We start from the raw sequence: 288,358 nt of genomic DNA, 5'->3' as shown, positions 1-288,358 counted from the left end.
TAGTCGCCATATTCAATCTTTCTCTTCTTTATTCTTCCTCTTCCCTTTCTTGACAGCCGTGGTATCCTTCCTCATCTTCATCTGTTTCCGCTCCCGACCATGGAATCATATCCTTTAGCAGCTTTTAAAGCGAATAGCTTTCTTTGGCTTTTTCGGTCGTTTCCGTGGTTGGTCGGCGGATAGTCAGTGGTCGGACTCGGCAAGGAAAACGATCACTCACTTTCTTACTCTCCCTCTCTCTTTCCAAGCTCGAGCCAGAACGCTGGTGCGATCTTGCCTTTAGTGAAATCAGCTTGATCTCGCACTCATGAAACCGACCCTCTGAGCACGCTTTCTTTGTACTTCGCTTCATTTGGTTGTGCTTAGAAATTCTCATGAGGAAGACTGATCACAGCGATGACGCTCGTTTCATGACTTTCACCTTGTCTATGTTCTGCATGAATCATATGTGAACTTTTGCATTATAGCTCTAGGGGGCATTCGCCTATAGTGCCACTGACAAGTTTTTCTCAACGCACTGTAAACTTAGGATGTCTAAATTGGAAGGCTAACAAACCGAACACATTATATTAGCCCACTACCTGGTCAAGCGCGTCTGGTAACTGACGTTTTCTTTTTCATTTCAAGTGTATTTTCTGCTCCTAGTTCAGTTTAATTTCCCCCTCATTTTCAAAAGAAGCCTATGCCTTGAAGCACAATCCGTTCTATCATTGTTTTCTGTTCTCCTTCCTGAAACACGGGGCCTGCAGCCCAGCCGGACGTCGCGATGACGTGTCGTAGGAGTTTCCTTTGTGGACACTTTGAAAGACATACTGCCTTTCCGCAGGCACATGCCGTTCAAGTTGCTTTCACTTATCCCCCCTTCACGCCATCCACTGCGTCGTCACTTGTGTTTCGCTCACGCATTTCGGCGCATTCATTCTTCCTCCCCCGAGCCCCCATCCTACCTGCGACAGATTGTCCCTAATTTTCTTTCGTTTGTTCCCACTACTGCTTTCCTGTCACCGCCACAAACTGACGACGGCGCACTGCAGATTTCACTTTGTTTCGTTAACCAGTCAGACTTTCCAGCTCTCCTGTTGTTTTCCGACGTTTTTCTTTGACAATATGTTTTCGTTTCTTGGTTTTTCCACCTCGACGCCGTGGAAGCAGGTCCGTGCGCCATCGTCACCGCAACCGCGTGCGTCGTTGAGCCAGCACGCGTCGCCGCGTCGCCGCGTTTGCGCTCCCTTGCTCAGCGAACGGAGCGGCGGAGGACCGCAAACGATGGGAGAAGAAACGGAAAACAGATAGATAGATAGATAGATAGATAGATAGATAGATAGATAGATAGATAGATAGATAGATAGATAGATAGATAGATAGATAGATAGATAGATAGATAGATAGATAGATAGATAGATAGATAGATAGATAGATAGATAGATAGATAGATAGATAGATAGATAGATAGATAGATAGATAGATAGATAGATAGATAGATAGATAGATAGATAGATAGATAGATAGATAGATAGATAGATAGATAGATAGATTTCATGCGTCTCTAAAAGCGCGAGCTGTGGATGCCGCAGTGCAGCGACCGCATGCCATATCGATTGTAGCGTATGAGCGTAAACATATGAAATCGGTAATTGGAACAGATCGTGTCTTCTATGGAAGTAAGTTCAGGAAAGAAAAGAGGGCAGAACGCCGACGAAAAGCGCTGGGTGAATGAATTCTGGCGTATTACGAGCAAAAACCATAGTTTGATTACGAGGCATGCGGTAGTGTGGGACTCCGGATTAGTTTTGACCACCAAGGGATCTTTAATGTGCCCACAATGCACGGGACACAGGGTTAAAGGGCTTAAAGAAACATTTATTTTTATTAAAATTACATTTTGGTGTATTACGTGCCAAAACAACGGTATGATTATGAGGCACAAGGTAGTGGTGAACTCTGGATTAATTTCGATCACCTGGGGTTGTTTAACGTGCCCCCAATGCGCAGTATACAGGCGTCTTTTCATTTCGCCCCCATCGAAATGCGGCCGCCGCTGCCGGAATTCGATCCCGTGCCTTCCGGCTTAACAGCGCAACGCCATAGGCACTACACCACCACGGCGGGTATTCAAGAGACATTTTCACACGAGACAGTTTCCACACGAAAGCGCTGTTCGATTAAATAAACTCCTCGATTCAGTAATACTTCCTAGCAGCGTCTGTGGCCAGGCGGGAGATTACCCTCGTTTTGAATCAGCCACTTTCTGTTGTTATGTGAACTGCCAAAGATTCCAAATAATGCTGTTGCGTCCACTTCCCTTCCCTCGCCATAACTACTGACACGTTTTTGAACCTCATTTAACCACACCAGGCTGGTCGACAATCTGCCTTTTTGTTTCTTTTTTTTAATGCGAGCATAACCATATCTCTTAATTTCTGCTAGTCGGTGGACCACTTCGGCTTGAGATCAGTGCTGCTTTTAACTCATTCGGTACGCCACCCCTAATAACAAGTGCTCGACTAGAAAGTAGACGGAGCAGCACGAAAATGTGAAAATGTGCTAGTTCAGCTTAAACGAACTTGCCAAACAGATATAAAACAAAGTCGCGCTGGTACGTGTTGTGCACAATAATAGGTAAGAGAGAGAATAAACGTTTTTTTTTTATTAAGCAATGAATCACTTAACGTGAAACGATGCGGCGGTATACCTTTGCGGACAGCGTATGGAGGAATAACAGCAGCCAGAGGGCTGAGTACCACCGTGTTCTCGTGTTTACAAGGGCGCAGAACCTGGCACCACCACCATGCCGAGGCGTTCATACCAGCTTTAGTATGCGACGTGGTGGGTCAGTGACTATGACATTCTGCTGCTGGGCACGAGGTCACGGGTTAGATTCCCAGTCGCGGAGGCCACATTTCAGTGGAGGCGAAATGCAAAACGCTCGTGTACTTTGATGTAGGTGCACACGCACATAAAAAAACGAAAACGACCAGTCCTCTCTGTGAAGATGGAATGGCAGCGAAAGTTGACAACAGTCAAAGCTCTCAAACGAATAGCAAACTACTTTCGCTGCCATTCCATCTTCACTCAACATCACTGTCAACATGTCTCACACTCCGCGCTTTTGCGCATTACAGGTGTTCCTGCCGCTTTTCCTGCTGTCAACCACAGCCTTGCCTCCTGGTGAACCCGAATGCCCTTCCAGCCCGATACCATTGACGCCGCTCTGCTATCAACCGCACTACCCCTACCGTACTGCTCCGCTCGTCATCTCCGCCTACTGCGCATCATCCAAGTCTACGATGGCGTCACCAACCACAGTCGATATAAGAAGGCGCCAGTGCGACAGTTTCTTCAGTGGGCGCGGGACCATCACTGTCAACATGTCTCACACTCCGCGCTTTTGCGCATTACAGGTGTTCCTGCCGCTTTTCCTGCTGTCAACCACAGCCTTGCCTCCTGGTGAACCCGAATGCCCTTCCAGCGCGATACCATTGACACCGCTCTGCTATCAACCGCACTACCCCTACCGTACTGCTCCGCTCGTCATCTCCGCCTACTGCGCATCATCCAAGTCTACGATGGCGTCACCAACCACAGTCGATATAAGAAGGCGCCAGTGCGACAGTTTCTTCAGTGGGCGCGGGACCATCACTGTCAAAATGTCTCACACTCCGCGCTTTTGCGCATTACAGGTGTTCCTGCCGCTTTTCCTGCTGTCAACCACAGCCTTGCCTCCTGGTGAACCCGAATGCCCTTCCAGCCCGATACCATTGACGCCGCTCTGCTATCAACCGCACTACCCCTACCGTACTGCTCCGCTCGTCATCTCCGCCTACTGCGCATCATCCAAGTCTACGATGACGTCACCAACCACAGTCGATATAAGAAGGCGCCAGTGCGACAGTTTCTTCAGTGGGCGCGGGACCATCACTGTCAACATGTCTCACACTCCGCGCTTTTGCGCATTACAGGTGTTCCTGCCGCTTTTCCTGCTGTCAACCACAGCCTTGCCTCCTGGTGAACCCGAATGCCCTTCCAGCCCGATACCATTGACGCGGCTCTGCTATCAACCGCACTACCCCTACCGTACTGCTCCGCTCGTCATCTCCGCCTACTGCGCATCATCCAAGTCTACGATGACGTCACCAACCACAGTCGATATAAGAAGGCGCCAGTGCGACAGTTTCTTCAGTGGGCGCGGGACCATCACTGTCAAAATGTCTCACACTCCGCGCTTTTGCGCATTACAGGTGTTCCTGCCGCTTTTCCTGCTGTCAACCACAGCCTTGCCTCCTGGTGAACCCGAATGCCCTTCCAGCCCGATACCATTGACGCGGCTCTGCTATCAACCGCACTACCCCTACCGTACTGCTCCGCTCGTCATCTCCGCCTACTGCGCATCATCCAAGTCTACGATGACGTCACCAACCACAGTCGATATAAGAAGGCGCCAGTGCGACAGTTTCTTCAGTGGGCGCGGGACCATCACTGTCAAAATGTCTCACACTCCGCGCTTTTGCGCATTACAGGTGTTCCTGCCGCTTTTCCTGCTGTCAACCACAGCCTTGCCTCCTGGTGAACCCGAATGCCCTTCTAGCCCGATACCATTGACGCGGCTCTGCTATCAACCGCACTACCCCTACCGTACTGCTCCGCTCGTCATCTCCGCCTACTGCGCATCATCCAAGTCTACGATGACGTCACCAACCACAGTCGATATAAGAAGGCGCCAGTGCGACAGTTTCTTCAGTGGGCGCGGGACCATCACTGTCAAAATGTCTCACACTCCGCGCTTTTGCGCATTACAGGTGTTCCTGCCGCTTTTCCTGCTGTCAACCACAGCCTTGCCTCCTGGTGAACCCGAATGCCCTTCCAGCCCGATACCATTGACGCCGCTCTGCTATCAACCGCACTGCCCCTACCGTACTGCTCCGCTCGTCATCTCCGCCTACTGCGCATCATCCAAGTCTACGATGACGTCACCAACCACAGTCGATATAAGAAGGCGCCAGTGCGACAGTTTCTTCAGTGGGCGCGGGACCATCACTGTCAACATGTCTCACACTCCGCGCTTTTGCGCATTACAGGTGTTCCTGCCGCTTTTCCTGCTGTCAACCACAGCCTTGCCTCCTGGTGAACCCGAATGCCCTTCCAGCCCGATACCATTGACGCGGCTCTGCTATCAACCGCACTACCCCTACCGTACTGCTCCGCTCGTCATCTCCGCCTACTGCGCATCATCCAAGTCTACGATGACGTCACCAACCACAGTCGATATAAGAAGGCGCCAGTGCGACAGTTTCTTCAGTGGGCGCGGGACCATCACTGTCAAAATGTCTCACACTCCGCGCTTTTGCGCATTACAGGTGTTCCTGCCGCTTTTCCTGCTGTCAACCACAGCCTTGCCTCCTGGTGAACCCGAATGCCCTTCCAGCCCGATACCATTGACGCCGCTCTGCTATCAACCGCACTACCCCTACCGTACTGCTCCGCTCGTCATCTCCGCCTACTGCGCATCATCCAAGTCTACGATGACGTCACCAACCACAGTCGATATAAGAAGGCGCCAGTGCGACAGTTTCTTCAGTGGGCGCGGGACCATCACTGTCAACATGTCTCACACTCCGCGCTTTTGCGCATTACAGGTGTGTAACGTTTTTTCCATGTATGCCAGAAGGAGCGACGACCGTTTCCTATTATTGTTCCCGCGCCCACGAGTGCTCCGTGATATTGCTGTTGATTGTTTTTCAATCAGTGTTTTATTACTATGCTCTGGAGATATTGAGTCGAACCCAGGTCCCCCGACTCGTTCTCAGTCCTTGGCTGAACTGCAGTCCTTGCCTGACGAGCCAGGCGAACAGATGAAAGTCATATTTCATATTCTAAAAGAGCTTCAGGCTCGATCCGTGCAAGCAGCAAAAAGCCAGTCTGATATGGTCACTGACATTAAAGCCATCAGAGCCAGTCAAAAAAATATCGAAATCAAAATTGGCGCCATCGAAAAAAGACTAGATGACCTAGAAGATAAAACGGACTCAATTGACCAAATTGATCACGAAATGGCCACCATCCAGACCTCGGTACAGTCGCTGTCAATCAATTCTGCTTCTTTGCAATCACGGCAGACCGAACTTGAAGATCAATCACGACGCTGCAACCTCATTTTTTATGGATTAGATGACCACCGGGAATCGTGGGCTGAATCGGAAGAAAAAATTAAAGTAGTTTTGGCTGACGCACTTGACATCCTTCCGGATTCAGCCATTGAACGCGCTCATCGCCTAGGTCAATATTCGCCAGGAAAACAACGTCCGATCATTGTAAAATTTACTAACTTTAAGATAAGAGATAGTCCTCTCTGCCCGGAAAAAGCTGAAGGACAAAAACGTCACAGTTAATGAAGATTACTCACCTGCTACACGTCACGCTCGGAAGAAATTAACCGAGTTTGCCAAAAGTGCATCCGACGGAGGTCCGTATCAGCTCCGATATAACAAATTACTAATGAATAAGAAATACTACATGTACGATCTCGAATCTAACTGCGTTAACGAGCATACGAAGCAACCGCCATCACATGAAAGTCATCCTACTAACTCTGTTAAACAGCACGCGCAGAAACCGCCCTCAGCTGATAATGCCGCCAGTTCGGCTCACGGCAGTCCGTAGGGACGCGTGAGGGGATGTGGACGCTCTTTTTCGCAGATATCCGTTCTTTTTACTAACATCCGCAGTATCATCAGCAAACGTGACTGCCTTAACTCCGCCATCGACACCTGCAGCGCTGATATCATAGTATTAACTGAAACCTGGTTACGACCTGAAATTCGAGACCACGAACTCTTTCTTATTGCAAATAATTTCTCCATTTATCGCTGCGATCGCATTGGGCGACAAGGAGGAGGCGTACTGCTCGCTATCACGAAAAATTGCGCTTCACAGTGCATCCACGTCAACACCCCTTTAGAAACTGTCTGGGCATGCGTCGCCCTAAATCATAAAAAAAGTTATTATTGGGGTCTGTTATCGGCCCCCTACCTATACACAGAACTTCGTAAATGAATTACACGATGTTGTTAACATTGTTTCATTCCGTTACCCAAACTGCCCATTACTTTTGCTTGGTGATTTTAATATGCCAAACATAACCTGGTCTAACACTGTCCCCATGATACACCCACCTTACACGCTAGCTAAAGAATTTTTAGAAATGTGCTCCGTTTTCTCTCTCGAACAGCTTGTAACTGAACCGACTAGAACCACAGACTCTGCTGCTAATACCCTTGACCTTGTTCTCGCTTCACAGCCCGACCTAGTTTCCAACATCACTCACGTTCCAGGAATGAGCGACCACTCTTTACTCTTTTTTCACTTAAATCTCGCACAACCTAAACATACCAAAACGACTGTAACCATCCGTAATTACAATAAAGCAGACTTTGACGCGATTAATAGAGAATTATGCTCATTCCTTGATGTTTTCCTCCAGGATTTCGACAGCCGTACAGTGGAAACTAACTGGGCAATCTTCGCAGAAAAAGTTACTTACCTAACCAACAAGTACATTCCCATTCGCATCGTAACTAGCAAGTCAGACGCTCCCTGGTATAATGTTCATATAAAACGGTTATCAAATAAAAAGAGTCGATTGTACAGGTCGGCAAAGTTTTCCTCGAGTGAAGCTCGTTGGAGCGCCTACCGATTGGCTTCAAGCGAATATGTATCAGCGCTAAGAAACGCCAGAAACAATTTTTTATGTCACACGCTGCCGTCCATGTTAACAAATGATACCAAAAAATTCTGGCGCGTTATTAACCAAAAAGATGATCACACCATAACTCTTGTAGATAACTCTGGGAATGCCATACCCTGTGATCATATCGCATCCGTCCTAAATGAAACATTTATCCAAAACTTTTCTGTAACCTGTAATGTTTCCCCACCCACTGCACCTTGTTATGATTACCAGGCTATGTTTCCAATTACAATTGAACCCTGTGGCATAGAAACCGTGATTAAATCATTGCGTGAATCATTGCCCGTGAAAGAGCGGAGAGGCTTGGCCTCCCGATTCCGACATGGGAGCAGCCAGCGGCGAGCCGGGGGCCCCAACGGGTCTCCACCGGCTAGTCCCTCAGGACCTCATTAAAAGTTCATTGTCTGTCTGTCTGTCTGTCTGTCTGTCTGTCTGTCTGTCTCTCCTCTGCTCCTGGCCATGACCTAATTTCCGTGAAATTTTTGCACAGCACTGTTGTTTATTCATCTATTTTACTAGCAAAACTTTTTCAACAGTCGCTTGACACAGGATACCTGCCCCTTGATTGGAAAGTTGGTAAGGTGATTCCACTTTATAAATCAGGTGACAAGCATTCTCCTCTCAATTATCGGCCTATTTCACTAACCAGTATCCCATGCAAAATATTAGAACATATCCTATATTCACAGCTTGCTAACTTCCTTGAGTCAAATTCATTTTTTTCAAGTTCACAGCATGGCTTTGGAAAAACATATTCTTGTGAAACGCAGCTGGCTTCCTTCATACATAAGCTACACCTAATTCTTGATACTCGTTCAATGGCGGATTGCATTTTCCTAGACTACTCCAAAGCTTTCGATAAAGTGTCTCACAAACTGCTTCTTCACAAACTACAGCTCATGAACATTGACCCCAAACTTCTTGCTTGGATTGAGTGTTTCCTTAAAAACCGTTCACAATACGTGTCAGCTAATAATCTTAACTCTCACTCAAACCCTGTCCATTCCGGCGTCCCACAAGGCTCCGTCCTCGGGCCTCTTCTTTTTCTAATCTACATCAACGACTTGCCTTCTTCTGTTTCCTCTCATATCCATCTATTTGCGGATGACTGCGTAATCTTCAGAGAAATAACAAGCAGTGACGATGTAACCGCTCTTCAGACTGACCTGAACGCTATTTCATTGTGGTGTAAAACATGGCTAATGGAACTTAACATCACAAAATGTAAATCTCTTCGTGTATCAAGAACTTGCAACAGTATCCCCACTTATTCCTTAGATCATGTCCTCTTAGAATCGGTAGGCTCATACAAGTACCTTGGTGTACACATCACTTCCACTCTCACTTGGTCTGCACACATCACATACATAATTAACAATGCTAATCGTATGCTTGGCTACATCCGCCGCAACTTTTCTAAAGCGCCCTCTTCCCTTAAACTGCTGTTGTACACAACATTAATACGTCCGAAACTAGAGTACGCCGCATCCATCTGGGACCCTCACCATGAAAACCTAATATATTCACTAGAAATGGTCCAAAATAACTCGGTTCGCTTCATTCTTTCCAACTATAACAGGACCGCTAGCATATCTTTAATGAAATCAAGCCTTAATCTACCATCCCTAGCCTCACGTCGCAAAGCGTTTCGTATCTGTCTGTTCCATAAGATGTTTCATCATCCACACCTGCGTAGCGAATTAATCCCTCCCCCACGTCACCTATCATCTCGATTAGATCATGCCTACAAGGTCGGTGTCCCATTTTGTAGAACTAACGCTTTCTTCCAGTCATTTATACCTCGTACAGCAGCAGAGTGGAATCACCTTCCCGCACTGACAGCCACCATCAAAGATTACCAGCTTTTCAAGAACGCCTTAGCTAATATTGTATGAGTAGACACACTTGTTAACTTTTATTGCAATACTCCTATTCCTTGTATCACATTTCCTATTTTTTCTTGTTTCGTATGCCTGTAACCACTCCCCTCTCCAATGCCAATGGCCCTGAGGGTACATGAAATAAATAATAAATAAACATCGCGGGAACGTTCTTCGTCGGTGGTCGTTTCGCACCGGCGCCGTTTACATTCTCGTTGCTGTTCCCTCCGGCGCTCCTCGTACGCATGTTGTTCTTCGGGTGTACAAATTTTACGTATCCGCCCCATCGATAACGCAGCTGTTTTTAGCGCCGATACCTCTCCTGCTTATACGCTGCGGTAAACTTGACGTCACGCTATTCTTCAACGCGAGCCTTTCTAATCTGTTCCGCATTTTGACACCTGCGGCGCCGCACTGCACCCGTACGTGGTCACACACAAAGCAAACAATGAAACCCATTGTGTGTGGATTTGTTAGAAATCGCTAAGCCCGTTTCTGTTGCCGGACGCCGAAAAAACTACGGGAGGTTAGCCATATACAACTTTCGCTGTAAAAAAAAAAAGAAAGAAGAAGAACGCCTGGGTTCTCCAAATTAATTCGTAGCTCCCAGATACGGTGTATCTCATAGCGAAAGTGCTGCTTTGAAATGTTAAACGCCACGATTCAACCAGTGAGCATAAGCAGACTGTACTGCTGCATAGACATAACAGGTGGCCGCTCCCGTTGAACGACAAGTGTGCGTGAGCTTGCAGAAATAGCACGCTAATACGTGAGACTGCTGACGTGTCACCTCTCTAAAAGTAAGCTGAGTACAATTTTATCAAGATTACAAGAATTTTGTTGTTTAAAGTAGCTCATAACGAAGAAGAAAATATTAAGTGCGTGCGTGCTCACCTTGTCCATTCGTTGCGTCGTGGTTTCGTTAGTGTTCGGCTTTGTGAGACGGTTGTAAATATGCTTGGGAAGGCAAAACATTGCAGACTATTCAAAGACACTTTAGCGCAACTGTGTCATAGGCAAGGATGGCTCACAGGATGGCCAATATAGGCGTATTTATTTATTTATTTATTTATTTATTTATTTATTTATTTATTTATTTACTTTCAAGGCCCGAAGGCATTACAGACAGGAGTGGTGAGTACATATGTAGTCGTTGCCGATCTTCTTGAAATTAGTGGTGTCAGAGATGGCAGCGATGGAGGCGGGAAGATGGTTCCAGTCATCGGCAGTGCGTGGTATAAGTAAATGGCTGAAAGTAAGAGTTGGAGTAGCATGCTGGTATCCCCACCTTCATTCGGTCATCGATGCGAGGTGAAATGTAGGCTGGGTGAAGGAGCAACACTTGTTTAAGGAAGCGATTAGTGTACTAAATCTTATGAAAGAGGCATAAGCGCATAAACTCACGACGTACTGCGAGGCGATCCAAACGGCGCTTACGTTGTTTCCATCATTTTCCAGCAAGCATGCGTCAGCGCACGTCAAAGTGCATTTGCGGACGCGCAGAACGTCGAAATCAGCCTAGATGTTGAGCCTTAATGCCGGCGCATAACAGTAGGTAGTAATGGTTATTATTTCAGGCACACACACACGTACACACAGGCGTGCCGTTGCGGCGGTCTCGCGGAGGATCTATAACACAGTTTATTAACGATGAAGGCTATTTTCCGCAATGCCGAATGATTTTTTTTTCTCTTTGTCTCCAGCGTTTGGGACTTTTTTCTTACGTTAGATGACTGCCCTGTTAAGAAAAATAGCAGCCAGATCTCCTTGCTTTATTAACGCAATCTTCAATTCCCTGCACTTAGCAGCGTGGCGGTATTTTCAGGAGGTGTGCTACATAACCATTTCATACAAAAGACTCCTTATGCTAGATAACTGCAGTAACTGTGCCTTGAGCCAAAGCGAGAAATCAATGGAGTGGATGAGCCTGCAATTTTCATGAGTTTAACTTGAGCAAATCTGGGTCTTCGATCGAATGAACTGTTGTTTCCAAAGTTTCTATCGCGAAAGTATCTGAAAAAGTAACAGGCTAATGGGAGGCTTTTTCGCCAACGTCTAGAGACCGCAAATACATGTAATTTGTCCTTTAGGGTATTATAAACAAACAAATAAACATGGCACCGGCTTACAAGTGCAAGGCGGAAAACTGCAGTCGCAGTATTCGATGCTGTGGCAGGTGTCTCTCACAAGTATTCGTCGTATGCTGTTTTGTTTTGTTTTTGTTAGTTTATTTTTTATCCGCGCCGTAGGCATGACAGTTTCACGATAAGGTCAGTGCCTTCTTTGAGGAAATGTTGCAACGAGCGCTACACCTCAGCTTACGGTGCCTTCTTAAGAACTTGCGTCACGCCAGGATGATCCGCATCATCGCGCTGGCCGGTGTGAACGTGGTTGCAGTGTATATGGAGTGGCACTTTGTTCCTGGTCATTAAAATGACGTGTTGCACTCTTCGTCACATTCACGTGCATCTTAGTTAGGAGCTTCAGTGTTGACTTATTTCACGATTTCTGAACTACAGGATAATATAGTCGTTGAAAAAGGTCATACCACGTTGTCGACACTGATTGTACTGCAGAGTCGCGCGTTCAGTTGATTTTTCGCTAATTGCATAATGGCATCTTTACTGCAAAGACTGTCATTCACTCCACTGTAAGCACGAGATTCTTGAAAACGGGCATGGGATTTTTTGTGCATATCTGGTTGAATCTGCTTTACTACATGGATGCGGTGCTGTTAACAGCTTTTTTCATGCTGTGCTGCTACTGTCCTGCCGTATAGCTCACATCCCAGGGCAGTCTCTCATATAACGAATCGGCTTATATGCAGCCAATTTCGATTTGTATGTGCCTGCACATTTGGGCTCTCTTGTACTGTGTTTGTACTATATTTGTACTATATTTTGTAATGTCCAACGTTGCAATAAACCAGCTGGTGGTCAGCACTCGATATTTCAATGTGTCTCTTCCTGTGTGGTGTCCTGTTTCCCCAATTTTGCGCATTTAGCAATCAGTCTTTAGAATGAAACAACTAGCACCGTACTACCCCTGAATATATACTGGTTGTGGGCTCTATTCTTTACGTAATTATGTCATGAAACAACAAACAGTACCTAAATATCCACATTGCAACAAATATACGCCTTCAAGACCAGAATTCCTTTATTAAAGCGAATACTTCTAGTACTTCGTTCCGAGCGTTTTCTGCGTCTTCTTGGTCTGCTTCTTGTCGAGTTAAGTGGGCCAGTTTTGGAGCTATTGCAATAGTAAACTGGGTTGATCCTGGAGAGGCGTGATCAAAGTGGGCCGATTCCTGCGTAGTCCACGGTCGCGTTCGTCACGTGGGTCACGTGATGGGGGATTCTGCGTCTTCTTGATTTGCCTGGCAGGTACGTAATCTCCATGCTGCAAAGCGCGTTGCAGAAGATGAACAGCTGCGTAGCCTTCAATTGCCCACTTCAAGAAAACTTCGCTTCACATAGATTCCGAAATGTACGTTGGATCTGCACAGCTTTGTGTGCGTGTGCGTGTGTGCGTGTGCGTGTGCGTGTGTGCGTGCGTGTGTGCGTGTGCGTGTGTGCGTGTGCGTGTGCGTGTGTGCGTGTGCGTGCGCGTGTGCGTGTGCGCGTGTGCGTGTGCGCGTGTGCGTGTGCGCGTGTGCGTGTGCGTGCGCGCGTGCGCGCGCGCGCGCGGGTGTGTGTGTGTGTGTGTGTGTGTGTGTGTGTGTGTGTGTGTGTGTGTGTGTGTGTGTGTGTGTGTGTGTGTGTGTGTGTGTGTGTGTGTGTGTGTGTGTGTGTGTGTGTGTGTGTGTGTGTGTGTGTGTGTGTGTGTGTGTGTGTGTGTGTGTGTGTGTGTGTGTGTGTGTGTGTGTGTGTGTGTGTGTGTGTGTGTGTGTGTGTGTGTGTGTGTGTGTGTGTGTGTGTGTGTGTGTGTGTGTGTGTGTGTGTGTGTGTGTGTGTGTGTGTGTGTGTGTGTGTGTGTGTGTGTGTGTGTGTGTGTGTGTGTGTGTGTGTGTGTGTGTGTGTGTGTGTGTGTGTGTGTGTGTGTGTGTGTGTGTGTGTGTGTGTGTGTGTGTGTGTGTGTGTGTGTGTGTGTGTGTGTGTGTGTGTGTGTGTGTGTGTGTGTGTGTGTGTGTGTGTGTGTGTGTGTGTGTGTGTGTGTGTGTGTGTGTGTGTGTGTGTGTGTGTGTGTGTGTGTGTGTGTGTGTGTGTGTGTGTGTGTGTGTGTGTGTGTGTGTGTGTGTGTGTGTGTGTGTGTGTGTGTGTGTGTGTGTGTGTGTGTGTGTGTGTGTGTGTGTGTGTGTGTGTGTGTGTGTGTGTGTGTGTGTGTGTGTGTGTGTGTGTGTGTGTGTGTGTGTGTGTGTGTGTGTGTGTGTGTGTGTGTGTGTGTGTGTGTGTGTGTGTGTGTGTGTGTGTGTGTGTGTGTGTGTGTGTGTGTGTGTGTGTGTGTGTGTGTGTGTGTGTGTGTGTGTGTGTGTGTGTGTGTGTGTGTGTGTGTGTGTGTGTGTGTGTGTGTGTGTGTGTGTGTGTGTGTGTGTGTGTGTGTGTGTGTGTGTGTGTGTGTGTGTGTGTGTGTGTGTGTGTAAGAGGCGTCATGTCACCAGCCATAGCTCTTTGAGATGATCCACGTGATGATAGTTGTGATAGCCATATTATGGCACGCACCCATGACGGGGGATCGGACACGAAGCGTGTCGGCACGTTCATAATGATGATCATGATTTACGTACGGCACGGAGGTCTAGTACAATTAAAATAAATAAGAAGAAAATAGGAAATATACGCCAATATAAGATTTCTGACATTGCGTAGCACGTGTGAACGAGAGCTCATGCGCGCGCCAGGTTCCTTTATGCTGAAGACAAAGAAACAAAATGTGCAAATTTATAGTATTTCATTACCCGCTTCAAGAAAGCTTTGCTTCACATAGATTCCAAAATATGGTTTGGACCTGCGTATCTATTCTTTAAGCGGACCCACCTCTTTTCATAAACATACATTTGTAGACGTCATTTAATACTTAAGTCGTCCTGCGCATGGTGTTTCGGTTCTCTTGAAGATCACCTGAATTCGATTATATGTAAGTATGTTTCACCCAGTCGCCGGCGTGGCATGATGGAGAGAATCAAGCACTAGCGCTAAAGGCCCACAGGACGCTCGTCAAGAAAACAAACAATAAGCAAAAAGAAACATGCATATTTCTTACGTTCATCCTGCGTAAAATATCGACGGCATCTGAAGAACACTTCCAGCGATTTTTTTCAAGAGGCTTTAAAGTGTATGTGTTCTTCGAGTAACATCGAATACGCCGAGGTTGTTGCATAGCCGCGCGATCAGCCGTTTCCAGTAAACTGAAGTGTTAAAACTTGTCGTCACGTTAACAGTATTAGTATCCAAGAGACTAATACTACTAAAATCAGTAGGGATGTGCGAAAGGTAATTTTTGGGACCGAGTCGAATACGACTTGATATGCCAGAAGCGAATCCAATCGAATACGAATCGGATAGTGTCAGAAGCGAATCGAATCACATGTCGAATATTTTTCGAATAGTTTGAGAATAATCTACAGCCTTCTCACCATTTATCAAACAATTTGCAAATCATGGTATTCACAATCACAACAATGGAAAGTTTCATGTACATTATAAAGCATTTTTTGTTTAAAGCACGAACGGAGCATAATTAGGGTACGAATAAACAGTTTGTTCGCAATATCAGGGCTCTTTGGAGCATACAGTGAAATGCATTATCATATAAAGTTTGGAAAGGCAGCTTTGTTGGCCAATTATTATTTATGTATACCCTCGCGACCAAGTCAGAAATGCGTACCGTCTGCGGCGATGGCAGAGCGGAAAAAAGGCGCATTTTCTCCAGTTCGAATGGTCGTTGCAGATCTTGCCGCTATTGTTGCACTGTAATGTGTTCGCATTTATTTTCATGAGAGGACACTGGTGTTGCACCTATAAATAGTACCCATCGATACCCACTGCCGAATGACATTGTCTAAAGAACGTTTTGTTGCAAGTGATCTTGCTCAACAGGAAACGCCTGGCTGTCCGAGCGACGCTGCCTGCTCTAGTACGCTATGCCCACTGTGGATGAGATGAAAGTTGTCACATTTTTGCTTCAATTTCATGTCGAATTGTGCACAGTAGACGATGCCAAGAGAGGAGGAATAAACGTTATTTAGCTAAGTATGGACAGCTGGGCTAGTTGGTTGGGATTGGCATCATGAAACATCGTTCCAGCGTTTCCAGCGTTTTTGAAGCCTTTTGTATCTCTAGCGAAAATGATTACTGCGTCAGTGCTCCTTCTGTTGTACTCAGGAAAAAAGAACTTGATTATCTCTGGGCAAACGTGTGTGTCGATTCAGCTAGGTAAGGCGGGAGTTGAGCAAGATTGTACTTGAGTGATGGGAAAAAAGGTTTTATCACATTTTTTGACCTTTTCACTTGTATTTTTATTCGTTTAATTCACTTTTTCTTTTGGTTTCGATGCCTCTGATGATTGTCGCCTGTACCAAAGAAAAACATTTTTCGGTGGTCCCCCCCTCTCCCCCCCCCCTCCCCCTCCCCCTGTGTACATAAAGCCCTGTTTTCCGTGAACCAAATTTAGTTGAAGTCCGGCGTTTGTGTTGTCCTTCTCTTCTCGTCCGTGTTCAATTGTGCGCTGGAACGATGTTTCATAATGCCAAACGTTACATAGAATTGCCCGAGGTGGGTGGCATGCACAAACGAATGCATCCGCACCAGTTGCAAGACAAGCAGAAGTTGCAACTTAATTAAACGTTGAAGTAATACGGAGGACCATGCACATCACTTCAAAGCAAAAGTTATAATTATCTGGATGAATATTGTGGGAACCGCACAATGTTATCAATGTGTTGCTATTAGTAAATAACGCCCAACGAGATGTTTCAGACGATTGCTGAAAGAGGATGAACACACTTATCGAAAGAAAACGTTGAGAGAATGGAGTGAGTTCTTTGCAGAACATACTGGGGAAGCTACACAGATATGAATTATTCAGAGTCCGATAAACGTTTATAAGGGAAAAATTGTCAAAACCGCAACCTCATTGGAGTGCTCTGCTCGGACCACGGAGACACTTTCAGGATCGCCGCATGAAAACTAAAGGGCGTATAGGAATGAAATAGTGCCAAAAAGTAAGGTGGGTGAGGGGTGGAGATTCAGCTCGAAAAGAGCTGAAAACCTATTTAAGGTGAAGAGTAAGAGACATCGGCCCGCGATAACAGTCCTCTAAGCTGCTGCTGTGCTCAAACTGAAACGAAAGAGGAGAAAGAGGGGCAATGAGGAGTTATGATTAGGACAGGCAATAGGACATGAGTAAATTCGTACTCAGAGGGCCCGCACAGAGAGATGCATTGTTTAATGGGCGCTATAAATATTTGCCAGGACATGCACCTAGCATGCTACTTCAAACTACAATGGTTATGCGCTCAGATATTGCATAGCATTTACTGGCAAAGTAAAGAACCGAACGTGTAAAAAATTAATGAATGCACAAGACATTAGGAAAGGGCCCGTCAAGAACGCCTTACAAATGGCGAAATTACATGCTGTAGCCATAATTCAGAAAAGGAAGATATTGAACAGTGGCGGCTACATTCGAACGGGGGTGCAGTGAAGAAAGACTCGTGTGTCAGGCATTGAGTGCGCTTTAAAGACCCCACGTAGTCGAAGTTAATCACATCATTATACAGATTCCTTCGCGACTATGAGGTGGAAGCGACCCGCTACGTGCTGACGCGCGTTCAGAAGGACCCGAATAGCGTTTTACCATACCATACCATATGAGGTGTCTCTCACAGCCCCTGTTCTGCTATGGGACACTAAACTCCACCAGCTGAAACTTATCACAGATGTACAGTTCTATCCCTCTTGGGGTCGATGTGGGCATTGAAAGTTGCATAGAAATATAAAATGTTTAATTCAGTGCGTTAATCAAAGCAGAGTGCACTCGGTGGCGGTGGCGGAGGATGATGAAGAGGAGGGGCGATCACGTGTGTATTTCGCACCGGTGGAACGAAATAGAAGAGAATTTTAGCCTGCCCGCATAATGTGTTACCCTTTATGGGATAACGGAATAACTGAGACACACACGCGAGCGTCAGCGCAGGTGGGGCAGCCTTACAACGCTCAGTTCAATTGGCGAACACATAACTATAACTGTCGCGACTATGTTCACCTTAGCAAGTGCTGTAAAGGCGTTAGGAAGAATTATTAAAGTCTAGGGACCCACGTTGTCTCTAGGCATTCGGCGAGAACAGTCATGCAACACAGCAACGTTTTCACCGCGTTGTGGATGAACAAAACTTTATCAGATGTCACCACCAACAATGCTACTGCTGTCTACGTATTCTGTGTTCCGGTATTTTGCAAACGGTAAGCGTGATGGACAGGATATATATAACTCTATATATAGTGCCCAGAGGGCGAGGCTTGGTACCACCATCTTTCTGGGGGAAAGTGCGACAGCGTCGCGGGCCATTTATCACTCATTCTGGAAAGTCGTATTAGATATAGAAATGTTTTCTCATATATTTATTTTTGCTAAAGCAACTTCAAATCCACCCACATGTCTGTCGTGAAAGAATAAAGAATAAAAATGACCAAAGTCTTCAAGGATAAATTCTTCCCTTCCATAGAGAGAGACAAAGCAAGAAAAATAAAGCCTAGGAGGTCAAGCTGACGAGCGTCCGGTTTGTTACCCTAGACTGGGGCTAATGGAACGAGGAACTATATAAAAGAGGGAGATACTGAGCACTGCGCGTACTCTGGAAGATGCATATGCGGAACTATAAAACGCTCACTCAAGCCAGTGGGACGTCAAGAGCTGCGCTAGGGTGCGGATGTGTTTATGCACCAGTGACGGATGTGGCCACGATTTCAGTACTTTTTACTCAGAAAATGGTCTGGAGGACAGCCGGTTTAAAGCTATCTGGAAAGACGCGCTGGACATCGTGGCGCGGACCAGTGCACAACAGCTTCTCGATGGCTTCCTCACACCTCCAGAAGTCGCGTGTGGGACTATCGGCCATTAAATTACATATGGTTTCATAAGCGCTCGTAAACATAGGCGCCGACTATGGGGGGAGGGGGGGGGGGGGCTCTGGGGCCCTAGGCTCCTCTGGAGTCTTCCGGGGTAAGCTGAGCTCCCCAGCCCTGGCCATGCCGAAGCCCCTCAACCCCCCCCCCCCCCCCCCCACACACACACAGACCTAAAGTGCAATTACCAGAACTTTGTCACCCACATCGTTTCAGGTTTCTTTTGACTTTCCGAAACCTTTTCATTTCAAGTATTACTGGGGCTAATAGCTTACTGCATCAGTGTTGGCGCGGACGTGCGCGGCTTTTAATTCATACTTTCGCTTCATTACTGCAAATCCTGACAACAGGAGGACACGCGCATTAGAAGCACTAACGGCGGCTGCCTCATCCGTATTTTGTCACTTATGATGCATGAAAAGTGCATGACAATGAATGAATTCTTATGATATGATTAATAAAAATCGGGCCCCTCGGTTAACCCCCTTTCTTCTCGTTCATTAGATAACGAGGGTCTCGAATCCTGTAACAATGATGCCTTCAGGCAGCACATGTGGGTTTATTGACCAGTTAGTTGCCTTAACCCTAAAGAGATCACGTACTCGTGACGCCTGCGGCAGAAAGGGTGTTCCACATCCACCGCCAAGGTTTGTGAGTGGTGGCGCTGGCTAACACTCCCAAGGGTGGTTCTAGTAGTAACACATAACTACCCCAGAAAATGGATGGGAACACGGCGCCGGTGGTAGCTCAGTTGGTAGAGCATCGCACGTGTAATACGAAGACGTGGGATCGTTGCTCACCTGAGGCAAGTTGTTTTTTCATCCACTTTCAATTCCGTTAATTTATATTTTCTTTATTTTAATTAGTAAGTACAAGTAATTTCCTCTGCGCTGTCCTTGGTGTCTTTGTTGGCTTCTTGTGATATGATTAATAAAATCGGGTCCCTCTGGTCGGGTCCCCCTTTCCTCTCGTTCATTGTATATTGTCACGTGGTAGTGACGGTGAAGAAAGAAGCAGTACGGTGGAATACAAAACTAGCTTTTATTGGGCGAACCTGTGCCCACAAAACAGGCTACACTTATAGCACAACGAAAGCGGCGAACACAGTCGGCGATCGTCGAAAATCTGATCAGTGAGTCAAGCGCGTCGGCTTTTATAGAGCAGTCGTCGAATGTTCCAGACTAATCGTTCGGACCCGCGTACCTTCCACAAAGTTCTACAGCATTCGCGTTACACGATGAAATCAGATAACACAACGTTCGGCGACAACAGATAGCCGGGTAGAAGTATCGATAACTTTCCAGAAACTTCGGATACATGCAGGCGCGTCCCGCGCTGTGCGATTACATTTGTTAGGTGGCGAAACGTGGTCGCCCGATGAAGATAAGTACACGTGTCAATACCCCCCTCTTAAAAAAAGCATCGACCCGATGCTGCATACAGACGAAATAAGGAAAAACACCCGTAGCAAAGAAAACAACAAAATAAAGAAGTTCGTCAGCGTCCGTAAAAGGGTTTCAGACGCACCACGTGGACCACTTCAGATCGTGCGCGGCGCCGCTGTGAATGCGAAATTCCGTCTGGCACGACCTCATAGTCCAGTGCGCCAATACGTCGAATGACCTTGTAGGGTCCGAAATAGCGGCGCAATAGTTTCTCACTCAGTCCTCGTCGGCGTATCGGTGTCCAAACCCAAACACGGTCGCCGGGCTGGTACTCGACGAAGCGTCGTCGGAGGTTGTAGTGTCGGCTGTCGGTCCTCTGTTGGTTCTTGATCCGCAGGCGGGCGAGCTGTCGGGCTTCTTCGGCGCGCTGGAGATAGCTAGCGACGTCAACATTCTCTTCGTCAGTGACGTGGGGCAGCATGGCGTCGAGCGTCGTTGTCGGGTTCCTGCCGTAAACCAGCTTAAACGGCGTGATCTGTGTTGTTTCTTGCACCGCCGTGTTGTAAGCGAAGGTTACATACGGCAGGACCGCGTCCCACGTCTTGTGCTCGACGTCGACGTACATTGCTAGCATGTCGGCGAGGGTCTTGTTGAGGCGCTCCGTGAGACCATTCGTCTGCGGATGGTAGGCAGTTGTCCTCCTGTGGCTTGTCTGGCTGTACTGCAGAATGGCCTGGGTGAGCTCTGCTGTAAAAGCCGTTCCCCTGTCGGTGATGAGGACTTCTGGAGCACCATGTCGCAGCAGGATGTTCTCGACGAAAAATTTCGCCACTTCGGCTGCGCTGCCTTTTGGTAGAGCTTTAGTTTCAGCAAAGCGGGTGAGATAGTCCGTCGCCACGACGATCCACTTATTCCCGGATGTTGACATCGGAAACGGCCCCAACAAATCCATCCCAATCTGCTGGAATGGTCGGCGAGGAGGTTCGATCGGCTGTAGTAATCCTGCTGGCCTTGTCGGTGGTGTCTTGCGTCGTTGACAGTCTCGGCATGTCTTGACGTAACGGGCGACGTCGGCGGTCAGACGCGGCCAGTAATACCTTTCCTGTATTCTCGACAGCGTCCGGGAGAATCCGAGGTGCCCAGCGGTTGGATCGTCGTGTAGGGCGTGCAGTATTTCTGGACGCAGCGCTGACGGTACAACAAGAAGGTAGCTGGCGCGGACTGGTGAGAAGTTCTTCTTCACGAGCAGGTTGTTCTGTAGCGTGAACGACGGCAACCCGCGCTTAAATGCCCTAGGGACAACGTCGGTGTTCCCTTCCAAATACTCGACGAGGCCTTTTAGCTCCGGGTCGGCTCGTTGCTGTTTAGTGAAGTCTTCCGCGCTTATTATCCCAAGGAAGGCGTCGTCGTCCTCGTCGTCTTGCGGCGGGGGATCGATGGGGGCGCGCGATAAGCAGTCGGCGTCGGAGTGTTTTCTTCCGGACTTGTATGTTACCGTGACGTCATATTCTTGTAGTCTGAGGCTCCACCGCGCCAGCCGTCCTGAAGGGTCCTTTAAGTTAGCTAGCCAACACAATGCATGATGGTCACTGACGACTTTGAATGGCCTGCCATAGAGGTAAGGGCGGAATTTAGCTGTAGCCCAAATGATGGCGAGGCATTCCTTTTCAGTCGTAGAATAGTTGCTTTCCGCTTTTGACAGTGACCGGCTAGCATACGATATCACCCTTTCAAGTCCTTCTTTCCTCTGGACTAGGACGGCACCGAGGCCTAGGCTACTGGCGTCAGTGTGGATTTCGGTATCGGCGTCCTCGTCGAAGTGTGCAAGTACCGGCGGCGACTGCATGCGTCGTTTGAGTTCTTGAAATGCCTTGGCCTGAGGCGTTTCCCACTTGAACGCGACATCACATTTGGTTAGATGTGTTAGCGGCTCCGCTATGCGTGAGAAGTCCTTGACAAAGCGCCGGTAGTAGGCACACATGCCAAGGAATCTGCGCACTGCCTTCTTGTCGGTTGGCTGCGGGAATTTTGCGATCGCAGCTGTCTTCTGTGGGTCGGGGCGTACTCCTGATTTGCTGATGACGTGGCCTAGGAACAAAAGCTCATCGTAAGCGAATCGACACTTTTCCGGCTTCAGAGTGAGCCCTGATGACTTGATGGCCTCTAGTACTGTCGCAAGCCGCCTCAGGTGATCGTCGAAATTTCCGGCGAAGATGACGACGTCATCCAAGTAAACGAGACAGGTCTGCCACTTCAATCCTGCTAAAACTGTGTCCATCACGCGCTGGAACGTTGCAGGAGCCGAGCACAGTCCGAATGGCATAACCTTGAACTCGTAGAGGCCGTCTGGGGTGACGAAGGCCGTCTTTTCGCGATCTCTTTCGTCGACTTCTATTTGCCAATAGCCAGACTTGAGGTCCATTGACGAGAAGTATTTAGCGTTGCAGAGCCGATCCAGTGCGTCGTCTATCCGTGGGAGGGGATATACGTCCTTCTTCGTGATCTTGTTCAGACGACGATAATCGACGCAGAAACGCAGGGTTCCGTCCTTTTTTTTCACCAAGACTACAGGAGATGCCCACGGGCTTTTGGACGGCTGGATGATGTCGTCGCGCAGCATTTCGTCGACTTGGTGCCTTATAGCTTCACGTTCTCGCGTCGAAACTCGGTATGGGCTCTGGCGGAGAGGTCGAGCGCCCTCTTCGGTTATTATGCGATGCTTTGCGACTGGGGTTTGTCGAATCCTTGATGACGTCGAAAAGCACTCTTTGTATCGTCGAAGTAGACTTCTGAGCTCATGTTGCTTAATCGTGGGGAGACTTGGATTTATGTCGAAGTCTGGCTCGGGAACTACGGTCGTCGGGGTAGATGCGGCAGAATCCGAGAGGACAAACGCATTGCTGTTTTCCAGAATTTCCTCGATGTATGCGATCGTCGTGCCCTTGTTGATGTGCTTGAACTCCTGGCTGAAGTTTGTCAGCAACACTTTCGTGTGTCCTCCGTGCAGTCGAGCGATCCCTCTTGCGACGCAAATTTCACGGTCTAGCAGTAGACGTTGGTCGCCTTCGATGACGCCTTCTACGTCAGCGGGTGTTTCGGTGCCGACCGAAATAAAAATGCTGGAGCGAGGCGGGATGCTCACTTGATGTTCGAGCACACTCAAGGCGTGGTGACTACGAGGGCTCTCCGGCGGTATCGCATTATCTTCCGACAGCGTTATTGACTTCCACTTCAGGTCGATGACTGCGCCGTGTTGGTTGAGGAAGTCCATGCCGAGAATGACGTCTCGTGAACACTGTTGGAGGATAACGAAGGTGACAGGGTAAGTCCGGTCGTGGATGGTAATTCTTGCCGTGCACATTCCTGTCGGCGTGATGAGGTGTCCTCCAGCGGTGCGAATCTGAGGGCCTTCCCATGCGGTCTTAACTTTCTTCAACTGGGCGGCGATGGGTCCACTCATGACGGAGTAATCAGCGCCTGTGTCCACTAAGGCGGTAACTGCGTGGCCGTCGAGAAGCACGTCGAGGTCGGTGGTTCTTTGTCTGGCGTTGCAGTTAGGTCTTGGCGTCGGATCGCGGCTGCATCGTGTTGAACTGAAGCTGGAACGTCGCGTCGTCAAGTCGTCTTTCGTCGGTGTAGTCTTGGCTTCCTGACTGCGTCGGGACGGCGGCGGGTCGTTATTATGTCGTCGAGGTGGTCTCTTCGTCGTCTTCGTCGGCGGCGGAGGATCTTCGTCAGTTCGACGAACAGCAACCGCACCTCCATCGGTTGCTGCTTTTAGTTTTCCGGGTATGGGCTCGCAGAGCGGCCCCGGGCTGGGCCAGTGTATGGACGGCGCTGCGGCGACAGGTAGCGGCCTGGTGACGGCGAACGGGACGGTCGTCGAGAGTTCCACTGAGTGCCGGCTAGGTAATCGGCAATGTCACGTGGGCGCTCCCCAAGCTGTGGACGCGGCGCGTTGACGGCGAACCCTCTCAGTCCCATGTCGCGGTATGGGCATCGGCGGTACACATGGCCGGCTTCTCCGCAGTGATAGCAGAGCGGGCGGTGGTCGGGGGCTCGCCAAATGTCCGTCTTCCTCGCGTAGGTGCGCTGGGCGACGGGTGGGCGTGCTGGCGGCGGCGGCGGCGGACGACGGAATTGCGGTGTTGCAGGACCTTGGCGCTGTCGCGCAGGGGGGCCTTGACGGCGGGCGACGACGGCGGCGTAGGTCATTGCTTCCGGCTGCGGTGGTTCTGGTTGCACCTCAGGAACTCCAAGGGATCGGTGCACCTCTTCTTTCACGATGTCGGCGATAGAGGCCACTTGAGGCTGCGACGAAGGCAAGACCTTGCGCAGTTCTTCGCGCACAATGGCCCTGATGGTCTCGCGCAGATCGTCCGTGGCCAGTGATTGAATTCCTGCGTAGTGGGTAGAGCTTGTGCGGCGGTTGAATTGCCGGTTCCGCATTTCGAGTGTCTTCTCAATGCCGGTGGCCTCGCGAAGGAACTCTGCTACGGTCGTCGGTGGGCTTCGTACCATTGCGCCGAAAAGTTCTTCCTTCACACCACGCATGAGTAGGCGTACTTTCTTTTCCTCGGCCATATCCGGGTCGGCGTGGCGGAACAGACGGCTCATTTCTTCCGTAAAGATGGCAACGTTCTCATTTGGTAGCTGCACTCGGGCGTCCAGCATAGCTTCGGCCCTTTCCTTGCGCACGACGCTTGTAAAGGTGCGCAGGAAGCCGGTACGGAACAGGTCCCATGTTGTCAATGTCGACTCCCTGTTCTCGAACCACGTTCTCGCGGCGTCTTCTAGGGCGAAGTATACATGCCGCAACTTGTCGTCGGAGTCCCAGTTGTTGAAAGTCGCGATTCGCTCGTACGTCTCCAGCCAGGATTCCGGGTCTTCAGTTGCTGCTCCATGGAAGGTCGGTGGGTCCCGAGGTTGTTGCAGGACAACGGGGGTCGCTGGGGCAGCCATTGGGGTTGTCTTGGCCACGATCTTCTTGGTCTTCTCAGGTAGAAGTCCGTGTTCCGGGGGCAGCTGTTGTAGACGACGGCTTACTCGATGGTCCGTGACTACGTTGGTGCTCTCTTTACGGTCCGGGCTTGGATCACGGCTTGTCGGGGGCGTCCGGTACATGGACCAAAAGCACCTCCACCAGATGTCACGTGGTAGTGACGGTGAAGAAAGAAGCAGTACGGTGGAATACAAAACTAGCTTTTATTGGGCGAACCTGTGCCCACAAAACAGGCTACACTTATAGCACAACGAAAGCGGCGAACACAGTCGGCGATCGTCGAAAATCTGATCAGTGAGTCAAGCGCGTCGGCTTTTATAGAGCAGTCGTCGAATGTTCCAGACTAATCGTTCGGACCCGCGTACCTTCCACAAAGTTCTACAGCATTCGCGTTACACGATGAAATCAGATAACACAACGTTCGGCGACAACAGATAGCCGGGTAGAAGTATCGATAACTTTCCAGAAACTTCGGATACATGCAGGCGCGTCCCGCGCTGTGCGATTACATTTGTTAGGTGGCGAAACGTGGTCGCCCGATGAAGATAAGTACACGTGTCAATATATATATATATATATATATATATATATATATATACACATATATATACGTGGGGGTGGGAAAGCTGATCAGCCCCTCCCCCGGAGAAATGAGAACTCTCCGCCTATGCTCGTAAATGCCATTCCCCCCAGCCACTAGCAATACAGCCATATTGCTTCACAGTGAGGGAGGCTAGTTAACACTTGTATCTGCAGCGAAAGGTTCAAGTTACGCGACAGGCAATTGGAAACACTCGGAGAATTCCATAAAGCCCGTGTCTTTGAGCGAGCATACAAACAAAGTTGTTTAAGGGCGTTATGCATTTTGGTCAGTTGGAGCATAACTATGTGTGGGCGCAAAACGCAAAGACGGCACTCAGCAAAACAGAATAACAACGCGTTGTCCTGTCGCTCTTGCTGTGCGTGAATTCAGCCACGCACATGGCAAATCGTTGCCATCACAGTCATATTTCATATCACCTGGCTTCCAAAAATCCGCAGCACCACGTACCAAGGCAGCGATTACCTTTCACACTTGATGGCGTTGCTCTGGAGACGGCCTGCAAGGGCACTGCAAATCAGTGCTTGTCGTTTTTGAGATTTTTAGGCCGGAGAGTGACAAATTCCAACATATCTATTGTGTGCATGTGCACGAGCCTAATTCACATGCTGTTGCGCGCTACCGCTGAGACTGTCTTATCCTGCTCGACTCAATTAGCGCTGTGATATCTCGTACATATATCCCTCAAGGTCGTAACTATGTTAGCGCCACTTCAAGGCTTCAAAACAAAACAAAATAAAAAGAATAGAATTGCACGAACAGAATCCTTGCATTATACCTGCACAAATTTGCCATAAAATCTCTGTTGATCACGCCATGCTACGCGACGCGTTTGGGTGATCGGTAGTCGTCGAACACACGCGCTTTGCGTGTCCAGTTCCGCCTACCACACCGGAGTTCACAAACCGGTGCGTTTATGCCGTGGACCCGCATGTGACATAGCGACGTTTATCTGGTTATAACCGACGGGAAGAAACACTACTGTGCCGCTTGCGAGTAGTTGTTCAAAAACGCCTACTCACAAACGCCTACTCATTCCTAATTGGAATGGCGGACTAATTCCTAATTGCTGGACTGATTCCTAATTGGAATGGCCGCTAATTGCTGCAAATGTGGTGTCGAAGAAACGACCAAACATATCCTGTGTGACTGCGCTACATACGAACACGAAAGGAGTGCCCTTCGTACAGCTTTGAAGCCCTTAGACGACCGTCCTTTCACAGAGGAGAAGATCTTGGGCCCGTGGACTCGTGCGTCTGCTATGTGCAAGGCCACAAATGCGCTCATGCGTTTCTTGAAATGCACCAGCCTGTATGACCACCTGTAACTGACTCAGTGGTGCACGCTTGTGCGCGTAACAGTGGAGACTGTGACCGTCTTTCGTTCTCCTCTGTCAATCCCCTTTCCCGCTTCCACAGTGCAAGGTAGGCTACCGGGCTCAACCATGGTTAACCTCCCTACCTTTCCCTTATGACTTATCTCTCTCTCCCTTTCTACTCGCCGCAATAGCTCAACAGCTATGCTTCTCTATATTGCTCTGCAAAAGGTTATCAGTTCGATTTCCGGCCACGTCGGCCACATCCTCAGAAGGTCATTATGTAAAAACGCCCGTGTACTTGACATTAGTCTGAAGCCCTCTACTATACAGCGTCCTTCGTAGCTTCATGTTAGCTTTGGGGCGTAAAACTCTATTCATTATAAATTTCCAGTGAACCATATCCCGCTATCTTATCTTGCGGCTACCGTTCCCCGCGAGCCGTGGAATCGATCTGCTCGGTGTTTCACACAATGGACTGGGCATCCACTCCTGGACGGCGAAACGTATAGAACCCAGCCGTATCGGCTCCTCGGCGTTTGCACCTTCTCGGGTGCATGGGGCGAAGAGAAAGCAACGGAGAAGAAGGCAGCAATGGGGGTGGAGGTGGAGCTGCGTTAGAAGCCGTGTTGGTGGTGCTGCCGCTGCCAGGTAATCTGGACTGAGTGCTCGTTCAGGGCTCCGCTAATGGATGGAAGTGCCACGGGAGCGAGACTTATCGTTGCTGCCCCAATGGTTCTCACGCGAGGGCCAAACGCTTACTGCTGCTGCTGCTGCCGCCGCCGCCGCCGCTTGGAGCTGCGCGCGTGCGTCTGTGCGTCCCTCGCATGCACACGTGGCGCCGCCGCCGTTCTCGAAGGCTTATGTGCGCGTGTATAACGCGTCCCTCCCTCTCTTTGGCCCCACCCTCTAGCGTACACAACGTTTGCTCAGGCGGCAAAGCTGCCGTCGTGCGGCGCTGCATCCTCCAGAAAATGGAAGAACTTTCCGCAAGAACGTGGTGTTGCGGTTCTCTGCTGTTTTACGAGGACGCTTTCAAGCACTCGGGCCGTGAGGGAACGGGAGTGTATGAAGCGCGCACGCCATCTAAGATCTCCCGCTGAACGAACACAGTTTTGAAAATGGATTTCGCGGAGGTGCTAGTGGCATCATCAGATGGGCAAAAGGCATATATAACAGCGCATAAAATTTGTTAAAAGGAAGCGACTTCTTAAAACAAACCGATATCTGGTGTATCCCTGCAGATGGAGGAGCATCTGGGTCAAGGTGAGAAATCGCTTATATTGGCTCGCTTTGACATCCAGCAGCGTGACGGGCCAGTGTACTTCGCCTTGATAAAATGCATTTCTAATGACCCCTACAAACAAAGCATCGCCATCGCGCTCAATTCGTCGCGAAATTCCATCGGAAATCTGTCGCAATATGGTGCAGCCCTTATTTCACCTAATGAGTTTTCACTGAGGCGTGCGACGCATTATTTTTCGAAGCAGTTAATAATAATAATAAAAAAGTTACACCATTTATCCACTTGTATTTTACGGGCTTCTTTAACGCGTTCCAAAATTTTTATACTGCAGTCGCGATTCGAGCGCTGTGGCCGAATCTAGATTCTCCTCCGCGCTCCGTCATAAGGCGTCCCATATGGGTGCCCTGAACATCGGTGTCGATTGGCTGAGTCTCACCGTCTCATTCACAAAGCACGCATCCAAGGCCACTGATTTTGCCAGAAGGTTCAGGGTCTCAGTAAATGACTGCGTAACGGAACAGCCTTCGGTGGGACTATTGTCTTGTTAATGAACTGTGACAGCCGTTAAAAGCTCAAAACAGAGTTTGCTGCATCCACACTGAACGTCCGTCCGTTCATTCCTTATCGCAACTACGATTACGGGTGTCGCAGTCGTCGACATCGACGCGGTCCACCCCCCCCCCCCCCCCCCGCCAGGCCATCTCCTCATTCTCAATTTCACCCTCGCCGTGCAGCGAATAACAACAAAACTTCGCCCGGCCCTGGGATTCAGAATAAAGCCCCTACGACAATGTTCGGATGGACAGCTGGATGGGAGCTGGTAGTGTATATAGGCTCCCCGCAGAGTGCATACAGGGACACTATCTTCCGGAGATCACAACAGACGATAATGTATTTATTGGACGGGGACGACGTTGTATGCATCGCAACAGCTGTTCTTGATAATCTTTTGTTTTTAAGTGCATTTGTGCTCTAGCGTCTTTCTTCTCCTTTAGCTGAGTATACATCAGATAACAGCATAACCTTTCACTCACCAGATAACTAGATAATGTTTCACTCACCATCACAAGAACGCCGATTCCGTGTCCGGACTATTCCCTCTCCAATACTCTTATCTTTCCGAGCCCCTGCTTTTAGCCCCTAGTGCAGCTCGCAGAAAACCAGGGGTCTAATGCACAAAGCGTTTCGTTCGTAAGTGTCCTTCGCCATTGGCCGGCTTCCTTCACTAATAATATATCCAGCATCAGTACTGCTTTGCACGTTATCTCACCATCAAGTCTAGCGTAACAACCTTTTGTGAATACACGGACCCTGATGCTCATACCGTGCCAACATGCCTGTCTTTCCTCTTGTGTAGCTCCCCCTCTCTTAGCGTCCTCACTCTACGTCAAAGAGGGAACGAAGCTGAAATCGCCGAGGACCATCAGCTTTCGGCGCTCTCATCGAAATACCAGCAACTGCAGCTGGGACTCGGTCTCGGGACCTCATGCTTAGCAGCCGGAACAACACAGCCAGTGGGCCACCGCGGCGTATACGAGCCCACAACATTCATTACTGTTCAATTGCTGGATCAAAGCACGGCGTCAGCACCTGCAGCTTATATCCAGGAAGTAGTCTGACCTGATGTGACTTCTTCATTAGCTCTCAGAATGGCAGAAATACACACGCACTGTTTCGTTTTCCTTCAACAGCCTCACACGTGGGAAACATTTATGCAGGTCCAATGCACATATTGCGATCTATGTGAAGCTAAACTTATAGTGAAGCGATTAATTAATTGCAAAACTAGTAAATGCGATGCGTAAAACTGCTTATTTTCATCGTGTATGCGACGTGTAACCTCATTCAATGTTTACGTTTATGCACCGCACATTTCACAAATTTAATCTTATACGAAGGTCACGTTTGTGTTCTACAACATTCACAAGCTCTGGTGAAATGCAAACACCAAATCAAGCGTGCTCACAGTGTGACCTTATTACGTCTTGGCTTTCAGTAGTACAGTGTGGTGGTTGGGTTCGGGCATGAAATAGATGGTAGCTAGCCCATGCCGTCGTCCAGCTTATCCATGCTGAGGACGTTGTTGAAGGGAAGGACTGCTTCTCATCTAGAACGAGGAATATCGGATTTATTTACAGTATCTACATGAGAACGTTACAGTTCATCAGTCTAACATGACTGAAAGAGGAATGCACCCTGAGGAGCCGCCAACGACTCCTTAAATACACTATGTCCTTCCTAGATCCCTAGGTGAGGGAAAACGGCCGTTCAACCTGCTACCAATTCGGAGCGTCCAAAGTCATCGAAGCCGACCCGCCTTTGAGGGGAGGGTTTACGCACTCACTTCCGCACAGGTTGCACTGACCATACCCTGGTAAGAGGGTTTTCGCAGACACGGTGCTTGACCCGAGCAGGCGCCTCTTTATCCCAGAGTTGACCCTGCAGTCAGTGGCCGCCGAGTCTGTCCATTGATCGACGACTTCTAAGCTGCGTGAGACGGCACCGCAATATACCTTCCAGGAGCTCCCCTGTTCCAATCCAACCGTGAAGGCGGTGACGGCGTACACACTAACAATAATTACTCCGCCGACTGCGTCTAGCCATCTCGATACACTTACGTTGGGGACGCGGCGCATTGTCCTCCTTACAAAACCAGTCGCCGCCGCAGCCATGGTGGCGCCGATGGGCTGGGGACTGACGTATTGCCGTCCTTTCAAAGCGAGTCGTCGCAGCCAACCTGTTGGCGCCTTTCCGTCGGCCACTTTCCGTCGGTAAGAGAAAAATTACTTGCGCTGTACTATACATCGCCCTTCCACAATACCAGGAAAGTCGCTGACTTTTTAAGCCAGAAAAATGAAAGACGGCATCCTGCACCAGCTCGCCGGAACGTCATGGATTTCGACGTGTTTCTTGCGCAGGATGGCTGAGAGCGCTGTTAGCTGCCTTTGAGGAGACATAAGAACGCGGAGCGCCTTCTTCTATAGACTGAAAAAAGAAAAGAAAGGAAACTCACCGTAAAAATTCCATTGAAAAGCTATAAACCTACTGGATAGTAAAATAATCATGGGTACATGGCCTACATAAAGATCGCAAACCAGCGCCTCACATGTAATAACAGTTTTTTGAAGAACTTTCAATCTCATAAAATTGTTACACATATCTGTAATTAGTTGAAAGCACGTCAATTTATTCAGACAAACATGCACATCCCATGTTTACAGAGGTGCCTTTTCAATGTCGTCAGTAATTTGTTCGATGTCAAGTGCTGTCAATGATTGAAGATGATACTGCGCGTGGCTAGTTTTCATTAGTCTCGGCGCCTGGCCACGACTGCAACATTTTGCAGCGGGTCACTAAGCTAGACCCTCAGGGTACCCAATTAAGGACAAAGCAGTTTGTACCCGGAAAGGAAACGACATTTAATACCCACAGGACGAAAATATACAATAAACACTTCATGAAATATTAACAGCAAGATACAGTTACAACTCAAATTAGAACAGTACACGAGGGTTGCGAACAGTAGTAACACACTAAGTAGAGTTATTGCATAACGCGAATGGAAGCGTGTGGTACAGTCAACGCAACGACAGTTCACCGTTGACTGGCGACAGGCGAGGCGATATGGTAGCGGCGAGTCGGTGATGGTTGGAGCGCTGTTGTGTCCAGCCAGCTGAGGATAAGCAGGCGCATCAGCGGAAACTTATAGGAAGAATCATCAGGCGACCGAGACGGCCTGGCCAGGCCACTCTGTATGTAAGCTCGGATCCATGGCCAGACCACTCACCTTCTGCCAACGGGTGCAGGCGTCTACAGGTCTCGGGGTAAAATTCTGTGGCCTAGCTGGCGATGTCATGAAGCCCAGGAACAGGCTGACAGGTTGCCCCAGTCTGATGAAGCCCTGGTGGCTCGGATCCGGAACCAGACGCTGCGTCTTTAACCCCTTGTCCGGTGGCTGACCTTCTTCCTGCGTCAGTTCCTGGCACTCCGCCGCCTTCTACCAACGCGCTTCATCGTTTTATTCTCTTCCCTGGCTTCGTGGTTCCATAAGGTTAGTCATCCTCGAAGCTTTGTGTTCCTTCTGGATTGGTTCATGGAGGAAGAGGAAGAACTGCCCAGAGCTCACTGGTGCTTTGGGCCGGCCTCTCGCTGTTATGCAATTTTCTTACGTTTTTGCCATTTTTGTGAGAGTCATTTCATGAATGATTAGCAAGAAGATGTTCCCACGACCACCTGAACAAGGTCAGCCGTCTGCTTCATCGCTCTTTTTGGACGACGTGCCTTCGGAAGCTCGGACGAGGTCGATTCCTGGGAGAGCTCAACGCCAGATGCCATGGACTCGGACAGCGAGTACACCGTGGCCATGGGCCGCCGTATGAAGAAGATGCGCCGTATGTCGACTGGGACGACTTCATCGAATCAGAGTGAGCAGGAATCCTTAATGATTTCCTACGTGCCGCTCTCGACGTCACACAGCATGAACTCCCTCAGCAGGCAGTTTCTAACCGAATATTTTCAAAATGTGGCCCCTGGGCAAATCAACGAGATCAGGATCAACGCTCTCAAGAACATCCTGACAATAGATGTAAAAAATTCCGCAATACTGGAGAAGTTAAAGACCCTTCCATAGTTAAGCGCAATCCCCGTCCGCTCCTTTATTACTTACGGAAAGGAGACAACAACTGGTGCGATTTCCAACGTGGAGCTTAAAATCAAGCATGCGGACCTCAAGATTCTTTTGAGGTCATCGGTGCGCATTCTTGAGATTTACCGCCTGAACTCCCGATGTATCAAGTTAATATTTGCTTCTTCGACATTACCAGCGTCTGTCAAAGTGGGCTATGTGACACACCGTGTACGACCATTCGTTCCGAGGCCTCTTCAGTACCGGAAATGTCTAAAGATAGGGCACGTGAGCGCTGTTTGTAGAAGTAAATCCACCTGCTCGCGTTGCGGCGCGAGAATAATACCACCGACTGTGATGCGTCTTCAGTTAAATGTCCCAATTGTACTGGCTCTCAAGAAGCGACCTTGAAGGAATGCCCAAAGATGAAGCAAGAAGTTCGTATTCTTCGAAAAATGGCAAGATACCAATCTTCACATAAAAAGGCTGCTCAAGCTGTTCGCCAAAGTGACCAACGCTCGCGAAAGAAGCGTCACAAAGCCTTTACAGAAGAACTACATAGCGGGGCACAGGCGCCACGACCACCTCTGCCTGTCCGTGCATCGAGGACGCTAACGGCGCCTACTGCTAATTCAAGCTCGATGACCGCACGCGGCAAACATGTATCAGCCGCACCCGGCTGATACATACACGGGATCGCCTTTGCTGCCCTCTAGGCCCACGGACATGCCAGCGGGCCCTATTGGTCCTCTGCGCCATGAAGCCAAGAATGATAGGGCCAATGAAACCGGTGACTCTACGGGCAAGCAAGGAGATAGACACAATGAGAAGGAGAGCGTACAGGAAATGCTGAAGCACCGGATAGAGTCAATGCGCGTGATTCTCGGCGGTTTCCAGAATCCGGCCCCTAAAATTGCCCTGCAGGTTCTCGCCGTGTTGGAGCCGCTTATCGCAGCTTTTTACATGCCATAAAGTTTTTGTTTGGCGCTTGTGCTGCTCACGCAGGGGAGGCCCACACACCAGCTTCGTCCTAGGGCCTTTAAGTTCGCTTGAATTGGTGACTACTGACTAGATATAGAACCCGATAGTGACTTCATGAATGAGCTTTCTTAATGTTTATTATCAGAATGTTCAACTTGCTTTCACCTTTGCGCATCCCTCTTTCTATGTCATCATCATCCCTGATCACACCTTTATGTCCCAGTTACCCCTCCCCCTGCTGAGTAGCAGGCTGGAGCGCGTTAGCTTAGGCCGACGTCTCTCCCTTCATTCAAATAAATTATCTCTCTCGGGATTGGTTTGTTTGAGCTCCAGGGAACCTGCAATCGGTTCCTCTTTCTTTTAATTCTTCAATATGCCGCGTACCCTCGTGCTTGGCTCGTCCTCCTTCGCTAAGCACTGCACTCACGTCCGCGTGCGTAGTCTTGGTTATTCGCGTTCTTTCCATCTTTCCAAACACTACACTTGGCCTGACGTACCTCACTTATCACAGTCCTGGAAATACTACTACGAAACGACCAACCGGTCCAGAATGTCACCGCCAAAGATCCGCCAAAATTGGCTGTTTGGCTCCGAAATCTTAGCTGCGCTGACTATAACAAGCGTTCTCCACACAGTAGACAAGATTGCGCATGCTGTTCGCAGCGTCTACGAGTTCCTCATTGTCAGAACTCCGCGAATCACTTGTCCGCAGTGACCAATGCAAGAGTCGTCGTGGACCTTGCCTATTGGCGAACACATAACAAGGCATAAGTTAGCCAACTTGGCGCCCCCACCCTTATTTCTTTTACTGCGAAGGCAGTTAAGTGATCGAAGCTGTGTTGCCTGTGTCCGAACATCCAAGCTTTCCGTTACGCCGACAACTACGGCCTTGTCAGAACAGTTCTCCTTACGCCCACACTTCACCATTGCTGTAGGACTAAGAAAAAGCAGAAGTTCCCCCGCTATCACCACTAGGATCCGAACTCATGCACCTGCGGCAAGTTATGAGCTGGACATGCTAACCAGGCACTTCGCTATAGGGCAACTTGGGCGCTCGGTAATTTGTACGGGGTTTTGCGCCCCGCAGAGACTATGAGTGCATGACGTCATTTGCGTAAGTATTTCGGAGTCCAGAACAGGCAGTGCCGCAGAGTGTGAAAGAGAGAGAGAGAAAAATGAGATGCCAAAGGAAGGAAGACTTACCTACAGGAAAACATACACTTTGCTACCCTGCACTAAGAAAGGGGTCAGATGAGACAGAAAGGTAAAGAAACGAAAGCACACACAGAGATCACCAGAGAAAAAAGCACATACATGTACACAGTTAAAAGAAGAATGCGGGAGAGCCTGAGTCGTTCAATTAGGTCGCTTGAACGAAGGAACTTCGTCGCCATCTGGTATGAGGTCCGTTTAAGCTGGTATACCAAGGTCGTCTCAAAAAAGTGGTCGATCGTTAAGGCGTGTCGTTACTGCCTCGAGCGACTGCCTCAAAGTGCTGAGAGCAGCAGAAGAAATATTCGATGGTTTCCTCGCTGCTCCAATCGTCACAGCTAGGCAGCGCTTCCAGGCAATCCCATTTGGCAAGCAAAAGTATTTGTTAAAGATCTACCGATTCAAACAGTCGACAGATAACAGTTGTCTCAAGATAGAGAGAAAATTGAATGAGATAAAGTTCGGAAGGTCGACCTGGGAGGCGTTACTCTAGCCTGTTACTCCACGGTGGGGAAAGGATTTCTAGGAACGACAGTAGTTTCGATTCGAAATAGTCCAAGTGGGATGCGGCGTCGGATGGATGAGTCCGGCGTTGCAAATGGGTATGCCAGAAATAGAGTGGTGGCATGGAGCAGAGGTAGAACACCGGACTTCTAATCTGAAGGTCGTAAGTTCGAATCCTCGTCCAGGCTACTACTATTTAGGCTTACAGTGGCTCCTGACACCGCCAAAAAAATTTCAGTGACCTTCCACGCTGTGAAGAAGGATGACCAGCGAAGCTGTGTATGTGGGCCCCTTAATGGCGAACTGCACCTCCGCCGCGGGTCGGCCCGGCATTGCACAATCTCAGGGATCGGTCCAAGTTTGGGGAGTTTTTGCTTGCAACAACGACACGAAAATTTCCTTGGATGGTAGAGGTATACAGCTTCGCTGTAAAATAAGCATGCTGGGAGCCAGTGGAGCTATACCTGTCCAGCCACAACCAAATTAGTAGAGCACATGCACTAAGCTTCGGCAGAGACACTGTCTCACCAGAACGGGAATTGACCTCCCTAGTGCAGTATTCTTCCACCATCTCACTCATGACTATTGAAATTAACCCATAAGCCTCAGTCCAGAGTGACTACGGAGCACGTGACCAAGGCGGCAGTGTTACGTTTAACCGGCGGGGGCTGGCGATCTTCGGGGAAGCGACCGACGGAAAGGCGCCACACGATCTGCTGCGACGACTCGCTTTGAAAGGACGGCAATACGTCAGTCCCCAGCCCATCGGCGGCACCATGGCTGCGGCGGCGACTCGTTTTGTAAGGAGGACAATGCGCCGCGTCCCAACGTAAGGGCGCCGAGATGGCTAGACGCAGTCGGCGGAGTAAGTATTGTTAGTGTGTACGCCGTCACCGCCTTCACGGTTCGATTGGAGCAGGGGAGCTCCTGGAAGGTATTTTGCGGTGCCGTCTCACGCAGCTTAGAAGTCGTCAATCAATGGACAGACTCGGCGGCCACTGACTGCAGGGTCAACTCTGGGATAAAGAGGCGCCTGCTCGGGTCAAGCACCGTGTCTGCGAAAACCCTCTTACCAGGGTATGGTCAGTGCAACCTGTGCGGAAGTGAGTGCTGTAACATTCGCGGTGCTGGTCGCATTCTCCGTTGCAATCTACAGATCAGATTGCCCCGCTTGCCACGATATCTTCTTTTCTTTTGCCACTCCCTGATTGGCTGCTTAGCGCTCAAAAAGCGCGTCGCCGACTGAATAAACGTGATTGTCTTCCTGGCGCTGCGTTGGTCGTCTGTTCCCTGGGCCGGTCGTCCTGCCGCCCTCGGCGTCTAGCCATCGAATACGTAACAGCTGGTGGCAGCGGACTGCGGATTGCGGATGGAGCGCACGTCGGCGGTGGCCTTGGCGTCCGGTTTGGTGAGAGCACGGCTTACTTGACTTCATTGGGAGCATTAGCGGCATTTACTTTGTAGTCGAGGATTTTTGACTTTGCTAAATATTAGTACGTGTAAGAGTAGCACTTGTTCTCAGCAGTCATGAACCTCGCATCGTTAACGAAACCCAACCTACTGTTGCTAGCAGAAGAGTTAGGTATCTCTGTACAGAAGTCAATGCGTAAACCTGCAATTATTGAAGCAATATCCAAATGTGGAGCGGAAGACGACGAAGTCGAGGAATGTTGGAAGACAATTTCCGAACAGCTAAAAGAAAGAGAGATAGAGCTGAAGTTAAAAGAGATGCAGCTGCATAGCCTTGAACAAACTGACAGTTTCGACATGCGCGGATACATGCAACCTTTCAGGGCTGGTAGCGACATCACTTTGTACCTTGTCAACTTTGAAAGGACCTGTACTAGAGCAGCACTTGCAGAAGAGACCTGGTCGCAACGCCTCTTGACATTGCTTCCAAACGATGCAGCGGACGTAGTCGCGAGAATGCCAGAGGAAGATGCGCGTGACTACAATAAAGTAAAGCTTCAGCTGAGGCGAAGGTACAGCTTGTCTGCAGAAGCCTTAAGGATGAAGTTTCGTAACACGAGGCGCAGTCAAGGAGAGTCATTCTCGGAATTCGCCTATAAATCCATGAGCTTGTTGGAAGAATGGCTTAAAAGTACCAACGCATACGAGAACAAGCAAAGTCTGATTGAAGTGTTCGCGCTAGAGCAATTCTATGCGTCTATTCCGGAGCAAATGCGCCTGTGGATTCAGGACAAGTCAAACGTACATACGTTGCAAATGGCAGCCACTTTGGCTGACGAATACTGTTCCCGCAGAATGCAAACTTCAGAAGTGCAAAAGAAACCGTCGGGAGCATTCAAAGGGTTTCAGAAAGCAGAGAGGGAACGCAACCAAGGAAAATCCGAGAACATTCCCGCCCAAGTGCATGCGGTCAACTCGGGTGAACCAAAAAGCTCCAAGTTCGAAGAAAAACGACCGTTAGTCTGTCACAAATGCCAACAACCAGGCCATATCGCAGTAGGGTGCCGACAAGCAACTGTGTCCGTTAACTTGCTAACTGAAGAGAGCGATTTACTCTTGCCTTACACCTACGACATGACGGTGAATGGCGTCAGTTGCAGGGTTCTACGTGACACAGGAGCTACATTTGATATCGTCCACCCGTCGTTTGTTAAGCCCGAAGACTTTACCGGATCGTGTGTATGGGTGCGTCAGGCACTAGAACCCGACACAAAGTGCTTGCCGGTAGCCAAAGTTGAAATGACGGGCGCCTTCGGCAAATTTCAAACTGAAGCCGCTGTTTCAGACAAGCTGCCGCAAAGAATCCCTTATATTTTTTTCTAACAGATCAATGAGGGACTTGCACAACGCTGGAATGGAACTACATGCGAACCCTGTAATGGTCGTCACACGGTCCCACACAAGAGCGCAAGCTACTAACGCTACTCGTGCCGCCGACGTTCCAGAGCAAAGTGATTCGTCACTAGCTGCCGCAACGAGCGAAGCCGTTCCAGCCACACCATCCGTTGATAACTCCCCGGCCGCTTCCGCGCCCGGAGACGAAACGATAAGCCCAGTCAGTGACAGTTTCCAGCTTCTTGCAAAAGTAGACAAAAGCGTTCTCAAAACGGATCAAGCGAATGACGAGTCACTGCAAACGTGCTGGGAAAGGTCAAGACGGAACCAAAAGGGAGCAGTATCGTTCACTGTAAAAGACTGCCTCTTGTACCGAACATTCAAAAACAAGAAAGGCCGCTCTTTCGAACAGCTGGTAGTTCCCCAGAAGTATCGTGCTGCACTTCTCTATCTGGTTCATACGAATAGCTGGGCTGGCCATTTAGGAATAAATAAAACTAAAAGCAGACTCTTGAACGACTACTACTGGCCGATGTGCTTCAAGGAATCTGAGCAATGGGTACGTTCTTGCGACGTTTGCCAAAGGACCGGACGGCCAAACGAAAAATTCAAGGCGCCTTTGGTCCGAGTGCCTTTGATTGGCGAACCTTTTCGCAGATTGGTAGTCGACATCGTTGGTCCATTACCAGTCACATCGGCAGGCAACAAATACTTGCTAACACTCATTTGCCCCGCCACGAAGTTTCCGGAAGCAGTGGTGTTACCGGAATTAAGCTCCACAGCTGTAGTCAACGCGCTACTCAGCGTCTTTTCCAGAATCTGATTTCCCAGTGAAATCCAATGCGACCAAGGTTCTGTGTTTACAAGCGCGCTTACCACGACATTCTTGCAGAAATGTGGCATATCCATTCACCACAGCTCTGTCTACCACCCGCAAAGCAATTCAGTTGAAAAACTTCACTCGGTAATGAAGCGCATTCTGCGCGCGCTCTGCTTCGAGAAGGGCACCGACTGGGACGCAGCTGTTCCCGCAATGCTCTTTGCTCTGCGCTCAGTCACTCACGAAGCAACTGGATTCACCCCGGCGGAACTTGTTTACGGTCGAGCGCTTCGCTCCCCGCTTACCTTGCTAAAAGAAAAGTGGGAAGACAAACTCGTAGACAAATCCGTTGTCGAGTACGTGCTCACCTTGCTGAAACGCCTTCATGAATCGCAAGAATTGGCGCAGATAACCATGGCAGAAGCGCAGCAACGCGCGAAGGCGTATTACGACAGATCTGCACGCACTCGAACCTTCAAGGAAGGCGATAAAGTGCTAATTTTGAAGTCCTCAAAGGCAAACAAACTGGAGGTAGCATGGGATGGCCCGGTCACGGTTAAGCAAAAGCTTTCAGACACCAATTACCTGGTAACGACGCCCGGTAAACGCAACGACGTGACAATCTACCACTGCAATCTAATGAAGCCGTTTATCGAACGTATGGAGACGCTGAGCATCGTCCTAAACGAACCAGAGGAAATAAATGTTCCAGTCCCTCAAGTACCGACCCCTTGTTCTACCCCGTCAACAGAGGAAATACTTGAATCTGTCGCTAAACAAGCTTCTTTAACAATCGAGCAAAGAAACGAGTTAAAAGAGCTTGTACACAACTTCAGCGATTTGTTCACTCCCTATCCCGGTAGGACAAACCTTGTAGAACACGACATTGAGTTGACATGTGACCAACCCTTCCGTACAAGGATGCACAGATTTTCGCCCCGTCATGAGAAGCTGTTGAACGATTCCGTTCAGAACATGTTGACACTGGGTTTAATTGTGCCAGGGGACAGCGAATACGTGTCACCGATGTTTATCGTAGAAAGTCCGGGCAAGGAACCCAGACCCTGCATTGACTATCGTAAGCTGAATGCGATAACAAAAACGAAGACGTTTCCCATTCCTAATGTTGAAGCCTTGATCGAGAAAGTTTCCGCGGCACAGTACATTTCTACGTTAGATATGGTACGCGGCTTCTGGCAAGTGCCACTGACGGAGAACGCCAGTAAGCTCGCCGCTTTCATGACTCCGACAGGCACATATCGCCCTCTGGTGCTCACTTTCGGCCTCAAGAAAGCACAGTTCGTATTTTCAAAACTAATGAATCAAGTGCTCACAGGCACCGAGTCTTTCGCTGCGCCCTACCTCGATGACATCGCTGTTTTCTCGAGCACTTGGAAACAGCATTTGGACCATCTGCAGCAGGTATTCCTTCGAATCCGCGAAGCAGGCTTGACTCTCAAACTGAGCAAATGCTGTCTTGCAAACACTGAAGTCCACTACTTAGGGCACGTTGTTGGCCAAGGGAAGCGACGCCCTTCCGAATTAAAAGTTGAGGCCATCACTAGCTTTCCTTTGCCAAAATCAAAGACTAACTTGCGTTCCTTTTTGGGTTTAGCTGACTATTACAGAAGCTACATTCCAAACTTCGCACATATCGCTAGTCCTCTTACAGATGCTCTGCGCAAGACCGAGCCTACTATTGTGCGTTGGAATACGGCGCGTAAGGACGCATTTGCTGCTATTAAAAAGATTCTTGTCAGCGCACCGGTTCTCGCGGCACCAGATTACTCTCTCCCTTTCTTAGTTCAGTGTGACGCCAGCGACCACGGAATGGGCGTTGTTTTAAGTCAGGTGAACGAAAAAGGCGAGGAGCACCCTGTTGTCTACGCAAGTCGAAAGCTAACGTCACGCGAGCAAGCGTACAGCACAACAGAAAAAGAATGCGCTTGCTTAGTGTGGGCTCTCGAAAAGCTCTCATGTTACTTGAAAGGTTCTTCCTTTATTTTTGAAACCGATCATTCCCCCTTAGTGTGGTTAAACCAAATGTCAAACAAAAATGGTCGCTTGATGAGGTGGAGTCTAGCGCTCCAACAGTTCGATTTTCTAGTGCGGCACAAGAAAGGCAAACGCCATGCCAATGCTGACTGCCTTAGCCGCATTCCCTAGTTTCCTTTCTCTTTATTTTTTTCTCGTGTGCATGCCAGTAAATGCAAGTCTTTCTCGTGTTCAGTTTTCGCGTGTTCTGCTCCCAGTGAATTCAACTGCCGGGCTTTCCTAAACATGGGCGCGAGGTTACTTCTGACGTTGTTACTGCGTTCCTTCCGCTCTTCCGAATGCCCCTTCAGATACTATCGTACCGGCTGACGGATGAACCCTGCGCCAGAGGTCTGCGGCCCGCTCCCTGTCGCTACGTGCTCGGCAGCCTTCCGGCACTCGGCGAGCAGTGCTAAATATGAGCGTCACCTCCTCCTGGACGTCTCAACCCCTCTCCACGGGCCTGTTGTTCGAGCCTGCAGGCGCTTGGTGCCTTCTCCACCATTACTGCGATGTCCAGCTCAACTTGCCCGCCTCTGCCACTGAGCACCTCAACGTCTTTTCCAAGCGCAAGGACAATATGATCTTGCAAACGCTTCAGTGCTGTGCTTGGACAAGCTAGTTACCCTCCTGTACCCGCCTTCAGTTGTTCAAGAAGCGTCATCCTCTTGAACGCCTTCCGAAAAGGGTAGCTTTGGCCGAGCTGTAACATTCGCGGTGCTGGTCGCATTCTCCGTTGCAATCTACAGATCAGATTGCCCCGCTTGCCACGATATCTTCTTTTCTTTTGCCACTCCCTGATTGGCTGCTTAGCGCTCAAAAAGCGCGTCGCCGACTGAATAAACGTGATTGTCTTCCTGGCGCTGCGTTGGTCGTCTGTTCCCTGGGCCGGTCGTCCTGCCGCCCTCGGCGTCTAGCCATCGAATACGTAACAGTGCGTAAACCCTCCCCTCAAAGGCGGGTCGGCTTCGATGACTTTGGACGCTCCGCATCGGTAGGCGGTGAACTGCCGTTTTCCCTCACCTAGGGATCTAGGGAGGACAGAGTGTATTTAAGGAGTCGTTGGCGGCTCCTCAGAGGGCATTCCCCTCTCAGTGATGTTAGACTGATGAACTGTAACGTTCTCATGTAGATACTGTAAATAAATCCCATATTCCTCGTTCTCGATTAGAACAAGTCTCTCCCTTCAAAAACGTCCTCAGCGTGGATGAGTTGGACGACGGCATGGGCCAGCTACCATCTATTTCATGCCCGACTCCAATCATACCAACTGGCTGACAGCGGTGAGGCGGACTTTGCGACGTGGTGCTGTGTCTGCGGTGAGTGCTTGGTTCATGCTTTGACTCTCTAGGCTTCATTTCGTGGTTGTTCTGTTTAGAACAGTAGGGAAGCTGGATTGTTGATTGTTAGCTAGGTTGTGTTTTCCTAGGTAGGTTTAGCCAGCAGGACCAAGGCAGTAAAGCAGCAATCATGGAGTTAAGGACACTGATGAGAGACGAATTGTTTATTGTTGGAGAGGAACTGGGCCTAGAGGTACGCAAAGAAATGCTAAAATCGGAATTATTGCACCTAATTTCCGAACAGGCTAGTGACGAGGACATTGAAATTGGGTTGGAACTTCTTAGGAAAAGAGAGAAACGGGACAGAGAAAAAGAAGAACGAGATAGAGAGGAACGTGAGAAAGATCGCGAGTTAAGAAACATGCAACTTGAACTTGAAAGCAAACGTTGGAGTTGTCTCAAGGAAGTGAAGGGGCTCTGGGGCTATCAAATGAGGCAGAATCATACCGCATGGGCAGGCTGTTAAAGCCATTTGAGATCGGGAAGGACATAGGCTTGTTCCTTGGAAATTTTGAAAGGACTTTCGAGAAGATGAACTTCGGTCCGAGTACATGGCCACAGCGGTTGCTGTCTATGTTGCCATGTGAGGCTGCAAAAATAATCGCCAGACTCAGTGCGCAAGATGCATATGATTATGCAAAGGTTAAGGCTAGTCTTTTGAAAAAGTACGCCTTTCAGCCGAAGTTTTTCGGCAGAGGTTTAGAAGCAGAGGCAAGAAGGACAGCTACGGATATTCGGAGTTTGCATATAGCTTAAAGGCCAACTAGTCGAGTGGTTGAAAAGCGCGGAAGCGTACGAGAGCAGAGACATGATTATTGACTGCATGTGTCTAGAGCAGTTTTACAGAAGCATCCCACAATCTGTGAAGCTGTGCGTGCAAGACAGAGGAAATAGAAACATTGTGGAAAGGGTGGCTGAATTAGCCAAAGAGTACGCAACGCGTAGAAAGCTGAACGCCGAGGATGGAAATTAGGACGGCCGAAATGGACCACGGAAACCATTTCCGTTCAACAACGGTTCGCAGACTAGACGACCGGAGCCTGTAGACGTGGAGGAAAAGCCCTCAGAAAAGGGCGAGGAGAAATCAAACGGGGAAACCGTACAAAAAGATCAGAAAAAAATTCGAATCTTTTAGACCAATCTGCTGCTATAAGCGCCACAAACTCGGACATATCGCTGTAAACTGCGGGAAGCCTAGCGTAGTTTTCTCCTACGGGGATGAAAAAGACGAGAATATGGAACTTTTAAGCCCATGTCTTCACGACCTGCAAGTTAATGGCAAACCATGCCGGATGCTGCGAGACAGTGCCGCCACTATGGACATTGTCCATCCATCTTACGTGAGGGTAGACGACTTCACTGGAGAAGTAGCATGGATCAAGCAGAGTGTAGAAGAACACAGCGTGTGTCTGCCCATGGCCAAAGTCAAAGTTAGTGCACCGTTCGGAGAGCTCGTGACCGAGGCTGCAGTTTCCAAATTTTTGTCGTTGCAGTACCCTTACATTTTTTCGAATCGGTCGGATCAATTACTGTGGGACAAGGGGCTTAAACTGGGAGAGGGCGTAGTACAGGCGTGGACGCGAATCCAAGCTCGTAAAATCGCTTCGCTTTCGGCTGAAAATGCAAAAGCTGCTCCAGCGAGCTGCTCCAGAGGTAACTTCAGTAACCGAATCCAAACTAGGCTCGAGGGACTAAAAGAGCGGTTTAGGAAAGCCTGTCAGCTGACCAGCTCAATGAGAGCGGATCACTAGGGTGTCAAACTTCACGCCTGCAGGAAGAGCCAGCCTCACGCACTCGCAAGCGAGACAGGGTCGTTACTATCACCGGCCTCAAATAACTTCGATCAGCTCTTACGTGGGAACAGAGTCACTGGCAGCCGAGCAAGCGAATGATGACAGCTTAGCTAAATTGCATCACACAGCTGAAGAAGGCATTGCTAGGCGCAACGTGACGATACAAGAGAGAGGAGGATTGTTGTATCGGCACTACGGGGACCGAAAGGGTAGGATTCTAGATCAGTTAATCTTACCTACTAGGTACAGGGAGGACCTTTTGAGTCTCTGTCATGGAAATGGGTGGTATGGCCACCTAGGCATAAACAAATCAAATGAAAGATTGCTTATGGAATACTACTGGCCTGGCTGTTTCAAAGACGTAGAAAGCTTTGTAAGATCATGCGACGCCTGCCAGCGCTCGGGTAAACCAGAAGGAACATGGAAAGCTCCACTAAAGGTAGTGCCCTTAATAACGGAACCTTTCTGACGAATTGTGATAGACACGGTAGGGCCTCTACCGAAGATAAAGTCGGGTTACAGGTACTTGTTTACCATACTGCGTCCGGTCCCTCTGCTTGCAACGAGACGCCCTCAATGCGTTTCAGCGACGGTTACTATGCCTGAATCTTAGCGAAACTCTCTTTTTCGCGACGTGCGTCACACCGATCCCCGATCTCTGCAAACGGCTAAGCTTGGCAGTTACCGTCCATCGCTTTTTCACAGTCTTCAGCTGCATCTTGACTTTCGTCCCTTTGCCTCTGTCGCCTTGGCGCTTCGCACGTTTGATTCTAGACGCCTCGACTGCGTCCGCCTTTCTCCTCCTGTGCCTATGCCCTTTTTTTTGCCACCTGTTCTGACGTATCCGAACAGCCACAGGTGACCTTTTCTGGCAGGCTAGCCGAACTTGCCGCCTCCGTGCATAGTTGGCCTATCGGGCGCTCCGTTTCTTGTGCGGGAGATCCGCCGCTCTCTACCGCCTTATCCTCGCTTCCGGCCACTAACACGTTTGACTCGTCACTGCACGCAGCTGCCTCGGCAATCTTTCTGTGGTCCTCTGACCGCTGCTCAATAGGGGACACGACTATCAGTCTCCGAGTCTCCTCCGGTGCTTTTGCCCTGAAAGCTCCCATATTGGGGAAGGGTTCTCCTCGCTTCGCCAGCGCTTGCTCCGACCCATTCGAAGCGCCATAGCTGACTTGCTCTTGCAGGCTGGCCGAAATCGCCGCCTTCGTGCTGGTTTGCTCTGCTTGAGGTACAGCGCTCTCTTTCTCCTGATGCGTGCCCAGGGAATTTGAAGTCTCCGGTTTAAAATTCCTACGGACAGATTTGCTACCTTTTTGCTTCCCGGCACCATATTGCGCTTTGTCGTTTATGTCTCATTGTCGCGGCGTGCTGCGGAAGCTTTGTCGCGTGCAGCTATCCTCGGCGAATTCTGCCACTCTTTTTTTTTTTTTTTTTGGTCTTCCAAGTCGGCGCGAAATTCCAGACCGATGTATCTGAACAAAGCCTTCTTAGCCCTATCGTAGTCTCGTGCTTTCTCCTCGGACAAGTAGTTCATCAAGCACCTAGCAATACTCAACGGGATTAACGCTGGCAATCTCTCGGTCCACAAGTCCCGACTTACACCCTCTTTCTCACACACACTTTCGAAATCAGCGACGAAATTAACTATATCGTCGTCTGCCTCGAAAGTGCGGAGCTGGCGTCACGCTATCTGCCATTTAATATCTGACTTTTATGTTCAAGCTCTGCCATCCTAAGAGCGTGCCGTTGCGCTGCCTTCTGCTCGCGCCTCTCGCACACATCTGCTTTCTGTTTTCTTTCAATAATGGTTTCCCAAGCTTCGTCAGTGCCTCCTCGACCGTCCCTTCTGCCTTCATGACGTCTAGAACTGCTGCTTTCGTTTCTGTGGAGCCGACGGAAATGCCTGATTCGTCGAAAATTAGAAGTAGGTCCTGCATTTCGAATTTCTCTATAGCGAACTCCGTTGCCGCCTCTACTTTTCGCTTTCTTTCAACGATGGTTTCCCAAGTTTCGTCAGCCTCCTCGACCGTCACATCTTCTAGGTTCATGACGTGGAGAACTGCACCTTTTGTTTTTGCGGAGCCGGCGCAAATGCCCCACTCCTCGCGAATTAGAAGGAGGTCTTACACTTCGAATTTCTCCATAGCGATCTCCTTTTTCTTCAAAATTCACCCTTCCTTAAAACTGAAATCCCTTATTTAAAGAAAGTGAACTTCCAAAACGGTGCTCGCCAGAAAACACCCACACTCTCTTAGCATCTGCTTTCTTGTACAGAGAGTTCTGGCGACCTGAAGAGCAAACATTAGGCCCTAGCTGGCCCGTCCTTATCGCTACCATCAGGAGACTGCAGAATTTCTCGTTCGTCGTGCTCTTTCCTTACAAACTAATTTTCCTGGCCTCACCGGCCTCCTGCCAACTACTAGGCTCCTTCTGCAAAAGGTGTAATTACTTCATTTTGCATTTCGCAGGGCCAACCGAAATGCCCATCTGCTCATGAATTTGGAGGAGTTCTTGGATTTTCAACTTCTCCATGCTCACCGTGCACCCCGTGTTTCTTCCCCGCTAGCAATTTAGCCCGCGAGATACTCAATTATTGGTCTACGAGACAAAAACACCCATAACACCGAACATCATTACCGACTGCATGCGCTAATGAGTCTGGCGAAAAGAGAAGCAAACGCGCAAATGTAGCCAACACCAGCCGATCCTATAAGCTGCCAGCCACTGTTGTGAAGTCAGGGGTCCGTGCGGCCAACGAAGTTTCCATGGATGGTGATGTGCCAGATGCCGGGAGAAAGGGTTCGGAGCGACGTTTAAGAGAGTGAAAAAAAAGGATTATAATCAAAAAAGTACATGGGTGAGTTTCACAATACGGCTCCAACTATTGGAGCACACTATGGTAGCGTGTTTGCATGTCCGAGTGCCTCATTGTTTCCAAGCGTCCCCCTCTCTGAAGAGCCGCCGGGTACAACAGCAAATGACGAGGCGGGACAACTGCATGTCTCCGGCGTGGCATCCCCCGCTGGGAAGGGCCGCGGGGCACCACAAGCTAGCCGCATTTAAGTAAACGATGAGGCGTGACAACTACATGTCGCCGTGGTGGCATCCCCTCTCTGAAGGGCCGCAGGGCACAACCCATTCCTTTGCGAAAGACACTGCGTAGCTAGATACCCCGGTGGACTGAGAGCAGACAGCAGACGATTAAAAAAAAAAAAAAAAAGAAACTCGCGATTGATGCGACGAAAATCACTTTACCTTGGGAGTAAAGAGCTGCAAGATTCACTGAAGAATTACTGGACACACACTTCACGTAGCCGCAGCTTACGGGCGCCGATTCTAAGGAAGAAAATTGGTTACCTGCTGTGACGGCCGCCAACAATAACTACAGTCGGTGACAACTTGAGAATGCAGTGACAAATACTGACAATAGTGTGCGAACCAATTGCTTTTGCTCATTTCCATGACGTCAATGTGGAGGCGAGCGTTCAATACCAGCGTCTCTTGGGAACTATGCATGCTTCGGAATGCGGAGGCGGATGCAGGGCGGTTATACTGAATTCTGGAGAAGACGAAGAAGTGGCTCTTGAGCGGAACCCCGCTTTCTACTGCTCTCATTTTACGAGTGTTTTTGCGTGCTTTCGGGCGAGCATGAAGGAGCCCATCCAGCGCGTAGGTTCCTGTGCGCGCGTTTGTGGTCCAGTGCGAAACCCCTGGGCGAGCGACGTTCGACACAAGAAGGCGCCAGCCTAGCGCCTCGCCCAGACATGACGATCACGTGTGCTTCGGTCCACGGTTGCTGCCCTCTCATAGGTGAGCGCTCCCAGGAGGGTTAAAAAGCAAGAATCACTTTTCGTTTACGAGTAGCTAGTTGAGCTTACCCTTCTTTAGGTAACGTAGCTAAACGTCCTCTTGTTTCATTCAACGTCGCCACGTCCCAGCTGGGGCCTTCTCCGATGATCTGCCTGGTCAAGCTGCAGGATGCTGGGCACCGAGAATGTAGACCGAGTCCCATGAGATCCTCACAAAAAGTAATGAAGTTACGAAATCAGACATCCGTACTCACTTTCGGTCGTTTTGGGTTCCAACACGTGCGCGCTGTATTACCATGCAAGCGGTTTTGTCGGGATGAAGCATCACTACTACACTGAATAAGGACAGTTTCTGCTCATACGCCAGCCTGCCTACTTAATACGGGGCGTACCGATACTCCAAACTGTACTTTATGCGATGACAGTCGAGACAGGAAACATCGAAAACTTTCTGTGGCGCCACCTAAGGTACCGTGACGGTCTTTTTTCAAAAAGAGAGAGGGAGAGAGAGAAAAGGTTGTTCCCATGCATGCCTGCAACACCTCGAGTTCCCAGAAGGGTTAGTTATAGCCCGCAAAGAAGCTTCACGCCTTCTTACCTTCCCAGGAGATACTAGTTAGATGTACATGTGGCAATGGATGCCGTAATAACACTGTAAGAGACGCTCAGGCGGAGCAATTGCCAGGTTTGATCGATAGGTTAGTGGCCCACTTACGCTCAATCCGCCCGCCTTCCACACGCGTGTGGACATGTGGAAAAGTGCAGATGTTACACATAGTTGCAGAAATTTCAGTTTACGTCTGGTTCTTACGAGCAGTGTAAACCAAAATTTCTTCACCTCTGTGCGAAATGTGCACTTTACCGCACGTCCGTACGCTTGCGGGAGGCGTGCGGAAGGCCTTGCAGATTTGGTGTAAGTCGGCCGTTGTTTGCTACGATCCACCATCACTACCATGCAAGGCGAAAGAAACTTTGCTACATCCAAAGTGCCCATGAACAGCTGACGTCATTTGTCGAGCTTTATAATTGAAGAGACTACAAAAGGGCAACACTCAACTATTTTAGACTCACAGCAATTCAAAACTATATTTTCGCTCATTTGGCCGCAACAGGTGGAGAATGAGTTGAACAACTGGAGAATGAATTTCAGGCCGATACCTCAGTGCCTGTACGCGAGTGTATCGACACGATTTTCGAGTATATTCTAGTATTTGGGCCGTTTTCAGTGCCACAGAAGTTTTCGAAACTTGCAATGTTCAGTCGTGGAATATATTTCAATACAATCTACCGTTATTTATCCATATATTAAGACCCCAGTAAATACTGTCAAAATCTATGACGTCATGGTGAGCTGCCACTGGAACTTCAGAACGGCGTCGCCACATGTCTTAATACATGTTAGCGCGTTTTTTATAGTTTACCAAGTCTCGTTTCAGCGGAAGATCAGGCGCATTGCTATCGCGTAAATGGATAATTTTAGCGTGCTCGGTATTCCGGTATACGCAATGGGGTTTGCGAATACCGGGTAGCGACATGATGAGATGCTGTCTAACCACAATGCCTTGTAGACACGTTTTTGTGTTCTGCGAGTGTTCTTGTCGAAAAACAAATAAATAAAAAGGTACCTTGTTCACGATTAAAAAAAAAAAAATTATGGGGTTTCACATGCCAAAACAAGGTTTTGATTAAGCTGTAGTGGGAGGCTCCGGAAATTTTGATGGGTGCGAAATGCGAAAACACCTGTGCAATTAGATTTAGGTGCAGGCTAAAGAACTTTCCTGGAATTCTTTAACCGGCACCCAAATCTAAGTACACAGGTGTTTTTGCGATTCGCCCCCATCATAATGCGGCCGCCGTGGGGGGGATTCGATCCCACGACCTCGTGCTTAGAAGACCAACACCATAGCCATTAAGCAACCACGGCGGGTCGAATGCTCGTGATTACGCGGCTGCCGAAAATTTACATAAGCAGCGAATTTACATGAGAGCTTTGCACCACCAATTCTGCCGCTCACGTTTACGCTTCGAGTAATCCGCAAACGGCCTTGCGTATATCGGACACGCTAACAATTCCTATTTAAAGGGGCCCTGAACCACTTTTTATCGAAGTGGGGAGAGGCATTTGAAGTGAAAATAGACCGTTTCAGAAATACTTTTCCGCCAAAAGTACTTCAATGCGTTCAGCAGAAGCGGAGTTATTGGCAATCAAACACGACCTCCGCTGTGCTCCCGTTCCTCTTCAATGCCTTGCACTGCGAAGGCTACGGCGCAGGGGCGCGTGACCACAACGCTCCGCCTCGTAAATGTCACCGTGACGCGCAGTTCAAATTTCGTTTTGTATGTTAACGTGGACGCCACGACTTCCGCCTTTGGTTCCTACGACGCGCTAAACATTAGCGTAACGCGTTGTCCTCAGCGAGCCGCAGTCCGTTTAGCCAGTGGACTCGTGGCGGCTCCCCGCGGCGGACGCGGTATCTACGCCATTTAGCCGACCGCAGCTTGATGTCAGCGATCGGCCAATAGGCTCTGTACAGTCGGGTTTGCGGCTACTCTGGCGTCATTTGCCGCAGCCATGCGACAGTACTGGGAAGGTGGCTGTGCGGCTCGGCCGGCTCGACGCGTTTACTACCCGCGCAATGCACTTAGTGTCCGCCACGGTTGGGCCCGTTTTCCTTTGTCAATTGGCCCTCCCCTTCTTTCCGGGATGCGTCTTGTGACAGTGCAATGACATGTGCTTCATGGACAAGCCTGGAAATTACGGAGGTACGAAAAAGAACAAGTGGAACGGGCCATACTGCTGTGTAGGACTCACAGCCACGAAGGCCAGCCCGGAATAAATTGGTTCATGTTTCCTGGCTGGCTTTACGAGCTAGAACGGAGAAAGAAATGGATCGCAGCAGTGAGGGCAGTTAAGTAAGTCAGATTCTGTCATCATATTTATGAGAAGGGTTTGCTTCGTAAATCGTAGTACACGTGCGCGTTTCGCAGCTTGTGCAACGCTAGAAGTCATGGCCGGGTCGCGTATTTCCAACTGCTCGTAGGTACAACGGGGCGTGGAACTTGCGGAGAGGACGGACGTTTGCGCGCATGCGCGAGTGAGAGCGGGTGCGAGAGAGGAAATGTGGGGAGTTTTGATTCTTGAAAATACGACTCTGCCTAGGTACTACGGAGGAGTCCCTTGGGGCGCGGTGTATGCGCTTGTCCCTAGGCGCGCCGTGCCGGCAGAAGTCGCGGGGCGCGGTTGTGCTGAACTTAGCATCGCAAGTTGGCGGCTCGACGCAATCATATTTAATCGATCATGTTTTTACTAATGAAAACAACGTGTCATTATTTCGCATTATTGGCGGCGCCTCCAGGACACCAAAGCGGCAACGGGGATATCAAAGCTAGAAGCCGGACTGGTCCGTGGGTTGGGGCTCGCAGAGGCCTGCGCGTGCCAGGGGAGTATAAGATCGGCTGTCCGCTATCGCGGACAGCCAATGTTTTATGCGAACACCCCCAGGCACGCTTCGGCCTCTGCGGCCCCAACCCACGGGCCGCCCGGCTACCAGCTTTGATCCCCCCGCTACCGCTTGGGTGCCCCGGAGATCCTGCGCCGCCTGCTTTAATATAACCTCAGGTGCTCTCCTGAGGCCTCCGTTTGCCGGTTACATGTGCCCTCCTGGAGCAGTGCTTGTAAAAAATCCGATCTATCGTCGCGACGAAAAATTCGACCCGTGACTTATAAAACACCAGTCAAAACATTGTCCCTTCAGACACAGCGATCACCCAAGCGGCGTCCGCGCCCACTGCCTCACCGCGCGGGCAGCCAGCGGCGGAGCGTATAAACCAACTCGACCGAACTCCGCAATGCCGGCATGTCAGGGGACAAACGAATACAACGCAATCTAAGAAACCTCCTCCGTAGTGCCTAGGCTGAGTCATATACTCAAGGAGCAAAAGCCCCCAGATTTTCTCTCTCGCGCCCGCTCTTACTCGCGCCTGCGCAGAAACGTCGAGCTCCGTCAAAAGTGGCACGCCCCGTTGTAGCTGCTAGCGGATGAAAATACGCGGCCGGGTCAGCTTCTCGATATTTAAAAGACATTCGTCACGACTGCGTTGATTTGACGACTGCTTACTGTATGTAGCCTTAGCATTTGGTATGATCAGGAAAACACTCGCGTGTGTGCTGAGGCATATTTTATGCCGAGGAAGCTTATTTTATGCTGGCGAGCGCTAATTCGTAGACAATACTCGTTTCGGCTGGTGGCGCCATATCCGCAGTTTCACATGGTGCGATTTTTCGTGCCACTTTACATTTGCGAAATCGCCTTGCAAGAGCAAAGCGCCTATGCAAGCAAAACAATTCGCAAGCGAAATCAGACCTTGTGAAAAGGGCATAATGAAACTCCATTGTACACAGTGGATAACGATCATTCGCGTCATATGTCATCCTGACAACAACAACCCGACGCTTTTTTTTTTTTTTTTGACGTTTACAAAGTGCGGCAAGCTGATGACAATGATTTGAGAAATAAAAAGACCTGATAAATAAGCGCTCGTTTGTCGCACTAGCCGCGCGAAGCGACTTGTAGTTGCGCCGATTACGTCGGCAAGTAGGTCCCGGTTCTGTGTTCAGCAGTGAGTCACCACAGACTGCTTACAACTGCTTCAAAACCGCAAAAGCCTTCGTTTGGCGCCGTGTTAGACGACGAAGCACAGAGAACGTTAGAGTACCGTGGTGTCACCCAGTCACTTTCAATCAAGATCGCGCCCGACCGGATCAAGTTTCTCAACTTTTATCAAGCACGATCACTCCTACACAGTCCAACAGTTCAAATCGAGTTAGTTTAGCCCACTCGGCATCACGGTGCTGAAGACAGCCTTCGATCGCGATCGTGAAGCTCGAACTCGATGCGCGGTGCGCGATCGACTGAACGCATATCGAGCAACATCGCGATCCAATGTGACCGTGCAGCTGTACCCTGTCCAGATCGAGCTGTATGACGATCTAAAGTAACAGTGTGACATGGGCATCAAATGATAGGCCGCTCTTTACAACGCGCCGGAGCGCAATGAGGCATGCATTACCAACAGCGAGGCGTCGATTAAAAATCGGTCAACCTATTAGAAGCGCCACGTTTTCATGGCGCCAGTATAGTGACTTCAATCTTAGTCACAGTAGGCTTTAGTGACGTGCAGGATGACCTCGTATAGTTGTTTTCCCTTCTGCGAACGGCACTTCGCCTGAACGTCCAGGCCGGCCACTTCTTTCGCGGAGAGAATTGTCTCCGCTGGTTAACGCAGCAGCAGGAAAGCACTCTCCTATTCCTTTAATATGCCTAAACCCGCAAAAAAGTATCTGCGACATCACCGAGGACCACGCTTACACCTTCATGTACACAAAAAAACGGGCAATCACGAACATACGTGCGGATTTCGGCGACATGTGCACCAAGTTTAGATTTCGCGGTCTTCCCACGTTCCCAGTGTCGCGCCTCTCGCCACAGGCGGCACCACTGCTGCTCAGTGGCGCCGCCTGTTCACTGGATAAAGCCTATAGCAGCCGGATAAGGGAATGACGAAAAAAACGTGCGCAGCTTGGTGCAAGGCTGGAGTCAACAGCGGAGCGCTTGCGATCACCTAGCTTTTACGTGGCTTGTCTAAGTCGTTTGTAGGTTTTGCTAAGATGTTGGTAGACTTGGCTAAGTCGTTTCTAGGTTTTGGAAGGTTATGGTAGGCTTGGCTAAGTTGTTTCTAGGTTTTGCGAGGTTATGCTACGTTTTGCTAAGTTGTCTCGGCGGGCTTGACGCTGGAAGTGTTGGAGCAGTCGCAGGCCGGGATGGCTTTATCGGTAACGTCGAGCGTTCAGGCGCCGACTCTCGCGTTCCCTGAACTGAAACTCGGTATCCTCGTCTCGGCGTCGCCTCTTCTCAGCCGCAGCTTGGGTGCGGCGACCCGGATCGCTTCTCGCTTGGCAGTACGGTGCTACTACTGGTAAGCCGCTTCTTCTTCGGCCGTTCGGAGTTTCTTCGGTCTTCCCATAGCAGCAGCACGTACGCACGGAGTAGAGGAGGCGAGAGGTGTCGCCGCGCCAGCTGTTCCGAGCTTTTACTCGCCTGTGACGTCACGACTACGCCCTACGCTCATGGGGTGCAAGGAGGTTAAACGGCTCGGTTCTCTCGCAGGTAGTTGCCTGGCAACGCGAGGCGGCACATAGCTGGGATGTTTTCTGGTAACGCTCCACGGCGGAAGTAAAAGCTTAAACAGCTCCGCTGTTAAAAGTGCGTCCAAATACGAAACAGTGCATCTAGCAGTGCGAGGACAGGGCCTTCTATTGAAAAGAGAGCGTTTGGGAGAAGGGCGACTTCGCGATCAGCTTGCAAGCTCCACGCACCGCGTACAGTACGACAGCAAAACTAAGTTGAGATGTTCACAGCACCGTATGCTACCCTCGGACTGCGTTATTTCACCAAGCCCGAGGGGTGGTTCAGGGCCCCTTTAATGGTTAATATTTCAAGTTAGTGGCCCTTGAAGCGTCTTAGATGTACACTGCGGTCGTCCTCTATAACTCGATTTGTTTCGTCTTCTATTGAATGATCAACTGCTGCCGGACGTTTAATTGGAGCGTTAGATATCATTTAGCTTACATGCTCCTCAGAATATATGAGACGGCAGTCAGAGTGCGCATCCCATCTTCATCACCCTCTCCACAGCTATAGCCAAGAGGGAGCCGCATACAGAAGGTCTGCACCGAGATTGTAGACTCATTCGCACCAAGCCAACACACGACACCGATTTCGGTTTGCCGACTGTCAGAGACAGCGTTTTTTGGCGAGAGCATTTTTGGCGCCTCTGTCACACTGTACGGAGGCCGAGTTCTCCGCCGACCGTTGGCAGATTGTCGGCATCGGTACAGTAGAGGCGCCGACACGAAGGAAAAAACGCTGTCGCCTACAGTCGGCAGACCGAAATCGGTGTCGTGTTGGCCTACTGTGAATGAGTCTTAAGCTGTAAACGTGGACACCTTGGTCGACAGTATAGGCGTCTGCATCTGCTTTGCCGTTCATCGCGAAGCAGTAGCTGCAACGGCTTTCTTCGACCAGACACAAACACTGAGGCGTGTTACACAGCAGTCGAACCTTTTATTTCAAATAAAATGTTTTTATTTATATATATTTATATAATGACATCACAAATGCTAAAAAGAAAAGAAGGAAGACAATAAAAGAAACTGGTGGTTGCCTCTTAAATAAGGGACACACTGAGACATAAAAAAAAGCATATTCAAAGTAGCAACGAGAAACAATAATAAGCATTGGACAAAGAAGTAAAGTGACTGTGGTCTTTAAACAATGATGTAGACAAAAGGGAACGGGAGGAGGGGGGTGTCGTCATTCATGTGCCCTCCAGGAGGCGGAGGAAGATCCCTTCGTCGCGTTGAAGAAACGACCAATAGGTTCAAGGCCTAACATATCCGATAAAATCAAATGAGAAAGAGAAATCAGACAAAGAAGAAGCATCTGTAAAGCTTTCCAGGGGCCGGATGAGCACACTTGAATTGCAACTTTTGCCATCACATTTTTTTAGTTTATTCTATCGTTCATCTGTTCTGTCAGCGACAGAGCAGCAGACTTATACGTTCTACAATGTTTCACATGTCAAAAAATGAAAAAAAAAAAAAAAGAAATTTAAGACTGAAGAAATAAAAGAGAGCGAGAAAACAGCGACGATATACATTATATATATATATAAAAATGAGGAATCGCGTTTTTTTTGTTGTTTTTTTTGCACTTCCACACACGGTATTCACAAGATGCGAGAACTGTTGTTTTCGGCCATATTGCTTTTTTTCTGCGCCTGCTCCAGCCGCCCTGGAGCAATTGCTGCTCCTCCGCTGTGTTGTGTGTAAACGCTTGGCGCGATGCGCTGTGTAACGTGGAGCGTGTGTCGGTGCGCGTGCGAGTGGGCGCGCGCACGTGTGTGTATGTGTGCCGCTCTTTTTGAAAGAGCGCATCATCATCATTGTTTCCTGTCGTGTGTGTGTATACATGTATATATATATATATATATATATATATATATATATATATATATATATATAGCACGGGAAGAGGGCACACCTGCGACCGACGCCGCGGTGACTCGGCCAGGCCGAGCAACGTTTCGAACCAGAGTGCCTCTGTTTGCGGGAGCGCACAAGTTACGCGGAAACGTCACGGTGCTATACAAGGCTTAAGTCAGAGAAACTAAATGCATAAAAAAAAACATAAAAATGATACTGCGTTTTAATGCGGAGGCCTCGCCTCTCTTGCTGTTGCACCCGTGTTTCATTTTTTTTTTTTCAGAAAGGGTGTGGTAACATTTCTCCCGTAGGGCAGGTATTTCACTACATTGAAAGTCGCCGACTTTTTTGCCTTTTTTTCCCACCTGGATTGGACAAATAGTGCACGCGCAACTTTACATCCATTTCTTCTCTAAAAATAAGACATTGACATCGAACCACGAATTGGTCGCGTGAGCGAAGTTCGCTCACACGGGGCATCGCGATCGCATGTAATTACGTGTAAAGAAAAAGGAAAAAAAAAAGTGATGGGCAGCTGGGATGACAAAATGCGCCTGCACACTGACAGAAAGCTAGGCGTGCTGTTGCTTAATGTTTTCTCTCTCTCCCCCTGAATTGCACGACGAACCGTGCCAAATCAGTCGGCTCCTGCAAGAACGCGCAATGAGGGAACGACCGTGGCACGTCGGGAAGGCTTCTTCTCTGTATGGGCCGACTCGAACTCGCTGAATTCAAGCAACTTATCCCTGAAGAACGTGAAAAGCGCGCCTGTCGCCCAGCGAGTCTGAAATGTGCCACTCGATGTCATCGAGCATTCTCTTCCGACCCGACGTTTCTCGCGGCTTTAACGTGTCCCTTCCGATCTTTTTGTAGTTGCATAGCGGTCTCAGTATTCAGACTGCGCGAACTCTTGACGAACCTGTTGCATCTTTGTCAGACAAAGAATGCCGCTACAGCCGCGTGTGACAAGTGGAGTGGCTTCTGTGTTTGTTTCCTTTCTCGCTGCTGGACTGGCATGACAAGCACAGATCAGATCTTAGATCTCATGATAGAAGTAAAGGCGTATGTACAAAAAAAAAAGTACACGAGGAACAAGATGTACCGTCTTTTCGTTTCCACACCACAGAACGAAAAAAAAAAAAAGCGGGAAGAAAAAAAAAGCATGAGACAATAAAGCTCAGAATGTCTCGTAGATGTCTGATGAAGGGGTGGTTTTTCCAGCTGCTTTCGAGAGCTGCACTCCCGCGTCTCGCAGTGGTTCTCTCCTCCTCCTACTCCCTGTTGTGCGGCTTCCGTGGCGAAAGCTTGAACGGCGCCTGCTGCACGGCGCCGGATGGCATTCTTATTGCAGGCCACCCCGAAGAGACAAAGCCGCTCGGCCAACGCCCCAGAACGACGGCGCGGCGACCGACACCGGATTGCGCCCGATGACCACTTTCACTAGCGGCGGCGACGCAGGCGTCCCGATGTACAACAGGCCAATCCTGGAACCTGCTTCCCCGGTCCCACAGCTTACAGATGGCCTACCGGTGTAACCATGTCTTCAATGAAAAATAAGGTGCCAGCGACACCTACCGCCGAATTTCTGCGCTAGTCCCAAATTCTTTCCGTTTGCGACCCACTGCCGTGTTTTGTCGCTAGTCGTAAGTGAGCGAGCTGTATTTTTCCTTCTTTGTCCGCAGAACGCTCTCTTCAGGTGGATGACAATCAGATTCGAAAAACACTCGGCGACATGGCGGGCGGAGAGGCGTTCCGCTGCTCCCACGGGCCCTCGTTTTCCCCACGTTGCTGGTGCGTGACGTCGAAAGGCTGTAGTAGAAGAGCTGCGGCGGGGGAGCTCCGGTGCCTATACTGCTGTTTCCGCCGTTGATTGTGACCTCCCCCTGGGACCCGGGTAGAAGAAGCACATGATGCAGACGCTGCAAAGGGTCGCGGTCCGGGGCGAGGGTCGGGAAGGAGCCTTGGGGGTCCGGGAGGAGGAGGAGGTGCGTGCGCGCTCGCTCGCTGACGGCAGCAGGCCGCACGTGGAGGAGAGGCGTCGTCATCAGACCTTGATGGCGGCGCGCACCTTGCCTTTGCGCACTGTGGCCGGGGAGCCCTTGAGCATCTTGAGGCAGTCCTGCTCACAGAGCACGTTCCCGTTGACGAGGTTGTACCGGTCACCAGGCACCAGCTGGCTGTGGCACTTGACGCAGGCGAAGCACTTGACGTGGTAGACGTTCTGCGCGGCCCGCATCACGTAGTCGTTGGCCGGGATCATCTGGCCACAGCCCGAGCAGGCACCCGACGTGCCGAACAACCTGCGAGCACAGAGTAGAACGGCGGTTAACATACGGTCCAGTACTCTGCCCAACAGTTAATCTCCCTTGTGTTGAACAATCTACACGGCACGATGGCCGTGCGCTCGAAAGGCGTTCCGAGCACCGTTGAACGTTCCCTAAACGGTTCTTTCTTGTTTGCATGTTTTCCACAACACGTTCAATACGCGCAAGCTTAAGGGGACAAGTGCCCAGAATGGAAACGAAATAACCATGATTTATAGTGACAGAATCCAGCCGCATCAGTTTGTGACCGATAGGGTCCAATGTTAAGATGGTGATGCGTCCTAGATGAGGAAGGTCCCGCTAATTTTATGTACATACTAAGGGAAGAAGTGTTGGATGAGTTAATAAGTGCAAGAGCTTTACATATACTATGTTGCGACGGATGCTGAGAGTAGTCAGACTTAACTCTGAAAGTTTAGACGACTCAGAAAACTTGCTATCATAATGACAGTAGATTAACCTGATGGCTTTTTCCTGCGCCATTTACAACTTCGGGGTGTCTGATTTCTTAAGTGGATACCATTCAACACAGGCATACTACAAAAGTGCCCGGATAACTGATTTGTAGGTGACTGCTTTAGTATTTAAAGGAGCTGTGCGCAAAGTACGCCATAAGTAGCCCATATATTTAAGTGCATTGGTGCAATTGTAATTTATATAATGAGACGACATTTTATTAGTAAACTAAATACCGAAGTATTTATATTCAGACACTTTTTACAGTGCGCAACCATTAAATGCATAAGGAAACGTGCATGGACACATACGCCCATGGGCGCGCCGACTACGTGGGGGGGACTGAGTGAGCCGCCCCCCATCCCCCACCTACAGTGCCATTACCAGAGCTATGTTACCCACATCACTTGAGGTTTCTCCACGACCTTCTTACTTGAAATTTTGCTCGGGCTAATAGCTTACTGCATCATTGTTGGTGCGGACGTGCACGGCTTTTAATTTATACTTTCGCTTTATTTCTGCAAATCCCGGCAATAGGAGGACACGCACATTATTAGCAGTAGCGGCTGCTGCCTCATCCGTGTTTTGTCCCTTCAACATTCTTTTAAATTTCAACTGTAAACACTATGCACATATACAATATATATAAATATACACACAGGACAAAGTTTATTCAATTTCTGAAAGAGATAGAGGTAGCCAAATAAAAATTCTTTCTAAAGGTATGTATAGCCTATGCCTAGAGAATGAATATATTGCTGCATGTTCACCACGCTCCAAATTGCTTTGCGTGTTTTTCTGACCGTTAGAAAAACCTATAGACTTCAGTGACCCCTTCGGCAGAGTCTTTTATCAATGGCGTCTGAAATGCACGTGAATGCTGTGTCTCAGTATTCCTCTTCTTTCCAGTAAGGAATGCTAACGTCTCACGCAAAAAAAAAAAAAAATTTCTAATAATTTACATCCTTTATCATGGATGGAAACATCGTCACTTGCATATAAAGGTCATAAACATATACAGGGTGTCCCAATTAACTATCATGCACCAAGATTAAAAAAAGAAGAAAAAGAAATGCAGCAATGCGTTACTCGAAGAAAACCTAGTGCATATTGTTTACAGTACAGTGGAGTAGCTGCCAGTAATATTTTCGTTACTGGGATTTAATTCGGTAATTGTAATTAATTATGTAACTCGGGACGTACTATCCTAATTATCAAAGTGTCAATGAGGCTTTTGAAGGCACAGCCAAGGGGCAGCTAACTGCGGTATTTTAAACGACGTACTAATTGCATACAAATTTTTTTCCGACTGATAAACCCCGCTAAATATGGAGAATGCCACGTGACTGCGCTCCCTCCCGCATCATAAAGCAGCGCCCTCGAACAGGCTCCTTCTGAGTTAGCCAGAGCGAAATAGAGGAAATAAAGAAAAAAATCACCGCCAAACACTCCCTACAGATGGTTAACCAGCGAAGGTGAAACGTGCGGCCCCGGTGTTTATCAGTGGGTTAATCCCGACGGTTCATTAAACGATAGATTGGTAGGCTGCCGAATCTTCGGTACGCAGTTGCTGCTTGCGCTCGGCTGCACGAGCCTGTTCTTGTGCCCGGGCTGCAGGATAGGGACGGCGTATACGAGCTCGTTCTCGATTCTGTCCGTACGTGGCATTGCTGATCGAAAGCAGCCTGCTCCTAAGGAATACGTATGACGGATGGCCTACCCATTTCGGAGCCGGAGAAAAGCTGCTGCGCGCCCGCTCGACTGCGACGGAGAGCAACGAGGTCGCTACTGGCACAGCCAATCACGCGCCTCTCTTACGCTTTTTTTTCTTCGTGCATTCGCACGGGGTTGCCCCGGAGTAGTTTTCGGCGTACAGGCGACAGACGGACGGACGGACGGACGAATCGGCTAGCCATATACAGCTTCGCTGTAAAACGTCTTGATCGAGCTAGTGCGTTATGTGCCGCGCCTCGGCAGAAGTAACACGTCACGGTTTGTGTTAATTGGAAACAAGCTGTGATAGCTGTTGTCTTAGAGCACGGAGGGTTCATTTTTTTTTTTGCCACAATGCCTATCACCACAAAAGCGAATCGACAACGTCAGTGCAAAGGTTTAAAGGTGCGTTTTATTTCGTACAAGTCGCCATGTCTTTCTCTAATGAGCAGACGGTAAGCATGATGATACTTGCCTTGGGATCTGCAAATTGCAACAAGAGGAAGGCCGCAAATTATATATATATATATATATAATCAGTCATGGGAGTGTGGCGGTAGCTGTAGCGGAGACAAACCGGCAGCTTCAAGAAACAGCGGTGGAGGACTCCTTCTTCGAGTTCTTGCCTACGCACGGATGTTTTAGCATTTATGGCCTCAAACCCTCATGCTAGCGTGCGGGACGTGGCCGCCCAGGTACCAATTTGCAAGTCATCAGTTTGGGGGATTCTAAATGACGGCTTTCACCCGTGCCACCTTAACACCAATGCTTAGAAGATAAGGATCTGTAGAATCGCCTAGATTTCTCGAATTGGGTCCTTACAAAAGCCGATGAGTCACCGGAATTTTTGAGCAACATGATGTGCACAGATGAAGCTAATTTTCGCAGAAACGGCTAGGTAAACTTGCATAATGCACACTATTGGAGGGTCTCCAATCTACACTGGGTAAAGTGCAATCGGCACCAGTACCTGTGGTCGTTCAATGTGTGGTTCGGAATTTACGCCGGTGCTATAATCGGTCCCTTCTACTTCGATCACATACTGACTGGACAGCGTTACGTGAACGTAATCCTTGAAGGAGTGGTGGATGCGTTTCTCAGCGAAGTCCCGCTGTCACGTCTTCCACTTCTATGGTATCAGCAAGATGGGGCACCCGCACACAGCAGCAGCCGAGTACGAAACTGGCTGGATGCGACTTTTCATGCGCACGGGTCACGCACGGAAGGCACGGGTCTGTAAATCGACCTCGCTCCACTCGATTTCCTTCTTTGGGGTTATGTGAAAGATCGTGCTTACATGATCGAGACGGGCGTCAGATTAGTTCAAGGCAAGGATAACGGATGTCTGCCGTACAATTCCGGCGTTGGTCATCAAGAAAGCCACTGAAGATGTGATAAACCGGATTCAGTACTGCATAGCTGCAGAAGGAGACCTAATCGAACACGTCTTCTAGGCAGCACCTGGTGTTCAACGGGGCTTACGAATTCATAGATAAGGACGCACTAAAATCTGATGTTTCTTTTTTGAATGTTTTGTGCAGGTATCCCGACTGCCAATTCGGCTCATTTAGAAGTGGTATATTTTCTTGCTTGAACGTATCGGTTTCGCCTTTTCTTTACACGTTGGTCGCTTCCCGGTCTGTTTCTTTCGCTTTTGCTTTTTTACACGAACCTGTGCAGCCCGTATACACTTTCACGAAAATTAAAACGGTCACTTTTATTTGGTTTTGGCCCGAAGCAAGTTTCTGGCGCGAAATATAGCTTCGCGCGTATTCTTTCAATGCGATGCGAGCAAAGCCGGGATTTTGAAACATTCTATGCCTATTGCATTGCTTCTGGCATTTCGTGCATGGTCAGAGTGGCGCTTCGGCCACGTTATCAGGGGCTTTTGTTATCAATGTGACCAGTCGGCCTTGAGAGACGGATAATAAGTGTGACGTAGAAATGAGAGGAAGGAATAGCTGCGAAAGCCGCGAAACCTGCTGTTGGTGTCCCTTCCGCACCATTATGAAGGTGATGTTCCCTTTCGAGTTTGAAACAGGCAATGCAGTTGCTTTCAATCAGTTTATTTGAGGGCACTGCATTATGATGCGGATGGGAGCGCACTCACGTAGTATTTTTCATACTTCCGGCTTTTTGCCAGTCGGAAAAAATTTTACGCAATTAGGACGTCGCTGAAGACATCGCAGTTAGATGTCATTTTGGGGTGCCTACAGATGTCCTATTAAGACTTTGATACTTAGGACAGTACTTCTCGAGTTATATATTCAATTGCGATTACCGAATTAAATCTCAGTAACAAAAGAATTAACGGCGGCTACTCCACTGCACTGGAAACAATGTGCACTAGGTTTTCTTCGAGTAACGCAACTGCTCCTTTAAGTCTGGGTTCGTGATAGTTGGGGAACACTGTGTAATTCACTCAGTAACCGAAATGAGACTAAGTCGAATTCACTCGAAATCAGAATCAACAGCAGTCATGCGCAGCAGCGCTGATACTCGGACTCACAGAAGAGAGAGAGAGAGACTGCAGTTTCGCCGGAATGGAGAAGTAGTATTAGCGATAGTGAAGTATGCGGCAATTACACGAAGGATGATTACACCGCCGAGATGACTCAGGCTGTCAAATTGAACTGTATCCTACTAGGAGGTCTTGTATATACTCAGATAACGCAGTCATTTCAGCGTTCAATTCTTCGAGGTCCCACGAAATTGCGTCAAGTTATATATATATATATATATATATATATATATATATATATATATATATGATACGCCTGCAATATGACATGTAAACGTTTTTTTTTTAATTTATAGTCATTAGCCAGGTTTTACACCACTGGCAGAAATGATAACACGAATCATTAAGAAGTCTATGATCTTTAGGTGAGTGTATAGCTTGATAAAGCACGCAGTCGTCCGCGTATAAACGTATATTGACAGGTATGTTAGACGGTAAATCATTGATATACAGCAAGAAGAGTAACCGCCCCAGGACGCAACCCTGTTGCACACCGGACGTTACGTCAACAGCAGAAGAGTTAGTGTTCCTAAAATAAACGCTTTGTGAACGGCCGATGAGAACACTTGCGATCCAGTTAACAAGAGCAGGAGTGTTAAATATTGCGTCAGGCTTGAATAAAATTTTGGAGTGAGTAACTGTATCAAAAGCTTTGGAGAGGTCGATAAAGATAGAATCGATTTGATAACCTAAATCAAGTGCACTAACAACGTCGTGACTAAATTCCACCAATCGAGTAATAGTGCTGTAACCACGACAAAAACCGTGTTGAAAGTGAGACAAAATATTGTTATTAACAAGGTAGACGAAATATGCCTGTGTAGTATGTGCTCCCACATTTTGCACGAGTAGGATGTTAGAGAGATCGGTCTGTAATTTAACAAACACTGTTTGTTGCCAGATTTATATAAAGGAATAACTATTGCTGTTTTCCATGACGAAAGGACTATACTGGTTGATAGTGACTTCTTGAATATAAGCGTTAGCGACAACACGAAAGGGAATAACGACGCAGAGAAGTATTGGGAATCTCATCTGGGCCGCAACTTTTCCATATCAGGGTTCACGAACATATTAAGAACACCTTCCTCTAAGACAAAGACATCTCCAATACAGGGATACACATCACTGCTGTAAGGAGGAATATCGCGGTTGTCTGTTGTGAAAACAGATTGAAAATGCGCGTTAAATGTTGTGACGATTAGCTTAGGATCATTACAGGGTGCACTGTTAACGACAAACGTCCTAGAACTTACGTTAGGAAAAATTCTACTACAGAATTTTCTAGGATTACTGCGCAATAAGTTAGGTAAGATAAAACTGTAGCAAAAATCACTGGCTTCCTCTGACTTTGCGCGATGTTCATCCTGACTAATATGAAACTGCGCTGCAGCATGGATGTCACCCACCCGTTTTAGGCGTATCAGTCTGGAAATACGACAGGACATGTGTAGTAATTCTCTAGTCATCCAAGCGACCTTTGGGTTTTGTTTCTTGGTTTTCAGAGGAACAAAGCTTCGGAGGCACCTAAGGACAATATCTTGAAAGAACGAAACTAATATATTAACAACGGAGGTCGAGCTAAGTTGTTCGAACTGTTCGAAAGCAATTCATAACACATCAGTAATTGAGTCGTCATCAGCACGATTGTAATCGTGAAAAGTAGTATGAATACAACTAGATGCAGGAACGATAAATGAAAGGGATACTAGTACAGCTTTGTGATCCAACAAACCATCTTCAACTTCGTATTCATACTCGTCATCAGGAAAACACGCACTGACGAACACAAGGTCCAAACGGCTGCGCCTCGGGTGCTGAAACCAACAATCTGCTTTATCCAAAAATCAAAGTGAAAGGTCGATTAACTCTTTGCACAATAGGACATTGTGACCGGATACAGATAGATTTGGCCAGCGTATACCAGGAGCACTGAAGTCGCCCGTTAATATAACATTAGCAGAAGAAGCATTATGTTCTTTCATGAAATTGCTTAACGTATGAAGATCTGCAGTGGGTGATCCTGGAGGGCGACAGACAACGCCAATTAAACAAAGTTTTTTTACGAAGGTTAATGTTACAGCAAACTGTCTCAAGCTCATCAGGCCCTTCAAGCACAGGAAAGTTGAGGTTAGACCGCAGAAACAGCGCAACACCACCGCCTCTACCTCTACCTTTACGGCCATTCTGAACTACACAAAAACCAGGTGGCGATATTTCTGAGCCACAGATTTCGTCATGTAGCCACGTTTCGGTGACTCCGACAATATGAGGCGAGCACGTTGTCGTTAAGGACACGAAATCAGAAAATTCATTTATTAAACTTCTGGCATTAGTATTCAAAAGCAAAATGTCATCACAAGAATCTTGGCACAGTCAGTGTGAACCAGCTCGTTGTACAGTTGGTTGACTCTTAGTAGTAGTAGAAATATTGATCAACGTTTCGGCACTGTCATTCCAGGTGTATTTCACATTGTCAATGAAGGCATGATCATAGCGCAGACTGTATGATCATTACTCCTGTAAGAAGCGGTAGCTTCCCACAGACTTTTTCTGTTGGAACGTACACGAGCCGAGAAATCTACAGTTACATGAATATCAGTGCTTTTGAGTTTAAATGCATTTTTAAGTACTACCGATTTGTTGCGGTAGTCCAGAAGTTTAATGATTATGGCACGCGATCAATTTCCATTTCTTTTGCCTATGCTATGGCATCGTTCGATATGGGGGTATTCAATCTTTAACTGTTTTGTAAATAATTGTGAGATCTGAGTAGGCAAAGCTTCGTTAGTTTACTTTGTAAGTTGAGAAACTCCATACAAAATAAGATTACTTCTGCGTGAGCCGTTATATGGATGTTGTATATGGATACCCTACGGAAAAATCGTGGCGGCGAACAGAAAACGCCTTGTGGCCAAGCCAACTTTCTCGCGAATACTCTGTAGCTCTGAGTCTAATGCAGGTATCATGAAAAAAATCATACTGAAATCGGCCGCTAAGACGACTCTATCATTACGCAGAGATTAAGTTAATTGTCAAAATTAGTTCACAGCGAGCCTGTAAACGTTACAGAATTCCCGTCTGCTGTCAATACATGGGCATCTACAGAGGGAGTATGGTTACAGAAAATGGCTGTAACAGTTAAAAAAATATATAAAAGAGTTCTCTTGCTTTATCGAAACTATCCCGAAACAAAGTATATGACATTTAGCCGCTAAGACGACTCTAACATTACGCCGAGTTTCATTTACTCTTCATAATTACGTAATTCACAGTGAAATTGTAGATATCGTGGAACTCCCGTCCGCTGTCAATACACGGGCTTCTACAGGAGGGAAACGGACAGCCCCATGTTTGTCGGTTAGAATAAAACTAGTCCTTCGAAGTTTCAATCAGCTCAATAACTAGGAAGTATGCTCAATCGCAAATTAGAAACAAACGCGTTTTGTTTCTTGCACTCTTTTGGGCTGCGCCCCGGTCAACGCATATCGTCGCTCGCGTCGAGGCTCCGTTTAACGGCCACCTGCGTCTAAACAGCGATCCGTCGCACCTGTCGCACCTACGTCTTTAGAGTGTCATCGTAAAAGAGCCACTGGCGGTGTATCACTGCGACCACAAGGCCATCATCACTTGCGTGACAAGATAAGGATAAAATAAAGAGAAAAAAAGACAACAAATGATTGCGCATTTCTTTGTATTTCGCATAAATGACATTACATAATTATATGTATAGTTACACAACAACAAAACTCTATACCAACGTAACTTATACCACCATAGCAGCTGCGCTGGTCAACCACCTTCACAGGGTGGAATAGCTCCTCAATTTTTTTGTCGGAAAGATACAAGAAGCCAGGAGCACGAGCACAAGCGGGGCAACTCACGCGGCTATGTATTGACGCACACATGAACCCTGATCAATCATCGTAAGGACTCGTGATCAACCGTTGGGAGGGATAGAGTGAGAGATAGATAGCGAGTGAGTAAAGAACTAAAGGAAAGCCTATATACTCATTGCGACCATTCTATTCTGAGGTGAGACGCGCGCTAAACCCAGGTCTTGTCGAACTACGCGCCACACCTGTCAGGAAATTTCAATTTCGCCCACACCGCAAAACGGTCACTCATCTTCGCGCGCAAAGACATTCGGCGCAGTACGAGGCCCACATCAAGACAAGCATAAAACGGCTGAGCTGCGGGGGGAGAGCGCGACTCATTTCGGGCCACCACATTATTATTACTTCTTTTTTTCTAAGAGGGGAGGGAAGGCTCATCCCGAATGCAGTGAGGACCGAAAGGTGCGCTGGCGCACTTTTCGGGCCAGACAATGACGCGGAGCCCCGAGCAGGATCGACCAATCTTTCCTCTCCTGCGGCAGCCGCTGCGAGATACAGGCGCGTCCAAATTTCCGACGTCCAGAGGAGCCGGCGGCTACAACGCGGAGACCGTGTTCCTCTGCAGCGACGACCCGGGTTCGCCGCCATGTTGCAGCCGCCCTTCCACCTTGTGCTTCGGTGAAGATCTCTCGCCTCTGCATTTCCTTTGTGGCGCCCAGAGCAGCGGAAGCGACGATAGTTGGCCGCGCGCTCCTCGAGGCTCCCAGTTGTAAAATGAGATCGGGTAACACGGAATGAAGCTCGGCCTCCGTGCCTCGCTCGCCGCCGTCGCCGCGCTGTTGTTGTTATTACCATTATACATATAGGCGGCTGCCCCTCGATATGAGATTTCGCCTCCCTCCCCCCTTCGGCGGCCCGCGCGCCACAATCTTCCCTCCCCGCCGCACTCGCGCGCGCCCGCTCTGTCATGTCGCTGTTTTCCGTCCGCGCGCGCGAGCGCGCGCGAGGAACAGGCCAGGGAAAGGAGGAAACCAATTTCGGTGATCGGGGGCGGCCGAGGAGGGGGGGGGTTGGGGGTGGCGGCGCGGCGGCCGGTGATATATATATATTGATGTATATCTCTATATATGAGAAAGGGAGAGACAGACAGACGTACTATTATAGTAGTGGTGTTAGTGCCACCGTTCGCCGGCGGGATCCTATCGCAGGGCGTCGGGCGACAGGGCAAAAGAAAAGAGAAAAAAAAAAAGAAAGAAAGGCGCGCGCGCGCGTGTGTGTGTGCGCGCGCACGCACACACAGGTTCGGAGCAAATAATACGCGGCACACAAGCAAGCCCTCGGGCGAGATACGCGGGCTCCAAGTAATATGGGTTGCGTTCGGAGGTCCCCCTCAGGCACTCCTAAATTTTGTCCCTCCTCGCTACTGCTGCGTTTATGTTTTCTTGCTCGCGCACCTCTCCTCCACCTGCGCCCCGTTCTTCGCCATCTTTCTTCACCAACATGCGCGCACGCGCGGCGACACTGGTACAACGCGCCCAGTGGCGCACGGGTTCCGCGGCCTTCGCTGCCAGAGCTGATGGACCATGCTGGTGTTAGGTCCAAGCCCCGCCGACGCGTATTGCACACACCAGCGCACGTCCAACACTGGCGCACGATAGGCTGGCCGGGTTTTGAGGCCACCCACTTAGAACCCGCAGATTTGTCGCTTACGGCGACACAGTTTCGCGTTCGCTGCATTTGCAAAGTTACGATATACACGCTGACTCTCCGGCTTAAGGCGCAACGTAAAATGGCGATCGCCAAGGAAAAAAGAAAGGCAACAAACCAGAAAACAAGCACGCACAATATGCCTTAGGCAGTCCGCGCTGCTGATGTACGCGGAATGCCTAAGGCATATATTTGTCTCGCGGCGCATTGAACGACCACCACTAAGACAAATCATTTTGTTTACTTTCGCATCTTCATTGGTATGTCACGCGAAGGGCTCGTTCTCCCAGTGCGGCCAAAATATTCTGATGCAAACGAACGTGCCCATGACACCAGCGCAAGAGTGGCGCGCTATTTTTGCTCGGAGAGCGTAAACTTTATTTTCAAGTCAATAAGATTTGAGTCCGGCGTCTTTTTAGTGGGTCTGGGCACCCGCCGCGGACGCGGTTCCGAGACCTTGTCTCGAAGCGGCTTCCTCGGCTCGCTGGACGGCCCAGAGTTGTGCTGTCAGGTTCGAGCTGAGCAGTGCGGTCTTCCAGCGCGAGCGGAGGCTGGCGGTGGAAGAGACGGAGGGGTCGGCACTGCCCGACTTGTTTGTTAAGCGCTGACATTCCCATAACATGTGATTAAGTGTGGCAACCTCGCCACACGATGTGCATCTGTTTGTAGTGTAGATGTCTGGATATATGGCGTGCATGAGTCTGGGGTTTCTGTAAGAATCTGTTTGTAATTGTCTGAACTGTACTGCTCGCATCCTGTCTAACCTAGCGTGAGGGAATGGGTATACGCGCCTTTGTAACTGGTAGTGTGTCGTGATATCGTGGAACCTGGTCAAACGATCCTCCCACGCCCAGACGTTTGCAGTACCCCGCGGGGGCTCTGCCTCCGATGATGCTCCGTGAGTGAGGCCTCGAGCAACGCGGTGAGCCGCTTCGTTGGGGGTGTTCAATCCAGTGTGTGCCGGGATCCATAGCAAGTGCCTTCGGTTATCGAAGTCGGCCTCTCCCTGGTGTATGGGATGTCGCTGGAGTATGTAATACGCCTCTTGCGAGATGCGCCCATTTTCAAAATTGCGAATTGCCGCTTGCGAATCGTAGATCACTTATGTCGCTTTGATTTGTGTGAGGGCCAGTGCTATGGCCGCTTCCTCTGAAGCGCGCTTTATTCTCATTTCCGTCATGAGTGGCATCCCTTCGCGAGCGTTGCAGTTAAGACGATCGGTTAGGCAATGCATGATCAGGGGCAGGTAGAGTACAAAAAGAAGACAAAATGACTTAGCGGTTCCGTGCCTGTATACTTGTGCATTTGTTCTCCATGTGCTACCTATGCTCGAATCATAGTGTGGCGAGTGTACTTCAAGCTCCTAGAACGGCGGCATTGCGGTTTCACAAGACAACTTCAGTTCGCACTATAGGCACGGTGATAGGTAAAAAAAAAAAAAAATATGCAGGAGATACCGTCGCCCTTCGCCCCTTCACCGATAGAGTTCCTATATATGTGTGATCAGAATGAAGAGGAGTAGCGCCAGTAGCACAGCAACAATGAGCATCCCCACGGTCACCCGCACGAACAGCCGAATTCGCCAACTCTAAGCACAAAGAGGCATAGCAAAAGCGCGTTGTGTGAATAGTGGGTTACATAAGGTATTTCAGTGACCTTCTGTACAACGTACTTCCTCGCCAGCATCCCCTACCTCGTGTGTGAGTACGTGCCACTACCAAGATTTGCCCTGAAATAATTGTCGCTTTCTGCGGCTTAATTTTGCTCTAAGGTAAAGTGAATGCAGGTGTGCAAGGTTAAAACGAAAGGTGTACCGACAACGTGTAATGCTTTTTTTCCTTAAATTCAGTGCAACATAAGCTCGAATAAAAAAAAAAAAAAAAAATTCTCGTCAGGCGACAACGAATGGCAACAGAAAAGACAGACAGGAAAAAAAAAGAAAAGTAAAGAAAGGGGACTTTTGTCAAGTTGCAATTTTCATGGCCGCAGCATTTGTGCGAGCCATCAGCGCATTGCCGTGACCTTCCAACTGCATAGCGACTGTGCAGTCTCATCGTCATCGTTGCATACATAACGAAGGCGCGGCGCGACTATCGCCATGCGCCACAGAGCTGTTTCGCCTGGCCTCGCAAAATACGACGCCTGTAAAATACCGTTATGTTGCATATGCTACCAACAGCGGAACATCATACGACGAATTCACGCGACATACTAAGACACCTTTCGGCAAGTTCGCTGAACTGCGTCATAAGCACACGTTGCCCCAAAGCAGGCGTCACAAATTACCAATGGTTGTGAGCTCTCAGGGCGTCGCCTAATGTCTTCAGGACTGTTGTAATTATGCGCAAGCTTCCCGCACAAGCACAGCATAAGCTGCAGCGCGTGCCTTTGTAGTCGCGTGCAAGAGGTCACAGAGCATGTGCTCTCTCTCCCCACGATGGAAAGGTATATAAACGAACGTGGGTGCGAAGTATGACCAGCGCACTTACTTTCACGTGAATAAAGTATTAGCAGTGACCCGGAAGCATTAGCGGCACGGCGCCTTGCCGTCTGCTATTTGCCGGACGCTGGCTGCCGCCAAAAGGCGCAGCGCCGGCCGGACGTATGGACGATCGCCAGAAAAATAGACGATCGCGAAGCTGCATGACGTCACCGCAGTTGCGCGGCCACCTCTTCACTGCGCCGACCGACCCGAGCGCATCGACGCCGCCGCGCCGGCGACAAACATCGGCTGCAGCTTCTGTATTACGCAAGATAGTGGAGGTTGTATTAATGCGTCTGAATTGTACATTTCGCGACAAGCGACGACCAATGTGAAGCCTCTCGCAAGGCCATCGAGTCGCGATACAAAGCAAGGTGAACTTGCAACCAGCGTCCGACCGGCTGTGTAAAGAGAAAGCTCCCCCGTACCTTGTAGCCTAGACGCCGAAATTATACGGAGATGGTTAAACGGTGCCCAAAGTATGCAATGCGAGATCGTTTGCTGTTTTCTCTTTTTTTTCTTTTTTTTTCTAAGGAGACGTCGGCACCGACCCGAGAGCGGTGGGCGGCCGGTGCTGTTGTCTTTCCTAAAACTCGCCGTCAGCCGGATGCACTTCCGGCAAGCCGTCGCGGGAAGCTCGCTGCTAGTGCTTTCGAAGCGTCACGTGTTCTCCGACGGAAAGCTTTACAACCGACACGTTGTGTCGGTTGCATAATGTTGCATAACGTTGCATAACGTTGCATAACTTAACAAACCTTGAATTAATTAGTATTGTTGTTCACTTTAACATTACGCAATGTACTTTTCAATTACCGTGTTACTAAATTTTGCCTTAATTGATACTTCTCCTCGTTGTTAGCTTTACGTGCCATTTATCCTCGTTTGAATTGTTGCATGTTATTTTTAAGATTTATTCAATTATTTTTCTTCTTTTTAACTATGTGAATATACCTGTGATATTGCTAACAGATTTTTTTCCTATCTTATCGTTTATTTCCGATGTAGAAACTGTATAATATATGACATTGACTCACTGTTTGCCACGATCTTACTATCCTCTTTTTATGTTTTGTTAGGAGGTCCCCCCGACAGTTGTTACTTCGGGACCTCCGAATGTGTACTTATACCCATCTTATATTTGTTTTGTCAAAAATAAATATTGATTGATTGATTGATTGATTGTTGGAAGCACGCGACTCCCGAGACGAAAACATACCCGCCGTGGTTGCCTTGTGGCTACGGTGTTGGGCTGCTAAGCACGAGGTAGCGGCATCGAATCCTGGCCACGGCTGTCGCATTTCGATGGAGGCGACATGCGGAAACACCCGTGGTACTTAAATAGGCGCACGTTAACGAACCCCACGTGGTCTAAATTATTCCGGAGTCCCTCAATACGGCGTGCCTCATAATCACATACTGGTTTTGGAACGTAAAACCACATAATTTAATTTTTGTTAGACAAAGGTATGCAGAGAAACGACACGCACAACTCGCCCAATAAGCCGCCTCTATATATGTAGGCCAATTTTCATTCACGCGCACGCGGTGACGGATGCTATGAGGCACTAGGAAGTGCTCTGGCAACCACTGCACCTGAATTGTGCACGTTGATCTGAGAAATGGAGGCCAGGAAACGGACAAGTGAACGACAAATGACGGCTCTCTCGAAATATTAAAAATAGGGGATTCGAGACACAATAATAGTTTGTTTTTTTCTGGACGAGATACGCAAAAAGAGATGAAAAAAGACTGTCGGATTGTTTAGCAGCCTAAGTAATTAGGAATCGCTAATTAACTCTTTTATAATCAATGTTAGACCGCCAATGCCAATTGGACGCTTATAGTAAATGGCGAGCTTAAATTACGAGCACAGCGAATATTTATTAGTGAATCTCAGTTAAGATAGCCTGCTAAACGATCCGATAGGAAGTTCTGTTTTATACGCCCTTGTTGCGTATATTGTCCAGCGAAAAGTATTGTGTTTCAAGCTCCGTATTTTTATTAATTCGAGACAGTCGTCGCTTAAACACCCAGCAAGACAGCATGGTGGCTTTGTATTTGCATATGACATGACATTTTCACTTATATCGTGTACTCTAAGCGTCAGCAATTATTAATTGTACTTAACGTCTTAAAGGAACACTACGAAAGAAGCAGTATAATGTAGCGCTCCAAATTATTTCAGACCACCTGGGAGTTCTTTATTGAGCATCCAAAGCGGTGTATATAAGCATTCTTATATTCAACCCCCATAGGAATGCGACGGCCGCGGTCGGGAATCGAACCCGGGAGCTCGTCGACAGCAGCAGAATGTCATAGCCACTGTGCCGCCGGGACGCGTATATACGTATACTGTATAAGTGTCACTGTGTCAACGCTTTTTCATGAACGTAACTTGGTAAACGCGCGTAATTGAAGTATACGTGTGGAAACTTAGGTGGAAAGCACATCTAGCTAATGCCACGTATTCTAATTCGCGCCTAATCTACAGTGGAGTCTTGAACCACTGCGAACCTACAATAACTGGAAACAGTCAAAGAGCAGCGAAGCCCAGCGCTCTAAAAGCAGCCGAGTCTACCAAACACTGCAAGGGGAGTGCTCTAATAAAATGATTCTTATGGTGAATTCAGACCTCACCGAAAACGTCCTCGAGGCTGGTTATAACGGCGAATGAGTGCGTGGTAGCGCTGTATGTGGCTAATACAGGAGACAGACACACGTAGAGCAACGATAATGGTAGGCTTCGAGGCTAACCAGTGCAAATCGGGTTGGCTACCCTGCGCAGAGGACGTAAGGGTTGAAAGATGAAGGAGCAAGAGAAAACAGAAAAGGAGGAAGGCACACATGAGAAGGGGGCATGAGCGTGCTGACATTGTGAGCGTTTGCAGCAAAGACCCTTCTCACGGACTAGTTCGCTCACTATAAACTAAATGACGCTTCCGCCACACCTAGCGTAACGTTAGTAGCAACACATTTAAACCTCGTTGACTCGAAATCTGATATATCAAGATATCGGTTAACTCGGACATTTTTTTCCTGGCTCGGTGCCAAGCCCGTGTAGTTTTCACCTCTTACCCCTGTTGTGACCGGCCGTTCACTCCGCGACACCCTCCGGTCACGGCTAGCGCGATTACGGGGAACGGGCCGACGGCCTCGTCAAAATGGTTCTCAATACGGATGATTTATGGCCAGCACGGCAGTACCTCGGTCAGGAGAGGTTCGGGCAATTAGCAAGGATCATCATCATCATCATCATCATCATCATCATCATCAGCCTGATTATGCCCACTGCAGGGCAGAGGTCTCTCCCATACTTCTCCAACTACCCCGGTCATGTACTAATTGTGGCCATGTTGTCCCTGCAAACTTCTTAATCTCATCCGCTCACCTAACTTTCTGCCGCCCTCTGCTACGCTTTCCTTCCCTTGGAATCCATTCCGTAACTCTTCATGACCATCGGTTATCTTCCCTCCTCATTACGTGTCCTGCCCATGCCCATTCTTTTTCTTGATTTCAAATAAGATATCATTAACTCGCGTTTGTTCCCTCACCCAATCAGCTCTTTTCTTGTCCCTTAATGTTATACCAATCATTCTTCTTTCCATAGCTCGTTGCGTCGTCCTCAATTTAAGTAGAACCCTTTTCGTAAGCCTCCAGGTTTCTGCCCCGTACATGAGTACTGGTAAGACACAGCTGTTAGCAAGGATACGGTCCATCAACTTTCAGCCGCCCCAAATTGCCACGTCCAGGCCGGAAACGGAGTCAGTGTACGATCGCTCTTCCCGTGCTTGCGCCCAGTGATGTGCGTGTGTTTCCGACAAAGCTCCCTTCAGAGGGAAATGGCAACATACCTCCGTATTGGTGGGACCTAATGTCATCGGTCTCCTACGCCGGATTGGGGGAGGTGACTGAACAATGACCACGCAGGGCATAAAAAGAGCAACGGACGGCGGGAGTCATCAGCTGCTACAACTTCATGAAATTTTCCTGTACCACTTTGACTTTTCTTGTAAATATGTAAATATAAACTTGTATGTAAAACGTCCTGGATATCGAGCCCAGCCCCACGTTCCCTTACTCCTCCACGAAAAAAGTACATTCCACGTCTTTGGACTCCCCAGTCGCAACACTCCTCATAATAGCTACTGGCGATTATTTCGAAAGGCTCTTTGTGGTCTATGCGCGGCCAGGGGCTTATATTTTCGTGAATTCGCTTATCTCGAAACTTCTTTTTATCTCGAAATTTCCCCCGGCTTACACAATTTCGAATTAACGGGGTTTTACTGTATTTGCTATCACATACAGTAACGCTAGCCTAGCTTAAGGTCGCAGTGGCCGCATTCTTATAGATGTGCAATATAAAAACGCTTGTGTATGTGAAAGAAAATCGGAAGGTCGAAATGAATCCGTAGCACCTATTCTACAGCGTCCCTCAGAACCCACTGTGCAGTTTGAGGACGCTAAATCCCCCGTTAAATAAAGATGATCTAAACGTACTATATGCATACATACATGAGCAAGGCTGCTTGCTGGTTAGTGGATTAACTGTGGAATTCTTATACCAACCTTTGCACTAAAAGCGGATCAGTTCGCAGTGCTTGGCGTTGACACTGGAGCAGCATCGAAAAAAATGGTCTCCAATCCACGCTGTGAAGGTGGTTGGAAAGCGAAGCTGTAAACGACAACTACAACGATTACCCATTGCGACGAAGTCGAAATTATTCACGTGGCGACATTCACACGGAATTATTAGCCTAAGACGTTTCGACGGCCTGCGACTTGGCTTCCGCCGCTACTTTGTGCACCTACAAAGAGTGCACCAGAGAGAGGAGAAATTCCCCGCGCCTCGTATGCACGCTGCTCTTCACGAGTCCTGACTATACGTGGCCTTTCCATAGCACTGTCACAAAAGAAACCACTTGCTAGACGGGTTCTCCTTTTACGTACGAAAATGTAGTTACGTCACTTCCTGATTCGTATGCTACAGTCAAGCTGCCGTCGCCGTGGACGCTTGCGCAACAGTAATCTTTACCGGGAAAGGTATGCGGGGAGCGCTATGCGCTTCGCATTGCATGCAGGCACAGGAGCGCCTTATCAATTATGTGGTTTGGACGCTTGTTTTGAGCTTGTTCGTTATTGAAACGTATGCTATTCTGTATGTTGTATGCGTGATTTCAAAGAATGTACGCACTATTCGCTTCACTTTGCTGAGTGCTTGTAGCCCCTGCCTTAATGTGGGGGGGTATTGAACCATTGCATTCGGGAGTGTGAGCCATAGATGATGATAGTTGTCTGTCGACGTTACACCACGAAGAAATCCACAGATCCTAGCCACAGACAGCTTCGCTGTAAAAGATTACCACAATGATGTTTAACTAACTCAACCTTACTGTAGCTTCTTCCCTCTAGGGTTTTTTCGTTCTTATTTCTTTGCGCCACAACTCGCTCGGGAGGGAATAAAGTGTCGAACTATCATCTAATTTAAACCAAGGTTCTGCTGCAGCAGAACATTTTTGCGATTATATTTGATTAAGAAGAATGTTCTAGGAAATATATATAATGGCTTGAAGGCACCGCAAATTTGACTCGCCCGCGCCGGTAAATATTTTCTGGCCTACACTAACGTTGAGCCCCATCCACTAGTCACCTATTAAAAAATCAGTGCACTCATTAGTGAGTATGCCGAACAATGGGTGGTTCACATATGTTACATAAGAATGTTCGAAGCTGAACATTTCGTCCCGACCCACAACGTTAACGATTGATGAACGACGTTACGTCTTTTCTGTAAGTTACTGCAAAACTTCAAAACATGGATATTCTAAGCTCGGAGCACGAAAAATCTACCACAACTAGTACATTCACAAGTGCTATAAGGTAGAAGAATGGCGCAGTTTCGCCCGAAAGGAGAAGCATCGATTGCAATAGAAAATTAGTAGACAGCTATACGAAGTAAGGATAGTAGTTTCATCGGCCATATAAACTCGCCAACATTCGCTTACTATCTGAACTAACAAGCATGATGTCAGCGCGCACAAGCAAACATGGACACATCACACTCGATGAGCGCGCACTCTCGCTGTCAAAACGCTGGTGTAAGCAAGCGCGACAGCAGCAACGAGCGAGGTGACCTTCGTGCGGTCTATCGCTTCAAAGCAAGAGCATCGAGAGAACAGCGCACACGAAGATATGAGTCGTCTGCAGATCCTTTGCAAGATACGGCGCGCCCGTTCGCGCGCGGCCGTGGAAAGTACGAAGCACCCCCCCACATCCCTACGGCGCTGCCTGCCCGCTTTCCTCCATATATGGCGCGCAAGATTGAGCCGCGATCGTAGGCTTCCCTCGTGCGCTTTCGCTCGCCCATACAGCATACGACGCGCGGCGACGGTGTTGTCATCCTTGGACTTCATACGGAACGTCACGGCGACGCCGACGACAAAAACGCGCCTGAAGTGTACAATAACTGCTATCGCAATAATAAGCAATATAATAACATCCCACCAAAAATGTTACAGTGTCAAAAAAGTGACGACGTGTGGCTTCAATGCCATTCACAGTAAAAAAAAAAAATGAGCAAATAACAGTAATCTTCACTTAATACAGTGAGTGAACGTATGTGTCATTGTGTCTTGGAAAAGAGTTTCTAGCCTTCTAGTACGCGCACAATACGGCAGTGCGAGGAGCATCTGGAAAAGGCGTAATGAGTTACGTAGCGTGTATATGCGACTTTTACGTGTCCTCTCAAGCTATGGTCTCTCAGTTTCGTGCCCTTCAACCGCTCATCGCGGACGACAGCCGCTAAAGTCGCTACTAGCTGCGCCGCGCCAGCGTATGCGCTGCCATTGTAAACAGAGACAGCGGAAGCCGGCTGGGGCAAGCAATGGACGCGTCACCACGTGATCCAATGTGGCGCCGCCGACGGGAACACGCTGAAAGGCGACTATAGTCGCATCCGTTCAAGGGCGTCGCGAGCAGCATCCGTCTAAATGTCCCATAGTTCTAGGAATCTGCGGCATCAGTCTTTTTAGAGCGCAGCTCTTAGGCGCCCGTTTCTGATGCGAGCGTCGGTGCCGGCCTCGGCGTAACCGAGCGAACGAGCACAGCGAAAGATGAAAGCAAACGCAGAGCGCAGCGGAGGAAAGCGGAGAGGGAAGTGCAGGGCAACCAGAAGGCGGAAAGCGGAGTGCCGGCACGACCAGGCATGCGGCCAGCTGGCGTGTGGCGTGCGCTGGCGTGTGGTTCGGACCCACTGCGCACGCGCTACTTCGCCTGCGGCGCCGCCGCCGCTGGAGAATTTGCTCTGCGCCAGCCACGCGTTCCCGTGTTTACGCTTTCCTTCTGAATGAGCGCCGCAACCGGTGGAAATGCTTCGTCTACCGCTGCTGCTAAACGAGTTGCCCGAGCAGAGGCTCAGCGCCGCCGCCGAGAGCACATTGTCCTTCAGAATTTAATTATTTGTCATAATATATCGCGAATTCAAAACACCTAAATAGCTGCGCTCGAAATTCGCATTAGGGAGTATGGTAATCGTCGATTAAGTTTTTTTTTATTCTGCTTACTTGTTCCAAGAACACGCACGAAGCTGAAGCGATGACAACGATCCCGCCGCGGCTCGAGGCCGCAATGAGGTGCTACGATTACGAGGTCTAAGCCTAGGCCGTCCAGCAGATCTCGGCGGCCCTCGAAAGGCAACGACCGAGCGAAACCGGAGGGAGACTGCCACCCCAAAAGAGAGGCAGGCGCGGTCGACCAAAGGGAGTAGTGCGGCCACGGCCGGAGTAGAGGCGCCACACGCCGGGTGGAAGTCATGGCCGCGTCACGGTGACGGCTCCCTTACAGGGGAAGGCTAATCGTTCTGCAGGCATTCCTGATAAAGTTACTTCGCTCGCTCACTTGAACGAGAAACTGGCCAGTGTATGTGTGAAACTTCGTCCCACATCTAGACAGTTCCCGGTGGAAATTCTCCACAACATAATTAGGTTCCCAATATTAACTAGGGGCAGCACACGGCACACTGCAATAGCTTAGACGTTTCCAATACCGCAATTATGATAAACGTGGCAACGCATAAACCGACAAGCGCAGTAATATCGACGGCATTGCGCGAGTGCTTCCTTCATCGCCATTAGGTGTTCTCTGTGTTTATTTTTTCTTCTTTTTTTTCTTCACTGCCTCTGTCCTTCAATATGCGGGCGGTTCAAGAGAGGGAGGGGGGGCGGCGTTGAAATCTCGTGCCCAAAGCGTGAAGAAGAGTAGTATAGGCGCGCGCTGCCGATACGCGCGGCCGGTCGAAGCCCGTTACACAGCCGATCGCACGCAATTGAAATCTAATTTGTACGGCAGCGCGCCGAATCTATGCAAATTAGGACGGGTCCAGCGTCACTTGTCTGATTGAGAGCTGGCGGCCTCTGCATGGAGAAAATCAAGCGCGCCGCCCACGGCAGAGAGCACGGGGCCGGCGAGCCGAACACGAACGCGCGTATACTGTATGCTAATTTGATCGCGGGGCGCCAAACACGACTGTCGGTCGGGAAAGAAGTCTGAGCGTGCGCGACCCATTCGCGAACAAACAGCGTCGTCACCGCCGCGTCCCGTGGAGTATCATATATTGCCTGCGCGTACGCACCAACCCACCTCAGAGTCAATGGTGCCCCACTCTTTTATACGCAACGGCGATAGTATGTATGCGGTCGCTTTTTTGTCGAGGCAGTGCATGCGGACCTCGTTTCACTCGCGCTACACTTGGCTTCGCTCCGCGTCCGATAGGTGGCGGTAGACGCGAATAAGCTAGGGTGGCGGCAATGGAAAAGAAACCTGCCATGAGTAACTACTTAAGAGGAAAAAATGAAATCAGGAAAGAAACAATTTATGATAACTCAAAGGGAAGCTCATTACTTTTCGAAGCGAGATCGGGATGCCTTAGAACACGCACCTATAAAGCGAGATATAAGAAGGAAGAAGAAGCATGCGCTTGCTGCGGTAAAGCTAGGGAAACGATGGAGCATGTTTTATTAGAATGTGAAGCCGTCTACCCAGCGGTCGATTTAGGCACCATGGACCTCCTTGAAGCCCTTGGGTTCAGCGAGAGCAGTGGAAAAATAAACATGTCCGCAATAGGCATTAGTAAGAGGCTATTGGAGGATTGGTGGAAGAAAAGTAGGGAAACGACAAAAAACGGAGACGTACAAAAGCACAGTTCGCAATAGGGGATCAGAAAATTTGGTTGTGGGAGTTCATAGTGTCTCTTTATTTTTTCTATTGTATAACCTAGGTAGGACATTAGGCAGTATAATAGCAAGAGCTTGGTGGTGCAACCCACCGCCCCGCCCCGTTCCAAAGGGAACGCTCATAACATCCATCCATCCATCCATCCATCCATCCATCCTAGGAACGAGCACGGACGCGCTGAGGCGCAAAAGGAGACAAGAGAGGAAACAGTAGTAATAATAAAGTGAAAAACAAAATCAAGCGAAACCGCGGAACCGCTCTGTCCTTCCACGCTTTTTCCGCGTTTTCTTTTTTTTTTATGCGTAAGCATTTATTGTTACTACCATTTCCTCTCCTGTCTCCTTTTAAATGAGTAAGCATTTCTTCGCTTACCCAACGAGAAAACAGTCCGTCCGTTCGCCCCGTAAGAGGACCGCTTTGGAGACGGCGCATATATATATATATATATATATATATATATATATATATATATATATATATATATATATATATATATATATATATATATGCACACAGGGTGTGCCAAATATCATGTACCAAGATTTAAAAAAATTCAAATGCTACGTAGCTGAACAGAACCAAGGTAATGTTGTTCGCCGTCGCTTAGAGATACTCAGATTAGTTTTTGTACCCCGCTTAATTAAATAATTAGTCCTAACCAATTTCTCACATCTTATAATTTGATGAAAAGTGCCAATGAGAAAATGGTAGAGCAACATGAAAAACACAATACAGCTTTTTGTTGCTCAATATGTGCTCCATAAAAGTGTTTTTCCGAGCACGAAAGAAGCCTGCGAATACACGCAAAATTGCCCGCCGTGGTTGCTGAGTGGCTATGGTGTTGGGCTGCTGAGTGCGAGGTTGCGGGAGCGAATCACGGCCATGGCGGCTGTGAAGCTTTCTTTCTGAGAAAACCGTACTGGGTTTCCTTTGTAGCTTTGCACTAGAGTCGGGTAGACTATAATTTTTCCCTACCCGTCGTACTGGCGTGCGCTGCTAGCTAAGCCCGGTGGGGCGCGATCAAATCTCGGCCGCATTTCGATTTGGATGAAATGCGGAAAAGCCCGTGCGCCGTGCATTTGGCGCACATTAAAGAACCCCACGTGGTCAAAATTAATCCGAAGTCCCCCGCTACGGCGCGACTCATAATGGTATCGTGGTTTTCACACGTAAAACCCAACATTTGTTGTTTGAATTTTCCCTTTCATAAGCTACGCGTAAGGAGCGACATAATTCAGTGAGGAATTTGAAAGGCACGCAGGCATGAAGGGCGCCCTTCTTCATATTCTAGAAGGACCGGAACGCTAGCAGGCTGCTGACAACTTTGCGCTCATGCCCGAGTGTCCGAGATGCGCGCAGACGTGCGTGGGGGACGGATCAAACCTGCACGTGGGCATTTGAAAAGCAAACCAACCCTTGCCTGGAACGCTTGCAGTGTCGCATCGTATCTCTTAGCGCATTATCGCCATTCCCTATTCGCCAACGTTTATATAAAATTCGCTTAAGTAAACCTGTTCCCTTCCCATAAGACCCCCCCCCCCCACCTAGCGAGTTGGGGGGAGGGGGTGGTGTTAAAAAAGAAATTAAATTATGGGGTTTTAGGTGCGAGAACCACTTTCTGATTATGAGGCAGGCCGTAGTGGAGGACTCCCGAAATTTCGACCACCTGGGGTTCTTTAATGTGCAGCTAAAGTTAAGTACACGGGTGTTTTCGCATTTAGCCCCCATCAAAATGCGGCCGCCGTGGCCGGGATTAGATCCCACGACCTCGTGCTCAGCAGCCTAACACCATAGCCACTGAGCAACCAGAGCGGGTGGTGGTGATGAGCCTCAGTGGATTATCGCTGTTCACGTGAAAGCAATGTGACAGAAATACGATGCCTTGCGTTGCTGCCGCATTCACGAAAAGGCTGCGTGAGGTCCGAGCGAGCGCGTACACAGAAGAGCCACGGCAGCAAAGAAGGCGGCCTAACGAGCAGCCGCAGAAATCAGCACAAAAGCACGGAAAAGGTTCAGACCCATGCAGCTACGAAAAGACGTGGCTGCAACGTGTCCGACACGTCGTTCCCGATGACGTAAGCGCCGCAAATCAGCGTCTGCCCTCCCAACAATTCCCTCGGAAGTGTAACGAGACTGTAGAGTGGCGACCACCGCAAGAACGAGCCAGGAAGCGCACGAAACTGCTCCTTTCCGAGAATATTCTTTTTTTTTTTTTTTTGTCGGCGAAAATGGCCGGCGTGCACAGCGTGGTGGTCTCCGGGGCAACCCGGCCAGTGTCTGTCATCAGCTGGCCCTTTCCATCAACGGCGTACGGCGAAAAATAAAAGAAAACGAACGAATGAAAGCCGTGGGAGGAGGGTGGCGAACAAAGACCCCCCCCCCCCAAACACTCACACACAAACATCTCCGTCAGCCTAGCCTGCTCTCGGGGTGGTTTCCCACCAGACTGCATATACACAGAAGTTTCGTGTCGGAGAGGCGCGCATCGTCCCGAGGTCGTAAAATGCGCCCAGCCAGATTCTCCCATGGCCGCCCCCTGCAGGCGTCGTGTCTCGTTACAGTTCTAATTGGCCGCGGTTCCGTGAAAACTCCCCGTCACGATCCTGGCCATCGTCCTGCTCCCGGAGGTACACATACGCGGCACCCGGCCGCTGCGGATGAGCTGCCCCCAGCACGCTGCTGCTGCTGCGACCACGGCCATGACCATGCGCGCAGACACGCCAAAGCTGTGCGAGCGGGCGCACCCGCCAATTGGCAGAAAATAATGAGCTAATGTGAGCTCTACGAGACGAGGCTGTAAAGAATTAGTGAAACACGTGTCTTCAAAACAATTTCCTCCGTTAGTCGCGGGAGCACTCGGGGACCGCAGGTGGCTGTCGGCTACTGCGACACACAGAGCAACAGCAGAAGCATGCTACAAAAACGGACGCACCAATGGCTTCCGTGAATCCGGATGACCGGTCAAGAAGAGAAGCGCGGTGATATCCCTCTACTGACCCTAGTATCGCACTTTGAAACAGCGCATATGGGCGAGACGGAGCCAAATAAATGCGTCTACACGAAGCAAGAAAACGTTCCGATTGGGCGAACGGACGAAATTCATTTGTCGCTATCTGTGACGCAGCGGACAGTGATTTTGGTTAGTCGAAGCATATGTCCTGCGTGAGCGCATTTGCCGCTCGCGCCGTGCAATGGTATCTCGCAAGGAGCCTGCCACGTGTAATGCCGGTAAGCCTTCCTGCCAAAGCATACCCGCTCGATCCAGGTTCACAATAGCTCTGAAAAAATGTCCGCTGCACTCGGTATCTTCGTCGAATAACCCCCCCGCCTTTCCTCCCCTTCCCCTCCCCTCTTCAATATAGCCAAGGTGCGATGAATTCAGCCTTCCCGTATAATCTGCTAGCGACTGTATAACTTGCAGGCACAACTCGAAACCATTCCTCCTCACGAAAAGAAATAAGCCAGACCAGTGCCGCCGACCAGCAGTTGTTGAACCACACAGCAGCACAGAAATAAAGGTCCTGCTCGTCTATTCTTGTACCTCCGACAGAGGCACACTACAACGGCGCCTATTGGAAACGGCGTCCGAACACGACACGAGCACAACAAATCAAGTCTTACACAGCAGCAGCGTGCACACTGCGCGAGCAACAAGGCATCCTGTTCAGAAAGACGGATGCTGCGCCACGGAGAAAAGCCTCCGGCGCGCGGCGGAGGCGGCCGTTTCGGGTGGCACGAAAAAAAAAGAAAAGGAAAGGCGGGATAGCATTCTGCCCAACTTTCCCGTGTTTCCTCCCACGCACGCATACGCACGCACACACACGAGAGAGTGCAATCTTGGAGTGTGTGCGCGTCCCTCCATTATTTTCTGTCCGTATTTGCATCTCTATAAGTTCACGCCGCCCGGGTGGAAGCCTTTAGAACGGGTCATGATGCGCTGCTGCTCGCTTTGTATCGCGTCCTTTTCAGTTCCCACTCGACGCTCTATCTGGGCGCCGGAACGGCTCATTCTGTCGTCTGCGCCTATCTATACGCCGACCAGCGGATGCTTCCCACGCACGCGTGTTCATTCCACGAACCTCTGTCTCGGCTCCGTGACGCATGTGGTTCGAACATAACTGAAGTGCGTAAACCCGGTGCCTGCGGTCCACGCCCACTTAGGTAGCAGTACGAAAATCGACGGCGCTGTCGAGGAGCGGGAGCACTGTCTGCATCTATGCGCTCGTTATTATTCCTCATCGGGCTCCCCTTTGCGCAAAGCTGGCATAACACTTTCCTGAGCCCTTTACATAACGGGAATTCTGCAACGCTGTGTGGCTTCGGCTATGTTTGCGGGAGATGCCGGACACAACAAACCGAGCACGACGGGGGAGAAACAAGGCTCCAGAGAATAACGCGCGCTCAGGAGGAAAGAGAAACTATGCGTGTGCAGTTCACTACTATTTACGGCAATAACTAGAGTGCAAGTCACCGAAACATGAACACTGCGCCCGCGAATCGATTAAAGGGCCACTGCCACTACTAAAACCAATTTTGTCCTCTGATAGCAACGCAGTTGTACATTTTTTCGGATGTCACTGACGAGAACACGCACACACACGAACTTTATGACGTAAGAGAAACAACAAAACTACGCTGGTGAGAAGTGCCTTCCAATAACGGCAATTCGTCGTAAAAATTCAGCCGTCCTGCGCTCACGCAGCGATATATTAAAACGGAAACAGCGAATGAATGAAGGACCGCCCGCTTTCGAGAGTGGCTTGCACACATCGGCGCTCTTTTGCTGCCGCGGCTCCGCCACTATAATCCCGTACTCGCTCCTGCGCCGCCACTCTCCACCACAAGCTCGCGCAAGAGGCGCCAACGCGCGTGAACGCATTTTCACATTCGGGGGCAATTTTAATCAACGCGCCCGCGCTATTGGGCCGCACGCGTCTCATCGCCCTCCCCACTCCGGGGCGAGAGCCGCCGTCGAGGACGTTACTCGGACAAGTAGGCGGGCGCGGCAAAGCGCGTGAAAAGCACAGAAGACAGAGAAAACGACGGGGGCGACTCGTCGCGTGGAAAAAGAAAGCGCGTTCTTCGGGCCAAGCTGCGGGGGATCCGAAATAGAGGGTAAAATAAAAATAAAGATAAGAAGAAATGGGAGAAATAAAGCGGCGCGAGGGAATGACAACCAGAAGACGTTACTAAAATTAGAGGCGCGAGGCGGAGAGAAAAAAAAATACAAGAAAGAAGAAAAGCGACTGCCGCCAACATGGGCAACAGTTTCATCCAATTTGCCTCCGCTGCGGGCCGAGACTCTCGACCCGGATCTCTCTCGCGAATGCAAGACCAAGACTTCTGGTTCACGTTTAAGAGGAAGCTTTAGCTCGGGCCCAACTCCAACACGGCCTATTCAAATACGTGTAAAATGCAAGAACGTTATTGTGAGATAACCCCTGAACCGATTTTAATGAAATTTGTTGCATTTGAGAGATAAAGTTAAATTCTAGTGACTGTTGGAAGCGGAATTTCGATTTAGGCCCTGAGTTTTGTTGACAGAATTTTCAAAAATTCGAAAGTTCGATAAAGATAGAAGCACAAAGTTTACAAATTAATAGCTCTCCGTCAAGAACAGATAGGGTGGTTTTGTAAACGGCATGCATTAGATCATTCAAAGACGGCACATTCGATATGTCAAATTATATTACGTGAATTTGTTACGTTGTGTACAAGGGTTCTGCAAAAGCTGTATTTACACATGACTAAATCTTTTTAGATTCATGCATAACATATAAATTTTGTCCGCTTTCGATGTTCTATGGGCTGCATTTCACAGAACTGTGATATCGTTTTTGATTGCCGAGTTACGCAGTTGTAAACTTGATAGTTTCGTTTTCCGAAAATATTTTTTGACAATTTTTATTACAAAATTGACGACCTAAATCAAAAGTTCGAAACCAACAGTCACTAGATTTTAAGTTTTTCTTTCAAATGCAACAAACCTCTCCAAGTTTGGTGTAGTGTTTGCCGAGAAAAACGAATTCTCCTTTTACATGTATTTAGATAGGTTCACCCGAGCTGAAGCTTCCTCTTCAAAAGATAAAAAGCAAAGTACTCCTGGTGGCGCCCGCATGCATTCCGTCCTCGCCCGCATGCATTCCGTCCTTTGCAGCGCACAATCGCGGACTCCCCCTGCCGAGAGGTGTTAACGCGCGCATGGCATTTTAAGCATGAAATGCTTTTAGCTCACGTCATCGGCGACCTTCAAGTGACCTTGAGCCAAAAGGCAGAGCCGTTATCCGGGCACTCAAACGAGAACATCCGGGCAAATTAAAAAATCCGGGCAACAATAAAAAAAAGGAGAACGCTTAAGCTTCGGCTTTAAGAGGAAGCTTTAGCTCGGGTGTTCCTATCTAAATACATGCAAAAGGAGAATTCGTTTTTCTCGGCAACCACTGCACCAAATTTGACGAGGTTTGTTGCATTTAAAAGAAAAACTTAAAATCTAGTGACTGTTGGTTTCGAATTTTCGAGTTAGGTCGTCAATTTTTTATTAAAAATTGGCTAAAATCGAAAATTTTCAGAAAACGAAACTATCAAGTTTACAACTCTGTAACTCAACAAAGAAAAATGATAATACACTTCTGTGAATTGTATCTAATAGTACATCTGAAGCGGACAAAATTGATATGTTACACTTGAAATTTAAAAAATTTAATAATAGGGAAATACAACTTTTGCAAAACCCTTGTAACCAACGTAACAAATTCACGTAAGATGTAAAATGACATATTGAATTTGTCCGCTTTCAATGATCTAATGGATGCCATTTACAGAACCATGATATCATCTCTTGATGCAGAGCTATGAATTTGTAAACTTCCCGCTTCTATTTTTTTCAAACGGTCAAATATTTGAAAATCGTTTTAAGAAAATTCGAGCCCTAAATCGAAATTCCGCTTCCAACAGTCACTAGTATTTAACTTCCTCTTTCAAATGCGACAAATTTCAGTAAAGTCGGTCCAGGGGTTATCTCATAAAAACGTTTTTGCGTTTTACATGTATTTGAATAGGCCGCGTCGGAGTTGGGCCCGAGCTAAAGCTTCCTCTTAAGAGTGGAACGCGATAGCATTCAATGATCCCTGACTGCTTCCCACGCTTCCAGGCAATTGCAGCGTATGTAACCGTAATAGACAGCTTTAGTTTAGCGTACGTTATAGCATTGCGCACGCTATAATATAGCGGGTCGTCACTGCGCATGCGCAGAACGCTGAACGACCCGTAGCTTATAGCGTACGCACGCTATTTCTCAGATTTAGCGTTAGCGTCTTCGTGTGGCTTGCATAGTTAACATAAAACATGGCGGCGGTCCAGGGTGCCTGCTTCGAGTTGAATTTGGCATTGCTTTTGTAAAATTCACTTCGTTCGTAGCAAATGACTGCGTAAACGGCTTTCGCACAGTCTGGGGTCGCTTCGACGGAAGAGTATTATGAATAACCTTGCGGTGTTTTCGAGATCGCGTCTAGTTTCGAACGAGTCGAAGCCTAACGAAAGAAACTTTCTAAAGCCCCTCAATTTTTCAAAAGTAGCGCCGTTCTTAGATCTTTCCGCCACCCCGCTCACCCTGGCGCCTCCTGTCGCCCCAGCCTCCTCCGCTCCCCCATTGGCCAATCTGTGTCACGTGCAAGCAAGCGCCGCGCTTTTGTATATTTTTTTCTTTCCAGCGCGGAGCAGGCACCGCACTTTTCTGTATTTTTTGTTCTTTCTAGCGCGCACCGACCTCCATTGTTGGGCCTGCGCGACGAAAGTACGGCAGGCGGACTGACGGAGTGCGTTAGCGTAATAGAATGTGTAGGGCCGAGAACTTAATTGCGATGCCGTGCTGCTGCGCCTTCGGTTGCCGTAACAGACACGGCGAGGGCAAAAAGCTTTTTACTTTGCCATCCGGCGGGCGCAACGCTAAAAGAAGTGTGGATTCACAGGATCGGGCGGGCTGACTTCGAGGAAGTGGCAGAGAGCGCACGGCTTTGTGAAGTAAGGGCCAAGGCTACTCACAACCTCTTCTTTTGAGCCTAGTTCAGGCCTTCCGCTTCGAAAAAGTGTGTGTTCATGCTCTGTGTGGTTTTTAGCGCGTTGGTTGACTTTTTTTTTCGAATGTGCTCTCTTTGTTTCATGTATTTTCGTCTTGCGGTGAAATGCACGCATCTGCAGCTGGCCTGTGACATAAAAGCGACTTTATTCAGGGTGTGTTTTGAGCTCCACCAGAAGTTAGCACATTCTCGACGCTTTTGCAACGCTCACTATGACTTACGATGCAGTCTTTTAGCTTCGAATGTACGCCCGCATGTATTGATTTGGTTTGTGGTGATTAACGTTTTTAACGTTCCGAAGCGACTAATGCTAGGATGGAGGTCGTAGTGGATGGCTCCGGATAACTTTATCTAGCTCGCCTGGGGATGTTTAACGTGCACTTTGATCGTAGAGTCGTACGTGGGCCGGTAAATTCCTCGTTGGGGTTCCATAATACTCGCGCGGGCTCGCTAGCGCAGCTTTATAAGTTGGCGCCTCGGCGTGATTGTATTTCTACAATAAGTTTTATTTACTAATTGTAACAACTTTTCATTATTTGGTATTATTGACGGCGCCTCCCGGGCACCAAAGCGGCAACGGGAACACCAAAGCTAGAACCAGGGCTGGATGGGGCTCGCCGAAACCTGTGCATGCAAAGGGGATATAAGATCGCGGACAGCCAATTTTGTATGCTAACACTCCCTGCGCCGCCTGCTTTATTGTAATGTCACGTGCTCTTCAGAGGCCTCCGTTAGCCATTACATATGCCCTCCTGGAGCAGTACTTGTAAAAAAAAAAAAAGAAAAGCAATATATCGTCACGATTACCAAAGCACCCCGCAATGAAAAAAACGGCCCTGCTGCCAGGCATTGCTGACCGCGCACAGCCGGAATCTCTCACGCGCCGGCCGAACAAAAGTATCTTGCAGGTATGTAAATGAACTTACGAAACCACGTACACATACTTCCACGCTGTGATCACCTGAAACTTTGGTAATTACGCGCGTGTTTGAGTACACCGCGTGCTTGCGTCGTGTTTCAGAAACACTAACTCTCAACGTCGCGCGCTTTACGCCTTAAATACGCCTTGAATAATGATCCTTTTCTCTATTTCTTCCGCAATTCCAACACGAAATTCTAAAGGCCAGTTACCCACTGACGAAGAAAGATCTCGATTAAAAAAACTGCTCTGCAGGGCTCGAACGAACTTTTCTGCGGATTTCCTCTCGTAACGTGTTGGCCGTCGTCTGCTACGGCGGGCCCACCACCGGCGGCGCCACCGTCGAGGCCGCGCAGAGCGGAGGAGGAGGGAAGTGGTTGGCGCTACTTTGGGAGATTGAGGGGCTTTAAAACTTTCGAGATGCCAGCGCCACCTATCGGTGAAGTTGGGAGATAGCCGAGACGACGGCATATGGCCTCCGTGGTATAAAGATCTCGCGGGGCAACTAAAACTGTAACGAACCTGCGCTGCTTAGCGTACGCTATAGTACAGCGTATAGCGTACGCTATAATATGAATAACTGTCTAATGTTTACCGGGTATCGCTCGCGGCGAACGCTACGCACGAAGGCGGGCTTTCTAGTAGAAACGCGGCCTCTTGCGTGGGCCGCGATGCGGCGGAGGCGAGCGCCATCTTGAAGTGTTTCAAGAAAACTGGCGCGCCGCTCCATGGACTTCGAGATATTTACGCGCCGGCACGCGCAAATGGCGGACGCCGTGGCCGGTCTATGAATGGTGGAAAAGGGGCTTGTTTGAGTTGTCGCGTAACACAATTATGTTGTAATTGTGTTGTAACACGTAGGTTGTAAGTCATTACGATTTTTCTGCGCATTTTAGCTTGAGAAATACTTAAGCTAAAATACTCAAATGCTATAAATCAGTAACTTCCTTGTGCCACATGAAGGGCCTGGGTATGGGTGGTTCGAAAATGATTTTGCCGAAACGACATCCGACGCTGGACGCCGGATTTTCTACGACACGGGGCCCTTAAAGGGCCCCTGAAACGGTTCGGACAAATTTTGTAGACGCGTAGGGTACAGCTTAAGTAGAACATTAGCACCACAATTTAAGTGAAGCGTTACGTATTAATGGAGCTACAAGCGATTACAAGTTACCCTCCTCCCTAGCCATGCTTTTCCCCCTCAACTCGTTCGCCGAGCGAACGGGGCTAAGCTCCGCCTTCAGTGGTTCTGTGTCACGATGCGACGTCACATCGTCCACTTCCGGTTGGCTTGGAGCCCACCCCCACCCGCGCGAAACCTCTCCTCTGGCCGTCAACGCGAGAGCTATCGAAGCAGCGTGCTTTGCGATCATTCTGTCGTAGCGCCGAATGTGTCTGGTATTCCGGTAATCACCCACTAGCCGAACGTTTCGACCGAACGGTGGAGGCATAAACTCAAGCTGATGAAGGAACTCTAGCGTAGACGTACGTGAGCTGCCTGTTCGGTCTCCACGGCCCAGCCACCCGCTGGCTCGGAGCTTAAGTTAACCAGCCAAAGAAAGAGCTAATATTGCTTTAAGCAAGTGTAAAACATTTTAAACATTTACAAAAACAACGTGTTAACGATTCCACTCCTGCGAAAAATTTACACCACCAGCAAAGAAGAATACATTTTGTTACTGCTACTGTGTGTGGTTGACCTCTATGCCACCAGGTGGCTGCACCGTGCAGACCATTCACATTTGCGCTTCTGTTCGTCCCCTGAAACGACACGCAAGGGGACACGGCCAGGCCCTGTCCCATTGCGCTTGCGTTTACCCTAATACCGGGCTCGTGAAACGCTATTGCGTTAGTAATCTTCCGGTGTAAAGTGACGGCCGCAATCGCGCAAATCCTGGCGCCGATCGGATAGCGGCAATCCGATTCGCTGCAGCCAGTCCGCTCGTCTACTGGCTTGCAGAGGGACACGATGTCGCAGCTTGACATATTGCCAGTCGCTACGTTTGCAGTCCACAACGCAACAAAGTCAAATCAGAGAGCTCGCGAAAAGACAGACCGACACTGACGGCGGAGCTCTCGTCAAAGATGGAGCACGTTGTAACACAAGCAGACGACACATGTTGTCTGCCGGAAGTGCTTAAGTGTACTGAAAAATTGTTCTTGTGCATTTTCTGTATGTTACTTTCCTTTTATAAAAGCAAATTAACTAACATTCCAACTATTACGAACATCATTTGCTCGCGCCCTGGTCAGCCAATCGGATAGCTCGCCCCACTGACGTCATATGGGTGATTTCCGTCATATGGGTAGGGGCGGCTTAAAATTCTGCCTAGCAGTGTGCTGCGATCGGCAGCGATGGGCATATTTAGAACCTTATAATAAATTACACGCTTTACGCGGAGCACTTAGATGTGTCAATTAATGATCAGAAGGTCCTACTCTAACGACTCAGTACGTTTGTCGAAAATCGTCGTACGTGCGTTAAAATGCGGTCTCTGGCCCCCAACCCTTTGTGCAGGACCGCATTACATACACTAATTACTGCCGAAATAAGTTACAAAAAATATTGCTTCCGAGTTCTTCCTAATGTTTTTCACAATATCACTCAAGCTATAACTTCTAGTAAGCTGCAGTTTTATTTGTCATTTACAATAGGCGACGTTCAAAAGGCAGATACAGGGCGCTATACACTTCCTAGTCATCTTTTGGAGCTAAGCGCTGAACGCCAGCGGTACGCGAGTTCCGCGGCGCGAGTTTTGCATCACCCCGAAAGCTGGCGCCACGCTGCGTGGCGCCTCCTTCAGGCGCTCCTACCAGACACGGTGGCTTAGCGGTTGCGCCGCTAAGCACGAGGTCGCGAGTTCAAATTCCGGCCGCGGCGGCCGCATTTCAATGGAGGCGAAATGCAATAACGCCCGTGTCTCGTGCATTGGGGGCACGTTAAGGATCCCCTGGTGGTCAAAATTAATCCCGAGTCCCACACTAAGGCGTGCGTCATAATAAAATAGTGATTTTGGCACGTAAAACCCCAGAATTCAATTCATTCTTCTAGCTGGGCAGTGCGCTCCGTCCCCCTGGTGTCTTTCGTTGCCTGTCGTGCGGCCTTCAGCCGCTTTTCTCCTTCCAGCTGGGCAGCGTCCATATGGACCAGTGTATAGTATGGCGTGGTGCGGTGTGGTGGGGTGTGCCGTTGCGAACACGCACTACACCCAATTTACGGTTGTGGCTGGTATCATCTCCAACGAATCTGCTTTGCCGCTTGCCATTTCATGCTTACATCTACTCTCGATGACGGGAGAGCCAGCAGTTTTCTTTTTTCTTTTTAAATCTCATGACGCACGGAAAGGCACTTACAGCGTGTTTTTAAAAGGCGCGGTGTGGGAGCGCGCCTATGTTTAACTCCACTGCGATGTCCACAATATTGTATTCGCTGGGTTTCAACGTCACACTGCGGCTAAGAAAAACGCTGCAGGCTTCGAATTAATTTTGAACAGCTCCGCGGCTGCCTCCACCCTGTATACGTCCTGCAGCAAGGCTCGTGCTGTGTGGATTTCAAAGCGGCGAAACAATGAAACGCATTTCAGAATTGACGTACAGGCGCGCAAGTGAACGTAGTTTAATAAGACGAGCCGAAAGCACGGTGAAAGTATATGGCTGCTGCTTAAAGCGGTGGTCATGACGGTCTAATGGATGAAAAACTTTAGACGTTACTACTGCGCTTTTGGACCAATAATTCGTCCTACGACGCTGGGAAAATGGACTCTTATGGCCGACACACGTACGATGCACAAAATGAACGACACACGAGCAATTGAAAGTTGAAAAAAAAAAAAAAACCTGGCGAAAATCAGACAGGTGATTTGCACTTAAACAATACATTCTAATTTGAAACTGACAGATGTACAGCCCGAAGTGCACAGTATGCATAAGCGCCGCAGTCGTATTCACGGTTGCGTGGCTGCCGAGATATGCGGCGTAGCACATAAGCGTGTTAGCCACATAATTTCGGAGGAACTATGGACGGAAAAAGAGCAATTCTCAATCCTCGGCGGCAGAACGCCAATCGCAATCAGCATCAACTACATAAGGGTTGAGTAGGTAAGTTGAGTAATTTCAGTAGTTACAAGCAGAATGGTGGATCATTATAAATCGGTGTAACATTCCGCACTTCCATAAAATTGAGTTTTAAACAGTATCTTAATAGTACTGCGCCCAATCGCTTCAGCGCAGGGTTACATTCATATGCCATAAACTCTGTTCAACTAAGGGAGAAACATAGTTCTTAAATTCCTGCTGTCCCGAATTGGCTACCAGCGATACAGTGCTAGAGAGCCGGCAGGATTTTCTAGACTGGTTCACGCAATCTACTTTTTCTTTCTTCCCGCCGTATCGTTAATGCGTGCCTTATAACTTCAACTGACACTGTCTCCCAACGCTGCCATTTTCGAGCCGGCGTAGAAAGGAGTCGCCAGCCATGATAAACCCTGTAGGTCGCGATAACGCAATACTACTCCACTCTGTTTTATTCCAAATCCGCCATTAGCCATTAGAAAATGTTTCGAATGAAAGTTTGGGCAAATTACGGAGGGCTAATGAAATAAAAACACACTGACTGGAATAGCTTTACGCTATCGCGACTGTAACGTTTTTTCGTTTCCTTGGACGAGAACAATTCTGCAACACAAGAACATTTCTAGCGAGTCGAGGCTGCACGCAAAGCCCGCAAAATGTCGCTACGAACGTTACAGCTACCCCCGACCGCGTCTTCAGAGCGTTCGGGCATTCTGCAAGCACCAATACGTAAGACGTAAAGACTCTACTACTCCATAATTCCTCGTTGTGGGCGCGCGTGCACGAAAGAAGCTAGTAGTAAAAACGGGACTGTCCCAGAAGGCGATTTCCAGGGCCAAACAGAAAATCGAGATATGGATAAAAAAAAAAAAAAGAATACTCGAAAGACACCGGAGCGGCCAAACTAATAGACTAGAGGCTAAATGTGCACGTGTTCACGTAAGTGTTCGCGGGAGGGGGGCAGAACTTCAGCGTGCATATTTCAGGCGAAAGCAGCCGCAATTTCCCTTTATGGGTGACCGCGCCGCCGTCAGCCTGGCGGGTATCCGCGTTATAGTTTCCCTCGGCCCAGCAAACCGACGGCGCTCGAGCGCGCGCGCGCCTCGTAATCGCCCCCGCGGTGCACTGAATCTCGCCTCAATTCGCGGCGGCCGCGGTGGTCCGTTAGAACTACACTATAAGCGCGAGGTTCAGCCGTAGACATAACTCTCCGCGACAGCCTGGAGGTCCGCGTGCGCCGCCGAGACGAATTGTTGAGGGTCGCGCGAAGGCCCTCCACCTCGTCTTCCTATAACACCCCCACCTCAAACACACACCACCTTATAGGGCCTCAACTTCACCCTTGTCGCTTTCATTGCGTTGTTTCTTGCCGCTCGCTTCGTTCGCATACCTCCACTACCGGCCTTCGAACGGCGGCGAACCGCATACGAGCGCGTCGCTTGCAAGCATTAAGTCGGGCCACTCTGGAAAATGAGATTGCGCTCCTTTTTACTTCTTTTAACGCTTCTTTTTTGTTTTAAAGAACGGGCGTGCTAGTGCGTGCGCTCCAGGCGTCCTTTCGCTCTCTGAAGCAACAAGGCACGCATGGGCGAGGAGAAAAAAAAAAAAAGAAGAAAGATGGCAGCGATACTAAAACGGCAAATGCGCCGCAGCACCTCGCAGGGCAGCGCCGGCGGAGAGTTGGCGAACGCAGTTTAGTCTCGCTTTAATGGCCGCGCTGCACGAACCAGGTATAAGTATGCGAGGAGGGGAGGGCGAAGTTCTCTGGCGAAACTTTTGCCGGAGTATTCCGCGAAAGGGAAGCGCAGGGATTCCCAAGAACAGAAGGCGTTAATGAGAAGGATTTAAAACGACTCCAGCCGAGCATCCACGCATATAAGAGGCTGCGCGAGAAGCTCGTCTCCGGAAGGTTGCAATAAGCCCCCCCTTGCCAAGATAGTCTAGAAAGAAAGTCTGGGAAGTTAACCACGTTTCACTTCGTTTGCTACGCTATGCCCTGGGGGAATGGAAGGGATGAAAAAGGGAAAGTGAATACACGTGATGCGCCCTACCCTAAGCCGACTGGACGACGGAGCGCCCATAACGAATAATATATTGGGACGACACTGGACTAAACCGGTCATCGGCATGGAAAGCCACTAGATCCCTGTTGTGCTTTTTAAAGACGACTGGGCTCTGTCACCGACTTTGAATGTGCAGTTAACGTTGTTGTGTGTGCGCCAAGACGGTGTAAGTACAAGAGAGAGAGAGAGAGAGAGAGAGAGAGAGAGAGAGAGAGAGAGAGATGAGATGACATGAGATGGGAAGTTAGGGAGCTTGACGTACACAAAGGCGATCGACGTGACATTGTGAGGAAAACAACAAAAGAAAACACGCTTATCGCGAGTACGGCATTAACTTTATCGCTCGCCATTACTTACTACGCCATGATGAATCACAAGGGAATGCGTTTCTTCCACAGTCCACACTAAGGTCACGGTCCTAAAACCGTTTCTGAGCGCTCAGTGAGCTATTTTCCCAGCGTCTGCTATAGTATAATTGATCAAACTCATCGACAGTTTTCGACACACTGCAAATACAATCGGGTGCTTTTCGAGAACCACTATCATCCCTTGTCTAGCTTCAAGCCTGCTATTATTGCAGCTTCATTTGCCCTTTCCTGGTATATGGGGCAATATTGAAAAATAGCATATCCGCTGACGGAATTGCCAAACATAGCTTCAGGGGAACGTCGCATTTCACAGAAACGATTGGCGCGAATTGCAAATTTCAGCCGTGTCGAATGGAAAGTGTTTTAAGGCACAGTCTACCAATACCAAGCCTCCGTAGTCAACGTCGGGCTAGCTTCTTTTCAGCTCCGTTACGACTGATTTGCGCACTCTACATCTTGGGCATGTACTTGGAGGTGGGAGTTGTCATGGATCTTAATTATGATAGACTGATAGAATTAATACGTCAAAGAACTGGAAGGGCAGCAATGATAAGACGAGTGCCGAGGTCAAAAATGTCTACTGGCGATGCGGTAAATTTACCGACACTTTAGCTTTAAAAAGTGACTGCTTCTGCATAAGACGGGGACATCACTAAAAAAAAAAATATCTTCAATCTTACGCGCCATAACCACGATCCGATTATGAGGCTTGCCGTAGTGGGGAACTGCGGTTTAATTTTGACCACCTGGGGTTTTCTAACGCGCACCTACATCTATGCGCACGAGCATTTTTTGCATTTCGCCCCCACTGAAATACGTCCACGCAGCCACTAAGCTAGCGTGGCGGGTACGGGGACATCACAACGGTTAGCGCCTCTGTCTAGCCAGAACAGCCTTTTCTACAGCCCAGTCTAACATGCACAAATAACAGAAAAGGCGCACATTTCGGTGTATCTTATTCCCACTGCATCTCGGTGCAACAACAATCCTTCCTCAGTTCCAATTTTCTTCCAAGTTTTTCTTCTGAACTTTAAAAAATAATTGTTCAATAAATATTTTACTGCTAGCAGGCACACAACTTTCACTCAAGAAAACTATGTGGCGACAATACGACAAGTCACAGTGTATGATGCGACTAGCGGTTACTGGAACAAAATAGGATCGGGAGTTACAGTAGATAAGTACAACTGCAAAAAAACACCTTTTGCAGGTGGTCCGCAGTAATGCCAGTCGCACCCGTCAAAGCTACGCTTGACTACGCACAACAAGCTCGCTTGCCACTTGCTAACGACCACCATACCAGCCAGAAGCAATTACTAATCTTTCTGGCAGACGCCTAGGAAGATGCAGCTTTAAAGAGCAGCCCAATGTCACAAGTACTTCGCTTTAGCCTTCTACAGTGTCATTCCAAAGCAGCCAGCTCGCATAGTATAACATAAACGACCTCTCAAATGAACGCCCGTGCAGCCGCAAAACCGTCGTTGCCGGTGATCGGGCGCCCAAAAGTGGATCTAATGAACATTGTTTTTATAGAACAAGAGAAAATCCTAGAAAGCCAGGAAGTTACAATTAAGGCGCACATTGCTCGCGTGTTTTTCTATTTTCTCACTCTGTCCAACGTCGCCAGTGAGGGCTGCAGTTTAATCAAGAAATAAAAATCTAAACACGGATACTGCTTAATCCCTCTAACACTATTCATTAACGCTACATTCCAGATTGTGACTCCTGGTGTTCATACGCTATCAAGCCCTGGAAAATTCTGATTGATCACCGGGAGCTAAGTCATGGGCGTAAATAGGTATTCGTCTGTTGCGCTTTCCCTGCACCCGACGTGTGTAACTCGGCGGAGCCTCTAAATCAAACATATACGAGCCACTGATCGTCACGCACGAATATAGGAATGTTGAAGCTCTGTGTTAACTTGACAGTGTCGTTGCAGAGAGAGAGAGAACTAATAAGAAAAGGGCAGCGAGCCCGGTTGGCTACCCTGCAACGGGAAATGGATACAGGATTGAAAAAGATGAGAAAGCAAAGAAGAGAGAGCAAACGCGGTGATAAGCGGTAGCTGCGGCCAAACTAATCTGAGAAATACTGGAAGTAGCGCGATACCTGATGTAGTCGTTTCGGCAGAGGATCATGCCGGCCTTCGCGAAGCAGGAGGCGCCGATGTCGGCCAGCGTGGCCTGGCAGCAGGAGCACTTGAGGCAGCCGTTGTGCCAGTAGCGGTCCAGCGCGTGCAGCAGGTACCGGTCGAGGATCTTGGCCCCGCACCCGGCGCAGCAGCGGCCCTGGGCGTCCTCGTAGGCGCTCTGCTGCTGCTGGTAGAGCGGGTGCTGCTGGCCCACGTCTCCCGGCGGACCCTGGGGCCCGCCGCCGCCGCACGGGGGGCCGCCCCCGCCACCGCCGCAAGGGGGCCCGCCGCCACCGCACGCCTGGCCCGGCCCGCCCTGGCCGCCCTGGCCGCCCGCCACCTGCGTATCGGGACGGGCACGTAAACATGCCTGCCGCGCGCTTTACCAGTCGCTCAACTTCGCTTCCGAAACCCGGCGACCTCGCGCGCGGCGATAAGCAGCATGGCCTGCGCACCGCCAGCGAGCTGGAAACAAAGAAGGGTTCGCAAACCGACACTTCGCGAATTGGCTGAAGCAACATTTACCAGTAGTATACGTTCTTGACGAGGGCAGAAACTATTCTTGCCCAGAAGAGCTATTCTTGCCCATCCACAGCAGGAAGCCGAGTTCACAAAGCTTTTTGTCGGTTTAAGGACCGCTGGTCGTTGACCGATCGCCTCTGCTAATTTTTCCATATCACCATTGTCCAATGCTTGTTGTTACGAAGCGCTAGCCTATTGCGCCTCCTTAGTTGATTGATTAAGTGATTGAATGACGGATTGATTAATGGCGTTTGACGTCCTAAAGCAACAGTGGGGCTATGAGAGACGTCATAGTAAAAAATCCCACCACCGTGGGCGGCAGTCGAGCCCGCTACCTCGTGCTCAGCAGCGGGATGCCACGGCCACTGAGCCGCCGCGGCGGCTAGGCCTGCTTTCTGCATGCCAGCTCAGGCTGGACTGGCCTGCGACGGCGGTATACGGCTGCAATAGTAATTAAGTGGCATGCCGCTAAAGAATTCCGCGGCCATAATTTGAAACTATCGATGTCACTTTTACTTCCTTATTTTTTTTATCATTTGTCACGCCAAGTGGCTCGATGTTCGCGACGAAAACGATGGCGCGGCGACGTGCGAGCCAATAACGAAGGCCGAGAAGAAATGAAATGGAACGTTACAAAATAAGGCCCTCAGAGCTGAATGAACATAGCTTTTCGCTCGCACGAAATGTTTATCAATGGCCAGCTGCCTTGCCTAATAATGAAAGGTGAGCGATGTCATATTTTACAATTACGAATCGAATACGAATAGTAAGTACCGAATAACGACTCGAATATCCAAACAGTCAAAGGCAGATGTATATATTTCCAGCAAGACGATGTATTTCGATCTAGTTATAGGTACTACGCCTGTAGTGACAAGTGCAAGAAAGGCAGCTAACTATACCAGGGACAAACAAGGAACAGTTTTAAACAGAAGATCACTCATTGTCATAAGTAAGAGCCTCTCAACATCTTCAGAGCCTGGTCGGAAGCAAGCTTTCCGAGAATGAATGACCGCTCTATGACTAGGTTTCCAAAAACGCTAAATAAATGGTTGCCGAAAGAAGACCAGATGTTCAGGGGGAAAAGAGCACCCGAAGGACTTCTGTGACGTAGAGGCATGTAAAAAGGTCCGTGCAAGGAAAAAAGATTAAAATTAAATTATTGGATTTTACGTGCCAAAACCACTTTCTGATTATGAGGCACGCCGTAGTGGAGGACTCCGGAAATTTCGACCACCTGGGGTTCTTTAGCGTGCATCTAAATATAAGTACACGGGTGTTTTCGCATTTCGCCCCCATCGAAATGCGGCCGCCGTGGCCGGGATTAGATCCCGCGACCTCGAAGCTCAACAGCCTAACACCATAGCCACTGAGCAACCACGGCGGGTCGTGCAAGGAAAACACCACTGACTGTAGCGTAAAAGATAAAACAGTTACATGACTAAACTAGCAAAAAAAAATTCACCGACGATTACGATACTCCTAATGCGCAATTTGAGCGCAACTCTATACGTGTTTTCATTTCGCGATACGTTGGCTGGCGCGGACAATCTGTCTTGTGCGGCACGTTGCAAAAGGAGCGAAGTGTCGCGCGACTGCCACGATAATCGGGTGATCGCGAGAGGCAGCGCGTCGGTGACGTTTGGGCCCGATTCACAGCAGCCGCCGCATACGTACAGACCTCGCGTCATGCAGCGCTTTGTTTCCATATATGGTATCGGTTGCGTCATCGGTGAACAGACGACGGCCCTTACTCTGGCGCCATCTCGTAGTCATGTCGCCGCAGAGCCCGCCTTGCGCGGCACTAATCTTTTCGTCTCACGCTTTCGCCATACCCTCCTACTCCGTTTTCCTCCTCGCGCTCTCTTCGTTATCACCGTCTTTCATTCCCCACAGCGCTTCGCATTCACTCTGATTATTCGCCGTGCTCGTTCGCTTCGATACGCCGACGCTCGTCGCAAGAACGGGCGCCTAAAATCTTAGCTCTAGAACACTAAATCACAAACTACAAGCAAACATTGAAGGTTGTGGCTTCTGCCGAGAAACCGGGACATAGCTTGCATTATTTAATATACCCATTATGTCTCTGCATTGCTTCGAGAACCTTGGCCGTTGTTTCCCTTCGGATAATTTGCGATACTTCGTTTAGCAGACGGAGAACAGTAACGGGACTTTAACAGTCGGTTGTTGGCGAAGAGTTTAGAATATTCGGAAATACTCATAGTTCATTTCCAAGCACGAATACGCATAGTTAGTGTGTAATATTTTATTCGTATTCGAAACGTTGAAAATTCGCCCACCCCTACTAATACTGCGCAAGCATGACAGAGCAGCGCCTCTTTTTGACGAACGGCCGAAGCGCAATAAGTGCTTTGCAACATGGGCCCCACCCCCCGCGGTAGCGCAGTTTCTATGGCGGTGCGCTGCTGAGCTCGAGGTCGCGGGTTCGATCCCGGCAGCGGCGGCCGCATTCCGATTGGGGCGGAGTGCAAAAACGTTCGTGAATTCAGGTTAAAGAGCCCTCGGTGGTCAGAATTAAACCGGCGTGTCTCATGTAATCAGATTGTGGCTAATTGACACGTAAAACCATAGAACGTTTAATTTAACACGGGCCCTAGTCATGCAAGAGTTCCTATAAGGCGCAGCAGGACTGGTTTCGCGAAGGCTTGCTATGAAATCTCGCAGTTACCGCGGTGCTTGCAGGAAGTGCGCGAAGTCTATGTTGCACGTCGTTTAGCTGTCGGTCACGTAGCACGATGCTACCGCTCTCGCCGAACACTGTTCGCAATCCCGCTCCAACTAGAAAGTGTAAGCGCAGCATCGCGTATACGTACCAGGCGCACAATGGCCCCTGATGAACATGCATTATTACTCCTTACGTTGCGAGATCAGTTTATCCAACCCATGACATAATGTTAGTCAGAACTGACTCGTAACGCCAGACACCAAATCCTGAGTCCCATTTGTTTTTTTTTGTTTTTTATACGTACGTTATGTTTGTAATGTTCTTCCTTCTTTGTTTTTTGATTTACTCTGTTTCCTGGCCCCTGCCCCTTGGTCGGAATATTGGGAATAATACTGGTCGTAAGGATACACTGCAGATGCAGATTCTCCGCGGTAACAAGTGCGACAGACCACCAGCATGCCAAACAAATTCTTCCATAAATTGTAACAGCGTAGTACGAAAGCACGAAAGCTCCTGAGACATGTGATACACGGTTTTAGGAACTGCGACTAACTTCCAAGTACTTAACGACGGTGTAGTTTCAACGTCGACTCTCCTCTTTTACCCTCACAGTCCTACTGTGTATCAGTTTCAGTCAATACACTCATAGGGCCCGTGTCGCAAGCAGAGAGCACGTTATCCGGTGCCACAGAGGAAACACACAAATCAAGTAGCCACAAAACAGGCAAGAATACATGATTCAGTGAAGTGATGCATGGTATAGAGGGCGATTTCAACTTCCATTCAAGCAACAGGTGCTGCTGGAATCGCTTGCCCGCAAATAAGTCAACAAGGAGGGCATAGCAGCGTGCTTGTAATCGGAACAGCGAACTACAGTAACATACCACACGGGTACGGCCACCAGCCACTATATGGCCCCGTCGGCAGACATACATACCCCACTTTAAAAGTCCCTTTCGAATGTGACCATCTACAACAGACACGGCTTGGAAGTCGTGTGCAATGGAGGCACTTCTAGCCTTTTTGGTCAAAAAGTTAACAAGCCTCCGTAAATATAGTTTTAACGTGCACGTGAGTGTTCAGAGTGCATGTCATCACATATTGTTATCGTTTTTATTATGTACAGGACTGGGACTGCCCAAAGTCATTTTGCAGCAACTCTTGGAGCACGTAAAATTGCGTTTGGAGCCCTTTGGAGCAGACGAAATTGCATTTTGGAACACCTTAGAGCAGACTAAATTTCATTTTGGAGCAATTTGGAGGAGGTAAAATTTCGTTGTGAAGTGGTATGGAACAGGCGAATCAGAATTTTGGTAGAATAATGAAATATGGATGCGCACTTTGAAACCACGACGAAACAGAATAAACCAACATGAGCGCTGTACTGCAACTGCCTAAAGCAACGCCCTAAGCTGAATTTTGAAGCAGATTACTTTGATACTGAAACCGTCTAGTGGATAAATGTTTTGGTAATAGTGCCTGTAGATTTTTAATTAGTGATAGCATTAAGAAAACATGCATTCTGCAGCAGTGAATCCGAAATTTCTAAATGTAGCCCGACATCTTTTTATCAATATATATTTCTTTATTGTCTCGACAGTGCGGGTGATGTGCCTGCAAACGTGCTTCACCAACAGACCATAAGGAGAAGCCAGAGTTATGAACTACTGCAGTTTATTATTACGATAGCAATTATATGGCCAGTGCAGGCACAATTATGCCCGCATCGTCTGCGTCGGTGTCCCCATGATGTTCCGTATAAAGTCCAAGGGGATAAAGGTACGGACACACTGGCGTCAAAACGCGCGCGGTACGCCGCCGGCGGCGCGCCGCGTGCCGCGAAACCTGTTGCGGAACCGGTTTGGTCTGCCGCGCAGTGGATGGGTCGAGGAGCCATTTTCGGCGGCTTGCCGCGTGTCGCGAACCAATGAGAGACGTCCGGTCTTTCTCCTAAGCGCCACCTCATGGCTACTGCCGAAGTTAACTTCCAGCGGCGGCGGCGGAACCACGATCGACGACCGAGCGCTCCGAGCCAGCCGCGACAAACAGCGCTAGTGCTTCGTCTGCGTGCCTTTTGCGCGCGCCGCCGTCGCAACAGCAGAGAACACACAATGACCAAAACGCTCATCGTCGTCAGAACATCGTCGTCTGCATCTGCCATTGCAGGAATCAACGCGATCAGCGCGCTATCTGCTAACCGAGCAAGGAAAAAGCGCGCGACAACCGCGATATCGCGCCTATGCTCGCGCAGTTCGAGACAAGGCGAGATCAGCGCTGTCACGTGACTCCGCGGCGGCCTCCGCGCGCACAACCGATGTGCGCCTCTCTGCCGCGCGGCGTTCTTGCCGCCGGCGGCGTGCCGCGCGTCTTGCCGCCAGTGTGTCCGTACCTTAACTTCGTCGCCGCGCGCCGTATGCTGCATGAGCGAGTGAAAGAGCGCGAGGGTGAGCCGACGATCGCGGTTGAATCTCGCGCGAGCAATGGAGGAATGCGGGGAGAAATCGCACCGCCTTCCGTCGCGCGCAAGGAACCGGGGGCGGGGGGGGGGGGGGGGGAGGGAGGAGGTGGCGGGACGTTCCACTCTGGCGGCTGCTGCGTGTGGAGATGCCGCGCGGGCTCTATCTTGAAAGCGATCTGGGATGGGGACAGAGTGCGCCGAATGCTGACAGCTTCGTGTGCGCCGTGTTTTCGCCGCTCAGTTCGCGTTGAAGCAAGAGGCAACACGAAAGTCTATTCGCCTGCTGCTGCTGCCGCGCTTCCTCACTCCAGCGTTTTGACAGCGAGTGCGCGTGGTGACCGAGTAAAATGTGTTCAGGATTGCTTGTGCGCGCGTGACACGATGCTTGTTAATTTAGTAAATGAGTGATTACTGCTTTATACGATCGATAAAAATTAATATCCTTACTTTGTCTAGCTGTCTACTAACTTATTATTACAATCGATGCCTTGCGTTTCAGGCAAAACTACAACTTTCTTACAAGCCATTTTTACATAATAAACCAGGGCGTTTGCGAAGCACCTAATAACTTTCTGGTATAATATATACCAGAAAGTTGCAGCAGAAAGTTATAGAACAGATTGGAATAGTTTTACTCCATAACGTACAACGTGACACTATTCCAAATGCCCCAGCAGTCCTTCGTGATAGGCCAAAATGGCTCACGCCTCGCTCATACGGGCATAAAAACAGATTGGAATAGTCTTACGTTATACCGGCCCTGGGGACAGAAACGCCCGACTGCTGAACCCGCCGCAGCGCGCGCCCACCGAAAATCGAGTCTGTTCGCAGCGCCCGCAGCCTACTTTTCGTTGTTTTGCGCCTCAGCTAGGGAGCACCGAGCCGCTCGGCCCACTCAACCGTATTTTAATGCACTGTATATCCTAGCTGTTCCGACAGCAGCGACGACAGCCGGGAGTGGCTGTCGTTGTGAATTTCTGTCGTCGTTAATCCAGTGAATTTCTCGTAAAAGATTACGAGAAACTGCGCGGGAGGCACCGTCGCACGGATTGTGAACGAATGCACTCTTTTTCGCAGGAAGGATCCACTCGCTGTTCACGGTCACCGTCGGAGCACACATGCCGAATTCGTTCTGGCGCATCGCGGTGCAATTTTGGTCAACTTCCTGTGTTTGGCGCAGTTTGAGTTTGTAACAAGATGGCGCAATTGGCGCAGGGGTCCCACGCCTGTATGAACTCGCCGTGTATCGATTACCATGTCATATTTTCTCTTTCTGTAATGCCACCTAGGTTTTGAGTAATGTAGAGGTGCCAGGGTCAAGATTAGGCAAGGGATTCCTGCCTTTAGCCTTCTCATTCCAGACAAACTTGTGCCTAAAACAATTCGAAATAAAAAGAAATATGTCACTATACACAAAAATAGAGTGATGTGGCAGGCTTTTGAGGCCAAACCAACTTCTCCAGTATTTCATCAAAGCTGGTATCTCTCTCTTTAGTTATTGTACAGCGAAAAGTGTGGTGCCTATGGCGAAAGTGCAAACAGAAAGTGCTTCTATTGTACTTATGTATAACATGTACTGCACCCATTTATTAGGGATCTCTCAGACAGTGAAATGAAGCGCTTCGTCGTGATGGGAGAAGTGGTGGCATAGCTATCACAGGATGTCGGCGCCCACCTACCCCTTGTTGCTGCGGTGGCGGGGGCGGCGGAGGGGGTCCTGCGGGGCCTCCGGCGGCGGCGGCCGCCTTGAGCGCCTCGACCACGGCGCCGCCGCCTGCGGCGTCCCAGCGGCCGGCCGCGCCGGGGCCGCTAGGCTGGCCGCCCCACATGACGCTGCTGCTGCCGCTGCCGCTGCTGCTGCTGCCGCTGCTGCAGCCGGCCTGCTCCGGCCATGCCACCACCGGGTCCCGCCTGCGAAGCACACGGCACATTCAAGGGACGCTGGAGAAAAAAAAAAAAAAAAAAAAAAAAACTTGAGCTGCATTCCGAAATTATAAGATAAAAGCCAGTGTCTCCGAGAGGCCTGATGAGACAGAAGTGCTACACAAGAAAGACGGGTGGCGACGCCGCCTTGAAGTTGCCACACCAGGTCGCCACGACGACGTCGCGGATATTGACAGTGTCTGTTCGGGCAGATTTTCTATTCTTTTATTGGTAAAGATGGACTACATAGTGTTCTAAAAGTGCCAAAGACTGAACTTAGGAAGACGTCACAACGACGTACCGACGCTAGGATTTCGGCGCGGAAATCAAGAAATGGAACTTCGACCACTATTTTCTCTTCTAGTAATCAACCTCTTACCGCGAAATTAACGAAGATGGAGTTTGGAAAAAATACTTCATCAGTCAAAACTGATTTAGTGTTTGTGTCCCTTTAACACTTACTTAGCGATTTGCTCCCCAAATGGTGCAAATATCGAAAGCTGCGCGAGACGAATCACAACGATGCTTCACAGAAAGGGCCAAAATCGGTCAGCTTCACTGCCGATGCCTAACTGGGTGCCGTTAACGTCAGTTCACTTACGCTAACCCTCACGCAGCGCGCTTAGCATCGGGACTAAGCACATACGCTCGGGGGAACGAGGAAAAATCGCGGCGCCGCGCGGCAGCCTTCGCTTAGAGACAGGATTAGTTAGCAGACATGACATGCCCCAAGCAACCTTTGCATTGCAGACCGACAACTAGTTTTCGATGTTCCGTCTGTTTCCTTTCCTTCAGGTGACTGTGCTGTAGAGTTAGCATTTAGTGTCAAACCCCCTTATTCTCCCCAGTGGTGCCAAGACCGGCAGATGGTAGTTAATTCTGAAAAAACGGTCGTAATGAACATAAGCAAGAAAAAAAAGTAAACTATTATTTGAATATACCTTTGACGGTGCCACCCTTCGTACAGTGACTCAGTACAAATATTTGGTGGTTTTGATTTCATCTGATCTCAGCTGGGCAGCGCATGTGCAACAGGTGACGAAAAAAGCAATGAACAAGTTGTTTTTCCTCAAACCAACACTACGTTACACTACCACAGATACAAAGCGCTTATCGTGCATCGCTTTTGTTAGGCTGTAACTGGAATATGCGAATATACTATGGTTCCTTTACACAAAAACCAACATTTCTATGCTGGAAGCCGTACAGTGCAAGCAAGGCAGCAAGATTTATCTTTAACAGCTACAAGCGAACTGATTCCCCTACTGAGCTACTGCACCGAGCAGAGTTGTCTACGCTTTGTGACAGAGCCAAAATACATCGTCTGAAATTCATTGAACAATTGTTAGACGACCTCTTTAAAACCAATGCCGCAGCCTTCGCTACTGCTAAAGAAAAAGTGAAAACGCGCCAGAAACATGACCAAATGTTTAAACAATATTTTTGCAACAACAATACATTCCGCTTTTCATCAACTCGAGACGGGATAAAAGGAATCGCAAGTATACCAAAATAACGCATAAGCGTGCGTGTTTGGTGGCCGTGGTAGTTTGCTGTGGCGAGAGGCAGCTTTCGAGACGGAATACTGTAAGGGAGTCAAGTTAAGCAAAATAAACGTAATCGCGTGGTATAGTTTCGCTTTACAGCTTCGCCCAGATCGTGGTAACGATTACTCCTAGCTTTGCCTACATCGGCATTATAGTTGCCCTGAGATACAAGCGCTTCTAAATAAATACCCGTGATGCGACAAACCAACCAACAACACAATTCACGTTCCCTACTACAGCTTCACGCATTCACAGCATACTCGGAGACGGTTCCAAGTCTTTCGCCAAGTGCACACACGGAAACTGGCTTCCCAGCTGGCAAACGACCGCCTCGGACGCACCAGTGTTGCGCACGGGCCATACGTCTCTGTGACAAGCGCGATGCTCGCGTATTTTCGAAGGAGAGTAAGGCGAAGAGTAAGGCGCTTGAATATCATACGGAGTATCAACACTGCAATAAAAAACGGAAACAAACGGGAAGGTTTGCGTGATAGGCAAGACGAATATATCCTCTTCTCTGAACAGCGCCCAAAGTGAGGCCGAGAGAGCAAACGCATACGACGGGAACCTGCCTATTCCAAGAGCACGAAGCGACGAGCTCTGTAGCAATGCCCAACGAAACCCTGCCGCTGGCTCTCGTCGGAACCGGCCCACCGCGTCTGGTTCCTCCCGAGCGCCCCCGCGATCGGCGCCGCCTCGAGCGCATGTGCACGGCACATGCGTCAGCGCACGTGCGGCCGCAGCACTTGGGGCAGGATGCGAGCCTAAAAATACGGTCGCTGCGCGCGCCCGCCGCCCGGAGAGCTGAGCTCCTCTGATACAGCAACGACACTTGGAAGCTTACACAGCTGAGCGCGGTGCACCAGTTGGTCTGGATTACGAAACACCATAAGAACTATATCCACTAAAAGGAACCCAACAGTTATAACCGAATAGGATTTAGCAGTGACCGTATCGCGCCGAATAAATATATAACGTATTGTTTGAATAGCAACTTAATAAATCGCTTAACAGCCAAGGGGCGCACACCTCGTAGCGCTGCTTTTTTTTTTCAGATTTTTTAGAGCCCAGCTCTTAATGGCCCGTTCCTGCGGCGAGCGGCGGCGGCGTAACTGAGCGAACGAGTAAAACAGCGAAAGGTGAAAGAGCGAACGCGGAGCGGCAGATGAAAGACGCGATGCGCGAACGGCGGCGACCAATGAGAGCGGCCCCTTCAGTGACGTGCGGGCGGGAAACTTGTTTCATGAGGACCCACCCGACCGCTCGTTTCGTACTGTCGGCCGCTCGCGTCAGCTCACGCTCGAGCTTGTTTGGGTTGCTTGGTTTGGTCTCGTTCGCGCTTGTTTCGATTGTCATGGTTTGCGATTGTTTCGCAATATGATTTGCATGCGCGACGCGAATTGCGTAGTACTTTCTGGAAGCCAAGGGGCACCGGCGACTACACTGGAACCTTCGAAGAGTCATGTGTAAAAGCCGACGCGCTTGACCCGCAAGTCAGATTTTCGGCGATTGCCGACTCTGCTACATGTCGCTCTCAAATTCTTTGTCTCAATATATCGGGAAATGAAAACACGTATAGAGCTGCGCTCAAATTTCGCATTAGGAAGCGTCGTAATCGTCGGTGAATTTTTAACCCCCCCCCCATTTGGGGCTAGAATAAATATGAAATTGATATATGAGGTTACAAATTTGGAAAGGGGCAATAGAACCAGCGCTACCATTTGCAAACGCCAGTTCCGGGTTTAAAATCAGAGATCCTGTCGAGGTTTTAATGAAAGGGCGGTGGGACGGTTGGCATTATAGGTGGTCACGGTAAAACCACAAACGAGGTAATGCTGAGTGAAATGGCTAGGGGCTTCTTTGAAGTTAGAGAACAACAAAGCAATATTACTTTAAAGAAAATATTCAGTAACATGGGTAAGCACAAACGGATAGCTGGAGTGCACAACCATCTGCACCAAAAAAGCGTGGACACGGAATGGAGGGAGAGCTCAAGAAAGCTGGCAACCAGGCACAGGGTAACTTGAAGTTCAAATATAAAAAACGCGGAGTCATCAAAAAAGAACGTGAGAGAAACGCCCAACTGGATACAAGGGAAGGAAAGAGCAAAGTTATTGGAGCAGGCAAGGAAATCAATTAACAGCAGGCAAGAAATCAAGAAAGAAAACTTGTATTTATTATTTATTTATTTCACATACTGTCAATCCCTCAGAGGATTATAACAGGAAAGGCAAGTACAACTGGCAGGATTTGCGAACAAAGAATGCAAATACATTATATAATTACAAGTGTGTTATTGCAAAGGTTTTTGCTTCGCTAAACAAAATAATTAAGTACTGCCTCACAAATGTAATATATGGGTACATTATACTATTCCCTACAAGAATCTGAGAAAAGAAGAAAAAAAAACTACCTGTAAACACATGTGATATAAAGCACGTAATGAACATGATAAACAGGATGTAGTCATGCGTAGAATGCATCTTACAAAAAGAACACTTATCGATTCAAGTGTCAGCCTTTGAAGATCGGTAACAAACCAGAGTAAGTAAATGACAGCTGTAAGGCGAGGAGATGTTTTCCCGCTGAACTGGCAAATGTATCAATGAGGAGCTGTTACTAATTTATTCACGCAGTTTATTCCACTCTCTTATCGCTAAAGGAAATAATGAATTCTTGAAGCAGTCGGCACGAAAAGAATGCTGATTGAGTGTTTCTGTGTGTTTATGTCGCGTTTGCCGTGTTTCATTTCTGGAGATGTATCTAGAGGTATCAATAGTAAGCTTGTTGTGTCAGAGTTGGTACGGAAGTTTAGAACGGGCTCGTACTGCTCGGTTTTGTACTGTTAAGCCCAGACCACATGCCGCGAGCTTGCGCGCGTGAACGCGCGCAAGCTCGCGTTCACGCGCCCACGCATGCGCAGGCGGTGTGGCATGGCTCGTACGCGTCGAAACGCGGCGTGATCTCGGGGAACAGCTCCTCTCTGTTATCGCGCGCTTGGGTTGCCTCGCGTCAGCGCGCCTGGCTCCGCAGCTACGGTGCGAAACGTTCAACTCTCAGTGAAGCAGATTTATATCATGCAAGAAAGTGCTTCTTCGTTCCTTTTTGCGTTGATCTAACAGCTATAAAAATCTAACAATTACGTTTATAGATATTGAAACATTTTGAAATGCTGTCGATAACAAAGTACGAAGCGGCGCCTGCCAAGGCGTCTGTGAGTGAGCCCAGTGAGCGCGCGTCTTTGTGGATTCAAACCGCGACTGCTCGCGAGGCGCGGCAGGCGCTAGGCGTGCGGACGCGAGCTCGCGCACGTCCGCAAGCGTACGTGTGGTCTCGGCTTTAAGATTCCGGCTTTGTTAAGTAGTTCGGTGGGCGAGTCTGTTAGTTTATGTTTATTGTATATATGCCGTATAGCGCTTTCCCTTATACACCTTCTAGTTTTTTAATTAGTTGTTCAGTGTATGGGAACCAGATAACATTTGCGTACTCAAAGACTGCCCTGACGAAAGTTTTGTAAGCCAGAAGTTTTGTATTGGGTGGTGCTAGTTGGAGGTGTCTTCCAAGAATGAAAAGGCGTTTCATTGCAGTGGCTGTAACGTCGTTTGTACGGGAGTTCCATCTGAAGATTTGTGGTAATGTTAATCCGAGGTACTTGTGTTCATGAACTCTTATCAGTGACACGTCGTTAACGGTATACATAAAGCTAGAGTTATTTTCTTTCTAGTGATTGACAGAACAGCAGATTTCTTAGTATTGATGGTCATCTGCCAGTCGGCACACCAGTTAGACACAGCTTTCAAGTCGTTGTTTAATGTTATGTGGTCATCATGTGAGTTAATATTTCGATAAAGAATTAAAAAAAATTAAATTATGGGGTTTTACGTGCCAAAACCGCTTTCTGATTATGAGGCACGCCGTAGTGGAGGACTCTGGAAATTTCGACCACCTGGGGTTCTTTAACGTGCACCTAAATCTAAGTACACGGGTGTTTTCGCATTTCGCCCCCATCGAAATGCGGCCGCCGTGGCCGCGATATAAAGAATGCAGTCATCTGTAAACAGCCTAATGTTTCCTGCGATTTTTGCCGGTAGGTCATTAATAAGAATAAAAAATAAAAAGGCAGTCAGAACGCTTCCTTGGGGGACCCCCGATGTTACGTGGGTTGTCTGGGAAATCTGCCCGTTGACTTCCACAAATTGGGTACGGTTAGTAAGATAGTCGCAAATCCAGCTAATTATGGGGCCTGTACCTAATGTAATCTTCAGTTTCCTTATGAGCTCTTTGTGTAATACCCGATCAAATGCATTCGAGAAATCGAGTAGGTTGAGGTCTGTTTGTCTGTGTTGGTCGATATTAAATTATATGTCGTGGGTTAGTTCCAGTAGTTGAGTGATAGTAGAAATGCCTCTGCGAAAGCCATAGTGATATAATACTTTCATTTTATTAAAAAAAAAAGACGGTTATATGTTTTAGTATGATGTGTTCAAGAAGTTTGCACACGGTGCTCGTAAGCGAAATTGGCCGAAAGTTGGACGAGCCGTTCTTGCTGCCTGATTTATGTATTGGAACAACTCTTGCAGATTTCCAATTCCTTTGGAAGAACATATGATGATAATGATTTGTTAAAAATATACAAAGGTACATCGTCGTCCATTCTGCGTATTGTTTCAATAAGGTGTTTGGCATTTTGTCCGGGCCTGGCCCTTTTTTACGTGTCCAGGTTTAAGAGAAGGTTTAGTACTCCTGCCTCCGAGACGGTAAGAGGGCTTAGTCAGTTATTAACGGTGATGCGGATTTGAGGTAGTTTCCCATAGTCAGTTGTGCAGATAGAACAAAAATAGCTTAGTGAATTAGCGCTTTCTTTCTTGGTTTCGGGCGACACTAGGGGATGACTTGATGCCATAGGTTTAAGGTAGTTCCAGAATTTGTTTGGTGAATTTCTTAGGAATCCTTGAAGTGTGTTTGAGTAAAAGCTGGACTTCGCTGTCTTTATTTTAGACTTCATGTCTTGGATAGCTAGAGCAAGATTACTTCGAGATGAAGCACTGGGTGATATCTTCATTGATTTTCTCAGACACTTGACTTTACGTATGGTATGAATGAGTCACGTGAGATCGAAACTTGTATGATAACATAAATGGCAATGCCTCGTTTTTTTTTAGGGCTGGGATGGCTGCCTGAGGACAGAAAACGTACAGGAGCAAAAAAAAGAAAATACTAACTAAATAGCAGATCTCATGCAGAGTGCGGGTAGCATCGTTTGGAGTTTGGAGACCACACTTTAAAAGGCCCCTCACCCGGTACCATAGCAAATTTGGGTTATAGGCTGGAAGTTGTTACGTGTCTTGTAGGGTGCGTTCTGCCACAATAATTTTTCAAATCGGCTCATTAATAGCCGAGATAGAAATATTTCAGTGCCGCGAACCCATGATTTCAGGTGGCGAGCTTCACTGCCAAGCGAGACACTCTCTCCTCTCGCACAGTCTAGCCTCTGCAAGCGAAAAACCTTCCCCGCGTTCTCCCACACCGGACCTCAAGGATCATGTGACCCATACGTCACGGGCCCCGCTTTCATTTTTTTCTCTCGTCGCTTTTTTTTCTTTTATTTATTTATTTATTTTTGCGGCGCGGCGCACTTTGGCTGACGGCGTCGCGTGCAAGCTGTTTAGATTGTCTCGTTTCGCGCAGCGATTTTGCGCGCTGTCCACGAGGACACCGGACTAGCGGCATAAGTCAATGCTACACGAATACTGAGGCAGACACAAACGAATTACAAAGCATGATCCCGCACTGGAACACGGTAGAAAATGACATAGTTTCGGTGTTTGCGCGCGCGACTGCAAGACGTGGGAACAAGAAGACGGAACGAAAGTACATCTCTCTTGCTGCGGTGCGAAGTAAAACAAACAAGTGCAGACATTCAGTTTGTGCGTTTTATTATTTCTCTAAGCTTTTTTAGTTCGTCTATTCAAGCAACATATTACACAAATAACAGATGCTGACTTGAATAATTCTCGAAGTCACGTGTCACCACGAGCAACGTCACAGCGCAAACACGTGTACGTAGGTGCACTGGCACGTGTACGTCTTCCTCCGGCTTGGAAGCGCGGCGGCCGCGAGGAGAAGAAAAAGTGGCGTTCGGTTTGAAATTTCAGATCTTTCCCCGGCGTGTACCGATGTAATACTTTGCATATACGATCGTTATCGCGCAATGTGTGCTCTGCGCTTGTCAACTCAAAGTGACCAGACCTGGTGAGGGGCCCTTTAAAGTGCAACTCCGGCGATTTTTTGACCATGTCACGGTAATGGAATATTTAGGTTCCCGAGACCCCCCCTGTCACGCGTCTTACAGCAGAATTTTGACGAAAATTCCCAAATAAAAACCAAGCAGCCGAGCGAACCTCTTCGTGTGACGTCACGAGTGTCTCCACCGGGAAAGGCGCGCAAGGCATGCCGGTCTAACCCGCTGGTAGCAAAGAGCAGACGCTCGGCTGAATCGTGACTGCGGCGAACCTTGGGGTGACAATACACCAGCTCTCAGGATCTTTCAAACATTGACAGTTATGATTCAATAGTCATGAATCGCCGTTCGCATTCGACCCGCCACGACGAGAGCCAGCGTGCTGCAATATGAAGACCAAGGGTACCCCTAACCACTGATTTTATACGTGCTGCTTGCTATTTTAGGTGTTTTACCCCTTTTCAGAGAAGCACTTCGCATGCTCACTGTAAGATGTGGAGCACGACTTTCCGCATTTGTATCTCGCAAAAACGCCGCTGACAGTTCAAAGCACCGAACGGTGCATTTGTTTACATCGGCAGGTACAGCGACCATTCCTCGTTCGCTTGAAATATAATGCTATAGCCACTCATCGGTGACATCAATTAATGTCAGAACATATCAAAACAGTGTAAGATTTGGAGTCGGGCTTGTAAGACGATCCGAGGAACTTGGGGCGACAGGACTAGGCGAGCAGGGTTTATTTCCAGTATTTACCTTTTAAGACAAGAGATACATCGACAGTCTAGCGTGGCTCCCAAATGGAGCCCGCAAGACGAAGCATACAGCAAACGAGCACACAGCTCACGAGTACATTGACGAGCACAGAGCACGACGACGAGCACACCTAGCAGCCGACAAACCGCCGTTTTTAAACACTTCGTGTTCCCTAGATCCCTAGATAAGGCAAAACGTTCGACGCCATCGTAAACAGGCCGCCTCTCTGCGGGACGTTTTACAAACACACACACGCACACATAGGTTTCAGTGCCCCCTCCGCGGGCAGACGACCTTTGCAGCGCAGTCGTCGTGGTGTCCATTGTCCTGCGTACCCGTAGCCTGGTGGTCACGCCCGACCCCAGCCGGCACCTCTAAATTCCAGAGCGGACCTCGCACAGTGGCCTCCGCCGCGGTCCATTGTCTGGTGTCTCGAAAAGCACATGGGGATGGCACCGCCAATTGCCTCCCCTTGAGAACTCCCCTGAGCTGACCCTTGCCGCGTGGCTGCCTGTTGTCCGCAGTTCTCTGAAGTAAGTTCATGGTTGGTTAGCGCTGTCCTCGCTGGTTCTCTGAAGGGCGCCCCCACCGCGGGTGGATCGAAACACGTGCAGCGGGCTGAAATAACTTGCACGTTGCCACCTCGGCAGGCCATTCCTAACAACAGGCAGATTTTGTGCATGTAAGCACCGTTGCATCACTCTGAATCGCACTGATATGAGCGACCACAGATCTTCAAAAACTGCGCGCGGGAGACCGTAGTACGGGAGCGTTGTTATGCTGCCTACTTATCAATCTTCGTATTCTCTTCATGCACACAATATGTTCCGTGAAGCGGACATAGGTGAGGACTTTGCGAGCACGCGTCGTTTTCTCGCGGAAACACCGATGCCAGTATAGACACCGTTGGCAGCTGAAATACGTGATTGTTTACATGCTGTATCGAGGGGCCTACGCTTGCTGCCCATTTGGGATACGAGGCAAGCAGTGCACATCGGAAGCTAAATAATGAGTATGCATGACGATACGTAAAAATACGCCCATGTTCGTAGTTGCATTTAATTTAGGGAAGTGCTGGTAAGTGCGGCGGGCGGCTTTCCATCGAAAACGGCAACGTACCGTGTCGTCGCTTCTCGCTCTTTGTGTGTGCGCTGTACGAAAAGAGGAATGGCTTATTTCAAATCTATATGGTCAAAACTGAACTGCAGAATGAGTTTTATTCATCCTGATGGCTTAATTAGCTTCATGTCGGTCACTCAATCCCGCCAGCAGCAGACGAATGAACTATCCGACTGTGACATATAGGCTTAACTTCGGCTGAACGCGATCGGCATCGGTTCAAACGGCTCAAACTGTGTGTGCGGATGGCGAGGGCTGAAGTTCGTGCAGGCTACGTCTACAGGGAACACTTCTTCTCGCGACAGCAACTTCTCACGCCATGCACCAGGTCACGATCGTCGGTTCCTCGACGCTCTCGTCACTGTCGCCTGCATAATCCCTGCATCTCTGCTCATCTCGGCCAAACTCTGCATGCACATGTACAAGCATGCGCAGAGAGCAAGTATCTAGGTCTTATTGTGATTGGCAGTAATTTTGGTCATTTGCATATTAGGAAACCAATCACTAATATTTTGAACTGTAGTCGAGATTAAATTTTTAAAAAAATATTTTTTAGCCTATTTGCAATAGTTCATCACAAGCAATATAGGCCGTTTTATAGGCGAGGTATGAAGCCCAAACTTTGCATAATGGACTCTACTTTTCCGAATTCTAGGATGCACAGAAAAATAACCTCATAAGAAATTGAGAAAGGAAACTCATATTCGATAATAGGAGAGTAAATTCTATATTGTGCATAAATTCCATCCAATTGGCTTTGTTGATAACGAAAATGTATCTCCGAGGCACATCTCCCCTTTCACTTTTCCGTTTATTTGCAAAAAATAAAAAGCTTAATACAAATTGGTTCAGAGGATGCCGAACAAAGCGATTTCTCAGTACCCGTATATTTAGGCGGGAGCTCACCAAACGAAGAGCTTCCTCTTACGGTGCAGGGCCATGAACACCCGCATACTGAAACGCATGTGCAGGAGACGCAACCTAACCTAATGGAATTACACGCCGCGACTAATGGTCACCTAAGCATGCCGATATATTATTTGTTGTTCTCGTGTAAGCATCCCATTTGCCTCCCCCCGCCCATCTACCCCTTGCCCCAACGCTTCCCACACGGCCGGGAAGGGAGAAAGAAATTATTTGCTGGCTGAAAATGGCGGCCCGACTCCCAGCTGCACAGAGAGCATATGCGTGTTCCCAGGCACCACCGACGCCCTTGCCGCGGTCGCTCAAATGCGGCCATTAAATTAAAATACCATGTGTTCGTGCGCGCGCGTGTGTGCGCGTTCCTTCTGTGCAGGCGCGCATCAGCTACGTCGACGAGCAGCGGCCTACTACCTCAAGGACAAAGAAGACGTCACTACGCACCCCACAGCTGGCAACGTCCCGGGGATCCGCACCGGCGTAGTTTGAGAGAAAACGAAAGACAAATAAGGCATGTGCCGCTTAGCATCTGTACACCTGAAACAGTGTATTACCCAACGATATAGTACGTCCTTGCGATCAGCAAGTGGCGCTTACTCCGCGGAGGTTTTTCTACAATCATTAGACGCGCGAACCGCATGCATTGAAGAGGATAAACAATGCCTTAGAGTAGCACAAGACAACTCGTACTGTCACAAAAAGAAAAAAAAAAAATCCCCGACGATTACGATACTTCCTAATGTGAAGTTTCAGCGCCGCTCTATACGAGTTTTCAGTTCACGACTTATTGGATGGCGCGGACAATCTGTCTCGTGCGGCACGTTCCAAACGGAGCGAAGCTTGGCAAACAAGTAACACCCAATCACAACGACAGCGGCGAGCAGAATCGGCGATCATCGAAAATCTGATCTGCGGGTCAAGCGCGTCGGCTTTCACACACGACTCGTCGTATGTCCCAGAGTAATCGCTGGTGCCCGTGTGACTTCCACAAAGTACTACAGTATTTGCATCGCGCATACGATCAGATTAAAAAAAAAAACAAAAAACATTGGTGACAACAGCCAACGGATCGTTAGCATTATCGTTATCGTTAGCATTCAAGAAACTTCTGATACATGCAGGCGCGTTGTGCGTCGTAGGATAACGTTTAACATTTGTTAGCCGATGAAAAGCAGTGACCGAAGAAACGTAAAGTGAACACACGACGCGCAGTACTCTGGCGCCATCTCGCAGCGATCGTCGCAGAACACGTCGTGCGCGGCACCACGGTGCGAGGCACCAGGCGGCGCAACGCTAGTCTTTTTCATCCTTCGCTGTTGTGCCCGTTCGCTCGGTTACACCGCGACCACCGCCGACGCTCGCCGCAGGAATAGGCAATTAAGAGTTGAGCTCTAAAAGAAGAGGAAAACTTGCAAGAGGATATTCCGAAGTGTAACGGAGCTCTCCGACACTGCCGCTCGTGGCACAGCCACGCGCAACACGGCAGCGCGTACAAAGCGAGCAAGCCGTAAAATAATGGAACACGGCCTGGACATATCAGTTCGCTGGGCCGAGTTAAGTGCCGTCGAGGGTGCAGATTTTCAACAGAGGACGAAAGCGCTGACTTGAGCTATCGTGTAAGTACACCTGGAGACACCCAACAATGACTTGTGTCTGATGAGTGGAGCTTTTGTATATATCGCGAGAGTCCCCGCTACGAAAGCTGCGAGACTTTCCGCGCGCACAGACTGACTGCTGCCAAGGAAGATGACTGCAAACCAGCGACCACACAAGCCAGTGCGAGGGCGTCAAGATCGATGTAGAGACAACCAAACGACCCGCGGCACACAAAGGCCCCGGAACGCGTTCATTAATATGCTGTATCATCTCTCTCCCGGGACACCGAGGCGTAGGGGGAGGGGGGCTAGCTCTTTGCAGACGCGCGCTAACGAATGGCCCCGCGTACTGATGCCACCTCCGGCACTGGTCACCCCAAGGCGACGCTAGGATCGTAATCAGGCCAATATTAAACGCCCCGCCCCTCTCCTCGCCGACGTAAAGAATCCCCCATTGGCCTAAAATTGAGCCACGAGTGAACGTGGGAGTTTGCACAACGCGCAGTGCGGCGCGGAGGCACGGAATGCCGCGCGACGTTTGAACGGGACCCCGCGGACACCGACAAACAGAGCAGCAATGCGTACTGCACGGCAGTCGGAGCGAACGAAACGCGGCCGTACTACATAACGAACGCCATTATGGGACGGGCCTCGAGAGAGGACGCGAAAACCCGGGCTGGCTGCTCAACAAGCAAGAGACGCGCACGCAGAAAAACGAGACGACGAATAACAAGAGAACGGGACAGGCCGGCAAAGTGGAGAACGAGCGGTATAGAACTAGAGAAGGGAGAGAGAACGAAAAGATTGTAGAGGGCAGTGGGCGAGGGCAGTACGCTAGCAGACGCGTCAGGTGCGCCCTGAATGTCCTTCCAATTTCCCAAGGCCTACCAGCCAGCTTTTCCCAGCAGCGCCGCGAATGCCACGCGCTGGCGCGTTATTATTATTGATTGGACGCATTCAAGCTAACGAACTTGGTGCAGCCCCCTCTCCCCCCCTCGCCGACGCCGCTTCCGCGAGCCCCCCCCCCCCCTAGTCGTTCCCCCTCCCCCCTCCGCCGTCGCCCTATGGCGGCAGTCCGGCCACACGCTTCTCTCGCCCCGATTTCTCTCTTCCCGCTTTCCATCGCGTCGTCCTCAGCCCCCTGCCTCAATACACCACCTTTGCTTTTTTTTTTTTCCTTCTTGCATTTCATTTTTGGCATGGCGTTGATTTATAGGTGTGTGTTTGTTGGGCCGCATCGGCGGCGGAGCTCGACAGCGCAGCAAGGAGGTTCGTTAGCCAAAGCCGGCGCGCCCCGAACAATGGGGCATCGTTTCGCGAAGGAGGCGGAAGCACGGGGACGGGAGGGGGGCGGGGGGTCGAAAAGGACGAAGGGGAGAAGAAGCACGGACCTCCTCGCGGCCTCTCTCGAATGAGCTCGGCTGGAAAAAAGCGCCATCCCTAGCTGTCCGCTGCTCGTTTCCCACACATTTGCCCAGTACTTGCACTCCCTTCTTCGCACACTCTTGCCACCTCCAGCCTTTCCTCATTCATTCCGTAATTCAAACGAGGACCCACCCAAGCGTAATTTTTTTTTTTCCCTCCGGCATTCGCGTCGCTCCTAATCCGCTCTACTTACGGACTTGGCTATGAAGCGAAAGCTACGGGGACGGAGCTTCTGCACATGTATTCGTATGCCATGTAGTCCCAAAGAGTATGATACTAGTTCGGGTTTCGATTTCTCCGAGCTGGCCTATTCAACTTACTTAGCGAAGGCAGAGACAATGAACTTGGCGTCAGTTTCTGAAGCTAATCGATGTTTATACACATCTCATATGTATCGAGTCTTGAACAGCAAGTAACCGCAACTTGCGCCAGAGGCCCTGTGCGGCTGTAAAACCGCGGCGTCGGTTAGGACTAGGACGCGTAACCGACGCCGGCGTTAATAGAGCCCACGCAGCATCAGGTGGCTCACTCGTTTGTACATGCCGACGTTTATGATTTCCAGGTGCGTCCTCTCGGCTTTCGCGTAGACGCTACAAACAATTATTTTGCTTGTAGCGTCTACTTGTGTTTGTGCTAGCCTCACTGCCTTTCCTTCCTACCATCCCGCTATCTCTTTTGCGTTCTTCGAATGTCCTTTGTTGCTTAATTGAGTCATCAGTCTCGAAGGGGAGTTGACAGGCGGGATAGCAAGCGACGAACGCTAGTGCGAAGACGCGGGTGCCTTTTGCGTGTGAAGAATGCGTAAAACGTGCGACGGTCTCGCGAGTGCGAAAACACGAAAGGGAAAACAAAAAATACAATTAAATACCAGTAGCTGACTGGTCAGTGTTACGTGCTGCTTAAAACAGATACTGTAAAAAATATTCCTTATTTTCCACGTTATATATCGTCAACAAAACTGATTGACTAGTTCCAGCAGCGGTCCAACAAACGCGGTTTAGTGCCGTATAGCCTTCGCTTCATAGCGAAGAAAAACTATTTGCGTGCGCGTGTGCGTGAGAGAGTAGAGCGAGAGAGGGAGAGCTCGGCGCGCGTTGAGAGACTACAAAAATATTGGCGTGCGCGAGAGAGAAAGCTCGTTTGTAGGGACCTCGCTTGCCGGACGCGGCGGCGTTGCGGGCTCGACATCAGACGATGCGAAGAGATGAAATGGGGACAGAAGCCATATAGGTGTGCACAGTTACCAAAGCGAACCGTTTACCATCACCGCGACGCGCCACCTATGAAAGCGAAATCGGCGAAAGCCCAGGCTCTATAACTACACTGGCATTCCGAAACGAAAGCTTGCGCTAGCCGCGCACTGACAATCAAAACCACTCACGCGTCCGGCGTACCGCACTCTGGATAAGGGGTTCATATACAGGTGCAGCAACTTCTACTGCAGTGGCCCTCTCAGATGGCGGCCGCGAAGAGGTCAGTGAAAGCCATTTGCATGTTCAAAAGTTGAAATTAATAGCGGTGACCGCAGTACGACGCAAATCGCATGGCGTTCCCAGGCGAAGTTCTTTCGTTTCTGATCAGCCACCGGGCTTTCTAGAAATCACCATCTTACCTTCTCTGACGAAACTGTTGCATTTGTTAACGGTTCTTTTCCTTCAATTCAAGATAGTACTTATCCTTAGGACCAAGCGTACGCTCGATAAAGGCGACGCCGCATGTTGCGGGTCAATTACGAACACTGAAAAGAATGGATAAAGAATCGTTTAAAAGTAAAATCTAGACTGACGCTTTTGATCGAAGTCGATACAATCTAAACGCACGTGTGAGGGCAGACACGTGGCTAATTCGCTGTTGCATATGAATTGATACTTAATTACCAGATAGCTTTAGTTAGCGTATTAATCTTCACGGAATACCAGGTTACCGGAGGCACAGCCGTGTTGGTGGCGCCATCTTGTAACGCAGAGGTAACCAGAGAGCACACACCAACTATTATCGCAGTGGCCAACTATATTCTACTTAGCTGCCCGTGTGGAGCAGCGACAGCTACTATAGTCGTTAATATGAAGTTTTTTTTTAGATCTTTCGACTGAAACAGTCATGTAACACAAAAACGTTTAAAACTCGTGGTTGCGTTATTTCCGATAGCACTCAACATTGAAACGCGGGCCCGTATCGTCTGGTGCCCTCACTTGTCACAAAACGCCGGTTCCGCCCTGTCATTTCTCACCTTCAATCAAAACGAAGTGACGCCTATTACGGCGCGAGGGTGTTCGCCCGAGCAAAGTTTCGTATTCGTATACGCGTGTTCAGTATTGCGACAACTGCCTACCTTTTAGCACGTATACAGGATGTTTCACGTAACTTGTGCCTAGAACCAAAAAAAAAAGCTGTGTTTAGCCGTAGCTGCATGAAACCAACTACATATGGTTTGCCGTCACGTGGCGCTCCTTAGAGTATTGTTTATATTTCGCTGACTAATTAACTGAGATGAATTATGCAAAATTTTTAATATTCACTTTAGGGCCAAGTGCGTTTAGTTGCGTTGTAGAGAGGGTTCAGAAACGACCGATCCAATTTCTTGTGGCAACGTACACCCTGCGTGGTGATTTTTTTCAGCGTTTAATGAAAGCCCGCGAAATATGAAATAAAACCACGTGACTGCGCTCGTGCGCTATCGTATTGCAGCGCTCTCAATCGCGGTACCTGCGAAAGAACTCGCGCGAGGACCGTGGCGAAGTCAGCGGCCGCGGCTCTAGGCATCGGCTTCACAGTGCGTCAGCATCTTTGGCAGTGGTACAAGGAAAGGAGGCGCCGTCGTCCCTGATTAGGGATATAGGCTAGACGCGCGGTTGAGGGCACTGCAATACGATAGCGCACGAGCGCAGTCACGTGGTTTTATTCCATATTTCGCGAGTCCTTTTGAAACGCCGAAAAAAATCGCCACGCAATGTACATTGGCACAAAAAATTGGATCGGTCGTTTCCGGGCCACCTTTACAACACAACGAAACGCACTTGGCCCTACACTGAATATTAAACATTTTGCTTAATTCATCTTACTTAATTAACTAATTAAGCGGAATATAAAAAAAAATACTCTAAGAAGTGCCACATGATGGCCAACCATATGCCGTTGGTCTGATTCTGCTGCGGCTAATCACTTTCTTTAAAGGAATTCTAGGCACAAGTTACGTGAAACATCCTGAATACACCTGTCCACATCTATAGAGTTCAACAGACTATTTAGGGGCGCTGCCTATGTCAACCTAACTTCAAAACAAGTTTTTTTTTTGACATAATATGCCGATGTATTCAGGTGTTATATGCGTAGAGCACACGAGATCGGAAGTTGCTTGGGGGCCCTCAGTGCTGCCAAGGCGCGAAGAAAATAATCTATATTATGCACAAACTGTGAAAAGCACTTCGCAGTATGGATGGCTAGCCTGAAGTGGGGCACCAAATTGATCCCACGGTTCAAAATACACCCATAAATTGCTGGCTGTATCATTGGAGCGCACTATGTTTAAATTCGCATTTTCTTAATTCCAAACATATGTAGGCAAGTGCGCGTAATACGTATTTCAGGCCACACGCTCGATGAAAGCGTCGTCATTCACGGAGGTTTCTATTATTATTATTATTATTATTATTATTATTATTATTAACATTATTAGCAGTAGAAGTAGAAGTAGTAAGAAATCTGCGGCGTACAATCAACCTCTATATAGCTTTCACATACCACGAACAGGCATTTGATCCAGTAGAGATACTAGCGGTAATGGAGGCAGCGCGTAATCAAGGAGTACAGGAGGCATACGTGAATACCTTCGGAAAAATCTATAAATATTCCACAGCTAGCTTGGTTCTCCAGAACAAAATCAGAAAAGTACCCATCAAAAAGGGTTGAGGCAAGGAGACACAATCTCTCCAATGCTATTCACTGCATGCTTGGAAGAAGTATCCAAGCTATTAGACAGGGAAGGCATGAGTGAGGATATACGGTGAATATCTGATCAACCTTAAGTTTGAAGGTGACAATGTCCTGTTTAGCAACACTGGAGATGAGTTGCAACAAATGTTTGACAACCTTAATCGCGAAAATGCAAGAGTGGGGTTTAAGATTAATATTACGCGAACGAAATAGTAAGAACTGAAGACTATTTACAAAGGATATTTACAAAGGATAACTGCAGCGCTGGCCAGTTCAGCCGACAGCTCGAAAGCCAGAAAGCGTTCGTCGTCTTCGCCGGGGCGCCCGCGCGCATCGCCCACATGAAACACGCAATATGCATGTATAATCTCCCCGGCGACAGAAGCACCGTCCCGGTGCGTCTAAATATCGGTGATAACAGCAGAGTAATATGGTTTCAGGCGGGCGACATGTACAACGTCAGTGGAATTCGGGGCAGATGAGGCACTGGTACTGACTGGGGCGATTTCGTACGTAACTGGAGCCACGGCACGCAGCACTCGATACGGTCCTGTGTACCGAGACAGCAGCAATATGAAGAAGACAAAGATAACATTCAATAGCCTGGCAAGGAAACAAAAATTCATGATCGCCAGCCAGCCTCTAGAGTCTGTAGAGGAGTACGTTTACCTAGGTCAACTACTCACAGGTGACCCTGACTCTGACAAGGAAATTCACAGAAGAGTAAAAATGGGTTGGAGCACATACAGCAGTCATTACCAAATTCTGACTGGGAGTTTACCACTATCGTTGTGAAGAAAAGTGTACAATCATTACATTCTACCGATGCTAACATGTGAGGCAGCAACTTGGAGGCTGACAAAGAAGATCCAGACTAAGTTAATGGCCACAAAAAGAGCGATGGAACGAAAGATGCTAGGCGTAACGTTAAGAGAAAGGAAGAGAACGGTGTGGATCAGAGAGCAAACGGGGGATAGCCGATATTCCAGTTGACATTAAAAGAAAAAAAATTCGGCAGAGACACTTAAGACTACAAGAGAAAGCATTATAGTCAGTTTGGTGAAGTGTTTTTTTTTTTTTTTTTTCCTGCGCGTTTCTTGTCCGCGCTAGATCTCGCCTGCGTTTTAACTGCGCCTCGGTATATGGCCAAATGAAAATGCGCCAAGTGTCTCAACGCGCCCGCTTGACCGCGAGGAGTTCGTAACTTGAAGGACCGCTCAGCGGCATTCAATTGGACATTAATGCTTTTTATATTATGCACTCATTTTATACAGTAATGACGTGGCGCCAGCTCCTACCCACTGGCTGTGCCGTCACGTGTACAACGATGCACGCTCTCGGCCACACGTTTAGTCAGCCAGATGGCCGCGACTTGATGTGCGCAATGACGCACGCGCTAGGCACACATTTAGTTTACTCAAACAATGGAGCCGATGTCGCGTCGGGGAAGCGTGCCCGTCTCGCAGCGAGGAGACCCGGGTTCGATTCCCACCCAGACCGAAATTTACCTGATATTATTTTCAAGGACATTCATTTACTTTGTTTACAGGAACCTCCAGATAAGTTTGACGTCAATTCGAGTATTTTTTCTTGTGGATTTACTCTTCGCCGTCGGCCATTTTTGGTACCATCATTCGGCCACACCGCCGACTACAACGCCGAATTTTCGCGTAATGGGGCCTATAATGCTTTCGCATTAAAAATGGAGCTGGGAAGGCAGTGTAATGCGCAGGGCAGATAACTGGTGGATTACTAGAGTTACAGAATGGGTGCCAAGAGAAGGGAAGCGCCGTCGAGGGCGGCAAAAAATTAGGTGGGCTGATGAAAATAGGAAATTTGCAGGTGCAAGTTGGAATGAGCTAGCGCAAGACAGGGGTAATTGGAGATCTCCGGGAGAGGCCTTCGTCCTGCAGCGGATATAAAAAGAGGCTGCTGCTGATGTTTATTGGCAACCCCGTTGAAAAGGGGGCGTGGGGAGGGGCGACAAATAGTCGCCTATAGCCTGCTTCAGCTAATCAGGCTTTACTACATCTATCGCCGTCTAGCATTTTTCCAACTGATTTCGTTCTTTACTATCGTCATTAAAACCTCTATAGCTACCTATATTGTGCCGACGCTTACGATTCCGAATCTACAAATGGGTTCCCTGCATTTTTTCCACAAGTATTCTCAACGTCTCTTACTTATCACGAGTGCTGACTAGGGTTAGATTGCCGAACGCGGCGGCCGCATTTCCTTGGGGCTGGAATACAAAAGCGGTCGCGTACGATCTTTGGGTGCACGTTAAAATAAAAAATAATAAGCAAGAAAACCACGTGGTCAAAATTGATCCGGAGAGCTTCATAACAGCGCGACATGACCCGCTGAGCAGCTTCAGTCTCTAGTTGAATTTTTGACTAGCGAACAGCGTTCGCCTTCTGCGGAGGTGTCCAGCGTAAACAAGCCGGCGTACAGTTTACAGCGAGATTTCGGTGGCCTCAATCGCCACGCGGCAAGCCGAGCTATGGCGGGGCTTGTTTAAGCACAAGCCAAAATGGCACAAGCACATCGGTGGGCGATTTTGGTCGAGCACGCAACACACACTGCGAGGCGACGACGAGGTAAAAGACGGCCGGAAGAATTACGACAGACGGCCTCCGCGTTGGTGGGGTGAACAACGACGCGCGAGAGAGCGGCGCTGCTGTGACGAGAGAGAAAGTGGGAAAGTGAGGATCGATGGAAACCAGAAAAGAACGCGGGCAATAGCGCACAAGCATGCGCGTTTTATACGCGCGGGGCGCTCGCCCGACCGACAGCGCCAAATGTCCGAGCAAATGGGAGGAACACGTGTTCGCTTATGCAAATGCGTGCGCGCTCAGGACCTGACCAGGAGGGGAGGGCGGCCCTCTCGAGCCTCAACGCCGCCCGCAAGCTCTCCACGCCAGCGCCGCTCGCTCTAGCGTGTCTCGCTTCTTTTTTGCGTGCCACTTTCTTTCTCTTGTGGCTTTCTCTTGCTATTCTACTGCCGAGGTAGCGCGGGCCTTGCTCGCCCGTTCTCCCTCCCCGTCGTGCCACAACTCGGGCATGGTTATTATTCCTCCTCCGGGGGTCCCCGCGTCGTCGTCAAAATGTCCGTTCTGCTCGCGTTCGAACCGGCGAATGAATCGGCAAGCAAGCGCTCAGCGCCGCGATAGTGCGTCGTGTCAACAAGCGACCTGCCTGTATACGCTCGTACAATTGTTCGTCTTGAGCGTGGCGCAGTATTTTGTGCCTAGCTAGCCGGCAGCGGAGAGCTGCGGCTTGCCATGAAAGCCGCGTCGCGGATCGCGGTCTGCTGCGGCACGGAGCAGAAAGCGGATGGCCGCGTTGCGTTTTGTCCATTTCACTCGGTTTCTTCCTACGCCAGACGGCAGACCTATACGGCCGTGTAGATAAACCGTTGTAATTACCTGGTGCATTCTTTTGATTGATTGACCGATTGATTAAACGGGCGATTGATCGATTTCTTTGATCAAAAAGCTACACCCCAGGACGCCGCATAATGGAAAACTGCTAAGTGAATTTCAATCACCCGGTGGTGTAGGCGCCACGAGAAACCGAATCAGCGACCTCGCTCTGAGCAGCGGAATGCCACAGTCACCGCGGTCGGCAGCGCACTATTTTGTTTCACTTGCGATGTGTGCGTGACGTTGTACAGTATATACACACATGTATCTGAGTTACTAAAATACTTGGAGTCACGGGGACCTTGTGCTGGAAGGTTCAAGTTGGCGTCGCCACCCCATTTGTGAGTTTTGCATTCCTTCTGGCTTACGACGCCTCTTCTCACTGCGAGACCAACTTGTTCGGCATTTTAGAACCGTATTCTATCAAACTAGCTTCACTAAATGTTTCATTCCACAGTTTATAAAAGCACGCATCCCTCTAAGGCTAGCAATGTTCGGAACAAAACAGAGATTGGATTTTTTTTTTTCAGCTTCCCCTCGGCACGAATTTTAATCTATCTATATCTGCGCTCCGGAAAGCGACCGATGAGCAGCACTATGGTTCTACGCCAGTCGGCGTCGATTCCCATCTTGAAGCTTCAAAACACGACGTACGCAGCGAGCCTCAACGTGCCTGGCATAAGAAGCACACGCGCGCGTCGATCACCGAAAAGCGACAGAACGTAAAGCATGCAGCGCAGCGGGCAATAAGTCCAAGCCAAAAACGCCTCATCCGCATTACCATAACGCTAATCATCTTCCACGAGAACACGTTATCGTTATTAGTAAACGGCCCACATACACACGCACGAACACCAGGCGCATACAGTGCGCACGCAGCGCATTCGGCGCGCCATTCGCGAGCGGGAGCGTACCGCGTCGGGCGGCCGTAATGCGTCTCAATTAGCGCACGTCGGCCCGGAGGCGACGGTGTTCGGGCTGCCGCGGCGCGTTTGGCAAAGATATGATGAAAAGAGTTTCCAGAACGGCTCTAACCGTCGTCCCCGGAGTTTTCTATGCAGGAGCGGCACTCGCGCAAGGAGAGCCATCAACGCCCGGCTGGCGCGAAGGCAGAAGCGGCACGCACGGTACAAGAAAAAAGAAATGATTCCCAGCACGTTCGAGCGACTTGGGAATATCGCGGACTCGCATTAAGGTCCGATACTCACATGCACATTTTCGTCGACAGAAACAAGCATAACAGTCGGCAGCGGGATATCTTCGAGAGAGAGAGCAGAGAAACACGAGGGGTGAGAGAAAGGCAAATAAAAGGGTGAGACGAGGAGAAATTAAACGAGAGGCCCTGACGCAGGAATGACGCTTAACGGCGCATATAGTCCACGTGTGCATGTAAGATTCGCGCATGTGCACGCAACGCACATTCTACGTATACAGGTTTCGGGCGCATGGCATCGGCGGCAGGATTCCAGGGAATGAGCGGTGGGGAAAACAGAAAATAGCCGGGGAAAGAAAAAGAAAGGAAGAAACTTACGCTGCGCGCGGTAACCACGAGCGGGAGCAGGGTGCGGCCGGCGAATAAGAGATGGCGTATTGGTAATAAAATGCCCAGATAAGAGGAGGTGTGCAAAAAGTCACTTAAGAGGGAGGCGATGGAGAGAGGCGGTGCCCGCGACGTAGTGACGTGGGGAGTCCGGGAAGCACAGACGCCGGGGAAGCCGACGATGCAGAAAGGCGCGCGCACACACACACACACACACACACACACACACACACACACACACACACACACACACACACACACACACACACACACACCAGCGCGGATAATTTCTTCCGGAGTGTGCAGGCTTTTGGAGAACACGAAAAGGCCATTCCGCCGCGCTGTACAGCTCGCCGCGCGAAGATGCGCGCGCGCACTCGCCCGCCGACACCCTGCGGACCCTGGCCGATACCGAGTGCTCCATTCGCCGTTGGTTTCGCCGTCCTGCGCGATACCGTCGGCACAGCGCGCGACGATGCTAGTCAGCACTTGCGCGGCGGCGGCGTACGAGCGAAGAGGATCGCCGGGAAAGAGAACCGTGAACTTCTTCCTTTGTTTTTTTGTTTTTTTCCCTCACTGTGCTGCTAGCAGCGTTCAGGATGATCAGAAGAGAGAGAGAGAGAGGTTTATTTCATTTGGCCCCCTGTTCCGAGGCTATTGGGCGTTAGGATGGTGGTGAAGGATGGTGAACGGAATTCGGTCATTGATGAAGCGAAGAATGAGCGGCCAGCAGGCAACCCGAAGATTAAGATTCGCTGTCAGAAAATGAGCTTCCCTCCTCCTCATCGGCACCTTTTATTTTGGTGGAATGAGGCATTAAGTTGCTTTTATTTTGGTAGAATAAGGCAGTAAGTTGGAGTTGCAAGAGTCATCAACTGCCGAGGATATCAGTGAAAAATAAGTTTCTGACTATGCTTCTCCTAACTTACACACGAAAGAAAAAAGAAGAAAAAAAAAACCAACCGAAAAATGGCTTGCTCCTTCCTAATGTCTATACGGGAAGTGACAAATAAAAAAAAAAAAGGGAATGCCGCATCGTGTCGGCGCTCTGTGAATGCTGTATACGTTTCTTACGGCCGTGCAGTCTGTTCGTCATTGCATTCATATTAAAATTAAACAAAATGTTGATTCATAAATGTAAAACAGCGCGTGCACCTTTAGGCAAGTAAGACAGTGGGTTGCAGGTAATCCGTCAAAACGAATTGTTGCGCTAGTTCGTTCATTATGGCACTACAGAGCGCCAAAGAACATGAAGGACGAGCAAGAAGACGATCACAAGACGCACCAACAACTGAAAATTTATTTCTCGATTACGCCGAATAAATGATGGCTGACAAGTAATGAAACGAATGGATTATGGAAGCGCTAGAGATAAAAAAAAAAAAAAATTGGAGGGCGCTTAAGCTTCGCATTCAAGATTGCAACGCGATAGCATTCAAAGATCCCCGAGTGCTTCTCACGCTTCTCGGCAACTGCAGCTCATGTAACCGTAATGTTCACTGGGAAACGCTGGCGGCGAACACTATGCACGAACGCAAGCTTTATGGTTGTTCTTTTGATGATGTGCAAGGAACCGAGGGGGCCGTGCCGCTCCTACTAATGCAGACCTCAACCGGCAGCTCGAAAACGCTATCGCGTTAAAAAGGGTTTGTGTTTGAGTTTCCGCGTAACACAATTTTGTTTTCTCGTATATTCAAATTACAATCCGACGCTATCATGTCTGTAGGTTGTGTGTAAGTCGTACTTTACGATATTTATACGCATTTTACCTTGAGAACTTCAATTACTTCAGTAATTTCCTTGCGTCACATGGAGGGCCTGCGTGGTTGGGTATGTGTGCTTCGATATTCAGACGCCGGACGCCGACGCCGGATTTTCTGTGAGACGAAGCCCTTAACGCTGTTGCGTTAAAAAGGCCAGGAGAACCTTGCGTCAACATGCCCTCTTTTATAATGCTACCAGAGAAGGAAGTGTGCATCCTATCAAGATGTGGCATGAGGAGAAAGGGTTTTTTTTTCCTCTTTTTTACGTACTTGCGCTGATGAGTATATTTGGCTTCTCCTCAGCTAAAATTTATTTTGTGCGTTCAAGAGATAAAATTTTAATGTAATCCGAGCGATACAAGTGTATACATGTAGTTCTGCATGCGGAAGATATGACATTTTATCCGCACTTCGAAACTCTTACTGCAAGGGTAACGAAATATACTGCATGTATGGCGAGTAAAAAGCACAGCCTGGACTATGTATTGTGTCGAAGGTAATCTGAAACATTAATTTGTTCAAGGCAAGGATGAGTGCTGCCTGGCTGCGTGTTAGAAAGATTACTACAGGCGAAGAGAATTTTCCCGTGTCTCTTGAGCAAGGTTAAAGTTACCACAGCTTCTTAAATGTCAGACAATTAACACAAATATACTCATTCTCTTTCACTGTAGGCTTCATGCTGCCAGAAAAAAGCAATTGGATGAGTCAATAGATTATCGGTCGATGCCAAGGTGTCCGAACATGAAGCTGATGTCAAGCCCGTGTGCATACGTAGCATATTCCTTCTCGATCAATAAATACAGCCAGTCGTCGTCGTCATCATCATCATCAGCCTGGTTACGCCCACTGCAGGGCAAAGCCTTCTCTCATACTTCTCCAACTACCCCGGTCATGTAGTAATTGTGGCCATGTTGTCCCTGCAAACTTCTTAATCTCATCCGCCCACCTAACTTTCTGCCGCCCCCTGCTACGCTTCCCTTCCCTTGGAATCCAGTCCGTAACCCTTAATGACCATCGGTTATCTTTCCTCCTCATTACGTGTCCTGCCCATGCCCATTTCTTTTTCTTGATTTCAACTAAGATGTCATTAACTCGCGTTTGTTCCCTCACCCAATCTGCTCTTTTCTTATCCCTTAACGTTACACCCATCATTCTTCATTCCATAGCTCGTTGCGTCGTCCTCAATTTAAGTAGAACCCTTTTCGTAAGCCTCTAAGTTTCTGCCCCGTACCATTGAAAGTCGTACAGGTCTGCGCCCCTACATCCAGTCATGATGACCAGGAAATCGAAAGCTTCTATGAAGACGTGGAATCGGCGATGGGTAAAGTCAAAATACACTGTACTGATGGGCGACTTCAATGCCAGGGTAGGCAAGAAGGAGGCTGGACACAAGTCAGTGGGGGAATATGGCATAGGCTCTAGGAATAGCAGGGGAGAGTTATTAGTAGAGTTTGCAGAACAGAATATTATGCGGATAATAAATACTTTCTTCCGCAAGCGGGATAGCCGAAAGCGGACGTGGTGGAACCCGAATGGCGATACTAGAAATGAAATAGACTTTATACTCTGCGCTAACCCTGGCATCATACAAGATGTGGACGTGCTCGGCAAGGTGCGCTGCAGTGACCATAGGATGGTAAGAACTCGAATTAGCCTAGACTTGAGGAGGGAACGGAAGAAACTGGTATATAAGAAGCCGATCAATGAGTTAGCGGTAAGACAAAAAATAGAGGAATTCCGGATCAAGCTACAGAATAGGTATTCGGCTTTAACTCAGGAAGAGGACCTTAGTGTTGAAGATATGAACGACACTATTGTGGGCATCATTAAGGACTGTGCAATAGAAGTCGGTAGTAACTCCATTAGACAGGATGCCAGTAAGCTGTCGCAGGAGACGAAAGATCTGATCAAGAAACGCCAATGTATGAAAGCCTCCAGCTCTACAGCTAGAATAGAACTGGCAGAACTTTCGAAGTTAATCAACAGGTGTAAGACAGATGACACAAGGAAGTATAATATGGATAGAATTGAACACGCTCTCAGTAACGGAGGATGCCTAAAAGCAGTGAAGAAGAACCTAGGAATAGGCAAGAATCAGATGTATGCGTTAAGAGAAAGCCGGCAATATCACTACTAATATGGATGAGATAGTTCAAGTGGCTGAGGAGTTCTATACAGATTTATACAGTACCAGTGGCACCCACAACGATAATGGAAGAGAATAGTCTAGAGGAATTTCAAATCCCACATGTAACTCCGGAAGAAGTAAAAAAAGCCTTGGGAGCTATGCAAAGGGGAAAGGCAGCTGGGGAGGATCAGGTATACAGCAGATTTGTTGAAGGATGATGGGCAGATTGTTCCAGAAACACTGGCCACCCTGTATACGCAATGCCTCATGAATTCGAGCGTACCGGAATCTTGGAATAACGCTAACATAATCCTAATCCATAAGAAAGGAGACGCCAAAGACTTGAAAAATTATAGAACGATCAGCGTACTGTCCGTTGCTTACAAAGTATTTACTAAGGTAATCGTACATGGAATCAGGAACACCTTAGACTTCTGTCAACCAAAGGACCAAGCAGGATTCCGTAAACGCTACTCAACAACAGACCATATTCACACTATCAATCAGGTGATACAGAAATGTGCGGAATATAACCAACCCTTATACATAGCTTTCACTGATTAGGAGAAAGCGTTTGATTCAGTAGAAACCTCAGCCGTCATGGAGGCATTGCGGAATCAGGGTGTAGACGAGCGATATGTAAAAATACTGAAAGATATCTACAGCGGCTCCACAGCCACCGTAGTCCTCCATAAAGAAAGCAACAAAATCCAAATAAATAAAGGCTTCAGGCAGGGAGATACGATCTCTCCAATGCTATTCACAGCGTGTTTACAGGAGGTATTCAGAGACCTGGATTGGGAAGAAGTGGGGATAAGAGTTAATGGAGAATACCTTAGTAACTTGCGATTCGTTGATGATATTGCCTTGCTTAGTAACTCAGGAGACCAATTTCAATGCATGCTCACTGACCTGGAGAGGCAAAGCAGAAGGGTGGGTCTAAAAATTGATCTGCAGAAAACAAAAGTAATGTTTAACAGTCTCGGAAGAGAACAGCAGTTTACGATAGGTAGCGAGGAACTGGAAGTGGTAAAGGAATACATCTATTTAGGACAGGTAGTGACCGCGGATCCGGATCATGAGACTGAAATAATCAGAAGAATAAGAATGGGCTGGGGTGCGTTTAGCAGGCATTCTCAGATCATGAACAGCAGGTTGCCATTATCCCAGACAGCCAGTCAGTCTCGAGCAAATCTATATATTCATTTGTCTATGCGTCTACATGCATGTTTATCCGTCTGTTTTATATATCTGTCTTATTCAGTCCATCAATTTAGCTATGTCTGACCATCTGTCCCTGTGTCTGTGTGCACCATTCTTCCTTTCGCAGCAAAAATCGTTCCTTTTCAATTATTTCCAAAGATTTGGCGAGCAAAGTATAACTGGTTCCTGTCCCCAAACAAGGTGCTTATGTACTTTCCCCAAGATTACGAAGCTCCGAGAGAGAGAGAGAGAGAGAGAGAGAGAGAGAGAGAGTCTCAAAACAACACACGGGCGAAATAGGGCGGAGCTCCAGAGTAACGCACACCCATTTTTGAAATGGTATATATAGACGAGTGTTTTTGCATATCCGCCCACGTCGGAGTGCAGTCTCGGGCTCGGCAGCAGTATAATGTCATGTAGCCACTGATGGCAAACGCGGCGGGCGGCGTCAGTACCGACTCCGCTGGCCTCTTGATAGCGCCCCCATATTTCACTGTTAAGAAATTTGTCGACCGACAGGCGAAGTGAGGCTCAGGCTGATGACAGGCGCCCAAACGGCTCATCCCTAACGTGCACAGGCTGATGTGCCGTGAGATGGCAGAACAGTGGGCCGTGCGGGCGGCGGCAGAGAATCTCCTCTTGAGCTCTTGACAACGGCCCATTACGCTGCGCTTGCAGCCGCTGGCCCGCTATTGTGGTGGATACGGTTCGGTGGGCGCATTGAAATGTTCACACAGAGGTAGCTGATTAATAAGTCTGCAATCTTCCCGTGCCAGCACCGGCATGGTTAAACACGCAGTCACGACATTTTGCCCTGTGCGCCGCGCACACAGGAGCGCCGTTTGTGCTCCCAAGAAGCTAAGCAGAAATGAAAACGTGTGAGAAGGTCACCGGCCAAGCAGAGGACCAGAACATGGCGGCTCCGCGATAGGCATCTCGGAGTACAAATGCCCAAGCATTACGGCTCGGGCATTTATATCGGCTATCGGGCATTACATACGACCACGGCTGGAGGCATTACAAGCCAATAACGCGAGCTGGTTACGGGAACGACAGCAATTCACTTTGTTCGCTCTCATTTCATACTGCGCAACGCCATCACTACGACGACGCGCACCATGACTATATATACGGCATACGGGTTCTCCAGCCCTGAGCGCCCACAAAAAACTGTGGGCGGGAATTTTTTCAACTGCATCGAGCACCCGGCAAGACGCATTCCCTGAACGTACGTGCGACCTTGAAGCGTTGCAAAAGAGGCACGGAGCCATTCACCTTGTGATAAGAAAATAACGCTGTTAGAATGCGGTGTCAAGTGATTGCGACACGGCATGCCGTCGATAAAAGGAAGGAGTGTTTAAAAAAGAAAGAAAACGAAATGGCGAAACCGAGTGCGGGGCACAAATCACACTGCGCAAGCAAAAAATAAAAATAAAAAAATAAAGAAAGAACAATGAAAGATGGATAAGGCGTGATGTGCTCCCGTGGTCATGCGCGAACTACGCTGCGCAATCAGGGAACCATTCAGACAAAATCTCTCTGCAGGATGAATCGACAGAAAAAAGAGAGAGGGGGAGGAGAGAAGGGACAAAAAGGAGTTCATTTTCACGTGTGTTTGCACGCTAGCCACCAAAGTCCAGCACCCGATCGTTTATTTTCTTTTTTGCCGACGTCCATCTTACTTCATCTGTTTTCTCGTACAGTTATAATTCTCCGCGCCGGGAACGCGTTATTTTCGCCTTAGGCGTATACGAGCACTTCGTCGCGAGACTACTATACTACGCACTTCCCTTTCTGCGACGCGCTTAAATCGTGTTCTGCCACTTTTTTTCGCAGCGTCTCACACTTTTCCGCCCTGCTTTCCCCTTGCACCATTTGCTTTTTCCAAGGGCATCCTTATTACGATGTGCCGACGAAACTCGCCGACCAACCAACCACGCACGCACACACAATGTAATAACCAGTGGACAAACAGCCACCGTAGGCCGAGAACGAGAAAACTGCGAAGCAAAAGGCAAATAATATATATCTATCTATCTCGTGCAAGCTTGGGCACGGAGAGAATAACAGTACTAACAAAAATAAAAAGAGATAGAAAACGTGCAACAAGAATAGCATGCGACAGCATGCTCGAACGCGAAGAAAAGAAAATAAACTAGTCGAAACGAGAGTTGTGCGAAATGAAATACACATTCTCTCGGACGACCTCTTCAGGGAGGAGGAACAGCGCGAAGGAGGGAGTTGCGAAGACGGCGGGTTCACTTCGTGGAGAGAGGATGAGAGAGAGCTGAGCGAGAGGCTGAAGAAGAAGCAAATGAACGAGAGCCGCAGAGGAGGGGAGGAAAGCGAAAGGGGGGGCCTTCCTCTCGGCAAACAAGACAGCGACAGAAAGTAAACGACCGACTCGTCCAAACTAAAGACTCATCAGAAAGAAACAGCAGCCCTAGCAGAGCCCTACGGAGGGCGAGCACAACGGCAGCAAGAAATAAACGAGGGAAAAAAACCAATAAGCCCACACGCACAAAAAAGAAAACAGAATAGGCGCGAGCGAAATGAAAATGGTATCAAATAAAAACGAATGGGCGAGCGAGGACCCCATAAAATGAAAAGGAAAGAAGCGGAAGTGAGAAGGAGAAAAAATGACGTCTTCGAAGGGAAACGAACCGAACTTGTTCCTTTTTCGCGCTCCTCCTTACTACGAAGGCAACGATGAGGGTGAAGGGAAAGGGCGGGGGAGGGAGGGTTCAGCACGGTTCTACCGTACTATTATATAGCTCGTCCGCGCTGCATGGGTTCTGTCCCTCATATCTGTGCGTTACACATTTCTTTTCCTGTAGCGCAGCTTGCTTGATATTTTCCCCTCCAACCTTTAGGCATATTATATATATATATATATATATATATATATATATATATATATGTTGCTTCATACCTTTGTCAATTCCCCTCCATGTTCATGATGTTCCTTTTAACAAGATTTTTATCCATCGCGTGGTGTACCCCGCCCTCTCTTTCCCCTTACTTTAGCCCATTTACCTCCCTCCAGCAGTGTGGTGAGAGAAACGGAGCGACTTCTTTCTGCTTTTCTTTGTTTCTCCAGCCTTCGCCTCCCTTGTCTAAAATGAAAAGTCAGAACGAATGAAGGCCCCCCGACAGGAACGCAGCAAAAATAAACCAAACAAAAAGAAACACTCGGAAATGTGAGAGAGAATCAAGCGTATGAAACACAAAAAGACAAGCAGCAGTCATGCTGGTGGGGGAAAAAATGGGGAGGCAGTGGGGGGTGGCGGGGTGTAGACGGGTGGATGGTAATAGACGTGGCAAGCAGGAGCAGCGCGCCAGACGACGACAGAAACGAGTCAGACGACGGCTGTTGGGTACGCACACACTCATCGACGATTCGTGCTATGCGAAGCATCCATCCGTACGACGCTAAGAGAGAGGGAGAGAGAGAAAGCGAGAGAGAAAAATAAAGGCTAAGGATGGGCACAGCGGGAGCGAAAAATTCCACAATAAGAGAAGAGGCGGAACGGTGACGACAACCTTTTATAGCGCGGAAACGCGCTCTCTTGTTTTCTGCCTCGGCGTTCTCGGCCCTCGAATTGGTAAGGGGGGATAGGGTCTTATTTGTTTTTCTTCGGTCGGCACTTTTCTTTCTCGCTTCTTCTTGTGCGTGCTTGTGCTCAATATCGTTTCGCTCTCATCGTGTCTAGTGGACGCGCAGCAATTGTGGTAGAGCCCATTTTAACGCTCTTCTGTCTCTCTTTTTCCTTTAAAGTGTTTGTTACGGTCACGTGCGCGAAGCAACACGATTGCCTCATCCCTACCAGATATATTTTTCTTTTTGCCCTCTCACTCCTTTGGGACTCCCTCGTTGGTTTCTCTCGACGACGTTGTTTCTTTCTACTTCTTAGGCTAAGCATTCCTTCCGCGGTCACACTCAAACGCTCGTAAGCGCTGCGCGGATTGCGTCCTCGACCTCAATTTCTGTAGGCGAAGGGAAAAGAGGGAGGTGAAATGGGGATGGAGGGATCACCCGTCATTGTGGAATGCGAGCCTTGCCTTGTTAAATTCGCGTGCACTTTATGTCACCTGACGGGCTCACCGAGTGGTGAGCTTGCGGCATGGCGTCAATTGTGTGTGCGTGTGCATTCCACAAAGCAACGTTGTAGGCGCGAGGCATGCTACAAGCAACATGCCTTAAGGGGGACGCCTATCATGCAAGCGACACGCATGACAAAAATGAAAAACGAAAGAAAAAAAGAGAAGTACAGGGCCTTGCGTGCCGTAAAGGACCGCCATGTTTACAGCCCAACGACAAAAATGATAGCGCGACCACGACGACGGTAACACCACGATCACAACAACGACGGCGGCACGAAGGATCGGACGTCGTGAACATGGAATTTAAATCGCGATGGAGTGAAAATATTTTCGTTTTCCTGGCGACTTGTGCCAAGCTACTATGATCTCGATACTCCATTCGGCTCACGATGGCTATGATGTCTATATGTCTCCTTAAATGGCCACGTAAAGGCGCGTTTGCAGATTTCGCAGGTCGGCGCGTCCATGCCGCATGACGCTACAAGATGCAACACTTCCATGGACAAACGTAAGCGAAAGTAGGGGCCGGGCGTTTGCGCAGAGGTGCACCCACACGTAGGCCTTTTCACTACACCAAGGCGTTCGCAATCCTCGTCGAAACTGCCTTAAGGTGTTTGCACTATATTGAGCAGAAAGACAAATCCTATCGGGAAAGCTATTTCTGGCTGTGGAAAAAAGGCAGCTGCATCTTCACGAGCTGTAATTTATTAACGCGATAGCGTTAAGGGTCCCGCGTCGCAGAAAATCCGGCGTCGGTGTCCCGCGTCAGACATCATTCCGGCCAAAAAATATTTTCGAACCACTCACACCCAGACTCTCCAGGTGGCGCAAGGAAGTTACTGAAATAATTGAATTTCTCAAGCTAAAATACGTAGAAAAATCACAAAGTACGACTTACAACCTACAGATATGATAGCGTCAGATTGTAATTTCACTATACGAGAAAACATAACTCTGTTACGCGAAAATTCAAACAAACCCCTTTTCCAGCGTTTCTACCATTCATAGACCGGCCACGGCGTCTGCCATTTGCTCGCGCCGGCGCGTGAGTATCTTGGAGGTCACAGAGCGGCCCACCTAGTTCCTTGGAATACCTCCAGACGGCGCTCGCGTCTGCCGCAACGAAGTTGCTTTACCGCAACGCGGCCCACGAAAGAGGCTGCATTTCTACCAGAAAGCCCGCTTTCTTGCATAGCGTTCGCGGCCAGCGTTTCCCGGTAAACATTACGGTTACATACGCTCCGGCTGCCTGGAAGCGTGAGAACCAGTCAGGGATATTTGAATGCTATCACGTTCCACTCTTAAAGGCAAAGCTTAAGCGTCCTCCATCTTTTTATCGTTACTGGCGCGTAGACACCGCAGAAAATCAAATCAAAGCAGCTCTGCTTCGCGTATAGTGACCCGTGCTCTCAATAAAGGAATAGCGGTTGTAAGTGGCAATATGACAAGGAACAAAAAGGAAGGGAGGAACCGACAGGTCAAATAATTTACAGCCCAGGGTCCAAGCAAGCGAGGAACTATTGGCCTCGAGCTCCACCACTGGAAAAGCTGGCGCCACCGTCGGCGTGACGTGCTAGGAGGGATCACGTGGACATAGCGGCCGCGTCGGCTGCTTCGGGAGCGCCGAAGCGATCTGAAAACGTCTTTAAATTCCCTCGTACGCTGCGGTCCTCATTTAGTGGCGAAATTTTCCCGCTTCGAGTGTCTCCTTTACAACGCTTGAAAGCACTACAAAAGGTAGTGGCTGCCTTTGAAGGCGCGCAACATGGTAGGCGTTACTGCTCGGTGCCGCAGGGCCGGACGCACGTAACGGAGGCCGATGTCAGGCTTATCCACACGTAGCCGCAGGACAAGAAGCTGCGTGAAGCTTGGCTCGCGAAACATAAAACCGGCAAACTGTCATCGGCTACAACTCGGTTATGCAGCAAGCACAGACGCGAGGAAGACTTCTGCTACGGCGCCCGGTCTGCGATGTTCTGAAAACGCTCACTGAGACGCTCGCCCGAGTCCGCTGCCCGACTAATGTCATGACGGTTTGGTCTATGAACTTGTCGATGCTATAAATACTGGCAAGTTCAGTGGAGTGGAAAGGCAGCGGTAAGAAGCACATTTAAAAAAAGCATGGCATATGGTCATGTTTGTGTTTTGAATTAATGCACTGGATTACAAAAACGGGGCAGCGGGAAATTGCACGCTAAGAACACCGATAAACATACAGTGCGACGCAACTCGAGAAATAATATTGAAAGGTCAAAGAATTTAGCAGAAAAAAGAGATTGAATCGTTGCGACGGCACATCACAGTCCCTGTAGGCGTCGAAGTCTCTACAATGAAATTATTTTTGAACAGCTCTGATAGCGCCCACGCAACAATGGTTGCTTGTATACTGCCAAATGCTCATATTCTGCGGCCTAAAGCTCATGGCACGGAGCGAAAACGCGCGTGCGGAGAAAGCGAAACAGTGCGTGGACAAGCATGCAGACGCGCAGTCGGTCGCTGTGATCTGCGCGATCGCTGCATTGAGGCTTCGTTCTATTATGCTGCATTTAGTTTTACAAACACTATAAGAACATATTTCACATAGTTTGCTCTCAGCGTTTGCCTACCTTTCACGCAAGAAGGCGGTTCGGGAGACTTCATCGCGGCGACCGCGCGCAGTGGCGTTCACTGTACGTATTCGGTAAAGCGATAGCGTCTGTAAACGATTGTGTGCTTTCAGTTTGCCCAAGATTATTATTTAGACAGTAAAAAACGTCTCTCGTTTCGAAAGTACTTACAGAAATGTCCGGGAGAGCTCGCGCGTGGTGTTTTTAGTGAGCGCTGACAGCAAAACCTATGAGGAGCGCGCCGCGTGATCCCTCATACTACGCCAGCGAGGCGCTTCCGATAGATGGCGACTCCGTAACTCCTCGCCGCCAATACAGCGAGATTAATGGTTAGCCTAGATTTGTCTGACAGCACGTATTTAGGATGCAAATTAAATAGAAAAAAAATACAGATACGACAAAAGGGAACACGCACGCACGCACACTAAAATATGCTCTCAAAACATAGGCTGAACCAAAATTTCACAGGTCGATACGCCGAAGAGGCATTGTAGCCTATCAAGTCCACAAATGGCAAATAATTTAAACGCAGCTGCTTCCTGGAGGACACCGCATACTTGTTACAAGATACGATAGTCGGGCTCCATTCCCGACCAGCTGCTGCAGGGATGTCTGAAAGAGCCGTCGGTGCAACGGGGCCCACAATAGACTCGGGACGATAATACCCGACCACGCGGCGCTAGTTCTGCAATCACGGCACAACAACCAAGCCAGAGAAGGACGCACACGACTGGGGCTCTCGGAAGACGACGTCTTCCTTCTCGGCGCCATTCACGCGCACGCAGGAGGCACGCACCATTGAACAGGCAAACGAGTTTGGAATATATATAGTGGAACTGACCTTTCGCCCACGCCTTCGTTGGAGCCTACAGAGATGCTTTTGGGAGGTGCGCTCGTAATGATGCCAAGATGGAAAGAGCCAACGGGACACGGAGCCGGACAAAAAAGCGGCGTCAGTGCGCGAACAGGGGTTCAAGCCTTCGCTATTATTTTTGATATGCCATTTTGCATATCAAATGGCCAACTCGCCGAAGAAAGTAACAATCTCAGAAACGTTTGCACCTTTTGGTGCTCACCTTGTCCCTAAACAATACTCGTCTACCTTGTGTGCATTCCCTTTCTTCAACGCTACACGACCGATACTTTCAGGTGACGAACTGCATGCGCGTATGAGGGGGACAAGAGCGTTGTTGACCAGAAAGTAGCCAGTGTAGAGGGTTAAAGAAAGTAAATGCGCGCATTATAGATGATTATCATTTAGTGACAGGATAAGCCGCGAGGTGTGTAGTTTTACTGTGTGTATAGGTCAGCAAAATAACTTTCGTTTTCTTTACTTCCACCGTTTCACTTGCTAAACCGACACACTATTGCGTATATCCACACCCAGCTTTATATCACGCATAAAAACGCATCATCTGCACAAGTGGCACTTTACCCACCACGGGGGTATCGGCCAAAAATTGGGCGGTTCGCCCAAATCGAGTCATGTCGATCGCTCCAAGACCAAAAGTCTACAGTTTCCGTACATACACGCGGGGGCCCCCTAAGTGTGTCTGGCTTCTGTATACGTAATAGTTATGCCGCGCTCATGCAACAACGCTCATGGAACAACGCTCATGGAACACACACGGGGGGCGGGGGTGGAGGCAGGTACAATAGCGACTTTGTATTATTTACGTGGTGTATATACACGAGGATACATCAATGCTAGACACGCGAGAAAACATTTCCGAGGAGATGCTACATTTGACTTCTTCTACATGGAGTGGAATTACGTAAGAACGGTCACCTTCAACGTGCAGACGCTTCAGTAAAAGGAGGCCGCGCTTATCCCAGAAACGGTTTCCGCCTGCGAGCATCACTGGTGGGAACGAATATGCCATTTATATTTGTTAAGTGACCGCCTGTAAAACCCCATCAATAACTCTCCTATAAGGTTTGACTTTACTGGTTCTCATTTTGGGTGAAAATTCTCATTTTTCACCCAAAATACAACACAATAAATTGGCGTACTGAATAGGACGAGTACAAAAAAAGTACTGTTGTTTACATACAGAAGTCATATTTTACAGGGAAGTTGTTAAGGGCTACTTCCTCCAAAATCGCGTCCGTGTGTTAACACAAAACGATCATCATCATGACTGGCTCCAGCATCGTCGTCTCCTTCCACAGCTGGCTCCTTGGACCGCCTCGGCGCTAGCGCGCGAACGCGCTCGTGCCAGTGCTACAGCGTTAGTCGTCATTCATTAATTAATTATTACGAAACATAAAGACGTAACCAATTTTACAGCGAATTACAGCGAAGCTGTTACGGGCTAGTTCCCCCAGGATCATGTTCGTGTGCAGACAGAAAACTCGCCATACATGGGCCAATCCCGTGCAGATAGTGCAATACCGAGCCGACCCCCGGCGGTGGTAAAGCAGGCGTAAGCACTCCCCATACGTGCGCCGATCCCGTGTAGATAGTGCAATACCGAGCCGACCCCCGGCGGTGGTAAAGCAGGCGTTAAGCGCTCCCCATACGTGCGTCGATCCAGTGTAGATATTGCAATACCGAGCCGACCCCCAGCGGAGGTGAAGCAGCCGTAAGCACTCCCCATACGTGCGCCGATACCGAAGATAGTGCAATGCCGGGCCGACCCCCGGCGGAGGTGAAGCAGGCGTTAAGCACTCCCCATACGTGCGCCGATCCCGTGTAGATAGTGCAATACCGAGCCGACTCTCCGCGGAGGTGAAGCAGGCGTTAAGCACTCCCCATACGTGCACCGATCCCGTGTAGATAGTGCAATACCGAGCCGACCCCCAGCGGAGGTGAAGCAGGCGTTAAGCACTCGCCATACGTGCGCCGATCCCGTGTAGATAGTGCAATACCGAGCCGACCCCCAGCGGAGGTGAAGCAGGCGTTAAGCACTCGCCATACGTGCGCCGATCCCGTGTAGATAGTGCAATACCGAGCCGACCCCCGGCGGTGGTAAAGCAGGCGTTAAGCGCTCCCCATACGTGCGTCGATCCAGTGTAGATATTGCAATACCGAGCCGACCCCCAGCGGAGGTGAAGCAGCCGTAAGCACTCCCCATACGTGCGCCGATCCCGTGTAGATAGTGCAATACCGAGCCGACCCCCGGCGGAGGTGAAGCAGGCGTTAAGCACTCCCCATACGTGCGCCGATCCCGTGTAGATAGTGCAATACCGAGCCGACTCTCCGCGGAGGTGAAGCAGGCGTTAAGCACTCCCCATACGTGCACCGATCCCGTGTAGATAGTGCAATACCGAGCCGACCCCCAGCGGAGGTGAAGCAGGCGTTAAGCACTCGCCATACGTGCGCCGATCCCGTGTAGATAGTGCAATACCGAGCCGACCCCCAGCGGAGGTGAAGCAGGCGTTAAGCACTCGCCATACGTGCGCCGATCCCGTGTAGATAGTGCAATACCGAGCCGACCCCCGGCGGAGGTGAAGCAGGCGTAAGCACTCCCCATACGTGCGCCGATACCGAAGATAGTGCAATGCCGGGCCGACCCCCGGCGGAGGTGAAGCAGGCGTTAAGCACTCCCCATACGTGCGCCGATCCCGTGTAGATAGTGCAATACCGAGCCGACTCTCCGCGGAGGTGAAGCAGGCGTTAAGCACTCCCCATACGTGCACCGATCCCGTGTAGATAGTGCAATACCGAGCCGACCCCCAGCGGAGGTGAAGCAGGCGTTAAGCACTCGCCATACGTGCGCCGATCCCGTGTAGATAGTGCAATACCGAGCCGACCCCCAGCGGAGGTGAAGCAGGCGTTAAGCACTCACCATACGTGCGCCGATCCCGTGTAGATAGTGCAATACCGAGCCGACCCCCAGCGGAGGTGAAGCAGGCGTTAAGCACTCGCCATACGTGCGCCGATCCCGTGTAGATAGTGCAATACCGAGCCGACTCTCCACGGAGGTGAAGCAGGTGTTAAGCACTCCCCATACGTGCACCGATCCCGTGTAGATAGTGCAATACCGAGCCGACCCCCAGCGGAGGTGAAGCAGGCGTTAAGCACTCGCCATACGTGCGCCGATCCCGTGTAGATAGTGCAATACCGAGCCGACCCCCAGCGGAGGTGAAGCAGGCGTTAAGCACTCGCCATACGTGCACCGATCCCGTGTAGATAGTGCAATACCGAGCCGACCCCCAGCGGAGGTGAAGCAGGCGTTAAGCACTCGCCATACGTGCGCCGATCCCGTGTAGATAGTGCAATACCGAGCCGACTCTCCGCGGAGGTGAAGCAGGTGTTAAGCACTCCCCATACGTGCGCCGATACCGTGTAGATAGTGCAATACTGAGCCGACCCTAGTGGCAGGTGAAGCAGGCGTTAAGCACTCCTCATACGTTCGCCGATCCCTAAGATAGTGCAATGTCGGGCCGACCACCGGCGGAGGTGAAGCAGACGTTAAGCACTCCTCATACGTGCGCCGATCCCGTGTAGATAGTGCAATACCGAGCCGACCCCCGGCGGAGGTGAAGCAGGCGTGCGCTGAAATCACTTTGGTTAAAGCCACGACGCGAGACGCATTGAGGGCTTGCGTGAAGTGTCAATAAAGGAAGCAATGCACGAGCTTAAACTTCACTTATGTCGCTTCACAATAAGTAATAACATGCAACAAGTACATTTTACCAGAATTAAGGGGTCAAATGTCGTGCGTGCAGCTCGTATTCTTTGACAAGCCGCGTATAAAGCACGCCAGTTACGCGATTTTCTTTCATGTTGCTGGCTGCTTACAGCACGGTAGATGCCGATATAACTTTAGGTAGCTGTTAAGAGATACTTTTCTTTTTCATTTGGAACGTCAGACTGAAGGGTGGACGCCTACAGCATGTGTTTGAAAGATCCGGCCACATTCTCAAATTCAAGCATAAAAACTTACAAATGCGTAAACATACCAGGAACAAAAAGGACCACGCTTCAATGGCTTACCAAGTGCTACACAAAAAGGTTGTGAAGGGAATCGAGACATAATTATTTAGGCGAACGCCTAGTCGCAGGCACAACATTGTAAAGGTTATATGGCTTAAAACTAAGACGAACGCTAAAAAAAGACGAGTGTATCATAACGCGAACAGTTAAAAAAAATAAGCGACATGTTTTACACGCGCTAAATGTGCATGGCACTGCGTGCACGATTTAACAAAGAGGCTGGCTTGCAAAAATTATAAATATGTTCATGCAACTTTGCCTACAAGTACTAAGAGAAGTACATTACTTGCCTCGCAAAAAACGGCTTGTTTCGGAAGGGCGAAGTGTTTTCTTCCGATGTTGTGCAGCCATTGTTTTAGTCGCACGACATCGCGCTTTCCTCTGGGGAATCGAAAACAACGCTAGTCATATTTCCGGCCTGCTGCTCCATTGAAAAGCACAGCAGCCATGCATTCTTCCGCCAAACGAAGCTCACTTAACTTAAAAAACGCACGTGCGCCGTAGCAGCGCGATCAGAAAGGCGGCAGAAAAAGAAGTAAAACATCGCTAAAACAAGTTTTATGAGGCCTCCATGACGTGGAGTCAGCTGACAGGGCGACTTCGCGCGCCGCAGCCAATGAGAGCGTGGGAAGCGCCGGAGGCGACAGCGAGGAGGAAAGAGAGGAGGACCGCGGCGCGGGTGAGGGTGCGGCAGGAAACATCTAAGAGTGTCGCTACTTTCCAGAAAAAAAAAAAGGTGTTTCAATTTGCACGGCTCCTGCCACATTTGAAAGCACCGAAGCTGGTGAAAACGCTTAGACTTGATTCATAACAACTGGCGGCGACGTCTCTCTACCTCCTCCGAATTTAGCTTGTGCCCCTTGAGGTCTCCGCATCACCCGATTGGTTTCTTGACCACTCCCACTCTTGAACCCACTCCTCGTCTTGACTGCTGCCTCTGACAGATGGAGGCGCGCTGACGCACGCCGTCGCCTGGCAGACGCGCGTCTGCGGTTACCACCTCAGGTCGGTTTCACATGGCGGCGAATTTGCTTGCGTTTTCGCACTTGCGAATTCGCACAGTTGCTGCAAGTGGGCCGTCGGACCCTTCGTGCGTGCGATTTTTCAATGTTCGGAGTGCTGAACTTTTCTAGCAAAACACACATGCGGCAAGGAAGAGAAACCAATCGCAACGGGGATCGCAGACGCGCCACTGCGGTCTGTCTACTTAATTTTTATTTTATTTTTTTGATAAAGTAACGCGCTGAAACAGAACACAACTTTCACGAAAACAGTTTCCAAGATGTTTTACTTTGTTTTCTCCGAAGTGAACTGCCGCCAAAAATAATTTATTCCTCCGCTAGGTGCTCGCAAATGCGCCCTCACTACTACGCGAAACAGCGACAATTCCGAGCAGCCATCATGCGGAAAAGGCAGGACGACGCAGACGTTACTTTACTGATGCGGGCTTATACGGCGACTCCCAGTGACGCGGCAGTCGCGATGAATCGGGGGATATACCGATCGCAGCAGGATGCGCACGCAGCAAGTACAAGCGCCACGGCGGAAGCCGCGGCCATACGCGGCCCTGGCCATCCGAAACACTGAGGCCAAGAGTCAGTCGGCTTATATACACACAGACTCGCAGTACGCCTGCCGACTTTTCATTCGGGGAGTTCCACCGGCCGGGTTCTTTGGTATACGCGGACCAAGCCTCCAAATGGACCACGGGATAACCTGGTGTCCAGCGCACGGCGGAGTGGAAGGCAACGATCGGGCCAACCGCTTGGCTCGAGGCATGACAGGCCGAACCGTGATACATACCGCTCGAACATACACCTTTCCGACACTCGGCGGCATACCGAGAGACATATTCGAAGCACAACGACTGGGATGATGAACCAAAGCTCCACCTCACCCAAAGCTCAACAAGCGACAGTCTAAGGACTGGCACCGAATACAGACACCTATCCACGCTTACATAGGCTGCACAAAAATTTTCCCGACAAACACAGTGACAGATGTCCGTGGTGCGACTCCACCCCATAACACTCGAACACACTACTAACCAATGCACGTAGCGCCCGGCAGACACCGTCTCGCCGCTACTTAACGACATGGACGCGGGAAGCACAACTTTCCGAAGTGGACTTGGGTAGCTCACTGGCGACCCTCGACCAGGCCCGGCGAGCGCAACTGGCAACTCCAGAACAGAATCCGTTACTTGTGCTGGCAATAGTGTCCAAAAAACAAAGATGGCTACGACAGCCATTTCACGGTGGCTCTTTCGCTTGGTGCTGTGCTTAAGCTTCCCATTTGTGGCGTTAAATCGAGGCGTTTCGACGAAGCCGAAAGGGCCCTTGCTGCCGATTACCTTATTTTGATCGGTCTCAAGGATTTCAGCGACGAAACCGCGGAAATCGTTACGCTGTGCGTCAAAACGTCCGGCCTACCCAGCGGGCCGCATCCGTCGTTTTATTACGATATGAACTATACGGACGCTCCAGGCGAATTTGTGCCGTTGTCAGCCTCGCCGTGATGTTACGTATAAAGTCCAAGAGCGATAACACTGTCGCCGCGCGCCGTATGCTGCATGTGCGAGGGGAGCCGACGATAGCTGCTCAATCTCTCGTGCGCAAGGGAAGAAAGCGGGGAGGAATTGCGCCGCCTTCGGTCGCGCGCGAGGCATCGGGGGAAGGGGAGGCAGCGTCGTACTCTGGCAACAACTGCGTATGCGCGGCCGCGCGCGGTCACGCGGACCGTATCTTGACAGCGATCTGCGTTAGGGGCAGAGTCTAGGTGCGCCGACGGCTCATACCTTTTTGTGTTGTGTGCTCTCGCCGCTCAGTTTGCATTGAAGCACCCCCTCCCCCCCCCCCCCCCCTCTAGACAGCACCAAGGTCTGTGCTGCTGCCGCCGCACTTCCACACGCCAGCGTTTTGATAGCGAGTGTCCGCGGTCATCAAAAGTGGTGTTCATGCTTGCCTGTGCGCGCTGACACCATCCGTGTTAATTTAGTTAATAAGCGAATGTTTTCAAGTTTATACGGACTATAAAACTACTACCCTTACTTTGTATAGCTGTCTGCTAATTTGCTATCGCAATCGCTGCTTCGCCTTTCAGGCGAAATTGCTACTTTTTTTTTTTATACACACAGAGCCTTCCAAGCGAGCCGGAGGTTGAAAAAGGGGAAGTGTTTGTGCGTAGTGGGCTTCTGAGAGGTGCAAGCACTTGTTCGCGGCGTGGCTCCACCGCTACAGGTACGATACTTCCCTGTTTTCGACCTTCATAGGCAACTCCGCACTGTGACTCGAGTTGCAGCACACAGCATCTCACATTACATAGACAGTAAGGTATATCGTGCTTTCAAAAGGTAAATACGCATATTGTTTACTGATAGAACGAGGCTAAATGCTTTCAAGTTACCTGCAGTCAGTGTGTCCTGAAATAAAAACAAATAAGAGTTGTATTTGCGAGTCGGCGTGCACGTTTCCCTTTATAGTTAGCCTATCCGTGTGATAAGGCAGTCTACGACTGATGACTGGCACTTAGTGCTCGCAGTACGCAGTGTTCAAGGTACGGTCGAGGCTAGGGAGCACAGCATACAGACACGCATAGACCGTGGGAATATTAAAACCCCGGTGAAGTGCGAGAAGTAAATAACCGATCAGACCAAGTTGCGTTTCTTTCAATAGGTTTCGAAATTTAGCGAGCGTTTTCTTCGGGCAATGTCACTTGTGTAACTGTATATGCATGACCTGCAAACGAATTGAACCACTTGTAAAGGAAATTAGCTGTGTGCGCAGTGTCAGAAAGCAAATTAGCGGCGCTATGGCCAGGCGGTATGCTACAAATCTGGAACGAGCGCAGGTTGCAGTTGCGTCTAAATTTCTTGCGAGCAAATAAACTGAAAAACTCATTGCGCTGTATTGCAAAATGGCATGTTCTTATATCGATAAGCTAAATCATGCTATCAAAACGATATGTCGCCTCGCAGTGTAACATGTGTCATGGTCAACTTCAGACCTTCCGAGCTAGTTATCGTTACTGAGGACAAATGTACGTTAGCGAGAATATTCCTGCTGCTTAAGGCATTAGTAACACTAATGCTAGGCTAGAAAACTAAATAAACCAAATTAAATGAAGCTTAAGCGTACATCACTAATTTATTAAAGCGTCTGCCTAAACAAAGTACACTTCACGATTTGAAACGCCTGCAACATATTTAAAATACGTATATAAAAAGAAAGTAATGGTCTACTCGCCGGGAATAATGAAGTCCCGAGAGAAGTGTTTCGAACCAGCCAGTCATCCAGTAACATTTTTCCCAATGAGCAAGTTTCTTATCCATTTCGCTCTCCGTAGCGCGTCGTCTGCTACTTTCGGGAAACGATGAAATGCTCTCCTCCACCGCGATGAGACGCGATAATGGTACACAGCAAAATTCATTCAACATCCGTTCTTTTTTTCTCGTTTTGTTTTGTTGGTTTTCGACCTTTTGTGCGGCAGCACCACGACTATTTGAGAACTACGACGAAACATTGCAGCGCGCGCTGTAATGTGAGAAGTTGCAGCTGAACCTAGATCGACTTTTCGGCGCGGCCGCTAGGACGAACGTTCAGTTGAAGTCGCGAATACCTACGGGACCCTTGAAGAAGTGCTCCACCTGCAGTAATCAAGCGCAGTCTTTATTTCGATTAAATTGTTCCTCTCTCTCGCAAATGCGAAAATCGCAGCTGCCGAGCCCGGTGCATGTGAAACGCGAATGCGAAGTTGGCATTTGCGGAAGTCGTAGCTGCGAGAAATGCAATGTAAAATCGCACCATGCGATACAGGCTTCACACCAGTAGCTGAATCGCAGTCGCAAGTGAGACGCAAAATTTTGACTCGCTGTAAAGCAGCTCCGTTCTGACACAATGTTCCCAAGGCAATCTGCAGAGAGCGATGTTTAGAAGCTGAGCATGGCTGAGCGAGGAAAGCGGGAAACGTCGACTAAGAAAGCCGAGGCGAAAATCGCCCACGGGCACCGCCGCGCGTCCTCTCGGTGCTGCCATCTGCGGTGGGCCCAGGGAAACCCGGCGCTTTCGTCTGGTTTCATTTCCCGCTCAGCTCGCGACGACGCGGACAAGCGCGCGCGCGCTCCCACCAAGCCAGCATGCCACAGCTCGCGCCGGCAGCCATATCGATTTGCAATCGATGCTCGATTAGATTAAGGGTTTCGAAGGAAGCCGCACGCCACGCTCTTTCCGGGTCTCGTGAACGCTTCAGTGCTTTTTTTTTTCTTCTCGGCGCCGTTCGGGCGCCGATCGAGCATATATACTGGAAGTCGGCCGCCCCTGCTGACTTCCACAAAGCGCGCGCTGTCCCCCAGACATGACCACCGCCTTAATCACTTTAAGAATGCAAACAATCACCCTGTCGGTCCCGGGACGCCGACTCGACCGCGCGACCGACTATCCACGGACCGCTGCGTCGAAGCAGGCCGCTACAGCTCAGCCATAGCTCAGCCCGCGCGCGGAGTCGCTTGTGTGCTTGCGGACAGCAGTTGGCGGTGCGCTATAGAATGCTCTAATACCGCTGTCGCAAGGCTCACTCAAACAACACTAAACAGCTTCAGGGTCCGCTCTTCTTTCCGTCACGTCACATACATGCGGAGCTAGTTTGACAGGTAACTAGTAAGGTGAACAGTAATGGAGGCGATTCGTCGGTAAAAGCCGGCTTTGATAATTTCAAGGTCGAATAGCGTTCTCCAACAGCCAAAATTCTGACATTGTGACATACCTATTACCCTCTCAGTGTCGTTGACACTTGCATGAAGAAGCCACGAAGTCACAGCAGCGCTGCCGAGCAATTTCTTCGCATTCCAATGCCACACACCGTAGTCAACGGCAGATCCTTGTCGCATGCCAGCGCCGACTTCTTTGTGCCACGTTCAATAGCACGAACGATGTCCAATTTTTCTTTTACGCTGAGCACTCGGTGTTTTTTATCTGAGCTTCGGCATGATGCGAGCCCTAGCTTACACGACGCCACAACGCTCTGGCATGGCGCCGAAATGATGTTGATGTTGATGTGGCTTCACGCGCATACGCACAGGGCGCTTGGATTGATTGATTGATTGATTGATTGATTGATTGATTGATTGATTGATTGATTGATTGATTGATTGATGGATTGATTGAGTAACTTTTATTTTACAGTCCTGCAGAACGCGTATAAGCACGTCGCGGGCCGCTCCCATGTCGGGACCGACAGGCCTAGCCTGCCAGCCGCATCGTGGGCCTGCTGCCCTTGTTCTTATTTCTGAGGCTTGTTGTTCTGCCTGGCCGCCCGATGGAGACGACGCACCGCCGTCATGCGTGACGAAAAGTGGAAACGAGAGAAAAAAAAAAAGCCGGATGTTGAATGAATTTTGCTGCGTACCATTATCGCGTGTCATCGCGGTGGAGGACATCATTTCATCGTTTCCCGAAAGTAGCACACGACGCGCTACGGAGAGCGACATGGATAAGAAACTCGCTCATTGGGAAAAGATTACTGGATGACTGGCTGGTTCGAAACACTTCACTCGGGACTTCATTATTCCCGGCGAGTAGACCATTGCTTTCTTTTTAAATATTTTAAATATGTTGCAGGCGTTTCAAATCGTGAAATGTACTTTGTTTAGGCAGACGCTTCATTAAATTAGTGAAAGCAATTCAATGTGATGGTCAACGTCGCCGCAACAGCCCTCGTGAATCTAGGATCACGATTCGCTTTAGAAATTTGTTACGGACGCTGCCAATGAGGGCGTTTTACACAACACGGAGCCTTAATGGCGACTTTTGCAGGGCCGCAGGGTTATGCGCGTGTTTTGATGCAATCATATTTTCTGTTCTCGTCATGGAGCATCGCTTCTCTAACGAAGCGTCCGTTTAAAACATTACTATATACAGTAGAATCTCGGTAAACGGAAGTCGCTTAAACAGAAGTTTTGTTTGGTTCTGCATTAAGTCCGCATTAAGTCCTGCTTGCCAACCCTCCCAAATTTTTACGAATGTTACGAAAGCTTTACAAAAGTTTACGAATTCGGGCTTCATTTAGGATTTTACGAATGCCGCGTCAAGTATTATGAAAACTACCGTTTCCGGAAAAGTTTCGTTAGTCCATCTCGGAACGTTTCGTTGGAAGACATTCGGTGGTGAAAGGACAAAAGCCGGGTACTTGCTTTGAACAAGTTTACAGGGCCAAGTTCCTGAAGCGGGCGAAACCGGTAACAGCAGAGTCGTGTGACGTTAAAAAAAAAATGACAACCATTCCACTCTGTGAAGATGGAATGGCAGCGAAAGCTGACGACAGTCAAAGCTCTCAAACGAAAAGCAAAGTACTTTCGCTGCCATTCCATCTTCACAGAGTGGAATGGTTGTGATTTGTTCGTTCAGCCTCGCGGGAACGTTCTTCGTCGGTGGTCGTTTGGCGCCGGCACCATTTACATTCTCGTTGCTGTTGCCTCCGGCGCTCCTCGCACGCATGTTTTTATTCGGGTGGACGAACTATACGTGTCCGCCCCATCGATAACCGAGCTGTTTTTAGAGCCGATACCTCTCCTGCTCATATACTGCGATAACCTTGATGCCACGCTGTTTTTCACGGCGAGCGTTCTAAGCTGTTCCGCATTTTGACATCTGCGCCGCGGCACTGCAACCGCACGTGACCACAAACAAAGCAAACAATGAAACCCATTGTGTATGGGTTTGTTAGAAATCGCCAAGTCCATTTCTGTTGCCGGACGCCGAAAAAACTACGGAAGGTTAGTCATACACAGCTTTCGCTGTAATAATGGTTTGCTTCTAAGTATTTTTTGTGCGAAGTTCGTTGCTGCTTTTGTGCTGCGCGTCTGAACATAAATCCTCGTTAATGAAGTACGTATGTAACCCTGAAAAGGCGTGCGTTAAGGAGAAGCTTAAAGAATATAATAAATCCGTGCTTAGCCAGAGCCGTATGTTCTCTTCCTTGTTTAATTTTAATCTTCTCGGTAGAGATGTTTACATCTCCCCTCATCTCTTCTTCCCATTTGGCCTCCCGCCATGCGCAGTGGTATAGCGAGCACTACCTGAGGAGGACTTTACTATAAGTTTATCCTAGCTCCATCTCTTTTATTCTCCCGTTAAATTTCAAAGATTTAAGCTCTACAAAGGCGGAAAAGAAATATTGTGCGACGGATCGCGCCTCTTGGAACTTATACAGTCATAAGTTGCAGGAGGCGCCATATTGTCAAATTTGGTAATGTCGGCATTTGAGCCAATCAGAGAGGCCCAGAGGACCGCTACGAATTCTCGGTTGGGCCTCAAATGCCATCATTAGAGAATTTGACGATATGGCGGAATTTTACTATGTCCAGAACAGCCCACCACCGGTTAGCTAGGGCAAATTAAGCTCCACCGCAGCCGGATTGCCAACCTTCAAATTTGTAAAACATTAAATTCGCAAAAAAAAAAAAAAAAAATGTCTGTATTATGGCGCAAAATAGGAAAACGTGTCGGGTTATTCAGGATGTTGAATGCTTCTTAAGAAATCGCAATTTTTTTCGTCTATAAGGTCACTGTGCTGCGAACGAGCACTCGCTTCGACAAACGCAGCAAGAATGATCATGTCACTCATAAACGGATATATTCATCAAGTCCATTAAAACGGGTTATTGACGTAACGGCGACCAGAATTTCAGTTGCCACTGTACCTTTAGTTCTATATGCGAGGATGGTGCTGATGCGGGTATCTGTGTCCGAATAAACAAGCGAGTCTGAAAAATCGAGTCCCCCGCTCAGGTCCCTAAGCCAGAGCCAAACTAGCTCGCGTCTTTGGCGGCGCTTGAGGAATCCCCCATGGATGAGAGACGCCTTAGCCATCCAATCTAGCGCTATCGATCATATGGACGGGAAGATCTCCCACCTAACATGTAGAGTAGGAATCCTAGAGTCTAAAATGAAAATTATAAGACTATCAAAATCAAGACCATCACCACTGGCACCATTACAAAAGCCAAGAAAGTACAGCAGGATTCGGATAACGCGAGTTCCCTGCAGGCTATGCTAGTTCAATGGAAATCAAAATGGCGGGACACCTGGAAACATAATTATCTGGCAATGGAATCGCGCCAGCCTCTTAAGGCGTAAAGCTGCTCCGCTGCAGCTCATCAAAGCACAAGCGTCAATGCCGCACGTCCTGCTCTTGCAGGAAACACTTAGCGAGAAGGCAAACTTATCTGGCTCCCGTTCGGTTAGCCGAAAAGGAGAAAAATGGCAGAGGTATCGCCACATTCGTCAGGAAAGACACCTCTTTTCAGGAGCACGAAGACAATATCTGTAACTCAGATAAGAGATCCAGTCTCGAGGCACAGTTAATTGAAATCTTCCCCAACGGAAAAATCTGACGGGACGTTTTCATCATGTTGTACAGCTCTCCTTAAGCTTATAAGCATAATCTCCGCTCACTACTAAACAGGGTCACAATCACCGCGAGATCGAAGCCCTTAATAGTGGCCGGAGATTTCAGCGCTCCCCACCCGGCTTGGTGTTATGTAACACGAACAAAAAAAGTGGCCAACCTAGTTGCAGCGAGTACAGACCTAAACCTAACCCACGTTTACCCACGAGGCTGGGACACTCGGTCGTTAGAGACACGCCGCCTGATCTCAGCTTCAATAGAAATGCGGTGGCCAAGTGGTCCAACTTACAGGAGAACTTGGGGAGCGACCACTACATCATAGAACTCAGGATGGAAATAATAGCACGTCCCCCCCCCCCCCCCCCCAACCTATACATACACAGACTGGAACCTCTTCAGGAAAATAAGAGGCGAAGATGAGGCAGTACACGACACCTTCAGTGAACCGTTTTTACAGATCCAGATGGATGTCGAGAAGGCTACCAAAGAAATAGTCACAGATTTTGATGCCCCACGGATGGATGCAAGGTGAGCGCACCACCTGGAAGCCAAACGCTCTGTATTCGAGATGGAAAACACAAAGACTCAATCGCAGATTACGGAAAAAAATCCCGGAGTTCAATAAGAACATTGAGGAGCAGTGCTCCGAACTTAATAAACAGCAGTGGAGGGACGCCTGCTCGGCAGCGGACGGAATAATGCGCAGAGGAGGCAAATGGACCCTCTTCAAACATCACTTAGAGGATAGACAATCCAAAGGTAATCAGAGATTAGCCATAGACTGATTAATTATTGAGGAGAAAATGGAAAGCATCTCAAAAGCCTCCATATTTCTGAAACTAGCCAACACCTTCCACTTGGCCAAAGCACAGGTACTCCCCCCCCTACGGTATGAGGGCGCGCCTGCCCAAGAGCTGGACGCCCCCTTCTCGGAAGCTGAGATCAGGGAAGTGCTGCACAATCTAAACGGAGGGTCTGCCCTAGGCCCCGACGGAGTTACAAACCGGCTCTTAAGAAATTTGGACGACAAAGCCATTCAAGCCTTAGTGAAGGAGATAAGTGGGGTATGGGAGGGAGGAGGGCGTTGTACCAGGGAGTTGGAAGAAGGCCACAGTGGTCCTAATCCTCAAGCCAGGTAAATCACCCAGCTTGGAGAACCTCCGTCCTATCTCCCTTACTTCTTGCATTAGCAAAGTAGCGTAACATGCAGTGCATAACAGGATATCGAGACATATCGAGCGGAATAAACTATTCCCGTACAATATGGCGGGTTTCAGGCCCTTGCTTTCCACGCAGGATGTCATGCTCCTGGTCAAAACACAGATAATCGACTCTCAAAGCAAAGATGTAGAAGAGGTCCTCACACTGGATATATCCAAAGCCTTCGATATAATTACACAAGGCTACATCCTTAAGGAGATATCGGCCTTCAACTTAGAAGTTAAATTCTTCTCCTACGTTGCATCCTTCCTCGAGAGCAGGACGGCGGCCATAAAGTTCAGGCAATCAGTCTCGGAGTCTTTCACACTCGGTAGAAGGGGTAGTCCCCAAGGGGCAGTTATCTCACCCTTTCTGTTCAATATAGCAATGCGCAAGTTGTCGAGAAGCCTTGCAGCATTCCCTTATGTAGGTCATGCATTATATCTGACGACACTACAATCTGGTGCCCCGGAGGATCGGAGGCGACGGTCGAACAAGCTCTACAGGAGGCTCTGGATGTTACAGCCCCGTATTCAGAAATGCATCTTAACTTGAAGCCCATGCTTGACTTTAATGACGCCTGTCGCGAACGCGCCGAAAGAAACGCAATGAGCATCTTTGGCGCGTTCGCAACAGGCGTCATTTAATCAAGTCAAGCATGGGCTTCAAGTCAAGATGCATTTCTGTATACGGCGGACAGAGTCTTTCCTGGAAGGTACGGGACTGGCACTCTCGCCTGCAAAGTCACAACTCCTGATGTACAGACAGGCTAGACATGCTGCTAGGGGACTCACCCCACTCAGTCAGATGCCCATTAGCGTTCGTACCAGGGATGGGCTCACCATCCCTAGAGTAGGCTATCAAAATTCTATGGCTTTTACTAGACTCAAAGGGCTGCAACACAAAGACTATAGCCCATCTCACCACGAAAACGGAGAACATTCGCAGATTACTTATGAGAGTGTCCAACAAGAAAGGCGGCATAGGCGAGGATATACTCCTTAGAGCTCATCATGGTTTCCTCGTAAGCCATATCATTTACATAGTCGCGGCCCTCAATTGGACCAATGCGGAAAAAGATAAATTAGACACGCTCATGCGCAAAAGTGTCAAAAGGTGTCTCGGCATACCAATCACGGCTAGCACAGAGAAATTCATGTCGTTGAGAGTACACAACTTGGGAGTTAATAGAAGCCCAAAGATCAGCACAAATTATTAGGTTACCAAACTCCAAAGCAGACAGAAGACTGCTGGATGCGGCAGGCCTCCGTCCTAGCTTCAACGAGGGAGAGACCACGCAACTTGATAATCAAACAAGGAACTCTTTTACTGTAGACACTTTTCCAAGAAACGTCCACCCACAACACAATAAAGGTCGAAGGTTAGCGAGGGCTAGGGCTTTCTTAAAGAACATATCCGGAACAGAGACCTTTGTTGACGGGGCGCGACACGCCAGTGCCAACAAGTTTTCCGTAGCAATAGTCAATGACAGGGGAGAACTCCTCTTGGCAGCTTCGCTGAAGACCTCCTTTGTCAACGTGGCGGATCAGGCTGGTATAACTCTCGCATTACTTGACACAAAACGCACTACGGTGTACAAGGACTCCCGAGCGGCCGTTAGAGCGTTCGCATCGGGATCGATAGCGAAAGAGGCAGCCAGGATTCTCAACGGCAAACCCCCCTCTGTCATTATTCATCGCATAGTCTGATTCTCAGCTCACATGGGACCAGACGCATTACCAGGTCACCTGAACCCCAATGAGATAGCCCACGACCGCGCGCGAGATTTCATATGCCGCGACAGGACGGTGTCTAGGGTGAGTTCGGAAGAGCTCGTCCACCGTGATCCTCTAGTTACTTTTCACGAAATCACATCACATTACAGAGGGAAAAGGCAGAGTTTTCGCTTCCTCCATCATAAGCTCGACAGATCACAAGCTAGCACGCTCCGCATGCTCCAGACGGTGTCCTACCCCTCTAGGGTCTTTCTGAACATGCTCCACCCCGAAATTTATCCACTCTGCCCAGATTGGGACACTGAATTTCGCTCATTAAATCACATGCTCTGACAGTGCACTTTGTTACAAGATTTTAACCAAGAAGACTAGACGAAGGCCATCACAGACCCCAGACGAGACGTCCAGCTCCTGGTTGTTAAGAGGGCCCGTGAACGAGCGGAGAGGCATGGCCTCTCTGTTCCGACATGGGGCTAGCCAACGGCTGGGTAGGGACCTACCTAGCAGGCCCCCTGCCTAGCTCTTCAGGACCGCAATAAAGTTGTTTACTATTACTACTACTACTACTACTGAAAAATCGGCCAGCTAGCAATTGCATTTGTATTCGCTTCAAATCAGTTTGTACGCTAAACCAGAGGGTGATGAAAAATAGTCGTAACATTATTGGTTTTAATACGCCAATCGTAAAAGTTGTCAGGTATGTCAGGGTATGATGAATAAATTGTGCAATTAGAGCGAAGCTGCATTTGGCTCGGAACGCCACGCCCATCACTGACAGATTGAAAATGTATCTACCGATCAAAAAGAAACGATGCGAAGCGCTTTGGAGACCCAAACGTTCGGGGCACAGTAGTCCGCCCGTCATTCGTGCCTTACTTTCATGATCCGTATAGGGCCGTTCCGGCGACGAACGTGTGCATGAGGATGATGATAATAATGATGTGGTTTTGTGGCGCAAGGCCTAATGATGGCCAAAGAGCGCCAAGAACACATACCTGTCGCCGTGAGCCGACGTCAAAGGTTGAAATGTTGAGATATGAAGCCAAGTGACGGACTTCTGCGTCACGACCCTGCCCCAAAACCATGACAGGGACGTCTTCAATGGAAGGCGGATTAAACACTCGCCGTGTAAATATACAGGTGATTCGTTGCGACGTCATCACGATGCGGTTGTGAGGCGAAGTCGCTACTTCGTGCACTTATCGGAACGCCACTGCCGGTGATACTACCACCACAATAAATAAATGCCTACATAATGAAAACATGACGCCCACAACCTCGCCCACTAATTTACATACCTTTTTTCTTCTCTTTCTTCTAATAACGTCGTAATACACTAAAGTCCACACCCGCCGTGGTTGCTCAGTGGCTATGGTGTTGGGCTGCTGAGCACGAGGTCGCGAGATCGAATCCCGGCCACGGCGGCCGCATTTCCAGCGGGGCGAAATGCGAAAACACCCGTGTACTTAGATTTATGTGCACGTTAAAGAACCCCAGGTGGTCAAAATTTCCGGAGTCCTTCACTACGGCGTGCCTCATAATCAGAAAGTGGTTTTGGCACGTAAAACCCCATAATTTAAAAAAAAAACTAAAGTCCGGGGATACATCAAGACTCCGGTGTATTTACACACTAAGACTACGAATAAGCAAAGTAGTAGGAGGTTAGATATAAAAGAAGACAAGAGGTTAGGTGGAAACGAAAGATCATATATACTTAAATCATAAGATATGTATTTTTTTTTAAATATTCATTGAAAGCGTGATCGGAATACACAAGCCAAACATCTTGCTTCGCGAACGGCGGTCCAGCGCGTACAACTGCGCCGGTTTTGCGGTCTCAGGTCCCGGTTTCGATTACCATCATGAAGAAATCTTCACCATTTGAGTGCAGTGTGCAGCAATGCCAGCTCGTGGCTGTAGTGGCTGTGCTGAGAAAAAAATCCTAGAGAAATTCTGAGATTTGTTACTAATGCGCAAGCCTTCTTTGGCTGGGCTGCCACTTCGTGTTTGCTTACTTATTTAGGTGCATGACAACCCATCGCTACCAATTATCTACTACACTACTATAACGATTACATGTGTTAACTTCTATATTAACTTCTATATTTTCCTTTTTTGTTACGACCTTGACGTGGCGACGGCGACGTAACCAGTCTTTTATTTTTTTTTCTAACACTACCACTAATCTACTATTACACTATTATAACGATTACGCGTTAACTTGACCAATTATGAATTTACTTTGCAGACATAAGGCGCCACGGGACGGACAAATTTTGGTGGGGTACTCTCCAAGGAATGCATACGACGTCAGCTACAATATGCAATCGACGCCAGCTACGATGAACCGGACACCAGGGACCTGCCATTTACGCACGTTCGTTACGTCACGTGCTGGCTATGGTGGTGACGACGATTTCCTGTCCAACTCAGTGAACAAGGAACCCGTACGCGGTTCCGAAACGTCATATCATTCATCAGACTTGGTCAATGACCGTGATTCCCTTCAATGCGTACGCATTAAAAGAACTTTCGGGGGGAAAAGAAGAAGAAAAAAAAAAAAGAACCTCCTTCTCCTCAAGGCTTACTTGCTTGCTCTCTTGTATTGCGCTTCGCTTTTTCTCTCTAGTTTCCTCTCTTTCTCTCTTTCCTTTCTAGAAAGAGAGAGAGAGAGACTCAACCTCGCCTTTATTCATCTGCGAAGGACAAGCCTCGCCTGCCAAGAAGCACCGTGGCATCCTCCGTTTAGTCGGCTAGTTTAGCAAACCAGATTACGACACTCAGCGTGATGAAACTTTCCTTTGAAGGAGACGAGGCTATATTTGAAAAAGAAAAGCATCAGCTATCTATCCCGGGACACAAAAAGCGGCGCAAGGAGCAAAAAAAATATTAATGCGGACAAAAAGAAGAAAAAAAGAAAACGACAAAAGAAATTCGTTCCCAGCCTCTCGTTCCGCGGAACTGGAGGTGCGCCAACAGAAACAATCATCAGACGCACGGGCGTCGACTGCATGCACCGCATCGACCACACTTGCTCTGTAGCTTTCAAGTCGCCATATTTTTTTACATAGCGAGTCGAGTATAACGCTATATAGCGAGTTCTGCTCCACTTGAAACGCGGCTAAGCCCGCAGGGTCAACAAGACTCGGGACGTCTCCCTGAGCAAAGCGAAGTGCAGCGGAAGCACACTGTGTATACAACCCGCCGCCGCAGCCCAGTGGCTATGGCGTCGCATTGCTGAACTCGACGTCACGGGTTCGACCCAAGCCGCGGCAGCCGCGTTTCGACGGGGGCGAAATGGAGGGGAAAAAAAAAAAACGCTCGTGTACTCGGATTTAGGTATACATTAAAGAAGCCCAGCTGGTCAAAATTTATCCGTTTATCCGGAGTCCCCCACTACGCCGTGGCTCATAATCAGATCGTGGTTTTCACAAGTGCAGCTCCGGAATCTAATACATTTTTTTTTTTTATTTAGACACACTAGCTCATATATGCCGTACAGCCGGGGGCCCGATTAAGCCACGCGCTGGAAGTATGCTATAATAATTCATGCCCTTGTCAAGCGTTTTCCCGATAAAACTACTCAGCGTAGTACCGAGGACGTCCACAAACTTGTCTGTCGTAACACAAGGGCCGAGTATTTCTAAAGAAAAAAGAAGTGCACCCGTACCACAAGGGAACAACACCGCACTACAGGTATGAGATCACTATTTTACTAACCAGTGTGTCTTTACCCCTATACCCTTACGCTCCATTAACATTCCATGGATCGCCTACAAGTCATACGTGCAAATGTGAAAGAATCGTGGGACACACCTGTACTTTAGACAACTCACTTCACTCAAGGTCGATCATCGGCCTTGAAGCAGGCCTGCTATCTTTACGAATGCTCAAATATTCTCTGCACATCGCCGATGTGCAGAGATCATATAACTAAGCATCCACAAAGGTAGCAGGCCTGCTCGTATGAACAATCGGCCCATTGTAACGCGTGCCCGTTCCGGAGAGCACTTGACATAAACGTATGAGGGAGCCGCAACTATCGCTCTGTGTTCTGTGAGAAGTGGAAGCACTATTAAAGGGCCCCTAACCAGGCCCCATAGCAAATTTTGGTTACACGCTGGAAGTTGTTACGTGTCCTCTAGGGAGTGTTCTACCGCAAAAAAATTTCAAATCGGCTCATTAATAGCCGAGATAGATATTTCAGTGCCGCGAACCCATGATTTCAGCAGGTGGGCTCCCCTGCCAAGCAATACACTTTCTCCACTCGCCCCATCTAGCCTACGCAAGGGAAATTCCTTCCCTGCGTTCTCCCATACCGGACCTTGAGGATCGCGTGACGCATACATCACAGGCCTCGCCTTCATTTTTTTTTCTCCTCCCTTTCTTTTTCCGGCGCCACGCACTTCCGCCGACGGCGTCGCCCGAGAGCTGTTGTCTCGTTCGCGCAGCGCACAATTTTGCGCGCTGTACACAAGGAAACATGAATAGCGGTATAATCCAGTGGTACACGAATACTGAGGCAGAACAAGCGGATCGCAGAGCATGATCACGCGCTGGAACACGGTAGAAAATGGCATAGTTTCGGTACCTGCGCACGTGACCGCACGACCGTGGGAACAAGCAGACGAAGCGGAAGTACATGTCTCTTGCTTCGGTGCGACGTAAAATAAAAAACACGCGGACATTACATTGTGTTTTATTATTTCTCTAAACTTCAATTCGTCAATTCAAGCAACAGATCGCACAGATAACAGATGTTGTCTTGAATAATTTTCAAAGTCGCGTGTCACCACAAGCGACGTCACACTGCGGACACGACTACGTAAGCGCAGGTGCACGACTACGTCACCATCCGGCTTGGAGCACGGCGACCGCGAGGAAAAGGAAAAACGGTGTTCGGTTTGAAATTTCAAATCTTTCCGAGGCGCGTAGCGATGTAACAGTCTGCAGATACGATCTGGCCAGACCTAGTGAGGGGCCCTTTAAGAAGAAAAAAAATATTTACCCGCAATACTATAAGACTGCTAAAAGAATGCTATGAACTCTCAGAGCTGCAAAACCGGGGTCCCATATCGCTGAATGAAGCGATATCGGACGCCGGTAACAACATACTAACAAATCAAACACAAGGACAAAACCGTTCATCACGCTTTCCTGTCACCCAATTACCACCGCAGGGCTAGCGTATCTCACGAAGGCTACGTTTGGCCTTCTCCTACTTGCCACTCACCGCCAGATATGTCGCCTCTGTTTGTTTCATACAGCAATTTATCTCAATCAATACCTTCGATCATGGTCGATAAATGAAAAATCATGAATTTTATCTCGCATTATCTACGCAGATTGTTGATGTGCGAACGTGGAACAGTAAAATTTTACTAATTATCCCTACCCCCTACCCGCAAAAAAAGAAAAGAAAAATTCAATGATCGCAATCATCTCCCTCAGAACGTCGCGTTTATTAATGACCACTCCATTTATAGCATTTTGTTGCCTTATTCGTTCAATACCAACAAATTATATAGACAAGAACGGCACCGCGAGCGGCGCTGCTGCGCCGGCGTTGAGAGCGCCGCATGCGGGGCGAAATTCAACTAGCGGGTGGTACGCCTCTCCCATCACTCGTTCGCGCCGCCTTGATTGCCTCTTGCACTGCGCGTGTTAGGGCACGTTTGGTACCGCGCGCGGTGTGTGCCCACGTGCGTGTGCGTGGACGTTTTATTCGAAAGACGACGTACACGCTTCTATTTGCCTTTAAGAAGATCGGTACGCTTGTCGATTATTTTTATGGTTGCAATGCGGCGAAAGGGCAGCGTCTGCTTAGCCATGTAAGTGACGCTGAACAGGTAATTGGAAACGACATCGTATGTGCCGCCGGAAAAAATCGTCGGCATATAGGATGCGTGTTAGCTAAAGTCATTTTTGCAGTTTCTCACAAAATGTTTACTACAAATCTGTGTTGTCTCTGATGGCGACAACACACTTCCATCGACACTGTGCGGAAATAAACAAAATATATCGCCGCATTGCAGCACAACTACGACATGCGCACACAACTTTAACTAGTACGTCTCCTACAATACAGAATAGAGGCAGCAATGTAAATAGCTTGGCCATTTTTTAACTGTGCTCGAGAGACGGAAGTTGAAAGTATTAGTAATCATTTCTGCTTCAGCAATGCCGGCGCGACCAAGACGCGGGCGTGTATCGTCCAGTAACTCGATCGATCGGTGCAGTGGTGATGCAGGAACGAACTCCGGTCATGTTGAATGCATCGTGCACACATTCAATTTCTCGGCACGCGTGAACTTCGGCCACTGCTAGCGCATGCAACAGAAGTGGTTTCCATTCTTGGGCAGCGCACACACAAACGAAACACGAGAAAGAAGACAGGACAAGCGCTGGTCGAACAACTGAAAGTTTTTATATGTGTAAAAGGATTATATACGGAGTAATCAGGAAATTCATGTGGGCTACATATAACAACCGTCATACACTCACGACTGATCAATGAACGAGCTCACGTCGTTTGCCAGTTGTTTGCTTCGTTCGGCGCACCGCAGTAATCCATGTCTGTCGTCTGCTTTTTTCGTACCATTTTCTTGTGAATCGGCAGGATTTCACTAGTGGCATCAACCCTTTCGTGTTTACACTGCTGCCGCGACAGTTAACAACACAATAATAATTGCCGGTCATTTGAAGAGGCGCCGTCGCAAACAAGAGACGTTTCGCGCGCAGCGCGAACTGAACGCGGGCGCGACCGTGAAGGGAAGCGGCGGCGGAAACCTACACCCGTGGAGGTGAAATCGCTACACCGTTGGAGGTGAAATCGTTCCGCCAGGGTAGAAACGAGCGCTGGCGTCTAGGATGAAACTTGGCGTGCGGGCGTCCATACCGTGTGCTCGTCTCATTCAACTTATCACGTCTTACTACGTTCATAAATTTTTGCATTACTGCATAAATAATTGCCATTTGTTTGAAACTATGTTTTCTTATACTTTTTTATTGAATTCGTGCCATGCTGCTCTTTGCGATGCTTTCGTAAAGCACTCAGGACAAAGTCAATTAAATAAACGAAGACATTGAGCACGACGATTATTTCGCATTATGACCGTTGTAGACGCTGCACGTTTCACGGACACCCGTACGATGGTCGGATAATGTGCTGTGATGTTTCATATGTTATCCTACAGGGACGGATGATCCGGGGCTATTGCACTAGATGACACTGTTTTGGGCTGATTTAATTTATGCCACCCAGTATAATTTTCCGTGTGTGACTCGGTACAGGTGGACATAAATTCAACATTCCGTCCACGGAACAAACGGAGCGTCGACGACCTCCACGGCAAACGGCTCGTTCGCGGCACGCGGGACTCCTGTGCACTTAGGCAACCGCGGGAACAACGTCGCAGCAACATCGCCAGCAAACGTAACGAAAGTAAGAGACGAACGAAGATAACGATTAGAAACGGGTTTAGGCCTTACCGCAGTCGCTTTTCATTCTACGAAAGAGAAGCGCGATCTCTCCGCTTTCTTTTGACGGTGCAATACAGAACAGTCGATGAACACACGCCTTCAACACGCGGCATTAGAATCGGCTTGCTCAGGGCCCCGCATTTCTGTCATATAGTAACACAGTAAACGATGTGCTTCAGTTCACTCCCATGCGACTAAGTTATATCTTCAGTTTTCATATTCGGGCGCGCATTCGCATGCTATTCTCTCTTCTCACTCCGTTGCATCGATACAACCGCCACGGGCCACTTGGACTGAGCAAACGATCAAGTGGAGGAAAGAAAGATTAGATCGAAGTAAATACGCAAGGGCCCTCCCTATAGGGCACATTTCGAAACGGGCAACACCAGTGACCGCCCGTACACATATTCGACCGCGGCTCGCAATTGCGAAACAACGAGGATCCCTGGACAGAAAAGAGTTGCGGTCTTCAACTCGGCAATTCAAACGCGCGCGTTAAGTCTGACGCAACACGTACTCGTCCGGGCTCGCCGTGCCTGGCAATGCGTCGGCCTGCCGTGAGCCCGGGCTAATTACAGGCGACACTCTTCATATCCTACGACGTGCGTGCTGGGAATACGGAGGACATAAAGGGAGGGAGAGAGTGGCGGAGGGCACGGGGACCGTACAAGACGACCTGAGAAACCCGCACGAGGCGGAGGAAAAGAGCACTGGGCGATCCGCGCCGGAGTGACGTCCATCCACATCAGGACGGCGCGTGCCACGGTAATTTCCCGCGTTTCGCAACGCCAGATACCCACTCCTTATAGCCCCTTTTTTTCCCTCCCGATCAGCGTAATTAAAAGGAGGCCGCCATTGTCGCGCACGCACCTGTGGCGGCAGCACAGTATGAGCAAGAATAAGGAACGCAACGGGACAGCGCCGAAGAGAAAAAAACTATAACTAAGAGAAGAGCCGACAAAGCTTAATTAGAAATGCACAGAGAACACACGCGTCGAGTGAAACGAGAGCGTTTGGCCGCCACCGCTTGTCTCTTCTCCCGCTGCGTGAGCTCGAAGGAGGGGTGCAGCGACGCTAGGTTTGGTTATTCCGGCATAAAAACGTTCCTGCGCACTCGTGCGCTTTGGCACTGAAGAGTAGCTTCGAGCGAAGAAGAGGCGCGCTCGTGGCCACGAACGCAAACCGGTGGGAAATGCGCGCCTGCGGCCCCTTGGCCATCTCCGCTGACCTCGAGAGTCGGCGCAGGGCCATATCGAGTCCCTGCGCATGGCGAGCCATCGGCAGGAACGCTATGCACCGCTAGCGCTGCAGTGATGGGAACACCGCCCGAGCGTCGCGGAGAGGAAGGGCCGCCTCTGTTGAGGTCCCGACAAAGGCGGCGCGCATCCTCTGTTTCTTGATAAACCTTGAACCACCCTTCGGGCTCAGCGAAAAAGAAAAAGAGAAATATAAAAAAAAACACATTCCGCAGATAGCATACGCTGCTGTAAACATCTCAGTCAAATTTCGTAGTCGTGCGCGGGCCATGAAGCTCACAAGCGGAGCGCGTAGTCACCCTTATTTCTCAAACAATCTTTTCAAACAGAGACGTATATTCTTCACCAGTTTCCACGCTTCTTGCATGTGCCGTCACATGCAAGGTTATCACAGACGGCTGCTATTGGCCGATAGCCGACATCAATAAAGAAAGGTGTTTGGATCAGTGCGCTTACTCCTAATATCACTGTGTATATTAATTGGCGCAGCTTACTAAACAGGATGAAGTAACCGAAAATATGCGCTTCGAATTTTGATAAGCATCACGCATTTCCGGCAGAAGCTAGCCGACTATCCTCCACTCGCGCACTAATAAAACTTTGAGCGCACTGCTTGTCGGTGTCGTAACCGTAGGGTCTCACTAAGGTCGATTAGTTTTGAACACTCAACTATAGCCTCGAACCACGCGAAACGTAAGCCCAGACCACACGTGCGCTACGCCTGCCGCGCCTCGGGCGATTTTTGACGGTTCGCATCTACGAGTATGTATACAAGGGATGCCCGCCAGCGCGCGCTCACTCCCGACCGCTCCTCGCTAGACGTACTGCGTCGTATTCAGCCATTGATGGCGTTTCAAAATGCGCGACGCAGATTTGCCTGCTATCCGTACAGAACAAAGCCTGGCCGCACCACGTAGCACGGCCAGGCTGGAGCACACGAGCGCCAGCGGGCACTCTCCAGCCTTGCCGTACGGCTGAGCGTATAGCTGCGTCCGCGCAAATACCGCGGCCGCCGCGGGTTGCCGCGACGAACCCTCCTCTCGCCGACCGAAGGAGTAGGGCACCGCCACGGGCGCTGCCCTACTCTTGCGGAACGGAGAATATTGAGGGGGAATGGGAAACGTAAAAGTTGCGCTTGTAGTAGCTATCGCTCGTACTAGGTATTTTGGAAAAAATTACTTCGGCAATGTGTTTCTGGGAGGCACCATAATCGTTCCAAGGCATGTTTGAGGCTTCAAAGAAAGTCTGGCTCAGGGCCTCTTTAAATAAAAGAAATAAAACTTCAAAAAAAAAATCGCATGGGCTCGGGGTTTCTGTGTGCCGAATCGGGGAGGGCAACAATGCCCCACGATATCTCATAATTTTTGACAACGCGATTATTTTGCTCCTCACAACAAACAAACAAACAAACAAACAAAATGAATGACTGAATGAAGGAATTATTTAATTTATTAGTTTATTCACTTATTTTATAGAACCAGGCTAGCACTTCTGCCTCATTACTAGGTGGGATGAGATCGGGAAAACGGTACATTTGACATCAGGCCTAGACGCGGCGGACGACGCCTGTATCCCTTGCGAATCCCAGGATGCCGAGCGTATTATAGTACCTCTGTCTTTGGCACGTCGCTGCCGGTCGCTGCGGTCTACTGTTCATACTTCAGCACTTGACACGGCTATGTGTTTCAATAACTCGCTTGTCAGTGAAATGCAAAGTGCTGGCGTCTCTTCTTCAAACGCCGCGCATATCCGTATATGTAACATCGATTTGTCCAGTACTGAAGTTTCTGGATCCGCTTTCGTTTTTAATGTTTTGGGAAGATTGGGCTGGACTATACTCGGAATGTGTTGAAGAAGAAAGAAAATAAAGAGCTTCACGCGCAGGGACATCGAGATTCCCCTCTCGACGCAGAGACCTTGACACTGACCAGTCGGTTGCATCAGCCACAAGTAGCGTCTTGCACAACCGTTGATTAAACAAAGAAAAGCGCACAGTGAAAATAACCGCCTGCTGACACACAGACATCGCATTGTCACACAATAGCACAATGGAAAATTACACTTGCAACGTGGAACTGCGCCTCTCCTACGACATTTGCGATATTGCGGAAGAGCACACGCTATGCAACTCAGCACTTTGTACATACAACCGAACGTCTCAGTAAACATATTACCTGCGGAAACCTTGCCGTCGCGACGCTCCTTCTTCGGCGCTCTTTCTTCCGGATACACTGTTTGTGGGATTCCCGCTGCTTTCTCAAAAAGCATTACACATGTGGACGCGCGGCTTCCAATTCTCTCACGGCCGCTTTGCTCCAAAATCTGTCGCCCTTCAGCCCGCGTTCTGCAGCCTTCAGATGGCGAGCGAAAAATTGGGGGACGCTTAAGCTTCGCCTTCAAGAGTGGAACGCGATAGCGTTATCGCACCCCGTTCGCACCGCCTACTCAAACGATCTACGCGAGCCAAACGTCGCGATCTACGCGAGCCAAACAGCCGGGCCGCGACGCGCCATGAAGGCGGACGCGATCATGGGGCGAGTGGCGCGACACGTGTCGGGGCAGCGCCGTACAGTGCGAGGAGGGGGTCTTCTGTGCTTGCCGCAAGATGGCTCTGCGTGTGCGCATAGCGCAGAAGAAATGTAGCGGAAACGTACTTCGCTACTCGTGAAACTGCGACTTCTGTAATTTACATGGTCATAATTATCGATATACACCGCAGTATAGCTTTCTACGGTACGTTTCTAAGGCAACACCGCATTCACTAGAGGCGATTTTGTCCCGCTTTAAACGATCGAACTCGTCGCTGAGTGGTAGCGTTTCCGTCTCACACTCCGGAGACCCTGGTTCGATTCCCACCAGCCCATCAAGATGTTTTTTTTTATTTATGAAGCGCCTTCTGGGATTTATCACTCACGGCCAACGCCACTGACGCCGACGACACCGGCTTTTCTGCGACACGAGCTCCTTAACGCTGTCGCGTTAAAACGACAGCGTGCCTCGCGGCGCGCGCCGCACTTTCAAAGCTCGAACGCAGAAACGACTCACTTCTTGCAGAAGAGCATGGCATGCACACACCAAGGATGACACATATGGTCGCGCACGAATGCGGTCAAGTCTGCGCCAACGAAGAAAAATTGTCGACTAATGCGTAAGCATTCTTCGGCTAGGCTGCTACTTCGCTTTTGCTTACTTATTTAGCTAGCTTAGACATGTCTACCCAACGCTACCAATCATCTGTTATTACACTACTATAAGGACTGCATGTGTTCACTTGACCAATAGTGAATTCATTTTGCAGATATATTGTACCAACCGGGACGTCACAACAGGCTTTCCTTTTTAATTTTTGTCACACCACTTTTATGTTAATTTTCCATCTTTGTTATTTTGACCTTGACGCGGCGATGCCGACGGCAATGTTTTTTTTATTTTTTTATTTTCTAACGCTACCAATGCATCTACTATTACAGTATTATACCGATTACGTGTGTGAACTTTTATTTTAATTTTTTGTTACGACCTTGATGCGGCGACGGCAACGTAACCAGTGTTTTGTGTGTGACTCACACGGACATCGGCCCGCCATGCTGGGGTCCACGGTTCGTATCCCGGACAGACGTCTTTCTTTTTTCTCAACGTTGCCAATCATCTACTATTATATCACAAGGATTACATGTGTTAACTTGACCAATAATGCATTTATTTTGCAGATATAAGGCGTCACGGGACGGACAGATTATGCTGGGGAACTCGTCGAAGGATGCTATGCATTAAATCTAAATAAATAAAGGTACATAAAAGGATACTGCGCGAGCTAGCAGCAACTAGCGAGCAACACTTTCCGATTGGTCGCAACGTTCGCGCGGCAACCAATGGCGTACTGACACGCCACGCGCGACAAAAGACAAGGAACGACAAACAAGACCTAGAAACGAGGCGGGCGAAACAAAAGGACAAAAGAGAGGAGAAGACTAACACCCCCCCCCCCAAAAAAAAAAAGGAACGAAAGAAATAAAATAAAATAAACGGTGACTGACTGCAAGCGTGGCGGACAGAGGAGCGGGTGGGAAAGGGAAAGGATGTAGGGAGGGCAGTCACGTAACGAGGGTAAGCGGTTCCCTTGTGAGTCCCCTCCCCCCCTTCTTTCTCATATTTATCTTCTTTGTCGCTCCGCTCTTGCCTTCATTTTCCTCCCGGGTGTACACTTCGCCGCCGTCCGGGAAGAACGGCAGGCCGACACGGAGAACAATAGCGTGCTCATTAAACGGGGGCGTCGTATCTCATTAATGAAATTAATTAGGGGCGCCAATTAAGAAAACGAAGGAATATCCTCTTTCGGGCGTGCGCTCTCCTTGGACGTCGCTCTCCCGCGGGTATTCTTCTCGTTGCCCTGTGCGTACTATTATAATTTCTTTATTTTTTTCCGCTCGTTCTTTTCGTTAGGTTCGCTTTACGGGCCTATCCTCTTTCTTGTTTATTTTTTTCCCTTCCGTTAGCCGGTCTTACTTCTCTCGCCGGACGGTTGACAGAAAGAAAGAGACGGGGTGGGCAATGAAAGCGCAGTTTGTACAATCATCCCTGCGGCAGCAGTACGACCTCAGTACACATTAAACGCCGCTGCGTCTCATACGGAATCCACCAGAAAGAGCAGCCTCGATCGGCGGTCGAGCAGTTCTTCAAAAATCAACCAGCGGATCGATTTCGACGGCTGGCCAAACGTGAGAATACGACCCCTTGATTTGCTGGCAATTACGCCACAGTGCCAACGCTGCGCCCCGGAAGAACTGACTGCAGGTGTGCCCGAGAGCCTGCAGGTGTGCCCTAACCTAACATAACCTAAGCTACTAACCTAACCTTCTGAGAGCCAATAGGAGGCGAGTGACACCAGAAATTCGTTTCAGAAATTCTCCCGGCTGCCGGGAGAATAGGCACTGCCTAAAAACGTATCACGCCTTCAGATCAGACAACTCCAACCCGAGCAATATACGACCGTCATACTGTCAGTATCGCCCAAAATTAATTTCCAAGCAACAGAGTTTCGAGCATAGCAGAATCTCAACGGCACACCGACGATCAGTTTGCCGAGTCTATTTGTGCACGAAAAACAGCACCACAAAGGCGCTCGCGTTATAGCAGGAGTGAAGCGCTATTTCTAATGAATCACTGCATCAATATGCTTTTTTTTTTTGTAGACTTGGTCACGTCAATGTACACGCATTCTGATTCAAAGCTGTCCCACAGCACCATTGCCAAACAAAAAAGAGAAAGATAGAAATAAACGGAAGGGAACCAGTTCGCGAGCGACGACAGTGTACTCCGCTATCGAAGTAAATCTCAGATGAAGGCAACACAACACGGAAACACTAATCCAGCCAAGACATCTAGATTCTCAGAAAAGAAAATCATATATCAGAAGAGAAAATGATGGCCACTTCACATTTTGGCGCTCCAAACAACGGCGTGATGACATTAGCGGGTGACTTGGCGAACTTCATGTCGAATCTCTGAGCACGTCCTTTGCGGTAAGAGAGTTTTTGCTTACTGGCTGAATTAAAGTGATGTTTGCCTCAATACAAAGGTAATTATTCACGGGCCCGCCGCGGTAGCTAAATGGTTATGCCGTTGCCTGGTGAGCTCGAGGTCGCGGGTTAGAACCTCGGCCGCGGCTGCCGCATACTGATGGGGGGTGGAAAGCAAAACACCCTCGTATGCCGTGCAGTGGGTGCACGTTAAGGAAACCCAAGCGGTCAAAATTAACCCTGGGTGTTGGGCTGCTAAGCACGAGGTCGCGGGATCGAATCCCGGCCACGGCGGTCGGATTTCGATGGGGGGCGAAATACGAAAACAGCCGGGTACTATAGTTAGGTGCATGTTAATGAGACCCAGGTGGCCCAAATTTCCGGAGTCTCCCACTACCGCGTGCCTCATAACCAGATCGTGGTTTTGGCACGTCAAGCCCCATCATTTAAAATTAACCCAGAGTCCCCCACTACGTCGTCGTGCCTCATAACCAGACCATGGTTTTGTCACGTAAAACACCAGAATTTAATTTTTTAAATATTCCTGGCCGCACGTACGTTGCCAAAACCATTCGCATCAGGAATAGGCAGAACACATAACGGGGACGCTATCAGCCGTGTTACGGTTTACATATACCGTATATAGGTAGTACACACGCAAGGTTGAACCTGTTTCCTTTAGAATATGCAACGTAGCTTTCGCATGCCGATAAACTATCAGCTAGACCAAAGCAGACGCCGTCAAATATCTATGACCCCAGGCGGGGCTGGTATAGGGGAACTTAAAAGGTCGCGTCGGTCTTGAGTGTTCCCTGTCTAACCAAAGGCTAACGTTTGCGGTAAGAGCGGTCCTCGTTTCACCTGCAGGGGAGCATACTAGCGCCATTTATGTGCAGCGCGAACGGTTATTGACCAAAAACAGGCCACCACAGCCCAGCGGCCGTGGCGCGCAACAATCCCGTCGTAAGCTAGCGCCTTAGGGCCAGTTAATCCTTGAAACAAGCAGCCTGCGGGCCGGAGAATAGAAAGCGCGCGGATGCTATATTCGAAAGAGCGCGCGCTCTCCGTCCCGGCCGTCGACGCCGCGCGCGGCCCAAGTCGGCGGCGGCGCCCGCGAGCCTGCTCCTCACAGCGGTGGAGGAGGCCACCATCGCTGCCGCCGGCGCCGCTCCTCGACTCAATCAATTCCGCGCGCACGAATACGCGATCGATGCCTCTGCGGGGCTTTTATTACTCCAATTTACTCCGAGGGTTATTGGGATTACTGGCGCGCTTTTTCCTCTCCTCCTTCGGCCGTCCGGCCGCGGGCTTCCTTTTTCTTGGCGTTTCGCTCTTTATTTTTTTTTTCCTCCCGCGACGATGACGCCGCTACAAACCGAGCTGCGCCGCCCATCCTTCGCCCTCTCCTCATTTCCATTTCCCTTTCTTGCCGCGCGCGCTGTCGCGCAAGGAACGCGATCAGGCTGCTGCTGCAGCCCCTTTAAGTGTGTGCCATATACGTGTAGACTGCCTCGCCTCATTGGAATATATATGGACACGCGTGCGCCTCGGCAATCGGGTTTATTTGCCTTCGAGATTTATCGCCGGTAGGGATATGACATTCGTACACGGCAGCGCGCCTGCCTGCCCCCCCCCCCCCCCTTTCCCTTTTCCACCTCGGCTCGTATACAATGTGTTTCGGGAGGAAACGCCAGCAACACGCGCGCGCGGCCCTCGACTCGGCCTTTATTGAAAACGCGTGTGCGCGCGCGCGCGCCTGCCGCGCCACTCGGCACACGAGAACGCGCTCTTTCGCTTCCAGACAGCGGATGCTGCTTGGCTCGCAGGGTTTCGCGGTTTCGAGACTCGACCAGAAAGCGACGCGCAACATGCGAACAGCCAAATGGACGGCGGGTGGACAAAAGACATTTCCGCGAGAAACTGCAGCGACGCACATAAAGCCAAGTTTCGTGGAAGGGAAGCACGGTGTGTCACTGTATCTGTTGCAGTACAAAAAAAAGAAAAAGAGAAGTACAAGCTGGTTCAGGAGGACAGTAAAACGAACCAACACACACACAAAATGGGGCGGGAGGGGGAGAAGAAAAAACCCTAAATGAAACGAAACAGCGGCATGCTTAAACAGGCTAAAGTAATGGAGACCGCCGATTATAGACTTGGCCCCTGAGCTAGCGCGGTCGCGATATGACCATATACCCTACATACTATAGATAAGCTGCGCTGATGACTCAACACGGCGCTATCAGCGCTGCACTGAGTCGCTTCCATCTCGTGCTCGGCAGTGAGCGCTGAAGCAACCAGCCGGTGGACGCCGTGCGACCTAAAACTATTTCTTACGTATACATATTGCACGTAACGATCACAATTAACTTTTGCACATGAGAACAAAGGGTTTCCAGCCTCTAAGACCTTCTACGGCACCATACCCACGGGCGCCGCCATATTTCATCACGTGACAGCGCCCGCCATTGAGCGCCTTCTCATCGGCGTTTCCTCGTTTACATTGCCAAAGCTCCACCATGTATGGCTCATACAGCCGCTATATCGACCACCACGGCGAGCAGCGAGTGAACAGATGGCGCAAAACTTTGCTTAATGCTGCATAGGCAGTGCAAGTATACCTTTCATTTATCCGTTCCGTCTGTATTGCTATCTTATTGAATGCACGCTTACCGGCTGAAGTCCACGAGTGTAGCAGCGTGATGTTTGCTTTTACCCCTTATATTCTAGTTGTTACAGAGGTAGGTTTACAAGCCTGTTAGGCACATGTTGTCCAACAACTTCGCTCGGCAATAGACGCGAGTGCGCACGCAGAAAATGCCTGTTTGAGACCTACTCCGACCACGGCGGTTGGTTCCGAGCGCGTCATTCTTGTCGCCAGCGCTGATCAGGTAACTTAATTGAGGAACGTTTTCGAATTATTTACAGCACAGATTAAAATGCATTCGCGTAGCGTCGACAAAAATATGTTGCAAGTTCAAGAGCGATCGCTCGCGTGCAGTTCTGATTTACGAAGAAAGAAAAGTCGTGGCGCACGCACATTATTCCAAGTTTGATTTCCCTGCTATGGCAAGTGAAATTGCTGAAATTGGACGCAGCGCTGACTTGAATGATTATCGAATGCCAACATTCCGTGGTATTTTATGCCAGTCGCGGTGAAGGTAACGCGGTGTTGTTTCTGCAGGTGGTGTTAACCTGGCAATCATTGCCGACAATTGGCTATCCAGTGATCGCGGCTAAGCTTTTTGTGCTCGTCTTGCGGAAAGGTGGGCATGATAAACGGTCATAAACACGGGAACTCCTTGTGCAGCTGAGGCGAATGGAGCTCGCAAACAATCTCACCCCGCACCTTCAAGTCTCGGACGAAGTTGTTGCAGTTCACGACAGAGCACTCCTTCCCTTTGCTCTTCCACATGTTAAATAACTAGTCCTATTCCGAAGGCGTCGAATGGCGGCGCGCCTGTGGCGGCACCTGGTGCGCGGCGCGCAGACTGCTCGCTGCACACGTCAGCACATTCAACGCGCAGGAAAGCTGAACCGAAAATTTGCAACATGCAACGTATTCGCAAGGACGCGTAAGCTAACGGCTCACCAAGCCGTGCGCTCCAAAGATAGGCAACATGATGTACGCCAGAAGGCATTTCGCCAGAGCGAGTGCAGGAGGATCAATATAGTCTGTCAAATGCGAAACGGCGCAACAAGGCAGGCGAGACGGGACGGTCGTCAATAGTGCGTGACGCCTTCACCCCGTGGTGTCTCACACGCAAGCTATGCCCCATTCACGTTAGCAACTGCGTGTGGCACGAAAAAAAAAAAAAAAACAAGCGAAAAGGAAAATACTTATAATACACTTTACCATTTTGCTGGAGTTCTCGCCAAGTACGACAAGGAAAGATCGATGCGCCTTGTCTTCCAACTATTCGCGTTTTATTAGTGGGTGTGTTCGAATAAGGAATGTCACGGCGGCTTCCCGGCTGTATATATTTTTCAATCACATTACAAAACAGAAGTCATTATAGAAATCATCACGAGACAGAGACTGGGTGTCCAGTATTTTGTTCGGTAGGCAGCGAAATACGCAGAGTACAAAACTACACATGAATATGATTATTATAAGGCATATTTTTGAAATCTTTTTAATAAATCGACGTTTTCCTTGTTTTGCTTTCTAGAATCAAATTTCTCTCTTTTTGTTAGCCCAGTTCTCATTCTGTGTTATACATTGAATTTTCTTTATATTCATTTGCATATTTAAGTACAGTATAAAAAATCTCGAAGGTATATAAAATTCTTATTCCATTTCCAGAAACCTTTAGCGCAGGTGCGTCCGTCTAACTGGAAAAAAGAAAACAAGCCGCATTGTACATCTTGTCTTATGTAAAATTCTTTCATGCTGAAATAAAGACGTGCACTGGAAAAACAAGCTCGGCTCCAATGTCCACGTTTGCAACTGCGTGTGGCAATAAAAAACAAAAGGAAGAAGCGAAAAGGAAAATATTTAAAATACACTTTACCAATTTGCTGCAGTTTTTGCCAAGTATGACAACGAAAGATCGATGCGCCTCGTCTTCAAATATTAATAATAAAGATGTTTTACTCTCTCTCGTCTTCCAACAATTCGTGTCTTATTAGTGGGTGTGTCCAAATAAGGACAGTCACGGCGGCTTCCCGGCTACATATCTAGTATTCTCGGAGAGCTTCACTGCACCGCTGCTGCCGCAAAAGATGCCGGTAGTGGCAGTATCAATCGGGCTGATTGCCCGAAATAGTTAGAGACTCGTTGTCTTACACTCTGATGTTTTGTACCTGTAGTAAGCCGGCCTAATCATTGCCACGCAGGCGCAAGTGAAAATTACAACAGACTGGATAAGTATATGCTACAACAGGGGCAGGGTTGAGCAGACACTTCCGCGAAACGCACCCCATCTCTCCCTGTACTCTTTGAGCAATCCAATAGCAAAATTCACAGTAAAGCTATTTTCTCGGCCGGACAAGTCGAAGTTGCTTTGTGCTTGAGTTGTCACAGTTCATTCCTATGGCGACTCTCCTGAAAATCTGCTAAACATGTCGTAGCCTACTTGAAAGTAATACATGACCGTCCCGTTTAGGTGGAAAACGCTATACACAAAACCGTGACGCAGGAGCAAGAGTATAACGCAAGTGCCATTTACGCGGTAAATGGATAATAAGATGTTACTCAGCGAATCGTAAACACAAAGCTTATGAAACACAACGCCCGACCATAAATATTGGTTTTATTTCTCGTGTTCTGAGCCAGCCTTGAGTTTCAAGAGAGCGAATCGTCTGATTCAATTGTGTTGTTCACCATATCCTGCAATTCTTTAGGTTGCTTATTACTGTTGTTGTAGGGCAGACAATTAATTTGTGATCGGATCGCATTTCAACTGCTTCGAGACTCATCTTTAAGAACTTTTATATCCCGGGAGAAGCCGTCATGGCCCGTTCGGGGATATTTTGGCCCGAATACTTTGGGAAGCAGCCGCACCCTCGAGACGCACCCGCGTGCACAACTCGCGACGAAATCAGAGCATCGACGAAAGGGGAGCATCGCCTGGGCCCGTCTGGCATGCGCCCAGACGCACATCTTCAGCTGCACTAGCCGTACCAAGCGCGGCAAGACGTGTCGCTGTCGTCGCCCACCTCTCTCTAGTTGTCGCAAACTTGGGGAAACAATTATTACAGTCGCTCACGCAACGTGGCGACAAGCGCAAATTGAGCTCGCCTCTCTCTTGCACCGACAAGCTGCCGCAATTCATTCGCGATTCTTGCCACAGGCCCTACCGGGTATTGTTTCTACCAAAGGTCTCGAAGCCACAGTGGCCGTGACAGGAGCTGTCACCGGGCGGCGTAATGAGTGTCCTACTCGTTGAACGAAGACTGGTGCTATAGAGAACTTGCAGAAAATTGAGAACAACTGTGCTCGTCACTCTCCTGGAGCATTGGCGCGTCAGAAGTGGGAAAAGGTGCACCGGCGTGGGTCTCGACGACAGGTTCTGCCAGTATAAAGCGTGAAACATTTTTTCTGGCAAAGGTCGTACGTAAAACTTCCGAGATTTCAGAGCTCGTCGCTTCAAGGCATTTTTTTTTTTTTTCTTTTCCGGGTCGTCAGCAGCAACACTTAGGTGAAGGCTGCTTTTCTCAGAGGTAAAGTAGGGGGAAAATATCTGAAAAACAAAGGCGCTGCTGATTAAAAAAGAGTGCCCTGCGTGCAATGCATGAGAGGAGACTTTGTACACTTAATCTGATCTTGCATTCTCTTCACACTCCAAAGGGCCGTCCTAACACTGCACTGAATCTGCCTCAGGGATCGCACCTTGAGCTACAAGATGTTCATTGACCATGGACTTGTGCCTCCTGCGCTTCCCGCACTGCGAAGGCGCTTTTGACTTTTCTGCGAGACACTGGTTTGAACGACACTTTTTAATTCTGTGTGCTGTGTTTAATTATGTGCGTGCTCAGTGTCGTATGACTTGCGTGTACCATTTATCATCGAATTCACCTGGATTAGCATGCTAGACGCGCCGCAGGGCCAACGTCTCTAATATTCATTAACGAATTTGTCTATTTGCACGTGCATATGCTAAAAATTTGAGGACAACGCAAACGCTAATAGAAATCTAAAACCTAAATCTTAGCGGACGTCAAAAGGAGAGTTCTACATCGGGTTAGAGATTTTTTCTTACAGCTTCAGCTATATATATATATATATATATATATATATATATATATATATATATATATATATATATATATATATATATATGTATGTATGTATGTATGTATGTATGTATGCGCGCGCGTATGTGTGTGTGCGTGTGCGTGCGTGTGTGTGTGTGTAACTTAATCAGAGCAACACCGGTCGCTGTCTTGTTACTATAACAGCGAGTGACTGGGTCCTCACTGTTTAAACTTACAAAGCGTGAGCTAAAGGTCCTAAGATTTCGCCTTTTCTTTTTGTCTGCGTGTAGTATATCAGAGTTGCCCTGAGCCGACCCAACTTTAGGGGATAAAAAAATAAAATGTTACCGCACTAACTTCTCTCTATATATAGTTCCTACAACTTCTTCAAACGAATATTCTACAGACGTTTGGCGTCTGTAAACAGCTCTGCACATACAGCTAGGTTTATTTTCTATATTTTTTTTCTACCTTCGCATTCACGCACTTGCACCAGAACCGGTGGTTTTCATTTGGAGTTTTAAACTTAATCCAGTCAACAAAAACGAATGGAAATAAGATCACAGGAAAAAATAAAGAGTCCCCACATGAGAAGAAAGGAATACAACAAGTTTGAAAAAGCAAAGAAGAGGAAAGGTAGCAACATAAAACACCATTTATTTGTAGTTTCGATTTCGGGGACGTCGGCGCAGCTGCTCCCAGCACAACGTCACGCGGAGCCGCGAGTGCGCTATACTACTTGTGTAAGCAGGCGCTTGACGACCGTCCTTGGTCGCACTCTGCGCAGGCGCGTACAAGATCACGGTGCACATACGTATGCACATACTCTTGGGTGCACGCACAGACGCAGCAGCGCACCCCGTGTTAGAGGCAACAGGAAAAGCAGTTCCTTTCCATCTCCGCTCTCTCTTCTCGATCCTGCCTCTTCCGAAAGCTTCGCTTCCCTTTCGGCGTTCTAATTATAGTGAGCACACACACAAAACATTACACACACACACACACACTCAACACGCATCCACAGGCTCCGCGTCATCGACCGGCCCACAGAGCGTCGACGTCGTCAGCGAAACCCAATAACGCAGGCACACCAATCAATTAGGCTAATTGTGTTCCAAGAAAACAAACGCAACAGCTCAACTGCGGACTGCAGACGCGATACGCACGCGAATAGCAACGACGACGAAAAAAAAAAAGGCGGGGGGATGGTAAATCATCAACAACAGGACTGGGAACGAAAACAGTGCCAGACAAAACGAGGCTGTGTGTGTGTGTGTGTGCGTGTGTGTCTGTGTGCGCGTGCGTGTCTGTGTGTGCGTGTGTGTCTGTGTGCGCGTGCGTGTCTGTGTGCGCGTGCGTGTCTGTGTGTGCGTGCGTGTCTGTGTGTGCGTGCGTGTCTGTGTGTGCGTGCGTGTCTGTGTGTGCGTGCGTGCGTGCGTGTGTGCGTGCGTGCGTGCGTGTGTGTGTGTGTGCGTGCGTGCGTGCGTGCGTGCGTGCGTGCGTGCGTGCGTGTGTGTGTGTGCGTGCGTGCGTGCGTGCGTGCGTGCGTGTGTGTGTGTGTGTGTGTGTGTGTGTGTGTGTGTGTGAGAGAGAGAGAGAGAGAGAGAGAGAGAGAGAGAGAGAGAGAGAGAGAGAGAGAGAGAGCGACGGTGAGAAGGAGCATGACGCAAGAAGGCGAAGCACGGCCGCATAAGGCGCCAGCAAGACGAGAGAGGGCGCCACCACCGATGAAGATGCCGCGGGAAAATGTATGAGGGACGTTACTTGGGCGTAATTGGAGTTAATTTGCCTAATGGATTGAAAGGCCGCTGTGGGACGCCCCTGGCGTCGCATGCCCACTTGTATAACATTCGTTTTCGAGATGAAAAACAACCCTTTCGTCCTAATGAACCGCCGTCTCGCTTCGCATAGATACGTCTATCGCGAGCACGCTACAACTAATTCTTCCAGCCCTCGACCATGTCCATTTCTTTCTTTCTTCTTGCCTATTTCTGTTTTCTTCATTATTTCTTTCACCCGCTTCCAGGCGGTTCTGGAAGAGAGTACGACTATACATAGCGTTATAGTATATACCGATTAATGTCAACCGCTGCCCGAAACGGTTTACTCAGGCGGACGAAGACAAAAATTCTAATAAAAAACGCGAAATGTTGAGAAGCATTAGTACAATGATTCCGGTAAGTGCGTGTTCCCGTTAAACGCAAAACACAGCTAAAGGAAGAGGAAGTAAACACACACACACACACACACACACACACAACACACACACACACACACAGAGAGAGAGAGAGAGAGAGAGAGAGAGAGCCTGAGAACGGCGCGCAATTTTCCGCAGAACTAGTTTGCCGACATTGTGAGTCCGGTTGAGGGGCGCCATAGTGCGGATGAGATCATTTCGCAGGCTGGCGGCTCGATCTCCTTTTTCTAAACAACGGCGGCCATGGCAAACTAGAGGCTCTCAAGCCAAGCTATACACGAACATCGAAAAATTCAAGTTCATTTCAATCAAAAACCTTCAACTGCCTTTGTCAGACATATTTTTGCATCCGTGATCGGATATTCTCGGGGAATTTTAGCGCCTATTACCAGCTCGCGGCCATCAGAAGCACTGGTTGTCTATGTCAACCTCTCACGTTCTCCTACGTCACTAAACATTTATGAACACTTCATGGCTGTTCGTGACGTATTACACTCTAAGCGCACTGCATGAACGTAATGCTGCGCTACGTTATAATCAACCTAAGGCGTCAACTCTTTTTCTTTAATCGACCACGTAGTGCACGCCAACGTGCTGCACAGAAGTAAGTCAAGTGGTTCTATTTCACTCTTACAAGCCATATCTATTTCAGCAATTAAGCACAAGCCGTTCCACGCTCGGCACACGCTGTACAGCGAAGACAGGCAGTTCCTCGAGCCCTGTATTGATAATCGAAAACGGCGCGACACGTTGATATGACGCACCGCGAAGCGTCAGAACTGCAGGATTCACTTCCCCAAGTTACTTTTGTTACTTGGAAGCACGAATGATCACACTGTCCAGACAACTTGGGTTTAATAAGAGAGAGAGAGATGGAGAGAGAGAGAGAGAGCAAGGACAGGAAAGGCAGGGAGGTAAACCAGACGAGCACCCGGTTTGCTACCTTACACTGGGTGTGGGGGAGAGGGGTATAGAAAGGGGAAAAGAGGGGGAGAGTGAGCACTGAGTGCGTGTGGTAGGATGCACAGGGACACTATAAACGGTCTCTTAAGCCGGTGCACTTGTCGTGGTGTACTAGTGCACGAATCGCTCTTCGTGCCAGTGACGGGTGTGGCCACGGTCCGAGTATCTGACTCTGAGAACGGTCTTGAGTACAATCTGTTTAAACTTGTCCTCAGAGAGAGGCGTTGTACGTCGTAGCGAGGACGAATACACAATAGGTGCTCGATGGTCTCCTCGCACCTACATGAGTCGCACATCGGGCTCTCGGCCATTCCCATACGGTAGGAGTATGCGTTCCTGAACGCCACTCCCAGCCACAAGCGGCACAGCAAGGTCGTTTCGCCGCGGGAAAGGCTAGATGGCAGTTGTAGCCGTAGCGTGGGGTCCAGTTTGCGTAATCTTCAATTGAAGGCACTTGAACTCCAGAAATCTTGCGACTTTTTGCGTGCAAGCAGGCGAAGTTCCCTGGCAGCGTCCGACCACGCCAATGATATTGGACGCGTCTGGGTGTCTTCGTGGGCAGACCGGGCAGCCTTGTCAGCAAAGTTGTTGCCGACGATGCCACAGTGAGCAGGAATCCATTGAATGATAATGTTGTGCCCTGTTTCCAGAGAATGGTGATGTACTTCGCTGATGTCGGATATCCTCTGCTAATAAGTTCTGTGATCTAACACAGACTTCATGCTGTGAAGAGCTTCCTTAGAGTCCCAAAATACAACCCATTATTCTGTCGGCACAGCATCCTAATATTCTATTTAGCCTAAGCACTGGTCCCCTGATAACCATCAATCTCGTAAGGATCATCGAAAATGCGACAAAAACAAGACGCTTCGATGCCGAAGACCCAATAGATTGTCCGCGCATGCACTTGCATTGGGGCATTTGAGTAGCACTCCTGTCATCTTATCGGTAAAACGAAATGCAAAAAGGACAGGATCAGCGTGCTGACCAAGATATGAGCCGGTTGTTTGGCTGACCAAGGCTTACTACAATTACGACAGAGTATCTGCCTCGGAGGCCGTGCGTCGAATACGTCATCTCGCAGAGACCACGCTAACGACGAACGCCCTCCGAGAGCTCGTTCGCGGAAAGCTGGTCACCGCACCAGGAAGATGGCGCCACCACGCAACGATTCTCGCACCGCGTCCTCGACGGAGCATTTCTTTCGTTCTTTTTCACGATACGCCGTATGTTTGCTACATTGACCGCGAACCCCCTTGATCGTTTAGCAAGTCAAAATGGCGCACAGCGTTCTGTTAGCATCAGCTTTCGAGTTGCGCTCCATGGGCGAGCAGCTGGAGTAATTAAGAGGACAGCAGATGCTTTCTACACATCGAAAAGATAGGAATACTCCTTTGCAAATGCTAGGAATTGCCTCACGAGTGTCAGGAAGCCAGGCTGGTTGCAGATGAGTTAGCCCCTGGAGGAAACAGGATGTCTTACCCTGAAAAGAGACAGAAAAAAAAGGAAATGTGACTCACTGGATGACACACAGCCAGACACTTCTCCCCCACTGAACACATCAGCGAAACATACCTTGAAACAGACGCTGACTACAAACAAATAAACAAACAAACATACATACAAGCAAACGAACAAACAAAGAACAGTGCAAAATTAGCATTAAGAATGGTTATGCTGCGTGCTCTTCACTAAATTAAATTATGGGGTTTTACGTACCAAAACCACTTTCTGATTACGCCGTAGTGGAGGTCTCCGGCAATTTCGACCACCTGGGGTTCTTTAACGTGCACCTAAATCTAAGTACACGGGTGTTTTTCGCCCCCATCGAAATGCGGCCGCCGAAGCTGGGATTCGATCCCGCGACCTTGTGCTCAGCAGCCCAACACCATAGCCACTGAGCAACCACGGCGGGTTGCGTGCTCTTCACTGGCGACCCAGAAATTTTCTTACGAAACGGACATATAGGCGCAAAACTTTATCGAAGCACCGCTGCAGCCAGAAACATAACAGAAGACAGAAAACACAACCAATGAACAATAATAAAATAAAACATTCGCAATCAGCATCGATTCCGACGTCCTCACACATATTCGGTCCTAAGATACCACTTTCGTGAACGGCGGAATATTTATGCGATTTCTACTACATGCTTCATCGTACAATAACGAGGTGCAGCCGGTTTGCGATTTGAAGTTGCCGGTAATGTCACGCGCTATATTTTCTCGCTCGAAACCCTAAGCGGCTGTCTGCTTTCACCGCAGGTGGATATTGTTGCGACTGGCATGCGATCATCCCCGTGCAAAAGGCTGATCGAAAGACCCTGCCTAATCGAAACGCAGGATGGATCCCTAATTTGCTATGGTTGTCTCTAGAGGATGCCGGTTTGGCGGGCTCCCCGGAGTGATTTCGGGCCCCTTTGTGTGTGTGCGACCAAGGGGAGAACCCTTTCCGCAAACTGTGCGACTCAAGGGAAGAACCCTTTTCGCAAACTGTGCGACTCAAGGGGAGACCCTTTCCGCGAACCAAACCGGACCCACGGGTTGCCACCAGCGGAGGCAAGCACGTGCAACGTCGCCTAGGAGAGAAGGAGCAGCCGCCAAGCACCGACGGAACTCAGTACATGTCACGTGACGTTGACGTGAGCAAAATCCCGCGCACGATTATAGCGGCCGTATTTAAGCGGCCCCGCAATGAATTTTTATTCATTCATTCTCTTCTTGTATATCCTTCACCAATCATGGAATAAACAGTGCAAGTTTCGCACTAGAAATCGTCTCGCCCCTGCCTGGTCGCCATGGTCTACCGGACGCCTGCAGTATGCCGACAACGCCACGCTACCCAATAGTTAAGCCGGTCGAGGTTCGAGTAACAGACGTCGCAACAACATGGTATGTTACAGATATAGAGCAACGAAAAGCTGAGCGCCTAAAAATACATGGACGATGTTGTTAAGGGCGTGAGGCACAAAAGCGGCACTGTGACCCCTATACCAGGTGTTTCAGCGAACACTTTCTACCATATTTAAATATTGCCTGTGGCGGATAGCACAAATGAAGTCCATGAACTCATCTACTCGAAGAGGCGGACATTATTTGCACAAGAAATTGTAATGCATAATCGAATAATGAACAAAATTCACGAATTATGTTTATACCTAATTACCTTATGGAACATATTACAATTTACAAATTATAACCGGGATATCGCAAGGCGGATCCACCTGGAACGAATTCTCAGAATGACACCAGTTTTGAGATATTAATTCCCGAACTTTGCGGAGAAATGCATTGGCGTTCCAGTTATGGCTGTGCTTCAATGCATAAAACGATGTTCTGTTAAGAAAGTAAGTGGAACGCCAGTGCGTTCTTACCGCAATTTCACGGCGCATATCTCGTAAATGGTGTCATCCACACAATTCTTTTCAAGTGGATATGCCTTGAAGTCTCACCCACTAGAATTTGTTAATTATCATATGTGCCATAAGGTAATTAGTTACCTTTATTAGTGAATTCATTTAAATTAGTGGATTATGCATTTCAACTTTTTCTGCAGACAATGTGCGCCTCCTCGAGAAGACAAGCTCATAGACTGGAATTGTGCTATCTGCTACAGGCAATGGAAAAGAATTTTTGAAAATGCTCGCTGAAACACCCTGTATAATCCAGGGGAATTCGCAGCGTCTGGTGACTCGGCAAACTAGCGGTATTCCGCAATTTAGCCTGCCATACTGGGACGCAATAAACGTGGGCTGCACCTTCATAAATTGAACCCATACCTACGTTTTGGCAATTAGTCTTGCATTTGAGTTGATCCGAGCCCACGAAAGCAAAAATATTCCCGACGGTATTCAAGAAAAACGAATTAATAACGCGGCCAAAAAAATCTCAAAACAAAAATCGCTCTAAAGTGACAAGGATGTTGAACGAAAGAGCAGTTGTAAAAGAGTGGAGGAGGTCAGAACTCAGCTTGAAAACCTCGCCACTACTGTTTGTCGTTTCTTTTTCTCTCTCTCTCTCTATCTTATTATTTTTTTAAAGCATGCCGCGGCACCTCGCTGAGTGGCTTTGGCGTAGCGCTGCTGAGCACGAGGTTACATAGGTTCCATCGCGGCCGCGGCGGCCGCATTTTGATAGACGCGGAATAAAAAAAAATAAAAAAAGAAAAAGAGAGACAAGGAGAAAGAAATAATAATAATGAAAAATAAAATAAAATAAAAAGAAAGAAAAACGCTCAATGTACTGCGCATTACGCGCACGTTAAGCAACCCAAAAGGTTAAAATTATGCCGGAGTGCCCAACTACGGCATGCCTCATAATGAGATCATGGCCTTTGTGCGCAAAAACCACAGAATTTAAGTCATTTTAACTTTTGTAAACATTAGGACGAACGAAGTGTCACATGCGAACAAGAAATGCTTCTGCTGCGCGAAGGATATCACCCGACTGCTTAGCTGTGAAGGTCGAAAACGCGTCCAGAACGTCAGGCTCACCATAGACCAGCATCGGTGACACGGGAAATAAGAAGGGCCGAGAGTGACCACCGAAAAATTTCTACTTCCCGCTCACACGAGCGTACATACCTCTGAACCCATTGTATACAGAAACGTTCCAGGATAACGCTCTTGTTGCGCTTACTGCGTAACCGGTTCGTTAAACACTCTGCATTGCAGAACACGAGCGCAGAGATGACTGCGGGCTCGCGAGCTACATATAGCAAGCCGCCATTTTCGGTCCTAAAAAGCGCACGTTCACACAAAAACGCACTTTGGTGGGTCGCTACGAGGTCCGTGCAGTTCCCACACCAGCCAACGGGGGCGCAGTGTGAGCAAGCGTGCCCGCATCACATAACCCCGAGGAACGACATGTGCGACGCGGCCACGTGTCGCGGGCTACGCGCAGGAAGCGCGTCAGCTCTGACCTTGGAGCGAGTGCGAAGATTGCGCGACTGGAGGGCGCGCCGCAACGGAGAACGATAATCAGCGCCGAGTGGCTGGCTAGAAGACGAAGAAGCGGACGCCTTGTCGCTGAATCTAGAATGCCTTATCGCCGATAAGAAACGAAAGATAGCTGGTAAACTGCTACGGTCACGGAGTGCCGCTAATGCGCAATAACTGAACCAAACGCGCAGCACGGCCGCCGCGCACACGCACGCACAATGAGGCAAGGCTTCCGCGAGAGAGTGCGCACAAGGCAAATGGTGCGTTGTCGCTGATGAACAGAAACTATGCGTACACCGTTCACACGCACAACTCATAAGTAGGGCTCCGTCTTTTCCGATAAATCCGATAAACAATGGCCGGTAAAATTTGTGACAATTCGGACTTATCCGATAAACTCCGATTTTAGCGGTCAATATGAGCCTGTTCTGTTCGTTATCGAAAGCCTTTCGATAAATTGCATGTTCTAAGCGGCCATTGACACATCGGCCGGTTTGGCCAATATAATCTTTACCTCACGTCAACAGTATCTCGTAGACCGCACCCATCGCACATTTAGCAAAGGGCTTGTCGACCCCGGGAGCACGAAATATCTTTGTATACGGTCCCTTGGCGGAACTGAAGCGCCAGGGGACCTAATCGAGCGCGGGAAGCCTGCTCGCTGAAAGTCTGGCATGCTCACGTGACGTATTTCTGTAGCACGTGAACATAAAATTTTCGGCAAGCAAAATGGGAAGGAAACGAAATGTTTCCAGCGACTACGTAAAGAAGTTTAGTGATTTTGAAGAATCAACGTGATCTGAAGCAGTCATTGATTGCAAGTTTTGTCGTGCGACAGCATTGCCAACGGCAAGGGCGCCTTGAGAAATGCGGAGCACCTACAATCACAACGCCACGTTCAGCCGAAGAAGCCCTGTCTAGGTGATTCATTTTTTAACTGTTGGTGCTCTGAATTTACGGCTATGTGAGAGTGTATGTAACATGCTTGATACAGCCTGACATGGTTCCTCCCTTTATTCTGCGCGCTTCCGTCTATGGCAGGTGTCTTGACAGACTTCACATGGTCGCAAACCAGCTTGTTCACATCGTCTTGTTATTCCTATCCCTTAGGCAACTCGTCACAGCAAAGCTCGCACGGGCCCGATCCGACAGACAAGACGCGGATGACATCCCGCACCAGTTTTGCCGTGCAGGAACACGCTGTGGGGCTAGTTGCTTCATGGCTGAGAAGCTCAAAACTATCGTTTTGTCTGAAGTTGTGCACGACTTATCACTATTGACGCTTCATTTTGTTTGCCGTGCACTCTGTCATGCAGGGATTCCTCTGCACCAGGCTGATGGACCTCTTGGCAGCCTCTTTCGAAGAATGTGCCCGGCGGCACGCACGACGCTAGGTAGGGATTAACTATATCGGAAATACCTACATGAGGTCAGTGCGAAAGACACTACTACGATAAGCACTTCGATGAAAGACCACCCCATTTCCATCACCATCAACGAGTCACCCGAAATCCGCGGACGTCCGGCAGTGGCGGTGCTTGCATCCTTCTACGACGACGAGCTTCCTGGACGTAGGACCCTCATGATATACGTGCAAGCAGTTCAGCAGTATCAATTGGCATGTTCATAAAAACCACTCTTCAGAAGGTTGGAAAGGCCTTAGCCGACGTAGCCTGTGTTGTACTCCGATTCTGCTTCCTACAAGGAGAAACTTCACAAGGACTTGCAACTCTCCAGCCCTGATTTCAAGGCACTTCAAAGATCCGTGCCACCTACTTAACAACGCCCTAGAGGATGGAAGTAAGACGAGCTCATTTAAGGTAGTTCACGATTTTGTTGTGCACTTTCCTGCCCTGTTGAAGTCGTCACGGAGAGCTGGGCCGTAAGTTTGGTCTTGTGTGCGTGGCCATGGGCATGATCAAGTCACTGAAGACTGTATGTCCGTCTAGGTGGTTCTCTTTTTATGAAGCCCTAGAATATGTTCCGGATTATTGGCATGCCATTTTGTTTTTCTAGAGAAGCGACGATGCCAAGAGAAAGTAGTGTGAGAAACTAAAAAAAAATTTAATTATGTGGTTTTACGTGCCAAAACAACTTTCTGCTTATGAGGCACGCCGTAGTGGAGGACTCTGGAAATTTCGACCACCTGGGGTTCTTTAACGTGCACCTAAATCTAAGCACACGGGTGTTTTCGCATTTCGCCCTCATCGAAATGCGGCCGCCGTGGCCGGGATTCGATCCCGCGACCTCGTGCTCAGCAGCCCAACACCTTAGCCACTGAGCAACCACGGCGGGTTGTGAGAAGCTCAAAACTCTCGTTTCATCGCCTGAAGTTGTGCACGACTTGATGATTAAGCTGACGTTTCTTAAGACGAATTAAGGAACTTGATGCAGAGAGTACCCTGCTACACCAGGTTTACCCAATACTGGGGGTTCGTTTGCACGCGCTCCTCAGTCAATGGCGTGACCCACTTGAAATGTTCAGTTGGGTTGGAGCCGGCATTGGCTCCAACACGCGATTGTCGAACCTCGCGAACTGCGCACCCATGCTAGCTTGTGCTGCTTTCTCTGTCTGGTAGCACGCAGGGCCCAACACGTACGTGGGGCGCCCAACGCAAGGGCGCAGATTTCACCAGTGTACGTGAGAGGCAACGGGACTCCCTACGTTCGGCGCACGCGCTTTTCGATTCCGCAAGATCTTCACACACACAGCGTTTCTACGTACGTGAAACTAAAACTCTGTATTGCGTATAGCAGAGGTGCGCGATAGCACATGCGCGCGCCAGTTTTTTTTACGCCGAAGAGGCAGAAATGAAATGGGCAAATTTATAGCATTTCATCAATCGCTTCACCAAAGCTTAGCATCACAGAGATTCCAAGATGTGCGTTGGATCTGCATAATTTTTTGTTCAAACACCAGATGGTCCGAACACTCGCTCCCCCACCAATTGTACATGTGGCGCAGCTAGATTAAGCAACAACCTAGAAACAACGGAACCGGGGGTCCGATTCTCGCTCAGCAGCGAAGACTCGCTTCGTTAAGCCCAATTTCATATTTTATGAACTGGCACAAAGGCCTGCAGGGGTACTCGCAGAATTACGCGCGGTCACTTGAATAAGGCTACACTAAACAACATAGTCCACGCAGCCTGTGAGCCCTTAAGGTTTTAAAGAAGTGCGCCGCACACTGCAGGACGCGTAAATAGCTCAGAGTGGCACCAAGATAACGGCATATGGCATCACTGCCTCTACGGCAGTGAAATACGTACCACCCCTGCGTCGAACCCGTCGCCGTCATTCGTGCGACCAGCCGCGGTTGCTCAGCGAACTGCCGTTCCCACATTCCGATGGCGGAAGAACGCGAAGGTGTTACTGTACCGATCTTTTTTCGGTGCTCATCAGAGAAATCCCATGTACGCCAAAATGATTTCACAGCATCCCATGGTGACGTCTCTCGTAGCAATATTGATGGCTTGGAACGTTGCGCAGTATACAGTCGACTCCGGTTAATTCGACCCATGCGGGGCCGCCACATTTGGTCGATTTATACGAAAGGTCGAATTAACAAACGGCGGCAAAATGAACGAATTCAGTTTTTTCTATTGCTTGGAGTAGCCTGTTCGAAACGGTACTGCAGTAACTATACCTCTCATCATCGGTCAGAGGCGCGCAGACCTTAACACTCTCGTCGATGCTGACCAAATGCTCGAAACCGACGTCATCCCAGAGCTCAGCGTAAGTCGTCATCATCATTGCAGGACAGATTGTTGCCGTTACTGTCGTCGCATATGGAAGTAGTAGCCCCATCTGCCGAATTTCTTGTTTTTAAGCTTTCTGTTACGCGCATGACGTGGTGGGGGTCAAATTATTCAATGCGACATGTTTTCGCGTTTGAACTAAACGAGTTGTCCTGCCATACAGCAATCTATGGTTTCTCGTAAGGACTTTCTAGTGCATTAGAATTAAGCGAGAAGTCGAAATAACTGAGGTCGAATTAAAGGCAGCCTACTGTATTTTGATTCACCCATTCGATCGACAAAGCGACGTGACGTTCGCGAAGCTGACGCAGCCGTCAAAACTGCCCGCGCTACCTCCTGCACTCGCCCCGCCACGATCACGCGACGTCGGGTTTCGTATTACCCTCGCGATCATGAATCATCACCGAGTCATGCGTTTCTCGCCAATCGCCGCCCACTCGTCGCTCAACGTAGTAACTACAAGTGTCACTGCTCTTTCGTGGAACGCTTTCGATGAGAAGTTCGGTGCCGCAAATTCGTTTCATACCCCAGCAGCGCTCGTCACAACAACCGCACGCAGACGGAAGCAGTTTTAGGACCAGGAAAAAGACTCCTGTCGTAGTACGCCGCTATTCACTTCTAGACGCCGGACCGGAAATTCTTCCACACAGAGCGCACCGTGCCGCCACAGGTCATCATGGACAGCGAGCGTACTAGAGTACGCTCTTGCCTTCCGCAGCTCTACGGTCGCCAGACCCTCGGGCAAATGGGCACTCCGGCTAGTCGCCGCATTCCTATTAGGCGCCCGTATTTTTTTCGCTTTCTGCTTGGCCGACATCGATACACAGTGCTAACGTTAAAAATAATAATAACAGAGCCTTATGCAGATATGAATGTGAGATCGACTTGCAATAAACCAACAACGCGCCCAATGAATTAATTAATGAAGGGTCAGCCGTAGTACGACTTGCAGCCACGACAGGGCAAACATAACAGCCCTTATTACGAAAGCTGCAAAAAAAAAAAAAAGCACTTATGCGGATTTGCATCTCTAACTTTCCCGACTCGATCCCGTTCTGCACTTGTTGTTCAGAGAGGAGTATAATGATTTTCGAACAGCGAGGTACGACACACAAATTTTTGTCGAGTTGCACGCATGCAACGCAACCGTCTGTTGTTTCTTAGTTGTACAAGCTTCTGATGCACGCGAAACCCAAAAGTTGCAAGGTTGCCACTTTTTTTTCTTTTTTTCTTTCTTGGCTTATTTATAAATTAGCCACTGACTGGGTTAATACCACACAGTTATGCTGTAGTCGTAGCATTCAGCGGGCAGCGACGATTCCGCAGCTCGAAGTTTAGAGGGGTCCTGAACCACCCCTCGGGCTTCGTGAAAAAAAAACACACACACACACACACACACACACACACAGTCGGCGGATAGCATACGCTGCTGTGAACATCTCAGCCCAGTTTTGCAGTCGTGCGCGGCGCGTGGAGAACGGAAGCGGAGCGCGAAGTCACCTTTCTCTCAAATGCTCTCTTTTCAACAGAAGCCTGCTCCTCACTCGTTTCTGCACGCGTTATTTCGTAACATAGCAGATTCCCATATGTGGCTGCTACTGCCCAATAGCCGACATCAATCAAGAAGGGTGTTTGGATCAGTGCGCTTCTTCCTACTGTTACTGTGTATAATTATTGACTAAGTTTAATAAACAGGCTGAAGTAAGCGAAAATGTGCTTTCGAATTTCGATAATAATTACGTGCTTCCGGAAGAAGCCGACTATCGTCTGCTCACGCTCGGCCGCGGCCGCCCGCGTAAAAGTTAAACTTTGGCCACCCTGCTTAACGGTGTCGTAGCCATCGGGTCTCGCTAATTTCGACTAGTTCTGAACACTCAACTAGCCTATAACCATGCGAAACTGAAGGTCAGACCACACGCACGCTCGCCAGCGCGCGCTCACTGACTTCGCTTCGTTTTGAGCTATTGATAGTGTTTTTAAAATGTGCATGTTGGATGCGGCTACTATCCGTCAGTCAAGCTGGTGAAGGATAAAACCGATCCGCACCAGGTAGCACGGCCAGGCTGGAGCATATGAGCGCGAGCATACACTCAAGCCCTGCCGTGCACAAAGGAAACGCTGCCCACACGCCACCCGCCGTGGTTGCTCAGTGGCTATGGTGTTGGGCTGCTGAGCACGAGGTCGCGGGATCGAATCCCGGCCACGGCGGCCGCATTTCGATGGGGGCGAAATGCGATAACACCCGTGTACTTAGATTTAGGTGCACGTTAAAGAACCCCAGGTGGTCGAAATTTCCGGAGTCCTCTACTACGGCGTGCCTCATAATCAGAAAGTGGTTTTGGCACGTAAAACCCCCATAGTTTCATTTTTTTTTTGTTTTTTTTGCCCACACGCACTACAGTTGCAGGTAGCTGCGGTCTGCTACGTATATATCGCGACCACCGCAGGGTGCCGCGACGAGTCCACTAGCTCAGCGCACTGTGGCTCGCTGAGGACAACCGCGTTTGGCTTGTCGCAGGGGCGTCTACGTTAACATCCAAAATCAAATTTGAACTGCGCGCCACGCTGACGGTCGGTAGGCGGAGAGTTGTGGGCATGCCCCGCTCCGCCGTAGCCCTGGCAGTGCAAGGAATTGAAGGAGCGGAAGCTCGGCGAAGGGCGCGCTTGATTGTCAGTAACTCCATTCCTGCTGAACGCATTGAAGGATTTTTTGCGGCAAAGTATTTCTGAAATACCATATCTTGAGTTCAAATGCATTTCTTCACTTCGGTAAAGAAGTGGTTCGGGGCCCCTTTAACAGCACCTGCGTCATTCGCCGACGGTTGCGAAGAAAGCTTAGCGATCGCGGCGCCCGCGGCGCACCGGCTACGTCTCGGCGCAGGAACCAGACCCATTCTTGTCCTCGTAAACCACCTGGCCACTCTCCCTGGCGCCTCCAGTTAGGTGCGGGTCGTGTCCCGACGCGAACCACGAATCAGATACAGCGGTAATAGAACCGAACATCTTGCATGCATGCGCGGCGGCGCATAAATGGTCCTCGTGTAAAGAGGGACAGACGGAGTGGGCAGACACTGCTATTCCATCCAATCGGCAAGGCGCAGAGACCCTGTTCCGCCCAAATGTATTCACGCAGAGCGCTCTCCTTTTCTTCTTTCGCGCTTATTCTTTTTCTGCACTCTTGTTTTGCGCACACACTCCTGCCGCACGACGACCAGGCGCTGAGGCCTCCGCGAGCGCGGCTCTCGTTATCTCGCGGCTCGTAAATAATCCGCGTAATAGGACGAGGCAAACTCCATTCTTATCGAACGCTGACCTCTCCGCCGATGGCCGAGCGCACGAATAGGGAACGGAGAAAGAGGAGGGGAGGCTAGGCGTGCAGTGGCTCCATTTTTAAAAGGCCACTCGTTAACAGCGGCACCCCTCTCCCCTTCCTTGCGAGTCGGTGAGACGAGAAAAGAAAAATCATCCACTAGCCAGGAGAAGAAAAAATATATAAATAAAGCGGCCAGGAGGAGGGACCTTTCATCATCCTCAGCGGCAGGTCTTCTCTCTCCGCACGACAGGAGACTCGTAATAACAATGTCGACGCATTCCCGCTCCTCTCTCCGCGCCATAGGAGAGCGCGCGCCCTCGCCGCTGCTGGTCGACCCTCCCTATTCGGTGCCTGCCCCGTCGACGAGCCTGCAGAGAGCTGGCCCGGGCCGTCACGACAGCTGGCTGCCAGTTCGCGATTAGAGATATCTAGATGGCCATAATTGCTTTTCTTCCTACGTCTACCCTCGTTGACACCCTCCCCCTCTCCCCTTGGCTGCTACTCCTACTACCACATCGCGCTGAAAACGCACGCCTATGACACGTTGCTAATGAGAACACACGCACACATTTTGCCACGCTACAACAGGCTCCAATTTTATTTCCCCGCAGAAGCCAGATGACGTCACGTCTATGGCGTCTGCTGATGGCCGCAGGCGTATACACTCGCAGGGTAAGCACGCGTCCCACGATCATACGCGAAGCCTAAACGCTTCCACACTTGAAAGCTGCGATCCTACCCGCCTTTGTACAAGAGCAGTGGTGCAGTACCTCCGGTGCACCTTTAGTAACAGAAATGGGGATTTTTACCTCGAGAGAGAGAGAGTAGAATTGCCCCCTTCTCATCCTCCAGAGGAAGGGACACTTCTCCGATTATAATGTACAGCCACATCCCGTGTCCAATAAGAGTGTCATCACTTGTCACATAGGCACCAGCCACTGCCACAACAACCGCTGACAGACGATTCGCGAGCGTCTCGCAGAAAAGCGCTTCCCGCGTCGTCGACAGAGACGGCGACTGTCGCATGCGCAGCCTCCGTAGCAGAAGTGCATTTCTCGGCGGCGACGAACGCAGGTCGCGACTGAAATGTAGCGCAGAAGTGGCCTCCGAGTATTGAGGTATAACACCGGTCACGCTCATAAATACCTGCACGTATTAATAATAACACTTGACAAGTCGCAAGAGCATTCTTTAGCAGGAGCCTTCAAATTTACCACATCGAAACAATAAGGTTCAATCATCGCTTACACCAGCCGCCGTATATACCAGTGGCCTTGGCGTTGCGCTGCTGCGCTATGGAATGCGGCGGCCGCATTGTGATATGGCCGAAATGCAGTAACGCTCGTGTACTTAGAGTTCGGTGCATGTTAAAGAACCACAAGTGGTCAAAATTGATCCATACTACGGGACGCCCCACAACCATATCGTGATTTTTGCACGTAAGATCCCCGAATTCATTATTATTATTATTATTATTATTATTATTATTATTATTATTTCATCAGCCACAGCCAAATTTTACGCCAGAAGCAAATGGTGCAATGTTTTGACAAATCTTCGCATTCGGCCCCAGCGATACAGTATACAGCACCTCTCTCCAAATCAAACTTTGCCTGCTTTATTCATAAACGGAATAGGACCAGAAAAAGTACCGACAAAGAAACCACAACTACGCTCTCCCTGCGCTGCAGGGAGAGCGCTACATCGGGAGGCCGCGGGTGACCGCTATACGCACGCGGCCGGTGGTAACGCGACGCCAGCGTGAGAACGGGCGAGTCAGACACGACGATCGAGTCGCAAAACACAGAGAACCGAGTTTGTAAGGTACTCTACATACTACCTTTCGCGTCGAGATGCCTATCGCGACGTGCATCACATCTCTGGCGGCGGCAATTTAAACACCAGCCAGCCGAACAAAAAATAAAAAGGAAGAAACGGAAAACCGTCTCGGCGCGGCGTGTGGAATGAACAAACGCAGTACGGGAATGGCGGGAATAATTTTTGTTGCCGATGTAAGGGCAAAAAATAAAAAAAGGAAGGGGAGCTAACAAATAACAGGCACGGCTGCTGCTTGACGCAAGAAATAAAACGAGCCGAGCGCCCGAGAAAGGCGCGCGCACACGCACAGCACAAAAGACAGCGCCGATCGAGAGAGAGAAAGCCGTACCAAAGAAAGAAAAGCGTACGCACGGAGGGCGACAGAAAGAAGAAACACGAAACGAGCTGTGCGCTCGCGGAGGGCCCCGCGTAGAGAGAGCTACGGGGGCCGGTAGACTCTGACGTCGTAAAACGCGACAGATCGTGAAAGCTGCGATATCGCTCGAGATACACGCGCACCCATCACTCCCGGCTGCATTCGAAAAGCCGAGGGTACGACTGCCAACCAACCGGGATAGGGGAGAGAGAGAGAGAGGAAACTACCCGCTCGCAACCTGTGCGTACGTGCGTTTGTATGTGACGTGGGTATACTAAGTACGACGACAAGGGAAAGGAGAGAACGTAAGGACATCGAAAGTGAACAGCAGTCCATCACAGACTCTAGTCATAAAAGCGTACGAAAGCGAGTGGAAAAGAGAAGAAGCGGCGCGGAGCCAATAACAGGGGGAGAGAGAGATAGACACACTTCGGGAAGGAGAAAAGGGAGGGGGGGGGGCTGCAGAAGTATATGACATTTAGAGCTCGGCGGGTTTTTATCCCGACTGCGGATCAAACGCACGCGCACAGTGCGTGCGTGCGTCTGCGCGCGCCTGGGCACTCGATGCACGTTGGCTCGCCAAACGGCGGCGGAATCGAGGCGAATCAAAATAAGAACGGCGGGCTCTGAAACAATCGAATCGATTTGCGAGCGCGCGCGGGAAAGAAACACACGAGCTAATCGAGCGTCATGGCCAGTCCTCACATCGCATGCTGCTCGTAACGCTTTCTACTTCCCTCCTTTCGGGCTGCTCGCTGTGGGAGGGCGTGCAGCCTGCACGCCCAACAACTGCTGTTGTTGCTCTTTAGCAGAGCGAGCGGACTATCGCGTCTCAGCGACGCTGAAGCTTGGTGCGCAGTCAGGCGAAAAGAAAAACACGCACCAACGTTTCCGCACGAAAAACGTTCACGCGCGTGTGTTTCCCTGCCTAATGATTTCTTTCAATCTAGGGGACGAAATTGCACTTTTAATTAATTCAGTCATGGCAAGAAATGGTAGACAAGACACCATTCGCGTCGATTCACTGTCATCGAATCTATCAGGCGCCGCTTCATGCACAGCGACGGTATTAGCGATGCGTAACCTCCCTCAATCGCTCAGACGGCTACGATTCAGGGATACGTAACTGATAAACCAGGCCCTTACAGCGAAGCTTGCTTTGCCTCTTTCCCTTGCTTCGCGTGGACGGCTGTCTAACCGAGATTTCGAAGGCAGCGCAATCGAAGCTACTGAGTTGCTGGGCTGATCCTAACACCAGTGCACCACATATATGCTCGCGAAAGTTTCAATGTGGTCTGTAACGTGGGCCCAGCTTCAAGTCGGTGATGTGTCACGTCACACACACGTCTGAAGGCATTAACCAATAGACCTAAACGAGAGCCTCGCCATGTTTCTCAGCCTACTTACGAATATGCTCTAAGCAAAGTTAGAGCTCACTCACCGGCACAGCAAGGCAATCGCTAGCAACTGCGCTGATACTATTATGACTGGCTTCACTGCGCGTAGCTGTGGAGAAAATGAAAGCCAACTTGCACCTCGGTGCTTCAACGGCGGCGTCCACTCCTGAATACACCACAGTTAAGCCATACTTAACTGGGACGTAAGAAATAGTGCCTTCACTCACAGCCAGCATTCAGAACACACCATTTTACAAGTGTTGCTACGTGGCCGTGTACAGCAGTCGGCGTGAGACTAGCGCGCGCTGTAGATTAGCGTGCGAACCGTTTCGTAACTTCCAACATCCCAAGAATTGAACCCGCCCTTACCCGCCGTGGTTGCTCAGTGGCTATGGTGTTGGGCTGCTGAGCACGAGGTCGCGGGATCGAATCCCGGCCACGGCGGCCGCATTTCGATGGGGGCGAAATGCGATAACACCTGTGTGCTTAGATTTAGGTGCACGTTAAAGAACCCCAGGTGGTCAAAAATTTCCGGAGTCCTCCACTACGGCGTGGCTCATAATCAGAAAGTGGTTTTGGCACGTAAAACCCCAAATATTAATTAATTAATTAACCCGCCCTTCGTAAAAGCAGAAAGTCACGTTGAAAAACTTTGTGCCAGCCTGTCTAAGCGCGTGAGCACTTGCTTGAAAATCTCAACTATTCGCCAAGAGCACTGCCGCGCTTTACTCTGAAGATAAAGCGTTGTAAACTCCAAACCCTGCGTCGGTAGTTCAAGTAAACCATGACCAAAGTTGTGCGACGGTGAAACTCTACGAAACCAATGAACACATTCCTGAAAAGCATTCGGCGCAAAAAAGAAAAAAAAAAGAAAGGTCGAAAGCATCGCAGCATTACTGTAAGTAAAAGCAGGTAGACCTGCCTAGATATGCTGATATACGAAATGTGCTCAGAAGATATGCTGAGAAACTTGCAGGACAGTTAGTTCTATTGGTTAAATACCACAAGCCACGCGCATGTTGCGACGTTGCAAAGCCTGCAGGATCGTCCCATATTACAAATTAAATTTAAATCCATGCGAAGACACACATCGCGCTTTGGTATCGGGATCGTCCCGTCAAGTGACAACTTTCGATTACACTGTCTCCGGGATCGGCCGAATAAACTCGGCCGGACAGATTTCCAGAGAAAGTGGGGAGGAAGAACCCAACGCTTCAACAGCATTGGGTTCGAGTTTTTTCGTGCGCATCGCAGAGCACTCGCCTTTTAAGAGCCAAGGACGACTGCGGCGCAGTGAGAGTACGGCAGCTTACAAGGCACCTGAATGTGATCATACGGCAGCCGCAAAGGGCCATGCAAAGCCGCACTCAGTTGAAGACACCTTACGTATACTGCGCCTGAGTGCGTAAAGTCAGCCCTCTTAAATAGACGCAAAAGAGAAAACTCACTTGAACTCTTTACTAGATCACCCTCCTAAAAAGGCCAAACAAAGTTGGTACCCTTACTGTGAGAAGTTCGCTAAGCCAGAACATACGCAAGGACGAAATACTGGTGGCGACGCCGCCTTGAAGTTATCGCACCAGCTCGCCGTGACGTCATGAATTTTGACGGCGCCTGCTCGGGACTAGTTAAGTGATCTGTAAAGGTGGACTACATTGTGCTCTAAGCGAGCGAAAAACTAAACACAGCAGGTTCAACAACAACAACAAAACATTTACTGAGCTTCAACGGTCCAAGCACGAACTATGACGTCCCACTGACGTTCCGGGGGTGGGGTACCGGGGCAAAAATTCAAAGGATGAAACGTTGATTGACCTTCATTTTCTCTTCTGACGATCAACCTAATTCCGCGAAAATTACGAAAGGGACCGAGCGCGCCAGAGTACGTAGTGTTCGCAGCAAAACGACAAAACACCCCACAGGCATCGCTAAAACAAATCACAGGGTGCCTGCGCAAACCAGTACACGGCGTTCCAGACGCGTTACGAGTACTGCGAGCGCGATGCGACTCTCAAGTAATTACGCCGCCCATCTCCGCGTCCCCATTCTTCGTTATCCTGTGTGGCGGCTGGCTATTCCCCACTGCGCAACATTTTATCTCGAAGCGACTTAAAAGCTACTGGAGTGCCCGATAACGCCCTCCGATTTAAAACGCAGAAGAAAAGAAATAAGCTGAACAAAAGCGACCAATGTCTCATTGCGGTCACCTTGAGACAGAAATCTGTAAAGGGACAAAGTCTGCGCACCACATTCCGTCGCGCGGTAGCTGAGATTAATCAACGGCTCTCGGCCTTAATTAACACCGCTTTATGCGACACCCACGGTCGCAACACGGGAAAAAGTTGATTACTTGCTTTATTAGGCTTAACCCAGCGTGTTGACGCACCCATTTGTGCCGAACCAATGCCGTGCTAAGTTCCACGTTATTCACTTGCACCGCGAATAAAATACGAACATAATAATAATAAAGTGGAAAAGGAAAAACGGCGCGAAAGGACAGGTGCGCACTACCATAAGCAAGACGGAAGCGTAAAATAATTACTGCGACCAGTCGCGGCGGCTCCGAAGGACAAGGCTCTAAAGATTCATTACATCTAAGTGGCCGCGCGATCCGATCCGCCAGCGCCTCGGGCGACCTTTTGTGAGCGCATGGAAGCGGCACTCAGACGTAGCGCACCAGAGCACGTTCGATCGCCCAGTTTCGTGCAGCGGAAGGACAGCGGCACCACAGCCAGCGCAGGGATGGCAAGAGCGGGCTCTCTCCAGGCATGCTTCAACAAATACGAAGCGCACTTTTTTTTATTCGCTCATTCACGCAGCATTCGGAACCGCTCCGCAAAACTTAAAATTGTGGTGGTTAACGCCCCGAAGGAGCTCATTGACTATGAAAAGTGAGAGCGCGCGCGCGTGAGACGGTGGGGGGAGGGGGGTTACAGAAGATTTAGACTACCTGTATGGTATTTCTTGACGGGCACCCAAGGAATGATACACTAGCGTTCTGCATCGCGCCCCCACCAGAATATGACCGCCGTAGCTAGGAATCGAACCCGCGACCTCACGCCTTTTGGGAGAACGCAGTATAGCTACTCACTGGGCCATCGCCGTAGGTTCCGTGAAAACTTACGCATGCGTTTGTTTATGTTACAAACTAGTTAATTGGCTGTGAAAAGGGTGACATGTTGAGAACCCTGGTTACTCCGTAATGATTAACTCACCTGTCCGATGTAGTCTGCGACTACCATTCTCGGTCTTGTATAAATAGCCTCGAGAAAAAAAAAATCACCGCACTATCACTCCGTACAGATGGTTAACCAGCGAAGCTGGAACGCGTGGCCCCGGTGTTTATCGCTGGGTTAACCCCGACGGTTCGTTAAACGACGGCTTGGTAGGCTGCCGGATCCTCAGTACGCAGTTGCTGCTTGCGCTCGGCTGCACGAGAGTGTTCTTGTGCCCGGGATGCAGCATCGGCACGGTGTACACGAGCTCGTTTACGGTTCTCCTCGCGGCGTTGCTGATCGAAAGCTACCTGCTCCTAAGAAGTACGTAAGAATGACGCGTGGCCTACCCATTTCGGAGCCGGAGAGAAACTGCTGCGCGCGCGCTCGGCTGCGACGGAGAGCAACGACGTCACTGCTGGCGCAGCCAATCGCGCGCCTCCCTCTGTCACCGCTTGGAGCGGAATATCATCGCGGCGCGCTTTTCGATTGCGACTGCAACGAGTAAAGATACGACCAGCTCATTTTCGAGAACAAAAAAAAGTATTGTGCCGTCCAAGTCGCCCATCGCTATTATACTAGAGGAGACAAACGCGATAATATTCAACAGGCAACGCCGTACACTGTCTCTGTACTCCTTGAAGGATTTTTCAACATTTTGCCCATCAGGGAGTGTAGAAAATGAAACCTCAAGAGGACGTAACGTCCGAAGTAGCCATGTGGTGTCGCATTTCCCGAATCAAATAATGCAAAATGTGCGCTTTGCTTTGGTCGACTCGGCTAAACACTTCTTTAAATGACAGCACTGGGTAAGAGCCAGCAAATTCGGTCGGCTTCACTTGATTCTAAACACTAACAGCTAAGCTCTTCTCACATGCTCTGGAGTGCGCATTGTTTTGATTCGTACGTGCCAATTATATCGAGCTCAAGAGCCTTTTTGCTTTTCGTTTTCTTTAGCCGCAGTGGCTCTTTCTTAATTAGTAATTCGGCGGGTTATGCGCGACGTACTTTAATAAAAGCTTCCCGTCGTGCGGACTTTCTCCACTCGACAAGGGCGCGAAGTCGATTTGGCCTTCTGCGGAAGTTTGGCTTGCGGCTTGCACTCATTGCTTTAACACAGCAAGTGAAAGTTGAGGAGGCTCCCCTATTACTCAACGGTCCGCGCTTCGACAGCTCGCCTTCACAAAGCTGACCGAGCATGACCAATCGCGTACGAAAGAGGTTACGCCTAATCATAGCTTCAACTGTAAAAAAAGAACGAATAAAGAAAGGGACGAGAAGCCCGCTACAGGGTGTAAGGAGAAACGCTTCATGCACGATAAGTGATGTATACAGGGTGTCCCAACTTTGTCATGCACGAAGATTTAAAAATATGCATATGCTACGTAGCTGAACAGAACCAAGGTAACGTCGTTTGCCGTCGGTTGGAGATACTCAGTTTATGTTTTGCATTCCGCGTAATTACATGATCAGTTTTAATTAATCAACTCCCCAAATATTATAATTGGATGAAAAGCGTTAATGAAGAAATTGTAGAGCAACCTGAAAAACTCCCGACACAGCTTTCTGTTGCTCAATACGTGCTACATAACAGTGTTTTTCTTAGCGTGAAAAAAGCCGGAGAATACACGCAACATTGCCGCGCGACTGGCCGCTCGAGGCACTTTGCCTGTATTCGCGGGATTCTTTCACGCTCGGAAAAACATTTATGTAGCACATATTGAGCAACAGAAAGCTGTATCGGGAGTTTTTCATTGCCCCATAGACACTATGTATCTAATTGTAATATTTGAGAAGTTGATTAATTAAGACTAATTACGTAATTAGGCGGAATGACGAAAATAACGTATCTCCCGAGCGACGGCGAACACATCACCTTGGTTCTCTTCAGCTAAGTGGCATGTGCATATTTTTAAATCTTGGTGTATGACAGTTGCGACACCCTGTATACTTGCTGCCTTGCATTTACTCTGTCTTATCTCTCTATTCCTTCTTTCCCGTCCCCCAAAGTAGGGTAGCCAACCAGACGCATTTGTGGTCACCATCATTTCCTTCTCTCTTTATTTCCTCATCCTCCTACTGAGCGATGGCTATCTCGCTTAGCATGGTTGTCATAGAGGTTAACATCAAGCTCCGTAGAATTTTCCCGTCTTTTTTTTTTTTTTCAAGACCACGCGCGAAGCACGTGTTTTTCCTATTTCATATACTTTTCTTTGAACTCTGCGTACTGTTACATACAATCGCAAATTATTCTTTTCATTTACCCATATTAGGAGGGATGAATATTAAAATTATATGGCTGGCTACAGACGACAAACGTAGTAAGTTGTACACAAACATGAAGTCAATATCCCAGTTGAACTCGTCACAAATTTAAATAAGCAAAAACAATAGCATTGCTCATCTAATCAGCTTTAGTTAATGGCCAGTCGCTAGTCGCCTTCTAACGAACATATTGTAAAATGGTATTTAGCTGTGGAAGTGCGCCTTATGCATTTAACCGCGTTTACAGTTTTGTTCACAATCAAAGATCAGCTATCGGGCGCTACCGGTAGGCTTGCAGGCGACGCGCTATGCCAGCCGAGGGAGCTGTGTACTTCCGTAAACAACTGCGAAAATGAAGACACTGAAGCCAGGACTTATTTGCGAATGCTTTCACGAGAGCACGTGACTGCAGTGACAAGCACCGACAGACAGTGAGGTCACACCATCAGCTAGTGCTGACGTCAAACCAGCGACTCCTCGGCGAAAGCAAACACGGTATCTTTCGCCACTGCACGAATTTTCGCTGCTGCAAATGCTTCAAAGTTCCTGCCATCTCAAGATTGTGATAGACGAAGGACAGATCAGATGCCGCGCTTCAGGCAGTGCATTTCTGAAAGCTAGAAATGTCAGGAATGAAACCCACCTCATCCCCCCCGCCCCCACCTCCCGAGAGCTCGGATACAAGATATGCACGCCGATACATGTTATAATTAGACATGCAAATCACACTGGCGACGCACTTTGGTTCAAACTCGTCTCACTAGCCGGCGTTTTAACGCACATCCAGAGGTGCGCAGCACAAATTCTGCGACACGGTGCAAATCAAGACGTCGCCGACGGATACAATGACCTTCCCCCGCCGACGGCGGCAGAGAAACAGAGTTGTTCCAGCCACCCTGGCGTCGACGGCTGGGCGGTCCCATTTCAGCTATGCAGGGGAGGGAAACCCCGCGCGGCGGTGGAGCGGTAGGGGCAGCGCACGAAAGAGAAGGCGAACGAAGGGCGCGCGAATGCTCTCCTCCCATCCTTCTCGAGATCAACGGCTGTGCGGCTCCCCCAACGGGCTTCTACAAATGGGGTTCCCCGGCCGTCCGTCCAGCCGACCGGCCAGCCCGCGCGCATTTCTCAAGCATCAAAATATAATTCGCGGCAGCGTACAAGACAAGAGAACAGGGGGGCGAGGGGAACAGCCGAGGCGGCGGTCTCCCCCGTCCCGACATGCGTGGGGCGAGGATGCGCGCCCAAATGGAGCCCACGGAGACAAAGAATATGCGCGGCCCCCTTTCCTCATATTTGCCGCCCTCCTTCCGATGGCCGTTCGCCGCCGGCGCCACCGCCGCTGCTGCTGCCTTGTTTGCTCTCTGCGCAGGCGCGTGTTTTAAGGCGCGGAGTGCGACTCTCAAGGAGGACCACGTGCTCGCTCACTGCCTCTACGTTAAAGGGGCACTAAAGTGAAAAATGATTTCTTCTGCATCAGTAAATTACCGTTCTACAACGCCAAAAACACCACTCTTACGACGATAACACGTTTGGTAAGCCAGAAAAAGCGCAAGAACGAAATACGAGTGGCGACGCCTACTTAAGTTCCCGCACCTGGGGGCTGTGACGTCTTGGATTTTGATGGCATCTTCTAGGGCCTACTAATTATATATAGCGGTACAGATTGACTACATTGTGTTCTTAAGGAACCAAATATTAAACATGGCAAGTTTCGGGAACCTTTATTCAGCCAACGCGGCCCAAACGCGGAAACATATTTTGGAATCTCTGACGTCACACTGACGTTCCGGCGCTGGGGTTTCGGCGCGAAATTCAAATACTAATACTTGGATTTTCATTTTCTCATCTAATAACAAACTACTTTTTTTTTAATGACTGCCTGCAGGGTTCTCAAACAATGCTTCATTAGTCTAAACTGATTTATTGTTTCGCTTTAGTGTCCCTTTAACTGCGAGCCAGCCCCGCGCCGATCTCCTCCGAATGTATTTGGGCCCCTCGTGCGCGCTACCCTTAGCACACGCCTTTAGGCTGTTTCACATGGCGCGATTTTCAGTCAGCGACACAGCGAATTCCGTCGCTCAGCGACTGCCGCGACGTCGTGGGCTCTCCGCGACTGGATTCCAACAAGTTGGTCGCGCCGTCGCTCAGTCGCAGCGATCGGCGCGATGTGGGAGGGGCAATGTGCGTTTAGGCTGTTTCACATGGCGCGATTCGCGCGTTGGTAGCTCTGTGGAGCAATGTCGCGCCTCAGTTCTAGCTATGTTTAGGGCCTACCCACCAGCGTTTGCGGCTTAGGAGCTTCATACATTTTTTTCTTTCGCTTACACAATTCGTTTGAAAGGAGAAGCTGCACGCTATCCAGATCGGGAGAAGGACGCCGCTTCAACATAAGGCACGTACCCACTTGATTGCCGCCGTAGTCAACCTCTTCATCCCTACAAATCGCGCCAGCTGCTTATATACATGCACTCTCAACAGTAGTTTGTTCTTCGCAAAAGTAAATAATCATCCAGGGAAGAAAGTTGCGGCTTCCATAGTAACAACGAAACCAGAGTGTACTTAACGGAACCACCCCACCGACGCCGCGCAAGCCGCACCAATCCGCCTTGGCCGCACGCTCATACTTGCGGTGTTGTGCAGCGCCTCACTCACCGTATCTGCAAGCTGTCGTAAAGTCTCAACCCTTTTAAACGTTACAAATGGTGTACCTATTCTATTATCGAATAAGAATACGAAAAATCGAATATTTGTCTAGTTTCCATGTTGTTTTTATTTAACGATGCAGGCATGGATACTTTGTGAGCAAGAGGCAACCCTGCGCATCGCTGCGACGGATATCGCGCTGCCGCAAACTCATGTGAAAGCTGTGAGCGAAAATCGCTCTGCGACGTGCGCGGCAGAACGATTTTTTTCGCCCCAATCGCGCCATGCGAAACAGCCTTTTCGTCTTCCTCTCTCTCCCGGAACACAATTAGAGCTGCACACGCAGCGAAGTCGCGAGACACCCGCCGCAAGACTTGCATGCCATATACGCATGGAAAAAAGAATGATAGACCATTCGGGACAAATTAAATCATGGGACTTTACTGCAAAACCACGACCTCATTATGAGACATGCCGTAGTGCTGGACTCCAGATTAATTTTCACCTCCTGGGTTTCTTTATTGTGCACGCACTGCTTAGCGCACGGGTGTTTTTGCATTTCCCACCCATCGAAATGCAGCCGCCGTGCGGGACAAATATCGAAGATTTACTTGGAAGAGATGACGAGCAGCTTGGCTGAAGCGTTGTCAGGGGATCCGATAAACAAAGGATCTCACTGCATTGTAGGCAACTCCACAAAACTAATAAACACTAACTGGCCAAATATGTGCCAACGTTACGGGATGTTCGGACGACCATCTAACCGTTCCGCATGAAAGACCCAATTCTGCTGCTCTAATTCGGCCTCGTCCTGCTGCTGATCCACAGATAAAAGAGGCTATCACAGAATAGTCAAGGCATGTCGAAAGAACCCGTTCGCTAGAAGCGTAGCGCAAATTAAGGCCGAGAAATATCCTCTAGTTTAGATAACTAGAATTCAAAGTGTATAAAACTGCCTGATTTAGTAGATGACGCTGATGGCAGATAACGTAAATAGACCGAACGACGATAAACATTTCTCGGGAATTTATCATTCTTTTCAGGCTCGTCTCAGGGAGCGAAATAGCTAGGGAAAAAATTATTCATCTGGCCAGAAACGCATCAGAATCGAGTAAATGCTACTAAGTTACATTGACGAATTTGTCCATGCCTATTTAAAAGATTCTACTGAAGCCTATTCCTTCTTCTACTGCCAGCACATGCGCCATAAAAAAAAAGGGGGGGGGAACAAGAAAGGAAGAGAGGGGGAGGCTCTGCGAAAACGCTAGAAACATTTAATTTGATTTGCCTCAAGGAAAACAAACCGCCCGCCAAGGACTTCGAGTTGTGATACCAGGAAAATTCGACACTACTGCGGATAAAGGTATTATTAGCTTGCATTTATAACGGTATAGCGCAGCAAGTTCAGCTGATATTTTCATGCAGGGCATGCGAAGGCCACACGACACAGCATGTTTTATGAAGTGCCAAAGCACTGAATCTCAGCCCTATTAAGGGGACCACTAAATGAAAACACTACGTCAGTTTAAATGGAGAAAGCGTTCCTTGAAAACGTTGTTGTTGTTAATTTCGAAATAATAGGTTGATTATTAGAAGACAAAATGACGGCCGAAGTTTCAGTTCTTGAAATTCGCGCCGAATCCGAACGCTGGTATACGTCATTGTGAAGCCACAGACTTCAAAGTATCTTTTTTGTGTGTGTATTTAGAACGCCTTGGCCCAGCAAAAAATCCTGAAACTCACCGTGTCCAACCTTTGGCTCCTTTAGAACACAATGTAGTCTATCTTTACCACTAAGTAATTAACTAGACCTCCCAAGTCGCTGCCAAATCCATGACGTCACAGAGAACTGGTGCGGGAACTTCAAGGAGGCATCGCCACCCATCTTTTGTAATTACTATTACTCCACCAACAAAACTTTAGTTGCTGTATCCACTGTCACCTGCTTAAGTAGTTACTTTCCTTAGACAACTGCAGGGAAAGATACTGACGACTAGGCAACACACCTACTAGCAACATGTTATAGGTTCGACGCCATGCAGAGCCCCTCCATTATCGTCTAAAACCCTCCCCAAAATTTACTTCGCACTGCTTGCGCTGAAACTATAGCCTATAGCACCTTCAGCGAAATTCCCAGAGTGGGCCTTATACATTCTTTCACACGCCGAAGCTTCCAGCTCTCTTGCCTATATATATCACAAGCAGAGACTCGTTCACGCGCAGCCGCGACTTGTAAGGCAAGCCACTTGGCACACTCTCGCTTCCCTTGACGCCGAATCCTACCTATGTAAAAATTGGCAGTTACGCCCGAAGGGCAAAGCTCTGACAGCGACAGCAAGGTTTAGCGTTGCGCTGGAACTCCTCGGACGGTGTCATAAATATACGCGTGTGCGACATGTTGGCACAACGCATCACACAAGGCAACTCATGCTGGGCCATGAAAGGAATAGCGCCATGGAAGCTACCAGGCGTCTCAGAACGCTGGCCTGATGAGGAGCGTCGCGCCAGTGGCGTTACAGGTGTGTCATCTCGACGGCGCACGAGATGAGACCGAATGAAAACTGTCGTCGTTAGTCAGCGCCCAGTGAAATGTTAGATAACGCTAGCTTGGCGTATACAATGTCCGTTCTGCTCAGAGCAGTGCATGTGCATGTGTACGCAATGCTCTGCAGCTCAGCACGAAAGCTAGCGCACTTATGCAGTCGACTCAGGTTAATGCAAGCCTTGCGGGGCCGCCGGCGATAATACGAACGGCGATAAAAATCGGCGGTAATATGAACGAGTTGAAACATTTTTCATTGCTTGAAGTAGTCTGTAACGCATTTTTTTTGCTTCTCACTAGCTCTTAAAGATCGACTTAACCAGCACGAAGCGCGAGGAGAGCCAGCATTTTTAAACGCTGCCTCAGCGTGACACGAAACGAAATAAGCGAGAACGGATGGCTTCACGGGCGGAAGCAGCGTCGGCCACTAAAAAAATAAAAGCAATACAGTTCCGCTTCTGAAGCAGTAGTGCCATCTGCAGAATTTCTTGTGTTTTCAAGCTTTTAGTGCCCGTTGCGTGCGCATGAGGGGGCGCCGGTAGAGATCGAATTAACCCATGCCGCATGCTTTCGAACTAACGAGTTTTGATTCCATAGTATTGTACGGTTTGTCGCCGGGACATTAAGGTGCGTTCGAACTAAGCAAAAAGCCGAATTAACCGATGTCTAGTTAACCGGAGTTGACTGTAGTGGCGGGCGCATGCACAACGCTCATGCCAGCAGCGAAAGGCTGAAGGCCTCCGCCACGGAGGCGATTGAGTCTAGCATTGACGGTGCGTCCACTTCGCTTCGTCGTTGTGACAGCTAAACGCACTTCGCGTCTCCGGACATGCGCCGTCGATAGTGGGACGGGAGCCCGACAACGGCGCGAATGTGCCTCGAGCGTCCGTATAGTTGCGATCGAAAAAGCAAAAAAAAAAAAAGGAATTTCCAGAAACTGCGCGCTTCCTGTACTGACGATGACCTCCTTCCCTCCGCAATCCAAGACAGCTAGCTATCTATGAAAACGTTTTTTGTCAGTGAATGATTTTTCTATTTGCGGTCTCATCTGCCTTCGACGATCCTTGCCGGAAAGTAACTAGCTAAAAAAAAACTGCATGCGACACACACACACACACACACACACACACACACACACACACACACACACACACACACACACACACACACACACACACACTTTTTTTATTAATAATTTCATTTCTTTTTTCCACAGCTCGGCGCCATAGTTAATCATTACCTTTGTTGACAACGAAGAAGATAAACTTGTTATGTACTTTTTTTTTTTGTCGCAGGAGATTAAATATTTCGCGCTTAGACTATTTCGGGTAATGAGTTTTCATTGCGGTCGTAATTATCGCTACTCCAGCCGCACTAAATAAGAGGCGCTGCGAGCCAAATTGTTTTAAGGGCAGCATGCAGTGGAGATGATAACGCCCGTTTCTTTCGGCGGCGCATTATTGTATAGCGACAGCGAACACCTGCAGAGGCTTCAATAAATAACCTATAATTAACACAGGTGGATGCAGCTTCGCAAGGCTATATACAGTGCCAGATCGATTTCCGCTCGATACACTGCCAAGGTACACGTAACTACCAAGTGCCCCGAGCTTGTACGATTGATTATGGCACACGCAACAGATACTTTGCGTCACTTCCGTCCCTACTATAAAGTGACACAACATGTGAGGCCATTGCGTACGTGGTTACCAGCGAGAAAAAGGAAATCAATACGTTCCGTTCCGAACCAGTCGCGCTAAGCCAAGCCAAGACATGTTGCCAAGATCAATCGCACAAGGCAGGAAGAGACGATGAGCAAAACGAGAACAAGGTGAAAGCAGGAGCCAACGTTTCGACAAGTGGACTTGCCTCCTTCAAGGCGACATATGCTTTGAAGAAATATCAATAGCGTATTTTCTTACTGGTTTGACTATAAAGCGGCATCTATTAAGCGTTCAGCAAAGTGCACTAGAAAGTGCACACTGTCACAGCAGTATATGAATACCGGTTGAAAGTGCTATCGGATGCCTGATTCGGCTATACGATGTCGGTAAACAATGAATGAAAGACGCAGAGCTCGATCAGCACAATTTCGCACGCGTAAATGAACTTTCACGCACAGAATAAAACAGCGCAAGTACTCTCAAACATGGTTATACCACGTTATCAATTTACGCAATTAAAAAAAAAATGTACATTCGCAAGCAGTGCGAATAAGCAAAGGTGCCTTCCAGAAAATCTGGCGAGACGCATATAGTCGCTCCTCGATCGCAAAAAGGACATGCCAGGTCTTGCACCGCATTTCAACCGAGCTTTAGCGACCTCTGTAAAATGACCTTGTAAAAGGAAGCATCTCACTAAAGAGAAAGAAAACAGTAAGGGCAATCTGCAAGTGTTAATATGTTTCATGTCACCCGCCACCGTAGAATGGCACTTTCGCAACTGTCTATACGCGAGATCGCGCAGACGTCGCCACCTGTAAGACGCTGAAGAACCGAACTGAGGTTTCGCGTTTTCCTCGAAAGAAAGATTACGCGCACAACAACATATAGAAAAAATTTGGCGAGCTGCAGCTTTTCCTACTTCAAGCTGCATTAAAAAAAAGAAGGGGGGGGGGGGGGGGCTCGGAAAGAAGCAAAAAAGATACAGAAGGGCGTGGGGCAAGAGCAAAGCACGACGTTCAGTTAAAACGCGGTCTTATCTCGAAGCGAAACAAAACCAGTTAACCCATTTTTTCATGCCTTTTTTTTTTTTTTTTGCTCTCTCTCTCTCTCTCACACACACACAGAGCACTGACTCTCAAAGCGAGCAAGGAGATGGGCAAAAGGGAGCAGCACATCAGAGCTATTAAAGGCACGCAGTTTTCCTGGAGGCACCGGATGTCGAGACGAGTTTCATTACGCGCCCGTTTGTAGCGAACTCGCAAGCTCCCTATCTTGCTCTTTGCCTTCTACCGACACATGGTTGTGATGACGCTCATATGCAGTATATATTTCGCACATCTCTTGGTTCCTAAAGGACAAAGAGTGGCTGCTCCGCAATACGGCAGTGTGTCCCTGGCCTCGGGAACCATGCTCCGCGATGACCATTTTTAACACCGACTTAAAGGTATGCGTTAAATGTCGATCCCATTTACAACATTCTCTCGCGAATTCACTTGCTTTTTTTTTTTGTCGATGCCCACAAAAGCAGTACAAAACGAAATACATATATAAACTTGTGCGCGTCTAATCCAGTTACTTTCTATTAACGCGCCTTGTATAGACCGTTATATTGGCTTCAATGGAAAGAAGACATCACCATAGGTCTGGCATGTTACTGTACTATACAAAGGGCGACGGACGAGGAGGTACAAGCAAGGAGCGACAACGAGAAGCAACAGCGACAACTATTTCTGGATGCTATTCAGCTAAGTGATGTTGTTGGCTTAGCTATAGCAGCTACGTATAACTCAGTGGATAACTAAGTGATGTTGTTGGCTTAGCTATAGCAGCTACGTATAACTCAGTGGATAAAAAAAAATGTCATAGTTCAATGCCGGATTCGGTGCCACCTTCAATGTCTGCGGCAGACTGTGGAATGAGTAACTGGAAAAGTTTGCAAAAATGTTGAATCCAAAGCCGAATACATATGAGACGCCGATCATTTCGTGCGCCTAACTTGGCATTCGCTGCGATGCGCAAGAAACGAAAGAACGGAGCGCGAAACACCACGGAGCCCATTAATCAACTTAAAGCTCACGACTGAATCAGTTTTTCTTTGTAAGGAAAACGCAAGAAACTCATTTCTGCGTTGACAGGCAGATGTCAAGATTCGCGGTCAATTAATACAACTTTCTCTGAAGCCATGGTAAGCTACGCAGGAGATGCAGCAGCGTGAAAGGAAAGCATAAACAGAACCTCCCTGCTTTTCTCATCCCTTTATATATATATATATATATATATATATATATATATATATATATATATATATATATATATATATATATCCTTCCTGAATATTACTGGCAAGTCACTAGAATGATTCTCTAGAGTCAATCGCCACAAGCCGGCGTACTTTAATTTTCAGTGGCACATACTACCACGGTAGGCTACATTTCATATTACACAGAATCCCTAATTATGCCTAGCAAACTAGCAGTGCACATACAGAGTGAGAGGGCAAGTGTATAATTTTTATTTGTTTGTTTCTTTCTGTTTGTGTAATGATCAATTAATCAATCAATAAATAATGATCAACGAGCATTCAAGATTCATTACCTTTCTCCGTCTGATAAGTCGCTTTATCTTTCTTTTTCTTTTTTTTTAGGGCGCCACGCTTTTGCTTCTATAGGTCGATATTTGTAAGCTATGTCTCAAAATAGTGGAAGAAAGAAAGAAGAAACCAAGTGCAACGCCGTCAGCTTTGAACAAAGGGCAGCAGCATGGGTATGCAGCTCAGTGGGTACGGCATTCTCCTGCTGAGAACAATGTAGGGGCGTTTGATTCCTGGCCGCCGTCGCCGCACAATGCTGGCGGCGGAACGTGATAGTGCTTGGTCACTTATATTACGAGCACCTCCAAGAATCCATGGCGATTCAGAGCCCATCTATCCGTCGTCCCTCGCAGCCCCATGCACTAAGGAGCTTTTAGACTTGCTTAAGTTATCTAATATTGCGACTGCCCGCGCCGTACGAGAGACAGTGCGTCCGTTACAACATCACCAAGGTCGGAGTAACTTGAAAGCAGCTTAATCCAGACAGAGGCGCAACGCGTTCCTCAGAGACCGCGGAACGCTGTAACACTGACCCAAGCGCTTATAACAACAAAATTGCTTTTAGTGAGGTGCCTCTGTGTCGCGTGCATGTACATCGATAATGCACGTGCTCTTGTATGCCAAGGAGGATCCGCTCGGTCGAATGTATGCGGCTAACTGCAAAACCAAACGTGATGCTTCGTTATTAAAAGAGTTCTGAGCGCAGGAGCTTGCATGGAGGCTGTTTATGCCATAGATTTATCCCCTCGCTGGTTTCACGACATCGTCAGGTGCCGAATTAATGTGAACGCTCTTTATCCAGTCACTAAAAACCAACGAGCAGTCCGGTGTCAAATGAATGACCTACTCATTCTTTTCATCTTGCGCTTGATGCAATTCATTTCGCAGCCGACAAATGTTTTGTCCCCACTCGCGAACAAAGGCGACAACAACCTCAGGCGAAAGTGCTTATCGACGCGAGTGCGGTAGCTAGCTGGGCGAGTCGGTACATCTGCATTATTACTTACAGCCCGAACAAATCAAACAAAGACAAAGAAGAGCGCTCGGACAAAGAAGAGCGCTCGTGTTCGTCTCTCTTCTTTGTCTGTGTTTGATCTGTTCGCGCTGTAAGTAATAATATCGACGCAAGAGCGCGTCGATACTGTGGACAACTCGCTTCGGCACACCTTTTCTTGGGGTATCCTGCTCAGACATCAATGCCTCTACAACGAAAACGCCATGTGCTATCGTGTACAAACGAAAATCGAACAGACAAGTTCATATAAGAATACTGCAAATCTGAATAGTGTACATGAGGCAGAGTGATTGCAATGCTGCTTACTCGACGTACGGTATAGCGTTCGTAGTGCAGAAGCAACTGTCAAGAGACGATCGAGCACGTGTTCTGCTTTTGTAATCTCTATGACAACGAACGCGACGTTCTTCGGAGGGTCTTAAACCGATTGGATAACAGACCATTTTCAGAGACTAAGATTCTCAGACCATGGCCCCACGCGTCACAGGCTTACAAAGCGACGCGGGCACTGCTATGTTTCATGAAAGCGACTGGCCTCACTGACCGAATATAGTCGTAAAGTTATGGACATCGCACGCATTCACACCGATAGTACCTTCTTTCCTCCCTCTCCTTTCTTTTCTGCCCTTAAACCACTCCCCTTGCGCAGGGTAGCAAACCGGACGTGCGTCTGGTTGACCTCCCTACCTTTCGTTCCTTCCTTTTCCTCTCCTCCACTTCGTAGTGCAGTAGACGAACTGAACCTTTATATCATATGCAATAACAAAACTTCTTTGTTGTTGTTTAGAGTGAGGTGCTGAATTTGGTCTACATGGTTGTGTCTTGTAGTGCTAATAAAATATGCCTCGGGTTGTAGCTATCCTGCTGCTTCGCCGTTTTATTTGTTCACGGTAGTAGGTATAGCAAAGCGAAGACCCCAGGAGGAAACTGGCACGAACGGGGGGAGGGGGTGTTCAGAGCATTCAGCGGGAAAGCAACGCGAGGAAATATGGAGGGGGAGGGCTCAAAATGGGAACAGTGGCCGATGGTGCGTATGGGGACGGTCATGGGGGAGACATGAAAGATGCACGCAGGTACCATTTTAATCTCGTCTAATTAAAGGGACACTAAAGGCGAATACTAAGTCGACGTGGACTGTTTAAATACCATTCCAGAAACCTCGCCACGCTTGTATCGTGAAAAGAAAAGACAATTTACAAGAAAATTACATCTGAAGGGTCCGAATATCTTTTTCGAAATTCGAATCTCACGCCACCCAACCAGAGAAGTGGTGACGTTGCATACGCTATCACCACCCTTCCCGGCTGTCGCTCAATAAAATGGCACCCGACAGACGGCGGTACCGAGTCAAGGCAGAGCGGTGGATTCGCCGCTGCAGCTGGTTTTTGCTCAAGTGGCGTAGACCGTTCGGGCATCCCGCGACATCTCAGCTACTTACAATTTGTACTATTTTGACGAGCCAACAAAACCAGCGCAGCACTAAGCGATAACTACTGAAACGGGTAAGCGTGGGCGGCGCAGCGAGCTAAAACGAAACCTTTCGACCACCCGCGTCGTTGTCAAGGGTGACTTCGAGTTCTTTTTTTCTAAAAATGAAATAGAACTGGGCAAGCAGCATTTTATTTTGTCTTATAATACAATACAAGGATGTTTTTTGCAACGAGTGGTTGACTACTAGTGACGGAATTTAACTGAGGAATGCTTTCGTCATCGAGAAAGACACCACCTGTCCCGGTGGTGTCCCTAATCATATCCTGCATTCACCTGAATTTCTCGATTATTAAGGCTCTGTTGGCGATAATATAGAGGCCTTAAGAGATTCTCGAGCACAAATCAATCACGTTAGCTCGACTTAATATTTGCCTTTAGTGTCCCTTTAAAGTGGAAAGAGCGCCACAGAGTAAGCCTGACACGCGAGCAGGGCGCCTGCGCACACAAACCAACCGCCCGTACGCGGCCACCCTCCTCTTCCCCCACTTGGCTTTCCCCTCGCCTTCCGGAGCGCGCGCTCAACCAACAACAAAATGGCTCAACAACGTCGGGCGCGACCGCAGCTGCTCGCGATGCTGCTGCGAGGAGGAGGAGAAGGAGCAGCAGCCGCCGCCGCTCCACATGCAACCACGCGTCCACGGAGTCGGGCGCAGATGTTGCTCCGTGCAACCCGTCCACCGGCAGCGCTGCAAGTTGTCTAAACGGGCACGCGTCGCTACCGCGAGTTTGCGCCTCACGCTGGCAGCCTAAACCAAAGATTGTTCCAGTCCTTCGTCTCTCTCTCTCTCTCTCTCTCTCTCTCTCTCTCTCGTTAAATACAGCTTTCGCTTCATTTTCGGTCGCTGCCGTTATATCGCGAAGTTCAAGAAACCTTCCGAGCTCAAATCGTCAGCAGTTCGTCTCCGCAAAGAGACAGACGAAAATGCGCTCGCCAATGCGCACCGATGAACATCCCAGTAGTTCACGGAGGCAATATTAAGACAATATGCCGTGTCTCGCGGCTTCGTCAGTCGTAAACCTACCGGCTGCAGGATTTATGTGCCCCCCCCCCCCCCTCCTCCTGCCCCACTGAGCTTGGAACGACTCTTTTACTTGCGATAACAAGTTACAATTACTGTTATTGCGGAGTTCGTGAAGCCTCTGGATTGAAGCCTTTTGCGTTTCATATGTGCCTCCGAGATGTGCGCTCAGCTCGCGTTTCACAATTGAGACAATTTGTACTTAATGTTTGCACAAGTTTATGTCATTCTGTCGGAAGCCTTTTCTGTGTCATGGGTCTAGCCAAGCAACAACAACAAAAAACGCGAGAGAAAAGATGCGAAATCGTGCAGCAATATCTCGGAGGCAAGATAAATCGTTGCGGATTGCGTGCTGGACGGCACAGCAATACCGCGTCGCAGTAAGAGTAGAGAGACAGAAACGAAGAGTGAAAAAATGCAGAGAGGTTAACAAAGGAAGTGCCCCGTTGGTTGCCCTACACTTGGGGAGGGGAAAGGGGGAAAGTAAGGAAAAGGAAAGCTACGAAAAAAATAAAAACGCAGTCAGTGGCTTCAAGGAGTAATATTTACGTCTTGATAGTGCGAGTGCGTCAACGTGCACCTGAAGCGACGACTATCGGTGATCGGGATCATGCGAACCGCTATCAGGAAAACAGGGTAGACGACGCGTTTGACGGGCGACAGAAAACGGCGCGAGCCCATCCACGCGGAGCCTATTAAAGCAGTAAACAGCTGACGAGGTCGGTCGATATATGCAAAGCGCTAGCGATGATCGGCGTCCTGCCGTCAGCTCAGTGATTATTATTATTATTATTATTATTATTGACATCCCCTTTGAAACGGGGCGAGGATAAATAGGCCCCTAGCCTGCTTGATTTAATCAGGTATTAGTACAGCTATCGCTATCTAGCACTTGCCTATCTGACCTCGCTCTTTCGTATTTAAAACATCTATCCCTATACTGCACCATTACCTACACTTGCAATGACTCCGGTTCAATAAATCTCTTCCCTGCTTTTCTTCCACCAATACTCTAATCGTATTTTACCTTATACATCGACTGCTGACCAGTTAATCCTTCTGTCTTCTTTGAATCACAGCGCTTCTGGAAGGCGGACACTACCTACGGGTCTCACGGAGTGAATATCTTGGCATTCCATTACGGTGTGCCGAGTCGTTTCCGGGCTTTCTTTTATTTTTTGCAACCCACACACACACAAACACACACACACACGCATGCCTCATCCTGTGGCGCCTACTTGCTCCGATATTTTTGCCCTCAGGCAGTTCGGGCCTCAAATAGCAAGGCGCTTCCTTTCGCGTTATGATACAGAATTTCCCTCCTGATTTCTTTCTTGCTATATTCGAAATTCCCATAGCCTCTTTTGTTCCCATCCTTAGCATCTCATTTACCATCCCTGTTTCTCATTTTTTTCCATGACTCCTGGTTGTCTATTTACACCGCCAATTACGCTATACTTGGTTGCCAACTTAATTGACCTCTTCCTCCATTCCGTGTCCCCGATTTTGTTGAGGTACGGTTATCTGTGCACTTTAGCCGGCCACTTCTAATCTTGCTCCGCGCTTCTCTGACTTCAAAAGAAGCCCAATCCATTTCACCTTGCACTGCCTCATTTGTGGTTTTACTGCGAGCCCCCAAAAGCCAGTCGACCAACCGCCCTTTGATCCATCTCCAACCCCAACAAGATTTCCGATTCATAGCACAGAATTTCATCTGCCAAGGTGAGCGCTGGCATCATTACATTTTTTTCCAAATTCCTCGCACCACTTCATATCTATTGTAGCCCCAAAGTGCTCCATGTTTCATTATTGCTGCATACGGCTCCCCTTTCATTTTTAGGTTATCTTGGTGAACGGTTGAGTAGGTCTTTCCTTCGTTTACACCGAGGTATTTATATCGCTTGACAATGGGCATGGCTTCCTGTTGAATTCATACCACGTCATTACTCGTCTCCTCATTAAAAATCATAATCCCCGATTTCTCTGCGCTATATTTAGGGCCTAGATTCGTCGCTGCATTGCCACTTGTATTCGCAAGTCTTTGTAAAATCTCTTGCATTGTGCGCGTGCTGCCCGTATTCAGCGCCTCCCCTTTCCGCAGTGGCAGCCTTGGCTTCTTTCCTACTGCCTCACTTATTGCCTTGACAGCCGGCAGCACTGTAGAGCGAAGTATCCGCCGCCATCTTGCTTATGCGCACAGTGCGGATTACGTGACGTGCGCGCACGTGTGCAGCACGCTACACGTGCCATTATACTGCAGTTTCGTTTTCCACCGAACCTTAGCAAAAGACCGCGTAAAACGACCTAAGGCCGCTGCCTGTCGATAAGGCGTCACAAGTGCCAGTGGGAATGAGGACTAGAACAAACTACTATTTCCAATTTCGGTATCGACAACGGGTGCGCGAAACACGTTGCGCCACTCACGCGAATTAAACTCGGCTTTCATAGAGGCCTAATGTCGCTTTACCCATTCCCGAGACAAACACCGGAAGAAAGCGCGCACAATGCGCACAGGTCTCGACGCATCGGCTTCCCTTTCTAAGTGCACACGAACGAAGCTCACACAGGCACCACAAGGTCGATCCAAATAGGACGCGAAGCCTCGGGTGAAGAGTGGTTCAGAACAAACTGTCAGCGACATCAGCAAGGGTGGTTATGGGAGCAGCGACTGAAGCGCGACTATGTTTGGAGGAAACAAACACTGGGAAAGAAAAAAGCGTTTTTCTTTTATTTTAAGTGAGACATAGCTATATTCATTCAACTAAAATACAATTCTTATTCAATTTTATACATGCGTGACGAGTAAAGAAAAAGCAACCATCATGTTTTAATATTATCAATAAATACCTCTTTTCAGCGCCCATCGTAAGAGACGCCGTCGTTGACGCCGCGATCGCTTGCAATGCAATGCAGCTAAGTGTGCAGAAATGCGCGCTCGTAAAGCTCACCTGTTACAATACGCCCCCCTCCCGCCCACCCACTCACACGTTGTGCTGTTTTGCTTGTCAACGTTCGTCTGAATTTGGTGACGCGGGCAGCGTCATCGTTTCTTGACGTGTTCAGTTAAAGGTAGTGAGTTACGACCGCCAGATAATTGTTTTGTTCTTTTCATGCGACTGCGCTGGCCGACGGGCTTGGCGTCCGACGATAGGATAAGCCCTCAACACCTAAAGCTTTTGACGGTCTTCAAAGAATGCATCTTCTATGCAGGGTTACAACGAAGGCCCCAAATAAAACAACGGACGAAGGAAGGCAACACGGGACAACCACGTACGCGCCTTCCTTCGTCCATAGTTTTATTTGGCGCCTTCGTTGTAATCATGTATAACCAGCTCGCCCACCAGCACGTTCTATGCAGGGGGTGCGATTTCGACGCCCGTACGGTTGGCCTTTTCCTGCACCGCGTCCCGCGCGGAAAGCTCGAAACGCCCATGAAGTCGTATGGCGGGGCATTTAGTATACAGCTCTAATGGCAGGCCACCAAAACCAATTTCGCGCCTTCGAAAACACAATGACGTCACTTCTGTTTTTAACGGATATGACGTCACAATTTTTTCTTCCGCCGGAAGTGTTCCCTCGTCCCACAGATGGCGCTAAGCCCATGAATCGCGAATGAACCGCCATGTTTTGAACGTACGGGATTCTATGGAAGCTTCGCTAACCTTGGACACCATTCAAAAAGAAAGTATATAATACAGCACGACATGTCGAACGAGCGACGCGGTAACGGGATACGGTGATATGGTCACGTCTGGCACAGAATGCGACAGTGCAACTCGCAGCAACGGCCCGGAAGCAACGAATTCCACAGGACGATAAGAAATAACGCGCAATGATGCTCGTGTGCCTGCAAAGAAATCACTAAATGAACAAAGCGAATACCAGCGAAATCGATAGGCACTGCCAAGGGTGAAATTAACCGAATTCGCGTGACTTGCCCAGAGCAATGAGACTGGCGGCCTAGGGGCAGTGTAACCATGGTCATTTTCGCGGAGGCGAGGGAAGGGGAGGGCCTTTTACGAACGTCTACGTCTCACACCAGACGCGTTCCTTTTTTATCAATTGTGCCTCCGTATCAGCATTATATACCACTACAGTCGCTACGCGGAACCGAACGTGCAAGATATCGCGCTCAGCAGCAAAGACCTGCGTGCCTTGGCTAGTCTACTCAGCCACCACGCGCCGTGCAATCAAGAAGCGGACTTCATTACCGAGTAAATAAGGCCGCCATTAACTCCGTTCCAATGTCCGCCAGCGAGAGCAAGCGGGCGTGAGCACAAAAACTTCGGCGAGGCAATTAACGCCGCTCTCCATTCTGCTTTCGCTAAACTAGCAGAAGTGCCTCCAATGTCCACACTTCTAACTACTCTGATGGCGGCGCCTGGAAAGCGGCTCGAACGCCCGATTTCAACATCACGCGCATGTTCTGCGCCGCGCGTCATGCGGGTGGTCTACACACGTTATAGCACGCATAAGCGGAGGCGAATCGGTACCTAACCCGAATGTAAATTTCCTTTGTGGCCAATTTATTACATCCATAACTACGGGCGGAGCGAAAGATCGAATATACAGTTACTACGACCGACTCCACGCACTCGTATACGTTTGAAACTATGTTATAGTGACGAACGTATGCGCCGAAGTTGCGACTCGATCCCAGGCTTCCAAGCAGATAATTAAGAATTCCCTATGCGCGAAGGTCGAAGTGCACAATAACAGTATACTTACAAAGTCTGGGTTCGCTCGCGATGGATCCAGTTGACGACATTGCAAGCACTACGCATGATGCGTCGTCAAAGTTTCGTGCAATGATATCGGCGTCTGGCGCTAGGACTCTATAAAGCATGAGAATGGTGGAAAAACAAGCCGCAGGCCCGAAAAATGTTGCATAGCTATAAATGCGCATGATTCATGCGCATTTGCATCGTGTATCACACACAGATATATGTGCCGACTAAAGTGCCGACAGCTCCGCTCTAACCGACCGCCGTCGACCGCTCATAACAATGACGATTACTTTTTCTTTCTTCTTTTCTCGCTTTTCGTCGTCCTCAAAAATGGTAAAATTTGCTTTACATTAGGTTCTCTGTAGCATATTTAGCATACTGGGTAGTACTCACTCGCATGATTCAACTTGCCACAAAAAAGAGCACCTTAAAAAAATCCGAGAAAAAGAAAGGCGCAGAAAAGAAAAGAGAAAGAAAAACTATCGAGGGTGCATTAAACATAGCGCTCTGTTCACACCTTGGAGGTTTTTGTATAGGAATGTGAGATTATTACTTTTTTTTTTCTTCGAGGCACCGAGCAGGAACTTATATATTAACTAATGTATTCCACGAGCAATCAAAAGCTTTGCCAATTTAGTTTTGTACTGAATGGAACTAAAGTGCAACAAAAAGGTAAATTAACGTTACAAGCGCTATATATGACCTTTCAAGAGCTAGCCAGTTTCCCCAACGCTCATTGCGCGACCGGAAAATAAGACCTCGACGTACGATCAGGGACGCAAGTGTGGACATCGCGGCAGCCGTAAATGAGGCTAAATTTTATCGCGATTTAAAACGGCACGCTGTGATTGGCAATTACGGATTGGCACTAGATCCCCCCCCCCCCCCCCCCCACACACACTATAGCGCGCCGCACTATTTCGAAGATTTCAGACTCTATATATTGCAAACTAACTCAGTTTTTTTCCACAGCACCATATCATATTGTCCTATAGATGCAAAGTGGCACATCGTACAAAGCCGCCGCGTATACCGCACAGAACGGGCACGCCTGCAGTCAGGCTGTCACAATATATTTGGCAGATCTACAAGATCTGCTGCAACAACCCAATACACAAGGAAACCCAATGCATATATACCCAAACACACGCGATTCTGTGTCCGCATTAAAACAAACGATAAAATGGTTCGCCTGCACCTATTCGGGTATTAAAGTCCAACATAGTACTGCCAGTTACCAACACTTTCACAATAAGGCGATAATTCGCGCCGCCATACTGTCTTCCCTACGACGACCAAGTCTTTTTGAATTGTTTTTCGGTACAAACATTTCTGTGACACTAACGTCCCAGCAACTCGCCGCGACAGCCCGGTGGCGTTGCGCTGCTGGGCTCTAGGCCGTGGGTGCGATCCCGGTGAACTGCACCTGCGATTCGTATCGACAAATGAATGCCTCCTCATTTCTCGTGCCCCTCCGTCACGACCATTTGTCAAACCCCATTGAAATAGATCCGGATCGGTTTTTCTTCCTTTAATTCCGACAAACGCGATCTGCGGAGAACCGATCGCAAGGCTTCCCCGGGAGTGCAAACCATTGACCTGTTTAGCAAATGGCTCGACCGGTTGGTAATCGCCTGAAACAGTTACTTCCCCGTTCCGGAAGACAACCTATATCTCGACCGCTTCATTCTGATCGGAACCAGGACAAAAAGAGAAGAAAAAAAATTAAGCATTTCGGTGGAGTGCATTGCCTCGGCCCTGCCATGACGTACCGCCACGTATAGCACAATACGCATCTATGCAACTCTACAGCTTGCTTCACAATATTTACGGAGGTTAGATAAGTAAGCTTTACCAGCAGATTTTTTTTTTTTATGGTCAGTTGTCGCGAGGTAAAACAACCGCGGCAAAAGGTAATGCTACCATTTAAACGGACTAAATTTCCCTTTCCCTGGCAGTTTCTATTTTCCTTTTTTTTTTCTATCCGCGCACACCGACCTGCTGTACGACAGTAAAATAATTCCAGCGTTCATTATGCGACTGGCATAACCGCGACCCATATTTCTTGTTTTTTTTCGCACAGCTGTAATGAGCGCACGTACCATGTGCCCGTACAGCTCCATTCGATGCACCTGGCGCACTGTTGCGCCCGCGGGATTCGCCTCACCTGCACATAGCGTGGATCGGAGCCGCGACTACGGCGACACTTACACACTCACTGTTGTTAAACGCACATAAATGCTGTTGACCGTCGCGAATGAGCGATGAATCACACGCGCGGTAAAGTTCCGAAGCGCGAAAGAACAGGCGCCGCCTGAAAGAAAGGCTAATACTGCCGAGAGCTCGCGCATGTTGAGTACACGGACAACGAAGGCCAGCTCCCGAAGAAGGACGACAGCTCTTCGCTTCGAGCCAAAGAAAAAGGCAAGGCTTAAGGCAAGCAGCATATAAAGTGCTCGCGCGGCCGAGAGGGAGGAAGGTTGGGCGCATGGCACGCAGGCGAGGTGTCGGTGGAGTGGGCGAACGTTCTTAATTACGCGGGGCCAGGAGAGCATAGTTCACTCCTGATTATAGCTAATTAGCATAACTAATTAAAGCCTAAGAGCGAAGCGGCCAGACAGGCGTCGCCGAAGCGACGCTGAGACTGCTCTGATTACGGGCTCTGATTAATCTGGCCAGCCACGCCCCCCTCACAACCTGCGAGGAAGACACGAAGAAATGAATGCGCGAGAGTCATATGGGCGGTTGGAAGTGGAGGAGAGCAGGGAGGCGGGGGGGGATGGGCGAGAGGTGCGCAGACAGATGAGGGAACAGGTGACGCCAGAGACCTCCCTTCCCTCTTCTTCTGGCGCCCAAACACGAAGCGCTCAGAAACACCACCGAGGAGCTTCGCGGACAGCTCTATCTGCGCCTGTTGTGCGCGATTCTCATGCAAGGCGAACGGAAGAGTCAGTTGCGGTATGCTTATCTTGTTCGCACAGCCACACGCTTCTGAATTGAGAACATGGTATACGGTTCAGGCGTGAGAATAAAGTGCATATTACCCAAATCGATACTTACCTCTGGCTTCAAACTCTGCACTGTCACCCCAGCACGTTCATAAGATTTCTACAAGCACCGCAAAATAGACATTCAAATAAAGAGAGAAGAAACAAAAAGAAACGAATTGAAAGAGATCGAATGAAACAACAGGAAGGTAGAGCCGCTGGCCACTTCATAATACCTATATACTAGTCTGCAGAGAATAAACAAAGCTACGCGGGCTTGTACGCGCGGGCCCACACAGAAGGGCAATCACATATGGCCAAACCGACCCGGTACCCGCAGCCCTACAAACCTGAAGGAAGCGTCACTGCATACGCAGAGGACAAAGCGCGGTATAAACTTGATGCACAGAGCAGCGACCGGGAATCGATACTGAGGTAAGCACCGTTACGCAATAGCGTGTTGCAACCACGCACAAAGTGACGCCACGGTTCTACAACTGGACAGACACAGTCTGCGTGATGTTAAATCGAAGGCAGCTTCCTTCAGCCTCCTGCATGTTCCGGCAAAAACGGATATGACTTGCAGAAACGCGTGTCTGAATGAGAAAGCAGAGAGCAAGTGAAGCAGTGCAGAGTTGAAAGGCTGCGAGAATATTTGCAGGTATATATGTACTACACTCGCCCGAACATCGGAAGTCGCCGGGTTTTTTTTTTTTTTCCTTTTTTTTTTTTTTGCCAAAGAGCACAGCGGCCTCGTTCACAAAGGCGACTCGGTGCACGAAAATAGCGAGCTAGCATAAGTGCTTCAGCCACTGCCACAAATAGCTCCGCGCGCGCCCCTGTCATAGACGTCCAACGCGTCCGAGATGGTTATGTGCGACTGTTTTGGCAGCGGCATCGCAATGCGACATCACAATTTAGGCGCTAATTACGCAAAAAAAAGAAAGAAAGAGAGGGGAAAATGACAGATCTTCTTTCCTGCATATTAACGACACCTGTCAATGGCTAGCATCCGGATACGCGCCACATTTCCACATTCCGAAGACGAGTCTGTTTAAATAAGAGCACAGATAGCAGTTTTCAAAAGCTTCCGAATCCTGAATTTAGCCGTTTACTAACCTACACAGATTCGGCACAGCGGTGCCCTAACTCATTAAATACCCTTCCTAGAAATTAGACACAAAGCGAGTCTCATATCACCGCACGTAAAAGCGGGCAACAACGCACGCCCGTTCACGGCTGCTACTACAGAAGCAGCAACCAGATTGTTAAGGTGCCACGTATTAATAATGACATCACACATGGTGGTGGTGGTGGTAAACTTTATTAAAAGGGGGACGGGTAAAGGGGGACGTGGCTGAGGGATCGGGCTCAAGTAAGGCCCCGGGCCTGCTTGGCCTTCTCCGCCCAGTACACCAGTTCAGGCTGTCCAGTAAGTCTCGCTGCTGACGGGGGGATGAGAAAACGGGAGCGAGGTGCATTCCCAGCGCTTAACGATAAGCCACTTCCGAAACATAAACGTTTGTATTAACTATAAGCGGAAATAAACCTCCCCTAACGCGGCGATCATCATATCAAATCGGGAAAAAAGAACCAATTCATAATTCGGAAAACAAGCTTTCAGAAAGAATAGCGGCATGAAATACTGAAATTCCTCAATCCAACGGTGTCTATATGTGGACTGGCGCAATCGCACGCGCGGTAACCGTGCGTTGAATTTCTATAGTCTCTATTTGTTTTTTCAGTTGGATTTGCAGTAAAGCGCTTCTTGAATGCGTAACCATAGGTTTCAACAAAGTGAACGAAAGAGTGCAAAACGCTGTATACTTGCGACGTTCTGTCTTGCCAAGATGGCTAGGAAAACGTTCTGCCCCAACGAAACCGTGCAAGTATTTTGAGTTGCACTTTAAGATCAGTCCTGGTGTAACGATAGCGTGTTACAACGATCTGATTTCCTAGTTACCTGAATATCCACACACGAGAGAAGTGTGCTATTACAAGAGCACCCTCGGGAGCAAGAACATATCGTCACGTGGTAGTGACGGTGAAGAAAGCAGCAATACGGTGGAATACAAAACTAGCTTTTATTGGGCGAACCTGTGCCCACAAAAACAGGCTACACTTATAGCACAACGATAGCGGCGAACACGGTCGGCAATCGTCGAAAATCTGATCAGCGGTCGAGCGCGTCGGCTTTTATACAGCAGTCGTCGAATGTTCCAGACTAATCGTTCGGACCCGCGTGCCTTCCACAAAGTTCTACACCATTCGGGTCAGGTGATGAAATCAGATAACATAAGGTTCGGCGACAACAGACAGCGGATAGAAGCATCGATAACTTTCCAGAAACTTCGGATACATGCAGGCGCGTCCCACGCTGCGCGATTACATTTGTTAGGCGGCGAAACGTGGTTGCCCGATAAAGATAAGTACACGTGCCAATATGGTCGCGTGTGGATGTGCTACACGCCTTACAGGCGTTACATGAGAATGACTGCAGCAACTTCTGAAAAAGTCCTCACAGATCATTCTGCATGCCTCGAGGCTACAGGGTTTTATCCAGGTGGCGGTCTTAACGCGCGGTGTAGGAGTCGTAAGAGTTGTAGGACGATCTCACTGCTGGCATCCAGCTGTAAGGAGTTGCGAGGTCGTAGGGAGGAACTTCGGAGGAACTAGGCGTACAGGATTTATTTACCTATTTACATTAAAACAAGAGATACATTTTGACAGTCTAGTGTGACTCCCAAATGGAGCACGCAAGCCAAAGCATACAGCACACGAGCACAAAGCTCCAAGCAGCCTGTACACACCGCTTGTCGAGCACACCGCTCACGAGCACGAGCACGCTCTAGCAGCCGACAAACTGCTGCTTATAAACACTCTGTCCTCCCTAGATCCCTAGGTGATGGAAAAACGGCAGTTAACCGCCGATTCGTAGCGTCTAACGTCATCATAGTCGACCCGCGTTTTAGGGGGAGGGTTACACACCCTTCCACACAGGTTTTACTGACCACGTCGAGGAGAGTGGGTTGTCGTGGTCACGGTGCTTGACACGAGCAGGCGCCTCTTAACCCCCGAGCTGACCTCGTACAGCGGCCGCTTCGGCTGTCCATTGTCTGGCGTCTTCAAAGGCTCATGAGAAGGCACCGCAAAGCACCTCCTTCCAGGAATTCCCCCTGCTTCAGTCGAACCGTGAAGGCGTTGGCGATTTCAGTAATGAAATGTTGGTGTTGAAATGAAATGTCAATAATGTTGGTCCGCCGATCGCGTTTAGTCATTGCGGCGCCAAGGGGTTGTTGACGCACCACATCATCGTCCCTACGAAACGAGTCACCGCGGCAGGTGATGAAGGCTTCCATGGTCTCTTCAGGGAAGCTCGCCACGCTCGCAGCTGCAGCTCGCTGAGAAAACTTTGCATGGCGGCACCTCTGCAGGTCGTTCCTAACAGCGGTAAATCTTTCCGTCCGGTAAAATGGAGCACGTGCAAGGCAGAGGATTGCTGTGTTATTGTACGGGATGATACGCAAACTTGGAAGCGCTAGAAGTCTCAATTAAAGCCCACTTCAAACACTGAGTGGTATCCCAGATATGCCTGTACACACGCGCATTCTCGACGGTCCTTGAAACCGGTGGTCTCTTATGTGCATCTCAAAGCTTGTCTGAGCGAGTCACTTGCCCCGAGGCCCAAATAAATGACACTTATTCGGGTGCTCTGGGGCTATCCTTAGACAAGCCGCACGATGCTCGATAAGTTCGACAAGAGCGCCGAGAAAATGACCATGCTTCAGAACAAAATAAATAACAAATAAAATAAACACAAACCAAAATAATCTGCAAAGTATAAATAAGTTTGGAACCAAGCACGCGACGCATTTGTCTGGAATTGACTTCCTAGATATTCGAGGTGTATTACACATATAAGCCGCATCATAAGAAGCCAGCAAACACACACTAATGGACAACATAGGGGAAATTACTTGTGCTTAATAAAATGAAATAAAGAAACGATACATTAATGGAAATGAAAGTGGATGAAAAAACAACTTGCCGCAGGTGGGGAACGATCCCACAACTTTCGCATTATGCGTGCGATGCTCTGCCAATTGAACTACCACGGCGCCGTTTCCCCATCCATTTTCTTGGTTATTTATGTTTCCTAGTAGAAACCTGGGAGTGTTAGCCAGCGCCACCACTCACAAACCTTAGCGGCGGATGTGGAACATCATTTCTGCCGCAGGCGTCACGAGAACGTGATCTTTTTTGGATGAAGGCAACCGGTCAATAAACTCACACATGCTACCTGTTGTGGGATGGTTCCCCACCTGAGGCAAGTTGTTTTTTCATCCACTTTTATTTCCATTAATTTATCGTTTCTCTATTTCATTTATTAAGCACATGTAATTCCCGCTATGTTGTCCTTGGTGTCAGTGTTTGTTGGCTTCTTATGATGATTAATGAAAATCGAGCCCCTCGGTTAACCCCCTTTCCTCTCGTTTATTACATAACGAGGGCCTCGAATCCGACAACAATAACGCCTTCAGGTAGCATGTGTGGGTTTATTGACCGGTTGCCTTCATCCAAAAAAGATCACGTTCTCGTGAAGCCTGCGGCAGAAAGGATGTACCACATCCGCCGCCAAGGTTTTTGAATGGTGGCGCTGGCTAACACTCCCAGGGTTCTACTAGAAAACATACAAACCTAAGAAAGTGGATCGGGAAACGGCGACGCGGTAGCTCAATTGGTAGAGCATCGCACGCGTAATGCGAAGGTTGTGGGATCGTACCCCACCTGCGGCAAGTTGTTTTTTCATTCACTTTCATTTTCATTAATGTATAGTTTGTTTATTTCATTTATTAACTCCCAAGTAATTTCCCCTATGTTGTCCTTGGTGTCAGTGTTTGGTGGCTTCTTATGATATGACCAATAAATATCGGGCCCCTCGGTTAACCCCCTTTCTTCTCGTTTATTACATATAAGCCACGTACCAGACTCTGTCTGGGCGTTAAACACGCTGTTCCGAGTGCGTTATGGTGAGGCGGTGTTACCAAAAACGATATCGGGGCCACGGAAAGAACAAAGAGCAAGCGAAAATTGTTGCACGGCCGGCTATAAAACCATTCTCCTCCCTTCAGCGCGCACGCTGTCCTTCGGTGGTGTTCTCCGCCATCGCCTCGATACTTCCTGCGGGTCGCACGTTATTCGGGTCGCGTCTCTCCTCCTTCAATCCCCACTCTCTGCCCGCGATATGGACAAAGCGCACAAACAAAGGACGCCTACGGAAAACTTGGCGAGCAACAAAAGGAAGCGCGGCCGAGGTAACGGAAGGGAGAGAATTGAAAAGTAATGAAAAAATAAAGAATAAAAATACTCCACTCGAGCTAGTTTCCCATGTCCCGGGGCGTGCAAGCAACACACACACACACACACACACACACACACACAGAGAGAGAGAGAGAGAGAGAGAGAGAGAGAGAGAGATGCGCGCGCGCGCAGGCCCTGAGCGCCATCTTTCGTACACCTCCTCGCCGGATACCCACGGCCTCCTTGCAGACAGCCCCTTGCATTCTATTACCCCGTTCCACTTGGAGCACCCTCGTTGTGCCGTGCGGCAGATAGCGTCTTCCGACCGGCGCCGGATAACAATGAAAAATGAGCCAAGTTTAAACAATGCCGGGGAGGGCAGCCAACACATGAGAGAATAGATAGAGATGGAGGTAATAGACGCATGCACGCAAATCGACCCGTTGAATCCAACATCAAGCCGCCGAGTTCGATAGTGGACGAAAGCAGTTCAGCCACTTCATGGGGGGGAAAAAAAGGGGGGGGGGGCTAAGAAAAAGCGTGTTTGAACCGACCAAACCAGGCGCTCGCGTTACACAGCTGAAGCGGACACTGACTAACCATTCGCATCTGTCCCATGCGGAAACGTTTACTCGAATGTTATGGTGTCGCCCTTCTACGTTAACATCAAAATATTCGGGTAGCCCCCAGATGATAGAAACAAGAGGATGGCACCGTATTCCATCCCAATATTTTTAATAATGACATGCTTATTTTCCCTCTCTCTACAGGAATGCATCGAGACAGAGAGAGAGAGAGAGAAAACCTGCTATGATACTCGTTTCGCGAGTGCACACGAGGTCGCAGCGTCAACAGCGCATCCTCAAAACGATAAGAAACGCTCAGCACAACCAGGAGCGGAGCCGTTCGAAACCCAAGATCACGATAAACGATCTGCAATGCAGTTTTATAGGGCAGCCGTAAAGATAACACGCGCATCACACTGCCCTGTGCTGCCTGATCGGTGCGCTACAGCAGCTTGCCTGTGATAAAGGGAGCACAAAATTAGCCCGAAGAATGGCTGTAGGTTTCTTGGGGAGGGCCAGGACCACGCGATGACGCACAAATGAGAGCAGCAGGACGCACCTCTCTTATCGATATCTTCCGAAAACGCTCCAATCTTGCAACAGCGAAATACGCCAAAAGCAGGAAGCGATTAAAAGTTCCACCCTAGATCCCCGCGCATCATCTTGACGAGTGTGCAATATAGCCTAACGGCACATTCTTCAACTCGAATGTCGGGAACTCCCAGAGCCGAATGTGCAGATGGCGACACTGCTGAAGCATGTTTCTATTTGCCCTCCCGCAAGGGGCCTTCGTACATTGTCCGAGAGCCGACAGATCACCACGACCAAGTCAATAACGCGGCCAGGCTGCCGTTTTTGCTGCTTTATGATGCGCATGTACTGCTTTGTTCGTACAAGCTTTATTTTTTTCTTTGCCTAAAGATTAAACAACTCGCCCACCTCGAGACACTCGGACTATGGTCGACATTCTGTCAAAAGAACTACACAGAAATAAGCAGACTTGGTAGATTCCTCAGGCCTTGAATTAATTTATTGCGACAGCAGGAAGCCTTAAAAAATGGTCACCGACATCTTGCCAGGAGCAAATACTTCACCACGCGCGCGTTGTCATCTTCGTCAGCTACATCATCACTTTGTCCTGTGGTCTCCAAAACATGTACACAGATGTCACCACTCTCTCAGATTCCGCATGGCGCCACGAAAGCCCTGCACAAATTGCCAAGCTCCGAAGCTGCGTGATAGCACAGTGGTTATCGCGTTCGGCTTCCCACTGCATACTGCTGTGGCCCGGGGCTTGATGTGTGGCTGTGGTGGCAAGATTTTCTTTCGCCATATGGCGAGGGTGAAGCTAAAGTCATGGTGACGAAGACGGCGTACGGGAAGTGCGGGACGGACACTGCAAACCATGTTACGAGCCAGTAACTTCTGTCGCAGTAAAATGCGCTGTCACGACTTAGTTAAAGGCCAAGGACGGGAGAGTCCGACGTTGTGATGGGGTTATAAGAAGCACCAAGCCTGCGCACAATTGTACAGCGGGCGTTGAAAGGTGTTGAGAAACACCTTTGTGAAGGAGAAAACCTTTCGGAGAGGGAAGGGCGCTGAAAGCTGATCAACCGCAGAACTCCCAAAACTTAGGGAAGGCACCGATATTAACAGATATAACTAGCGCTCACAAAAGCTCAATTTTTCCATTTCGCCTTGACCTTGTTTGACATTATCCTTTCTTATATTCGCAGACGGTGTCCTCTAGGATGAAGCGCACATGCGAAGGCGACAGCCTCCTGATATGGCAAGACGAGTTTTCTTTTGCGCTCCACCGATAACTTTAGTAGAATGAACCTTGGTTCGAACTAGCTGATAACTCACAATTGAAGTACTTCAACACGACAGGCACCCGCCCTGTAGTATAGACCGTTTTTTCGTAGGCGCCGCCATATTGTGAACGCAGTTGCGCCGCCTATGAGCAGCGCCATACTGGCTTGGGTGAAAGCGGTCTTTTGCATGGCAGGTATACGCTCGGCGGGAGGTTCTGGCGTTTGTTTTCGCGGTCGTGCGGTCTGTTTAGTATGACGTGCGTCTTCTACGTGGTAAACGGTCCTGTGAGACATGCTGAAGTGGTTTAAGGCATCATGGCCGGAATTTCTGCTCGCGTTGAGGTGGACGGAACACGCAGCGCGATGTGTGCGCGCATATTTGAGCCTACAATCAGCCTCGGAGATCAATTGTGTATTTCCGAATGTTCCAATCACTAATGTTACCGTATTGCAGTATTATCCTCTATTTCTAAGCTGCGGTTTAGGAGCCATGACACATACGCGACGATCGTAACAGCGTGGGTACCGTTCTGCTACGATAGGAGCTGTGCTGTTATACTTTGACAAGCATTCAAACTGTTCGCTGCAGGTTACACTGCGTGACTGCTTTGTTCGGTGGATGAAGTTTCCGCCCATGAATAAATTAGTCTTGGCAAGTAATAGCAGCATGCCTTACAGTCTGAATTAAGCTTGTCCAGCAAAGCGACCGTTTACGAACTGCGCGAGCGTCCTAAGCAGTAGTAGGTGCTGGATTACAGATATCTTTGTTCTACATAGCGCATGGTCCAAGCATACGGCATCAGCGGTCATATATTTATAAACGTTGTGCGGCGTTAGCCCGTTTTCTCTTGCTTTTTAGAGAAAGAGGATGATAACCGAATTTTTTTTCAGTTCTGTTCGTTCAGTTCTCTACGACACACTCACACGTATTAGGGAAATCTTGCGCTCAAAAATGGCCATCGCATTCTTTTTATGCGAACCCTCTCATATATTATATGGCTGTATACAGGCCAAAAAGGCAATTCCGAAGCACACAGCTTATATATACATGTATCGTGCTGGCTCACCAACCGCAGTGATCGCTGTGTTGAGCAGCGCCATGGGCCACATGCAGCAAGGCTAGCGTAGACATATGGTAATTTCAAGCATACTAGACTTGAATTGCGTGAGAACGATGCCAGTGTATCACAAATATTTGATAGCGCCTGCCGCTCAGATATTTCGTGGTTGCCTTAGGTTGGCCGTGCACAGCACGCGCTCTTATGTTTTACTCCCTACGCCAATCGATCAGACAGTGAGCTGATTTACCATTTAATGCTGGTAATAAAGACACGCCGGTTTCCTTTGTTGAATTAAAATCGATATAAGCAAGATAGTAAAGAACACATACACGCACCGCGACTGATAATGCGCGTACACCGCGGCTGATTATGCGCGTCACATTTTTGCGCCCCCAAGACATAATTCCGCCTACAGTAGTTACCGATGCACCGAAAGGATTCCCTGACGACCTTATATGAACGAACATGGCGTAAATTTCAGAAAGTAAGATCTAAAACATCTCGAACTCGTTCCGCAGCACGCGACAGCAATACTTTCAAGCAGCGCCGCGCCGGATCGCCCAAGCCAGAGAGGAGGGAAGGCTCTCCACGCGCCCTATCCTCCTCGCCCGATGAAACGGTCTATGTGTTCTTTATCAGCGTCTGTACTGCGCCGTCGTAATTTCTTCAATTAGCAATAACTTGTACATATGATACACGGCGGATTCCATGAAATTTCTCCCGGCAGTTCTTCCAGCTGCGTGAGGCGCAGCTTCTCATTCTACCGTGAAGTCTGCGCGTCCTTGGAAGCGGTGTCTTATAAACAAGGGTACAAGAAAAGTACAGCACAGCATGCTTCACTGGCGACGCACTCTCAAATAAACCCATTAAGAACACGAGCACCGCGAATGGTGGCTGCGCCGTACACTTCGCGCCGACACGCATCGGGAAGACCAAGCACGGCGGCCGGTGTAGCGAAATACGCCGTCTACGGGCCTGGCAAGAACGAAGGCACAGGCGCAAAACCGTCATTTCTTGCCTCCCAATCCCCCGCGTCAACTCGGAAGGAAAGAATGTGAATGCGCGCGACAACCTTCCCAGCCTCCCAGCAGGGACCTTTCTCAGTCCTGCACCCAGCCAGACCTGACGACGGCAGCACCCGGGAGAGTCCACCCGGCACAGCCAGAGAGACCCGAACATAAAAGAGCGCGTCCAGAAGTGGTTCCTCTCCCTCTCGAAGCTGGGAGTGGTGCGCGCACGTGACTCCCCCCCCCCGCGACAGAGCAACCCCCGCCCCCTTCCATCGACCTCTGTCGGGGGTTTGAAGATCGCTCCAGGCTGCCCCCTAGCACGGCCCACGGCAGCCGAAGAGTGACCTTGGCCGGCTCGGGTCGACCTCTGAACTGCCGCGCGCCGGGCGGCCGCCGCCCCGCGGGCGCGGACGCGTCGTCGCCGCTACCCCCACTTCTCTCCCCCCATCACCACCACCTAGAGTCGGCGTGCTAGAGCGGCCGCCCGCCAGGGATGGCGTTTGCCGTGTTCGAAGCATGCGGCTGGATGTGCTCATCGGTGGGGCCTCTGGAGGAATCCAGGTTGGCGTGCCGTTACGCGCGCTTTGCTCATTGATAACCACAGGGCACGCGGGAAGTTTCGCCTCGCGTACAAGAATCCTGCGGAATCCTTTACTTAATCCAAAGCGTGTAACCTCTTTGGTTAACATGGTCGGCGTGCCCCCGCCCCTTCTCTCTCTTTTTTTTCTTGTGCGTTAGAAGAAACGTCGTGTCATAGTACAATTTCAAAACGGATAGGAACGACCTTTTTGCACGCATGATGATGAAGAAAATTATCATTCACTCAACATTTCATTTTAGGGCAAAAAATGGGAGTAAGAATTGCGTCAGTGACACTTATGCTCCCCATTATTTTCCTGGCAAAGGCGGCAGTTTCATTCTTGTTTCTCTGTCCTACGAAAACCATCAATGTATAAATTATAATGTAGCACATGTATGCACCGTGGTTTCGTCTGACAGCAAAGCAAGAGAGAGAACATTTATTAAACAAGAGAATAATTCTAGCGAGAGCGACCTTAGCATGACAATCCTTTCTGGATTGTTTGTTTGTTTGTTCGTTAAGTTATAGAACATTATCAAAAGAACGCGCCATAATAGACACCAAATGGGCAGCTCTCACAAAGTCCCGCTGCCAGCGCCGGTAGGTACCAACCGGCGCTTCTTACTTCTTGGTAAAGAACGGCCCTCCCTTAAGAAAAAAAAAAAAAGTACTGCCGAAATCGAAGCGCGGGCACACGCGGACAAGCCGCCCACGTGCGTAATGAATGCCCTTCGCCGGAGAGATACGCGTGCCTCTGGAGGCGCGCAAAGGACATTATACAGACCGAGCAGCACAACTTCCGAGGGCTGCGTCTGAAGACTCGGGAAACACGCACGGTGCAAAAATCGCGGGCCGCCGAGACGATGGCGTGTGCGCATGACGTTCCCAATGCCGCGTAATTTCGCTCCAGGGGCGGGGCCTATGTACGAAAAGACACGCGTCTCGCCGGCATTCGAAATGGCGAACCAGCCGCGGCGCCGTTTATAGGGAGGCGCATGGTATACTACACGCGCCTGAAGAACGTGCAAGGATGCCCTTAACGCGGCGGTGCGGTTGGGCAACAGGAAAATGCGCGCCACGCACTGGGCCGCGTATCGATCACATAGAAAGACCGAGCGTTACGCGTCGCCGCCACTTATCTCGTGCACCCTGCCGCTATCGATCAAAAGCGGCCGCAGAAAGAAACACCACCGATTTGGTTGTGCGTGGCCTCGCAAATACCCTTGAGAAATGTACGTCCGCGAGAACATCAGCCCGTTCAATGCGCCGGTTATCGCACTTTCAATATTCACGGGGGCCCGGGCCCATGTTCACAAGCTTCTCGTACGATACAATGAAAGAAGGAGGGTCCATTTCGACTGCGAATCTTATAAGTGAAGGTGACTGGCACGCGACAAATAGATTGCGTAGGCCGCCGTGTATAACATACTTTAGGCGATAGTGGCCGGCCCCGTTTACGTGCGAGACATGTAGCACTAATTAGCGGAGACTGCATGAGGCGTGCTTAGATGACGACATGGCGCCCTGTTAGCGCATTACCTACGCCGGTTGCTCAAGAGAGCGTAGTCTCGGACGATTACATTGGGTTCCCGTACAAGCTTTCTAACCAACCGAGGGTATTGTGAATGCGGGCCTGGAACTGTCAGCAGTACGCTTGTGCGTTGCCCTCAACAATTTCGAGCTCAGTAGGCTGCTCTCTTTTCCTCAAAAACATTGGTGCACCTTCTAACTTTTTGCTCTTTAAAGATGCAGAGACATGAAAACACCTCGAAGAGACCTAACACAAGGACGTATACACGCCCGTGTTTTAATGTCGCACAGCTTTTCAGGGCTTTGTCCAACACTACAGGACACGAAATTGCCCCAGTTATACAGATGCTGGAATGTTGGATGTTGGAACAATAACTAGAACGGTCATATATTGCTTATTCTCAACTGCATGCATGCCAGTCATACTTCATGTCGGCGATATAGCTTTCCTCATCACTGTACATATACGGAATACTCAACGTAGCTTTCAGTGACGATTATTTTTCCGTTTCAATCAACTCCTGTAATTTAGTGTTCTGCAGGTAGAAGAGCAACGCTTCACTTGCAAGGAGAGATGAGGCTAGTTCGGTTCAAATAAAGTTGGTTAATTCGGGTTTCATGGCGCAAAAGAGACTAAGGCCATTCTGCGCCAACCCCAAGATATCAAGAAATCAAATGTTCAAGCAGCGAAAGCTGCGTTACTTTATAGTATGTGCAAAAAACCGGTTTCATCTAAAAAGTTCAACAAGTCAGTGAAAGGCACCAGCGGATCATCTCCCAGTATTGAGGCAGTAAATGTATGTGTAAGTTATAAAGATTCTGTAAAAGCTTCCGTCTCTGTGTTTCAATACGTGAACATGTCATAATAATGCGCATTACTGTAAGTGGTTCATGGCACGTCTGGCAGGTTGGCGGGTTTTCTTTTCAAGGTAGAAAATTGTGTGTCCAGGTGTGTGTGCCCAATTCAAAGTCGACAAAGGAACACCTCATAGAAACGTTACTTGTGACTGCACGACTTCCACTCGCCAAGCAGGGGTTTTGTTGCGTGCAACTTATTTATGCAAGAATCCCATTCTAGTTGCCACATTGATGGCATGGCCTTACGAATCGCTCGGATACTGTCTTTGTATGGAAGTGTTGTGTATGGAAGCCTTTGTGCGCTGCTATGGACGCGCATCTATGTGCTGCTTCATTCCCTGGAATACCAACATGGCGTGGGACCCAGCAGAATCGTATGGTTGTTTCGTATACGCCCCTGCAGGTGTTTCGAGATCGATGTGGAGAAATCGTGACTTTGATTTCACCAATACTGGCGAGATCGGACAGTTTTGCACGTGTGCTTTGTTTCTCAATTATATTAGGAGGTCTCCGCTGGTCATTTTCGAGGCTCTGTATTCTTTACCAATTTTTTCTACGAGGCATTTCGCCACCAAGAATGAGGATAGCTTACGCATACTTGTTCCTTCATTATGCAAGACGTGGTATCGTGGTAAGTTGTCTAGGTCGGTTCGGAGGGTAAATTAAAAAGGAGCACATGGAGGTGCACGAAAAATTAAAGGAAACAAAGATTCCTTTTAAGGACTGCATCCGCGCAGCTCGCGAAGCATTCATGTCGATGTGGCAAAAGAGATAGGACCCGCAAGTAAATAACAAACTTCAAATCATCAAACCCATACTCAAATAATGGAAGACATGTCACCACCAAGAACGTTTGATGGAAGTAATCTTATATCGCATTCGCATTGGACACACACATCTCACTCACAACTCTTTATTGAGAAACGCAGAAACACCGTTGTGTAATGCATGCCAGCAACCCCTTACCGTGAACGACACTCTAGTAACGTGTGCCGCTCTGGAGAGGAAAAGACAGAAGTATTTTCGCGAACTTTACAAAACACTAACACCACTGCATCCCGCTTTGATTCTTCCTGAAAACGCACTTTTATCACCTGAGAAAGTTTTAAAATTTTTAGAGGCAACGGATTTCTTGAACAAACTGTGATAACAATTTGGCTGCTCTACAGCCCACTATAACATTTCACCTTGTGGTTGGCGCATCGTAGCCTCAGTTGCTTTTGCGCCATAAAACCCTACATAACTAACTGAAAAGGTGCATCGATGCGACCTCTTTTAAGAGGCCGATCTGGAAGTCGGGGAACGCTTTTGCCATAACATGGTTTCAAAATTCGGCGGCGGTGGTAGCCACCCACCACCGGGCGCAACTCGGGGACGCTACAGGTTCCGGGAAAGCTGCAGACGCCAGCTATGCACCGTCACTATAACCTAATGTATATACCCAAGACTGTATACATTACACACGGTTAACCCTTGCCGCCAGGAAATTCGGAAGTAAGAAGAAGTGAAAAGAAGACAGGAAAGAAGAAAATGCGAGAGAGAAAGACGAAGATTGAGAGGACAGGAAAAGGAGACTACCGATTTCCTCCAGGTGAGTCAGTCTGGAGGTGTCTATGTGAAGCAGAGGCCAAAGAGGTATGTTGCCTCCGCCGGGGGGCCTTAAAGGTTCAAACACCCGGCATCGGCTCAACCCTCCGGATCCTCCTTTCCCCAGATACGGCTAAGCCACGCACGGCTACACGCGGGAGGGTCCAACCATCATGTGCTCGGGTACGTGATGTCGCAACACCCCTGCTTACGCAGAGGCCCTTGCGGGGGGTTCAAATAAAATAAACACAATATGAAAGTATTCCGAAGAGAAGTCGAACATAATGCTGCAGAAACGTCCGCCCGATCAGGAGGAGCGCCTAACCCAAATTCTTTGTGTCACCACTACACGACTGACGATTTACCTGCAGACGGTGCGCGGAGCTCAATTCCACGAGGCAATGAAGCACCTCGCAAATTAATTACCCAGCTTTTTTTTTTCTCCTTCCACGCCCGCCCTCTCCATTTTCAACTTTATTCCCTTCTATTCCTTTCTTTCTTTCGTCGCTCTGTCTCAAAGGACCTGGACCATAACTTAATCACTTTCCACGGACGAAGCAAATGTAACAATAGTTTTGCGCGACTTTTTGTACGGAGGTAACCTTTAATCTCACCTAATTATGCTCTAGCCGGGTAATCAAGCCATCTCAGCCGGGCTCGCTTGAGTGCGAAGCAACTGGGGTCGACGACGACGACTGAAGGAAGATGCGAGGAGGAAGGGGGGGGGGGGGGGGGCGAGCGGACGGACGCGCTGCGCCTTTCCCATGCGCCGTTCAAACTGAAATTCCGGGCAATCGGCGCGGGGTTCCTCGGCTAATTAACCGCCGTGTCGAGCTTAATTAAGAAGTGACTCCCTCTCCCTTTTCCATCCTCCGCGTACCGTGCTCTCCAGCCGTCTGCTTTCCTTCAACGGCGGCTCCATCTTGGCCCCCCTGTGTCTGCGACTCCGTATAGGAGGACCCGGCACATTTGTTGCTGGGCTGCAGCAGAGCTATAGAACGGTTGCGCCCCCCCATTACTACACCTCTTCCGAATAAAACGTATATGAGCAAGTGTAGTGCGAGAAACCCTGCAAGCGCGCCGGTATGCAGTACCCTGAAGAGGCCACACTCAGCTCGACACTATACTGAGTCAGCTCGGACCCCGGCTAGCTCTTCAATAGCTAAGTTTACATTAACCCGATAAAGTTGGGTCGAGTCGGCTTGTCGGGTTGAAATACGAGCATCATGTTCATTTAGACGCTAGTAGGTCGCGCTGAGCGAGCGTAGAGGCGAATTCACTAAGCCCGCCTGCAAGGGGTATACGTTGACACGCCCAACTGGCTTGGCAAGATGCACGTAAACGCGGTCGGGTCGGGATGGGCCAGATCGACCTCTGACTCGACACGCTCGCGTCCAGTTCATTTAAGCGAAGCTGGTGTCCTCTATCTTCCTATTCCTATGTGCGTACGAAAGACCAGGAGGAAAAAAAAAAAACATGTGTGCAACTAATGACTTCCTGCCGAGGCCCTTCCCTTGCTAAACAACCGCGCCGCCTTTTTGTCGACGAAACACACACTCCTCTTAGTTTTGCTTCGTAGGCACGCCGTTGCCGCCGTTTGCAGGCTCGAGTGTGTCCTACATGTAACAGCTGCAAGTCTTACAGCATGAGGGCGTATCACCATGTGAATGTAATGTTGGTGTGCAGGACTAGTGCTTTGCCACAAATACTGGAGAAAAATGACGGAGCGGTTAATGCTATACGACCAAAGTTTCTTTAACAGGTACCGACCCGACCCGCACAATAACAACCAAACCTTTTTGCGCTATGGTCATGACAAGGCCCCCCCCCCCCCCCCCCACACACACACACACACACACACACACACACACACACACACACACACACACACAGAGAGAGAGAGAGAGAGAGAGAGAGAGAGAGAATTTATTGTGCATAAGTCGGAGACCAGCAGGGGCTAAGACACAGCGCTCATGTGCTCGCCTCGTATCCACGCCTTGTTTGCGTATACACTAGGATTCCAAGATTAAATACCGACAGGACTGCATTGAAACACTAGGCAAGTAGCAGACACGCGATGTCATTCACAGCATTCAATTGCAGCGGGCGGTATTCCACAAATGAAGCTTCAACGCTGTTACCATTGGCCACTGGTGTCCTCCAGGAATACAAAAGGCAAGCTCCAGTACCTCAAAACCTGCCGAACGGAGCTTGCGATGCCATGCGCTATCTTCAGCGCATACGTTCCTCGCCGCCACCTAAGCTCCAGAGAAAAAAAGAAGAAGAAGAAATAAAAGACAACGTGGCGCTATATTTAAAACGGCGGGCCCGTACGTCTCAAATGGTCTAAAGGCACGCACAGCCCGGAACGAACAGCTTCTTGCAAGCATATAGTACAGACAAACTGATGAAATCTGCAGAGTCAAAACGACGAATACTAGTGTCCAGTTGCCAGGTTTCGATGTGGCAGTTATCCACTGTCTAAGCAGGGGGTGGCTAGAAAGATAACTGAAACGTGTCTGACCAGAACCTTTGCGCAGCCATGGCGCAATACTGCACACGATTACATTAAGGAAATCATACAAATATGAAGGGACGGGTTATCGCTTACACGCGCCGTTATTTTATCGAATTGGTGACATGTGTTGCATGGTCATTCTCCGACCAGTGTGCGTACGGATACACATCACCACTGTCCTCGACTTTTAATAAAAAAGAAAGAAAACAAATTTTGCCAGTGTGTGCCTCATCCACTATAAGGGTAGGAAAAAAAGAAAAGGAAGAGACGAAAGTACTTCATAAAACGTACAACCCATTCAAATTAAATAAAAGAAAGCAGCCGGACAGTACACCGCGCTCACCTGTTGCTTTGCGGTGAAAATAGAAAGCAACAAAACTTAATAAAGACCATTTACTTCAGTGCTCGCCGATTAAGCCCGCTTGACATCACTCGAAAGAACGGTATTACTTTTGTGCTCACTGAATACGATTACAAAACTAATCGAACTGATGGCAAGAGCAGGAAAGCATCAAACATAGCAGCAAACGGTAGTGCATGACGCAATGACCTTGCGCACAGAAAAGTTGCCAACTGTGCTACCGTCATGCGCTGAATTCTCCTCCTCTGCACTCGTTCCCTTTAATATTGAAGGAGGCCTCCCGGCACAAGGGGCACTTGAAGCCCTCTATTCACGCTATCTCTGCCTCTAAGATTACCGTTATTCCGTATCTGTCGCACAGTAATACCTTACAGGGCGGAGAGGAGGAGGGGGGGGGCAGCTGTTCCGAGTAATAAGGAAATTAATGTCGCATTCTGCCGTATAATACAGGCATAAGCAATACTACTAGGAACTCAGTCAAACAACAAGCGCAAGGGATCAATCACCGCCGAACAATTTTGAAAACGGGAGTCGAGTACCAAATAGCAACAAAAAGAAATAGAAAGGAAGAGACAATAAAAGGGCACACACGAGGGGACGAAACAAGCGCGCCCACGTTGGCTTCTCGTCGCCCCTCGCTGTCGCCTGTTAGCAGTTCTGATCCATTCACTTGATTGATCGCCACGGCTCGACGACGGCTGTCAAGTCGCATTTTGCCAAACATTCACTCAAAGAAGGGGTACACGTCACGCGAGCTGGAGGCAGCCAGCGAGTGCGGAGACAGCAACGCGGGACCCCTTTTAGACAAAGGCGGCACGATCGGCCAAGATTCCGCCACTTGAAGCCACGCATACAGTTTTGCCGTCTTCGAGAAAAACTTGAGGGGTGTTATAGCGAGGACGACGGGAGACAGGAATTGGGAAGTGTGAGTTAGCAAGGGAGCAAAGTTAATCGTACCAGATATATATATGTAGCTATAAGGGATCAGGTGGAGATGTTGGCAGCATGGCCTTCTTGCTACTACACACCATTTGACCTCTACATGGCCTGTTGCCTCTCAATACGGTGACTAGCATTCCTGAGATGTTTACCATGAGGCCGTCCTGTCATCAGCGCGCGCCCGGAAGACGACGGAGCTTGACGTAGACTGTGCCGCGCAAACAAACGGGCTCCCTTTGAGGAGACAACAGCCGCTGCCCTCCGTAGAAGCGGTGATTACCGCGAAGATCACTCTACCCCAACCTGGCCCTGGCAAGCTGAACTAATTGATGAAAGGGGCCAACGTCGAAGGCTACCGTGGGAACAGCGTCGACCTCGGATTCCCACATTGCTACGCGTTTGCGCCATTGCGAGGGCGAAGGTGCAACATAGGAGGCGGAAGGGTGAGGCATCATGGGAGGGATATTGCGACCGATTCGACGATTGTGATTGGCCGAGATACAGTAATAAGATTCCCTAGTCTAGTCTCCTATGGAAGACGACGGTATTAAAAGCGAAGACCTTTGGTGCAGTGAGAGGGTAGTGCTGACGTGTCTTGATGTCAACTCAGACGTTTAATATGCTCCAACATGGAGTGCGCTTCCGTATTTGGAGCCAGTGTAAATAACGTAAAATAAAAAAAAAATTTCCTTCATTCCTACTAGCGGACACAATGATCTCATCATTGGGCTTGGCGGATTCCTGGCCCAAACATCACCTCGAGCCGCAACAGGCGTAAGGCGCTTGGAGTGACAAAAATTACTCGAAAAAAAAAATGTGTATTACTAGGGAAAAAATGAGATCGTCCCCGATGTTATAGCGTCGGATGGTAGTGGCAACCTCCGAGCGGATGTAGCGAAAAGCACGCCATTTAGAAAGTCGATACTACCCGCCAAGGTAAAAACAGCCTCAACATAGAAGTTTAAGCGAGTACATTTGACATGTGTGCTGCTTTGGCAAAGGAAATGTCTATTTGTTGGTAGCTACCATTAAGAAGCATGTTTAAAGGAACACTAAACAGATACCTTAATCTAAACTACATCTGTAAACTACACTTCCGATAAAATAGACCACTTTCCTGAGGAGGCAGGAGGCTTGGTGAGACAGACGATACTCAAGAATGCAACACCAATGGCGACGTTGCCGTCATATTCTCGCAACCGCTACGCCTGTCATCATGAATTTGGACAGAGGTCTACTTGGATTTATGCAAGCTGATTTATAAATAAAAAAACAATTACATTTTGTCTTCATAAAAAATTCAATTTGAGAAAAATGAAGTTTTATGTTCAAATACTGCTTGTGGATACTGAGAATGCCCCAGGAGAATACATTTCACTGCTTACTTTCTTGCAGGTGTCTCCAGAACCCTCCTTACTGTTCCTTTTAAACTGTCGTCCTTCCTTGCTCTCGGCAGAGTCATAGAATTCTGCCCTGTCAACAAGCTCTTTGTCCATCCTGTCGAGGGCAATATTACAAAACAGACCTGGAACAATTCCACGGGCCTGCAAAACAGCTTTTCGTGCAGAATTACCGTCATTGTAGTAGGCTACAGTATTGTTGGTTGCTGTCTTCAATGTGTAAGCACTGACAAAGTTTTCTTAGGGCAGCGGCACCAGATGAGTTGGTTGAGCGACTCAATGGTGATCTGTGTGCGTCCATGAATACATTTGCTCAGAAGACCGACCACCTTTCAAAGTTCGCTTTCTGCTCCATTTGCTTGACGATCGTGCCATCTTCTGGACAAGTAATACGTTTGAAACTCGAAACGGAGGCGACCACGACCACGTAAGCAAGGGATTGACGTAATAGTTCTTTTCTATAAAGGGCTATTACGTCAAATTCTTGCTTCGAGTTAACAAATTCGACTTCGCCCTGACATCTGCTAGCCGCCTGGTTAGTTCAGATGGTAGAGCGGCTGCCCCAGAAAAGCGGTGGTGCCGGGTTCGAGCACCGGACCACGACGAATTGTTGAACTGCGATGCTTTTCTTTCGAGGAACCCGTATGGGATTCCTTTGTGGCAATTGCTATGAGTGGGTGGATGTCTCGTTTTTTAAATTAACATATGCTTTTTATTGTACAAATCATTTTCTTGCCACGCACACACACACGCGCAAAAAAATACAACTACGTCATAACGAAGAAAACCGCGAATAATTAAACAAACCGGCCTACGCCCACCATTATTAAACGCCAGGGCGCGCGGCACACTTCGGCGCGACATTTGAACCGCTTTGAGCGGGCGCTCGAGGTCGCGATTCGGCAGGTTTGTTCCTCATATTGCAGTCGTTTTTCTGTGCCAAAGTTGCAAATTCGATTTTTTTGGTGGGGGTTTATCCTACCATACCCCCTTAAACAAAATTACACCCTTTGGGTCGTATCTTGCCACACAACAATGACCGTCATCTGTCTTGTCCGCATTTCCTTTCTTTAACGCTGCGAGCTCGCCACTTCCATGTTGCGAACGGCATGCGCGTTATCAGCATGACAGAGCATTCTCGACAGGAAAGCAGCGAGCGCTGCATTCTCAAGGAAGGAAGCACAAGCAAGACAGATGACGATTATTCTTGTGTGGCAAATATACACTCCAAAGGGTGCAACTGTTTTTAATGTATGATGCTCCCCGCTGCTGATGAAAATTGGGGAAAGAAGGCCGCACGCGCTATTATTTTAAACGCCTTTTCTTTTTTTCTGCTGGCATTTCGTGGAGCATAACCCACATACATGGTGGCCTATACGCACGCGCAACACCCCCCATCACACCGCAATCCAAAAAAAAAAACGACCAAAATGAGTATAACAGAGCACCATAAATATAGTACTCCCACGCCAGTGTTACAACGCGCAGTCATAACTCCCATCTATTCTGACTGTTCCCAACGGCCTTGCAGCTGATTCATATCAAGCCGCATGTACGAACAATCTGCAGCTTATGTTTACGCGATGGCCTATCTAAACAATAATCGCACCAGTCCTCGCCACGTCAGACGTCGCGACCGCTGCCACGCCCGCGCGTTGACAGGAGTGAACAATGAGCGCGCCACGTCTCAGTATATACGCGCACGAACAAAACGACAAATAAAATACAAAATTTTCGCAACGTGCCGGCCACTCGAAATAGCCCAACAGCTGCAGCGGATTTGAAAGCAGAATACATGCTGCGACGCAAGTCGTTGTGGCGACGAGTTAACCTAGAGAGGTCTATATAAGTCGTGGAAAAAATAAAAGGGGGGCGGGGGGAAAGAGAAAAAAGCGTTGAGTAAGCACAGCGTGTAAGAAAATACTAATTAAAAAAAAAGATATGCAGAACCAAGTTCCCAAAGGAACAATATAAATTATCAACACAGCGGCCGAAGTTCGCTAATAGAGCGTTGTAGATTTCTATGATTCTGAAGATGCAAGAGATGTGACGAAAGCAAGTTTTCAATCAACGGGATAAAGCGGTGTCTGAAAGTATTAAGACGTATGGAAGCATACTTGTTCCTTGTTCTCACAAGCATCTTCAACAGTTCCCTAAAGTCTAGTACGTTTTCTCGCACTCGGAAGGTAGCATGGATATTGCCCATGCACAAATAGGGTGCTAGACGTGCAGTTACTAACTGCCGGCCTACATCTATCCTCTGCAGTGTTTCAAAAGTATTTGAATCGGTATTGCATTCCTTGCTTTCTGTTAGTGCTAAGAACACTTTAGTAAATGAACAGCAGACTCAACAGTGTTCACCACTGCATCAACCTCAAAAAATAAATTTTCTTGCTCTTAAACTGGTGCAGAAACAATAAAGTACTCCTAAATGCTTCCAATGCTATGGCATTAAGTTGACTGCGGAAAACACACCATGTGCAATTTTCATACACCCTTCGGGATGCTCCACTACCCAGGGTCGATGAAATGAAAGATCTTGGTGTGTACTTCAACAAAACGCTAAAGTGTCCTTCACGCTCTTGGAATTGTATGTCGTATATTGCATGATTTCTTCTCAGTGGTTCAGTTTCTGAAATTGTATTCTGCTGTGTGCCTTCCACTACTAGAGTATGCCTCTGTAGGCAGGGGTGCAGCGTGCAAATCTAATTGCGACCTCATTGAACGCGCCCAGAATAAATTGATATCTATCTTCAAGCACCACTTTTGCCATTCTGGTGACCATAGTTCAGTCTTCTCAAATATACCTGAACTCGCACCTCTAAGGTGGTCCATGGCATTATACATTCCCCAAAGCTTCTTGATCATATGCAATTGTTCGTGCCACAACAGTATACCAGGTAGCATTCCGCATTCTTTGCCTGGCCTTGTTGCATTAACGATTGTGCTATATATGACTCGACTCCAAAAAACATGTAATAAGAATTGTGCCTGTATTGACATATATACTTCACAGTTTCCTTCACAGTTCCTGTGTTTTGTGTATCTGTAGATAATCGTGTATGATTAACTCCCTTTTACCCTTCCTCGTTTTCTTTCTCCCTACTTGTTTCTCTGTCTCGCATTGTTCTGTCTACCACATTCATGTTTTCTGTACATTTTGTCTCACATATTGCTTTTTAAGTGCACCAGTACGAAGGCTGTCGAGCTGTTCCTGCGCACTATAATAAACATTTGATTGAGTGATTATTATTGTAGTATAAAGTCATGCTTTTTAAGTATATACCAGTATATTATTTCAGTACAGTAGCTTCTGTGCAATTAAAAAGAGGCATGAATTAAAAAAGTACAATAAAGGCTACGTGCCTGATCTTATGTATTGTGCTATTAATTTCTTATGAGTTTTAATAACGGTTTGCTACTGTATCCAGTGTTCTGCAATAAAATATTATGCCACAGCAATTATTGCGTGCCTCACAGAACAAATTGAATGTCTTTCTCAGTCAAGACATCGTAGTAGGCTGAAAACAATAAGCTGGTATTTTTCTTTGAGGACACGTGAAGTGTATAAATTGTCAAAATAACCTGTTATATATATATATATATATATATATATATATATATATATATATATATATATATATATATATATATATATATATATATTATCCAAATGAGCTGCCTCCATACATTCGAATAAGTGCTTCAATAGTACGATTTGGCAAGGGCAACGAAAGACACCTATTAAAGCCCACCAATTCTCAAGCTTGTATTATCTAACGGTATGTGATTTCATTATAGTCGAGAAACATGTTGACATGTTGAAACCAGTTACAATAGAACATGCATGGCCTTTACACAGCGAAAATTTTTCTAGCAATACACTCAATGTGAAGGTCTCCCGATGCGGTGTTGATGTTTCAAAACAGCTCAGAATATTAAATCAGGTGCTCGATGGGCAAGATTTGACAGAATCAAGAATCGAGAGGAGATAAGCTACGAATTACGCAAATTTTAGCTATTCTAGACGTGTTTTTGTGAGTGCTACAGGTGTTTCAATCCTTTTGACTAATTTTCTCAGGACCCACTTTTTCAAGTTTCTTTCATGCACCGACAAGCATAACTATATTGACACGGATACTTTATGTGTATCCGGTGGCCATATTTCACCGGCTAACAAATGTTAAACGTTATCGCTAGGCGCAGGACGCGCCTGCACGTATCGGAAGTTTCGCGAATGTCATCGATAGTTCTGTCGGCTGTCTGTTGTCGACCAACCGTGTATGATCTGATTGCGTACGCGACACGAATTATGTAGTAGTTTCTGGAAGGCGCGCGGGGCAATAGCGTATACGCTGGAACCTTCGACGACTGATGTATGAAAGCCGACGGGCCTGACCCGCAGGTGAGATTTTCGACGGTCGTCGACTTTGCTCGACGCTATCGTTGCGAATGAGTGTTGATTTTTGCTGGGCGCAAGCTTGCCTAATTAAGAGTTAAATTTGTAACTCCCAGTTTTGACTCTGCATCATTTTTCACTGTCAATACCACGTGACAATATTTCTATAACAATTTTTTTTCATTGAAGCTTTGCACGCCTAATTCTTACATAGTTGGCTGCGCAATGAGCTACCAAAAATGAAATCGCACAACAGATTTTGATGTGATATGGCATCGTCGTGCAGGTGTTTGCAAAGCGATCTTGTAGACAGACGACGCGCGAGCGCTGATATCGATTTTTTGTGCACTATTGTTACTTCAAAGGTAAAAAGGAACTGTTGCGGCAGGCCTACATTCATTAATCAAACGTGTTTTTTGTCATATCTAAAAGAGCATACAGATCACTAACTTATTGTTTCAAGCTTAGTTTACAGCAGGCTGCTTTAGGCCGGACTGGGACGGTTGAAGACAAAACAGTCCAGCAACAGTGCGCCGCAGCCGAGGAGCGAGCATCGGCGCGCGCCAGAGCTTCTGTCCAGTGGTTGCGTGCCCTCTTCCTCCAACCGACGCGTTCACTTGTCGGCGCGTGCCGACGCATGCGAGTGGTTGGGCCTTTAGCCTGGCACTACCGGCGGCTGCTGCGTGCGCCGCGTGGGCGCCCATATCTTCATAGCGATCTGCGACGTATACAAAGTGCGCCGAGTGCTGCTAGCTTCGTATGCGCTGTGCTTTCGACGCTTAGCTCGCGCTGAAGCGAGGCGCAGCATGAAGGTAAATTTGCTCGCCAGTGCTTCCCCGCCGAGCAGCATCTCTGTGTTGTTTTGTGGCGCAATTGTGGATGCGGTAGTTGCTGACGGCGCCGGGCAGCGTCTGTGTCCTTTCCCAAAGCAAGCAAAACCGTGCTATCGCTCGACAGACTTGGTTTAACTGCATTCAACCACGGCAATTTTTCGGACGAGCTAACTATTGCGTGACCACTTTCTCTTCTTTTTTTTTTTCGATGCCAGAAAAGTAAGTGGATCGGATTTCAAACGGCAGAAATCTTTCCTTTCCCCCCCCCCCCCCAGACTCGTAGCACATTCAATGAATTTCGACTAATCAAAATTATTTCGGGAACTGCGACCCACGTTTACATTCAAAAGTAAAACAGCGCGGTGCACCTGCCATTTGGTGTTGCCTTACCCAAACCTTTCACTCGATTCTGCAACTAGCATGACTTAACAGAAAGGCACAGGCTGTATACTCATGCTAGCTGACCTAAACACCACGAAAACAAGAAAGAAAGAAAAATCCAGAATCCCCAGGCGCAGCAACATTCAAGTGGGATAAGGCACCAAACCATGTCGCATTTGCAAAAGCAGGTTTTCATTCGTCGGATGCGGAAGCCTCACTGCTCTCTTTCTCCCTTTTCTCAGCTGCATTCTCAGATACACATGCTGCGAAAAATCTGCGTTCGTCAGGCACTATACTGTAATGCCACCCGCAAAAACGAAAAAAAGAAGAATACATGGAACAACGGGCGAAGAAAAAATACACAAGGAAACAAAGAAAAACCAGACTGCCGGAAGATACGGTATCTCGCTGATGAAAGTGTAATTACAACACGACCAGGGCGAGATCAATCTCTCCAGATAGGCCGAGCGAGCGCGAGACCACACAGCCCCCAATCACGGAGCAACTACAAGGCAACCACACAAAAAGAATTCATTGTAATTGAAACAAAGCAACTGTAGCAAGGTAGAGAGTACGAAAAAATCACGCTCAAGAAACGCACACATACAATTATATATATATATATATATATATATATATATATATATATATATATATATATAAATGCGTCGCACCCTATGTGCTCACCACCGCGTCACTGCCCGAGGCATGGAAACGGTACTAAATGTGGTGCCACCAAGCCGTGAGCGCGGGCGAAAAGTAAAATGAACGAATACAGGGGAGCACGTAAAGACAAGAGCACGGGGGAAAACCCGACAATCTCAAAACCGCAATAAATTGCGCACGGCGAGCGCGTGTGTTTTCCGATTAGGGCGCCTTTCCGTGCGATCATCCCAACCTGCCGATAAAGGGAGCCGCTCCAAGCGCCAGCACGAAAACTCAGCGAGAAAGGCTCGAAAAGCCAAAGGGGATGGGGAGTTGAGAGAGAGAAACGGGCGATTGGATGAACGGGAGAGATAAAAAGGGGACAGCGCAGAAGAAAAGAAACCGTGCAAACGGGAACTCGGAGGCAAATATATGAAATAGAAAGAGACGGTGTGCGTGTGTGCGTGTGTGCGTGTGTGCGTGTGTGCGTGTGTGTGTGTGTGTTGAATTGACAGCCACTTTGAACCACAGCTTCCACTTCTCTCGATACGCCGTGGCGCCAAACGGCTAATGCTCCGGGAATTCGTCAATGGACGTTGGCGCTCACAGTTTAACCTAACGGATATGGTGCGCGGCGCGAGAATAGTGCCGTCAGACAGAAGGAAGAGGAACGCGTCTCTTGGAATGATGAACCAACCACTCGAGTGCTTCGGCACAATCACGGTTTATCCTCGAGCTCGCACCAAAAAAAATAAAAAAAATAAACAAAAGCAGAGACGTTGGGCAACTTTAGTAAAAATGAGGGAGGACACTGCAAACGCTCGCGGAGGCCGTTATTATTCTAACTCTGAGGCGTCGCATTTCTTCAACGTAACTATTAACGAAGAGGCACACAGAGATATACAAAAGATTTCGATTCCGTGCCCGAAGACAACACGTATTACATTCAAATGGACGTAGTACACAGCATGCGAACAGGAGGGCGCCAAATGCAAGAGGAATTTCCCCGTCCCTGAAAACATCGCCGCCCCACACCCTCTGCGCCAATGGACGAGGTGGCAGCGCTGGCACCACCGCCGCCGCTCGCGTCTACTAGCTCCCCATCTTCCCCGTTACCTCCCATATTCGGAGCGCCTTCTTTCCACATAATAGAAGGCCTTCTCCTTTCCCTCGGCCTCCCCTCCATCCCGGGAAATCGATAGTTAATCACGTTTAAGCGGTCCGCTAAAGCGCTCCTCGCGATTGCCCGCCGGCAACCCTCTTTCCCTCCTCGCCCTTTATCCTCGGAAAGCGGGGAGGAAACTGCTCACGTGATTTGCGAGAACCAATCACCGGGCAGCGTTTTCCTATTCTCTTCCCTCGCCGATCTCCCTGCCGCCGCTTCTCGCACCCAGCTTTCATCTTGTCCCCTTCGCGCACCCCCTCCCCTTATACAACTTTTTTTTGTAGTTTTCTTTGTCAACGTCGGGGCTCCGCCGGTTGTGTGTGTTGTATTCTGCCGGAGCAATTCCGCAGATCTCGCCGCCTCGCGCGGTCCTCTCGCTAACCTATTTCCTTCTTCTTCCCCTCGTTCTCGCAAAGGATCCTTTCCCTCAATCTCCAGAAGAAAACGGCCGCGAGGAGTGAAGGCACTAGGCAGAGGGGTTTACGCGACCCTCCCCCTCGACACAACCTCATTCCGCGCGGCTGTTCCCCAACGCCCCGCGAAAAGAGTTTCCCCACCAATTATTGTTATATGGGAAGGCGGAAGAAAAAAAGACACAAAACAAAAGCGAGAGAAAAGGCGGGATGGGTGGTGCCGCTTAGAACTGGGCAAAACGAGCTGTTGAGCGAAAGAGAGAGAAAAGAGGAGGGGTTACGCAAAAACACTGAAACAGACAGAATGGGAACGAGTCAACGTAAGCGATATAAAACAAAAAACATGTCGTATAAGCACACGATGTTCAAGCTGTCGACGGAAATCCGAGGAATCATAATACGTGCATAGCCGCTTTGAGCAGTGCTGAGGACGACATAGGAATAAATGGACAAACTACGAAACGCAGGCGGGAAAAGTGCAGAGTGACGGCACGACACAGCGGCAAGACAAAGCCAAACCGTAGATGAGTGGCTAAACGAAATCTAGACTTTCATCCAAGGGCATGAGAAATGCGCGTGAAAAACTGGCCGCGCTAAAATCTTGGGAAATTGTGTAGGAAGGGCCCCGAGGTCAAAGTGGGCGCGAAAAAGAAGATGTGCGCAACAGAATGAGGGCTGTCGTGAGAAACGCGGGAAATCCCGTTACTTCTCGCTGACAAGCAAGCTATTGCTGCTGCTTTGATTATACAGTATCTCGCGATTCCGACGCTGAAGAATTACAAGAAACCTTTAAAATAATGTGTATTAATAAATAAGTGAATGAAAGCATCCTCCATCCCCGGATTCGTCATAGCCCATTACATCCGAATGCGTTTACTACGCACAGAACTCAACAATTCCACGTAATGTCACGGGTCAGATCAGCCAATCAGAAAAGATAGCCGAAAGAAGGACACCTCTCCGCCCCACTGTCCGCCTGTGACCGCGCGATGCTGCCTGGATGGAAGCGTCAGGGAACAATTAAGACTGTAAAATGGGCGCATAGCCCTTTCCTCTTTAGAAAACGCAACTGGCTCTTGTTACTGATCGGCTGTCACATCCTAAATATTTGGCTGCACTGCGCGGAGTCGAAGAGACGGTGCCCGCCTCGGCGGACAAACTGGCTGTCAGCGATGTTCAAATTTACAAGACCTTGTGAAAATTACCTTCCATGCCCTTTTCGAACAATGTTGACAAAATAAAGATATGTAAATTAGCATTCTTTTTTTTTTTACATTTTTTCGGTTGCGAAGAAGCGGAGGCATGTGTGGGCCTCGATTTTGTACCGATCCATTCCGTTCAATTCTGTGCCACTCATCATCTACCCTTCACGGCCGGCTTATGCTTTTGATAACGCCGGCGGAGCGTCGCTCTGGCCACAGTCGAAGCGCGAAATGAAATAGCACCGGAAACGGCATTGTTATAAAATCGCGGTCCTGCACTGACACCATAGATGTATCGCTCAGATGCTTACTCTATTCCACGGGGAAGACAAGGAAAAAGAGAGCCCTCAGCAATCGACGTTCCCAGGTGGTCTCCCTCACAGGGATTGACAGCTTCCGAACGAACGAGTACTGATGTACTCGCATGACATGGCCGATGGAAAACGCTCTGATTAAGTCGATTGGCTAACCAGCACGTCCCTCTGGTTAAAATTAACTGCGATGAAAAACGTTTGTGCATCTCACTAGCTCCATTGAGCGCCATTCTTGAACGACTACGCAGCTAAAGCTCTCTCGGCACGTATTATTGTCCGTACGAGAGGGACGTGCCATAGAAGCCGTTAGGAAATGAACGCGGGCTAGAAACGTAACGAAAACATTCACCGGCGATTACGATACTCCCTAATGCGAAATTTGGGCGCAGCTCTATACGTGTTTTCATTTCGCGATACATTGACTGGCGCGGACAACCTGTCTTGTGCGGCACGTTGCAAACGAAGCGAAGTGTGGCGCGACTGCCTCGCTAATCGGGAGATCGGGAGAGGCAGCGCGTGGGTGATGCGTGCGCGCGATTCACAGCAGCCGCTGCAGACGGACCTCCACTCACACAGTGCTTTGTTTCCATATAGGGTATCGGTGGACGCGCTCGCCACATGCCTCATCGGTGAACGGACGACGCGCGCTACTCTGGCGCGATCTAGTAGCGATCGTCGCCGCAGAACACGTCTTGCGCGGCACTGCGCTTTTCTTTTCACACTTTCGCCCCACCCTCCTCCTCCACTTCATGGTTCCGCCACACGCTCATCCTCCTCTTTCTTCCTCACGCTGTCTTCGCCATCACCGTGTTTCATCCTCCGCTGCGCTCGGCGTACACTCTAAGAAAAATCCCCGGGAAAACGGGAGTAACTGCGCCGTTAGTCCTAAAAAGGGCGCTTTCGTCCCTCAAAGGACTAACTGCATGAATGTGCGTGCCGTGTGCAAATTTCGGAGAGTAAGTGTTTAGTCCCTGCTCGGAAAGAGAGCAATGGGAGGACGAACGGCAACAGTTACTCCCCAGGCACTTCGCTGTTTTCGTCCGTGTCATGGAGCGATGCGGCGAAAACGGTATTGTCTATAAATCGTGAATGGTTCGAAGTTCGTGCATTGTCTGTTGAGCTACATGCAAAGCAGCACCTTGCCTCTTCGTGAGAAAATTACGTGAAACTTAAAACTGGAATGTGAAGGGGCATGCCCTTCGTGCGCACCCCATAAGTGAGCGATACACATTAAACGCGCAAGTCATTGATAGACGGCTAGATTTTCTTGGTCAATAGTACCTAAGTTCCTTCCGTTCCAAGGAGGTTGCGAACTGAAGCGATGTGTAGCTCAAACGGCACACGCTAAGCGACAGAGAAATTGCCCTTCTCTGTCGTCTTCGGTGCCCCGTTTGAGCTCGCTACACGTATACATGGCGTAGTGCCTCAGTTTAAATCACCCTAAGAATACTCGGGCTGATTTCTTGTCGCAGTCGCTTATGGTTGCAAGTACACTCGACGTTAGACTCTCACTGCATAGCTTGCACAAAATACGGAGTCAGTTTTATATTGCCGCACTTATGTTCCCATGCTTAACCTTGTCTAAATATCCCGTCTTATCAACTGAGCGGCGTGGCGCAGTGGTTAGAGTACCTGACTCATGAGCGAGAGGACGCGAGTTCAAATCCTGCTCTCCGGCACGTCTTTTTTTTTTCAGCTCATTAATTTTTTTTATTAGGGTATAAATGCCTAATTTAATTAATTCCACCTTTGCGGAGCATCGGAACGAATTACCGTTACTCCCTTGAGGACCATCGGGCAGGGGCAACTGTTAGTCCCCGAAGGAGTAAGCGCATGGGGAGTAACAGTTCATCCTATGTCAGTTCGTCCCCAAAAGGACTAATGGTTGTGGCAAATCAGTTAGTCCCCAAAGGACTAACCTCCCTACCCCTTTTAGTCCTTTTTTTCTTAGAGTGTACACTCTTTCATCCTTCGCTGTGCTCATTCGCTCGGTTACGCTGAGGGACGCCGACGCTCAACACAGAACGGAAGACCTTTATTGAATCATAAATCTGAGTGGTATATATGGGTGGAGTCCCTATTACAGGGGAGCCACTGGCTTCTGCGGCTCGCCGGGCCTGGTCGAAGGTCGCCAGCTGGCTTCCCAAGTCCAGTTCGGTGAGTCGCGCCTCCCACGACCAGTTAGCGAGTGAGTCCGTAATTAGCGGCGAGACGGCGTGTGCCGGGCGCCTCAGGCATTCGTATGTGATGTGCTGGAGTGTAGGTGTATCTTCACATCAGGGACAATTGTCTTTGTGCCAGTCGGGGTACATATTGTGTAGCCTGTGAAAGTGAGGAATGGTGTTCGTCTGTAGTCGGCGCCAGTCCCGGGCGCCTAATACCTGCGCTCTAAAACAGCCTACTTTGCCGCGTCCGTAATCGTACTAAAAACATTGTTTTCTTTGATAAACATTTCCTCGGGGCATTTTAGTCCTCTTTATCCTGCGGAGTTTCTCCGGTCACATGTAGAGTACCATTTCAAGCACAAATGTAACAAACTGCCGGTTCGAATTCAAACACTATTCAATATGCGCGTTCGTCGCATACCGGTTACAATGCGCCACTTTTGAGCTCACTTAAATTCCAAGAATTTCAGAACATTGCCGATATCAAAAGTGAAAAATGAAGTACGTTGTATTAAATCGATGTTTTAATGCGACGAAGACGCAAGAAAAACTTAAATCAAGAAGACGCAAATCCCTCCACCCCTCCATTCTTTTTTCTTCTTGCAAACGTGGTTAAGGCGCACTTCTGTAGCGTTCTATTTAAGACAAATTGCCGATCAAGAAATTGCGACCTTCGATATAAACTATTTATCTACTCATGACATAAAAATTTTGTTGGCATTATAAATAAAATAAAATAATATAATTAATGGGCATGGGCAGGACATGTAATGAGGAGGGAAGATAACCGATGGTCATTAAGGGTTACGGACTGGATTCCGAGGGAAGGGAAGCGTAGCAGGGGGCGACAGAAAGTTAGGTGGGCAGATGAGATTAGGAAGTTTGGAGGGTCAACATGGCCACAATTAGTACATGACCGGGGTAGTTGGAGAAGTATGGGAGAGGCCTTTGCCCTGCAGTGGGCGTAATCAGGCTGATGATGATGATGATGATGAATTAAAACAACAAACTACGCTCTACTCATGACAGCAATATATACCCGCCCTTCTCGAGTGCAACTCAAGCACCGAGATACATCATAACAGCGCAGCGACATTAGCTGCAGTCTACCCACCCGGCCTAATTTCGTGTCAATCCTACAGCCTGCTCTAGAGAGGCCACATGCAATATTTCTAACGACTTCCAACCGAAAGAACCACGCATAACGGGTCATGATGTATAGCCCTACGTAACCATGACACTGCAGGTGTGCTGGGTTCCAGATTCAAGACAGAAAAAGGCAATAGAAAAGCGACAGGAGAGTGAGTTTCTCCAGTAAAAGAAAGTGAAAGAGAATAAATAAGAGAAGCCAACATAAAACCGCAAAGCGAAAAAGAAAGAAATTAAAAACGAAGTTTCGAAATTCGCTACGCCCGCGGCCTTGGGGCACGCTGTCAACTTCGCGCTCACCGCACAGAAAGCACCACACTAGCCGAGGGTAAGTATGCCACAGACTCCGTAACCACTTGTCGCAGCATCGCTAAACCACGCGGCCAAGACGCGCACCGCGAGCAGGGAGGGGGCTTTCACCACCAAGCAGCGATGATGACGACAGCGCACGTGAGAGGCGCATGTTCGGCGGGCGCGGAGGAAACGGCTCGGCCGCGACGCGCAAGGGCACGCGCACAAAGCAACAGCTTGTGACAACGAAGAGAAGCAAAATCGCAAAAGGGGGGGAACCATTGTTCATCTGCGCAATGTCGAGCTGAGCGAGATGTGTCTCTGCACGTTCGAACTGTCTGATGCGCGAGCGCGAAGTTTCTCAACATAGCGAGCACTCGCGTGCCCCCATGGCGCACACGCATACAAACTTCACACATATACGCATGCCCTAATTTCAGACTTCCATGGAACAAGCACCGAATGACGGGCACAATAAGACAAGCGGATTAGTTTCTCGAAATTACAGCTATAGTAACGCCACCAGCTTTTACGCTATCGCCTCTTCCAGACAACTCATAACCATAACGCACGCGTTGTGCCACAATCTTCGTTAAATCCATCTTCGATTACAATACAGGGATTTCGAGAGAATGACTGAGGTTTCCCAAGAGCGCTCGGTGCAGACGTGAAGACATTGTCGAGCTTTTGCCGTTCCACTAGCTGTTCCGGCTACGGTGTACGAACGCCATGGTCTTCAAGGCTCTCTGAAGACAAACGGCAACTGACCAGAAGCGAGAACGAATTGACTTCGAGGCACGACAGGCCGACTGCATGCAAACGCTAGAGTTCCGGGAGCATAGCCTTGACCCTTATCGGACCTGGTGACCACACGAGCGCCGATGCAACACCCAAAGGCAACGAACTTGTGTCTGACCGCAGACACACGGTCTCTTCTCAACAAGGGCTCGCTCCCCAACCCTTCTCCCGAAGTGCACAGTACCCAAGCGGACCGAAGTCCAGCACTCCTGCAATTCCTCGCGTTCTCCCTCTGTTCAAAAATCGCATGGCTGGTACAGAATTACAAAGGTACTGTAAACTTAGTCAGAAATTCGCAAGCGCGGTTCCTGTGGCCAGTCCGGAAAGGACGTTTTCCCGAACCTATGAAGCCGGAAGCAGGAAAAACTGACCGATTGATTGACCGATCTCTACAGTGGAGGGCTGTAGAATAATCCTAACCTTCTGAGGTTCTTAAAGGCGTCTTAACATGACATTTTCAACTTTCCATTTTCCCTACTCTGTGAAGGTCCCGGACCTCGAATACCACAGGAAAAAAGATTACTGGCAAGCCCTGCAGAGCGCCCCATATAATTTACTGTAACAACTTTCCTACAATTCAGGGGTTGAAGTCGCAAAGCTTTTCGTTTGTCAATGCTGTCTCGCCTTCTTTAATGGTATGCCCAACATAACGACAGGCTGGCATCCGCTGTGACAAACTTAGCTTAAATGTTTTTTTTTTTTTGCGAATAATGTATTTTTTGTTTTTCGTTTCCCAAGTGCTGTATGTGTGCTGACGTCATGACGCAGTTCGTGGTCACGTGATAGCTGGACGTTTTTTCTTTTTTTTTTTAAATTATGGGGTTTGACGTGCCAAAACCACTTTCTGATTATGAGGCACGCCGTAGTGGAGGACTCCGGAAATTTCGACCGCCTGGGGTTCTTTAACGTGCACCTAAATCTAAGTACACGGGTGTTTTCGCATTTCGCCCCCATCGAAATGCGGCCGCCGTTGCCGGGATTCGATCCCGCGACCTCGTGCTCAGCAGCCCAACACCATAGCCACTGAGCAACCACGGCGGGTGGACGTTTTGACAATCGCTCTGGTTGAGTCGGTCGTCTGATATGCCGATACACATCGCGCGGCCCGACGTAACATCATAAGAGACCACCGAGCGAGCCGCAGCGAGCGCCAGAAGTACTTCTTATGACATGACTCATAAAAATCGGGCCCCTCGGTTAACCCCCTTTCTTCTCGTTTACTAAATAACGAGGGTCTCGAATCCGGCAACATTGATGCCTTCAGGTAACATGCGTGGGTTTATTGACTGGTTGCCTTCACCCAGAAAGATCGTTCTCGTGACGCCCGCGGTAGAAAGGGTGTTCCACAACCGCGGCCAAGGTTTGTGAGTGGTGGCGCTGGCTAACACTCCCAGGGTTATACTAGGAAACAAATACGGCGCCGCGGCAGCTCAATTGGTAGAGCATCGCACGCGTAATGCTAAGGTTGTGGGATCGTTCCCCACTTGCGGCAAGTTGTTTTTTCATACACTTTCATCTCCATTAATTTGTGTCTTTATTTAATTTATTAGCACAAGTAATTTCCCGTATGTTGTCCTTAGTGTCAGTGTTTGTTGGCTTCTTATGATATGACTATATATATATATATATATATATATATATATATATATATATATATATATATATATATATATATATATATATATATATATGCTAAGTCTGTTGGTTCAGCTCTTACCTGCAGCAAGTTGTTTATTGGTCCACTTTCACTTCCATTTAATTTAATTCTTTCTATTTTCGATTAAAAACTACAAATAACTTGCGTTGTGTTTCTCTTGGCTTCATATGATAGTGATTAACAAAAATCGGTCCCCTCAGTTGCCCCTGTTCTTCCCATATATGTTATATCCTGTCATCCTCTTCCATATGATAGCACGACAGTCACTGCCGGCAAATTCGTCAAGGCACGGGCAATTTTCAAACACCCGCCGCATTTAGCCGCTAAGGGGCGCGCCGTCCTTCGTGCACAAGTCAGTGCGCCTCCCTTTCCCTTCAGCTGGGCAAATAGGCTCAATACTAAAATTAGCCGCTTCGCTTCTTCCAAAGCCACCACCGCAGCCGCAGCACACACGCATCCTTCTGGATACCCGCAGAGCTCATCGGCTGCTCGCGCAATCTCCCCGACGCGGTTTCTAATTTGAAGAATACCGCTGACGAAAAGAGGCAGACAGAAAGGTGGCACAGATACGTACGAGAGAAAAAAAAAAGGGAGAAGAAAAAAGAAAAAAAAGGAAGTTATCGTTAAACAGCCATCGAAGGGGGACCCCCTTCCCTCCATGCACCAACACCGCCTTCCAGCTATATTCCCTCTTTCTACCAACAATGGGAAATCCCGCTATTGAAGGAAAAGAAAGAAAGGAAACCATAAAGCTGGCCCGCGCGAGAGGACGAGAAAAAGAAAAAGCATACACGCATACAAGAACACTGATTTCTGGACGCCCGCCGCGCTTCATTTCCTTATTCTCCTTAGCGGATTCATGTCCGCCCGCTCACGGCTCGCCCCTTTTAAACTTTATTTATTTTTTCCCTCTTCTTTTTCCAATTTGGGGACCACTTCCGCTCCTCACCGCTCTCTCTCCCAACCGACGTGTTCGCACCCTCATATGAGCGGCGCTCTACCAACACCCTCCACCCTCCTTTCTTTTTATACGCATCCTTCGCTCTTCCAGGCTCACAGGAAAGAAATAAGGATTAACTTCTCTTCCACGACACATACACGCACAGGGAGCGACAGAGGGAAAGGAACTGATGGGAGAGGGAGTTTAACAGCTGAGAAAGGCGCATCCGAAAGGCTACCCCACCCCCCAATTTCACTCCCTCCTTCCTTAGCGACCCCCTCTCTCTCTTTTTCCTTTGTCACACGCGTTTCATTTATTGCCCGTTCAATATCGTCCTCATTTTTGGCGCCCTCTGTCTCTATCACTTTCCCTTTCATGTTTTTTTTCTTCTTTTGCATCTTCTCTTGTCACAGACTCACTCTGCTATATACAGTACGGCACCTCTAAAAACTGCGCGGCGACGGCGACTCACGCCTGCTCTCCAAGTGCTCCACATGTACATTCCGTCTGCTCCTTCTCGTCGGGGCTTTATATAAGCGCCTCGCTTGTCCTCGTAATTTTTAATCTCGTCACTTTCCTCCACGACACTCTACTCAATCTAGGATAGGTAGCATGTCTATGGTGCTCAGCGATGAAAGAGAACGCTTAGGACAAAAAAAGAAAGAACAAAAAAAAATAAGGAGGGGGAGGGCGATATCGAAGCAACTAATCGCGCACGAACTGTTGTGTTATTTTTTTAATTACGTGTTTATTTATTCTTGCTTATTTTCCCGATGTCTCCTTTGTATAGTTATATTTATACACCATCGTTGTCGTCGTCGTTCCGACGAATCTGTTCGTACTTTCGTCTATCCTTCTATTTCGCATGCACTTCTCCAATTTGGTTGTCGCTCGCTCACCACCTCTCCCCCAACCGCCTTTCTCTCCTTTCCTTGCTCCATTTCTCCTCCACTAGGCTTAATTCTTTGTAATTTTCGTTTTTCCGCCGCCGTGCTTCTTTAACAAATTTTCCGGGGAGACACGAGTGTTTAATAAGCGTGCGAACGGCGTGTTCCGCGGTATCGTCCTGCGCGGGTTCGTTCGTTCATTTTGTTTTCATCTTTGTAGGTACGTTTAGTGTCGGCCATTACTTCGTAAGCCCCTATCCTCTTTACAGTTCCTTTTTTTCTCTATGCCCTGCATAAGCTTAGTCCGCGGGGCTATATAAGTGCTTGCTCACAGGAACCATTCTCGCGCGTTAACGAGCTTTGAGAGTTCAAAGAGAGCGCGGGAAAGAAGAATAAATGTTCCCGTCTACACTTATAACGCAATCGGTTAGAACGAAAAAGAGAGACAAAAAGCTTTCAATGAATGAGAGAAATTACAGCGAAACGCGAGTGCGGTGACCAAGCGCAGTAATTAATCAAGTACGCGCAATCCATCGACTACTTTTATTTATTCTCGACACCAATATTAGCTCTTATAGAGCATGGGATGGACCGCTTCTCCGCGTACTTAACAGGGTTCACCTGAGGGTACAAAGTACAATGTAGCGGTACTGCTGTGTTATACGCGCGTGTATATTTTATTGAATAGTTTTTTCCGCAGATCACACACACTCACACACACGCAATATATATATATATATATATATATATATATATATATATATATATATATATATATATATATATATATATATAAGCAAAAATGTTGATGCGCAACTCGATCATGCATCGATATTTTGCTTATAGCCACAGCACTTCTGCGTTTCCTTCGCAGAATCAGTTTTGAACACCTACCCCAAGAGCAGAGCGAACATCAAGAAGCTACTGCTAGGCGCAGTGCTGTGGGTTACTTATACGTGCTTTGTCTCAGCTGTGGTTTTGCTACCGCGAAGGTAAAAGATAACGGAAACAACTTTGTTCGCCGTCTGCGTCTGTTCTGTACACCGGCAATGTCTGACGGGCACTCTTGAGCGATAAGCGAAAAATGAACAAATCAACACCCACAGCAAAAGCAGCAAGGAACGTGCATGTATACTTCTATATGCGCTACAACTTGTCGGCGCCGAAATAGCCGGCCGCGATATAGCTGCCATCTGACCTAGGGCCCTGCAATTACAAGGTGGATATCGTAGCCGCGACGCCACGTACGGACGTGCCGAGAAAGCGATTAAAGATGCGTGGCAGTGTTACAACACCGTACCAAATGAATAAATTGTTTCAGGAGAAGCGAAGTTAACACGAAATCAACTTTTGATGGAACGAAACAATCAGCGCTTCCTTCCCATGGGCCACCTCGCAGCGCGTGTACAAGTATTCGCCTTCTCAAGCTTCATCGTAGTATCGCTAGCCTAGTATCGCGCCTGTGAACATAGTTACGGAGTTGAGCCTCTTGGTTGCAAGGTTCAACAAACAATCCAACAGCTGCCGCTGGCACATGGAGTGAGTGCATTTTCTCATCGAAGACGAGGCGATAGCATGAGGTGCCAGTGCGTTCTTCAGGTCGACGCAAAAGTATTGGGAAACAGTGATGCGACTGCTGGTAAGCTTGAAGGCGCGCGAATGTGCCGAATACTCCTGGCGGAAAAAGTATACCACACAGCGAAACGGCGCTTGATACATGAACAAGACTCGAACAAGAAGACACGAAGACAGAAGCAAGACTCGCGCACAAAGACGAACTCGCAGTGGCTTCATCTGGGGCGCTTCCAGTGGAGGCAGAGTCAGGGGAGGCCACGGAGGAGGCAGGGCTGTAGAGGGCGTTCCAGGTTCCACGCAGAAATTACAAGGGCCGCGGTGCCTGAACATGCGCAGTTGCGCCGAATCAGCGATGTGCGCACTGCAGTAGCCTTGGTTCGACTAGCCGAAATAATTGCGACCGGCACACTATACCGCCGTTGTCTGTCTTGTGAATCGCACCATTGCTGTCGCAATGGTTGCAGATTTGGCGCAACTGCGGATGCTCAAATGTTTCGGAAGTGCCCCTCAGTACAGCCATGCGGAGCGCCCTCGAGTCGTCATACCATGGCCGGACTATACGCAGACCGTATTTACAAAGCTTTTCGTTCGTAAATTCTTTTTACCATTTACTGGCCACCTTATTTGACCGACAATTGCACTTACGAAAAATTCTAGCGTAAGAGATTTTTGTGAATACGGAGCCCTGATGCGTAGAGACGTACTCGTCGAACACTTGACAGTGGGCAGGATGAACTCTCATGCGTCATCACTATTAATATGCCCCAGAAAAAGGGACCTTTGGAAACGACGGCCGCGTACACGGCGTCGTTTCTAACCCGACGCGTACACGTGGAAAATAAGAAAAACTAAATAAAAAAGATCAGAAAAAAGAGAAAGAAAAACGCTGACATGCTGATTATTCTTAGAACGGGCGTCTGCCATTTCCTCGTTAGCCGCGCACATCCAGCGACGAAAAGAAGACCAAGAAGGACCAGCCGCGATACGGCGTCTCGAGCCAAACCAGGTCACACCCGCGCAGAGAACAAAGCGCGGCCCGAGATGGGCACGGCCAGCTCTGGCCCTAGGACGGCGTTCGCCTCGCACCCTTCCCGCCGTAGCCCACCAAGAACAAAAGGAGGCAGGGCCGAGGAAGCTCTTGTCTCTGTAATGCCGGCGCGCACGTATTAGGCACCTGCACACCACCCGGTCCTGCACATTATATATATATATATATATATATATATATATATATATATATATATATATATATATATATATATATGCGGGAGATGACGTCTTCCGCGCGCTATAAACAGGACGCCATTTGCTCACATAACGAGTTTTGATTCGTGCGCAGTGTAGCGTGCGCCGCCGCCAACCTTCTCCGTGGGGGATTCGGCCGCTTGATTAGCACCGATGACGGCCCCTTGTAACAGCGCTTATAACTGGTGCAACATGTGTAACATTCGGGGCTTCCTCCTGTGAGAAACGAGCTCGGCCACAAAAAAAAAAAAAAAAATCGAGCGTTGATTAACGCACGCACACTTGAATGTCTCGTTACGGCGGTTTACATTCATCATGCTGCTCCCACGGCCGACTAACTTCTCGTAACCGCGCCCGCTCTTTCGCGAGCTGCTGGTTTTAAAATAAACCGGCAAGAAAAAAAGAACTTACACAGAAAGAGAGAGGCGCCAAAGATCGAGGAACCGGGGTGGGTAGGGAAGGACGAGTGCCGCTGAGGGAGGCGCCAGCGAAAGCTGTTCTATATATCGCTGCGAAAGAACAGAACCACTAAACTGCACAGGGAGAGAATAAATAAGAGAGAGAAGGAGATAGACTATTCTATCGCGGCCCGATCGTCGCTTTCTACGAATCATCGCGTAGCGCAGGGAGCGAAACAATCTATACAGAGTCCGCGCCCGGCGTTCAATTACGTAGAACCAAGGCGATAGCACGCGGTGCGTTCCAATCAGAGTGGGGCATTCATCGCGTCTCCATAAGGCCCGTGTGATTGGTTCCCCAAACTGATTAATCTCTCTCGGCCATAACAGGAACGCGCGAGAGTCGAGGACGGAGCCACGGCGCGCGCGAGGTAGCTAAAGACGTGCTGCTACAAACGGACGGAGCAAGCAAGCATTCAGGCACAAAAGCCGTGTGCTCGCGCCCGGCGTGCGGGAGCCGGGGGGATATTAAGCAAGCAGCAGCTCCAGCTAGACGGCGGCGAGATGACGACTACCTTGCGTACAACGCATTCGCCCAGTCGGGGGGGGGGGGGGTGGGGGGGGTGGGGGGAGCAGCCGAATTAGCGAAACAATCATCAATCATGGGCACCGGCTACTAATCGACGACATAACGTTAATCGATTCCCCGATTCCCAATTGAAGGACAAAACGCGAGACTACCACTATACGGCCCACCGCAAAAGAAAAAAAAAAATGGAACTAAAGAAAGAAAAAAAACACGCGAGGCTCCCCTTCGATATAAAACCGAGCCGCCGTCGCCGCAACAGCAGCTTACGAGGGCAGAATAGATCCTCATTCACACGCGCTCTATTCCAAAGGGAAAGTGCGGTGTAAATAGAGAGAGCACAAGCCGCAAACGCTTAAGGCAGTGTGCAGAAGGTATCGACCGACGTACAGAGCGCATATACGCGCCTGTTATAAAAACGGGGCATGTTAAATAACAACTTCGTTCTCCCCCAGATTGGGAGAATTAGTGCCGCGCCGCCAATTGTCTATAGCGCGGGCTGATTCTCTGTCTGCACCAGCGGCATCAACAGCAAGGAAAATGTGACGAAGCCGAGCGTATTATAGGAACGCGGTCCACGCATCTACGCGAAAATGGTCACATGCGCGCCGCCACGGGGTCGAGAGTAAATTACACGCCTCGGAGAACCGCAATTAAAGGGAAACCAATCACGAATGACTCATCGAGAGGCCAAATAAGGAGACGCATTGTGGGAGGGTCGCACCGACTAGCGAGAGCGACAGGGAGAGAGAGAGAGGGGGGGGGGTTGAAGAAACATAATTAGGCAGGATGGTTGGGGGGGGGGGGGGTGAAGGGACGGGGAATAATTCGCCTCATGTCCGTTCGCATACAACGCAATCGAGGAAGCCGCGGCGTCATCGGTTCAAAGTCGAAAAGCGAACCATATCTGGGTGCTCACTTTGCCCAGAACGAAAGTAAATCAGAAGAGCTCAAAAAGCAATGAATTGGGCAAGTTGGTGGTTGTTCATGGTTCCTTTTTGCGCTGTGTACTTAATGGCGAGGACGGGAACGAAGACGACAACAACGGATGGCGCGCTTTTTTTCCCGCCCTCGTCATTAATTAAGCACACAGCGCAAGAAGAAACTATGAAATGCCAATCGGGAACGCAGGCTATTTATCTGTGCGTAGCGGAGAGACAGCAGCGCGGGAACGGCAAAGGCGACATGGCAACTGATCGCCATCAAAAAAAGCGAGCGCTCGCGGTGTCGGCGACAAGTGGCTGGCGTGCCCTAGCGCGTCCGAGAGACGCGGAGCCAGCAGCTGGTAGGGCGACGACAGGCCGTGTTGTCGTCTTCACGCGCGCGACTCGCAAAGCGCGGGGCCCGCGGCGGTCAGAGCAGAGCAGCAAGACGCTCGCACGTTGAAAGGAGGGGGGGGGAGAGAGAGAGAGAAGGGGGCATGCCGACAGCAGCCTCCCGCGGAGTGGACGGGCAGGCCCGACTGGCTTCGTCTCTTGGTGCTTTTCTCGTATTTATTTATTTATTTTTTCACACCGTCCGCTTTGTTTACAGGCGTGTGTAGCACGCGCTGTTCGAAAGAAGGACGGTCGCAAAGGTGGCAAGTGCGCGCGCGCGCCGTTGACGGATGGCCGGCTTCCCGGCGAGAACCATCGCGGCGGCAAAGTGGCCAGTCGGAACCACCCATGACGCGCATGATGACCCAAACTGGAGGCATGTCGGAGTAAGCTGCAAGTGACAATTGGTCAGACACTGCGTCAGAAACTGCCTGTTTTCGTTCAGCCCGCTACGAAGACCAGCGCCTCTATTCACGAAAAACTCTTACGCTATAACTGCTCGTAACAACCAATTCCAGTCAATCCTGATGCTGGACATATTAGCGAAGGCGGGCGGCCAATGGCAAAGAGCACTTACGAACGAAAAGCTTTGTGAATTCGGCCCCAGTTTACTACAGCTCTGCCGTCTGAAAGGGCGGTTAATACGAAACATCTCTTCACCATACAACGGAACTGCAAGCTAAACTGACCCGGAACTGATGCAGCACATGTAACAGCGGGTGTAGGGAAATACGTTAAAGGGCCCCTCACCAGGCTCCATAGCAAATTTTGGTTATACGCTGGAAGTTGTTACGTGTTCTGTAGGGAGCGTTCAGCACAAAAAATTTTCAAATTGGCTCATTAATAGCCGATATAGAAACATTTCATTGCCGCGAACCCATGATTTCAGCACGCGGGCTCCACTGCCAAGCAAGACGCTCTCTCCACTCGCCCCATCTAGCCTCGGCAAGCGAAATTCCTTCCCTGCGGTCTCCCATATCGAACCTCGAGAAACGCGTAACGCATACGTCACAGGCCCCGCCTTCATTTTTTTTCCCTCGCATTTTTTTTTCGGCGCTACGCACTAGCGCTGACGGCGTCGCGCTAGAGCTGTTGTCTCGTTCGCGCAGCGCACGATTTTGCGCGCTGTGCACAAGGACACGTGACTAGCCGTATCATTCAGTGCTACACGAATACTGAGGCAGAACAAGCGGATCGCAGAGCATGATCACGCGCTGGAACACGGTAGAAGATGGCATAGTTTCGGTACCTGCGCACGTGACCGCACGACCGTGGGAACAAGCAGACGAAGCGGAAGTGTTTCTCTCTTCCTTCGGTGCGAAGTAAAACAAAAAACATGCCGACATTCCGTTTGTGTGTTTTACTATTTCTCTAAACATCAATTCGTCAATTCAAGCAGTAGATCACACAAATACCAGATGGTGCCTTGAATAATTCTCGAAGTCACGTGTCACCACGAGCTACGTCACACTGCGGACTCGACTACGTAGGCGCAGGGACACGAGTACGTCATCCTCCGGCTTGGAGCGCGGCGGCCGCGAGAAGGAAAAACAGCGTTCGGTTTGAAATTTCAGACCTTTCCTCGGCGCGTAGCGATGTAATACTTTGCAGACACGATCGTTAGCGCGCAATGTGTGCTCTGCGCTTATCAGCTCGATATGTCCAGACCTGGTGAGGGGCCCTTTAAGAGATATTCCGCTCCACAAGCCCAAGATGCGGCATTCCGACCTGCCCCGGAACGGTGTAGCGCGACGTCGCCTTTTAAACTGCAACAACGCTGCGATGACCGTTGGCCGTGCGTGGTCAAGCAAGAACTAATGAGCGAGGCGATAATTAAGAAGTCGTTGAGTTTGACGTTTAGGGGGTGTTTTAGTAGGCCCTAAGTGACAAGCACCGCCGAACAGTGCGAGCATGCCCTGGAAGTATCCAACACGAACAAAATGCCGTTGTACACGATGGCACTCTGGTATATCAAATCAGAAATTAGAGGCTTCACCCGCCATGCTATAATAAAAGGAAATCCGCGAATTCACCGACAATGGCTGTTACCTGAACTCCGTTCGTCCGTCATTCCTGTGCTGCGCAACTCAATATCCCGTAGCGACAAACTCGGGTCATCGCAGGCACACAAAAACGGCCGATTCGTCCGAAGTATGGACACGTAGGCGCCCGGCGGCTGAAGAAAACGCTCTTCTTTTGAAAACTGTACAAGTCGTGCAACACCTGCAGGCACGCGCTGTGTGCAAAATCTAAAGGAAATCTCGTCAGCTCTGCAAACAGAAAGGAGAAGCGCCGCTCATGACTGCAAATATAACCAGAGTTCTAGGAAGGAGAATTACACAATTACAAGACTGTCCTGAAATAACGCATTGCACATTCCGAACAGCTGTCGCAGCGTTGCTAAACAAAAGAATATGCAAGAAGAACTTTCTATGCCTGAATTCGTAGGCAAACCCATACAGAAATTTCACAAGTTGTCATTGTCATCCAGTTAATGTTTCCCTTCTTGCTTAGTTCAAAGAATCTTGGGTCACGTCTCGGAACACACATTACTGGCGTCTACGTTGGTGCTTTGAAATGCAGTCGTTATCCTCGTAATTGTCCCTGATATTTCGAAGTATGACCTAGAACGAACAGCTTTTATTTACCGCCTAGAATACCACATTGCAGCCCAATGTGCTTTTATCCAACATGACACCTATAGACCGCCAACCTAATATATGACTAAGTGCTCGCCCAGACTTGAATCAAGGGCAATCGGCACTGAGCCTCGAGGCCGCAACGCAGAGGGAATGCTTTGAACTGCGGCACGCACGGCATTTAAGGGACACTAAAGAGAAAAATAATTTAGCAATTACTCTTGTACAAAACCAGAAAGAGATCACTCTAGCGCCAGAAGAGGCTTGGTAAGCTAGAAAAGAAGCAAGTAAATGAGGGTGGCGACGCTGCCTTGACGTCATCAGTGAAGTCATCGAAGTTTACGGCGTCTTCTTAGGCCTAGGTAACATTTTATTGGTAAACATGGACTACATTGTATGCTATAAAAGAGCCTAAGACTAGCAAGTTTCAAGAGCTTCCACTGAGCCATAACGGCGCAAATATGAGAAAATACTTTGAAATCCGTGGCGCCACGCTGACGTACCGACGCTAGCTAGGATGTCAAGAGCAAAATTCGAGGAACTGAATTTTGACCTTCATTTTATCTACTAATAACCAACCCATTACCGCTAAATTAACAGAAATATAGTTTTTTAAGTATGACGCTCTAAACTGTTTAGTGCTACACAATATGCCCGCCGGGATCAAGCCAACGACCCCGAACGACGAGCCAGGGCCGTTGTAGTCCCTGCTCTATGCTGCGTCGTCCAGGTTAAGTTTTTGGAAGAGTTGCACCTGGTTCATGCAGTGTATTGTGGCGTTCAACCGAAGCCATAGAGTCTAGGGTATTGCTTCTGCCAACATCTGCAGACAGGTTTCTTTAAAGGGCCCCTCACCAGGCCATATAGCAAATTTTGGTTATACGCTGGAAGTTACGTGTCCTCTAGGGAGTCTTCTGCCACAAAATTTTCTCGAAGCGGCACATTATTAGCCGATACATACATATTTCAGTGCCGCGAACCCATGATTTCACAAGGCGAGCTCCACTGCATAGCGAGACACACTCGCCCCGTCTAGCCTCCGCAAGCGAAATTCCTCCCCTGCGTTTTCCCATACCGAACCTCGAGAAGCGCGTGCCGCCTACGTCACAAGCCACCCCTTCCATTTTTTTTTTTTTTTTGTCCTCGGGTATTTTTTTTTTTTCGGCGCTGTGCTTTGCGCTGACGGCATTGTGCAGGAGCTATTGTGCTCTCTCGTTTCGCGCAGCGCACGGTTTTGCGCGCTACGCACAAGGACACATGACTAGCGGTATAAGTCAGTGCTACACGAATACAGGCAGAACAAGCGGCTTGCAGAGCCTGATCACACGCTGGAACACGGTAGAAAATGGCATAGTTCCGGTACCTGCGCACGTGACTGCACGACCGTGGGAACAAGCAGACGAAGCGGAAGAACATGTCTTTTGCTTCGGTGCGACGTAAAACAAAAGAACACGTGGACATTACGTTTGTGTGTTTTATTATTTCTCTAAACTTCAATTCGTCAATTCAAGCAACAGATCCCACAAATAACAGATGTTGCCTTGAATAATTCCCAAAGTCACGTGTCACCACGAGCATCATCACACTGCTGTCCCGACTACGTAGGCGTAGGGATGCGACTACGTCTCCGTCCGGTTTGGAGCGAAGTGGCCGCGAGAGAAACAAAACGGCGTTCGGATCGAAATTTGAGACCTTTCCGCGGCGCATAGCGATGTAATTCTTTGCAAACAAGATCGTTATCGCGCAATGTATGCTCTGCGCTTCTTAGCTCAAAATGGCCAGACCTGGTGAGGGGCCCTTTTAAGAAAAGGCTGGTTCATTTGAACGATACTGTAGCAGACCACGCAACAGCCTTAGTACAAGCCGAAGCCAAGATTAAAGCGCTGCCATTAACAAGAGTGTCTGCTGCATACGTTCGCAAACAAGTGAAAAAGCCGTGTGACACAAGCGTAAACTCTCTTCAAAACGACTTTAAGTGGCCGGAGTTGTGTAATACCCCAGATGGTCGAAAAAAAAAAAATCGGGAGCCCCTTACTACGGCGACTCTTATAGCCTCAGTTTGTCTTTAGGACGTTAACACCTCACGTATAGTCGTAAATAAACCCTCGTTTCTAAAATCCTAAACTGTGAATGCAGCGGCACAACATGGAACATGACCGCCGCAACTTTCATCGCACTTACCGCTATGGCTGGCGCATTTTCGCGCTCAAACGACCAACGGACACTCGAGAACAGAGTGTCGCGCGCAAAGGCGGCCGCTACGCAGCTGTTCACAGCGAGGCTTGGCAGTCCGAAGTCAGCGACGACGTTCGACAGGCATCGATCGATGGGTAGCGTCGTGGATGAACCCGTTCTCGTTACAAACGAATACAATATCGCGGACCTATCCATCACGGCGGCGAGCGCTGCAGTCCGGAGCCGAGAGTGATGCGAGAACCAGCGCGCGCCTCGCATGCACGACAGATGGCTCTACGTTTTCTTTTGGAAAGGCGTCGCCCGACCGGATACTGGCGAGCGACTGGTCTGCACTAAAGGTGGTGCTTTGAGGCTGCGTGCACGACAGCCGCACGCGCCAGCAGCAGCACAAAGAAGAAAAACGTATTTCGTGCGGTCAAAGCCTCGGGCAGCGGCTTCGCGGAAGTATGTACGTCATCCGCAGGTTTTCTCACAAAGCGAAATGCGAGTGACAACGTTCACCTGGGCGATTTCTTCGCATTAACGTTAAGAGCGACTGATTATACATGGTGGTGAACCGCAACGCGGAAAAGAACAAGTATTGCAAAACGTGATACGATGGCTGCGACAAGAGAAAGGACACAGGGCGATGTACTCAAGAATCACGCTCGTGTGGACTTCCTTGTGTGTCTTGTGTCTTCGTTGCGGCGTTTGGCAAGTCACAGACTCCGCACATCAACTAGCCCAACAGCGACCTTATAAGCAGAATTTGTTAATACCAGGAGCGTTCTGGCTGTGCGTATTACTCTCTCTCGTGCGATTGAAGCCAAGGCGCAGGTAACCCGGCAACAACTGGTCCCGCATCGTTCCGGCTAACGCTAGCGAGCTCCGCGACACCGCGCGATCTCCTTGCGAAAGGCACAGTGTAGCAGAAGTTGGAGTCAAGAGCCACCTGACAGCAATGCCGCTCTACTGAAGGCGTCATCAGCACACTCGTGGCCATAGGAGAGAGACCAACGAGGACGTTCTAGTCACACGTTTCGGGCCGCCCAGAGAAGTAGTTAAGGCAGACTGCACCTTCACTGCTTCGATGAAATAAACAGCCTTTGGCCCTGTTTTCACAGCCACCCTTGCGAACGTATTAGCCAATCAGTGGGCAGCAGCGTTCACTGTCTGGGATCTTGTATCGCGTCACTCACACTTATAATACCTGCGCAGCAGCACGTTTGCCTTCACTCCCAACTATTACGGTTACGGAAACTTCAACTATTAGCTCTTAAACAAACTAACAAATTGCGCTTTGAGAAAGTACTTGTACGATGCACAGGAAAGCGCCTGAAATCCCCATGCGCAGCCCTCAGTGACAAAACGAGATAGGATGAAGTAAGAAGAATTAAAAAGACACACACTATAATAGGCTGTATTAAAAAGAATACCGATAGTCAACTTACGGCCCAGCAATGAGCCAGTGTCTTTTGTTACAACGGGGGGGGAAGCACTAGTACCATCGCTTGCCGCCGACAGCACTTCGGCAACTCCCGTGGCCTCTAGGGATTGGCTTGAAAAGTGTTCATTATGCTTATTATTCTATGATAACTGTTAACCATTGCATTTTGTTGATTACGTACTCAATCTCTCCTTGGCTGCAGGACAGTCCGCCGACAGGTCGGCACAGTTGCGATGTCCACTACTTGTCTTTTCTTACGCTATGTTCCGCCTTTTTGAAGAATGAACCCAGTCAACCAATTAACACCTCCAGTAGCTCAATAAAGCCGACATCTCCGACATCTCTCGTATCTTTAGCGTCGCCATTGAAATGGTTGCGTTGTACCAAAGCCCCCGGCCTCCAAAGCACGAAAGGAATTACACTTAATCAAATACAATAATACAACACAATACAGTATGTTCATTTAACATAACAAGGATACTTTCCATATACGAAAATCTTCACATACAGGATTTTACATGGAACATATGTACAACGTACGTGCGGCGTGATGTTCCTAGAGAAATTTGCTTTGACCAGCTGTAGCACTGCCTAACAAAAATACCAACCCTCGCGAAAGCTAACCTACTTGGTATTTTATATTAACCCGGAAATTACTGAGCACACGGCGCTCAACAAGCCTCCTATGCTTGTTCGCATCTTCACTGCGAACAAGCAGCCTCGCTCCAATTAGTGCTCCTTTTCTCGACCTACACCGTGTGCGTAGAAGAGACAACAAAGTCAGAACCCACACATCATCTTAACAGCTACGCGCCACCGCTATCTTCAAAAAAAAAAAAAAAATTATAGGTGTGCGAATATTCGAAATTTCGAATACGAATAGAATGCTCTTTGATACTGAATTCGCAGTCGATTCGAGAATACACTATTCGAAATTGACGAATATTCGTTTCTTTCGAACGCTTAAGGGATGATGACACTTGTCTCAAATATGAGGGAACGATGGAAGTTGGAAGGGGAGCTACGATTTCTACGCAGGATAACCAGTTTATGAGCGAACGCACGGGGCGGATAACTTCTGTTCAATAGTTTTCAGTAATTCATTATGAATACCTTACTTCTAGGCACTCAATATGACAATTCTTTGTCTCGATTCAGGCAAAGCAATTTCTTATTCGGCCATTCGCACCATGTCTGCATTACTTTAAAGATATGTGCGGTGGTGTAGTATCGCTTCTCTCCGATGGCCTGAAGTCAATTCCCCCAAAGTTCGTCAAGCTGAGCGCCGCAAGCAACGCAGACTCGAAATAGCACGGCGAATCACGCATGCGCCTATACCGACTCCCTCATGCCGCGTTCCACGTACAGAAGCACCTCTCATCCGACCATCACAGACCCTCACTCTTCCTAATAATGCAATCATTCATCGCACTGAGCGTAGACTAGGCCATCCCATCTGCCACGTCTGTGGGCAGCATTCTAATGCCGTACACACGTACTTGGAATGTCCACGCACCCTCTCCTCATCCCACATGATCACACGTGCCAGCATCACCCCCCGTCCATGCCTTACACCTGGCAGAGGTGGGCCGCACCACACGAAGACTTGCGCCAGACTCTGAGGCTCCTCCAGGTGGACCACACGTCCGGCCACATCCAGAGGGCGATTGCACCCGTCACCGTTGAGCGCCACCTCCACAAGCGAGGACAACTCGGACTATAGTATGATAAAACTTAAAAAAAAAAGAACAGCAGTTGACAACCAAGCCACACGGACTGTGCAGGTTTGTTACTCCGCCAGCCAATCACAGAAGCAAACAAAATCGTCGTCATGCGACCACTTCAAAATGGAGTCGTACATGATACCTCCGGAGTGTCTGCTGATCTTGATGAGCGTTTTCATCGGCGGATGCGATGAGGTGTGCAACAGACATGGACAAAGTGTATGTAGTCTGAGCATTTCACTCTTCAAAAGTCTGCGGTACAGTTCATGTCACTGCTGACCCCGTTTTGCTCATGAAACTTCACTGCCAAATGAGGTGAAACTATACAATCAACAGTTGCAGCGAAGCAAGCGTTTTATTTCAGTTCAATAAAGAATTAGGCTTTCACCGTCCCACTATAACAGACGAGTGAAAACGTACAAAATTACGCGCTTACAATTTTATTTTTGTGGTTACCGCCTTATTTAGGTAACAGGGAAAGATTGAAGTACGAACTATTTGTTGCCTCGCGGAGGAACAGTGGCTGGCGGTTATGAGGGCGTGAGCGGGGCTTCACTGCAGACTTGAGTCGTACCTGAGTATAGAATCGTCATGCAATAAAGTGTTCTTCCTCCCTTCCTTGAACGAACTCGACACTTTGCAACGTGTATTTGGCGATGCGCTGTTCTCGTCTCTTTTCTTTTTTTTCTTTATCACGGTCATTATCATGATGCACCAGATAACTGAAAGCAGTCGTTTCTGATTTACAACCTTCTCAGTTTACGGGACACCCATTTGCGGACGGTATTACACGCATTTAAGTATGACCTGTAAGCAAGCCATGCAAATAATCTCAATAAGATTTCTGATGCATATATACCGGGAGGAATTATACGGACAGTTTATATTTGCCCTTGTTTAGAGATGAACTATTCAATGATCGAAGGTCGCTTTTCGAGAATATTCGTATTCGATTCGAAATATTTGCTACTCGAACACCCCTAAAAGATCAACATTCGGCTCAGGAACGCTATACGAGAGTGGATGTAGAAAGGTGCAACAAGCACAAACAGTTAAAAAAAACGAAAAAAGAAAAGACACTGATAATATCCTCGCCCTTTCTTGGCCTCCCACGACATGTGACTGGTAAATAATTCGGGCTGCCCAAACCAATTCGGACACAAGAATACAGCCGCTTCAGTTCGGCTACATGGGTGGTGCGTCGCTGTCAAATGGTGCGCTTTGTACACCAGCACTACGAAAAAAAAAAAAAATATAGTCTGCCTTTCCAAAACGGGACTGGGCCCGCAGAGCCCCCCGCTTGTCCGGGACGGCACGGCCACTTCCTTTATGATTTCTTTCCCTCCCCATTGTACGCACCCACAAATGCCAGGGAACGAAGAGTAAAAGAAGCCTTTTGCCCCGGCGTACCATCACCCACCGTTTTCCCTCCTCTGCGAAGGGGTACTTTGCGCGCGTCCGCGTTGCCAAAAATCTCCCTCCCATGCTCACCTCTTAGAAACGCGGCTCGAAACTGAATAGTTAGGAGAGAAGGCAGAAAACGTCCCCAAAGCTGAAAATGGGGATTCCGAGAAGAGGGGGAACGGAGCCGAGAATAGAAGTAGGGTTGGGGGAATGGAAGGGGAGAGACGGCGAAGGGGAGCGAGCTCCAAGAGAGGTAGCGCACGCTTAGTTGATGAGGCCCGCTTTCTTACAATCTCTGCCGAACTCTTCAACGCGCTAAAAGCAAGATTCGCCTTTTGCGTATCTTAAAGGGGTTGGGACACCAAATTTTGAGGCTATAAAAAGCATGTTGTAGGCTGCTTCCGTATGCAAGGACACCCAGAACGAGGTATTGGACGCTGCAAACATTTCAAAATAATTCTAATTCAGCTCCAAAAATTCATTAAAGACTCCTTCTCGTAGTCGAGACCCATCGCTAGCGCGGCAGTTACTACGTCACAGAGGAGGAACGAAAATATTGACGTCATAGCACACTAGCACAAAAACGTGACGTATGATGAGTAGCGATGAAATGCCGATTACGGAGCCTGCTGAGCCGAGCGACCGAGCATAGCCTCCACTATGACCGAGCTACAGGCATATAGAAATCCTTTCTTAATGCAAATAAGGGGTAAGGCGTGCAGACACGGACACAAGAGAAGTGGACAACACGAACGCCGCACGGCGGCCCGCGAACGGCAAACTGCATGCGGCGAGTTGCCGTGCGGACGGGCCTTGAGTGTAACGCTAGCCGGCCGACTTCGAAAGGGACCAGGATATGCGGCGTTCGTGTTGTCCGCTTCTCTCCTCCCATAGTCGCTTAGTTCGGCAGCTCGGAGCGGTCTCTCGTTCGCTTGGCCTTTCTCATTGTGAGGGCCCGTCCACGTTACCGGCACGGAAACTCGCCGCACGCCGTTTGCCGTTCGCGTGCCCCCGTGCGACGGCGGTTTTGCTCGCGAACGGCGATATTTCCTTGCCGTAGAGAGGACGGGCCCGGGACCCATTTGTGCGGCAGCCGTACGGCAAAGCGGCCAATCAGCGACCGAGGAGTAGTCATCCTGGCACCGACGGCAGCCTCTGATCGTTCGGCGCCGCCGATATCGTCGCTAGGCCTTTTCCGGCTCACTTCAAAGCTAAAGCTTACGGCGCTTCGGAATGAATCACCGACTCTCACAAGCCGCAATATTTTCTTACCGTTGTTGTCGCACTTCGCAATAATTATAATAATCGCGACATGCACTTCGAATCGCCAGTTGTTGACCTCTGCTGGCAGAGCACGCGTATGCGCGAGCAGACGACGCAGCATAGTTTTACATCACTATTTTTTTAGGCCCACGTGACCAAGCCATGTTGCGTTTCCTCCTCTGTGACGTCATAGCATCCTCCGGAGCCCAGAAACCGAAACCGAAATCGCTCGGTATAATAATGCTATTATTAAATTATTTATCGGATATATATGAATCCCGCTGTGTGTATCGTGCTCCCTGAAGCATGACGCAACGTTTGAATCAACAAATGCATGAACGAAAATTTTGATGTCTCCACCCCTTTAAAACAGCCTATATATATATATATATATATATATATATATATATATATATATATATATATATATATATATATATATATATATATAGTGTGTGTGTGTGTGTGACCACGGGGAGCACACACACACACAATAAAGATGCAGCTGAAACTGAAAAGTGGTCAGCAGTAATATCCGACCACGCGAGAGAGATGCAAATGAGAGAAAGGCGGGGAAGTGACATTATCCAACCACAAGCCATCTTTAATATCCGACCAAACAAATGGTTTGAGTATGCATTCATCAATTACTCGCGGAATTACTTGCTCGCAAGCGACTACTTCCGCGTGGCTCCTGAGGTCCAAAACAGAGTTTTAGCTTGTCGGTATGACGTATTACCTTTCACGGAATGCTGGGTCACCAGAGACGTAAACAGCCATAACGACGCTGGTAGCGAAACCTTGTGACGCTTTCTCCAACCACAATGAAGGAGAAGAGGGCAAATTAAGGGGAGGGGGGGGGGGGTTGTTAATCATACACATATAAAAAAATGTTCGTGTGTTACGCGGGTGTACTCGTCGAAGGAAAATTAGAAAAATAAATAACTGCATGTCAATGATTACGTCGCTGCTGACACTTTGCACCAGCGGCTAAGAATAATGTGACTCATCCCTACAGTAACAGCTCTCTGTCCTATATGGTTACAAGACGTCGCCACGAACGCGGCTCTGATGACCACGTCTTTGTAATAAACCAGTATCCGTAAAGAGTAATACATTTACGGAGAGGCTACAACTTTCTAATGCCATCTTGACGCTGGCGACGGTGCGCGCTGCAGGCAATGGCGCAACGGAGGCGCAAATCCACCGCTGAACGGGAAAGAAAGCAAGGATAGCGCTGCGCAAGGCAGCGCTTCGTCTGCGTTGCGGTTCTATTGTGACAGCTGCTACGGAGCGCGAAAGTGGGCCAGCCAATGATACCGCATGTTGTGGCTCGATCGGCGTGACGTGAAGCACATGGAGTCCTGTATATGAAGCTTCTGAGGAGCACCTCATTGACTAGCGAACGTTCCGTGCCGCCACGCAGCATACGTACTACCTTGCCATCTGGCCAGACCTCTCGCACAGAACGCGCGCGCGCTACTTGTTCAAGACGGCAGCAGAGGTAGACTGCCGTAGAATCCGTACCGTCACACCACTGCGTTAGGAGCTTTGCAATATATAGTAACTGCGTCTCGATCGCTCCCGAATATCGTCACAGCAGTGACCCGCACACCAGTGCTAAAACAGCATCCGCACGCCAAGGTATACATTCAAGTATGTCGACGTGTGCGAACCAGTCCTGGTCTGGCTACCAGGGTTCGAAAAAGATACTTTGCAATTGTATCATGCCATAGATACAGGATACTCTGGTCATATATATTTGAGATACAGATAAAAAGGCACTAAGATACTAGCAGATTAATTACATCCGATACGATACTTGCCATTTGCATCTTAACATACTTCGATAAATTAGTTTTTTTTAGTATAGCTCCACGGTAGGATATGTTGCAAGTTTGCAGGTATTTCCTTGCAATCTGCTTATCTCATGCCACCAGACCACTTTCCTTTCGAACATTTCAATGGTCTAACAAAGCGCCCCATTAGAGACAGAGAAAACAAGGACAGGACAGGAAAGTCATCCATACGAGCGTCCAATTTGCTACCCTGCACGGGCGTAAGGCAAATGAACAGAAAGAGAGGGAGCGAAAGAGAGAATGAACACTGGGCGCACACAGCAGGACACGTAGCTGTACTACAAACGGTCATTGAGGCCTGTGTTCCTGAAAAACAGCAGCAGCTCATAAATAGCGGCATCGGCTGGCCAGGGTCCAAGAATTTTTTTTTCAGAAAGTGTTCGAAAATAGGCTATGGGGTTGGCAGGACTTGCATCAGGTCAATGCAAGCATGCAATAAACGATTCTTTTTTATGCCGGCTTTGTAATATGTATGATTCATTCCTATTGCGATCCAATCATCAAGCGGCCCGGGTTCTGATTTTTGCTACGTGTCTATTTGCCTAGATCGGCATCTGCATATTACGCACTGAATGGGTTGCACGTGTTCCATAAACAACGTTTAGTAACACATAGCGCTATATGCTTTTCGATTCTAAGCGTCAGTTAATGGCAGTACATGTCGCTTAGGGTATAGACGTATTTAAAAACGCTTGGTAATCAATAACTTGGTAATCAAGGTTCGTGTCACTAGGTTGCATGAATGGGAACATGGTCGTCGCTCGCCTACGTTCCTTTCCACTGCTGTACCGTACGGCCGGGATCTCACGAGCGAGGCCGCTCAAACGAGCTCGTGGTCCTTTTAATGAACAGGCCGACGCCAGCGCCAACAGCGGCGCGCCGCGGTCATTCGCGGCAGTTTGCGCTTGGGACCTTAGGAGGAATCGCGCACCGAATACAAAAAAGCGCTACAATTATAATTACAATTGCGCACCGAATACAAAAGAGCTACGGGCGCTACGGATTAATTTCACTTATCCTGCGGGGTTCCTTAATGTGCACCCAAAGCAATGAACACGAGCGTGTCTGCATCGTGCTCCTATTGGTATCAGTCACCCCCCTACCGGTATTTGAACCCGCGGCCTCGTGCTCAGCAGCTACATCGGCAAGCGCCCGCTAAGTGCACATGTTTTCAGCACTGACGGGGTTCATTTCGGCAACTGCATAAATGCGGACAAAAGTTTTTGATCATGAGTTTAATCAGCAAGCATACGTAAATCAATTAACTATCGTCGCGTTTTTAGCCACGTCTGCTGCGGCTCCGCAGAAAAGGGCGTATTTCAGAAATAAGGGATGAGTGACAGCTACAGCAGAGACGGCACCTTTTCATTTGCCATAAAGGAGCCTGGAGCTCTGCAAGTCAAGCTGTCTAGCAGAGAGAGAGAGAGAGAGACAGTGCGTGACAAAACAATAGCCCACTTTAATCCCACCGTCGCGACCAGTGAAGTTGGAGCCCGCGATGAGTAGGGCCGATCAACACGCGGCGAGAGGGGATCGGCTACGCAGACGGCGCACCTGTTGCTACAACCGACAACCACGATGCCAGCAGCAACAGCAGCAGCAGCCGCAAAGCAGCAGGCGGCGCGGCGGCGGCGACATCGTGGCGCGAGGGAAAAGGAAAAAAAATTGAAAAACTAAAAAGAAAGGCAACGCAATCCTCCGCTGGGCGTCGCAGGCGTCGCCGCCGCGCGGCAGAGGCCGCACAATTGAACGCAGAACAAGTGCGACGCGCACGCGGGCGACATCGAGCGCGCGGCCGCGCTAACGCCATGTCAGCCGGCTTGTGCGCGTTCACGCCAGCAGTGTGACAGAGCGGTGCAGGGCGAAGTGCGCACATACAGTTCCCGTCGGCGAGGGTATACGGGGATAGCGTGGTCACTCACGCCGGCCACAGAGGGCAGGAGAAGGCGAACGAGTGCGAGAATACGAGCGGCACAATTAAGGCGGCGAGATTGAAGTTGATAAATAATAGAGCAATCGTACAATTGTACAAGCTGGTCACCGTAGAAACATCGACAAACAAATATATCACACCCACGTTGTTACACTGGGGTCGCAAGAAAGCTACCAAGAAGGCCGGATAGTTTTTGAGAAGGAGAACCGACGCGGCGAAGGAGATGGTTTGAGGTATTGTCAGACCTCATAGAGGCTGCTGGGACCATTTGCTTCTGCCAAGTCGGACTCAGAAACGAAAAGTACGTGCCTCCGCTGGAATATTCATCAAACTGTTCCGCTACCACGGAAAACTAAACAGCCGGCAAGGGTTAATAAAAACAACGTAACATGATGTGAAATGGATCGAATGATGACGAAAAATACGACGAGACGTTTCGCTTTTTAGAGCGGACGAGCTGTATTGGAGATACCCTATAGAGGAACTTCAGTTTCATCTGATATTAGCGCTCACACAAGAGCTTCACAACGCGTGTTAACGTCATCACTGTATCCGTACTACAGTATACGACGTGTAGAGATTCCTCCTGCACTGATATTGCTTCTCAGAAGTGTTTCCGATTTAATATTCATCGCGCAAGGAATACTGCTGAACAAATAAGGAAATCCACAGTTTCACTGCCGTCCATGTTCTATTACTTGTAATGTCACGCTCAAGTCATCCCAGAAGTATGTACAAAGGGACGCGTCCAACCGTCTCGCCACATATACGCGGAGCTGCAAAACAACAATAACGACTTTAAAAAAAGTAGCTCTCGTTGCCTAGCAGTTCGAACATGTGGCCGCATCCAATATGTGCATTTGTGAAACATTACCTGCACACGTGCCTCCATTGTCAACGACGCAAACCACCACATATGAAACCAGCTGGGCTACTACAACCAGTCCTGGTGCCCACGACCTCATTTGCCCAAATCGGGATGGACCTTCTCGGACCGTTCCCGACTTCCCATACTGGCAATAAGTGCGTAATAGTTGCCACCGATTACCTGACACGCTATGCAGAAACCAAGGCCCGTCCAGCGGCACCGCAGTCGAAGCAGCGCGATTCTTTATTGAAAACGTGGTTGTCGGGCACGGTGCGCCAATGGTGAAAATAAGGGACAGAGGGACTGCCTTTACGGCTACACCCCTAAATTAGCTTAGCTTCAGCGGCACGGCTCACCGAAAGACCACAGCCTATCACCCGTAAACGGACGGCCTAACAGAACGATTGAACACGACCATCGCGGACATGATGAGTCCTATGGGCTCCTGGACAGAAGACCTATGGGCCCTGGGTGCCAGACGACCTAGCTACGCCACTGGGCATTGGAGAAGTGGAGTAGACCGTTCGGGCATCCCGCGACCTCACATAGAAGTTGAATTCTCTGCTACTTGTAATTTGTGGGAGTTTTGCGAGCCAGCAAAACCAGCGCAGCACTGCGCGATAACGAAACTAGTGAAACGCCAAAGCGTGGGCGGCGCGGCGTCGAGCGAAAACGAAACCTTTCGACCGCCCGCACCGTCGTCAAGGGCAATTTCAACGAGTTCTTTTTTTCGATAAATGAAACAGAATTGGACAAGTAGCATTTTATTTCGTCTTATAATACAATACAAGAATGTGTTTTTTTTTTCTACGAGTGGTTGAGTACTAATGAGAAAATTTAACTAAGGAGTGCTTTCGTCATCGGGCAAGTACTTGAATGTCTCGGGGGAGTCTCTAATCAAGTCCTGCATTTACCTCAATTTCTCGATTATTAAGGCTCTGTTCGCGATAATACTGACGCCTTAGAGGTTCTCGAGCACTAATCTATCACTTTAGCTTGACTTCATATTGCCTTTAGTGTCTCTTTAACCACCCCCCTTGCCCCTGTGCTTGGTAGCAAACCGGACGCGCGTCTGGTTGACCTCCCTGCCCTTTCCCTTTTCTCGTTTCTTTCTTTCTTTCCCTCACAGAACATGACACGCCTTTGGACGTTAAAATCGAAAATTAAATCTTTAATTATGGTGTCGGCAAAAGCTACGAGTCTGCTGCGCGGCGGATAAAAGCAGACTGTTCGAAGAAGCCACCTGAATGTTTTGATCACGATACTACAATCGCTTACTGGAAGAAACATGGCTTGAAAAGGCAGACGTAGAAAACACTGACAAAGAGGAACGAAACTTAAGTGACTAGTGAGACACTGCGTAGTGGAGCTGGCACAATATAACCTGTGAACCAAACAAGACGAGCAGCTGTCCCGTTTATTTCTGTTCCATTTCGTTATGTTTTTCACGCTACCTCCTCCACACTGTTCTGCTTACAATATATATCTGCAGTCAATTCCAGTGACAACAAACTGTTTCAAGTGACACCTCCCGTGCTTCAACAGCAAGCTTGCGGCCGTTATAGTATGTGCTCTATATGGGCCAGCTTTTGATGACTATATCGCGTTCATACACGTACATAGCAAACACTAAGGAATGCAGTCTGTAATTAGCTGTGTATTATTCTTGACCCAACTGCAATTCAGTCCAAATTTGAGCGTATAATTGTAAGTGCCGCTTCCCGTTAGCTTATGGATGCGCGCTCGTTACCTTTGTCAACCCAGTGCTTAACCATGACCTCTCAAGGTTTGGCTCCAAAGACGGAGAAATGAAAGAAAGGAAAGAAGGCAGATGAAAACAAAATAGTAAAAAACATGGAGTTTTACGTTCTAAAGCCATAATCTTGTAATGAAAAATCTCGTAGTAGAGGGTTCCAGAGAAATTTTGACATGTTGTGGTTTTCCTTTTATTGCCTCTATTGATAAGTGAAATTATTTGCCTACCCGCTGTAAACGCATGACATATGCAAAAGACGGGAAAGGGCGCTACAGCAAACGTCACTGCTTTGCGAAAGGCGAACCGGCCCTGACACGAGAGTGACTGAATATTGCATAAAACCTTGGATTTCCTCTGCAGCGGTAGGGTACCACAACCTGCAATGTCAGTGGACATGTTCCCTCCTCTGACCGTTAGTTTGGGCAATGTCGCCCCAGCATACAACTGCATGCAGGCGCAACAGCTATAGCACAGGTGTGGTGCCATTGTGATATCTCAGGTAAAAAATGGTTAGGACTAATAAAAGCTGCCAGTGGAAACGAGCACCTTTCTTTTGTGAACAGTGAAGCGATACTAATATGCATGAAGGCCATTAATGCATGAAGGACCATACGGGATTAGGTGAAGGGTTCGTCACTAAGTGAGCGAAAGCAGCCAGGACGCGCTTCTTCTGGCACAAACGTCATCGGAAATGCGCCTGATGCACGACCTTCACAGCCCCTCCATATAAGTGTGCCAAAACAATAGCGGTACACACCATACGTGCCTTTTTGTTCGTATGTGTTCGCAGGGGGCATGAAGGCGGCGCCACAGTCGCATTTTCTTACCTTCTTCAGGAGACGTTTCTTCGGACAGACGCTGTTTTTTTTCCTTTTTTTTTTTGTTTACAGAGTGGGCCGTTCCTGGCTGAATTCGACCTTCGAAACTGACGTACTCGAGTGCGCAGGTTGTATGGCGGGAAACGTGACGGCACAGAGGGTTGCATGCATAAATTTGCAGTTAGGTGTGCATTGACAATGTTTTGTAGTGCCCACAGGGTTCACCGGTATATGCCCTGGCGCGCGCTCCTTCCCCAAGGCAGTTCCGCCCTAAAGAAAACCCGAGTGTTGGAGCTCAAGACGCCTGTGCCAATTGGGGCAACCGGTGGGTAACCAGCGGCGGCGTGGTGTTGAATTCACGTGCTCCAGCAGCCGAGACAGACACTCAACCACGATGCCATGCACTGCTGCTCTTGGCGCTACAAACTCTTCATCGTTGGCGCACTATTTTCGCAGCTCGCCAAGGTGCAGATGGCCGCAACAAGCGCAGCTACGAAGCTGCACATGCAGCAATGATACAGCCGCGTAATGCTGTAGTGTTAGGTCTAAAGCGTTGTTTCAGGCACCACTTAATGACCTCCACAAATGACGTATGGAAACTTGCCCTTGGGCCAATTGGGCAAAAGAAACACCAGATCTTACAAAAAAAAAAAAAAAACGACATCGGCCATGGTCCTTCTAATCCATAAAAAACCAGGTAAGTCACCGGCAAATTTTATACAGGGCCTAATGCGAAGAAGTATTGGGGCAAAATGACGTACGCCGCAAATGGCTCGTGGCGGGAACCTGCAATTAAAGTTTGCGAGCGCATACTGGCGCATATGGTCTCAGTGTTCAAGTTATTCAAATGGCAAGTACGTATTCCTTCTTTTATGACTCTACAGAGATGGGATGAGTAAATGAACACATATACATAGCCATCACGTGACTAGGTGACGTGTGTCCAACAAACCTGTCCACTGCAATAGGTCCACAGAAATGCATGGCTAGCATTTGCTCCGTTTGCACGTAAAACGCTTTTACACCTATACCCCCAAATAAGCGCCCACGCCGCTTTCGTTATTCGTTTTAGCAACTTTACTGCAATGGAACGACCCAGCTTTACCGCAGCTTTTCGATTTCTCCCCATCGCCGGGTAAGAATCAGCGGCCCAATTCACAAAGCTTTTGGTTCGTAAGAGCTCTTCGCCATTGCCTTCGGTAATGATATGTAAAACACGTCGATTGGCTGATATCTTAAGAAAAACGCAGAATTAACAAAGCGCTTCGCACGCTAAAGCTGTTAATAAGAACAAGTGCCGGTCAATCATTATGGCGAACATATCGTTAGTGAAGGCGCTCAGCCAATGACCAAATGTTCTTACATTTAAAAAAAAATGCTTTGTAAATTCGGCGCCGAGGCGCCGTATTCAACAAAACGTTCTTCTGACAGAACTGCTCGTAAGAGTAGCGGCTACACAATCGTGTTGTACTAGCGAAGGCGGCCGGTCAACGATAAACAACTTACGAATGAAAAGTTCCGTGAATTCGGCCGAAGTAACAAAACTTTCCTCGTGCAAGGATAAGCAGTTTAAAGTTTTGTTGCTTGTTGTTGACGTTGGTCGTGGTGGTGCCGGGATCGAAACAAACCCGTCTGCTAGCAGAAAAGCGGGAGTGCCTGCTTCAACTCCGGCGCATAGGCCGCGGCGGTAACCGCGCGCCACGGAGGGCGAGCAGGCGAAGGGAGACGGGGAGGTTGGCGACGCTGGCGCGGCTGGGCAAGGCAAAGAACGATTAAACCGGAAATGGACGTTAATTAGGGGGCGGGGGAGGCTCGCTGGATGCATGGAGCGCGGGCTCGCCGGGTGCGTCCGATTCCAGCGACGGAGGGGTCGCCCGAGGAGGCCCTCGCTGCCGGCTGGGTCGTTTCTCTAGCTCTCTTTGTGCAGGCTCTCGGCGGCTGGCCCCTATTTCGCGCCCCCCCCTCCTCTTTCTTTTCCATGACCCTTCTTTTGTTTTGCTGCCTCCCTCGCCGTAGCCACTCCCGCCGGCGCGCGCGCGGCCGACTGGGCCGCCCGCCTGCCGCCGCGAGGGCGAGAGAAAGAGACCTCGAATCGACGAAACCAGTTTTTCAAAGAGCAGCACCAACGCAAACAAAACGGCGCACGGACGTGTACCGCGTGTACAAATTCGAAGAAAAAAAAAAAAGAAGAAGCTGTCGCCGACCGCCGGCAAAGGAAGCGAAGAGAAAAAGAACTTATCGAAACAAGGAAAACGAACGCGTGGAACGACAGGACACAAGCGCGTAAGGAACGCGCACAAGTGTACACAGAACGCGTGCGCGCCATGCGCGGCGGCGGCGCCTGCCAGACCGCGGCAAGAGCACGAAGTTGGCTCGCGTAGACCAGGATATGCTGCAATGGCTCGACCGGCGATCAGTATAGTGTTGCACAAGTACTATTTTTCTAAGCTAAGTGCCCTCTTCCAGCCAAGTAGAGTGCGATATACATTGCGTAGATGTCACATGTGGTAAAGCAAGCTTGCTTACGCGCGCCAGCGACGAGGCGTCGACGAATATGAGCCGCGTACGATCAAACGAATGGTCGGGAGACAAACATCTGCCGGGCGGACGTCTACGCGTTCCCTCAAGAACAGTAAAAAATCGCATGACGCTACGCGCGTTATCCTCGCACATGCACGGAAGATTTCGAAGGAAAAATGCGACTGCCTCAAGACCACGCAACTCCACGGATGACGCTCCAACTGGTCTTACGAAATTCGCGGGGTAGCGGCGGCAGCCGAAGCAAACGGGCGCCGGGTTCGGACGCGGCGACCGCGATACCTAGGCTAGCGGCAGCGGCGGCAGCCTACCTGCCGCCGAGCGCCCTTCGCGATGGAGAGAATGCGCTGCTCCGCCGCGAAAAGTAAAGGCGAGTGGCCGCTACAATCAATAAGCACAACAAACACGCCTCGGCTAACGATCAAGTCAATAGCTGTAGCCGGCCGACGCAGACAAGCACAATCAATACGCGAACACGAAAAGAAAGGCGCAGCAGCAGCCCGCACCGAAGTGCGTTTTCGAGAGCGGCGGCGTCCGTTCGTAGGTGCACGACGCGACGACGGCGCTCGTTGTGCATCTTCAGACGGGACCCGCAAGGAAACCGTACAGGCTTTATCAGACTCTGTGCGCCGAAAGAATGGGTTGTACTTACTGTTGTGGGTTCCGCGTCGGCGTCCAATGATCGTAATCCTAAGCGGCTACCACGGACGACAATGGAATGGGCTCTCGATGCTGGGCGACAACGCCGCGAGCTAGCATAAGCGAAGCGACCACACGCACTGTGAGCCCGGTCGTTGCATCGCGGTCCAACGCGTCGCCTCACGGCTCCACCGGAAGTCCTTCGCCCGAACAGGAGAGGAGGAAACAGGCATGACGTCGAGGAAGCGCGCGCACGACGCTCTACGGCGTTTGCGAGAGGCTCGCTGATCGCGAAAATGCATCTCTCGCGCACGAAGCCGCAACGCAGCGTGCGCGCACTCGCAGCGTTTTTGCCGCTTTCGAATTTCCAGCGCCACTTCCATTCTTTGACTGGGAAGAAATGGTCATTTCGTGTTTATGGCATGTCAAATGACAACTTGGCTGTTATAGTTTGTCATACGTCTTAGCAATTTCTAAACAACAAGCTGTGCCATACTGTGCTTGCCAATTCTATGGCCCTAATGTACGGCGGTTTTTATAATTTCAATTAAAAAAAACTTCATGCACATAGACAAGGATTCTCAGTCAAAGGTCCGAATGTTATCTATACATATGGCAGGCGCGTAGGCAGGATTTTTTTTCGGGGTGCGCTAAGGTTGCATTTCGGGGAGAGTGTGGGGGGGGGGGGGCAGGAGGGGTCCATTATTCTCTGTTAAATTTTCCGTGCTTGGTGCATATTACAACTGTTACCTTGAGCAAGCCCTAGGTTTGTCTGAAGGGGTGCACCATCCTGTATTTGTCTGGGGCGGGCGTTCGAAGGGTATGCGCCTTTGTTCATTGGCGACGTGCAGGACGTAAAAGGGAGCAGAGCGCCGGCCGGAAAAGTTTAGGAGGGGGGGGGGGGGGGTCCTTAGGCCCCGTAGCAACCTCTACCCCTGGTTACGCCACTGCATGCGAGATACTGGGAGTTTAGTTCCGACGTAGTTGCATTCCCAGTTTAGTTGGGATGACGGAACGTAAAACAGCGCGAAATGGACCGAAGAAAGAACATATATAGGACTGATTTTAGGCAAAAGACTGATCGTCATGGAGTTTAGCGTCTAAAAAGCAATAATTTTCTTTCGCGATACACTGATAGAATGATGGTCGTCTCAGTTATTGGCTTCCTGAGGCAGAATTTCTCATATATTAATATGACTTTTTTTTCTCCCTTATACTTCTCCACTCTCACACTCTTCACTCTTAGAAAAATTTACACCCTTTGGGGCGTATCTTGTCCCACAACGATAATCGTCATCTGTCCTGCCCGCGTTTCCTTTCTTTAACGTTGCGAGCCCGCTACTTCCAAGTCACGAACGGCACGCACGTTATCAGCATAAGATAGCTTTCTCGACAGGAAAAGCGAGCGCTGCGTTCTCAAGAAAGGAAACGCAAGCAAGACAGATGACGATTATCGTTGTGTAGTAAATATACACCCCAAAGGGTGCAACTGTTTTTCACTCTACACTCTTAGGCAAAGTTACACCCTTTGGCTTGCCCCTTCTGCCACACAACGATAATCGTTATCTGCCTTGATGCGTTTCCTTTCTTTAACGCTGCGAGCCCGGAACTTTCCAGTAACGAACGGCACGCGCGTTATCAGCAGGGGCACTCCAAAGGGTGTAAACTGTTCTATGCTGATAACGCGCGTGCCGTTCGTTACTGGAAAGTTCCGGGCTCTCAGCGTTAAAGAAAGGAAACGCATCAAGGCAGATAACGATTATTGTTGTGTGGCAGAAGGGGCAAGCCAAAGGGTGTAACTTTGCCTAAGAGTGTAAGAAGAGTTTACAACCTTTGGAGTACCCCTTCTGCCACACAACGATAATCGTCATCTGCCTTGATGCGTTTCCTTTCTTTAACACTGCGAGCCCGGTACTTTCCAGTAACGAACGGCATGCGCGTTATCAGCATGATAGCATTCCCGATAGGAAAGTAGCGGGCGCGGCGTTTTCAAGAAAGGAAACGCATCAAGGCAGATGACGATTATCGTTGTGTGCCAGAAGGGGCACGCCAAAGGGTGTAAACTGTTCTTAGAGTGTTAGAGCAACGGTAAAACTTCGGCATACGATGGCACCGAGATACCGTGAACCCGCTTACGCCTGCACCCACGTTTATCGGGCTCTTACTAGCTACAGTGGCAGCTGTCATGGATTGCTATTCATTCCAGCTACACCTAACCCTACCATCCATACAGACGGAATCGCCTCAGATTTGCTCAAACCCA

The 288,358-nt window shown here is 49.0% G+C and overlaps 1 protein-coding gene across 2 annotated transcripts; it reads right to left on the bottom strand.

Annotated features, from left to right (window-relative positions):
* Positions 1-55,270: 55,270 nt before the first annotated feature.
* Positions 55,271-286,286, bottom strand: LOC126547416 (LIM domain only protein 3-like). 2 transcript variants are annotated; one of them, XM_055062823.2, is made up of 5 exons: positions 286,109-286,286; positions 182,809-182,872; positions 105,450-105,681; positions 98,083-98,444; positions 55,271-58,510 (listed from the first exon to the last, which is right to left on the bottom strand). In XM_055062823.2, the coding sequence occupies exons 3-5, from the start codon at positions 105,597-105,599 to the stop codon at positions 58,255-58,257; spliced, it is 768 nt and encodes a 255-aa protein (XP_054918798.1). In that variant the 5' UTR covers positions 105,600-105,681; positions 182,809-182,872; positions 286,109-286,286; the 3' UTR covers positions 55,271-58,254. The 2 variants fall into 2 exon arrangements, with proteins under 2 accessions (XP_054918798.1, XP_050051367.2); XM_050195410.3 differs by lacking the exons at positions 182,809-182,872; positions 286,109-286,286 and having other exon boundaries at positions 105,450-106,081.
* Positions 286,287-288,358: the final 2,072 nt, after the last annotated feature.

Source organism: Dermacentor andersoni, chromosome 1, assembly GCF_023375885.2.
Source record: "Dermacentor andersoni chromosome 1, qqDerAnde1_hic_scaffold, whole genome shotgun sequence".
NCBI classification, from domain to species: domain Eukaryota; kingdom Metazoa; phylum Arthropoda; class Arachnida; order Ixodida; family Ixodidae; genus Dermacentor; species Dermacentor andersoni.
This window is presented reverse-complemented; position numbering and strand designations above follow the sequence as displayed.

Excerpts from the sequence above, each read along its gene's own strand:
- LOC126547416 (XM_050195410.3), bottom strand. The coding sequence starts at position 105,701 with ATGTGCCGTGTGCTTCGCAGGCGGGACCCGGTGGTGGCATGGCCGGAG. Across the intron at positions 98,445-105,449 it reads CGCCACCGCAGCAACAAGGG|GTGGCGGGCGGCCAGGGCGG; the intron begins GTAGGTGGGCGC and ends CCCGATACGCAG. Across the intron at positions 58,511-98,082 it reads TGCCGAAACGACTACATCAG|GTTGTTCGGCACGTCGGGTG; the intron begins GTATCGCGCTAC and ends CTGTGCTCGCAG.